Source organism: Rana temporaria, chromosome 4 (assembly GCF_905171775.1).
Source record: "Rana temporaria chromosome 4, aRanTem1.1, whole genome shotgun sequence".
Lineage (NCBI taxonomy): Eukaryota > Metazoa > Chordata > Amphibia > Anura > Ranidae > Rana > Rana temporaria.
The window spans coordinates 420,895,489-421,183,846 of record NC_053492.1 but is presented as its reverse complement, the minus strand read 5'-3'; the positions used below and the strand labels follow the sequence as shown (position 1 = coordinate 421,183,846).

Below are 288,358 nucleotides of genomic sequence, written 5' to 3'. Positions count from 1 at the left end.
CCGGCCGCTAGGTGGCGCTTCCGTATTTTTACGCGACGAATATGCAAATGAGGAGTTACGCCGATTCAGAAACGAATGACCGCCCGGCGCTTTTTTTTTACGTCGTTTGCGTTCGGCTTTTTCCGGCGTATAGTTACCCCTGCTATATGAGGGGTAGCTAATGTTAAGTATGGCCGTCGTTCCCGCGCCGAGTTTTGAATTTTTTACGTCGTTTGCGTAAGTCGTTCACGAATACGGATGGACGTAATTTACGTTCACGTCGAAAGCAATGACGTCCTTGCGACGTCATTTAGAGCAATGCACACTGGGAGATTTTATGGATGGCGCAATTAAATAAAACACACCCCCTACATCCCCATTTGAATTACGCGGCCTTACGCCGCAACACATACGCTACGCCGCTCTAACTAAGGGCGCAAATTCTTTGTGAATAAAGAACTCGCGCCCAAAGTTAGAGCGGCGTAACGTATCAGAGATACGTTACGCGGGTCGGACAGATACGCCAATGTATCTGAATCCGGCCCAGCATGTGTAATGTACTTTGTGTATTCAGGGGTGGGCTTGTTGCCAGACTGTCTGTGGTGGACTCCCTGATTAATCAAAGCATTGTCTGGGTGCTTGGCTCTTGATAAGCTTACTGTTAATTAGATCACTGTTAGCTGTTAATTAGATTACTGTTTGATTGGATCACTGCTAGATGTTAGTTGCTAGCTTAATGTTTATGTTTATGTTAACTGTTCATTAGATGTAATGATGATATTACTGTTTAAAGTCTGTATTGTTTAGGATAATGTGAACAAGCTCTTATCTGATTTTGTGTGGTATTAATTCTGTGTGAATTTACAATAAAGTTAGTTCCAGTTGACACCTAAGCTATTGTCATCTAGTTCTTGGGTGCAATTCTCAGCTATAAAAACTGGTTCCTGTTTCCAGAGTGGAGGAAGCTGTATCTTGGTGGAGGCACCCAGTTTGGGGGCCAGGCAGTCCGTCAAACTAGACACACTCCAAAGACATGATGGTAGGTTAATTCACTCCTGTTTAAATTGGCCCTAGTATGTGTATGTATGAATGGGAGTTAGGGACCTTAGATTGTAAACTCCTTGAGGACAGGGACTGACATGAATGTATTATATATGTAAAGTGCTGCATAAATTGTCAGGGAAATTATTAAAAACAGAGCTGCATTAATGTGTGTCTTTAAAGGGGTTGTAAAGGTACAATTCTTTTTCCCTAAATAGCTTCCTTTACCTTAGTGCAGTCCTCCTTCACTTACCTCATCCTTCGATTTTGCTTTTAAATGTCCTTTATTTCTTCTGAGAAATCCTCACTTTCTGTTCTTCTGTCTGTAACTCCACACAGTAATGCAAGGCTTTCTCCCTGCTGTGGAGTGTCATGCTCGCCCCCTCCCTTGGACTACAGGAGAGTCAGGACACTCTCTACTTGCAGATAGAGAAAGGAGCTGTGTGTTAGTGGGCGTCCTGACTCTCCTGTAGTCCAAGGGAGGGGGCGAGCATGACACTCCACATCAGGGAGAAAGCCTTGCATTACTTTGTGTAGTAACAGACAGAAGGACAGGAAGTGAGGTATTCTCAGAAGAAATTAGGACATTTAGAGTTGAAAATATGTTTATTGGTAATGTAACGAGACACTTGCTCACTCGCTTCCGCTCCCCCGACACTCCTCTGCTACTATTGAGTCAGCTTGCAGATCGCAACGTCTGATGGTTCGGTCATCCAAGGCTCCGGGATCCGAACTACAGCTATGTGCCATTCGGAATCCATTAGAACAAACACCAGGCAGGCTGTATGTAAGTTCAAACAGGAAGACTTTTATTGGAAGCACACATAACACTTTTATAAAGAATTTGGAACATCCCGCCCCCCAACAACTGTTTTCCTATTGGTCAATTGTAAAGTACATGTAGTTCTCCTTTAATATCTGCCTGGAGTTCAGCTTTAAGAAATTTCTGTAGTTACATTTTTTATAAATTTTTTTAACATCTTAAGCTTGTTTAGACACTTACTGTTATGGCGTGACATCAGTCTCCTAATTATGTCACCCTATCAGAGACACCCATGCTCTAGACTACAAGCGGCCATGCATAGACATTGTCACTATCAAGAGGCCAGTTCAGAGCAATGGTGTGCAGCCAACTCTTGAAGGAGTGCGTGTAGACCAGTGGTGGACAATGTGTTTGATATAGGGGTGCAGCCTGACATCACCGAAGGGACGCACTCACATAATATTCAGTGAATATAATGCTACAGAAAGCTAACAGACAGCTGTATACAAACTACATGAGACTGCTAGAGATCACTGCTGTTAAAATTACTCTTTATTTGTGCTCCCTACAGCCACCTTTATTTATTTGTTACATATTGTCCTAAATTTTCCATTTGTACTCTATTTACAGGCAAATGCTTGTATATTTACTTTTCTTTGCTGATTTTTATAGTTCTCTCCTAAAACAATAAAAGAAAATTAAAAAAATATGTATGATGAACAGTGCTTTTGGAAAATGAATGTCATACAATTAGTGTTTAGATCTACTTTAAAGTGGTAGAGAAGACTTAAAGTGACACTATAGGTTCATTTTTTTTATTTTTTTTAAAAACATGTCATACTTACCCCGATACTGGCCCCGATCCACCTGTTCTGGGGTCCCACGGCAGTTCTCGTGGCTCCTTCCCGCAATAGATAACCCCCATCTGGGAAGCTCTCTCCCGAGGGGGTTACTTTGCGGGCGTGCTCCCGTGTCATACACTCTGCGTCCATAGCCATCGAGTGTATGACTTGGCCCCATCCCCGGTGGCCGCATCATTGGATTTGATTGACAGCAACGGGAGCCAATGGCTGCGCTGCTATGAATCTATCTAATGAAGAGCCGAGAAGCTGTGGAGAGAGTGATGCGGGATCACGCACACGGAAATTAGGGGCTCAGGTAAGTAAAACGGGGGGCTGGGGGGGCGGACGCTGCAAGGTGTTTTTTCACCTTAATGCATAGGACTGCCAGTAGACTGTTGAAAAAAAATTGAAATTAATTTTGGCTGGAGTTATACTTTAACCCAGGGTTAAAAAAAAAATCAAGTTCTAATCTACTAGCCAGGCCTTTAAGAGTTACTCGCCACCAGTTGCCCCACCCTACCCCTACCCTGCCCCACCCCTAATTCCACCCCTAAACACACCCTCCTAAATTATCTCATGAAATTACATGATGATGTTAAATGTTTTACGCAGAATTAAGTTAGTTAAGATAATTATATTGCTGGGGAGGACAAAGGGGACTCCATAAAAATTCTGTAGCTGGGACAAGAAAAGAGGAGAACCCATATTAACACTTTAGCTGGGGGGAGGACACTTGGCGATGGACCTTCGATCTCATATTAGCGGTCTCTGAGCCCCTTTAGATTATTTGCTGCTCATCAGCTTGTGTGTAACCTGATCCTCTCTGCCTGAGCCAGACCGCCCGCCTCCCTGCCCCAGCCGAGCAGACCCCTCCCCCACCCGCGCCAAACCGGCCCGCAGACACGCCCCCTCACCTGAGCGAAGCCGACGCTCGCCCTCCGCTTATTTCCACTGTCCAAATGCGAGCAGGCGAGTGGAAATTTTGAGGGCTGCTTTAACGCATAACGGAGGTGTTTGGAAATAGTTTTATTGGCTATTGTCAAATTATTAAAGTTATCAAACAAAAGTTTTGAAATCTTAAGTATAGTGAATAATCTTATGAAAATAGATGGCCCCCTGGCCATTCGGTTACAACAATTAAGAATTTCAACTTTACATTATAACAGACAGCATAAATGACTTCCCAATGACAGCTAAGTTATTACTTTCAGCTGGGTAGGGGGAGGTGGATGAAGAGGATGGAGATATACTGATCCCAAACAACAATGTAAGTTTACCTCTAAGAAAATAATTTCACGTCCATGACATGAAGTTATATTTGATTAATGGGTTTAATGTGTTGGAGAATCATTACACATAATAAGACACAATTGTATTACAAGAAAATCCATTAGCAGTGTAACAGGAAAACACATTAGCAATGATTAAAGTGTATCTAAACTCAAGAACAGAAATTAAATATATTGCAACTCTCCAGTGCTTTGATATGGTGTCATTTTCTTTTTTAGTATTTCTTTACTTTTTTTCACCTGGTCAACTTGCGAGTAACATACTTCCTGTCTTAAGGTGGCTACACTCACTCCTCCACTGTATCAATGGAGGAACAGCCTAGCCACCATATACAAGCAGCATTGTAGATGGACTAGCACCCAAATCAAATCATTCTTTGCAGCTATTACCTCTTGTACCACCACCCCCTCCCTTTTAGAATGTAAGCTCTACGAGCCGGGCCCTCTGTATTGAACTCAGGGCCGTCTTTAATGTTGATTGGACCCTGGGCAAAAAAAATCTTGCCCCCTCCCATGCATTTGTTCTCCACCTGCTCTGAGACATACAAAAAAATTGCAGCTAGACTTAAAATCAGTTTACTGTATCAGAGTAGGCAGCGATTGCGATTGGTTGCCAGAGGTTACAGCATATCATTACCACTTACTTACTGGTTGCTAGAGGTTACAGCACACATTACGGCTCACTGATTAGCACATGATTTCTGCGTGTTGATTGGTTGCTAGAGATTACTGTACAGTAATACTGCTCACTAGCACATCATCTCTTCACTGGAGAGGGGCATGATATACATATGAATGCCACCTTTATTTACATATGAATGCCGCCTTTACTTATATATGACTGCCGCCAGCCGCCGATATTTACATATGAATGCCGCCGGCCTCAGCTATTTACATATGAATCCTGTCGATATTTACATATGAATGCTCTCGTTATTTACATACGAATGGTTTTACATGTAAACACAGGGCCTGCAGGTGAATCATCTGTACACAACAATAGGGCAGAGCTGGGCATCATTAGTAGCAGCACTTCACACTGAGATATCAGGACACAGCACAGGACTAAAACTTTAAGGCCGTGTACACACTGGCAAACATGTACGATGAAACCGGTCCGCCGGACCGTTTTCACCGTACATGTCTGCCCGGGGATTTCTGTACGATGGCTGTACTAACCATCGTACAGAAATCCGTGCGTAAACAATACGCGGGGCGTGTCCGCGGCGTTGCCGCGCCGATGACGCTTCAACGTGGGCGGGCCTGCCAGTTAAATGCTTCCACGCATGCGTCAAAGTCATTCGACGCATGCGAGGGATGGCGGGCCCTCGGACATGTACGGTAGGTCTGTACTGACGACCGAACATGTCCGAGCGGGCAGGATTCCAGCGGACTGTTTTAAAACAAGTCCAGGAATATTTGTCCGCTGGGAAAAGGCCCGGCGGGCAAATGTTTGCTGGAATTCTGTCTGCTCGGTCCTACACACGACCGAACATGTCTGCTGAAACTGGTCCGCGGACCAGTTTCAGCAGACATGTTTGGCCGTGTGTACGGGGCCTTACGGATAAGGGAATTTAAACTGTGATAGTTGGCAAGTATGAGGCAGCTGCTTTGGGCCCCACAACTATGACAGGGCCCAGGGCAGCTGTCCCTTTTGTCTTGCCTTAAAGACGCCCCTGATTGAACTGTACTATAATTGTGCTGCCTCCCCTCTACATTGTAAAGCACTGCGTAAACTGTTGGCGCTATATAAATCGTGTATAATAATAATTAAAAAAAATAGATGGATTTTACATAAGTAACTCACAAACTAAAGCCCAGCTAACGCTGACACTGTTTAGGCAGTTATGATAACAGATTATTTACTTTTTTGGGGAAAATGTTTATTGTGTGAATAAAAGCTGACCTTTGTAAACATTAATGGTTTGTTTTAACACTCTGCACTGTCCAGACAGAGGGTCAGGGATCCTGAAGCCTCATAGGACAGTCAGAGTAGAATGAAAACTCCTCCTGCAATTTTTAATTAGACACTGATAAAAGTCACAAGATTGCTACATACTGCTGATGACAAAAGGTATTTAGCAGTTTATATTTACTAAAATAATTGCATTTCCATGTTCTGTGTATTGTGAGAGACCAGCTATATTGAATGCAGGGTCCCGGGTTTAGTAACACTATAACAGCACATTCCAATGTAAATTAAAAGAAGTCATTAGGGTGCGTATCCTGGAACCAGCACTGTGCAAAAAAATGAATTTACAGTAGGTAGCATGTGAGCATCTCGAAGCAAATTGTGAAATATCATGTGAACTCACATTCAGAGGATGCCACACTAGTTACTGGGTGGATTTTTGCATGTTGTGTTCCTGAGATCTGCTTCTTTGCTGTTGCTACTAATCCCTGGATGACCATGTTGTTTTTAACCACTTCACTTCCCGCCCATAGACATATGACGTCCACAGATGGGATCACCCATGCTGGGTGGACATCATATGACGTTCTGGGCTTCCCAGCCGTCTAGGGGGCGCGTCCCATTGTGAGTGCCTGGCAGGAATGTCCGCCAGAAACCTGCGATTGCTCGCAATCACGGCAGGACTGTGGATCTGTGTGTGTAAACACACAGATCCACGGTCCTGTCAGTTGAGGAGACCGATGTGTGTTCCCAGTACAGAGCAACACCGATCGGTCTCCTCCCCTTGTGAGTCCCCTCCCCCTAAAGTTAGAATCACACATTAGAGAACTTATTAACCCCTTCAGCACCCCTAGTTTTAACCCCTTTCCTGCCAGTCACATTTACACAGTAATCAGTGCAGTTTTATAGCACTAATCGCTGTATAAATGTAAATGGTCCCAAAAATGTGTCAAAAGTGTCCGCAATGTCACGGTCACAATAAAAATCGCAGATCGCCGTCATTACTAGTAAAAAAAATGTAAATAAATGAAAAAAAAAACTATCCCCTATTTTGTAGACGCTATAACTTTTGCGCAAACAAATCAAAATAGGCTTATTGCGATTTTTTTTTTTACCAAAAATAAGTAGAAGAATACATATCGCCCTAAACTGAGGAAAAAATACTTTTTTTATATATTTTTTGGCGATATTTATTATAGCGAAAAGTAAAAAATATTGAATTTTTTTCAAAATTGTCGCTCTGTTTATAGCGCAAAAAATAAAAACGGCAGAGGTGATCAAATACCATCGAAAGAAAGCTCTATTTGTGGGAAAAAAAGGATGTACATTTTGTTTGGGAGCCACGTCTCACGACGCACAATTGTCAGTTAAAGCGACGCAGTGCCGAATCGCAAAAAGTGCTCTGATAAGGAAGGGGGTAAATTCTTCCGGGGCTGAAGTGGTTAAAGTGGTATTAAACCAAAAAACAAAAATGTAATATATTGCAACTAACCAATGCCTATATGTGATGGCTGCATTTGTTTTATATTTTTAGTCCTTTTCCTTTATTTTCACCTGGTGTATGACCTTTTAAGCAGTTACAGTGTTCTCTTTGGCGTAAAGGTTTTACATACATAAATAAGTAAGTAAGTAAGTGTGAGTCTTTTGGCTGATTTTATTTAAATATACAATTTGCTGCATCTTCTGCTGCACTTTTTTATTGTTTTTATAAACATAACAAATAATGGTTACACAGGTGTATAATCATAGCGACATTGTCAAAGTGCAATACAATAATCAGGTATACAGGTAAACATTGTGAAACAGCATATAGAAAAGTAATCACGTAGCACAATCTACTCTAGTCAGGGCCTAGGCACTGGCTGTTTTGGAACCATAACATCCCCATTAAAAGCTGTACCCTAGGGAGCAGGTGGTATGGTACTCTCTGAGTTAACCCAGGAGTTCCATATTTTGGAGACATTTTTGGGGCATCCTCTAGCTTCGTATGTTAACTTATATAGTGGTATCGCTTGGTTGACAATGGTAAGCCAAAACTTTATATTTGGTGTGGACTGAGATTTCCAGTGCATGGTAATCGTTTTTTTTAGCGTAAAACAGCACTATGCGTATGAAGGATTGTAAATTTTTGGATAAAGCTTCATCATTAATGTATCCCAGCAGACATCTAAGAGGATTGTAAATATTAGGAATCTCAGCTACAGAGCTGATGAAAGCAGTAACCTCTGACCAGAACTTCCTTATCAGAGCACATTCCCACATCAGATGGAAGAATGTGCCATCGCCCATTCCACATCGAGTGCATAAAGGAGAGGATAATCTCTTTAATCTATATAACAAATATGGTGTAAAATATGATCTATACAATAGTTTGGCCTGGATCACCTTATCCCTTGAGGAAATGACGGAGGGCACTTGCAGGGGAAGAATCTCTCCCCAGATCTCCTCCGTCAGGTCAGGTATATCTGTGCGCCATCTCTGTTCAATGGTGGTAAGCCTAGTGGTCGTGGAGTGGAGTAGAGACTTATAGTAAGACAAACTATTTTGGTGTGGGAGGGGTTAGTCAGTAAGTTTTCAAGTGGGGAAGTTTGCATCTCTATATTTTGTAGTCCGAACTGTGCAGCAGCGGTATGTCGTATCTGTAGATATTGAAAGTAGGCCATGCGTGGGAGTCCAAAGTCTCTCTGGAATTCCACAAAGGAGCGGAATGTAGTATCTGTAAATAAGTGTGATATTGTTTTTACCCCTTTTTTGAACCAGTATCCCCCGTCAGTTCTCTGATGAAATTCTGGTAGGCATGAGTTTCCCAATAGCGGGGCGTTGGGAGAATATATAGCTGGGGTACTGGGTGGTAACAGTTTAGAAACTCTAAAGATCCGCAGGGTAATGGCCAGAACAGTAACCCCTTCCCTCCCCCTAAGCGTCAGTCGGTGTATTAGGTTCTGGAGAGATTCATATGAGGTGAGGATGGTCGCCTCTAGGGCAGCAGCTGCATTGTTGGCCTCAGGATGAAACCACTAGTGGGCATGCACCAGTTGCGAGGCAATATAGTACGTTTGGAGGCAGGGGAGTGCCAGGCCCCCCTCCAAAGTAGGTAGCTGTAAAGTTTGCTTAGCGATCCTCACCACACCGCCCCTCCAAACAGAACTGGTTATTATGGAGTCTATCTCTTTAAATGTTGCTTTGGTTATATATATATATTGGTGAATTGCTCAGGACGTACAGGAATCGCGGGAGATAGATCTTTTGAAAATATTTATTCTTCCTAACAGTGTGAGAGGGAGATTGTTCCATGTTTTCAAGGTATTTTTAAATTGATCTTGGCATAGGAGGAAACAGGGAGTTTTATCAAGACCCTGAGATAACGAAAAGTGTGAACTATTTGCAGTGGGCACGCAGAAGGGACTTGTCCCAATTGACCCGGAACCCTGAAAAGTGGTCAAACCGTCTGATAATCTCCAGCAGGGCTGGGAGTGACGACTGGGGGTCCTCCAGATATATCAGCATATCATCCGCATATAAGGACACTTTTTCCTCTAGACCCCCAATCATCAGTCCCTTAACCTCCCCACTGGACCTTATCATTGATGCTAGGGGCTCTATCGCCAGCGCAAACAGGAGCGGCGACAGCAGACACCCCTGTCTGGTGCCTCTCTTTATAGGAAAGGCATCCGATATGGATGCATTGACCCGCAGTCTCGCAATGGGTTTGTAATATAGGAGTTGCACCCACTTTATAAAGGTAGTGCCAAATCCGAATTTAGCTAGGACTTAAATAGGGCCAATCGACTGAGTCAAAGGCCTTGTGAGCGTCCAAAGACAGTACAGCTCGGGAGCCAGTTGTGTCATGAACCGCTTGTATATTGGTAAAGAGTCTACGTAAATTAATAGATGTCGATCGTCCAGGCATAAATCCAGTTTGGTCCGCCCCTATAATGGTAGTAATTACTTTATTTAATCGTTGGGCAAGCACCTTTGCCAAAATTTTAACATCCGAGTTAATAAGCGAAATCGGTCTATACGATTCGCAGAGGAGGTGATCCTTATGAGGTTTGGGAATCAAAACTATTAGCGCTTCAGACATGGAGGGCGGTAAATGTCCCGTTCTAAGGGCATAATTGTACATTCGCAGCAAATGAGGGATCAACAGTTCCCGAAATTGCATGTACCACTCAATGGGAAATCCATCTAGGCCTGGAGTTTTATGTCTGGCGAATGACTGTATAGCCTCCCCTATTTCTTCCGTTGTCAAGGGAGCATCAAGTCCGGAGGGAGTGAAATATCCGAAAGATAATCATCTAGTTCCACTATTGTATAGTGAGCTCTAGTAGTAGAGTGGAGTAGAAAGCGACAAACGCTTTCATAATGTCATTGTTTTGCTCTACTAATAAGCCCGCTGAAGTTTGTTATTCTAGGGATAGTACAGGGCTGATAATCGGGCCTGACCAAATAGGCCAGTAAGCGGCTATTTTTATCCCCAAATTCAAATATTCGTTGATTCTGATAGAGTAGTTTCTTTTGCGTGCATTCCAGAAGTACCAGTTCCAACTCTCTGGCCCTGTGTCGCCAGGTAGCATGTGTGTCGGAAGTAGGGTTTGCAGAATAAGCAGTTTCCGCATCCCTAAGTCCTCCTTCCGCATCCATCAATCTGGACTGCGACGCCTTACGGCCCCCCCGATCGCAGCAGCAAATGATCCGCGGGCAGTGGCCTTAAAGGCATCCCAGACCACAGGGACAGACACACTTTGCTTGTTAATCACCCAAAATGATTTCATGTCTGCCGAACTCTGGTCTATCACCGACTGGTCCGCTAACCATAAGGGGCTCAATCTCCATATTCGGTATGAAGAGGGTGGGCCCAGAGCGAGGTCCACCATCAAAGGTGAGTGGTCGGACACCACCCTGGGGAGATATTTAACTTCGGCCACCAAGTGAAGCATATCAGATGAAACAAGGCAGAGGTCAATACGTGATAATGTGCCGTGAGAGTCAGACTGGCACGAGTATTCCCGCACAGTTGCATGTTTCCATCTCCAGGCCTCCACTAGATCAAATTGTGTTAGGAAAGATCCTAGGGGTGTGGGGGGTAGTGTAGAGCATCTAAATATATCCATAGAATTGTCTAAAACTGTGTAGTCCCCAGCTATTAGTAAGGGGCCCTCAGCAATCTCCAGTATCGTGCCCATCACCTTCTCAAAAAACTTCTTGGTAAAAGGCGGTGGGACATAGATATTTGTCACTGTATATGGTTTACCCAGGAGTTCCAACACCAGGATCACAAAAAAGCCATTAGGGTCAAGTTTAATATGCTTAATGGAGACTGGTGCTGACTTGGCAATAAGGATAGATGTCCCTCGAGCATAAGTGGAGTAAGTGGAATGAAGAGCGTACGCTATTTTAGCTCTTTTAAGGGCCATAACCCTGGAGCCCTGGAGATGGGTTTCCTGAAGGAAGATTACATGCGGTTTGTGCCGTGCCAGATAATCAAACATTACAGAACGTTTCACTTTAGAATTTAGCCCCCTAACATTTCACGAAATCAGCTGTAAATTAGCCATGAGGGTCAAAAATATGCGCGTCCAGCTCTCATGATGTGTCCGAGTCAACCACACTTTGGGACTCCTTGCAGCACGAGAGGTGGGGGCGAAACTTGATAAAGACATATGAGAAAACAATGTGCTTCTATTCAATAATACCTGCATACCTTGATGGCCTATCCAGCCTGTGAACCTGTAAACAATTGGCATAAAGGAAAAATCATCCCCAAAAACAAGGGAAACAGGTAGAACGACGCTAACCCTCCCGACACCCAATCCCCAACACTTGGGGGCTTTAATCCCATAAAGAAAACTGCAAAACATGGGGGACATGGTGTAGTCCCGTACCCAACAAACCGTGGTGGATGGCAATAGAGTTCGCAACAGTTAGGCTCCATCTGTTCCAGCAAATTGAATTATGGTAGATGACCCGGGCCCTACAGGGATGTCAGTTATCTCATTAGGGCATCATCAAGGAAATTGCTGTGACAGCTATCCAGGCGTAGTTGTCTAGTAAGTGGAGGGTAACATGAGGTAATTGTTCATCAGTCACTCAGAGCACTTCGTTTTTGACGCACCTTGTTTTTCTCCCAAGAATCTGCAATAAAAAGAAGTATGGAAGGGATTGTTGAGTTCCACAGGGGCAATTCTTGGTAGAAATGTTTATGTGAAGAAATCTTTAAAATCTGGGTCTAAGTGGCGAACAGGCGGCCTTCCGACATTAGAGCACTGATGAAATGCGTAACAGGGGTAAGCTAGATAATACATAACGGATCAGCTGGTTATAAATGTATTTAGGTTTATTGTTGTGTTTATAGGAAGAAATTAAAGAGGGACCAGGAGGGCAGTTAATGAAGCCTCCGCAGTCCCACAAAAGCTCAGCGTGCAAAAATAATGACACTGTAGGCTGAGATAATGATCAGAGAGTAAAGATGGGAATTTCAACCTATTTTCATCTGTCTCCTGGCTGCTGTAATGGGATAGAGAATCTCCCTGCACTGATACCACAACAAAACAATTTGTCTTCCTGTTGTCCCCACCTTGTGGAGAGTTAAATGTCACTAGTTTTCTCTCAGAAACAAATGACTCCATCCATATAATGACGAATGATGATTAAAACCAGGAAAGGGACACTATTATGGTAATTTTAGTGTACCACACAGTAGTTAAATACCCTGTTGATCTCAACAGCTTTTAGAAATGATAGCTTGCATATTTAGCAGTATTAGAACAAACATAGGACAAGCCACCAATGCTAACAAGAAATGCTGCCCTTTTCTTTCTCCCCTGCTTTCCCCTTTTCTTCGCTCTTCTGTTAGCTACGCTCCTGTCTTCTGTTCTCTACTCTCCTTTCTTTTATCATCTGCCTTCTATTGTCTGTCCTCTTTCCTATCTCTTTACTTCCGTCCTCTTCTCCTTTGTTCTCTTCTATCTTACCTATTCTTTCCTCTTCCCTCCTTTATTCTGTCTTCTTCTCTACTGTTCTCTACTCTCACAGCTGTGAATGAAAAGAAACTGTGCTGCTGTTTAGAGAGTTGTCCTCTGTAGAATTGTGTTCAAGTGTTTTAAAGTATTCCACGGTATATGAAAAATGGGGGAACCAATGCGCAAACCAAGCAGGGGTAAGGAATAAAGTGAACTAAAACAACAAAAAAAAAACAAGTAGCAGCCACCTGAGGAGTGTTCACACACTAATAACAGTAATTAAAATCCAAAGAATATAAAAATAATATAAAAATTAAAATTACAATAATGTAATATTTCAATTAAATAGAGTGCAGCAAGAAAAACACACAATCTCAGTGTATAATGACAATTCCCAATAAAGTGCAAAAAATGCAAGTCCTTGTGCTGGAAATCTTCTACAAAGATCCCCAGCAATTGTGCAATAAACTTCCCAAAAAAGTGCAAGTGCAGATAGTCAAAAAGTGCTTCTCCTCCAGTGCTGGCGCCAAACGTTTCCCCTAGCCTCTCACCTTAACAGGCTTAGGCCCCGTACACACGACCGAACATGTCTGCTGAAACTGGTCTGCAGACCAGTTTCAGCAGACATGTTTGGTCGTCTGTACAGCCGAGCGGACAGGATTCCAGCGTACATTTGCCCGCCAGACCGTTTTCGAGCGGGCAAATGTTTCTAAACTTGCTTAGAAACATGCCCGCTGGAATCCTGCCCGTCGGACATGTTCGGTCGTCTGTACAGTCTTACCGTACATGTCCGAGCGGCGCCATCCCTCGAATGACTTTGACGCATGCGTGGAAGCATTGAACTTCCAGGGCCGTGCACGTCGCCGCGTCATCGTCGTGGCGACGGCGCGGCCTCGTCACCGCGTATCGTGTACGAGCGAGTACAGCCATCATACAGAAATCTCCGGGCGGGCATGTACGCTGAAAACGGTCCGGCGGACCGTTTTCATCGTACATGTTTGCCTGTGTGTACGAGGCCTTAAAATGAGCCTTTCTGTGATATCCCTTTGGAATGATCCCTGTTCTCTCAACATTGCAGTTCCATCTCCAGGTTCAAATGCTCAAATAAAACATATAGGCACTCCATAGTGTAGCATTTCCCCAAAACTTTTAATAATAAGGTAAAACACTCACATTTAGGGAGAACAGTTACAGCATAAAAAACCGACAGTAAATCGGCAGGACGACTTCCGGGCTCGACCGCACCAGGAAGTGATGTCACGGCTTTCCGTTCTATCCTCACGTGTATCGTGACTGACCTTGTCACTTTTTCAAAGGATTGCTGGGTATCTTTGTAGAAGATTTCCAGCACAAGGACTTGCAATTTTTGCACTTTATTGGGAATTGTCATTATACACTTAGATTGTGTGTTTTTCTTGCTGCACTCTATTTTATTTAAATATTACATCATTGTAATTTTTATTTTTATAGTATTTTTATATTCTTTGGATTGAATATTGAACATTATTCACCTTGTTTTACACAGACTTTATACACAAGATTTTTTCACTGGCACTTTTGATGCATGTATTTTTAAGATTCATTCACAGTTATTTATTTAATTTATTTTTCATTTGAAGATGTATGCTAGTTTTTAGATTTTGTTTATTCATTCTTTGGTAAGCGCCCCTCATCCCCTCCAATTTTAATTAAAGTATTCCTCACCATCCCAAACCCCCCCCCCCCCCTTGTTCCTCTAAGCAAAAAAACACAGAAAAGACAAACTCCTATACTGATCAATGAGCCAGAGTGAATGGACTGTTGCTGTGTGCTTGGCTGCCTCTATAGAGGAAAATAATCAGTTAGTATAAGCAGGTCCTGCCAGGGTAGCGCTACACCATCAATGTAAGCCTTAAAGAAAAAGCTAAAAATATTTTTAATAATGGAATGGAAATAGCAGATATGCACATTATCTAAACATCATTTAACTCTCAGAAACCTATCTCCATAGATATTAGCAGCTGCATGTGTCCTTTCTTTAGCCTTGGTCAGTCAGAGAGTGTGGCATTGCCAGATGGGTCGTCACATATCAGTGGCTCCTTCAGGGTAAGCAATACATTTTTATCTTTGTTTTCACTAATAAACATTCAAAGTTAAAAGTTTTTGGGCGCTCCCACCTCTCCCAACTGTATATTCAGAATATATATGCATTTATGTTGTAGTCAAAGGGGGGTGTAAGAGAGAAATACTTACCTTCAGTCTTCTTTGCTTTGCTGGAATGTGGGCCGTCCCTCGATGTCATATAGTACAATGCAGGACCAGATGTGGACACTTGCTTGCACTGTATGTAATGACATTGGTGAATAGGGGCAGCATGATGGGAGAAGATAGAAGCTTCTGGGACTGGTCATCGGTACCAGAATCGGTGGAAGGAAACCATACAGAACCATGCAGTAAGGTAAATAATGATCTCTAATGGAGACCCCTAAACCAACCAAGCATTATATCACAGGCTGATAGCTTCCATGCCACGTCGCATTGAGGCAGTAATTGCTGCAAAAGGGGCTCAAACCAAGTACTGAGTACATATGCATGCTTCTACTTTTCAGAGGTCCGATGTTGTTCTATGTACAATCCTTGTTTTATTGATTGCATGTAAAATTCAAATTTTCTGAGATTGTGGATTTGGGGTTTTCATGAGCTGTAAGCCATAATCATCACAATTATGACAAATCACGGCTTGAACTATCTTGCTTTGCATGTAATGAGTCTATCTCATATATTAGTTTCACCTTTTAAAGCGGGAGTTCACCCAAAAAACTATTTTTAACATTAGATTGAGGCTCGTTTTGTGAAGGGGAATCGGGTGTTTTTTTTTAAATCGAAGCAGTACTTACCGTTTTAGAGATAGATCTTCTCTGGCGCTTCCGGGTATGGTCTTCGGGACTGGGCGTTCCTATTTGATTGACAGGCTTCCGACGGTCGCATACATCGCTTTACGAGTAGCCAAAAGAAGCCGAACGTCGGTGCGGCTCTATACGGCGCCTGCGCACAGACGTTCGGCTACTTTCGGAAAATCGTGACGCGCTGTATGCGACCGTCGGAAGCCTGTCGGAAGCCTGTCAATCAAATAGGAACGCCCAGTCCCGCAGCCCATACCCGGAAGCGGCAGAGAAGATCTATCTCTAAAACGGTAAGTACTGCTTTGATTTAAAAAAAAAACACCCCGATTCCCCTTCACAAAACAAGCCTCAATCTAATGTTAAAAATTGCGTTTTTGGGTGAACCTCCACTTTAAGTTGTATTAGTGAAATAAATGAACTTTTGTATGATATTCAAATTTTTTGAGTATCACCTGTATAGGAGATGTAAATTAATGCAATTCTGTATGCATTAGTGCATCATCATTTTTTTTTTTTTTAATGCAAAAGTGGGTCAAATGAAAGATTCAGGATGTCTGGTAGCAAAAACAAAGTACTGCATGGTAAAGCTCTGGGTTAAAAGTGAGTATTACAGCATCCTTTCTTATGTTTTGCTTTTTTAAACAATTAAACATTATTTAATCACAAAGGCAAAAAAATAAGAAAAAATCAAAACCATTATATACTCCTTGAAGCTCAACTGCTGTGATATGGCAGTGACATACATAGCAGAGGCTTGTTTAAAAGAGCAGCGTTCACGCCTTTACAAACAGTCTCATTGTGAGTGGAATCCAGTTTGTCTTTTCACAGCTACCCTAGGGGATCCATACATTTGTATTAACATCTAAAACATTAAACGCTGGGTGCCTCAATATCACAGCACTTCACCTACATGGCATTCAACTTGACAAAATTCTGTGCCCTCAGGACAAAATTCACTTTGCTTCTGTATGAGCTTCACATAAAACTCCATGTATAATAACACAGCTTTGACAATTATCTAAAATACAGTGTATAAAATGGCAGCCCCTGGGCTGATCCACAGTACTGTATGCTTTAATGTAAAGTAATTCTTGTTCTCCCAACTGTGACAGAAAATGTATTAAGAAAAATAGTTTTTTGCTTCTTATAATCGCAGATATGGAAAAGCTAAGCTATATATAGCAATTGTTTTGTTCTCTGGGATCCTTGTTGAATGGAAGTTAATTTAAAAGATGTGTTAAGAGAACTGGCAAATATTTAAAAAAAACTATCACAGGGTTATGCAGTAATTTCAATATTTAAGCTTAACGCTTAACGCATCTTCAGCTAATTTGTTTGTTCCCGTGTTGAATATGTTGGGGCATTGATAGGGATGCCCCAGCATTGGTGGTCAGGGAGTAGAAATTCATCATCATTATCCATGGTAAGTGGGTGTAGGAATGCCTTAGCATTGGTGGTCAGTAAGAGTACAAATGTTCAGCACTGATCCTCAGTGGGAGCAAGAATGCCCTAGTACTGGTGGTAAGTGGAAGTAAGAACACCCCAGCATTGCAGTTCAATGGAAGTAGTAATGACTTAGCATTGGTGGTGATTGCAAGCAGGAATGCCCCAGCATTAGTGGCTAGTAGCAGTAGGGTTGCTCTAGCATTGGAGATTAGTAGGATTGTCCCATCATGGGTGATTAGTGGGAATCAAAATGTTCAAGCATTGGTAGTCAGTGGGAGTAGTATTGCCATGGCATTTAATAGAAACTTCGAACAGATGGACAGCCGCACTCCTAAAAACTCTTGAGTTTTCTCTATTGTAAAATAAATGAAAAAATGCACTACAAGCAGCAGCAAAAAATAGGGAAAACAGCCGACGCGTTTCACACTGGATCAGTGCTTAGCCATGACTAAGCACTGATCCAGTGTGAAACGGGTCGGCTATTGTTCATTTTGGACATTGCCATGGCATTGGTGGTCAGTGGGAGTGAGAATGTCCCAGCATTGGGGGTAAGTGGAAGTAGAAATGCACCTGCATTGCTGGTCAATAGGAGTGGGTGGTGGTCAGAGGATTGATGGTTAATGTAAACAGCAATGCACCAGCATTGATGGTTAGTGTGAGTGGGAATGCACCAGCATAGGTGGTCAGTGAGACTAAGAATTTACCAGTATTGGTGATCAGTGGGAGTAAGAAAACCCCAGCCATGGTAGTCAATTGGAGTAGCAATGCCCCAGCATTGGTTGGCAGTGTGAGTGGGAATGTCCCAGCATTGGTGCTCAGCAGGAGAAGGAATGTCTCAGCTTTGGACTTCAGTGGAAAGAATAATGCATTGTTACCACTGATTACTTACCTTAGAAATGGGAGAAGGAAAGAGGGAAGCACGCTCAATATCCTGTGCTGTTTAACAAGGGGCCCCCAGATCCTGCCCCCCCCAATGTGAATGGGTATCGGGTACATTGCACCACTACCCATTCACCAAAAAAAATTGTCAAAAAGTAAAAACCACAATAGTTTTTGACAATTCCTTTATATATATATATATAAAAAAAAAGAGAAAACATGTCCTTTTATGTCCATCCATCTTCAAGAAGCTCCGCCTCAAAGGGAGGCCTCCAGGCAACTGCTGTTGTGAAGGAATGTGATGAGCATAATGATAACCAGAAAATGTCTATTTTCTATGCATCTTTTCTATACTATAAAGTCTATATTGTTTTTGTATGCACACAACTGCTTTAAAAGTCCTTACTCAAAAATGGCATCTAGCAACACCCCCTCCCACCGAGTCCAGGATGGCTGAAGACAAATATGGCGTCTGCCCCCTACTACCCACGCATGCTGAAGAATGCGGAAGACCAAGAGGGACCAGATGATAACCAAGCTTTGACCATCAAGTTTTTGTACTCTTCTTGTATTTCAGCCAATCAGATGTGCCTTTTTAGACTCACATTAATATAATAGTGATGTATGCTTTATCGTGCTGTGTGTAAGAGAGCTTGGCACTGCATGTAACAAATCATAGATAAGGAAGTAGTCGGACTGCAAAGACGTGTCAGTGTGTTACTCCCAGCATGCATGCATATCTACACTTTACATTTCGGAACAGCAGCAGAAATCCATCTGAACCCCTTTGAGATTCAGAACTCTCACACTGTCTCTTCGCTGTGATAGCTGTTATATAGGCAAGGATGGGGCCACCCGGTGACGTAACCAAACTTTTTGCCTGTTCGCATATTCTGGTGCGAACCGAACAAAGGGTTTTGTTTGGCCCATCCCTAATTATGGGATGTATATGTGTTTCTAGCATGTAGACCGGGGGCAGGGTGGAGAGAGGGGGGATTCCTTCAACAGCACTCCCTGCTGATAAGATGGTCCACTGATTAGAAGATTGAATACACTTGTGTGTCTCTTGTTACTGAATGTTTACCCCGCCCTGGGTCATTATGCAAAGCAAGGGGGTTGTCCCCTGAGTGTATATCTCTTTATGCCTGTGTTTGAATAAACAGTCTGATGTTTTTCACCCTACACTAATGTTCCGACAAGTGACTGGGTGGGCTAAGGGATCTTGGATCTTGCTGGTACTGGACAAAGGCAGCGTAAACGGGGGACAGTCTCTTCTTGAGTACAGGGTTCCGTGACAGTCAGCTATTAGGCGCATATATGTAGTTTAACTGTGTATTAACTGTTTGCTTGGAGCTTTAAAAACAACATGATGCAAGCTTGTGTACTCCTTTAAATCAGCAGGACCTCTTTTGAAACGCAACCTGATTGTCTGGACTTTGCAGAAGTTAAAAAAAAAAGTTATTTTAGATTTTTTGCTTGTGCCTGTACAAGACAGTTACATCTGTCCTCTGGGAATCCCTTTTCCTATAAAATCAGAGTATAGCCTGTACACTTAGTTCAGGTCTTGATGGCTCAGTGTGGATTCATTCCTAGTGCAAATATTTCTCTCTTTGTTTCGATGTTAAAGCCATTTTATTTTGCTATGGCTCTACTGAGACATAATTACACAAAGTCTGCGCTCTTCTTCGAGCTGCGTTAATCTCCTCTTTCCTCCCATTATAAAACCTGGCTTACAGCTCAAAGTTTAAAATGAACTTTTTGTGCTTTCATATCTTTAGTAATATACTGTATATGTGGATGCAGTAGGTTTAATTTAAAGGACAATTTCGGTCTCCAGTGAGATCTTGCCATCATTTACAAATGTGCGCAGGATATGTGTACATTTTGGCATACTTATCTTACAAAGTCCCCTGCTCCAGTGATGTGATGTCCTCACTTCGAATCGTTGCTCCATTGCTGAAGCTTCCACCTTCCCTTCATTTTCTTCTGGGTCCGGAATCTTCAGATGCCACCTGGAACAGGATGCTATAACTTCCACACATGCACACAGTAGCTAATTTATTCTGGCAGCAACCAGCATTTACTTCCGGCATCTGTACACTGAGCTGTGCATGTGTAGCTCTCAGTGTACAATTAGTATAAAACTACCAGCAGACAGGGGAAAAAATGTTATGGCAGAGGAGACGCACAGAATCTGGTCCACCATAAATATCTACCTGCTGGCAGTTTATTACATTACAAGTTTAGTTTTGCTTTAAAGCGGTAGTAAAGGCTTTTAAAAAAACAAAAACAAAACAAAAAACCCTGCAAGGTAAAGGCATAATGTGCTAGTATGCATACTAGCACTTTATGAAAGACTTACCTTGAAACAAAGCCCTCCTGCCCCACTGCTGAAGAGGCTTCCACCTTCACCTGGTCTATCTTCCGTCCACTTCAATGGCTGAGCTGCAATGATGTCACTCTGGCGCATGGGAGCGGGAGTCACGGCCGTGGTACAGGGCTCTGAAGGTGCTGCTGCTCCCTAGAAGATTTTCTAAACTATGCACATTTGGGAAATATTAATTTACCTACAGGTAAGCTTTATTATAAGTTTACCTGTAGGTAAAAATATAAACACTGCCTTTACTACCACTCTAAGTAATCAAATAAATGATAAATTTACTGCGTCATCCAGCCTGTTCCGGCTTAACCTGCTAACCTGCTCTGTCACTGGCTATAGCAAAATGTTGTCAGTGGGTCCCAGACAATAATTTATGGCTGAGACCTGCTGATCTGCTGTAGCCAATCACAGCACAGAGTCCTGTGTTACAAACACACAGGACTCTGTACACAGATCAGTTATCTGGCTGTTTCTTCTCCCTGCAAAGCACAGAATACATTAAGTTAAAAAAAACTTGAACCTTTAGAATCATTTTAAAAGATCTCCAATTTTAGATTTTTGAGCAGATTGCAAAATTCAGTTGTTTCCCTAAGGATGCAATGATCAATTTTATCTTTAATTTTAGATTTAATTTGCTGCAAAATTGACATTTTTGTTGTCATCAAAATTGGCTCAACTGGAGAATCAATTTTGCTCATTGAGCTGCTTGGGCAAAACATGCTAATCCTACATTTTTAAAAATTCGTTTAGTGTATGTGGTATTTGTGTTTTTGATTTATTTATGGTATGTATGTAAATAATGGTAAAAGGGAAAAAAGTGCGCTTGTCTAATAAAGTGAGTGGTAGCTGCAAACTCAAAATGTTTATACAAACAAATAATGATATGGGTAAAAGGTGGAGTTGCGCTTAAAAAACAGCAAACTGTGTCTTATGCAGATCCCCAGTAAAAAAACAACAAAAAAAAAAAAAAGTCCAATAAACAATCTGGAAGATTTCTTCAGATATGCAAAAAATGTAAAAAAAGTTGATAGAAACAGTTCATTGTGAAAACAGCTGTTGAAAACGTGTTCAAGCAAAGAAGTATAAAGAAACCAGAATTAATCCAGGATGCCTGGTATTGCTGACCCTTACCGGAGTTAATGATCCACAGGATCAAAACGAGCGGATAGCCATACACCTGGGCTAAACAGGGGAACGAATCCACAGCCAGACGCAGACACCCGATGATCCAGCAATGGTGAGCAACCAAAAAAGGAACAAAACTCCAATAGTGTGATATTGTACAATAAAATAAAGTAAATTAAGACCCCCAAGTGACTGGCAAACGGACAGTGTGACAAAAACCTCCACCTCAGAACACACTGGTCCTTACCAGATTCAAGTGAATAAGAGCAGTGAAATCCTGGAGGATGGTTATGCAGCTGTAGTAGGGAGAACTCACATCCAGCAATCCTTAGAGAGGCACTCAGGGCAATGGTCCCACCATCAGAGAAAGAAAGGGGCCACAATGGTGTAATATCGTTTGGCAAATTTAATAAAAATAAAAATAGCTCACTTACAAGTAAGTAGACAAAAATCAGCAGACAAAGTTCCGACCGGTACGGAACTGTTCCTCACAAGCGGTGACGTCAAGCGCGCCTCCTCCCAACATTTCATCCAATAGGACTTGATCACGGGGTGTGAGGAGGCGTCTTGCGTCACCGCTTAAATAACACAGACATAGGCGGAGCAGGCATGGGCCAACATCCCAGCAGCCAGCTACGCTGTCCAATCAGAGAATGGCGGGTGGAGCCAAGGTAGACACGCGTCCCGGACACAACGGCCGTCGGCCATTTTGATTGAGGGAAAACAACTAAGGGAAAAAAGATGTCCATATAAGATGACCAGAAAAATAATTGGTGGTCACCGCATGAACCATATGCCAAAAGTAAAAATCATGTACAGTCCTGAGCCCAGGGGCGACCAGACTCAAGGAACAAATCATGAAAAAAAATTATATATATAGTACATAATCGTAAAAATATTAAAAATAGTGGGCGGAGCCAACAGGGACGCTCGTCTCAGCTGTCAGCGCCTGCTTACATGATAGCAGACAAAGCATAAAATGGGCAACTCGTCCCAGACAGTTACCTATCAGCCATGTTAATTAGAGACAAAACAAGGGCAAGTAGGTATAAATAATGCAAATCATGAGATCAGTAATGCCTTTGAAAAAAATATAATAGGTCCAATAGAACCCAAAAAAGCATTAGACCTCATGTAAAAACAGCATAAAAAAGAGCGCATAACCAAATGTCAATGTGGTATGCATATTCATAATGAAAAAATAAAAAATAAAAAATAAATAAAAAATAAAATGAGAAACATGGATGCATATATATATGTATATCGTAGTATAGTGCAGAAACCCAATTGAAGGGATTCCCCACCAGACGACATATGGAAAAACATACATACATACATACATGTGTAACCACAGAAAAAAAATATAATTATTAATGAAAATACTAAAATTAAAATAACCGCCAAACATGACGTATTTAGTACACCATAATGAAAATAGCTAAAAAATGGCGACCGATAAACGCCAGATAAAAAATATCTTTGCATTTGCAATAAACAAATTTTGGTCAAACCATCAAATGATGGACAGGACTCAATCTATATGTAAAATCTTGTGCGATTTACCAAAACCAGCATCAGAAATGACAACAGTTGAGTCAGAGACGCGTGTCCACCATATATACAAACATATAAAAACCATAATACGATGACAAAGGTAGGGCATAACGAACATTTAAATCATTATCGTATATTCAACCCCAATCAAGGGCATACATAATAAAAATATGAACTGAAAAATTAAGAATTATCGATAAAACAATTAACGTCGACCTCTATGTTTAGGCCATGAGGCTCATAACACTTAAGGGTATGTACCCACTGCATTTCAGACCTCGAGATGTTCCTGACAAGGTCACTCCCTCTCCAGTGTGCCTGAAATTTATCTATGCCTATACACTTAATGCCAGTAGGATCTTGTTTGTGACACAACAAAAAGTGCTTTGACACTGAATGGTTGGGGAAACCGCTCAGAATGTTGGTTAAATGTTCATTAAGGCGAATATGCAGAGCTCGCTTGGTCCTCCCTACGTATTGAAGACCACAAGGGCATTCTAACAGATACACCACCCCAACACTCGAGCATGTAATGAAGGTCTCTATAGTGTGTATTTTGGATGAGTGTCTGGAGTGGAAAGTCAAGGTTTTCTTAGGAATAGCCGTGTTAAAGGCACAAACTTGACATTTACCACACTTGAAAAAACCGACAAGACCTGACAGGAACATTTAAGCAATCTTCGGAGGGTCAAGAACATTGGGGGCCAGTTTGTCTTTTAGTGATGTGGAACCCCTAAAGACCACCCTTGGTTTATCAGGGAGAATGGCACTAAGGGTTCTGTCACTTTTCAAAACATGCCAATGTCTAGACACAATGTGTCTGACATTGGCATGTTGACAGGAGTAATCTGTTATGAACGGAGCTGTAAAGTTGGCCAGCTGGTCTGCCTTAGGTTTGGTCCGAAGCAAATCCTCACGTCTGGTCTGGCACACCAGACCCAGTGTATTTTCAAGGGAATTGTGACTATAACCCTTGTCTAGAAATCTTCTGGTTAAAACCCCTGCCTGTTCAACAAAGGTATCATGTTTGGTGCAATTCCTCTTAAGACGAAGGAATTGGCCTTTAGGTACAGCCCGGAGCCACGTGGTATGGTGGCAACTGTCATTAGGTATAAACGAATTCCTGTCTGTGGTTTTGAAAAAAGTGGCGGTGGCAAACATACCCCCTTCAATGGAAATAGTGAGGTCAAGAAAGTTGATACTCTCTCTGCTGGCTTCATATTTCAGAAATATACCTCTGGTGTTACAATTGAGGAAAGCCATGAAGGTGGAAAGTTCCTCCTCAGACCCCCTCCATAGGAGGAGGATGTCATCAATGTATCTGGCCCACAGCATGATCTGGGGCCTAGAGACTACATCGACGACATCCTCCTCCCACTTGGCCATGAACAAATTTGCCAGGCTGGGGGCGTATTTAGCCCCCATGGCAACGCCTCTATCTTGACGATAGAATTGTCCATTATGCCAGAAAAAATTATGAGTCGCCGCAAACTGCAGTAATTCCATAATATATGCAATCTAAACAGCAGGAAGCCCTGAGTCCCTATCCAAGAAATAACCTACTGCCTCTAAGCCTAAATCGTGAGGAATCACGGTATAAAGGGATGTGACGTCAGCTGTCACAAGCCACAGACCTGGGGAGGGTTGTAAGTCTGCCAGAATGTTGATGACTTGTCTGGTGTCTTTCAAAAAGGAAGGCATCTTTTGAACCAAGGGCTGCAAAAAAAAGTCAATATATTTGCCCACCCGGGACGTCACGGAGTCGATGCCGCTGACTATCGGTCGACCCGGGGGGCAAATCGGGTCCTTGTGGACTTTTGGCAAGTAATACATGATTGGGACCCGAGGAGCCCTCGGAACCAAAAACGCCTTTTCCTTTTTGTTCAAAATGTTTGAATTAAAGCCCTTATTAACTAGTTTAACTAAAGATTTTTTATACTTGGCCCCCGGATCAAGAGGGAGACGAGTATAGGTAACCTCGTCGCTGAGAATACGGTGCATTTCTGCCAGGTAGTCTGCTTTATTCAAGACCACAATGCCACCGCCCTTATCAGCAGGGCGTATCACCAAATTTTTATTGTCAGTCAAAGATTTAATGCCCTCCTCTAATAGCTCTTTGCATCTCACTTTTTTAACTTTGAGATTTTCCAGGTCCTTAAGGACCAAGTCCCTAAAGACTCTCAAAGAGGCAGGCAGTTGACCAGGGGGATTGTAAGTGGAAGCATTCCTCAGGTCAGAGTGCGTAAAGTTGGAAGATGAGGTATTGGAGGGGTTAAACGGGTTAGCGGAGATATACCGTTGGATGTTGATTTTTCTGATAAACTTATGCACATCCATGTATGTTGTGAATTTGCTGATGTTCTTGGGTGGGGCATATTTCAGGCCTTTGTCAAGTACACACAGCTCAGGGTGGGTAAGTTGATGTGAACTAAGGTTAAAAATACCAGTCCCTGTTAGGTTTTTGACCTTTTTGGACTGAGAACGCTGTCCTCCCCTAGTCCCTCTTTTAGCTCTGCAAGCCTTTTGGTTCCCTGTCCGGCCCGTGGAAAACCCCAGTTGGACTGGGAATGCAATATGGGTTGATTCGGATAGCCCAATTCATAAGGCACAGAGTATTGGGCCTGCCCCGCAGTGGAGGTGGAGGCAATGTTGTCACCCCCAAAGCTGGCTAGTTCACCCAAAGGGAGGAAGCTGTTATGGGTAAGAATATTATAGTCAGCCTCATAAGACCCCGTATAGTGTGAAACATTAGGATCTTTATGTCTTTGAGTGACATTGGGGTGTGGGCCTAAACCATAGGAATTGACTTGACCCACATTGTGCGGTTGTGTGGAATTTCCACCATAATTGGAAGGGTAGCCTGGAGGTGGAACATTATACATGCCCCGACCACCTGAAACGTTGACAGAGGGCATACCCAATCCATTTTGGACCCAGGTTTGAGGATAGTAATTGGGAGGAGGGCCCGATTGGCCACGTTGGTTAAAACCTCTCCCTATAATTGGAGCCTGTGTCACTGTAGGTTTTTTGGCTTTATGATGTCCCTTTGGGGTATTGTTGAGTTTGGTGCGTGAAGCACCCCCTTTCGCAGTGTGGAAATTGGGGACACCAGGGGGAATGTTTAAAGGATTAACTGAGGTCAAATCTGCTGTCGGAACTAATGCAGAAATAATACCTGTATTTGAAGCATTGTAACTTTGATTTTTTTTTTGTTAATTTTTTATGATCTTTTTTTTCTTTCTTTTCTTTGGCACAAGAACAAGGTCACTATATTGATAAAAAAGGTCTTCAGTAACCTTCAACAGTCGTTTAAAGCCCATTTGCACCCCTTAAAACACGCCTTAATTTAGTTTTTTTCCATTGTCTTCTGTACATTTTGCCAAAATGGCAAAACTTCACCAAACATCTGCAAATTTATGGTTAGAGTTCAGATAGGTAAAAAGTTCTTGATTTTTCACTTCCCTGCTAAGAGAAAGTGATGATTGGACATATAAATAAATAGACCCTTCCAAATTTAGAATGTACTGATGGTGCCTGCAAGGTTGCGTCATCCCTCAGTAGGTATAAACATGATTAATTGGCCAAGCCATGTATAGGTATTAGCTGGTTAATTTGTTCAGGCCTGGTTAAATTATGCCTGCACCTTAGAATGCCTTTTGGAGTTTATGAGCAGTTTATGCCAGTTTTAATCTGAGATTATGGTTAAAATATGGGTCAGCAAAGAGGGGATAAAACAAACCAAGTCACCTTTTAATGGCAACTGAAATTAGATCAGTTGATGAGTGTGCACTTTTCACATAAATGAAAAGTCACATTGCCCCATGTTCATGGACTACATGTTCCTAAAATTAGGCACATGTGCACATGTCTGTTAATCAAAAGCCTTAAGCCTCGTACACACGATCAGCCCATCCGATGAGAACGGTCTGAAGGACCGTTGTCATTGGTTAACCGGTGAAGCTGACTGATGGTCTGTCGCGCCCACACACCATCGGTTAAATAACCGATCGTGTCAGAACGCAGTCACGTAAAACACGATGACGTGCTGAAAAAAATGAAGTTCAATGCTTCCAAGCATGCGTCGACTTGATTCTGAGCATGCGTGGATTTTTAATCGATGGTCGTGCTTACTAACGATCGGTTTTGACCTATCGGTTAGGAATCCATTGGTTAAATTTAAAGCAAGTTGGCTTTTTTTAACCGATGATTAAATAACCTATGGGGCCCACACACGATCGGTTTTGACCAATGAAAACGGTCCATCAGACCGTTGTCCTCTGGTTTACCTATCGTGTGTACGAGGCCTAAGAGAAGCAATGAGAGTGGCTTGGAATGCAGACTTGGGTGCTCCCTTTTCACATGATTTGTCGGCATGTCAGGATGCAGTCTCGACTAGGAGTATGTATGTAAGGGTGGCTACGTTGGGGCTCCAGAAGGACCCTGAAAGGGGATGTAGCCATCTTTTAGACAAAAATGCGCTATACAATTAATGACTGGACAAATGTGGATGGAAAATTTGTTTGCTTTTAACATTCCACTTTGGAATTAATGTAATTTCTTTAACAAAAATCAAGTACACTTATGGAAATTCATTCAATTGAGAAAAATTCTCAGTCCTGCTCCTTCAAGCTTTCTTGACACTGGTCGAAAATGAACCTCGATTTGATCTCAACAATTAGAAAATCGAACAAACATTCTTAAAAGAAAAAAGTCTGGTAGTGTATAGCCAACTTTTCATTGCAGAAATGACAACCTACACAGAAAAAGGTGGCTACTATAAAGGAAGTGTATATATTTCTTGGTTAACAAGGGTTTAATATCACTTTAAATATGAAAAGTGTTGAAAATACAGTAATTTAAAATTACGCTTCTTTGGAAAGTTCTCTAGAAATGCTGTCAGTGTTGAAAGGATCCAACCTCCCGTACTTGCTATTTGTTACTGCAAATTAATCTCCTTAATAAAATTCATCTTTTAGAAGCCAGATTTAGTATTTATGTCAGAAAAGTCATTTTTTCTGACGACTAAAAGCTAAAACGATTAGGGCCAGCTCAAGGCAAATTAGGTGATTGAACTGAACTATTCTCATCTTGGCTTTTTATGTGTGAATAGAATTATCACCTGGGCCAAGTTCTGGATGTCTGAGAAAGTTTAATGTTGTCATGGAGACTCTGGAGACCTTCAGACGAGTAGGCATGGTTCATCAGCTCTCAGACTGGTCCATAAACATACATGCCTGGCCTAGCCAAGGTTGTTTATGCTATGGGAAAGAGAGGACCACTAATGCTGTGCAAAACTCATTTGGAATTTCCGACGGAAAAAATAGAGAACCTGCTCTCTATATAAGTCTGTCGGAAATTCTGACAGAAAAAGTCAGATGGGGCATACACACGGTCGGAATATCTGACAAAAACCTCCCATCGGACCGTATGTACGCGGCATAAGAGGGGTGATAGAACCATAAAAGTTGTCCGTAGAAAGAATTTTTGAATGATTGATTGATCTTTTTGTATGTCTAATACTCCATACTAAAGTAGGTATAAGCCCTAGCTGAAAAATGTTTAAAATGGGTCTATTATTATATATACTGTATATATATTTAAAGAATGTACCTAATATACATTTGTGTGACTGTAGCCATGCCCCCGTAGGGGTTGCTGTGTGTGGTGGTTCACCTGTCACCCTGCCCAGCGAGGCACCCATCCCAGTCACTCAGAGACAGAAACCACTCCATTGCTTTGTTTTGTTTATTTGAGGGGGATTAAACTTGGATGGGGATTTGGGAATTATGGGACAGCCCGGAAAATGTTGTGGAAATTTGCTTAGGACTCTATATCTCTTGTATATAAACTTCACTCTTCTTTTCACTCTCTCTTCACTCTTCTCTCTGCAGCACAAACACTTGCTGCTCATTTTTTCCTCCTCCAGCACTTCACTTGCTGCAGACTGTTCCTCCACCAACACCTCCCTTGCTGCAGACTGTCACTCCTCCACACTAGCTAGCACTGTATGGGTAGGCCTGACACTACTTCAGCCAGGCCTCAATGAACTGCCTTTTGCGGGCAGGGACTTCGGGCCCCTGTGGTGTAGAATAGTCCAGGTGCTAGCTGTCCTCCACTTGGCTACCACTCCCAGATAGCTCTCTTCAGGCCCTGCCAGCCAGCCTGGCTGCAAATACTCCTTTCCACTGCCCTTCTCCGCAGTCCTCTCTCCATTGGTTCTGCTCCTATCTCTCAAACTGCAATCTCCCAGTTCTCTTAGATGTGCCTCCCCAGTCCTCCCGACTGTGGTCACTTACCAACCCTCTTGGCTGCTACCAGTAGTCCTCGGTGGAGACTCTTAGAAGTGTTCTCTCCAGCTGTCCTCGACTTGTTCTCACATGTGCCTCTCATTCCAGGATCTTGACACTTCTCCAGGATGCGCCCAAGTCCAGCCCAGGGTCACCCCCCCCAGACTGGCAAGGTACCTGTGGGCCCTGACAGCCTCCACGCCTCTCTATCTCTTCAACACAACAACTTTCCCCCCAGATGGGCTGACCCCAGGTGTTTAAGGGGGTCTGCCCCCTGCCAATCTAAGTTGGGGATTGGTCAGGGCTCCTTAAGATACCACGGGCAGCTCCACCTCTCTTCCCTTCCTCTCCTTCTAGAAATTGTCAGAAGGAAGAGGGAGGTAACCGAGAACTGACACTGCCTGTGAGTCATTAACAGCTGCCCTGAGCCACTCCCAGCCCATAATGAAGACAAACAGGTCTAGCAGCCAGCTAGGCCTGCCTAAATTTACCTACACTGCCAGAGAAAAACCTCACTCTAGCACCTCACTAACTAGAGGGTGCTACATGACTTACCAACATTCATTTGTTAGTTTTGGGGATTTTTTTTACACAATATATTAAAGTGGTTCTAAGGCTGAAAGTTTTATTTTTATCTTCATGTATTCTTTGCATGAAGGTAAAAAAACTTCTATATGCCGCAGCCCTCTCCCAGACCTCCTTAATACTTACCTAAACTCCCTTTTGATCCAGCGATGTACACAAGAGCATCTGTTCTCTGGAATTCTCCCTGACCATTGGCTGAGACAGCAGGGGAAGTCATTGGCTTGTCACTCACAGACAGATAGCCAATGAGGAGGGAGAAGGTGCAGGGCTGAGCTACGGCTCCGTGTCTGAATGGACACACAGAGGAGCGGCTTGGGAGCACGCCTGCTTGGGTGCCCCCATTGCAATCTGTTTGCTCTGGGGGCACTCGGCAGGAGTAGGGGGATAGGATGCTGGTGGGGGACCCGAGAATAGGAGGATCAGGGCTGTTCTGTGCAAAACCACTGCACAGAGCAGGCGAGTATGACATTATTTTTTGTGCCTTTAACCACTTAAGAACCGCCTCCTGCACATATACGTTGGCAGAATGGCACAGCTGGGCACAAGCATGTACAGGTACGTCCTATTTAAGTGCCCAGCCGTGGGTCACGGGCGCGCGCCCGCGGCACGCTCCCGCGACCCGGTCCGAAGCTCCATGACCGTGCATTTTTTGCTGTGAAAATGACAATGGTCCCAAAAATGTGTCAAAATTGTTCGAAGTGTCCGCCATAATGTCGCAGTCATTAAGGAAAATGCTGATCGCCGCCATTAGTAGTAAAAAAAAAATTAATAAAAATGCAATAAAACTATCCCCTATTTTGTAAACGCTATAAATTTCGCGCAAACCAACCGATAAACACTTATTGTGATTTTTTTTTTTACCAAAAATCAAATACCACCAAAAGCTCTATTTGTGGGAAAAAAAGGACGCCAATTTTGTTTGGGAGCCACGTCGCACCACCGTCAGTTAAAGCGATGCAGTGCCGAATCGCAAAAACTGGCTGGGTCCTTTAGCTGCCTAAAAGTCCAGGTCTTAAGTGGTTAATATCACGTTGGCTGTGTACAATTGGGGCAAAATTATATGTTCGTAGGGTAGTTTCTCCTAGACATGTGTACTGCCAAAAAAATTGTTCGTTTTCGTTACATTCGTTTTTTTGCCTTTTTTGGAAATTCGGAAATTTGGAATTCGGACATTTGGAAATTCAGAATTCGAAATTTCGGAAATTCAAAAATTCGGAATTTCGAAAATTCGGAAATTCTAAAATTCAAAAATCCAAATTTTCCGATTTTCGAATTTCCAAATTCAGAACTTTCGAATTTACGATTTTAAAATTTGCGAATTTGAAAATTTTGGGATTTAACATTTTTGGAATTTTGGATTTTTGGATTTTTGAATTTCCAAATTTCTGAAATCTCCAAATTTCTGAAATTCCAATTTCCAAAATTTCAAATTTCCGAAATTTAGAATTTATTATATTTCCGAAATTTTGAATTTTCATATTTCCGAAATTTTGAATTTTCATATTTCCGAAATTTTGAATTTTCATATTTCCGAAATTTTGAATTTTCATATTTCCGAAATTTTGAATTTCCTAAAATTCGCTAATTCTAAATTTCGGAAATCCAACAATCCCAAAATTCGGAAATTAAAAAATTCGGAAATTCTGAAGTTTCGGAATTAATAAAATTTCGAAAATTCGTTAAAAAAAAAATATTTGGAACTAAACGAATTGCACATGTCTAGTTTCTCCTCTTATCAAATGATGCTAGGGTGTTTTCTCTTAACCTCTTCCATACCGGGCAGTTATACACACTTCCATACCAGGCCTATTCTGGCACTTCTCTCCTACATGTACAAATCATAATTTTTTTGCTAGAAAATTACGCAGAACCCCCAAACATTATATATGTTTTTTTAGCAGACACCCTAGGGAATAAAACGACGGTCATTGAAACCTTTTATCTTGCACGGTATTTGCGCAATAATTTTTCAAACGCCTTTTTTTGGGAAAAAAATTGTTTCATGAATTAAAAAAAATTAAAAACAGTAAAGTTAGCCCAATTTTTCTGTAAAATATGAAATATGATGTTACACCGAGTAAATAGATACCTAACATGTCACGCTTTAAAATTGCGCACACTCATGGAATGGCGCCAAACTTCGGTACTTAAAAATCTCCATAGGCAACGATTTGAAATTTTTTACAGGTTACCAGTTTAGATTTACAGAGGAGATCTAGTGCTAGAATTGTTGCTGGCACTCTAACGCACGCGGCGATACCTCACATATGTGGTTTAAACGGCGTTTAGATATGTCGGCGGGACTTGCGTGTGCGTTCGCTTCTGCGCGCAAGCTACCGGGGACAGGGGCGTTAAAAAAATAAATTTTTATTTCTTTATTTTTTTTATATATTTATTTCTTTTTTTACACTTTTTTTTTTAATTTTTTTTTTTTTTTATCACTTTTATTCCTATTACAAGGAATGTAAACATCCCTTGTAATAGGAATGTGTGTGACAGGTACTCTTTATGGAGAGATGCGGGGTCAATAAGACCCCACATCTCTCCTCCAGGCTGGAAAGCATGAAATCGGTGAAAAAAAATTCACCGATCTCATGCTTGTGGTTGCTTAGCAGCCGCAATCGCGGCTTTGTTTACTTACGGGGACCCGGGCGTGACGTCATCACATCGCGCCCGGGTCCTCCGACGGTCATAGAGATGACTGGTGACCATCTGGTCACCAGTCATCTCTATGCTTCCTGCGAGCGCCGGACGATTCGTTCTCCGGGCCCCCGATGGCACGGGAGAGCCCGGAGAAGCACCGGATGGCGGCGGGAGGGGGGGATGTCCCCTCCCGCCGCCTGTAAGAACGATCTAGCGGCGGAACCGCCGCTATGATCGTTCTTACGTTGTGCAGAATCGCCGGCAGGAGAGAAGGATATCTGAATGATGCCTCTTAGCTGCAGGCATCATTCAGATATCCACCCGGAAAGCCCAGGACGTCATATGACGTCCACTCTGAACGGCAGAAGTTCTTTGTGGACGTCATTTTACTATGGGCCGGTAGGGAAGTGGTTAAGGATCCAATGTTCTTAGAAAATTTCTCTTTGATTGGAATGGCATTGGAGTATTTTCTCTTCTGATCAAAGGTTGTTAGGATATTTTCTCTTCTGATTGAATGCTGTTGGGGTATTCTCGCTTTTAATCGAATGTTAGGGTATTTTTTCTTATGATTGAATGTTGTTAGTGTATTTTCACTTGTGATGGAGTGTTCTTAGGGTATTTTTTCCTTTTAATCGAATGTTCATAGGGCACATTCTCTTCTTTTCGAATGTTCATATGGTATTTTTTCTTCTGATGAAATGTTCTTAGAATATTTTCCCCTCTAATTAAATGTTCTTAGGGAATTTTCTATTAGGGTCAAATGTTCTTTAAATACTTTGCATCCAGTAGTGCTTGTATTGGCCAAGAAATCCATACAATAACAATAATGTATAATAGTTAACACATTCCAATTGGATTCAGTGTGACAACACTGGACCAAGCAGGATTTGTCAAATTAAAGGGGTTGTAAAGGAAAACATTTTTTTCATAATAAGCATCCTTTACCTGCAGACATTCCTCTTTTCACTTCCTCATTGTTTGTTTTTGCTCAGAAATTGCTCTATTTCTTCTCAGTTATGTTCACTTCCTGCTTGTCTGATTGTTTCTCACCACCGTGACGGGAGGCTTTACTGCAGTGGTCAGTGACGTTCTCGCCCCCTCCTGGGAACTACATCTGTGCGGCAGGACGCTCTCTACGTGTTAGAGACTTCAAGGAGGTGTGAATTACTGGGCGTGCTGCAATTCATACTGGGAAATGTAGTTCTTACATGAACGAGCGCCGCAAACCAGGAAGTGAATGAGAGAACAGAAACTAGAACGCCGGAGGTGATATAGATGAAGGAATTTAATAGGTATTTACTCGTTTTTTAACAGAATCATTACACTATTCTGTCTGTCTACCTTGTAGACATTAATTTTAGGCAAAAATTTTTTTTTCTTTACAACTCCTTTAAAAGTAACGTTTTTACTGGGAAAGATGATTTGAATATCAGAAAAAAAAAAACATTTTGCACAAATGAAAGACATTTGCAAGGGTATTATCCTCAAAGTTTGTGAAACTATTGATACATTGGCATATTTTTTTTTAAATAGACCTCGTCTTATATCATAAACAAATTGCATTATGTAAAAGAACTTACTGTTTTCACTTTGTTTTTCATCCTTTTTTACACCACAACACAAAGAAATATCTACACTATATGGTCAAATGTTTGTGACCATCACACCTATATGATTTAGATGGGCAACGCATGCCAAAACCATGGGCAATAATATGGAGTTATATAAATATAGTGTAGATATTTCTTTGTGTTGTGGTGTAAAAAAGGATGAAAAACAAAGTGAAAACAGTAAGTTCTTTTACATAATGCAATTTGTTTATGATATAAGACGAGGTCTATTTAAAAAAAAATATGCCAACGTATCAATAGTTTCACAAACTTTGAGGATAATACCCTTGAAAATGTCTTTCATTTGTGCAAATTTTTTTTTTTTTCTGATATTCAAATCATCTTTCCCAGTAAAAACGTTACTTTTAAAGGAGTTGTAAAGAAAAAAATTTTTTTGCCTAAAATTAATGTCTGCAAGGTAGACAGACAGAATAGTGTAATGATTCTGTTAAAAAACAATAATATGGAGTTGCCCCCAATATATATATATATATATATAATTAGTTGTTCAGGTTCAATAGTTCTTGTTAGTGTGGTTTTTGGTTCTGTTTGGGGTAGTTCATGTTTACCGTGTTCCGTGTTGGCTGTGTTCATGGTTTGCTGTGTTTTCTGTGTTCATTGTTTGCTATTTCTCACTGTAGATAAATATCACTTTAATATATATATATATTGTAAGGGGTTAGCTCGGTAGTGGGGTGTGTGACCCCTTGGATGGGTTCACTACACACTGAATTTATACAGACAGGCAGTCGAAGACGGTTGAAAACAAAGATTTGGGTTTATTCTTCCATCTTGCTGGAAACAAGTGCAAGCATCCAAACAGCATAAACAAAATCAAACATAAAATAAACCCTGGCCACTTGGGGCGTATACCTTCACCACACAGGAACCTATCTATGGAGTCTGGCACAGCCTAGTGCTGGGCAGACACTGCTGGTCATACAGCAGAAAAACAATAGTCTCTTTTTGATTTTTATCACACAGAAAAATCAATCACCTCCTCACCTCCTCAGAAGACTTTCAGCTATTGCTCTCCTTCACTCAGAAAGCCTCAGGATGCAGAACATCAGTGGTAATCCTCTGGATTACTTATAGAGGCCTTAATTGCCTCATTCTGAACAGCTGAAGATTTCCAACGCCCTTAGACCTTTTCTGGCTACTTTTGCCCGCCGACGCCTAATAACAATTGGTGTATTGTCTAAACAAGGCAGAAATGTATGTCCCGTCTATGTGTCTGGTCACCTTAGACGCTGATCCTGACAGTCATGCTGGAACAGAAAATAATACTACAGCAAAGACATTTTAGAAATTTTTGGTAACAGTTTGGAAAAGGCTCTTTTCTGTTCCAGCATGACTGTGCTTCTGTGACACGGTTTGATGAGTTTGGCATGGAGCAACAATACCCTTCCCTGGAAACACCTGAACTCAATCATTTGGAGAGGCAGCTACATTATTTTGGCCATATAGTTGAATGTATGATGGTTGGGTGTCCCCAAACGTCCTTGTCCAAGATAGTTGGAAGGCTCTTAGGGTATGTTCTCCTCTTATCAAATGTTCTTAGGGTATTTTCTCTTCTGATTGAATGTTATTATGCCTTGTACACATGCTAGGTTTTCCCGTCAGTAAAAAGTCTGCCGGCATTCCTGGTGGTTTTCCTGTTGGGAAAACTGGGATGGAGCATACACACGGCCGGTTTTCCCGGCAAAAAGCTGCCATGGCAGTTTTCCCGACGTGTGTACGAGGCATAAGAGTATTTTCCCCATTGATCAAATGTTCTTTGGGTATTTTCTCCTCTAATCGAATGTTCATAGGGTGTTTTCTCTTCTGAGGCATCTACAAAAATTTCTATATAGTTGAAAGAATGATGGTCAACTGGCCCCAAATGTTTACTATATAATATGCTGTATGTAACTTTGGCCCCATTTGCCAAGGCTTGCAAAAAGTAGCATTGCTATTGGAAATCTAGGTCTGAGTGATTGCTTGGGGCAATGTGGACCCTTTAGTACAGATGCCTGATGTGTCTGACAGCCATGGGAATGACTAAAATATCTAATTTCATTTTCTGGAACGTGAAGAGAGACCTGCACGTCTGAGGTCATTGTACAATTACCATTTCATTTAGGGGGTTACCGACTTTCCCAATCACCAGTCACGGGAGTACAATGTTATTTATATGCAAATGTATTTATAATTGTGCTTAATTCATAGGAAGTAATGCTTTCATAAGTGAAATGACTGTACATTTATTCACACAGAAAAAATTGACTATAGTGTATTATAATACACAAAGCAATAATGTGTAAACTGCGATTAAATACCACCAACCGAAAACTCTATCTGTGTGAAAAAAAATATAAAAATAGAATTTGGGTACAGTGTTGCATGATTGTGCAATTGCCATTTAAAATGTCACAGTGCTGAAAGCTAAAAATTGACCTGGGCAGGAAGGGAGTGCAAGTGTCCGTTATTGAAGTGGTTAAATCATACAAAAGAATGAGTAAATGGTAGAACATATGACAAAGGTTGACTTGTTTACACATCAGACTCAATGCCTTGTGATAGATGTTTCTCCCATCTAAATGGTTGGTCATCAGCATTTGTATTGTTATAACTTATTCCTTGTCATTGTCTAATAATACCAGCAGACTGAAATGTCACTGTCCCCGCCCGTGGCTCCATTCTGTCAATGTTTTCCAAGACAACGCAGTGAGCTGGAGGGAGCCTGGCGAGGAGAGAACTGCCCTGTTATTTGTATCACATTGTAAGGAAAGGTTACAGAGGAATGTTACACACATGAATGTGACTTTTTAATTTGTGGATTACCATAGAAAGCCAAAGTATACTACTTTAACTAATAAAAAAAAAGGGAAAGATGATTGCAAACATTTATTTTGGTAAACATGCTAAGTTTTTTCAGTATAAAAGCCCAACACTATCTTTTTGAGTTAATCCACACTAATAGGTAGATTCAGGTACGGCCGTGCAATCTTAAGACGGCGTAGCCTAGCGTATTTACACTACGCCGCCTTAAGTAAGAGAGGCAAGTACATGATTCTCAAAGCACTTACCTCCTTACTTAGGGCGGCGTAGTGTAATCGCGGCGGGTGTAAGGGCGCCTAATTTGAATTGGTTGGAGGGGGGCGTGTTGTATCGTAATGAGGCTTGACCTCACGTTTTTTGAAGTTTCTTGCTACTGCGCATGCGCCGGGCGCCTACATTTCCCAGTGCGCATTGCGGCTAAGTACGCCGTACGGGCCTATTGATTTTGACGTGGACGTAAACGACGTAACTCCCGATTCGGACGACTTACGCAAACAACGTAAAAAATTTGAACCTCGCGGCGGGAACGGCGGCCATACTTTAACATTGTTATTCCACTTCATAGGTGGAATAACTTTAGGCCGCCTAAGGCCTTACGGAAACGACGTAATTCGACTGCGGCGGCCGGGCGTACGTTCGTGAATCGGCGTACAAGCTCATTTACATAATCTACGCCGGCCGCAATGGAAGCGCCACCTAGCGGCCATCCGAAAAATTGCAATCTAAGATAGGACGGCGCAAGCCGGCCTATCTTATATATGTTTAAGCGTATCTCTGTTTGAGCATACGCTTAAACATACCGCAGCGTAGATTCGGAGTTAGATCGGCTTATCTACTGATAAGCCGGCCTAACTCTTTCTGAATCTACCTATATATTCCTATTTTAAATGAATACCTAAAAATTATATAAAGCATCAGTTTATACACTTTCAAAATATGTAGGACCCCCTGTCAGGTTTTTATTACCTGTTGATGAGCTTTTGAGGTTACATAGTTAAAATAGTAGGTAAGGTTGAATAAAGACAATAGTCCATCCAGTTCAACCTGTGTAGGTGTACGTGTGTCAGCGGCGTATATTTAGTCGGGCGTATCGCATCCCATATGCGCTACGCCGACGTAACTTAGTGAGGCAAGTACTGTATTCACAAAGCACTTGCTCCCTAAGTTACGGCGGCGTAGCGTAAATGGGCCGATGTAAGCTTGCGTAATTCAAAGTAGGCTGGTAGTGGGCGTGTTGTATGGAAATGAATCGTGACCCCATGTAAATGAAGCGCCGAACGAACGGCGCATGTGCGCGCATGCTCAGTATCACGTCGAATTTACGCCCTAAGATACGACGGCTCAATGGCAACGACGTGAACGTAACCTACGCCCAGCCCCATTCAGGTACGACTTACGTAAACTACGTAAAAAGATACGCTTGGTCCGATTTCCATACTTTGCATTACTTGCGCCTCATATAGCAGGGGTAACTTTACGCCGGACGTAAGCCTTACGTAAACGGCATAGCGGGCCCAAGTACGTTCGTGAATCGGCGTATCTAGCTCATTTACATATTCTACGTGTAAATCTACGGAAGCGCCCCTTGCGGCCAGCGTAAATATGCACCCAAGATACGACGCGTACGGCAACTTACGTCGGTTCGGCTGAAGCCATATTTCAGGCATATCTAGGTTCCTGAATACAGGGCATAGATACGACGGCGCATCTTTGAACTTACGCCGCGTATCAATAGATACGTCGGCGTAAGTCGTCTCTGAATCCGGGCCTACACCTCAAGTCGCCCCCTCCGGTCAACTAACTAAAACCTCCTCCCCAAGACCCGCTACAAATCTAAAGGAGAACAAAGATTCGCAGTCCAAGGACCACGGCTATGAAACGCTCTACCCACGGACATCCGCATGGAAGAAAACCATCGGGCCTTCAGGAAAAAACATAAGACCCACCTCTTCTGAAGACACAAGACGACACTGGATGCAAAAAGCGCCTTGAGGTGATTTAGTTTGCATTTGTATCGCTATACAAGTTACTCACTCATGTGTTGCGGCACTCTACCACGCAGGTTTATTAGGGTGCCATTCAAAATGACATACATTGGAACTGAAACAATTCATTATGGATGGTAGCTTTCTTGAAAGGAAAACGAAATGGAATGTGGCTGAAATGCCCTATTAACTCCCAAGACCTTTTTACCAGTGGTCAGCATCATAATCTTATCATAAGGAAATTTTGGAAGCAAAGGAAGGGGGTCTATGAAGAATAGGGTTACAGTTTATTTTCGTATAAATACGGTCCATTGGTTTTTGGAAGCTTTTGTGTGTAGATATGTTTCTAGTCATAGACAGAATATTACATAAAGGGCAGGAATCTGTAACATCTGGGCTCAGGCAGATCTACAAGCCGTAGTCACGATATGAGTCAGACAATGAAGGAGATATTTTTATAATTCCTCCACATTCCGTCTCTGCTCCTAATTCTTTGTGATGTGTGCACTGTGTTCCCCACCTACCTGTCACTTTATATTACATCTCCCCAACAGCTTCACCTACCAGGAGAGAGAGGGATTCCTGATTCACATCCCCAGATCAATTCTTTGCAAAGTTTAGGATGTGTCAGAACTTTAGAACAGTCACCAGGGGATGGAGGGCTGAAGTTTTTGTTTTACTGTTTGAAAAAGTCATCTTAGTAAAGACATTTTAGAACAATATAATCATGCTTGTGTGAGCATCATTGGAACATATAGCTAGATTCAGTAGATACGCCGACCTAACTCGGAATCTGCGCCGTCCTAAGTTTAAGTGTATTCCCAAACTAAGATACACTTAAACCTAGCTAAGATACGACAGCCTGCGCCGTCGTATCTTAGGGTGCAATATTTAGGCTGGCCGCTAGGTGGCGCTTCCATTGAGGTCGGCGTAGAATATGTAAATCACTAGATAAGCCTATTCACGAATGTACGTGCGCCCGTCGCAGTAAAGATACGCCGTTTACGTAAGGCGTTTTCAGGCGTAAAGTTATTCCATCAAATAGCTGGACTAGTAATGTTAAGTATGGGCGTCGTTCCCGCGTCTAAAATTTTACGTCGTTTGCATAAGTTGTCCGTGAATAGGGCTGGACATAATTTACGTCCACGTCGAAACCAATACGTCCTTGCGGCGTACTTTGCCGCAATGTACACTGGGATATGTACACGGACGGCGCATGCGCCGTTCGTAAAAAACGTCAATCACGTCAGGTCACCCCCCATTAACATAAAACACGCCCCCTCAGCCTAATTTACACGCCGCCGTAAGTTAGGAGGCAAGTACTTTGGCCCAGATTCACAAAGGAGATACGACGGCGTATCTCAGATACGCCGTCGTATCTCTCAGAGTATCTATGCGACTGATTCATAGAACCAGTTACGCATAGATATCCCTAAGATCCGACAGGTGTAATTGTTTTACTCTGTCGGATCTTAGGATGCAGTACCGCGGCCGCCGCTGGGGGGAGTTTGCGTCGCAAACCAGCGTCGGGTATGCAAATTAGGAGTTACGGCGATCCACAACGGTTTTTCGCGTTCGCTACGTCGCCGCTAGTCTAGTTTCCCGTCGCAAAGTTAGTCGTCGTATTGGGTGCCTTAACTTTAGACAGCAAACGTATTGCTGTCTAAAGTATGGCCGTCGTTCCCGCAACGAAATTTACAATTTCACGTCGTTTGCGTAACACGTCTGGGAATATGGAAGTACGCTCCGCACGTCGCCGATCTCAAAAATGACGTCAGTTCGCGCAAAGCACGGCGGGAATTTCGAAACGGAGCATGCGCAGTAGGTCCGGCGCGGGAGCGCGCCTAATTTAGATGGTACCCGCCCATTCGATTTGGACCGCCTTGGACGTATTTACGATACACCGCCGCAAGTTTCCAGGTAAGTGCTTTGTGGATCGGGCACTAAAACTGAAAACTTGCGGCGGTTTAACGTAAACGGCTTACGTTACACGGGCGCAATCGTACCTGAATCTGGCCCTTTGTGAATACAGTACTTGCCTATCGAACTTAAGGCGGCGTAGCGTAAATACGATACGCTACGCTGCCTTAAAGATGCGGCGGTCTACTTGAATCTAGCTAATAATCTTTTATCTATATGAAAGACTATCTCCAGGAAGGTATAAAGTTTTCATTTTAATCTAGGTAGGTTATGTTTTGAATATACTGTAGATAATATAGGTTTGTGATCCAGTCTTTATATTAGCTGCTTGTAATTCTTTCTACTCCATTTTATTGGAAAACTGGTGACCTGAGAATCCTTGCTTTGTATACCAGAAAGTAATTCTAAACCACGCCTTTTGCAGACCCCTTACTGCTTAATACTGTCACACCACAATGGAAGAGCGTTTTAAAGGCTTTATGAAGGCTGCATGATGCCTAAAGTCAGTGGCGGCTGGTGGGTTTTTGTTTTGGGGGGGCGGCAAACAAGCAACCCCCCTCTGGGCGGCCCACGGCGCAGCACTGACACCACCCCTCCCCCTCCGGGAGGCCAGCGGCGCGGCACTGACACCAACCCCCCTCTGGGAGGCTGGCGGCGTGGCACTGACACAAACCCCCCTCCGGGAGGCTGGCGGGGCAGCACTGACACCACCCCACCCCTCCGGGAGGCCGGCGGCGCGGTACTGACACAAGCCCCCCCTCCGGGAGGCTGGCAGCGTGGCACTGACAACTCTGGCGGTTGACGGTCAGGCACCAACCCGATCAAGGGCTGGCTGGCTGGCTGTGATGTCTTTTCCTCCTTTTCTGAGGTGCGGGCAGTGGTTCCTTTTTTGAAGCCTATTAGAGCCTCTGACAATTTTCAGCTTTCAGCACTGTCACACTTTGACTGACAATTGCGCAGTCATGCAGCACTGTACCCAAACAATTTTTTTATCATTTTCTTCTCACAAATAGAGCTTTCTTTTGGTGGTATTTGGTGGTATTTGATTACCTCTGCGGTTTTTAGTTTCTGCTAAACAAACTAAAAAACAACAAACATTTTTTAGTTTCTGTCATAAAATTTTGTTTTCCCATTCACTGACGGGCACTGATGAAGAGGCACTGATGGGCACTGATGAGTTGGCACTGATAAAGTGGAACTGATGGGCACTGATGAGGAGTAACTGATATGTAGAATTGATGGGCACTGATAGGCAGCACTGATATGCAGCAATGATGGGCACCAATAGGCAGCACTGATATGCAGCACTGATATGTGGCACTGACAGGCGGCTGTCATGGGCACTGACAGGTGGCTGTCATGGGCACTGATTAGCACTGATAGGCGGTGCTGATTGGCACTGACAGGTGGCACTGATGGGCAGCTCTGATGATGAGGTACTGATAAGTACTGACAGGTGTTACTGCTGGGCAGTGATTCACACTTTGGTGGGCAGTGATTGGCACTGTGGTGGGCAGTTATTGGCACTATGGTGGGCACAGAATTTATTGTTTGATAATGTTTGACTGAAATTAGACTTTAAAGCTTTTGCTGCAATATTCACATTCAAAGCACAGCTTCTTCTGCCAAAAAAAATGTCTTCAGAGTTGAATGATGCCCAGCAGGCTGTCATGGATTCACCTCAACCAGTTAGTGGATTGTGAATGAGAAGCAGCACAGTGATGTTCTCTCCTCCTATTAGCATGCTTATTGTCAGCACATGAACTGATTGGGTACTTATGCTGCTTCTCTGTGTGCCAGTCTGAGCTCTGATGTACAAGGAACACCAGGGGCTTATGCCAGGTCAAATTTAGACACTCACACTTGCAATTAAATATGCACTTATCGATAAATGAATGAATATGGAGCCCCTTTAATTTGTATCTTTTAACCGCTACCCGCCCTGCCTATGCACATAAACAGCCAGGCGGATGTGTGCTGATGAGGTTGGACATTCCTGAACCAGCCTGGACCAGCAGCTTGCTCAGCCTTTTCAGCTAAGAGCCCGAGCCAGCCACTTCCCTCCACAGCTCAACACTCCAGCAAGCGGAGGTTGGGGGCAGAGCAGAGAATGGGTGACTGACATTTCCTGGCTCTCTACTCACAGAATGCTGAGAACCAAACAATTAGCGGTCCTTGATCGCTCAGTTCTCAGTCTTAGAGCCGACAGTGGACAGATGCAGCATTGAATCGCTACTGCATTCTTCTAGGTGAGTATATATATATTTTTTCGAAACCCTGAACTTCTCTTTTAAATATGCCAAATAAATTCTTGGCACACCAAAACAAATGTGTTGCACTGTGTTTTGCTGCTGTGCTGGGACATGTGGCGCTATCCAGCGCGCTGCAGGAAAATGTAGACTGCACTACTCATCAGTGGTAACCTGTATTTATCCAGTGCAGAAAGTAAGGTCCGGAGCGAAATAAAATCAAATGAAAGATAATGCAGGGCCGGCATGACAGTGTGAGAAGGGGAAGCAACTAGGCATGTGCACAGCAAAAAAAAATGTTTATTTCTGTTTCGTTTCTGTTCGTTTATCGTGATTCGTAACGAGTCGTAATTTCGTAAGACGTTAGTTATCGCATTCGTACTCTTTAGTATATTCGTAAAACTTTTTTTTCCGTTTCCATATTTTTTATGTTAGTTTATTTTTCGTTGATTCGAGATTAGTATTTTCGTTAAATTTTGTATTCTGTCGCTTTCGTATTTTTACAATGATTTTATTCGTTCATTCGTTTTTACGTTGGTTTATTTTTCGTTGTTTTGATATTTGTATTTACATTATATTTTCCATCATGCCGCGTTCGTATTTTCGTAAGAAATAGATCTTCGTTGCTTTATGATCATTCGTATTTTCATGTCTAATTTCATGTGATTGTAAAAACCTTTTTTTGTAGATCTTATTGCATTCGTAATTCTGTTAAAATACATTTTATGTTTTTCGACACACTACTCGTCGTAATTTTGTAAATCGTACTTTACTGCGATTGACTTGACTCACTGTCTTACTTTACTTTCGTAAGATTGTTTTCGTAAATTTGTAATCGGGCCTTAATTCGTTATTTTACGTAATGTGTCAGAATTGCGCTACACTAACGCTACTAATGTCATGTGTTTTGTAAATCATTCGTACTTTGTAAGCACATCGCAGTTAATCGTAACTACTCGGAAATCTCGTAATTTACTTTCGTTTTCGATCCGCGGCTATAGCCTCCGCCCTCCGCCCCTGGACGCCATTTTGATAGGGTGTATGAGTGCGTGGTTTGGCGAGGGAGGAGCAGAGAGCAGGGCAGAGGTGGGATTGTCGATTTTGTAGTTTTTCTTTTTGTGTGGTGGTTTGCTATCTTTTGGGCAATTATATTCATGTATGGGAGTGAGAATGGACATGTGAGTGTTGTGAGTGAGAATGTTGGTGTTAGTCAGTGTGTTCAAGCAACTATGGGGTTAAGGATTGTAGGTGGAAGAATGGGGGAGAGGTGGATTGGTTGGAGCAACAGGATGAGGAGGGGTTTGTGGTAGTTAGATAAGGGATAGCTGGGGTCTCCTGGACATCCGAGAAGGGACAGATGACAAGCAAGCTGTATCCCACCCACCCTCCCTGTGTTTTGTTTGGTTGGTTTGCTTTATCTTTTTGCAGGTGCAATATGAGCAAAGGACGTCATAGCAGCTGATCGTGTGGCGGTGGTTGGTCTTTTGATGGTGGAAGAAAATACAGTTGAGATGGAAGTGTGGGAGGCTCATCGGTAGTATTCCAGTTACTAAGGTTAGCTGGAATACGGTAATGGTTGCACTGCGGGTGTGGGTTGTCTCCAAGCAGGTGAGTAATTGCTGGAGGCCTGGTATGGTAAAAGGTCCTGCAGTGTTACAAGTGGAACAAGTTGGAATTTTGGGTGCCGTCATAAGACCAACAGGCTGATAAGTTATTTTTGTTAATAAAAAGGTTGCTATGGCCATCTGTACTCAAATTCATGTGTGGTCTCATTCATTTAGTTAATAGCAAGGGGGATGGTGAGTACTCATGATTGGGCAGACACAAAACAAGGTGGGACATCTTATCTACACTGGTCAAGATGCAGACCAATGCACCAATGTGAATAAGCCCTAACAGATAGAAAGCCCTGTCTTCTGCCAGCACGTTGCAGAGTGGGATCCTTGCTCTCTCTGGGAAAGCAGTGGTCTCCCTGCAGCGGTTGGACACACCACTTGCCGAGTCAGACCTATGACTCTGCAATTATGGAAAAGGGAGTAGCCGCTCCAGGTGGGAACCCAGGTGAATATCCTCCGTTGCAGACAACTCAGGTGCAGGCAATGCACTTAGCAAAGCAGGAACAAAAATTGTTTCTGGACAGCCGCACTCTGAACAAATTGTAGCCTTTATTAAAAAAAGGACAGCACTACAAGTCACAGCAACGTAAAATAAAACCCGACTGCTGACGCGTTTCGCACTGAAACTAGTGCTTAGTCATAGCTAAAGGTGAAACTAAGCACTAGTTTCAGTGCGAAACACGTCAACAGTAGGGTTTTATTTTATGTTGCTGTGACTTGTAGTGCTGTCCTTTTTTTAATAAAGGCTACAATTTGTTCAGAGTGCGGCTGTCCAGAGACAATTTTTGTTCCTACTCTGCAATTATGAAAGCTCAAGTTCGCCGCTAATTGGAGAGCTTGGGGCCATGTCAGGCCTCGTACACACCAATAAAAACGGTCGTGTGTATGTTTTTCGTCAAGAAAACTGTCGTGGATCTCTAAGGCCCCGTACACACGGCCGAGAAACTCAACGGGCAAGACACATCGTTTTGCTCGTCGAGTTCCTTGTTCGGCTGTCAGAAAACTTGTTGAGCCAAATGTTCCCATTGCCCAACGAGGAAATAGAGAACATGCTCTCTTTTTGGCTTGACGAGTTTCCCAACGGGTTTCTCGGCGAAAAGTGTACACATGACCGGTTTTCTCGGCAGAATACGTCTCCCATCGAGTTTCTTGCTGAATTCTGCCGAGAAAACCGGTCGTGTGTACGGGGCCTCAGAGAAAAAAAGAGAACATGTTCTCTTTTTTCTCGTCGGGAGTCTCAATTTCCTCGTCGGGCTGGTTTACAACGAGAAACACGTTTGTGTGTATGCTTAGAAACGTGCGCATGCTCAGAATAAAGTATGAGACGGGAGCGCCCCTTCGGTAAAAGTATCGTTCGCAATGGAGATAGCACATTCGTCATGCTGTAACAGACTGAAAATCGCAAATCGTCTCTTACCAAACATTTACTTAACACGCAGTAACATGAGATTAGCAAAAGCAGCCCCAAGGGTTGTGCCAGTGGAATCGAACTTCCCCTTTATAGTGCCGTCGTACGTGTTGTACGTCACCGCGTTTGAGAACGACAAGATTTTTTCTTGACAGTGTATATGCAAAGAAAGCTTGACAAGATTCTCGACAAGCCTGACAAGAACCTCAACGACGTTTCATTTACGACAAGATTCTCGGTCGTGTGTACGAGGCCTCAGACTTCAGCAGAGAGACACCTGCTTTCCAAACAGAAAGTAATGCCGCGTACACACGGTAGTTTTTCGGCATTATAAAAAATTTAATTTTTCAGCATGTCCAAAAAACAAAGTTTTTCCAACTTCATCATTAAAAACGACGTTGCCCACACACCATAGTTTTTGAAAAACGATGAACAAAGCGCGGTGACGTACAACACGTACGACGGCACTCTAAAGGGGAAGTTCTATTTGCCTTTGGGCTGCTTTTAGCTGATTCCTTGTTAGTAAAAGACGATTCGTGCTTTTTTGTCTGTTACAGCGTGATGAATGTGCTTACTCCATTATGAACGGTAGTTTTACCATAACGAGCGCTCCAATCTCATAACTTGCTTCTGGGCATGCGCGGGTATAAAACGTTGTTTTTGCCCACACACGATAATTTTTTACAACACGAAAAACGACATTTTGAAAAACGACATGAAAAAATGCAGCGTGTTCGAAAAATTTTTTGGTCGTTTTTCAGAAGCTGAAAAACTATGTGAAGCCCACACACGATCATTTTAAATGACGTTTTAAAAAATGTCGTTTTTTTTTTTCATGCCGAAAAACGACCGTGTTTACGCGGCATAAGTGTTCCACTATGGAGCATGCTGACAGCGGACAAGTTTTCCTATTTAGTCTGTTACTGGTTTCCAACGAAAACAAACTTTAAGACCAGGTTCACACTGGGCTGCAGGAAGGAAGCCGTGCGAGTTCGCCTGAACTTGCAAGATGTAAATCGCGGCCCGAAATCGCAAAAATTGGTACAGAAACTACTTTTTGAAATCGGTGCTGCACCGCAGATGCAGCGTTGCACCGTTTAGGACGGTGCCATTGTCGGCACTTGGGGGCAAATTCTGCCAATTTAACATGCAATTTGACATGTCAAATCGCACCAGTGTGAACCAGGCCTAAGGCTTTTGTTTTGATGCACCTAGAATTTATTTTTTGATTTAAAGTTCAATTGGCTTTTAACCACTTTCCTACCACCCATTGTCATATGACATCCATAGATGGGATCTCCCATCCTGGGTGGACGTCAAATGACGTCCTGGGCTTCCCAGCCATCTGGGGGTCATGCGCATGTGACCCGGTGCTCGTGCCTGGCGGCCGTGATGACCTGTGTGTGTAAATACACAGATACACGGTCTTGTCAGGTGAGGAGACCGATGTGTGTTCCCAGTACAGAGGAACACACATTGGTCTCCTCCATTTGTGAGTCCCCTCCCCCTACAGTTAGAATCACACATTAGGTAATACATTTAACCCCTTCAAAGCCCCCTAATGTTAACCTCTTCCCTGATAGTCACATTACACAGTAATCAGTGCAGTTTTATAGCACTAATCGCTGTATACATGTGAATGCTCCCAAAAATGTGTCAAAAGTGTCCAATATGTCCGTCGCAATGTCACGGTCACAATAAAATTTGCAGATCGCCGCCATTACTAGTAAAAAAAAAAATGCAGTAAAACTATCCCCTATTTTGTAGACACTATAACTTTTGCTCAAACCAATCAATATACGCTTATTGCGATTTTTTTTTACCAAAAATATGTAGAAGAATACGTATCGGCTAAAACTGAGGAAATTTTTTTTTTTTTAGAAATTTTTGGGGGATATTTATTATAGCAAAAAGGTGAGGTGATCAAATACCACCAAAAGAAAGCTCTATTTGTGGGAAAAAAGGACACCAATTTTGTTTGGATGCCACGTCGCACGACCGCGCAATTGTCAGTTAAAGCGACGCAGTGCCGAATCTCAAAAAGTGTTCTGGTAAGGAAGCGGGTGAATTCTTCCGGGGCTGAAGTGGTTAAACAACTGAGGGCCACCAAGGCGGAGCAGGAGGACTGCACACAGCCCATGAAACACCATTTGACATGTCAGCTCTCTATGTCAAGAGCATGCGGGTCCTTTCCAAGATTCACACAGTGCTGAGATACAGGGGACAACGTTTTCCCTATAACATACCTTCTGATCTTCAGCATAGGCTGCTGTCAATGCATTTCCCCTTTATTGTAATCCAGTGCACAAACAAGTTTCTGGGGCATCCCATCCTCTACCCTTCTCTGTGGAGGTGCACTGTATGGAGAATCTTCTTTTTCAGAGCTTCTCAGAATTGTTGTCCCTCACTCCCACATTGTGCAGAGCACCGGCGGAGGCTTGTTTGCCTGCACCCGTGCACCGAACACAAGCAAGCAGTTCTCTTTGGCATCCAGCATTTGCTGTGCACTCTATGGAAGCCCTACAACTCGTTATTTTCAAGAAACGTTGCCATCTCCGTTACCCTGATATAGCAGCAGGTCACAAAGAGCAATAAATTATACGCTTGTCAAATTTTTTGCTTTCTTAAAAAAACAAGTCATTTCTGAGTGGGAGCAAACATCGCTGTTCTGTATGTCAAACGCTTTATTGAGGCTTCAGGTGGCAGTTTGATGGATGTAGCTGTCATCAACTGTCACTTTTTACATGCAGTAAAATAAACTTTCAAAAAGCTGTTTTAGAATGTTCAAACTCACTGTGCGGGATTTGATTTACCTTAGTTTTCCTTGATTTCTAAAATCATTAAAATAAACCTATGAGTTAAAAAAAAGAAGAAAACAAAAACGACACCCCCTCCTTCCTACGCTGTATGCTACACACCCTCCTGTTCCTTAAAGTAGTAGCTATTGTAGATGACATGTAATTGTAAAACACTGTGAATCATAAACAATTGCCATGTATTTTGTTTTACAAAATACTATTTCTCCTGTAGTTTTATCCTTTTTCCATTTTAGTGCTGCTGATCTTCTTCAGCCTGTTTCAACCACTTCTTGTGGTGGTGGTCAGGACCAGTTCCCAAGGGTTACAAAGGTAGACATGCCTGCGGAATGCGTGTCGGCACAGCCACTTGTGATCTTAAAATGGGGCGCATTTTACAACACAGGACTACAGCTGGGAGACAGTTGTCAACCCATAACAGAAAGTGCTGGAATGTGGACTTTCATGCAGGTTAACAGGGTGTTATTTTGATAAAAGCTGCAGATTTAAAAATATTGAAAACAGCCTTTGAAATGACACAAACATATTACGGCCTAGCTGAGATCATAGTGATGGGGTTTAGATCTACTTTAACAAACCCCCGCCCGTGCTATAGCCAAAAGACGGCTACAGCATGGACCTCCAGTTCTCCCACGTGTGCGCTTCCCGCACGCCCCCTGGAGCATGCATCAGGCATGCTCTGTGACCGATGTGTCTATTGGACACAGTTGATCACAGATCAGGGTAAAGGCCCAGCTGCCATTTACCATGTGATCTGCTGTGTTCAATCACAGCTGGTCACATGTAAGCCTCGTACATACGCTCGGTTTTCTCTGCAAGAACCAGCAAGAAAACTGCTGGCAGAGCTTTCTTGTCGAATAAACAGTGCGTGTGTACGAGGCTTTGAGGTTTCTCATCAAGAAAACTGCCCAGAATCTAGACAAAAAAATAGAGAACCTGCTCTCTATTTTCTCGTTGTGATTCTCGGCATTGTTTTCCTGCCGAGAAACCCGAGCGTTTGTATACTTACCTGTCGCCGTGGAAACTCGCTGTAACAGGCGCTCCACGCGCCTGTTACTTTCTATAATACCTGGCGCTTTTAGCGATGTAGTGCGTTCCAGGCTGGACCGCATACGACGCTCCCGCGATGATGTCATCGCCCGGCGCTGTAGTGGGTTCCAGCTTGGAACGCAGAAGTGCGCCGCAATTGACAGCGTTCATTTGAATCAATGCGATGCACTGCAGCTGCCCACTGCCTATAAAGGCATTCATTTTAAATAGAAACTTTTGTTCTATTATTGTCGGCCGTAGCCGACTAGGCTACAACCAAATAGCTACCAGTAATCTCTGGACTGCATCGCTCCCCATGCTGCAACACCGCTCCATGCTACTACTACTCCTTTAGAGCTGGTATATCTACTGCAACAGGAAGCTATTGCCAGGGACAACCTTGAGGCCCTCCTTGCTGAACACCTTACACCATGCAATCCCTACTTCCTACACTGAAGCCTGCAAACGGATAAGTAGCTATTGTGTCACTTGTAGTGCCAAAGGATGATCTGCTGCTTTGTCCCATCTAATACTATTGCTACTACTTATTATGCCTTGTGAATACCAAGATACTATTTGGGATATATTATTGTGCTTAGGACTGTTTGCTAAGGAATAACTTAAAGGGCCATTGCCTCCAAATTACCTAAGCTATATTTGCCTTTTATACGCAACTATAATTACCTAAGCTATATTTGCCTCTCATATGCAACTATAACTACTTGGGCTAAATTGCCTCTCATGTGCAACTATAATTATCTGAGCTATATTGCCTCTCATATGCAACTATAATTACCTAAGCTGTATTGCTTCTCATACAAAACTATTGGTTGTCACTACAACGCCTATTTACTACGTGCTTGACATAAGTACTACCTGTTTATGGGCTTATGCCCTAACTTTCGGAACATGTTCGCCTAAACTTTCTATGCTAAGGATTGACGTATTTCATACCTTCTCCCTTAGTGGCCTAATGCACGACGCTATGTAATACTAATAATTACTTGCATGCAGTTGTGCATACGTATCTTTTAGTGCATACTATAATTTTACACGCTAAGCTCTGGTAGCATGTTGTATTGTGTCCACGCTCAGTAACTCAACGCCTATCTTTATGTGAGAGAAAGATGATGTAGAGAACCCCCAAACTCCTGTTTGTGTGGAGTGACGCCTGGGGCCTAATACTGAATTCTCACATAGAGAAGAGCATTGAAATCCTTGCTACTGCAGTTGTGGTTCACTCTCGCTCACCAGTGGCGTTACACCCACACATGCTCGAAATGACTTTGACGCATGTGCGGTAGCTTCCAAGGCATAGGTAGGGTGTAGCAAGATGGCTTCATGCCATTCAAAAGAACGGCGGTTCTTTTGAATGGAGTGTGTGTACACTCGGCCAGCAAGAGAATCTTGCCAAGAATCTCGTCTGGAAAAACAACGCTTTTTTCCTGACGAGATTCTGGGCTGTGTGTACAGGGCTTAAGAAAAAAAAGTTGGTATTTTTTTGCTGATATCGCAAAGAAATACAAAAACCCAGTGGTGATAAAATACCACAAAAAAAATGCTCTATCTGTCTCAAAAAATTATAAAAAAATGTCATGTGTACAGGATTGCATAACCACACAATTGTCATTCAAATTGCGACTGCATTGAAAGCTCAAAATGGCCTGGGCAAGAAGATGGTGAAAGTGTCCGGTATTGAAGCGGTTAAAGCATGATTCAGTTTCTGACCCCCTTATGGTATTCAGATACACCCTTAGATTAACATTATACTATGTTAATACGTATTTTTATATTTTACATTCCTTTCTTTTAATACTATTGTACATTTCAAAGCTCCTACAGTAAAGAGACCTTCCTGCAACTACAGCTTTAAGTTAAATTCTGGTTTAAAAATGTTTTATTAAAGTATATATATATATATATATATAATAAGGGTATTATTTAGTGTCATTTTAACACGGTTTTCTTGCACAGTATTGTTACATTTGTTGTATATTTTTACTGTCTCCTAAACCACAGATGCTATCAATCGGCTTGTTTACACAAGAACAAGCTTCAAATACAAAAATCGAAGAATAAGAAAACTGCACATAAACCAATATGAGAAAAAGTTACATTACAGCATTGATTTAAAACAAATATATCCCAGGAATCTCAACCATCTCTACGTACTGTATGTCAGAAGATGTATAGCAATTCCTGTAAAGTGTAAGTGTTGTGCGGATGTTTATATTACAAATGTCCATATATGTGTATTACTGTTCAGATAGATACAACTGTAAAAATGATGTACCAAATGTACTTTGGGATGAGTGGGTACAGTAGTGTTTATTGTTTTTCTCTTTTTGATTAATGGTTTTGCTGTGAGTTGGTTGTTTCTATACATTGCTCCAACTGTGCCATTAAAGTGGAACATTATGTTGTCATTGGTAGCGGAAAATCATATAATGGAGAGAGAAGAAGATATAAATTTGCTCCACTTGAACTATGCCTCTATTACAAGAAATAGTTGATCTTTCATTTTTGAGGCTAGTAACTGTGGGCATAGAGGCATGGTAAGTGAAGAAACATGTACCAATATATGGTACACTAGGAGGTTAACGTTGGCCATATAGACCTTAGATGTCTTAAACAGAAGTCTATTTAAAGCATAAAGCTGGCCATAGATGGGGTTTATTTATTTTCCATTCAGCTGAGGGATGAATGAAAAAAAAGGAAGATTCCTCCATCCATACAAACAAGGTGGATGGAGACATCTGCACATCTGGGATAAGGGTGGGTAGAAGGGGAAGCTGCTCCAGGTGCCCCCTTCACAGCCAGCTAGCTCTAGATCAGTGTCTGACACTCGGTGGACACTGTGCTCCAACATCAGGCAGTACAACCGGTCCTATTGTACAGGGCCCAGGCCACATCAGCTAAACAGGGGGACCCAGGGTAGCTTTATTATTAATTTCTGCTTAAATGAATACATCAATTTTACTAGACCACACATCTACTCCTACCTAAATTACATTTCCCTGGGCCCTGTCCAGGGTAGGACTTAGGGTGGTGGGGGCCCCTGGGCTTCAGTGTTGATTGAGGGGCCCCCTGGAGCCGAGAAGCGTAGGGGGGTGAAAGTTGTTGAGGGGGGGGGTGGTTGGTGACGCTGATTGAAGTTGTTGAGGGGGGGGGTGCCACCGATCCGAGTTGGGGGAGGGGTGCCGCCAATCGAAGCTGATCGTTGTTGAGCAGGGGGGGTGCCGCCGATCAGAGTTATTGAGCGGGGGGGAAGTGCCGCCGATCCGAGTTGTTGAGTGGCGATCGAAGCCAGGACGCACACTAACACACAGCTCCTTTCTCTATCTGCAAAGTAGAGAGTGTCCTGACTTGCCTGCTCGCCCCCTCCTCCCTCAAGAGGCTTTCTCCACACCAGGGAGAAAGCTTTGCATTACTGTGTGGAGTTACAGACAGAAGAACAGTAAGTGAGAATTTCTCAGAACAAATAAGGACATTTAAAGGACATTTAAAAGCAAAATGGAAGGATGAGGTAAGTGAAGGAGGACTGCACTAAGGTAAAGGAAGCTATTTAGGGGGAAAAAAAAATACCTTTACAACCCCTTTAACCAGCATTTCTGATTACTGAATAAAGTTGGCATAGGCATAAATCTCCTCTTCAACAGTTTCCCATTAATTATGTAGCAATGCAACAAGTCTCAAGGTAATAGTATTCCTCTAACTCTTTAGGGCAATATCTTTAAGCCTCGTACACACGGCCGAGGAACTCGACGTGCCAAACACATCGAGTTCCTCGGCCAGTTCAGCCCTGAAGCCGCCGAGGAGCTCGGCGGGGCGAGAGCTCCCATAGAACAACGAGGAAATAGAGAACATGTTCTCTATTTCCTCGCCGAGCTCCTCGTCGGCTTCCTCGGCCGAAAGTGTACACACGACCAGTTTCCTCGGCAGAATTCAGCCAGAAACTCGGTCGGAAGCTGAATTCTGCCGAGGAAACTGGTCGTGTGTACGGGGCCTTAGGCTGCTTAGTGGTATCTGATACCTTTCAGCTTGTGTAAATTTTCATCTACTCATGGTTTCCTTACTCTAATTCCACTTTAGTGTATCGCTACATATTTCTGTGTATGATCCCTTTCCATCCATGCCAGGAAGAATAGCTCTGGGGAACCACCCCCTCCCACCTAAATATCCCAAATACCAGGTGCTCGACAGGCCAAACCAGCAGACCGACAACATGAGTTTTGAAGAGAATTTACCAATACAGGTAAGAGGAGAAAAAACTATAACATGTGGGGAGTTTAATACTACTTTAAAGAATAATAACTTTGCATCTTTGTGATATTTAGATATAAGAATTGAACATTTTGATGAACAAATGATTTGATAAAAATAACAAACATGGTCATACAGAAAAAAGTCACCAATCTTTAAAAACAGCCGCAAGAGTGTTGTCCCTTACCTTGATGGCTTCAGGAATAAGGGGGGGCATGGGTATCCACAGGTAGGGGCATGGAGGGTCAAGTGCCCCCCCTGGCAGGGCTGGTGCTACCTATAGGCAAGTGCACACAATCAATCGGGGGCGCAGCACTGCATGTCCCAGGGTCAGGAGTCACATACACAACATAGAGTGATGGTGTTTGCAGCCCCTGAACTGAGGGGAGGCAGCGCGGCCAGAGGCAGGAAATACAAAGCTCTCCCGCAGCTTGCCTGTTACCTTTCACCTGCTGCCTGGACAGTGTCTGCTAATGCTCAGCCCAACTAGATCACTGATGATTTATCTCCTTTCCTCCTCCTAGGCTTGGACTTCCGGCTGTGTGTGCTCTGCCTGGACATGTGTGAGAGGCCCAGAGCTCCCTTCTAGATAGGGGCCCCAAGAACACCCACCGCATGGTGCCCCAGCCTCATCTAAGCTGCTTGGCATGTGCAGCTGTTGTTGGAGCCTTCCATCTGCCTTTTCTGGGGTTAGTAATCCATTTAATTCTCTCTGTCATCTAAAGGTTGCAAATGAAATGGAGGGGAATTCTACATACTAATTATTGTGTGTGCAATGTATGGGGGTGTAATGTATCCAGGTATAAACTGTGTGTATGGGGGGGGGGGGGTAATGTATCTGTGTGTATGGGGGTGTAATGTATCTGTGTGTATGGGGGTGTAATGTATCTGTGTGTATGGGGGTGTAATGTATCTGTGTGTATGGGGGTGTAATGTATCTGTGTGTATGGGGGTGTAATGTATCTGTGTGTATGGGGGTGTAATGTATCTGTGTGTATGGGGGTGTAATGTATCGGTGTGTATGGGGGGTGTAATGTATCAGTGTGTATGGGGGTGTAATGTATCGGTGTGTGGGGGTGTAATGTATCTGTGTGTATGGGGGTGTAATGTATCTGTGTGTATGGGGGTGTAATGTATCTGTGTGTATGGGGGTGTAATGTATCGGTGTGTATGGGCGTATAATGTATCGGTGTGTAATGTATCTGTGTGTATGGGGGTGCAATGTATCTGTGTGTATTGGGGTGCTATGTATCTGTGTGTATGGGGGTGTTATGTATCTGTGTGTATGGGGGTGTAATGTATCGGTGTGTATGGGGGTGTAATGTATCTGTGTGTATGGGGGTGTAATGTATCTGTGTGTATGGGGGTGTAATGTATCTGTATGTATGGGGGTGTAATGTATCGGTGTGTATTGGGGTGTAATGTATCTGTGTGAATGGGGGTGTAATGTATCGGTGTGTGGGGGTGTAATGTATCTGTGTGTATGGGGGTGTAATGTATCGGTGTGTATGGGGGTGTAATGTATCGGTGTGTGGGGGTGTAATGTATCTGTGTGTATGGGGGTGTAATGTATCTGTGTGTATGGGGGTGCAATGTATCGGTGTGTATGGGGGTGCAATGTATCGGTGTGTATGGGGGTGTAATGTATCTGTGTGTATGGGGGTGTAATGTATCGGTGTGTATGGGGGTGTAATGTATCGGTGTGTATGGGGGTGTAATGTATCGGTGTGTATGGGGTTGTAATGTATCGGTGTGTATGGGGGTGCAATGTATCTGTGTGTATGGGGGTGTAATGTATCGGTGTGTATGGGGGTGTAATGTATCGGTGTGTATGGGGGTGCAATGTATCTGTGTGTATGGGGGTGTAATGTATCGGTGTGTATGGGGGTGTAATGTATCGGTGTGTATGGGGGTGCAATGTATCTGTGTGTATGGGGGTGTAATGTATCGGTGTGTGGGGGTGTAATGTATCTGTGTGTATGGGGGTGTAATGTATCTGTGTGTATGGGGGTGCAATGTATCGGTGTGTATGGGGGTGCAATGTATCGGTGTGTATGGGGGTGTAATGTATCGGTGTGTATGGGGGTGTAATGTATCGGTGTGTATGGGGGTGTAATGTATCGGTGTGTATGGGGTTGTAATGTATCGGTGTGTATGGGGGTGCAATGTATCTGTGTGTATGGGGGTGTAATGTATCTGTGTGATGCTCCCCCCTGAAAAAAGTTCTGCGGACGCCCATTGGGTGGTAGTCAACAGGAGTGCAAAAACATTTTTTTTCCTAAAATGCACCGAGTGATGTTAGTTTTCCAGCTGAATGACCTTTGAAAGGACCTTTCTTCCAGCTGAGAGCATGTTTATTGCAATTCATAAAAACTCCAGAGCCCCGGGGAGATAATGATACTGTTATTTTCAGCATAACTCTCCCTGGCAGAAGACAGCTATTTCTATAACTACGGTTATTTTTTTGTGTGCCTGTGCAGTAGTAGAGTATTGTACTGTGTTAGCCATCAGTTAATGCAGAACATTTGGCATTTAAGTAAAACCCTTTATTGGCTAACTTGGCTAACTTAAAGCTGAACTCTGGCCATAAACAAATTTGAATCACGTGCACTGTAAAAGGAATTCAACATTAATGAAGCGTGTGCAATGTGTGGTTGGTGCTGCGTTATACAACACTTACTTTCATTCACCCCGTACAGTAAAGAAAGAGGCAAAGTGTATCGAAATTAAAATAATCTTTCTTAAGCAGTCGATTGGTGGAGAACGGGAACATTTTAATTCCATGGTAATGTCCAGAGATGCCCAGCACTGCAGCAACAGAATAAAATACTGTACTTTTATTGCATCAATAAAGGACAAGAGGATCAGAGTAATGTCCTGAACTCGGTTGCCATGGAAACAGACCCCTGGGTTGTAGAGAGGTGATGAGGTCTTGCTGCACTTTGAGGGGTCATATGTTAAATCTCTGGCCAGGAAAATATTCTCTATGGTGAAATCAGTGAAACCAGAGCAACACGGATACCATGTGTATTACAGTAGAATGTATTTTCAGCACGTATGTACAGTAATTGCAGGACTGGATTTATAAGGGGGCAGTAGGGGCAATTTTCAGGGACCCTTGCCAGAAGGGAACCCCGCTATACAAAATGTATTTTATTTTATTAATTTATAAAAGTTGTAAACATTGGGGTGGATTTACTAAAGGCAAGGAGACTATGCACTTTACAAGTGTGGTTGCACTCATTTTCCCCAGAGATTAAAGGAGTTGTAAAGGAAAAAGGCTGTTTTTTTTTTGCTGAAATGACTGTTTACAGGGTATAGAGACATAATAGTTAACTTATTCCTTTTAAAAACGATTAAAAATAGATAAAAATCAATCATATAATGTACCTGTAGTTTTTTAGTTTCGTTTTTGCATCTAGTTTCGTTTTTGCATGTTATCCTGCCTCTGTGCTATACAGAGCCATAGAGCAGTGATGGTTTGGAACATGAAACTAGAAACTCACAGTACTGTGGTCATCAGGAAACAGACAACCGGGAAGTGTCCAGAACAGAGAAGAATTACAGCAACATCAGAGCAAAAACGAACAATGAGGACATGAAACCAGGACTGCAGTAAGGTAAAGGAAGCTATTTAGCTAAAAAAAAGAAAAATTCCTTTAGTGACCCTGAATCACCCTTTACAGCACAAATTCCCCCTACTTCCCTGACTCTCTCCTTCCCCCTGCAGTGCTACCTGCTTCCCTCCTCTCCCGCCAGCTGTTGCTGCAAGGATGTTTTAGGATGAGTGGAGGAAGGGGCCAGTAAATATATAATTGACCACCCCCTTCCCTTTCTGAATGAACATCGTGAGTGATCAGTAGTATGTGTTTGAGCTTTGGGGTGCACACCCTAATAAAATAGACTGCACACACCTATGGTGGTGAAGCTTCAGTTTATAAAGAATACCCAATCAGATGCAAGGGAAAAAAACATAATTTTTACTTGCATGTGATTGGATGATGGAAATCTGCAGAGCTGCACCACATTCACTAAGCTCTGGAGCAAATGTGTGCAACTGCACTTGCAAATTGTATAGTCTATGTGCCTTTATTAAATCAACCCCATTTAGTTTGTCTTCTTTAACTGTACCTTGTGGAGTAATATTTTACCTGCAATCAATTGTAAAAGTTTTTACTTTGGTATATGTAGCGCCCCCTTACTTTCAGTATGGGCACTAGGCTAAAGTTAGTGGGGAATGGGAGAGTTACTTTGCTCCCATTCACTATTTGTTCAAATTGTGGGACTTCTGTCATTCCAGAAATGTCCACTGGGTCAGTCTGTGGTCCAGGGATGCAATGTCATCCCTGGCCAGCAGTTGGCGCCAGAGGGGTTCTGGCAGAGTAAGTTTCTCCAGCAGCCAATCAGAGGAGCTTTTGCCTCGCGGGGCGTGCTGGAGAGGAGTATATCTGTGACAGGTGTCATGTGTTCTAAAATCTTTGCGGGGTCCCCGTTTCAGGTGCTGCATCCACCTTCAGGGTGCGCGCATCCATGGACCCCGCCGGCGTGGCCTACCTGGCCATAATTGCAGACTGCTTGGGACCTAATCCGAAGATACAATGGGACCCCAGTGACTGGCTGGGTATCCCGATTCTATTGAAAGGATCCCAGGCTGGGTGCCGTTCGATTGGGGAGTTGGCTTGAGGAGGACCCGGAGGCAGGTCGTCCAACAGAGCCTGAACAAACCAATTGGGGATCCGGTGACCAGAGTACTGACAGGTATGTTTGCTGTCATCTGGTGACCGATGCAGAAATCTACTGGGAGGATTCGCTCCATTTATCTATCTAGCTCAGTTATTGTAATTGGCCTGTGGCAGAGGCCCAAGCCGGGTCTGTGAGAGAGGCCTGTTCCTCCCAGAAATCCTAAGTGACGTCTCGGCTGCCAGGCCTGTAAAAAAGGGTCTGTCCGGGGGCACTTTACCCACTTAGTTGGAGTGGCGACGTGTTACAAATTGGTACTATGCAGATCAGTACTGACTGCTCTATCTAATATCCAGGCCTGATACTGCAAGGTTCTTCCTTTCTCTCTATTCATCAACTTTGTCCTTCCCAATTGATGTTGATGTTGGCCGTGTTGGCCGGGAAAATAAAGCATTGAAAACAACCTTTATTCACTGTCTGGACCTTCGCTCACTGTTTGTCTCTACAATTACACCCCTAGACAACGCCAGGGTAACTTAATAGGCCGATCCCCAAATTCAACCAGCGGCTCCTTCGGGGGTAGCGCTACATATAGCTTCAGTTTTAAATGACTTTTGGTGGCTCAAGAGAACCATGCAAGGAGTGCTTACACCCTTAATCCCTTCATGGCTGAGGGCAAAAGGAACAACAACACCTGAACCCAGTTTTGAAATTTGGCATGCGTTAGTAAAACTGTACACACATTCACAACTACTTAATGTTTCCAGGTGACTTATATCTTCTTCTTTTTTTTTTCAGGACAAATTGGGCCTTTATTTGGTAATAAATGTCAATAAATATTTCCTGATGCGCATTTTACTTTTCTTTCTTAACCTAGATTTAGCCTTGTGCTCCATTCACACCTCCAGGCATGTAGTGTGCTCGTGTTTTCCGAAAGTTTTCCACACATATCCTTGCATTGCATGTAGGGGGCAGCCTGATCACTGGAGGTGAGGAGACTGAGAAATGCTTTGTCCTACCTGTAGCAAACTAATGGCAGCATCCCAGCCTATGCAAAGTCACTGGGCTAGTGCTGAAGGACAGCTCTGATAATAATAAGGTATGCTTTATTGAAAAATCATTTTGTTGCTGGGTATTGACAAGTAACATATAAGGAATTATTCATTCAGCATTGCAAAAAGCTAATAAAAGACCCACTTTAGCTGGAGTCTAATTTAACCCACCATACTTTTGCTTGATGACAAGCAACCGGACCAATGTCACGTGTCACCTCAATATTCAGTTTTGTCATGTTACAGCCAAAAACATAGATGTATTTTATTGGGATTTTATGTGACAAACTTAATTGTAAAGTGGAAGGAAAATAATAAACGGTTTTCAACATTTTTTACAAATATCTGAAAAGTGTGGAGTGCATTTGTATTTAGCCCGCTTTACTCTGATTCCCCCAAATAAAATATAGTGGAACCAAGTGCCCTCAGAAGTCACCAATTAGTAAATAGAGTGTCTAATTTAATTGCAGTATAATACAGCTGTTCCGTGAAGACCTCAGAGGTTTGTTAGAGAACCTTAGTGAACAAACAACATCATGAAGGCCAAGAAACATACCAGACAGGTCAGGGATAAAGTTTTGGAGAAGTTAAAAGCAGGGTTAGGTTATAAAAAGATATCCCAAGCTTTGAACATCTCACGGAGCACTGTTCAATCCATACTCCAAAAATAGAAAGAGTATGGCACAACTGCAAACCTACCAAGACATGGCCATACACCTAAACTGACAGATCAGGCAAGAAGAGCATTAATCAGAGAAGCAGCCAAGAGGCCCATGGTAACTCTGGAGGAGCTGCAGAGATCTACAGCTCAGGTGGGAGAATCTGCACACAAGACTGTTGCAGAGTACGATTGATAGGTGCAGCGGAGTCTAATTCAGATCAGACATTGTGTAGTAATCAGGAACTGGCTTCTTTATTGGAACATCATCACACAGACAAAGATATCTCTGCACATGGTAAGGAGAACACACACAGACAACAAGGCAGGAAAAAGAAACCAACAAGCAGATCACTATGGATAGGAAATACAACACATATCATAGAGCATACATAGCATAGCATATCATTGAGCATTAGCGACATCTTGTGTCCTTTTTGTAAACTGCATTCCATACGATAGGCTAAGCTGAAGTTTTGTTGTATCTCCAACAAAGACAACTATTAGCCGTGCACTCCACAAATCTGGCCTTTATGGAAGAGTGGCAAAAAGAAAGCCATTGTTAAAAGAAAGTCCTGTTTGCGGGAAGCCATGTGGGGGGACACAGAAAGAAGAAGGTGCTCTGGTCAGATAAGACCAGAATTTAACTTTTTGGCCTAAAAGTAAAACACAATGTGGCGGAAAACTAACACTGCACATCACCCTGAACACACCATCCCCACTGTGAAACATGGTGGTGGCAGCATCATGTTGTGTGGATGCTTTTCTTCAGCAGGGACAGGGAAGCTGGTCAAAAATTATGGGAAGATGGATGGAGCCAAATGCAGGGCAAACTTAGAAGAAAACCTGTTGGAGTCTGCAAAAGACTTGAGACTGGGGCGGAGGTTCACCTTCCAGCAGGATAACGACCCCAAACATACAGCCAGAGCTACAGTGGAATGGTTTAGATCAAAGCATATTCATGTAGAATGGCCCAGTCCTAATCCAGACCTAAATCCAATTGAGAATCTGTGGCAAGACTTGAAAATTGCTGTTCACAAATGCTCTCCATTCAATCTGATGGAGCTTGAGCTATTTTGCAAAGAAGAATGAGCAAGAATTTCTCTCTTTAGATGTACAAAGCTGGTGGAGACATCCCCAAAAAGACTTGCACCTGTAATTGCAGTGAAAAGCGGTTCTACAAAGTATTGACACAGGTGGGCTGAATACAAATGTACCCCACACTTTTCACATATTTTTTTGTAAACAATTTTGAAAACCATTTATCATTTTCATTCCACTTCACAATTATGTGCCACTTTGTGTTGGTCTGTCACTGGGGTCTCCAAACAGTTTACTGTCCTTTAGACTTTAGGGGGGCCAGACTGTGTCTATTGGCAATAGAAAAGGTCCCGATGTTGGTGGGAAAAATAACACCCCATCATTTGTTTCAGTGGGCATAAGTGTGCCCATCTTCAGTGTCATTGGCCTAAATTGTGCCCCATTGTTAAGCTGGGTTGCACAAACCCCCCATCCAAAGTGACTCCCGTCAGTGTTATTGGGAGGAATTGTGCCCCATTGCTGGTCTCATTGGAAAGAATTATACCCCATTGTTGGTATCAGTGGATGAGTGCCCCAAGGGCCAGATAAAAACAAGCAAAGAGCCACATCTGGCCCCCGGGCCGCGGTTTGGAGACCACTGGTCTATCACATAAAATCCCAATAAAATACATTTATGTTTTTGGTTGTAACATGACAAAATGTGGGAATTTTGAAGGGGTATGAATACTTTTTCAAGACACTGAACTAAAGCTGCCCATAGATGGATCAAAATGTGGCCAGTTCAGCAGGGACCAGACATGTTTTGATCCATGTATGGACACTATGGTTGTACAGAAATCCTGTCGAAACTTTCCCTGCTGGATCAGCACTGCAGTCTGATCCGTGTATTCTTATGGTTGGGAAGTCTCCCCGCTGTCAGGAAAGATTCCCATGTCCACATCAAATGTGTGGATGGAGGAATTGGGACAGGTTTTTTTTTTTTTTCATTTAACCCGCCATTTGAATGAGAAAAACTGACTAATCTATGGCAAGCTTAACGGCTTGAGTTTGATCATTTAACATGGGAGTAAACTCCCTTGGTTGATTCTTACCTATAGGTAAATCTATAAGGCTTACTTATAGGTAATGGGCCGGATTCAAAGAGATTTGCGCATTATTTACGGAGGCGCAGGGCAACGTTTTTGCCCTGCGCCCCCGCAAATTTGCTCCGCTGCCCTTGATTCACGGAGCAGAAGCTCCGTGAATTGCGTGGGCGCGCTGGCAAAATGCCTGCCGCTAGAGCACGCAATTTAAATGATCCCGTAGGGGGCGGGAATCATTTAAATTAGGCGTGTTCCCGCGCCGATCATAGAGCGCATGCTCCGTCGGGAAACTTTCCCGACGTGCATTGCGGCAAATGACGTCGCAAGGACGTTATTTGCTTCAAAGTGAACGTGAATGGCGTCCAGCGCCATTCACGATTCACTTACGCAAACGACGTAAAATTCAAATTTCGCGACGCGGGAACGACGGGTATACGTAACATGGGCTGCCCCTGCTAATAGCAGGGGCAGCCTTGCGCGAAAACCGCCGTACGTAAACGACGTAAATTGCGTACGCAGGGCTCGCGCAACGTTGTGAATCGGTGTTAGTATGCAATTTGCATACCCTACACTGAGCACAACGTGAACGCCACCTAGTGTCCACCGCAAGAATGCAGCCTAAGATATGCGGGCATAAGAGCCTTATGCCACGCAGATCTTAGGCTGCAGTCGGCGTAACGAGGTTCCTGAATCAGGAGCACTCGTTACGCTGGGGCAAGTAAGCAATTGCGCTGTGTAACCTATGGTTACACAGGCGCAATTGCTTCTTGAATCCGGCCCACTGTAAATATCTCCTTAATGTGCACAGTTTAGGAGATATTTACTTGTGAATGGGCTGGTGACATCAACTGCGCATGCCTTTTGAAGGAACGGCATACCCATGCAATTCCTTCAGAGCCCTGTGCTGTGAACAGCGGCTCGTCCAATCAAATGACCAGAGCCTACCAACCCATAAGGAAGGATGGGTGAGGATGGAAGCCCTGTCAGCGGTGACGACACGCCACTGGAGCTCTTTGTTTTAAGGTAAGTCTTTTGCCTTTTTTGTTCACGACCTATTACTGCTTTAAGAGCTAAGCCCCACCCTCCCACCATCACCCTGCCCAATGAGAACATTCTTATTGGCCAGGGCTGCACTCTCATTGCACAGGTCAATGTCAGGTGCTCAAAAGGCCAAAGTTAGACATTGGTAAATAAAGTGGAATTCCAGCCTAAACCTAACTAGCCTTAAAACTGTCCCCTCCCTCCTCCTAACACCTGTGCTAACTAACCTTTGTAAGAAAGATGTATATACTTACCTTTTTTCAGGTTGCTTCAGTCCAGACACGTTAACTCCCTTAACGTGTCAGCCAGCAGTGCCTGCAGGGGAGAAGAGGGAGCTTTCTGGCAACAACTGGTTATGCCTGAAGCAATGATGTCACCCATAGATTTCAATGGCTCATCTGTTTTTGGTGATTCCTTCTCTTACCCTGCAACACTGGCTGACACAGGGGATTATGTGACCAGACCGGAGCAGCCTGAAAATTGCTAAGTGTATACATATTTTTACACAGGTTAGTTATCATGTAAGGAGGAGGGAGTTAGTTAGGTGTAAGCTGGAATTCCACATTAAATTAACCTAGATGAGAGGGGTGCACAGAAGAAATCGCAGGCAGGACTTTTATAACGGTGGTAAGGAACCTCTGACAGTCAGTGCTCATCACAGTGCCAATCAGTGCCCAGCAGTAAAACCTGTCAGTACCTCATCTCCAGTGCTGCCCATCAGTGCCACCTGTCAGTGCCAATCAGTACTGCCTATTAATGCCAATCAGTGCCACCTGTCAGTGCCCATCACAGCCTCCTGCCAGTGCCCATCACAGCCGCCAGTCAGTGCCCATCAGTGCCATCCATGAGTGCCCATCAGTGCCACCTATCAGTGCCCATCAGTGCTGCATATCAGTGCCGCCTATTGGTGCCATCAGTGCTGCATATCACTGCCACCTATCAGTGCCCATCAATTCTACATGTCAGTGCCCCCTAATCAGTCCCCATCACTGCCACCTTATCAGTGCCAACTCAACAGTGCCCATCAGTGATGCCTCATCAGTGCCCATCTGTGCATGTCAGTGAAGAAAAAAAACACATTTTATAACCGAAAGGAAGAAAAACTTTTTTTTAAATTTCCTGTCTTTTTTAGTTTGTTTAATAAAAAATAAAAAATGCAGAGGTTATCAAATACCACCAAAAGAAAGCTCTATTTGTGGGAACAAGATGATAAAAATGTTGTTTGGGTACAGTGTAGCATGACCGCGCAATCGTCATTCAGCGACAGCGCTGAAAATTGTCCTGGGCGGGAAGTGGCAAAAGTGCCTGGTATTGAAGTGGTTAAAGCAACAATTCCTTATTCCACAGTGGCAAGGTGAGTTCACTTCACCTGTTTGTTTAGATTTTACAGGACGAGTTCTGAAATGTCGACTTAGCAGGAGACAATGAAACATTCCCTGCTGACCGTAAAATGTTGTCCTCCTATAAATCCTCTGCTATTTCCTTCCTCGCCATGTCCTTATTGCCAGCAGGAGATGGCGTTCGATGGCCCTGAATGTGCTCTTTACACGTCTGGATTCACAAGACGTTGATTGACAGCCGGCTCGGAGAAAAGTCACATATTGTAATCCATATCCCCGGAACATTACGGGTTCGGAATGTTCTCTAATCCGTCCGCCGAGGCCTTCCTTCACTGGCATGACAAATAATACGGTGTAGCCTTCTCCGTGAGCGGACCTGACAGACTCTTTTCCGCTGTATTTATTTCCTGGATAAATGCGTTCTGTGTATATATTCCCATATGGTGCTTGCCTGCGATTGCTGTTTGTGTTGTTATTTTTAGAACTTCTAGAACTCCAGAAAAGTTCCAAGCTTGGATGAGAAAAAGAGGTCAGATGGAAGCTTTCTCTACATCCAATGTATGCTTACACTGTATATCATCACTGAAAGTAAATGTGAATTTAGAACTGAAGAGACACATCATTGCTGCTTTAACCAGCTGCTGACAGACGCTGAGCGTATTCTGAACCCTCCAATAACATCCCACTACATGCTGATCATTGAGTCCACATACACTAGCTCTAAAGTAGAATTAAAAGCAACAGATTTTTTTTTATTTTGGTAAGAGAGGGTTATAAACTGTGGCCCAGATTCTCGTAGAATGGCGTAACTTAGGGCGGGCGTAACGTATCTCATTTACGTTACGCCGCCACAAGTTTTTCAGGCAAGTGCTTTATTCACAAAGAACTTGCCTGTAAAGTTGCGGCGGCGTAGCGAAAATCACCCGGCGCAAGCCCGCCTAATTCAAAATAGGCGGGTAGGGGGCGTGTAGCATTTAAATTAAGCGCGTTCCCGCGCAGAACATACTGCGCATGTGCCGTCCGTAAAATATCCCAGGGTGCATTGCTCCAAATGACGTCGCAAGGACGTCATTGGTTTCGACGAGAACGTAAATGGTGTCCAGCCCCATTCACGGATGACTTACGCAAACAACGTAAATTTATAAATTTTGACGCGGGAACGACGGCCATACTTAACATTGGTTGCCCCTCATATAGCAGGGGCAACTTTACGCCGGAAAAACCTAACATAAACGTCGTAACTTTACTGCGTCGGCCGCTCGTACGTTCGGGAATTTGCGTATCTAGCTAATTTGCATACTCGACGGGGAAAACGACGGAAGCGCCACCTAGCGGGCAAAAAAAAAATTGCAGTTAAGATCCGACGGCGTAAGAGCCTTACGCCTGTCGGATCTAATGGATATCTATGCGCAACTGATTCTAAGAATCAGTCGCATAGATACGACGGCCCAGATTAGGACTTACGATGGCGTACATGGCATTGCGCCGTCGTAATCCCTTTGAGAATCTGGGCCTGTGTTGTCATGGCTATTTGTAGTGATTTTATAGCACTAATATGGATTTGGATTTTAAGACTATGTGCTGTTTAAAGAATCTAAGCCTTCCCCATCGATATGCAAATGAACCAATCAGGCTACTTTAAGTCAGGTTACAGGATATGATGTACAGGAAGTATGGGGGAGGAGATTCGGACTTTTGGAACAAGCATGTGGTCGGACAAATTTGTTTTGGAACACAAAGCACCAACATGTCTGCTGAAAGCTCGAGGACATTGGAGAAGTTTTGAGTAACTGTTAAATATACGTATTACAGGGGTGCCCAACCAGTGGCCCAGGGGCCACATGTATAGCAGTAGTTCAAACTCAGTGCGGGAAGCGGGGATCGAGCGGGGAGGACACCGCAGAAGGACGCCGGACCCGACGAGGCGGACACCACCGAAGCCACAGACAGACGCCGGACCCGACGAGGCCGCCGATGGACGCCGCGCAAGACACCAAAACTGTAAGTACTAAAAACATTTTTTTACAGGAATGCGGGTCCACTTTAGGGGTGCTCGCTATACGCCGGAGCACGCAATACCCCGATAAATACGGTACTTATTTTGCTAAAAAGGATAATTGACTTGTGAATGTTATATTGTGTATCCTACAGTTGTATGTGCAGCCTTTCCCCCCTATTTACTAAAAGTATTAATACACTTGTACCTCAAGAACCTTTAATAGACACCATAACCACTTTAGCCCTGGAAGCATTTGCCCCCTTCCTAACCAGGATATTTTTTGCGATGCAGCAGTGCATTGCTTTTTGCACGGTCGTGTGATGTTGTACCCAAACAAAATGTATGTCATTTTTTCCCCACAAATAGAGCTTTGTTTTGGTGGTATTTGATCACCTCTGCGGTTTTTATTTACTGATGTAAATGTCTTCATCAGTTTAGGCTGATATATATTCTACATATTTCTGGTAAAAAAAAAAATCACAATAAGCGTATAAGTGAGAGAAAACCCTTCCAAAGTAAGGGAATTTTTGGTTGTGTTGACTTTCTAAACAAATTATCATTAGAATAAACTTGTGTTTGGAATTTAATGTGGCGCTTCAATTTTAATATTAGTTAATGGCGGTGACCTGCAACTTTTAGCGGGACTGCGATATTGCAGCGGACATTCTGACACTGACACCTTTGACATTTCTTGGGGACCAGTGACACTATTACAGTGATCAGTACTAAAAAATATGCACTGTCACTATACCAATGACACTGGCTGGGAAGGGGTTAACAATAGGGGCGATCAAAGGGCTAACTGTGTGCCTAGCCAGTGTTTTACTATACTGTGTGCCTTGCTTTTACTAGGGGAAGACATGACATTTATTCATCCTTCCCTCCTGTCAGAACGGCGATCTGCCTTGTTTACATAGGCAGATCACAGTTCTGTATCTCTGCTTAACGATCGGCAGATGCCGGAGGACATCGAGTACCATACACGCCGATTGGCTTCCGCTGTGTATAAAATGTGTGAAGCATAGACGGTCAAACCAAGACACCACATCCCATGTATTGAAAAAAATGGGAAAGGGGAGAGGGTAACAAACCCAGGGGCTTTAACGGTGTCTCAAAAACGAGATAAATCAAGTAGAAAAATATAACATTTATTTGATTTATACATACATAATTAAAAAGGCAATAAATACAACCACATTTTAATCCAAAAGAGGATATGAGTGGCTTCAGAGCAGGTCACAGAAAAAACCTGTACACAGAATGCCCAACATGTTTCGCCCTGATCGGGGCTTCATCAGGAGCTTTGTACAGGAGATACTATAACGAAAAGAAAAATAATTGTACATAAAAAAATCAAGGCATTGAGACAATAATCAACAGATATGCTCAAGGCACAATACACGTACTTTTAGCAAGTATTGAATATTTAGCTAAACGTTTTTACATAGAAAAACGAGAAAAAGGGAAGAAAAACAATTTATCGAAACAATATAAGATGCATATACATATTTCAATGAGAATACATCACATAATTGCTACTAGGCAAACAACTTACCCATGGGGTAAATAATTCAATCCAAATGCGTGGTAGAAACAAGATTACAATTCAATAAAGGGTTTGAAGAGAGGAATGTAGTAGACAACAATTCACAAAATCTGCCTCAAAAGGGTGCCCCCAAGATCCGGTCCATCCCAAATTATAGATGGTAACTATAGTAAATAAAACCAAAGAATGAAATAATAAATAGCATATCCAAAAGGTTTGCACGGCAGCAAACCAAAAGGAAAATAAAAGACACAGAATTCCGCTGTGTATAATTATGCAAGTCTCCTACCTGGAAGAGGTGTTGCCCATTAGCAGTAAAACTGCTATAGGGAGACCTTAAGTGGTTAAACTCAACCCCCACCCCCCCCCCCACCCCACCCGGTGGGCAAAAGCTACCAATCCAATATCCAGATTCTTCGCATTTACACCAATGCCACACTACCATTAGAGTAAACAGGGCCGTTTGAAGGAATTTGGGGGCCCCAAGCAGAATGGGGGCCCCCAAGCACCCCCCTCCTCCACATGCAAAGCCTACGTTAGCGCTACACTCATTTTTTAAACCCATGTCCTTACTCTCCCCCCCCCCCCCTTGTCCCTATGTTTTTCTAATCTCACCTCCACATCTTCCCTGTAGGCTGCCGCTGTAGCGTGGCCAAGCTCCTCTTCCTCCTGTCAGTCCAGTGTTCTATCATTATGGGTCCCCAGCCCTCTATCAGATAGTGAAAAAAAGCAAGGAAAGTGGCGCCTCTAAGGCCCCATACTCACGACCAAACATGTTTGCTGAAACTGGCCCGCGGACCAGTTTCAGCATACATGTTTGGTCGTGTGTAGTTACGAGCGTACAGAATTTCACCGTACATTTGCCCGCCGGGCCGTTTTTCAGCAGACATTTATTTCCAAACTTGTTTTAAAACCGTCCGCTCAAATCCTGTCCGAACGTACATGTTTGGTGGTGAGTACACAAAACCAACGTACAAAAACCCCGCGCATGCTCAGACTAAATGAGGCCACGGGAGCGCTCGTTCAGGTAAAACTCACGTTTCTTTGGGATATGGCACATTCGTCAATAGAAAGATTAATTCTAGCAATAGAACACTGAAGCAAAACACACAATAACCAATGCTTGATGCCGTCGTTTTATTCATTCTTCTCTTGCTATAACTAATCAGTTATTTAGCTCATGTTATTTCAACTGAGTTGTTCCATACTGAAAAGTGACATTTGTTAGCTGTGATGTAGTAAGATTTTTGCAAACTTTTATTGGCCCGACGTATCATATTTTTAGTGGTCCTCCACATTTCAAATTTTTTGCTTTTAATGTTTAATGGTTATCTTTCCCACTTTCTTTAGGTGTTTATAGTTATGTCACCATTTAGAATATTTTAATAGGAAATAGTTTTGATTTAGCTTTTGTTTGTATATTTAACAGGATTTTTTTGAAGGTTGTTTAAATTGTCTACCATGTTGGCACACCAAATGACCCCCCCCCCCCACATGAGTTAGTGAATAGTTTAGATTAAACATTTTATTTGTTTGTAATGTTTGATGCCTAAAATAATACCCACAGTATTACAAACAATAGGCACGTTTTTCAAATCAACAAAAAGGCTTTTATTTGAGCAAATTATAAAAAGGATCAAAAACAGAATGGCAGCACTTGAACAGCTAGCAACATACATGCAAACTTGCATTTCAAACATGGTGAAGGATAAACTAGCCAACCTCAGGAAGCACACAAAATAAAATCTGAAGCAGCAGCACATAACCAAAGGAACCCAAGCTGTGGTAGTCCAAACAAGATGCCATTTGTGGGGGATCAAATGGAAGGCAGGGCATCAACGTCTCCTCTTCCTTGCAACCTTCCTTCCAGGCTGCCTTCCAGCGGGTCTTCCCTGGGCCCTTGCAGGTGGGGATGATGTGGCAGCAGGAGTATGATGTTCAGCAAGCCGGGCCGGGTCACATAGCCCAGTGTCTGGGGTCAGCAGCTCCCTCTGCATCCACCAAAGGGCCTGGTTGATGATGCCCTTGGCCAATTGCCTCTGCTCCTCCGTGCCTTTATTGAGGTCATGTGCCACGGAGGCACTGTAGGCCTCAGTGGGGTTGAGGGGGGCCCTCATGATGGCACTCGCCTCCTGAATCATTTTCAGGCTGGCTTCCTCCACTGCCCCCAATTTCTTCTTACGGCCTGGTGGCCTAATATAAAGGGGAGGAGCCTGGCTGGTGGTGCTTGTCCTGGGGAGCTGCTGAACGCCACTGGGCCCGGCCTCCTCCTGGCTGCCACTGACCCCTTCGTCCTGGCTGACAGTGAGGAGAGGATCTGCCACCTCCTGGCTGGTCTCTTCTTCCTGTGTAAAAAAAAGGGACATGTTGTAATATATTTAGGAATATACTCACTCACATTTTCATGCTTGAATCTTATTTTTTGCCTTGAATTTAAACTTGAAAACAGACTCACCCTCTGACCCCTGCAGTTGTCATCCCTGACACCTATTTGTTTGCCCACGATTTTAGATTTTTACTTCCCAGCTTGTATTTTATTAACCAATATCAAGTCAAGAATCAAACAATAATTAAGATTATTACATAACTAGTTATGAAACTACTATACCTCATCATCGTAGAGGCGCAGATCTGCCTCTCTGTCAGCCAGGCCCTCTTCATCCGACTCTGCAGGGCTGTGGTGATCTGGGGAAGTCCCGCTGGGAGGTAGCGTGGAGGAAAGGTTGGGATTCAGACTTGACATTGATGCCCTGCCTTCCAGTTGATCCCGCAAAAATGACATCTGGTTGTAATACCACAGCTTGGGTTCCTTTGGTGGTCTTGCTGCTGCTCCAGATCTTAGCTGCTTTTGGTGAGCTTTGTACGCTCTCCTATATGTGCCCCTGAGGTTGGCAAGTTTATCCTTCACCATGTTGGCACTGCATTCTGGCACCCATGTCCTCATGTATGCTGCTAGCTGTTCAAGTGCTGCCGCTCGTACGTCCTTATTGTGGTAATGGTCCTGCTTTGAATCCCACAGGATGGGCATTTCCCTGAATTTATCCAGCAAATGCTGGATAATGTCTTGGCTCTGCAGGAGATCCATTGTGAAATTAGGATTTACTCTTTTTTTTTCTAGATTGAAAAAATAAAAAGAAACCAAAAACACAATTAAAAAAAGCCTCAGCATTTACATTGATAGAATATGTTGTTTAAAAAGTAGTACCTATATAGAAATACAAACACAGTGTGTCTTGTTTAGAAAATGCTGGCCAGCTCTGCCCCATTGGTTGGTTTTAGATAACATTTTTTTTATACATGCCGCCCCTTTGGTTACATTGCAGGAAATAATATAAATCTACAACCATACACAATTATTACAAATGACAGCATTCATCAAGCCACTATTGCATGTGTAGATATCCTGCCCCTCAGCATTGATTACATGAAAGAAACTTCCTAATGACCTCTGTCCAACCAACACAGAACAATACTTGGCCTGATCTGAATACACCCTACATAATTGATAATGAGTCACAGCATTTTTGATCTCTCTATTTTGTGATGTCTACAAAAGCATTTGGGTATGAAAATCACATTCTGGTATCCAAGAGACATAATAGCTTAATAAAACTGTGCAACCAACAGACCAAACCCCCATCCCATTGCTCTACATTTTAAGAGCCCGCTGCTGATCCCATGTTTAAATTTCTTACCTGCCTCTCTCACAATCCTCGTTTCTTCCGCTCGCTGAATTAACACGTAACCTACGTAATCACGTCAAGCGCCTTTTATACACTCCGCGTATGTATGAAACGCCGCCCTCGTCACCTTTGCCATGCCCCTAATCAATTGAAAAAGTAAATATGGCGTTAACTGTGTAGGTTCTGGAATCGCGCGAATATTCTCCGCGTAACGTACGTCAATACGTTGTTGGCATTCGCGACACTCCGCATATGCAATAATCCCCGCCCTCATCTCCGCCCCTGACGGGACATTTCCTCGTTTCCACGCCCCTAATCTCTGTGGGAAGGAAAGATGGCGATGTCACACGAGCGGGCACGGAGCTCTCATGGCGCAAGTGAAGGGACAGAGGCTGGACCGTCCCGATCCAGGCCTAAAAGATATAAAGCCACTAATATGGCGTTCGAAGAAATGGTGGAGTTGGTTTACATCATGAGGAGGAAGGATTATGATGGTGAATGTGGGCCCTACAAAACACCGAACCGTAGGAAGTCACACATAATGGACAAGGTGGCAAGGAGAATGAGGAGAATGTTTGGTGTCACCAGGTCAAAGGAGCAACTACGGAAGCGTTGGTCCGATTTAAAATTGAGGGAGCCACATCACATGAAGAAGATACTAAAAATTCTGCGTAAAAGTAAGTCCATATTATTTAAGGGGGGGGGGGAAATGTCTGCAATAATGTGTTGACATGTATTTTTTCACATCTGCCTCCTTGGCCTGCTTGTACTTTTGAACACGTGTAGATACTGTATTGTGTTTATGTCAAATAACAACCTTAAACAAATTTGGTGAAATAGTAAACACGCGTAATATGACATTGTTTAGCAAAAATGTGACGTTACTCCAGGAACAACACACCTGGACATGGCTGACTGGCCCCAAACTTGGTTTTCCAACATTGTTGACTAGCAAAATCACAGAAATTAAATTGAGTGAATGTGACAGGCAAACAAGATTCATTCTCCAAAATGCAAATAAAGCTGATGTTTTAACATCTTGAAATGCAAAGCACCTGTGTCTCAAAAATCTAAGTATATTTATTTGGAGGGTCGACGAGAATTAATGTTTTGGGGTGACATCCATTTGTGTCACTTCTTTGCAAAAAAGGGGCAGGATCAGAGCTTGGCCTAGAACTACGCCAAAAATGGAGGATTGCTGAAAGAATAAACAACCAAAAATCATCAAAAATGTATCGTCTATGCAATGTGTGCGATTTATGATATCCAATATCTGTGTGCTGATGAGTATACCTTTTGTTTTTTATTATTTCTTATAGGGGAAAGAAGACGCCAGCAATTGGAGGAGGCAGAGAGGGCCAGACACCCGGAAAATCAAACACCTCCACATGTTGAGCAGGAGGAGGCTGGGGAAGGAAGAGAGGAGGATGTGGAAGGAGAAGAGGATGTGGAAGGAGAAGAGGATGTGGAAGGAGAAGAGGATGTGGAAGGAGAAGAGGATGTGGAAGGAGAAGAGGAAGGAAGAAAGGAGGAAGGAAGAGAGGAGGAAGAAGTTATTTTGGACTTAGAATTTATATCAGATGAAGGGCAAGTGGCGGAAGAACAATTTGGCGAATTGCAAGAAGGTGGATTGATGGATGAAGGAGGAGTCGAAGATGATGGGGAGGTGGTGGAAGAAGGAGGAGTGATAGAAGATGATGGGGAGGTGGTGGAAGAAGGAGGAGTGATAGAAGATGAAGAAATTGGGGATGTGGAAATTATCAGGCCATCAGGTCAGTGTCACCCCTATATTAATAGGGCCAAACATATGCAGATAGGCTGGAAATTATTTACATATTTTGAATGCCAATTTGTTTCTTTTTAGGGGATCAAGATGGAGTAGCACATTTTTCACGTGCAAGTGCTTCTATCATTGTACAGCAACTAATGGAGTGCAGCACGGAAATGGACATTATGCAGGAAAGGATGCTAGTCATGGAGCAGAATGTGCGAAATGTCATTTCAGAGTGTAGCACGGAAATGGAGAACATGCGACAAAGGATGCTAGTCATCAACCAAAATTACAAAAATATCATGGACATGATGGGCCGTGTCAAAGACTGAACCACAGAAGCCCATCCCCCGCCCACAAAACCCTTTTTAAATTTTGTACTTTAGAATACGCCAAAATTTCTAAATGCACACACAGTGTGCCAATATGTGCTAGCTGCCATCACAGACTATCTATTGTCTGTGCTTTGTGGGTACAAACCCCTCCTCGATCCTCAAGTAGTTGAGAGGAAGGGTTTGCTCCCACAAAACACAGACATTGATCACCCATGATGTCAGATAGCACATGTGGCCATTTGTCTGTTTAACCAATGACATTTGGCGAGTTTGCACTGAATGTGTGCATTTAGAAATTTTGGCGTGTTCCAGTGTGAAAGCACACCATCCATATGACTGACTGCTGTTATTGTTTTTAATTTTTGTTTGGTGTTGATCTTTTTTGGTTTGTAAATGTTTCCAGTTTCAGATCACAAAACGAACAATAAATCTCACCTAAAGAAAGAAGTTAACTAATTTTGGTAAAAAATTCAAAAATTTGTGTGTTGTGTTAAAATCTTGTTGAAAAAATTAGACACAAACAAATGACAAGCCCAAAAATTCTTGCGTATAGTTTTAGTGAAATTATTCTTACATTGTGTTTCGATCATTATTATTGATAATCACTGTCAATAAAGACAAAAAAATAAATAATTAAAAGCCAATATTTTGTCTCAAGAATTTGCAGGAAATGTTTTCTGCCTAAAAATACACATTTCTTGTTAAAAAATGAATAAACTAAAAAAAAAAATATGAGACATCAAAAGCAGAAAAATGAGTGGCTTCTTATTTCTAGACTGAATACCCAGTTAGTAGATGAGTGAATAATGTGCAAATGTGGTTAGTTTATACATCTGAGTAAGTAAATCTGGCACTAGAAGTGCACTATTTTTGGAGATAACCTGGAAGACAGAAAAATAGAGAAAAAGCAGTAATGACAAACAACTGTATAAAGTCCAATGGTCTAATTATTTATTAGTTGTGAGAATATTCCTTTCTTTGGGGGCCGAATTAGAAAGAAATATGATCTGGCATAGCAATGGCCCCCCGACCCATGAAGTACTCAACATATTTGTCGCGTACCTCACGAGCAGATTGGGGGGCCAAGCCAGCGCGACCAGTGTCCAGGCCAGGAATGTTCTCTGAGGGTAGTCCTGCCTCAGAGCCCATGGAGGCTAGGTACGTCTGGGAGTGCCTGCGTAGAAAATTGTGCAAAATGCAGCAGGCAAATATAATGGTGTTCAATTTATATTCCGCCAAATGTATCGATGTCAGGAACAGGCGGAACCGGTTGCTGAGGATCCCAAAGGCATTCTCGACTACCCTCCGAGCCCTGGACAACCGAAAATTAAACACACTCCTCTCTAAGGTGAGGGTCCTCTGGGGAAAAGGCCGCATTAGGTGAGGTCCAAGGCCGAAAGCCTCGTCCGCTAGGAACACAAACGGAAGTCCTTCCACATTATCTTCATCTGGTGGCAATGCCAGACCACCAGTTTGGAGACGATCATAGAAATCAGTCCGTGAGAACACTCCCCCATCTGACATCCGGCCATTCTTCCCCACGTCCACATATAGAAACTCATACTGTGCCGACACCACCGCCATCAACACGATACTATGATAACCCTTGTAATTATAATAGTAGGACCCCGAGTGGGGTGGGGGCACTATGCGGACGTGTTTCCCATCTATTGCTCCACCGCAGTTAGGAAAATCCCACCGCTCGGCAAATTGGGAAGCCACAGACTGCCATTCCTGTGGTGTGGAGGGTAGCTGTGGGGACAAACAAAAAAAGAGATTTAGTACTTTGGCACATAAACATTGCAAACATAATCATACAAGCATCCTTGTGCAACTTTCCATTTTTAAAATAGCATTTGCAAATTATGAAGGGAGAATTTCGGGGCACAAATATATAGGCCCACTTAATTAATAAGAGACTCCACAGCCCTCTGATGGGGACAAAAACACTTTGAAGGGGGGGTGGGGGGTGTTAAAACTGTTTTTAGAAAAAAAAAAAAAAAAGTGGCATGGTGGGGGTTGGCCCGAAGATAGCATGCTGGACAGGTTAATATTGGGTAAGATCAAAATATGCAGGTAGGCCAAAATAAAAAGAACATGTAAAAGCTGATATCAACATGCATAGTGAGAAAAGGGAACGTTAGTTAAACACACAGCATATCTGGGAAATAAAATAAAAAGTTAGTTTGCCACATTATTAAAGACACATTGTGAGGTTAAAATGAGGAAACTTACCTTCATATACTCCTCGTGCATAACTTTAATGATGGCAGCACACGTGTCCGGTATGATGACCCCAAGCGCCTGCGGAGAGATGCCTGTCGAGAACTTGAGGTCCTGCAGGCTCCTCCCAGTCGCCAGGTACCGCAACGTGGCAATAAGCCTCTGCTCGGCCGTGATGGCTTGGCGCATCACAGTGTCCTGCCTCATGATATAGGGGGACAGAAGATCCAGCAGACTGTTGAATACGGGGTCCGTCATGCGGAGAAAATTCCTATAATCATTAGGATTATTCTCCTGGATTTCCCTAAGCAGAGGCATATGTGAGAACTGGTCACGCTGGCGCAACCAATTCTTGGTCCAGAAACGCCTCCGCCCCCTGTTTCTGGCCAAAGTACTGGAATAATGAACATATCCAGCAGCCATCCCATAAACAGCACCAACTCGCGAAAATTGACGCTGCTGCTCCATCATGGCTTCAAACCGGCCGGCTGGTCAGTCAAGAACACACTCCAACAGAAAGCACAATCAAATCCAGCGGTACCTGCAAAGAACGCACGACACACAGATACGAACGCACAGTACGAATCTGCTAAGCAGAACGAACTGCACGCCTGTACCCGAATGCCAACTACGTACCCACAAGCACACGCACTGAACAAGAAAATACTACCTGCTAAAGCCTGGAGACCGAGAAGCGCGAATCAGCTCTAACCAAACCTTCACTAACACGAGCAAAGCCGTAACTAACAAAAGCGGAACAGAGGGCGTCGCCATTGACTTTGGCCTTTCCCTTTATAGTGACGTCAAACGTGGATTACGTGCACGCGTTCAGGTCCGCACGGAAATATCGTCCGCTGGTGTGTACAAGCCAGCGGGCCAAATGAAAAAACAGCCTTGTACGCCGGAAACAGCCCGTCGGACATTTCGAACGGACATGTTTGCTCGTGAGTACTCGGCCTAAGTGTAGATGTTTTAAACTATTTAATAAGTAAATAAGTACAGGCAACTCACATTTGGTAGAGTTCAAATAGGCATTTGTACATAAAATCTTTGGGAGAAGTCATCAGGTCTGTCACTTTGGTCTTTATTCTGCTGGGCGCTGTGCTGTGGGAAGCTGTCCTTCACCGCTGTGAGGTGTTGAAGCCGGTGGCGGTGGGGAAACTTTCAAGCCAGGCAGGAGGATGGAGATTATTCTAGCAGAACGGCGGCAGTGACGTCACTGGCATGCGATGCGTTTCTTGAGCGGGCGTACTGCGATGACGCGGCAGTCGCGCTCCTTTATCAAGCTCTGATGAGGAGATTCAGTTTCCTGTGTTCCCGGCCGGACTGAAAGGAAGTTCCTGTTAGTCCGGCGGGGAACAGGAAACAAAATCTCCTGTACCGCGCGCAGTACCCAGCCAGACTGACAAGACTCCAGGAGGAAGGAAGAGGAGCTCGGCCACGCTACAAGTTGGGGGCCCCAGGCCAGCTCGGGGCCCCAAGCAATTGTTTATTTTGCCTGTCCTGTAGCGACGGGCCTGAGAGTAAATAATGAAGAGCTGGCAACTCGTCCTCCCAATGGCGGCCCATTCATTATGAATTTAATAGGCCCCTTGATACAATGTATATTCCATATGCACGTTAATGCAAGTGTGTATTGGCCCTCAAAGAATTGCGGTCCTCCTTACATGTCCAGTCTAAATTTCATTTATTTCCAAAACATGAATCATTATTGCAATACAATCAGACTCCCCCGCCCTCCTCACTGTCTTTATCACCTCTTGCAATATTTATGTGTTTTGTGACAGAAGGTTAAAAAGTGTCAGCACAGAATAACAAGGTGCACTTAATTACAAGCATACATCTCTGGATACTGGAGCATGACAAGGTTATTGCAGAGAATATTTGTCTTCTGGGATTGCAGCAGCGTTACAAAAATGAGCTTTTGCGCACACCCTTAGAAGTGAGAAGAATGCATAAACAGAATCAAATTATTCCAATCATTTCTGGCTTTTATTTTTAGGTAGATGCTGGCAGGCTGAAACTTTTAGGGTTCATTGCTACTTGAGCGATCCATTGTGTTAATGTGCGTATCGTTAAGGTGGCCCATTCATTACGAATAGGCTGCCAATGCACCACAACAGAAAAAAAGCTCATGAACTTTTTTTGTTATATCAACGGATCCCACCACAACCCATGGAATGTGGATGAGATACACTGTGGTGAATCATGTTCTGCACTCTTATAATGAATGGTACTGAAGTGCCATTGCTAACACATTACGAAAGACTTAAAAATGAAGGCTTAAAATGAAGCCCTTCAGTGACACAATTAGGTATATTCAGTAAGAGTTAGGCCGGCTTATCAGTAGATAAGCCGACCTAACTCAGAATCTACGCCGACTTATGTTTAAGCGTATGCTCAAACAGAGATACGCTTGCGCCGTCCTATCTTAGGTTGCAATTTTTCGGATGGCCGCTAGGTGGCGCTTCCATTGCGGTTGGCGTAGAATATGTAAATGAGTTGATACGCCGATTCACGAACGTACGCCCGGCCGCCGCAGTAGATTTACGCCGTTTCCGTAAGGCATTAGCAGGCCTAAAGTTATTCCATCTATTAGGGGGAAAAACAATGTTAAAGTATGGCCGCCGTTCCCGCCGCGAGATTCACATTTTTTACGTCGTTTGCGTAAGTTGTCCGCGAATCGGGATTTATGTCGTTTACGTCCAGGTCTAAATTAATAGGCCCGTGCGGCGTACTTAGCCGCAATGCACACTGGGAAATGTAGTCGCCCGGCGCATGCGCAGTAAAAAAAAACTTCAAAAACGCGAGGTCAAGCCTCATTACCATAAAATACGCCCCCCTCCAACACATTTGAATTAGGCGCCCTTACGCCCGCCGCATTTACGCTATGCCGCCCTAAGTAAGGAGGCAAGTACTTTGAGAATACAGTACTTGCCTCTCTTACTTAGGGCGGCGTAGTGTAAACACACTAGGCTACGCCGCCTTAGATTTGCGCGCTCCTACCTGAATCTACCTAAATGTCACCACTGACAGGACTTCCAACTTCACCCATCCATCCGGGTTTGCAGGCTCCGGCTGCTTGAATGGTCAAATCGGAATGATGTCACTCCTGCACATGCACCCAGGAGTCATGGCCGTGGCACAGCTCTCTCATTGGATGCCATGCTATCCCTTGAGAGTGCAGTGCGCATGCACAGGTGATGCCACTGGCTCCTATTAAAGTAAATATCTTCTAAATGTTTCAAGTTTAGGAGTCATTTACTGTACCTACAGGTAAAGCTGGCCATACAGATTCAGACCGTTAATGAGCAGGCTGAATGTACCAAGTTGATCGATTGATCAACTTGGGTTGTTGTGTTACACTATGTGATTTATTATCATTTATCTGTGTTCCTAATATAGTTATCATTGCTCTGGGGGTTATTTACTAAAGGTAAAGCCACTTTGCACTACAAATGCAAACTACGGGCCAGATTCACGTAGATGGGCGTATTTGTGGGCGGACGTAACGTATTTGATTTACGTTACGCCGCCGCAAGTTTATCAGGCAAGTGCTTTATTCACAAAGCACTTGCCTGTAAAGTTGCGGGTAGGGGGCGTGTTTCATTTAATGAAGCGCGTCCCCGCGCCAAACGAACTGCGCATGCGTTGTCCCTAAAATATCCTGGCGTGCATTGCTTTAAATGACGTCGCAAGGACGTCATTGGTTTTGACGTGGACGTAAATGGCGTCCAGCCCCATTCCCGGACGAGTTACGCAAACGACATAAAATTTTCAAATTTCGACGCGGGAACGACGGCCATACTTAACATTGGATACGCCACATAGGGGGCATGTTTATCTTTACGTGGCGTATCTCTTACGGAAACGGCGTATCTTTACTGCGACAGGCAAGAGTACGTTCGTGAATCGGCGTAACGACTCATTTGCATATTCTACGCCAAACTCAATGGAAGCGCCACCTAGCGGCCAGCGTAAATATTGCACCCTAAGATACGACGGCGCAGGCCGTCGTATCTTAGGCATGTTTAAGTGTATCTCAGTTTGAGCATACACTTAAACATACGACGGGCTCAGATTCGGAGTTACGTCTGCGTATCTACTGATACGCCGGCGTAACTCTTTGTGAATCCCGCCCCTACAAGTGCAAAGTGCACTTGAAATTGCACTTTAAGTGCATTTGGAAGTGCAGTCGCTGTAAATCTGAGGGGGACATGCAAGGAAAATAAAAAAACAGCATTTTAGCTTAATATAATTTCAGCACATAATTTAGCACATAATTTCAGATCTACCCCTCAGATTTACAGCGATTGCACTTCTAAGTGCACTTTCAGTGCAATTTCAAGTGCACTATACACTTGTAGTTTGCACCTGTAGTGCAAAGTGGATTTGCCTTTAGTAAATAGCCCCCTCTGCGTCTTTAAAGCGGAGGTTCACCCTTAAACAATTATATACTATTACATCCAGCATACTTCCGACATCTACAGTATGCTGTTTGTTTGCCGTACATACCGTTTTATTGTTATTCCCCCCCCCCCCCCCCGGGTTCCGGGTTCTGATTCCCGCGGGACTGGGCGTTCCTATTCAGAGGTTAGATGATTGACGTCTGGTGAAAAACATCCCCTGGCGCATAAGGCGCGTCACCAGTTTTCCGTAACTAGCCGACCTGCAAGTCGGCTCTATATGGCGCCTGCGCAGTAAGCTCTACATGACGGGCGTAGGCGCTGTATATCGCCGTATAGAGCCGACTCGCAGGTCGGCTAGTTACGGAAAACTGGCGACGCGCCTTATGCGCCAGGGGAAGTTTTTCACCAGACGTCAATCATCTAACCTCTGAATAGGAAAGCCCAGTCCCGCGGGAATCAGAACCCGGAAGCAGGGGGGGAAATAACAATAAAACGGTATGTACGGCAAAAAAAAACAGCATACTGTAGATGTCGGAAGTATGCTGGATGTAATAGTATATAATTGTTTTAGGTTGAACCTCCGCTTTAAGGCTGCATTCACATCTGAGCGACAGCCGCGTTCGCGTGTAGCGGCGTATTTTGCCGCGAGTACAGAACTTTCACTTTTTTTTTTTTTTTTTCTCAAAGTCTTCCCATTGCTGTCAATGGGAAAACGCCTATGTCACCTGAAAAAAAGGGTCCGGGACTTTTTTTCAGGCGACAGGCGTTCGGCGTCTATGAGATGTGAACCATCTCCATAGACAGCAATGGGAATTCTCCCCTCGAGCGACAGAAGCGTCCGGCGTCGGGTGTTTTGTCGCTCAGGTGTGAATGGGGTCTAAGCTGTGTTCTCCTGATTAAGCTGAGCTCCTTCTCTCACCGTATTTCCGTATATTCCCTCCCCTTTCTTCTTCCCTGGAATCAGTCTACTGTTTCCTGTCATGGTATATACATCTTTCCATGTTGCTTACAACATCAACGTTTTTCTCCCTATGAGTATACTTCATTAAATGGAACATTCAAAAGGCTTCATTGTCTGTCTCCTCAACAGTGAGTTTATTTATCGAGTTAAACTGTCTGAATTGGTGCAAGGGATACATAGATCACCAGGTTTTATAAGCCCTATATGAAGCTGGAGATAAAGCTTATGGCCTTGTAGTGGAATCAGAACATGGGTACAACCAGCCTGCTGGATTCTCTTGCGATTATCGCTAGAAGCTGCTATAGCCGCAAGTGATAATCACTGTCTTCTCTGGTGGGGATGGCTTTCCCCATCCGCTCTCCCCACATCAGGAGAAGACAACTGCTGTTTTTACAACATAAAAAACAACAACGTTAAAAACAACGTGAAAAATTAGAGCATGTTCGAAATTTTTAATGCCCATTTTTTACATCGTGAAAAATGCTCTGGAGCCCACACACGATCGTTTTTAATGACATAAAAAAAACTTAATTTTTTACAACCCTTTAACGGTCGTGTGTACGCTGCATTAGGGTTAAAACGAAATCAAGTATAGAGTAATGGCAAAAGTGTTATGGCCAGACAAAGTTATAAATTGAACTTCAGGTAAAAACAACAAGATAAAAATTATTAGCTAAATAAAAGATAATAAACCAGCTATACAGGGAGTGCTGAATTATTAGGCAAATGAGTATTTTGACCACATCATCCTCTTTATGCATGTTGTCTTACTCCAAGCTGTATAGGCTCGAAAGCCTACTACCAATTAAGCATATTAGGTGATGTGCATCTCTGTAATGAGAAGGTGTGTGGTCTAATGACATCAACACCCTATATCAGGTGTGCATAATTATTAGTCAACTTCCTTTCCTTTGGCAAAATGGGTCAAAAGAAAGACTTGACAGGCTCAGAAAAGTCAAAAATAGTGAGATATCTTGCAGAGGGATGCAGCACTCTTAAAATTGCAAAGCTTCTGAAGCGTGATCATCGAACAATCAAGCGTTTCATTCAAAATAGTCAACAGGGTCGCAAGAAGCGTGTGGAAAAACCAAGGCGCAAAATAACTGCCCATGAACTGAGAAAAGTCAAGCGTGCAGCTGCCAAGATGCCACTTGCCACCAGTTTGGCCATATTTCAGAGCTGCAACATCACTGGAGTGCCCAAAAGCACAAGGTGTGCAATACTCAGAGACATGGCCAAGGTAAGAAAGGCTGAAAGACGACCACCACTGAACAAGACACACAAGCTGAAACGTCAAGACTGGGCCAAGAAATATCTCAAGACTGATTTTTCTAAGGTTTTATGGACTGATGAAATGAGAGTGAGTCTTGATGGGCCAGATGGATGGGCCCGTGGCTGGATTGGTAAAGGGCAGAGAGCTCCAGTCCGACTCAGACGCCAGCAAGGTGGAGGTGGAGTACTGGTTTGGGCTGGTATCATCAAAGATGAGCTTGTGGGGCCTTTTCGGGTTGAGGATGGAGTCAAGCTCAACTCCCAGTCCTACTGCCAGTTTCTGGAAGACACCTTCTTCAAGCAGTGGTACAGGAAGAAGTCTGCATTCTTCAAGAAAAACATGATTTTCATGCAGGACAATGCTCCATCACACGCGTCCAAGTACTCTACAGCGTGGCTGGCAAGAAAGGGTATAAAAGAAGAAAAACTAATGACATGGCCTCCTTGTTCACCTGATCTGAACCCCATTGAGAACCTGTGGTCCATCATCAAATGTGAGATTTACAAGGAGGGAAAACAGTACACCTCTCTGAACAGTGTCTGGGAGGCTGTGGTTGCTGCTGCACGCAATGTTGATGGTGAACAGATCAAAACACTGACAGAATCCATGGATGGCAGGCTTTTGAGTGTCCTTGCAAAGAAAGGTGGCTATATTGGTCACTGATTTGTTTTTGTTTTGTTTTTGAATGTCAGAAATGTATATTTGTGAATGTTGAGATGTTATATTGGTTTCACTGGTAAAAATATATAATTGAAATGGGTATATATTTTTTTTTTGTTAAGTTGCCTAATAATTATGCACAGTAATAGTCACCTGCACACACAGATATCCCCCTAAAATAGCTAAAACTAAAAACAAACTAAAAACTACTTCCAAAAATATTCAGCTTTGATATTAATGAGTTTTTTGGGTTCATTGAGAACATGGTTGTTGTTCAATAATAAAATGAATCCTCAAAAATACAACTTGCCTAATAATTCTGCACTCCCTGTAGATGCAATATTTGAAAATTTGAAAATCGAAAATTTGGAAATTCGAAAATAAGATCGAAAATTCAAAAGAACGAAAATCCAAAAATAAGAACGAAAATTAGAAAATTTGAAAAATAACTGCAGGTTTCTACTAATCAATAAATTATAGCTATTGGAATTTCCTTTCAAATTTGGCTGTTAGTGAACGTAACGAATTCAAATTTATCCAAAGTTACGAATTAGCCGAAATAACGAATGTCGCATTTAAACAAATGGAATGTAACAAATTCATAATAAATAATAATAATAATAATAAAAATGTATTATTACTATTATTTATTATTATTAATTTGTTACGTTCCATTCATTTAGATGCGGCATTCGTTATATCGGATAATTCGTAACTTCGGATAAATTCGTATACGTTATGTTCATTAATTTTCGGATTTTCATTCTTATTTTTGGATTTTCTGACTTTCTTTTGTAGCAGAATCTCTAACCTCTTCCAATCTAATGAGAACCTTTGAGGCCACAGATTGCTGACATCCTTCAATATGTAGTGGGTTGTGAGGCATAGAGGGTGCTGAGGTGGTAAAAGTCATTGGGCGCAGACACTTCTTGGATGCAAAAGAGGTTTTATTTCTTTTTACAGTCCTTTTATATTTTGCAAGGGAAAGAGGGTTGGTGCCAGGAGTTGCAATTTCAATAGGCAGACTCCGAGGCTTCAATAGACGGCGCCTATGGGAGCTGATCAGCACCGTTCGGAAATGCTTGGAAATACTCAGTTCCTGAGCCTTTCCGAGGTTTCCTGAGGTCAGCAGAGCTGTCCTTGGGCCTTTCCCTGTGTTTCCGAGGCTCTCCGGCACCCCCCACCTCTGGCCACATGCGGTATTGCATGCTATTGAAGTAAATTTATGTACAAATTATTTTCGTTTCTATTGACTTCAATGGGGAAACTCACTTTGATATACGAGTACTTTGGATTACGAGCATTCTCCTGGAACGGATTATGCTTGTGATCCGAGGTTCCACTGTATGTGTATTTATTTTATCCCCTGAATTTATTGTACTTGCCTATTTCCTTATAATTAAAACAATTATATATATATTCTCCTAAAGTTTCACTGTAAAAAAAAAAAAAATGTGTACAGTATATGTGCTTAGAGTTCCACTTTAATCAGGATCTACAAGTGTCACTTTTCTGGATGAGAAGTGTGGAAAATTTGTGTAAATCACAAGATTGGCCGTACAGCCCTAAAATTCCTTTGGCAGTTAAAACAGTAAACTTTAAAAGTATCTGTACACCGTCATACTGCCCAACTTTTTTCAGATGGAAATGAGGGACACCTATTAGCAAAAGCATGTAGACATAGAACACACACCCCATTAACCTCCCTGGCGGTATGATTATTTCAGAAAAAAGGTGCTGAAAGCGGTACCATTATTTGCAAGGAAATTTGGCGTTTTATACTGTAGGCCTGTAATTCTTAGGAATAACTCACTTAAATCTGACCAAACAAGAGTCTAGTAGGCATCCCGGGTATGAAATTTTTTTAAAAACAAAATTATAAATTATAATATAATAAATAATTATAACAAATAATAATATAATTATAATAAACATTATTCAATAATGTAATCAACTCAAAATCACTGAGATTTGCTCAGTTGCAGAATTGTCGCTGTCATTACTTTTATTTTTTTATGACGAATTTCCCCACAAATCGCTATCGGACAATTCTGCAAGTGATTATAATTTATTATCGCTGTTTTCTAGCTGCTCTAAAACCATTTTTGACATAAAGGGACACTTTTGGTTGCTATGGACAATCTACAGTTTGCAGGGAGAAAGAACATTTTTTATTATATAAAAGTACATGTAGGACACTGGGCAGACCACTAGGGACAAGGGGGGTGTGTATTTTTTACATACAGTACTGTAATCTATAAGATTACAGTATACTGTATGTATTGTGTTTGTTTACCTTTTTGAATTTGGCGCCGTTCTCTGCTCCCGTGCGTCGTAACGTCGCAGGGAACGGAGATCGGCGGCACACAGAGGCACTGTGTGACTCGAGCGAGGTCCCGCTCGTTTACACAGCGCGGTGGCATCGCTGGATCCAGGGACAAGTTAAGTAAACCAAGCCTGTGGATTCAGCAAGGCGAGCCCGAGTCTGACTCTGGGTTACCGATCGTAGCCCAAAAATCTCACCCCGAGTCACACTCGTGAATACCGCCAGGGGGGGTTATAGGAGAATTATACAAAATAAATGATTAAACACACAAGTGCTTTTTTTTATATGTTTTTTTACCACTACCTTTCCTTTATACTGGCTCTTGAAATTTGTAAATGCAGCAATTTAGTAATTGGATGAAAGGTTTAGCACTGGGAAACACTTTTTGAAAGATAACAAGTGCTTTTTATATACAACTATATAGATCAGACCAAAATGAGGAGGAAAGCGGGACAGAGGGGCTTTGTTCAAAATCAGGGACAGTCCCTCGAAATCAGGGACAGTTGAGGGCTATGCGCTGATCTGTGTGTCCAGAGTTTTACTTTAATTGGGCTTTAAACAGTTCACTCATTGAGCTGAAAATGATTAGTGCCAAAAACCTCTTCCATGTTAACAAAAACTCAACTGGTCCAAATGTATTGGCAGCCGATTGCTGGAATCGCGTTGCGTTATGGTGTGACTAAACACTGCTCAAGGCCAAAAAAAGAGAGTCGTGCATAGCACATTTTAATCCGATCTTTCCAGTACAAGCTTGGAATTTAAAGCTAATTTGTTGCTATGGGCACTGCAGACAGTTCTCCTTTCCTTTTTTTTCAATGTATCTTGTATTGAAGAAGAACAAAGTTCTTCAAAGCTTTCAAGGCTTTTTACAACAAGAGAAAATGTACAAGTACAAAGCACATCACAGTGGCATACAGTAGAAGAATTTGACAGAGAAGAAATCAATCCACTCACTACAAATATAGTTTATCAAGTAGACTATCATCATAACCGGGAAATACAGTAACGTAATGTAGATTGTAATGACATGAAACAGTATAATAACTGTAATGGAGACATGTCAATAAAGGAGTGTATTTATGGTTGGAGAATATCTATGGTCTGTTCTTTATTGTATCAAACATGCAGTACAGGTATAATGCATATCTGATGGTGAAGTGAAGTGTGGCTATCTGTCCTAGGGGGCAACACAGTGGCTTGGTGGTTAGCAACTTTGCCTTGCAGCAATAAGGTCCTTGGTTTGAATCTCAGCCTGGGAATTATCAGTATGGATACAGAAAAGGAGAACCTGCACACCAATTACCGGTAATCCTTTTTCTTTTCTGTATCCTCATGGAACAAGGACGTGCTCTGTAGACCGGCACCTGATCTGATATGCGGCAGTGAAGGCTTGAAGCGGTAACTCCTGCACAGTGTCGGTTGGTGTTTTATTTTTTGGGGGGGGCGGCAAACAACCCCCCTGGTTAATCAGTCTGCGGCAACAGCCCCAGGAGGACGGTCGGGACATCAAAGCTCATCTAGGAAACGGGTAGGAAGCGTGTCAAGGAGGCGGCAGCTTTCTTCCTTTCTCCTCCTGTGAATCACTGCTGCTTCCGCCGTGCATCTCCCTCCTCCTCCTCCTAGGCAACCAATTGGATTGCCTGTCCTTTCAGCAAATCGGGAAACGGGTGATTCAGGTGATTCAGTGTTAGAATAGCGAATATCCATTCGCTATTCTAAAACACCTGGGTGGGCTCAATTCTCTGCGTCTGGAGCCCACCCTTTTTCAAGCCTATTAGAGCCTCTGGCAGTAATCAGGCGCTTAAAAAAAAAAACACTACTGTAATGAATGCGGCCGGCATCCTGAAAGGGGCCGGACGCATGAATAGGGGGTGGTGGCGGTTATGGAAAGGGGAGGCAGCGCCCATGTGCCTTAATGGACGGGTCGCCCCTGCTCCTGCATTACTCACTGACATTATCTGCATAAAGTTTGCATGGGTTTCCAGACTCTGGTCTCTTCTCTCACCAGACATGCTGGTAGGTTAATTGGCTCCTGTATAAATTGGCTATGCATGCATATGCGTTATCACATTCTGCATGCCAGTCGCATGTCCAAAGAATTGGGGAGTGTTGAGGAAAGACCTGGAAACCTACTTTGTAAGAAAATTCAACCTAAAAAGCTGAACCCAAAGAATTGGCCCATAGAAATGCTGAGAGTTGGATACAACTAAATGGATATACACAAACACATACATCTATTCTAGTGTAATGCTACCCCTGTATGAGCTGCAGTGGGATTCCCAAAACAGTGCAGTGGCAGCCAGGGACACAGCAACTGGCCTATTGATCAGTCTAAGGGTTGTCTTTTTAAAGTTTATTTGGTAGTAGAACTTTAGAAGGGATTTTGGTGATATGAGATCCTCCAAAACGACAAATATTATCGACACTTTCCTTGTAGTAGCAATAGCACTGTTGTAGGTACAGTGGAGCCGTCCATGGTTCATGGCTGCGGACCATAAAGTGGTATGAGCACAAGTAATGGCATTATGGCAGACTGGAACAGTCCACGATTTACAGCTGGGAACCATGAAGCAGTATGAGTACAAGTCAAGCCAGACTAGAACAGTCCGTGGTTCAAGGCTGAGGACCATGAAGCAGTAGGAGCACAAATAAAGGCTTTAGTCACTGGATCCTGGTATATAGACAGTCCATAGGTACAGCCTATTTTATATTGGTCCAGTATTCTAACCATATGGCTCCAGGGGCTGGCAGCCCTTCTCCTCTTAGATAACAGATCCATCCCCACACATCACCCGAGCTGTTCTGGCCGGGGGTTAGTCAGCCAGAACAGCTTACTGAGGAGGAACAGGAAGTAAGAAATTCAGACCAAGAAAACAAAAAAAAAAAACATTTAGAAGGGAAATCGAAGGAAAATGTAAGTGAACCAACAATGCACTAGTTTAAAGGAACCTATTTAGAAAATAGAAAAAGGAATCTTTACAACCCCTTTAATCATTTCAATTACACCATACGAGTACTGGACCCATTTTGGCCATTTCCAAATCATGTAAATAAAACCCCCCTTTCCCAGAGGTGCCCATTGGGCACAGCGTGGGATCTCTGTGACAAAAACGGTACATTCTTGAAGGGATCCAGTAAACTCTATGTGTAGCACTACCACCGTAGGAGCTGCTGGTTTAGATTTTGGGTTTTGCACGTTACCTCTTTGTTGTCCAGGGGAGGAAGTCTGTAGAAATTGCAATGTCCACACAAGATGTAAAACCTTCAACTGTAGGCTTTATTTTTGCTGCATAAAACTTGTGAAGGAAGTAGAGTATAGTGTTGCTCACGAATATTCGCATTGCGAATATTCGTTACGAATATGGCATATTCGAATATTCGCGAATAACTCGAATTTCGCGGCCAAAATTCGCTATTCCGAATATTCGTATTTTTTCAAATTTATTTTTAAAACAGATCACATCCTAGATCTCCATCAACGTCTAAAAGCATTGCTGGTATGATTAGAGACCCTGGGCCGAGTAGCTAAGCTGAGGCGATCCTTTTATGTTGCCGAATATTCGCAATCACGAATATTCGTATTACGAATATTCGCGAATACTTTCTCCGCCCTTCTTTTGCATCAGAGCCAATCAGAGTTCTCCTACCACAGTTGTCATAGGAGAGAGTGGAGTGTTTCTGTGCGTTTTTCCAGTGTATCACATCTTCAAAGAATTTTCCATCTTTTGTCCCGTGTCATCATCATTTGCATTTCACCTCTTTAATGAGAATAATAACTGTTTAACATAAAGACATTTAAGAGATGTCAACGTAAACGGTTTACTTGGCTTTTTTTAACTCAACAGAATCAGGGGCCCCAGTGTGCGGTTGATCTTTACCTAACTCAATACAGGTCAGTCTAGAGGAGAGATCTGTATTTTCCAAATCTATGGTTATTCAATATTTATTAAACTAATCAATATACAAATTGGTCAAAGTAAACCCTCAAATCTATATAATAATGTATTTATTTTATTAATACCTTGTTGTTAGTTGCAGGGTCCATTACGTAAAAGCACACTTTTTCCAAAGGGCAGGTGAAATTGAATGTTTCAAAATTTCGCAATCAATTTCGCATTCGCATTAGCGAAATTTCGCAATCAATTTCGCAATCGCATTAGCGAAATTTCGCAAATTTTTTTTTTGATAAAATATCACGAATATTAGATTTTAGCGAATATTTCATGAATATTCGTCTATATATTTGTGATATATCGCAAAATCGAATATGGCGTATTCCGCTCAACACTAGTAGAGTATAGAGAGAAGAGGAAGGTTCAGGTATGCGGTACAGAATGCACAGAAAGTATTCAAAGTTCCAGTATTCGCCACTCACTCCTGAGTGGGTATTACTCACCCGGATAGACGCCTCTCACATGGCCTAGCAGCCGGGATGATGCACGGACAGTATGAGAACAGTCTCTGCCACAGACTGTCTGAGAACACAGAATGGATAGTCAGGAATCCTCTGCCACAGGATTTCATGTCCCGAAGTTCCTGCTTAATAGCAAAAGTGCCTTTAAGCCAATCGGGTGGATTGTAAGAAAATTTGCGTAGTGGTTCCCTTTTCATTAACGAGGTTACCAGGCCTATCCCGAGACATCAGCTTGCCTTGCTTGTCTCCTCCAGGGCAGGTCCTCCCCCAGCTTTGCTAAGAAGCTTCCTCCACTTGGATGGACAGCTTGGCATCCCCTGTAGAACCATAGGCCCCAGCCAGCATAGCTTGGCCTACTTGACAGGAACACAGCCTCAGACCAACGTGGTCCCGAGACTGGAATCACGCACACACACCTCGTGCCAGGAGGGCCACGAGGCGAAGGACCCCGGAAAACGGCGTCTGCCCTTTAAGTATCCCCTCCTAGCATGCACAGCGGGGCACCACACCCACTGGGCTGGTTGCAGAGAGGGGTCACTTAACACACTATGGTTTGCCCGAGTTCCAACATGGGCCTGAAGTGGTAACGCCATCTACAGGCAACAAGGGAAACTTCTACCGAGCACAACCACAGCCAGAACAGAGGCGAATTTAAATAGAATTAACAGAGTCTGAGCCCAACCATGGCTCAGACGCCCCCTAAATTTAAAGTAGCGCCCCTGTCATTGGGAACCCAGGGCTACATATGTAATAGGAATAACTGTGTAAATCTCAGTTCTCCTTCCCTAAGGGTTTTTGTCCCCAAGCCAAAATCTTAGCATCCTCTCATCTCTCGCACATTTAGTAGGAGGTGAAAATTACAGACTGCAGTTGCACTTCTAAATAGCTTTTATTCCGCTCCTTCAGCACTTCAATTTATATGTCACAAATGTGAGGCGATGAAACCGTCCCTTATTAAGCAGCTCAGCATACGCTCCAGCGGGTAACGTCTGCCTGGCACATTGTTCTCTTGAAATCATTCCTGAAATTGCCAAGCTCTGTACATGGGGGCCTCTCTGTGTTAACGTCAGTCCAATTCCCACTGGAAAAGTCAACGTGGTGAGCCAGCTGTGCCCGTCCTGGTATCTGGGGATGCAAAGGTCTGTGCAGTGATGTGTTCTGTGCCCGGTGAACCTCCATGACAGGATGCCAGGTCTATATCTCCTGACTGCGCACATCTCTCCCCTAGGAGACCACATGACCCTGGTCTATAATGTAGCTAATAGAAACTGAAAATAAGCCATTTTCTGCAGGAAAGGAGGGGTGGCTGGCAAAAGCAGTAAAGATGAAATTCCAGTGTTAGAAGGAACCTGTAACCTGTTTTGCAAATGAGGAATTCAATTGTATCTGAATCCAAAATCCAAAATGTTTTACATTGTAGATTACCAGTTCTCAGATGACATGGCTTCATTGGGTAGCACCCATTAAGTGGATGCAGATGCAGTTAAAGTTTATCTAAACCCAAAAACAAAAATATACCGGTAATTTATTGTAGTCTTTTAATGTGGTGGCTGCAAAAAGGACAGAGTGGTCCATTAAGTCTGCATGTTTTTTTTAAAACATGTTTTGTTTTTATTTATTTTTCGTTAACTTTTTTGTCTGAGTATAGATCTATTTCTGTCCCAAGCATGTTTAAAGCCATTTACTGTTGGCTGACAGTGACTCGCTCACTGTGCAGAGACAAACCTGTCAGAGCCCCGCTCTCCTGTATGGGGAGATCGGATGAAAATGGACCGCCTTTGCTGTCCCTTCTGAAGAAAAGCATCTCCACAACTTGATGCTGCCGCCACCATGTTTCACAGTGGGGATGATGTGCTTATTAGTTTTCCGCCACACATAGCCTTTTGCTTTTAGGCCAAAAAGTTCAATTTTGGTCTCATCTGACCAGAGCACCTTCTTCCACTTAAAGTCGCCTTGTAAGTCGCTCCAAGTCGCGCTGTGGTGTGCGCTCAGGTCGTGTCCAGATCGCCTCGCAAAGTCGCAGACAGAGTCGTGTTGCCCCTGTGTGAACTGGCTCTGAGGGCTTCACAAACAGCTGTATTTATACTGAGATTAAATTACACACAGGTAGATTCTATTTACTACTTAGGTGACATTTGAAGGCAATTGGTTCCACTAGATTTTAGTGAGGGGTATCAGCGTAAAGGGGGCTGAATACAAATGCATGCCAAACTTTTCACATATTTATAATAAAAAAAAAAAAAAAAAGTAAAACCCTTTATTATTTTCCTTCTACTTCACAACGATGTGCCACTTTGTGTTGGTCTATCACATAAAATCCCAATAAAATGTACGTTCTGTGGTTATAACATGACAACATTTGGAAAATCTCAAGGGGTATGAATACTTTTTCAAGGCACTGGCCTAGATTCAGGTACATTTGCGCCCTCTTACGGAGGCGCAGCGTACCGTTTTTACGCTACGCCTCCGTAAATTACCTGCGCTACGCTTCATTCACGAAGCAGTAGCTCGGTAAATTGCGCGGGCGCTCCGTAAAAATAGCCGGCGTAAGCGCACGTAATTTAAATGATCCCGTAGGGGGCGTGGATCATTTAAATTAGGCGCGTTCCCGCGCCGAACATAGTGCGCATGCATTGCGGTAAATGACGTCGCAAGGACGTCATTTGCTTCAACGTGAACGTAAATGGCGTCCAGCGCCATTCACGATTCACTTACGCAAACGACGTCATTTTAAAAAATCGCGACGCGGGAACGACGGGTATATGTAGCATTGGCTGCCCCTGCTAATAGCATGCGGTTGTGAATCGGCGTGAGTATGCAATTTGCATACTCTACGCTGACCACTACGGGAACGCCACCTAGCGGCCATCGTAAGAATGCAGCCTACGATACGACGGCATAAAAGCCTTATGCCATTCATATCTTAGGCTGCAGTCGGCGTAACAAGCTTTCTGAATACAGAAAAGTCGTTACGCCGGCGCAACTAAGCAATTGCGCTGCGTATCTATGGATACGCAGACGCAATTGCTTACTGAATCTACCCCACTGTATGTAGGGAAGCTGATTGCTGGAGGAGGAGGCTTAATTCTTTCTTCAGCTACAGAGCATGGAAAAAGATTAAGACACAAGTGCACCACCATCAGCACTAAGTGAGTTTCATGGTGGATCCTCAGGCAACCAATTTAAGGGGAGATATCTGTCTGTTTAAAGCCAATAAGAAGCTCATCTGTCTATAGCCTGATCAGAGCTCACAATAGTTATAATATACAGTATATGAGGTAGAAAATCTGTAGGTGACATTCTTGCGTGTTCTGAATGACACTCATTAACTCTGCGAGATCCAGCAAATTATTGTTCATCACACTGAAATGTTTATTTCCCAGCTTTTATACAGCTCTTAGGAGCCATTCCCGGAGGTGATAATTTCTGTAGCTTGTGAATTTATGACGTGCCGCTGAAAGGGATTTAATAGCATTGTGCATTACTGCGATTCTTCAATTGTCTGCGCTGGAATTCAAGGAGAAAGGTGTTCGATGGTCTCTTTTAGTAAACGCCAAGTACTGCTACGTGCGTCTACACAAATAAACGATGTGCAATGTAAACACATTTCATCTGTGCTAAGTTTTAAAGGGAACCTGCGATTTGCCAATGTAGGGCATCGCAACATGATCACTTGGATGAAACGGCTCCACTGAGGCTTATGATTAAGTGACCCATCAGTACAATAGTGATAATATCTTGACTTCCAAGGCTACATTTGAGTTCAAGAACTTATATACAAGATTTTAGCTCAGGAGAAATGCATGGACGTATAAGTTCCACTTCCAGAGAATGTATAAGTAACTGGTTCCAGAGATTCCAGAGATCCTGAATCTGTGCTGTACAGTGGGTATGGAAAAGAATAACCCCTGTTTAAAATAATTACATTTTGTTACGTTGCAGCCTGAAATGAAGACAGACACAGTTGTTTTTTTATCCAGCTGTATTTACTAGTGCAACTTATAACATCCAAGTGAAGGATACAGTGGCGGCTGGTGCTCATAATTTTTGGGAGGGGCGCAAACGAAAAAAAAAAAAGAAAAAAAATTGCAGCCTCACTGTGCCCATCAAATGCAGCCACTGTGCCATCAATTGTCACCACAGTGCCATGCCATCAAATGCAGTCACTGTGCCATCAAACGCAGCCACTGTGCCATCAATTCGCACCACTGTGCCATGCCATCAAACGCAGCCACTGTGCCATCAATTGTCACCACTGTTCCATGCCATCAAATGCAGTCACTATGCAGTGCCATCAAACGCAGATACTGTGCCATCAATTCGCACCACTGTGCCAGGCCATCAAACGCAGCCACTGTGCCATGCCATCAAATGCAGCCACTGTGCCATCAATTGTCACCACTGTTCCATGCCATCAAATGCAGTCACTATGCCATGCCATCAAATGCAGCCACTGTGCCATCAATTGTCACCACTGTGCCATGCCATCAAACGCAGCCACTGTGCCATCAATTGTCACCACTGTTCCATGCCATCAAATGCAGTCACTATGCCATGCCATCAAACGCAGCCACTGTGCCATCAATTGTCACCACTGTGCCATGCCATCAAATGCAGTAACTGTGCCATGCCATCAAACGCAGCCACTGTGCCATCAATTCGCACCACTGTGCCATGCCATCAAACACAGCTACTGTGCTATGCCATCAAACACAGCCACTGTGCTATCAATTGTCACCACTGTTCCATGCCATCAAATGCAGTCACTGTGCCATGCCATCAAACGCAGCCACTGTGCCATGCCATCAAACGCAGCCACTGTGCCATCAATTCGCACCACTGTGCCATGCCATCAAACGCAGCCACAGTGCCATCAATTGTCACCACTGTTCCATGCCATCAAATGCAGTCACTATGCCATGCCATCAAACGCAACCACTGTGCCATCAATTCGCACCACTGTGCCATGCCATCAAACGCAGCCACTGTGCCATCAATTCGCACCACTGTGCCATGCCATCAAAGGCAGCCACTGTGCCATCAATTGTTACCACTGTGCCATGCCATCAAACGCAGCCACTGTGCCCATCAATTGTCGCCACTGTGCCAATTGTCACCACTGTGCCCTTTAATTGTCGACACTGTGCCCATTGATGTCCCTGTCCCCTTTTATTGTCGCCACTGTACCCATTGTCCCCACTGTGCCAATTGTCACCACTGTGCCCATTGTCGCCGCTGTGCCCTGTAAAATGCCCCTCCCCCCCTACCCGACACTTACCTTTCTGGAAGTCAGCCATCCTCCTTCCACATCCCTTGATGTCTTCTCCCACCCTCGATGACGCTTCAGCCAATCAGGTTACCGATAACCAGAACTGGTGAACCTGATTGGCTGAGACGCCTGTCAGTCTTATCCAAGGAACGCACCCCCCCGTACGTCCCCTGGATAAGCATCCGGAAGACTGAGGGCTGTACTCGGAAAGCCTATCAGAGCCGCTGGCTCTGATAGGCACTTCCGCACAGCCAACCAGCTGCCGTTATTCAGGTGGCTGGAGCTCAAGGTCCGGCCATCTGAATATACCAGCGGCCGGCAACAATAACATAGATTCATGCAATACATGAATCTATGTTATTGTAATCAGTGGCGGTGCGAGAGCCAGAGGGGGCGGCGCTCCAGCGCCCTCTATAGACGCACCGCCACTGGAAGGATATAACACCAAAATGTCAGAAACAAATAAAAAAAAAAAAAAAAACAGGATCACCTCCGTTATGTCAGTATTTTGTTGGACCCCGTTTTGCTTTAAAGCGGGGGTTCACCCTTAGAGGGCACTTTTCCCCCTTCGCTTCCTGCTCGTTATTACTAGGGGAATCGGCAATTTATTTTAAAATATGTGCAGTACTTACCCGTTTACGAGACGCATCCTCTCCGTCGCTTCCGGGTATGGGCTTCGGGAATGGGCGGTCCTTCTTGATTGACAGGTTTCCGAGAGGCTTCCGACGGTCGCATCCATCGCGTCACGATTTTCCGAAAGAAGCCGAACGTCGGTGCGCAGGCGCAGTATAGAGCCGCACCGACGTTCGGCTTCTTTCGGCTACGAGTGACGCGATGGATGCGACCGTCGGAAGCCTCTCGGAAGAATGTCAATCAAGAAGGAACGCCCGCTCCCGAAGACCCATACCCGGAAGCGACGGAAGAAGATACAGCTCGAAAACGGGTAAGTACTGCACCTATTTTAATATAAATAGCCGATTCCCCTAGACCGAACGAGCAGGAAGCTAAGGGGAGATTTTTTTTTTTTTTTTAAATGGGTGAACTCCTGCTTTAATTACAGCCTTTAGTCTGTTGAGATATGTCTCTACTAACTTTGCACATCTAGACTTTGCAATATTTGCCCACTCTTCTTTGCAGAACTGCTCAAGTTTAGTTAAATTTCATGGTGACCATTTGTGGACTGCAGTTTTCAAGTAATTTTACAGATTTTCAATGGGGTTTAAAGTGTTTGTTACCCCCAAAAAAGAAAACAGATCCTGTTCCTTTAAAGCATGTTATACAGTACAGTACTTGTGCTGTGTAATTTGGCCCCTTCTATCACCTTAAAAACCTGTCTGATCCTGCCTGGTTCTGCCCTCCCCTCTGTAAACTGGCCACGGTTTATCATGGCTGCTGAGCCCTTTACGTGCCTCAGTTTACGTGCCTCTGTCATCTGCAGCTCTCCTGTCCTCCTCCCTCCCTGCCTGTCAGCTCTGTATCAAGTGCCCCCCCCCCCCCTTCTGCTGCTGAAATTACTTTTAATATCATATATAATCCTGTTTGTTTCCTAATGCTAGGTGCTCCTGTCTCTGTGTTTTATAAAACAAAATGCAAGCGCCGAGTTAGCGAGGGCTTTCTGCAGGGTAAGCACTCTCCACCACTGTCACGTCTATACAGCAAGGAACATATGTGTGGGGAGTGTGTGCAGTGAAGAACATATGTGTGGGGGGTTGCGCAGTGGGGAGCAGATAGGCAGGGGGGATGTACACTGGGGAACATATATGCAGGAGGTGTACAGTGGGGAACATATGTGTGGGGAGTTGCGCAGTGGGGAGCAGATAAGCAGGGGGGATGTACAGTGGGGAACATATGTGCAGGGGGTGTACTGTGGGGAACAAACAGGTAGAGGGCACCCTATTGAAGCAACGCGTAGAATCGTGTGAAAATCCTGCAACATAAATCGTGAGCGGGATTGCTTGTTCCCACTATGTGATATGTGAATGGGGCCTTAGACCCAGTTCACTCTATGAATCGCACAGAAAAAAGTTGTGCATTCCTTTGCAATTCCCATGCAATTCAGTACAGTGCGATTTGAGCCGATTCATTTTGAATGGGGGCTCGAATAGCACTGCATTAGACCAAAAGTAGTGCATGCACTACTTTTGGAAATATACTGCAACTGGATCTCATGGTACCTTTGTCCAATGCAATCCGGTGAAGGCAAACAAACTGCATTTGTGACCTGGGATTGGGGTGTGGTTAACTTAATGTGTTTGTAACCCCAACATGTCTGCTGTTCCATGTACTTGTATGAGAAAGTATCCTGTTTTATTTGTATCACTTCCTATGTGAAATCCCCTGTGTTCCTGCTAGTCCCTCTTCTTTCCTATTAAAAACTGGCCATGCTAAGCTGGAGAGCACAGCATGGTCAGTTCTCTAGCTGTGCTGGGAACTCAGCCTGCTCTCCTCCAATGATCATGCTTGTCCAGACACACCTCCCCTGCACAGCCTTGTGCGCCGTGTGCTGTTGTTTCTCCTCCCCCCAGCTCTTATGCAGCTGAGAACAGAGGGGATGTGATCAAAAAGAAAAAAAAAGATATTTATAATGTTTTTTAATATCTACAAATAAATGTTTTGCTTTTCATTTCTATTTCAAACTGAATGGATTACAATCGCTTTAACATTAAAGAGGAAGCAAACCCTGATGGGTTCCTTTTTGTTTTGCTGCAAAGTAAAAGCATAATGCAGCCCACTCTGGTCCCGCTGCAGGATGCATCCACGTTTTCCCCTCTTCCTTCCAGGGCTATGGACCCCAGTTCTGTGACTGGTCAAAGCCGCATGATGTCATTACCAGTCACAGTGCTCACTACTGAAAAAACGGCACAGGGTTTGTTTCTTCACAGCACATTCACAGATGACATCATCGGCGCAGTACAAAGTGAATATCTCCTAAACGGAGCACGTTTCGGAGATATTTACAGTACCTATAGGCAAGCCTTATTATAGGTACAACTTGCAAATTAAGGTTTACAACCTCTTTGATCCACCTTAATAGCTCACTGAGAGTATTTTGTACCTTATAAGGTTGGTCACGTTTGAAAGCAGGTGCCTGAGCTGGTTTCCATTTTGAGGCCTTTGATTCCAATTGGATCCTAGATTCAAGATGGACATGGCATCTTATCTTCTGTCCAACACAGCGTTAAGCCTCTTGAATCAGCCTTGCCCTTGTCATTCAACTGGAAAAATCTCATCCGGTCTGTAGAGGCTTTGACATCTGACAGTTTAATGAAAAATTGTGGACATCAGAGGGAACTGGGGATTAATCTTGACTTGGGAAGACATCAAGACCACAAATACAGCAAAGGCGAAGAATCCAGAATCCAATAATTGTTGCTTGTGTTAATAATAACTGAGACTCCTAAAGGCTCCCCGAGACACAGAAACAGATTTAAAAGCTAACACAGGTACACAAGGTGCTTCATGTTAGCCCTGTTGATACCTTAGAAACATCTCAGGCCAGGTCAGGTTTATTTTAAAGTGGTTGTAAACCTCAAGCCTCGTACACACGCTCGGTTTTCTCGGCCAGAAACAGCAAGAAAACTGCTGGTAGAGCTTTCTTGCCGAGTAAACCGAGCGTGTGATACGAGGCTTTGAGGTTTCTCGTCTAGAAAACTGCCCAGAATCTCGACGAGAAAAATAGAGAACCTGCTCTCTATTTTCTCGTTGTGATTCTCGAGAAACCCAATCGTGTGTATACTTACCTGCCTCCATGGAAACCCGCGCATGCTCAAAATGACTTTGACCCATGAGCGGTAGCTTCCAAGGCATAGATAGGGTGAAGCAAGATGGCGGCGATGACATCGAATGTGACGAGCGCATGCTCGTCTTAGTCAATGACATCACCGCGTTCGTGCCATTCAAAAGAACGACAGTTCTTTTGAATCATACTGTGTACACTCGGCCGGCAAGAAAATCTTGCCAGGAATCCCGTCAGGAAAAACAAAGTTTTTTTCCTGACGAGAATCCCAGCTGTGTGTACAGGGCTTCTGACATAAAAAATGAACAAATCACATCCCTCTATAGCAGTGTTTCTCAACTCCAGTCCTCAAGGCGCCCCAACAGGTCAGGTATTCACGTGTTTTATTATTTTGCACAGGCGATTTGTATAGTTTCACTGCCCTAGTAATTACTACAGCCATTTCATCTGAGGGAAATCCTGAAAACATGACCTGTTGGGGTGCCTTCGAGGACTGGAGTTGAGAAACACTGCTCTAGAGTGTGTACTTATTCTAATCCAGAGTGTGATTTCTCTCTGCTGCCTCCTTTCTCTGCTATCTGCATTGGCTACTTCTAAAGCCCCGTACACACGATCGGAATTTCCGATGGAAAAAGTCAGAAAGACTGTGTGTATGCCCCATCGGACTTTTTTCTAAAGGAATTCCATAGGAGTTTAGATAGAGAACATGTTCTCTTTTACTCCGATGTTAGTTTGGCCGGGCAAAAGCCTGATCTTGTGTTCGGGCCATAACAAGTTTTCATGACACCAAGAGGTAAAAAAGTGACAGGGGAGGGAGCTCCAGCACACATTCTCAGCACACATGTGTGCAGTGTGAAGGGGGGTGTGTCCCTTCCGTTCAATCAGCTCTCAGCTCTCCTCGCTGAGCTCTATAGTGTGTAATTTCAGCTCCCCACCCCCTGCTTTCTGAAAGTTTGTGCAAATTGTGTAAATTCTTCACTTTGAATGGCTGTAGAGAAGAGGGGGCTACGGATAAATAGGTACAACTTGTAAAAGAGGGTTTGTTACATCTCTGTGTATCACTGGGTATATGCAAGGGTTTACAACCACTTTAAGCAGGGTGACCGTCATACCATAATGCCTGGCTCACCATGAAAGTTGGATGTGGTGTGGTTTTATGGTGTTCTCAAGTCACCATAAAAATATAATAAACTCTGAGTTTTTGGGTAAACCAAGCTTTTAAGTGATTTTAAAATAGACATACTGTATGTTCAATATGTTTACAGTGAATCTCCAAACTAGACTAATAGTTGCTACCCACAACATAATAAAACCCTTTTTCCAAGACCACCCATAAATCTAATTCACAAAGATTAGATGAAGTATACTCATTTCATCTTCTCAGAGCCAGTGGAACATATACTAGCAGCAGTGATCTATCTTCTGTAGGACATTTGTTGGTTTAACGAATGATGAAAAGCAAAATTGTTGCTAAGAGACTCGAAAAGATTTTTTTTAATCCAAAGATAGAAAAATACATATTCATTATTCTCCTACTTCATAGCCTCGCAATTTAGACATCTAGGGATTTACTTAATAACATGGTTGTTAAAGAAGAACTCTGTTATCCTCATTATGGAAAAGATTTATTTTAAAGTACCCCTGAAAACTGAAAATGAAGGCTTGACCTCTGCTCCCTATCACCAACAACCCTCTCTTCCCCCCAGGCCTGGACCAACCTCAGGCATTCTCCTGGTGGGTTGCTAACGGGTTCACACAGATCCGACACTTCCTTACCGCCAGATCGTTCTCCTTGTGGGCTTTACTGTGGGAGTCCCGTGATATCCCAGAGACGGAATTCTTCTGCTATCTCCAACTTCAACATTGGCTTGCCTTGCTGCGCAAAACTGCTACGTATCCATTCCTAAAAAATATCTTTTGAACATATCTGCCAACAAACTCAAGGATACCCGGGCCTCATCTCAGCCCTCTATGCCACTTTGATTAACCGTCCCTCCTCCTCTCCTCTCACCTATGTAGCTCAGTGGGAACAAGACTTGGCAACTGAGATAGAGTTAGCTGACTGGAGCGGGGCCTAGTCCTCTGTGGCTAAATGCTCATTTAACACAGCCCCATATAAGGTGCCTTTACGTTGGTAATGGGTTCCGACCCTCATTGCCCATGCCAATCCATCCTCCAATGACCACTGTTTTCGGGGCTGTGGTCATCGGGGTGATGTACTATATACATGATGGACGTTTCCTAGACTGATTTGTTTCTGGTCCCGTGTATTTGGCTTTTTATTTACCCGGTTTCACCTCCCTATACCAAAAGAAGCCAAGTTTGCCTTACTGCATTGTCCCATCCTGGGCCTATTCGCCCATCAGCGTAAGCTCTTGTCTTACTTATTTCTATCAGCCAAAAGAACAATTGCCAAGCCTGGAAAAAAAACATCTGTCCCCTTCCAGGGGGTAAATGATTGCGTGATCGTATTAATGCTGTCCAGCATCCGCAACGACTCCTATGCTACAGTAAGTCCCTTAAAGTTTGGAAACCATGTCTTCCATATGCTTTTCCCACTCTCCCCCCGCCAGCTTAGGTCACCTGTGATGGACATCCCGATGCTGCTGAGCCATTATTATTCCCCCTTCTCTCGATCTCTGACCCTCTGAACTTTCACATCAATATGAACAGTCAACAGTAAATACTGAGTCACCTGGGTCCCTTGTTGGCAGCACTGCTGCTCTTCTTACCAGTCCCTCTGACTGTGTTATCCAGCTTTACTGGTTCACTTGGCTCTTTTAGCCTTTTGTCACTGCGCCCCGCTGCACGGCCCAATCCTGGCTTCTGGATAGGGGTTCTCCTGACACCCCATTAGAACAAGGTCTCCTGGCTGGGGCACCTCTGCCCTCTGGGTGAAACCTCTTGTCTCTTGACTCCTGGCTGACCCATGGGTAAGACCTCCTGTCTCTTGACACCTGGCTGGGGCACCTCTGACCCCTGATTGGGAGCTCTGAGTTACCCTCAGGTTTGAGTATATAATGACCCTGCACACCTGAGAAAACCAAAAACGCAGCTTTCTCCGCTCAGAAACGATAGTCCAGAACCACACATTAACCCTTAATGCGCATCCTGTGTCATAATTTACAGTTGTGCTCATAAGTTTACATACCCTGGCAGAATCTATGATTTCTTGGCCATTTTTCTGAGAATATGAATGATAACACAAAACTTTTCTTTCACTCATGGTTAGTGTTTGGCTGAAGCCATTTATTATCAATCAACCGTGTTTACTCTTTTTAAATCATAATCAGAAACTACCCAAATGACCCTGATCCAAATTTTACATACCCTGGTGATTTTGGTTTGATAACATGCACACAAGTTGACACAAAGGGGTTAGAATGGCTTTTAAAGGTAACCATCCTCACCTGTGATCTGTTTGCTTGTAGTTAGTGTGTGTGTATAAAAGGTCAATGAGTTTCTGGACTCCTGACAGTCCAAGTATCCCGCTTACAATACGCCAAACAGCACAGACAAGCCTCAAACCTTCTGGCACAAAGTCATTTGGAGTAATGAAACCAAAATGTAGCTTTTTGGTCACAATCCTAAACACTACATTTGGAGAGGAGTCAACAAGGCCTATGATGAAAGGTACACCATTCATACTGTGAAACACGGAGGTGGAACGCTGATGTTTTGGGGATCGGTGAGCTACAAAGGCACAGGAAATGTATTCAAAATTGTTGGCAAGATGAATGCAGTATGTTATCAAGAAATACTGGGAGGAACATTTGCATTCATAAGCCAGGAAGCTGAGACGTACTTGGACATTCCAACATGACAATGATCCAAAACACAAGGCCAAGTCGACCTGTCATTGGCTACAGCAGAATAAATTGAAGGTTCTGGAGTTCCATCTCCATCTCAGTCTCCTGACCGCAATATCATTGAGCCACTCTGGGGAGATCTCAAACGTGCAGTTCATGCAAGAAAGCCCAAGAATTTACAAGAACTGGAGGCTTTTTGCCAAGAGGAATGGACAGCTTTACCATCTGAGAAGATAAAGAGCCTCATCCACAGCTGTCATTGATGTCAAAGGGAGCAATACACGGTATTAAGAACTGGGGTATGCAAACTTTTGATCAGGGCCATTTGTGTAGTTTGTGTTGTGATTATGATTTAAAAAGAGTTGATTGATAATAAATGGCTTCAGCCAAACACTAACCACGAGTGAAAGAAAAGTTTGTGTTATTCATATTCTCTGAAGAATGGCCAAGAAATCATAAATTCTGCCAGGGCATATAAACTTATGAGCACAATTTCGTGTCTGTATATATATATATATATATATATATATATATATATATATATATATATATATACACACACACAGAATATATTACATACCTTATATTATTTTTCATTCTATGATATAAACAATGAGCACATTTGTACAACAGATTTTGTTCTATTTATTGCCTACATTTAGCTCCATTCTCATGTATTTTGGCTTTGAAAGCTTGACAACATCGTCCTGGCAAAGTCCCCAGAATGACAGACCGGGCCAATGTCACTCTGCTTCTGACTGGAGAGCAAAATGCAATTTGGAAGCGGATGGTAAATCGCTGCTCTCTGAGTCGCCCACTCAGCAGGGTCTGTGGCGGTAGTCACCTCTATCTCAGTAGATCTAGAGTAACAAAAAGTGGGACTGACCTTTATTCTGTTACTACTAATTATGGTTCTTGCTGTGGCTGCATATGCTTTAACATCGAGGCTGTGGGTCCACTATAAGTCATCTGACATCTAGATACAGACTAGTTCTGCACAGCAGTAAAAACAGAATGCAATAACTTGCCAACTTTTCAAAATAGATTTTAAAATAGTTTCCAGCGACTCTTTGCTGCTGATGCTGTCTCCGAATGGAGTGTAAAGTACAATAAAAGGCTCCTGTATGTCTGTATGACAGTCTAAACAAGTCCCAAATGTAGTTACTATGCAATTTGGAAGTCTCATAACTAAGTGAAGAACTTTCTTAACCTTCCTGAACTGAGCCAGTTCCTCTGTTTGTGTTTCACATGGTCCCCCTTGCAGACACTGCAGCTCACAGTGGGAGGGTTTCAACAACAGAGACAGTCCTGTCCATCCAGGAAGCAGGGGGCAGTACTAGGTGTGGCCAGCTGCTGATTGACAAACTATGGACTGATAGCCATGCCCCCTGCAACAATGTTTCATCACACTATAGTGCAAGCATACACAGCCTACATAAGAGTGGGAGCAACAAAAGCAGTGTAGCATCCTTATCACACTATTACAGGAAGTTGAATTAGGTGGACTTCACTGGTAGGATCAACAGGTATGTGTGGGACTTTGCAAAAGGACTATTAGAAAACCGTAAGTGCAGATGTACTAATATTGATATGTAGCAGCACATTTCTTTTAATGGGAGGCTAAAGTTCTACTTTATTGTCTGTTTACACGGCCCTACTCAATTATGCGATAACAGGGGCCTGTAAACAGATCCCCTATAGAGTCAGATCACAATGGGATGGATGTCACTTTTATGATATCTGCGGCCATTCCAGTTTTTCCTTTTCTTGTAATGCAGGAAAAATGAACCCATGCAACCTCTATGGACAGGCAGATGGACGTAGGTGGATGCGAGTCTGTTCACATCAGTGTTCATCCATTCTATTCCATTCTACTCTGCAAAGACTAAGGGCTCTTTCACACGTCCGTTCCGTTCGTCCGTTTTTTGGACGTCCGTTAACGGACCGCAATGCTTCCCTATGGGCATCCGCTAACGTCCGTTAGCATCCGTCTGCGTTCAGTTCCGTTTTTTTGGACGGAAGAAAACCCTATTTTTCGGGCTCTTTCACACGTCCGTTCAGTTTTTCAGATCAGTTTTTTTTTCATCAGTTGATCCGTTTTTCCATCAGTTTTTCGTCAGTTTTTCATCAGTTTTTCATCAGTTTTTGCATCAGTTTTTGCATCAGTTTTTCCATCCGTTTTTTCATCCGTTTTTTTTTTTTTTGGGCTTTTTACATAGAAAAACGGATGTTAGCGGAACGGATAATAAACGGATCATCGTTAACGTCCGTTTTTCGTCCGTTCCGTTTTTTTTTAGACGGAAGAAAAATAGGGTTTTCTTCCGTCCAAAAAAACGGAACTGAACGCAGACGGATGCTAACGGACGTTAGCGGAAGCTCATCCGCTAACGGACGCTAGCCCATAGGGAAGCATTGCGGTCCGTTAACGGACGTCCAAAAAACGGACGAACGGAACGGACGTGTGAAAGAGCCCTTCTTCCGTCTAAAAAACGGAACGGACGAAAAACGGACGTTAACGGATGATCCGTTTATCATAAGTTCCGCTAACATCCGTTTTTCTATGTAAAAAGCCCCCCAAAAAAAAAAAAAGGATGAAAAAACGGATGGAAAAACGGATGGAAAAACGGATGCAAAAACTGATGCGAAAACTGATGGAAAAACTGACGAAAAACTGACGAAAAACTGATGGAAAAACGGATCAACTGATGAAAAAAAAACTGATCTGAAAAACTGAACGGACGTGTGAAAGAGCCCTAAGAAGGATGCAAAACTTCTTGGTTTGTAGTTGTGGGCCTCAGATGTGGAAAGATGTAATCTGCTTACATTTTCCCACCCATAGGGATACATAGCTTTCTGTGTGGGACGTTTTAATTGTAGCCAAGGCCAGCTATTATGCTTAAAAGGTAGAGACATTTTCTGTGTTGTTAATGTGGGGTTGGCTACCTCTAGTGTTTGCTGGACTCTATGTGTGAATTTCATTTCTTCCTGTGTGAGGATATAGAGCAAAGCATCATTGGACGTGTAGTTCAGAATGCTGAAGTGACTCCGCCAGCAGAACTAATCTGGACTACAAGGAACAGAATGCTGAGAGAACAGACCAGACTGCTGGGAGAGGATATAAAAGGGGCTAGCGTAGGGTGACCAGACATCCCCAGTTTCAGGGGACAATCCCCTGATTGAGGACACTGTCCCCGGACCAAGTTTGTCCCTGGTTTTGTCCCCAGATTGGATTTAATATGGGGCAGGGGCAATTTCAAAGACAGTCAGTGCAGAATTAAAATAAAAAAAATTGAATTACACCCCCCCCGCTCCGCTGTGCCTACTAGCATAGGGGGGTTGTATTATTCCCATTATCTGTGCCCCTTTCTGATGATCATATGCTGGTCGGAGCGGAGGGAAAATTTCTTCAGTTTCGGGAGCATGCCCATTTATCTCTGCTCGCATGTTCTTCTGCCTTGGCTCAAGTCCTGGCCAGCCACCTGCCTATCTCCTTGCCTTCCCTGGCGTGGTGATCTTCCTCCGCTCCCCATCCAGTAGTAGCCGGGGCCCGAAGAGTAAGACTTGAGATGCTGTGAGGCGGGCGGCGACGGGCAGAGAGTCGCTGATTGTTGCCATTACTAGTAAAGAAAAAATATGTCCCCGGATTTCGTTTTAAAAATCTGGTCACCTTAGGCTAGCGCGGCCTAGATTAGCCTCTCTGGACACCGTTTTGACTCTGCCAGCAGAAGGTCTGTGTGACAGGGAGTTTGCTGAGGATTTGTGGCCTACACAGCAGGGAGTCGGATAGCTACACCCAAAGGGATCTCTGCAGACAGCATCGCTTCTTCAGTGCAGTGGACTGGAAGGTGTTCCAGGTCATCCAGAGGCGCCTGCAATTCAGGATGCAGTAAGGTGCAGCGTGGCGCGGCAGCCACCATTATCCAGAGCAATAACACAGAGAGAAAGTTCCGGCTGGAGTCTTCTCATCATCCACACTGTCATTCAATCCATCTGAGATCCGGAGTGGTGAGCGGGTATAGCCCATGTTATCGTTAAGGACACTGCTTTGACATCACCCACACAGTCTAGCTGGTAATACTTGTAGTCCCACATACGTTACATCCTCTGTTATAACGGACACAGCGAGCAGATGCTAAGTACACATTACTGATTTCAGTAGTCACATCAGATGACACCTTTAGGTTAAAAACAAAGGAGAAAGTTATACTACTACCATGATAAATCACAGCTTTGCTAACTTTGCTACAACTTGCCAATTTGGATCACTTAATTTACAACGTAAAGAGGCTAGCTGAAGATATCTGGATTTCAAGGAACACCTTTTCTCACTTTTTTTTTAATCCTCTCTCCTCATCTGCTCTATTGCTTTGAACTGCTAAAGGGAGCCATTCTATTGAATATAATATTGTTTATACTGTTCCATGTTGTGCCTGTGGGTTGAGGAGACAGAAGGGAGGCACTTGACACATAGGATATAGTGCCAGGTGTTTGCTCTCCTGTTAACCTGTTCACATAGGTTCCTGTATTGAGGTAATATTTGTGTACATTCACAATTAAGGGACCTACCCATTAACATATTGGGCCAGATTCAGGTAGGAGATACGACGGCGTATCTCCAGATACGCCGTCGTATCTCTGAGTGTGAGGCGTCGTATCTTGGCGCCAGATTCAAAGAATCAGATACGCCAGAATTTGTCTAAGATACGACCAGCGTAAGTCTCCTACACCGTCAAATCTTAACTGCATATTTACGCTGGCCGCTAGGGGCGTGTACGCTGATTTACGCCTAGAATATGTAAATCAGCTAGATACGCCTATTCACGAATGTACGCCCGGCCGTCGCAGTACAGATACGCCGTTTACGTAAGGCTTTTTCCGGCGTAAAGTTACCCCTGCTATATGAGGCGCAGCCAATGTCAAGTATGGACGTCGGGCCAGCGTCGTTCGCGAATAGGGCTGGGCGTAATTTACGTTCACGTCGAAAGCATTGGCTTTTTGCGGGTTAATTTAGAGCGTGCGCACTGGGATACTTTCACGGACGGCGCATGCGCCGTTCGGAAAAAGCGTCATTTACGTGGGGTCACAATAAATCAACATAAAACACGCCCACATCTTCCACATTTGAATTAGGCGGGCTTACGCCGACCTATTTACGCTACGCCGCAACTTTGCTTTGTGAATACTGCACTTGCCTGTCAAAGTTGCGGAGGCGTAGCGTAAATAGGATACGTTATGCCCGCACACAAATACGTGACTGACGCTGACAAGCGATCAGTTCACCAACGTTTGCCATCTAAAATACTCTGGTTAACTTCCTCTTATAGTTTACCACTTGTGCATTATAAATTTAACGTGCATTGACCGGCCACAACGTGGACTTTAACTGTTCTGCAGGACTGCTCGCTAGAGGGCGCTCGCGAGCATAGACTGCCTACCTTAGTTTAAGTGAATGGTACCATTCTTAGTTTAGGTATTTTCATTGATGTTAATTGCTGATTCCTGCAAGGGCCCTTGCAGAATCATAGTGAGCCTTTACCTAACAGTTGTTTATTTGTGATTCAACTATATGTTTGTTCCTTTAAATTCACACAAAGTAAACTTACCCTTTTCTGATTTAAATATATCTATCGTGTGAAGTGTATTTTCTCGTCTGGAGGGACCATCCATAAAAGCAGGTAATATTATTGTCATATCATCACTGCATGTTGTGTGCCTGCTATTGTGACCCCAGCCCAGCAGAAGTCACAATACCTTACCCACCAGATTTCTGATGTGTCAAGGGAGGGTTCGAGTCAGTTAAATAGGGGTGAGCCAAGCCAAAAAGAGTAGATCCCAAAACAATCAGCAGCTCCTGCGGGGGTAGCGCTACACAAGGAAGTGTTATAGCTGCGGTGGGAAACACAGGCGTAATACATGTCGTTTTAGAAATGCAGTTTGTCACACGTGCAAATGTAGAGGTCACAGTCTGTCAGACTAAAGATCAGTCTACAAATGTGAATACAATACCAACGGCAGCACATTCCATTAATGAGCCAACTGTTGTTCCGATTGATGAAACCTCTACAGGTGTTTATACATACGACTATGTGTATAAAGTGTAAAACTCTTCATCAGGGCTGAAGATTTACAGTACACTGAGATTGTGTTACAAGATGTTCCATGCAAAATGGAAGTAGATTCAGGGTGTGCATATTCCCTGATTTCAGAAGAAACATTTACCACATTATGGTCTCACAATGCTCCTTCAATAGACTACAACAAACAAGCTGTGGAAGTTAAGGGTGCTTGCTTTGTCCCAGTGAAATATGGAAACTTCAAAGAATGCTTACGCTTAATAATTACTAAGGGACAAAGAGCAAGTTTGCTTGGTAGAGAGTGGTTTGAACCCCCCTGGAATTTCATTATCGGGAGTTAAAGTGGATGTAAACCCTCCTATTGTTTTCAGCCAAGGAAGCTGCCATCTTGGACTCTGTTTAATCTGCAACTGCCACGATGCTGCACATGTGATCAGTTATGAAACCAGCCATTGGATGGTTTGACAGTTTGGTTGAGAGCACAAGCAAATGTGACATCTAGCATTTCCGGCATGCCGGGAATTAGGGTGACCACATTTTCAAACTGCCATTCAGGGACACCCTCCCTTCCCAAAAATCAGCTTGTGCTGTAACGAATCACAGCACAGCGATTGGACATAAGAGGCGGGATTTATGATTTCTCCAATCACAAGCAGGGGGCGGGGATTGTGCTCCTCCAGGCATTCCCGGCCAGGACAAGTACTATCAGTGAGTAAAGCGATGATGTGGCGGCCTTTTTTTGGGGGCATCAGATTGGCCCGGGGGGTGGCTGTGTCAGTTTAATTCCGGGACACTGTATTGTCCTGGAATGAATGTGCCCGGGACAGACCTGCAAAATGCGGGACTGTCCCGGGCAATCCGGGACACGTGGTCACCCTACCGGGAATGTTAACTGTTTTTTAAAACTATCGAATAGATGGGTTTACTTCCGCTTTAATAATGTATCTCCAGTTACTGTAGTTTTTGAAGAAGGCTTTGGCATGTATAAAGGCTCTCCTGTTTCTTTTAAATTAGACCCTACAGTAACCCCAATTCATATGAAACCGTGCAAAGTTGCATTAGCTCTCAGACCAAAAGTTGATGCTGAGATTGCACGTTTGGGGAGCAAGGTATACTTGAAACTGTAACACACCCTAGGTGGTGTACTCCAATAGTTCCAGTATTAAAGCCAAATGGTGATGTTAGAACTGCTGACTATAAATGTACAACAACAAAGCACTGCAGGAACATCCTTATCAAATTCCAGCTGTACATCAAATTCTGACTACGTTAGCAAAAGGGAAGGTATTTGCCAGACTGGATATGGCACAAGCTTACCAACAATTACCTGTGGATGACGACGCTGCGGATGCACAAACAATAATTACACACAAAGGAGCTTTCCAATAAAAACGTTTGAAGTTTGGAGTTTCCACTGTTTCCGGCATATTCCAGAAATTAATAGACAACCGACCTCTTATCTGGACTTCCAGGTGTAGTACCTTATTTTGATGATGTTCTTATTGGAGCCGATAGCATTCAGTCTTTGGCTTCACAACTACAAATTGTTTTGAAACGTTTTCTTGATGCTGGTCTCAAATTTAAAAAAGAAAGGTGTGTTTGTGGGGTAAACAGCGTGGATTTCCTTGGATACAGATTTGATGACCACAGAATTCATCCAACTGATTCTAAGGTTGAAGCTATCCATAAAGCTCCAGTCCCATCAAACAAACAAACAAGAGCTGCAAGCTTTCCTAGGGTTACTTAATTGTTACCGTTCTTTTCTGCCTGACCAAAGCCACTGTTGCTGAACCCCTGCATCATTTACTAGATAAAGATGTTCCATGGAAGTGGGCTGACATTTATTCTAAATTCATTCTACAGCTTTACTGCAGCAAAAAAGCTGTTATCTTCTCACAGTGTACACTATGATTTACAAAAATAACTCACTCTCACCTGCGATGCTTCTCCATATGGCATTGGAGTTGTATTGAGTCATGTTTTGGAAACTGGTGTTGAGGCTCCTATTACATTTTATTCAAGGACCTTGTCTACAACAGAGAGGAATTATGCTCAAATTGACAAGGAGGCTTTAGCTATTGTGTCCAGGGTAAAAAAGTTTTCTGACTATTTGTATGGACGGAGGTTTTTACCATTGTAACCGACCATAAGCCTTTGCTGGTCTGTTTACCAGAAGTACTCCCACCCCTCAAATTATCCCCCCTCATGCTGAATGCCTATGACTGTGATTTTGAATATCATCCTGGCACGAATATAATTAATGCTGATGGTTGAGCCGGTTGCCTTTGTTTTCTTCTGATTTCCTTATCCCTCCTGTGCCTTATGTTCTCATGTTGGAATACATTCAAAACCCTCCGTTACATGCTAGAGAGTGAGACATTGCTTGTATGACTGCTAAAGATCCTGTTCTGGCCCATGTGCGCAACTGGGTTTGGAAGGGATGGCCCAAATGAAAAGTTTAAGAGAAGTTCAAACCATTTTTAGTGCACCAACTATAAAGGTTGCCTATTATGGGGAAACAGAGTGGTAGTTCTAAAGGCAGGACAAGCTCAAGTACTGCATGCTCTCCGTGAAGGATATCCTGGAATAGCCCACATGAAAGCGTTAGCCAGAAGTTATGTTTGGTGGCCTAAAATGGATGAAGTTATTGAGAAGTGGGTACAGAACTTTGTACCATGTCAATCCACCTGTCATGCTCCACCTAAAGCCTTCGTACATTCCTGGGAAGTGATTAGGTCACCTTGGTCAAGGTTGCATATAGATTGTGCAAGGCGTTTTTTAAGAACAGAATTTTTTTTTAGTTGTTACATTTCAAAATGGCTGGAAGTTGTATCAGTTACATCCCCCACCTGAGCCACTGTCATACAAGTTTTACGTAGGCTGTTTGCTACACATGGGTTGCCATATACAATTGTGTCTGATAATGGAACGCAATTTACCTCTGCAAATTCAAAAGCTTTGTAGCAAGCAATCTTATTCGACATGTTACGATTTCACCCGTCATCAAATAGTCAAGCTGAACGTATGGTTCAGACCACCATGGACTTATTGAAGAGAATTGTTCAAGGAGATTGGAATCAGAGACTTGCAAATTTGCTTCCGCAACAACATGTGACACCATGCTCAAGCACTGATTGTAGCCCAGCAGAGCTACTGAACTATCGTCTAAAAACACGTTTGGATCGTTTACACCCGGATCTGACATCGAAGTTACAAGAAAAGCAAGAACTGCATTTAAAAAAGGATGCTAATGTTTCTGTGAAAGTGTTTGAGCCTGACAGTGCTGTCTATGTCAGAAACTATGCTGGATACTGGCAAAGGTGCTTGTGGCTACAGGACCTTTGTCATACAAAGTACAAATTACTGATGGGAGAATATTATGAAGGCACGTTGATCATATCTGAGAAAGAAGTGGTGAAATTGTACCTGCTGCTGGTTCTAGTGGTACTGGGATTCCACTGATGAAAGATAATGTTGAACCATTGGAAGATACAGGTGCTTTTCCTCCAGGAAATTTTGCAGAGCCAGTTTCTCTCAGTCTCTCTGACACAGCACAAGAAGAAGAATTGTACCCAACTGAGGGTCCCAGGGAACTGTCTCAAACAGTAGTCCTTAGGTGTCCAAAGAGAAATATTTACCCTCCCAGTTATCTCAAAGGCTTTGAGTTCTAGGGGGAAGCGGCGGTATGTATTAGTGTGTTATACTGCTCTCCATCCAGTAGGGGGAAGGATTGTAAATATGTTCACTTCAATACCCCTCCCTTGTCCTTGTGGGTCTCTATAGTCAATGACATCATGCGCATGGAGGAAATTTTGGCCTTAGATACTGACACTTATGCTAAATTTAAGACTTTGTGGCTCTTGTGGATCGATTATCCTACCTCTGACTCCTTAAAGGCGTTACTAGCACCTCGAGATCAGCCCTGATGCTCAATCCGTGTATACTTTGCACAGATGACGTGTCGTGGCCCGCTTGGTTCTTCCTTTTCTCTCCCCCCACCCGTCCTTTCCTCCCTCTCCTTTCCCTTCCTCTCTTCCTTTTTTTTCTTTCTCTTTTTCTCTCTCTCCTTATTTACTTTTTCTCCCTTTCTCTTTCCTAATGATCAGATGTTGTTCTACTGATTTATTTTTCATCAGCCCTCCGTGTTTTTCCATATCACGCATTGTTAGCCACCCGACATGGGAGGCTTATTTGTTGGACTCGTGATGGGCCTATGTTGTACAGTGTCTCAGACAGTATATATTGATATGTACCTTCCTGTATTGTAGACATCTGTTAGTTACATGTGTTGTATCACTCTGTTGAAAAGCAATAAATACATATTTAACTATAAATATGTTCACTTCTTTATTGTTCTGGTATAGCTATGTATTTTAACCCGCTTCAATACTGGGCTTTTATACCCACCTCAATACCGGGCCTATTCTGGCACTTCTCTCCTACATGTACAAATCATCATTCTTTTGCTAGAAAATTACGCAAAACCCCCAAACATTATATATGTTTTTTTAGCAGAAACCCTAGGGAATAAAACGACGGTCATTGCAACGTTTTATCTTGCATGGTATTTGCGCAATAATTTTTCAATTGCGCGCAAGCTACCGGGGACAGGGGCGTTGTCATATTTTTTTTTCTTATTATAATTTTTTTTATTTTTCTTATTTATTTTTTTACACTTTTTTTTAACACTTTTATTCCTATTACAAGGAATGTAAACACCCCTTGTAATAGGAAATGTGTGTGATAGGTCCTCTTTATGGAGAGATGCGGGGTCAATAAGACCCCGCATCTCTCCTCCAGGTTGGAAAGCATTAGATCGTGAAAATAATTTCACCTATCTCATGCTTAGTATTGCTTACTAGCCGCAATCGCTGCTTTGTTTACTTCCGGGTACCCGGGCGTGAGGTCATCACATCGCGCCCGGGCCTCCGATGGTCATAGAGATGACTGGTGACCCTCTGGTCACCAGTCATCTCTATGCTTCCTAGCCTGCGCCGGACGATTCTTTCTTCGGGCCCCCGATGGCACGGTAGAGCCTGGAGAGGCACCGGATGGCGGCGGGAGGGGGTTATCAAATAACACACTGTTGTCTAAGAAAGGGAGCTTTAGTGGCTCTTAAATTCGGTTTATTTATAGATATTATATCTATTACATTATATTATATCTATTATATCGTATAGCGTCATCTCTATGCTTCCTAGCCTGCGCCGGACGATTCTTTCTTCGGGCCCCCGATGGCACGGTAGAGCCTGGAGAAGTACCGGATGGCGGCGGGAGGGGGGTAGGTTAAAATGTAAAAAAGAGGTATGCAACCGCTTTAAAGCGGAGGTTCACCCTAAAAACAAGTATATACACCATTCAATCCAGCATACTGCCGACATGTACAGTATGCTGTTTTTTTTTCTTTTTTCGGTTTACATACCGTAGTATAGGTATTTTGCCCTCCGTCTTCCAGGTAGTGAATCCTGCGGGAGTGGGCATTCCTATTCAGAGACTAAGTGATTGACGTATGACAAAAGCTTCACCCCCGGCGCAAAAGGCACGTCACCAGTTTCCGAAAAAAGCAGAACGTCGGTGCGCAGGAGCCGTATAGCGCCCTATAGAGCCGACTCGCAGTTCGGCTTCTTTCGGAAACTGGTGACGCGCATTATGCGCCGGGGGTGAAGGGGTGAATATTTATTTTCTATAATATGGAGAATGCCATAGGAGCAGTAAAAACGCCCTTAGGTAAGTTAGAACAGCAAAAGCTCCAAGTTATGTAAAAGTAGAACCAGCAAATATTCATTTGTGAGATACGACTGTGGTTCCCCCAGGGAAAAGAGAGTTTGATTCTCATGGCTCATGGCGTTCACTTGGTATTTAGATGATTTGTGAACCATTGACATCTGTCTAATAATAATGTGAAGAGGCCGAGGTGAGGTCTTATAGTCCTTATCCACTACAGTATTGCCATCAGCAAGAACAAATTTTACTGTAAAGTCATATGTTGCTTCCTGACTTGAGAAATCTCAACATGACGGAAGAGAATGCATAATCCATTATATAATTAATTCAACCCATCATATAATTCCTGACCTGGAATGTAACATGACTCTACGTATGTAACTGAAACTTCACTAAGTGGTTATCAAATAACACACTGTTGTCTAAGAAAGGGAGCTTTAGTGGCTCTTAAATTCCGTTTATTTATAGATATTCAATTTCCCAGTCTTCACTGCTAAATTTAAAGTTTATAATATGATCGATGTATTTTATATTCCAATATTTTTATTGAATTTCAAAATAAAAGATACAATAGAAAGACAGGTATGATCTGTCCATGCAATAAAATTCAAGTTACAGGTGCAAGTCAATAAGGACAAAACAACATAACTCTCATATGACATTTTCCCGGATTTATACTTCAAACTGTCAACGGACATATAGAAAAGGGGCTAAATCGGGACCACTACGGGGCCTCTCAACGGAGAGCCCAACCAACCTCAAGGACTCGTCACTCAGCAGAATAGTGTATATTAGCAACAAAATAATAATAAGAAATAAGGAAGAACACAAAAGGAGGAAAAGAAAGGGAAAAGACTAGAAGAGAAAAGGAAAGGAAGGAAGGAAGGAAGGAAAGAAGGGGGGAGCACTCCCATCTGAAGGGGCCACCCTCCAATAGCAGTCTACCTCTCACGTAGTAGTGAGATAGTCAATCCAAGGGTCCCAAACACTGTGGAACTCAGCAACCCTGTCCGCCAGAATAGCAGATAGTCTCTCATTCACCATTATCCAAGACAATTTAGCTTTCAGCAAATAAAAAGGAACAGTAGGGGACCTCCAGGACTTTGCTATAGAAATCCTGGCTGCTGTAAATATGTAGGCGATCAGCTTTTTCGTGTATTTCGGTGCTCCATCGACCGGGCATGATCGATGTATTTTAAACCTTCCAATTGAAGGGACAAGAATTAAGCGGTTACTGTAAAAGGAAAGTGGTATTTGGATTGTGAAAGCTAACTCTTCCCTTCAAGGTAACTTGTCTCATAGGAAACCTTGAACCTGCCATAGTGGACATGACCTCTCGCCAGAAAATGTTCGTTGGCTGTTACTCTGGTCCTTTCCCTCTATATTTTGCTTTACAAACCTAAAAAAAAGCATTCAGACTTCTGACTTTTTCCTGGGTTTACTGATTTGCATACATACAGCAGTCAGTGACTCGTATATTATTGAATATAATCTAAATATGATTTAGGCCCCTTTCACACGGGCGGACCATTCAGGTCCGCCTGTCAGTTTTTTAGGCAGACCTGAACGGACGCTCCGTGCAGCTCTATGGAGCCACGGATGTCAGCGGTGACATGCCGCTGACATCCGACCCGCTCTGATACACGTGATGGATGGAAACCCTATTTTCCATCCGTCTGGCGGATCGGATGAAAACAGACTCTATGGTCTGTCTTCATCCGATCCCCCATAGGGGAGAGCGGCGCTCTGACAGGTCGGTCCCTGCACAGTGTGACAGACCTGTCATCTGCCTGCTCAGCGGGGATCAACGGAGCGATCCCCGCTGAGCAAAGAGGAGCCCGTACACGGACACGTCCGTGTGAGAGGGCCCTAACTAGTAGCAAAAGTTTTAGCAAATCTAAATCTAATGTGTAGAATTTTAAATCCCAACTCTGGTGTAGCCAGGGGCTTGGCTTCATTTAGCAATGTTAGGGTATCTGTGCTGCAGTTGTTCTCTGTGTTTCCATCAGAATGTCAGGCTAAAGGGGTAACACTTCTTCACCTCCACCCAGGAGGGGGAACTGACAAGCACTAGGAGCTCCAGAGGCTTAAATGCCAGCTGCATTGATCTCTAGGAGATGTAGTTTGAGAAGGGAACCCTGCTATGACAGTTAATGGACTGGTGGACTACAATAGAGAGACTGTCCTGATGAGGAGAAAAAGCTATATTTTCCCAGGCTGAATACAAAGTGACCTTCTCTTGCTGCAAGGAGCCTGGAGCGTGCACATTGTTATTCCTGAGTACATGTTGTAAGAGGTAGGCAGGTGGTACCCCCTCCATGTTTCCCTTATTGTTGGGTACCAAGTGTGGGCCACATAAAAGGCAAACCCTGGGGTGGGTTCTTCTGGTATACGCTAGGCAGGTCATACAGGTCATTCTCCTACACATGGGGTACCTTTACTGGAATCAAAGACTGGTCTCTAATAAACTCTCTTGATGTAATATATACCACCACAGTCACTGATGCATTAAGGAGAGACACGCAGAGCCCTTGCCCTCTCCGCTTGTCTGGTGTATCACTGGTACCCCACTCCCAGTAACAGTATAGAGCCCCACCATGCACATAGCACTGACTCTATGAGCACTTCTTCTGTATCTGTGTACACGTTAGGGACCTCTGCATTACTGGTCTGCTCCTGCTGCTATGGGAGAGGACCTGCTCATGGAAAGAGTGTTGGCAACAACTTCTCCTGCTAGAAGCTATCCCACCTGCCACATGTAAATGCTTCTGACTGGCTGCTAGAGAAATCTTTGTTACCCTTGGTAACCACTGTATATTCACACTGTATTAACTTTTGTACTGTTATCTTCATACCCCATGCACATGTACTGTTATCTTTACACCCCTTGTGCTTAGTAACCCGAGCTGTAGACTATGGGCTAGATTCAGGTACAGCGGCGTACATTTTGTCCGGCATAGCGCATCTCATATGCGCTACGCCAACGTAAATCAGGGAGCCCAGAACAGTATTCTGAAAGATCCCGTGCCGTACGTTGCGCCGGCGTAGTGTAATTAAGCTGGCGTAAGCCCGCCTAATTCAAAATAGGCAGGTAGGGGGCGTTCCTCATTTAAATTAGCCGTGAGCCCATGTAAATGAATGGCCGTTCTTACGGCGCATGCGCACGCATGCTCAGAATCACGTCGCAAACACTCCCTAAGAAACGTTGGCTCAATGCTTTCGACGTGAACGTAACCTACGCACAGCCCCATTCACGTACCACTTACGTTAACGACGTAAATTCGATGGCTGTTCCGACGTCCACACCTCATATAGCAGGGATAACTTTACGCCGGACCTAAGCCTTACGTAGCGGCCAGCGTAAATATGCATCCTAGATACGACGGCGTACTAACACTTACGTCGGTCGGAGGAAGCTGAAATTCAGGCGTATCTGGCTCCCAGAATAGCACGCATAGATACAACGGCGCATCTTCTAACTTACGCGGTGTATCAATAGATACGCCGACGTAAAGGCTACGTGAATCTAGCCCTATATGTGCCGGTTACTTGCATTACACCCCTTGAGTATCTTCAGAACAGGCAAAGGCAAAGTTTCAAAAGCTTTACTGAAGAAAAAGTTAACAGAGTAGTTCAACATAAAGTGCAGTCTTTTCCTAGCATTCTTACTAGCTAGCAGAGATGGTGTACATAGGAACTAGCCATCTAACTAGCAGTCTTATTCACTGCATGAGACTTTATTGGGACTTTTCTGCAAAGACTGGGCCCCAACACTAGCTGGCTGAAGAACTAGTGCTAAGGACTGCTCACCCAAATAACTGCTTCACAAGAACTTTGCTTATTGTCCACAATAAGAGGTACCTCTTTAGGGAGCTTTATATTTCATTGTAGCCAATTATTTAGAGTGCAGTCGAAAGTGGTTCTAGCCTACTGGTTACATTAGAGGAGTTATTGTAGTTTTGATCATCATTGCTGTTATCGTATACCAATGCTACTGCCTTTTGCTAATTTTGTAGGTTACTTTACTGGGTTTACTTTAATCTTGTGGTAAAGTCTGGTGTGATACCTAGTTGTGTGAAGGATATTTATATTTATTCTTCCAATAGTGTTGCAGTAATCATTTTCTTATCCAGGTGTATCAGAGGGGTGGACGTTGCTCACAGAGGTAAGGCAAAAAGAGCAGAGAACCCAATCTTTGGAGCAGTTCCTGCAGGGATAGCACTACACTGGGAATTTAAAAAAAACTCCCATGCATTGGGGCTTCAGTCTCACTTCAGGGGTCAACGTGGTTGTAAAGGCAGAAGGTGCACTCTATGCATTAAGATATAAAAAATGTGTATAGCACCCCCCTCAGCCCCCGTAATACTTACCTGAGATCCATCGACGTGCACGAGTGCCTCGGCCATCCGGGACTCTCCCTCTTGATTGGCTGAGACACAGCAGCGCCATTGGCTCCCGCTGCTGTCAATCAATGTCAGTGAGCCAATCAGGAGAAAGTAGGGCGGGGCCAAACCACGGCTCTGTGTCTGAATGGACACACATAGCTGCGGCTTGGCTCGGGTGCCCCCATAGCAAGCTGCTCGCTGTGGGATCACTCGACAGGAGGGAGGGGCCAGAAGCTCCAACGAAGGACCCAAGAAGAGGAGGATCCAGGCTGCTCTGTGCAAAAACACTGCTCAGAGCAGGTAAGTATACATGTTTATTATAGTAAGGAAAAAAAAGAGACTTTAGTATCACTTTAAATACTTGTTTCTGTCTATGTGATGGGATAAGCACTTTTATTTACCTGTTCCTCCGCTCCCCAGGCAGATGGTGCTCCCCCTGCAGGAACATTGGCTTTGCATTATTCTTGATGACCTCAAATAACCTTAGACCAATGGAATGTAGGGGAGAAGAGGCTGTTAGGACCAATCTAGCAGTGCAGAGGAGCTTACAGGTGTGGAGGACCAGGTAGGTAAAACTGCTTTTCTAAGACCCCTAGACATAGACATGCATTTACTGACTCCTGTTGGGGGACCCTGTTAAAACCACCGTTACCCAATCGGACTCTAGGTTTACCCCCTTCAAGACCAGTAGATCACTGATGCAAAGATGTCCACACTTAAGGCCACAATCTGACTTTTTGACAACAATTGTCCGACGGACCTGTTTTAGCGGACAATCGAACAAATGTTTGCTGGGAAAAGAGACAAACTTTCCAGCAACAAATGTCCGATGGAGCAAAATATGATCCATCGGACTAAAGTCCAAAGTACCAACATGTATGCTCAAAACCAATGCTAAAGATCAGACAACAATAGCAGAAGTTGCCCAAAGGGTGGCGGTAAAGAGCAGAAAAAACACGTGATTTGTTAAAACTTGGCTGAAAAAGTCCTGCCTTATGTATGCATACCAAGTTTACGGCCAACGCCCTTCGGACAGAAATCCACTGAAAAGTCAGATAGAAGTCTGATCGTGTATGAGGCTTTAGGGGGTTATTTACGAAAGGTAAATCCACTTTGCAGTTTGCACTACAAGTGCAAACTATGGGGTAGATTCAGGTAGAATGGCTTATTTTTCTGCGGGCGTAGCGTATCTCCGATACGCTACGCCGCCGTAACTTAGTGAGGCAGGTTCTGTATTCACCAAGAACCTGCGCCCTAAGTTACGGCGGCGTAGCGTAAATCTGCCGGCGTAAACGCGCGTAATTCAAATTGTGAAGAGGTGGGCGTGTTTTCTGTAAATAAAACATGACCCCACGTAAATGCGCCGTCCTTGAAAGTAACACAGTGTGCATGCTCCAAATTAACCCGCAAAAAACAATGCTTTCGACGTGAACGTAAATTACGCACAGCCCCATTCACGGACGACTTACGCAAACGACGTAAAATTTCCAAAATTCGACGCGGGAACGACGTCCATACTTAACATAGGATACGCCTCATATAGCAGGGGTAACTTTACGCCGGAAAAAGCCTAACGTAAACAACGTAAAAAAATGCTCCGGGCGGACGTACGTTTCTGAATCGGCGTATCTAAAGAGACTTATGCGGTCGTATCTTAGTCAAATCTATGCGTAACTGATTCTAAGAATCAGGCGCATAGATACGACGCCGCATACTCAGAGATACGACGGCGTATCTGGAGATACGCCGTCGTATCTCCTACCTGAATCTGGCCCTATAAGTGTAAAGTGCACTTGAAATCTAAGGTCTAGATCTGAAATGAGGGGAAGCAATGCTGATTTTATTATCCAATCATGTGTAAGCTAAAATGCTGTTTTTGATTTTCCTTGCATGTCCCCCTCGGATCTACAGCGACCGCACTTCCAAGTGCACTTTCAGTGCAATTTCAAGTGCACTTTGCACTTGTAGTGCAAAGTGGATTTGCCTTTAGTAAATAACCCCCAGTGTCTGCAATTCTTGAAATTCTTCCAAACTTGCACAATGAACTGCGCGTGCACAGGCGAGCACAGATAGGTAAGTAGGACCCCTTTCACACTGAGGAGTTTTTCAGGCGGTACAGCGCTAAAAATAGCGCTGCTATACTGCAGAGGCGCATTGCGGGTGGTATTAACCCTTTATCGGCCGCTAGCAGGGGTTAATACCGCACCGCTTGTGGCCGAATCCCGCGGCAAATCCGACGATATAGCGCCGCTATTTTTAGCGGCTCTATACCGCCACCGCGGCTCCCGCCCCAGTGTGAAAGGGGCCTAACTGTAATTCAGGAGAGGCATGCATGTCTCCTCTGCAATAAAAATCCTGCTGGTTCGCCCATATTTTGTTTTTTCATAAAGTTCCATTTCAAGAGAGAAGCTTGTTGAATTTGCAGTTTTTTTCCCTGACTTTTAGCATTTTACCCTGGCATTTATAACCAACATCTGCTTCTAGAGTCCGATAAAAATTGCTTTGTCCTGAAAGGTCAGAATGAAATGCTTGATCCTTATCACAAATCCACAGCTTAATTATACTTCCATTCACTTATTGATAAAACTTTATTCACAAATAACCAAAACAATTGTGTGATGCTCAGCTGTTTACGCACTTAAGAATTCCATCAGCGGAGGAGCAAAAACATCTAAAATCCTTTTTTTTTTTTTTTTTAATCTAACGCTTCATACAAATCATCCTCTTAGCAACCAAAAGGTAGGATTTTAATTCCTGGGAGCTCTATGTTGCTATGGGATCATTGTTCACATTCCTGTCTTAGAAACAGCTTCATAAAACAGACCCCACCGATGCTTCTGCCACATCTATCTTAATCCCACAAAACACTTCCCCCACCCCACCTTTTCCTATGAAAATATCATCTTCACGCCCAATCATTGAGCTTCAGTCTAGGATTTTTTTTTTTTTTATATATTTTTTTCTTTTTTTTTTTGTTAAAAACAATTTGTTAGTGTTGACAGCTTTGGCACAAATCCAGATTATAAAACTGTTGTATGCTGAGTAGCAAGGGACGTGTGTCAGCGACGTGATTTTCAAGGAAAATTAGGAAATAAAAAAACCCTGCAGGTCTCTAACATCTGCTGTCTGCATGCTTAGCTATTTTAAACACACTATTTCAACAGATTATAAAAAACATATTTAAATATATTTGTATTATAAAAATGCATTATATCTTGGGCATATGGGGTGAAAAGAGAATTAATACATGATGTGATTTAAAGGAAAGCTAAGGCAAATACTGCTTAACCACTTAAGCCCCGGACCTTTAGGCAGCTAAATGCCCAGGCCAGGTTTTGCGATTCGGCACTGCGTCGCTTTAACAGACAATTGCGCGGTCATGCGACGTGGCTCCCAAACAAAATTGGCGTCCTTTTTCCCCCACAAATAGAGCTTTCTTTTGGTGGTATTTGATCACCTCTGCGGTTTTTATTTTTTGCGCTATAAACAAAAATAGAGCGACAATTTTGAAAAAAATGCAATATTTTTTACTTTTTGCTATAATAAATATCCCCCAAAAACATATATAACATTTTGTTTTCCTCAGTTTAGGCCGATACGTATTCTTCTACCTATTTTTGGTAAAAAAAAATCGCAATAAGCGTTTATCGATTGGTTTGCGCAAAATTTATAGCGTTTACAAAATAGGGGATAGTTTTATTTTTTTTATTTTTTTTACTACTAATGGCGGCGATCAGCGATTTTTTTCGTGACTGCGACATTATAGTGGACACTTCAGACAATTTTGACACATTTTTGGGACCATTGTCATTTTCACAGCAAAAAATGCATTTAAATTGCATTGTTTATTGTGAAAATGACAGTTGCAGTTTGGGAGTTAACCACAGGGGGCGCTGAAGGAGTTAGGGTTCACCTAGTGTGTGTTTACAACTGTAGGGGGGTATGGCTGTAGGTCTGACATCATCGATCGAGTCTCCCTATAAAAGGGATGACCCGATCGATGCAGCCGCCACAGTGAAGCACAGGGAAGCCGTGTTTACATACGGCTCTCCCCGTTCTTCAGCTCCGGGGAGCGATCGCGAGGGGGCGGCTAGAAATGAATAGCCGCGCCCTCGTCCCGGATCGCTCCCCGCGGGTTACCGACCGCCGCATGTACCGGGGGGGTCCTGATCGGACCCCCGACCCGCGGAAAGGCGGGGACGTACGTGTACGCCCATATGCCTGTACGTGCCATTCTGTTGACGTATATGTGCATGCGGCGGGCGTTAACCGGTTAAAGCGGTATTAAACCCAGAAAGTAAAATGTTTTTTTATGTACAGCTTACAGTTTCTTAGATGTGGTGGCTGCATTTTTTTTCTTATGCTCCCCCCCCCTTATTTTCACCTGGTGATCTGGCCACAAATATTTAGAGAGAGAAAGTTACCGCTCCAGGTGGATTGTGTTAGGATGATCAGTGTCCTCTCAGGAAATCAAGGGTGCTGGCAATGCACAAGGCAACAAGTGGAAGAAGGAAATATGGACAGCCGCACTCCAAAAAACCTTGATGGTTGTCTTTTATTTAAAAAAGGAAAAATGCACTACAAAACACAGCACAAAATACAGGGGTATACCACTGGCGCATTTCGCACTATTTGTTAGTGCTTAGTCATGACTAAGCACTAACTAATAGTTTGAAACGCGTCAGTGGTAGTGCATTTTTCCTTTTTTAAATAAAAGACAACCGTCAAGGTTTTTTGGAGTGCGGCTGTCTATATTTCCTTTTTCCACTTCTGGCCACAAATATGTCTGTTATTGTTCAACTTCCACTAACAAACCAAGCTGTCCAGCAAAAATGGTCAATTACAGTAAAACCTTGGTTTGAGAGTAACTTGGTTTAAGAGTGTTTTGCAAGACAAGCAATTTTTTTTATACATTTTGCCTTGATATACAAGCGATGTCTTGATATAAGAGTAGCGTCATGTCACAACTAAGTATAAAAAAAGAAGAGAGGAGCCTCTAAGTGTAGCAATATGGTTACATTTAATGAAGGTACAACATTTAGCAACTTATTGTTACACTTATAGGTGCCTCTCTTCTCTTTTATACCCTTTAAAAAGCATGTTCCTGGAATGAATTATGCTCGCAAACCAAGGTTTTACTGTAGTGGGTTGAGGCAAACATTTTACTGCTGACAGGGGTGCTTACAATGGTCAGCTTTTATTCATTTATCCCAACCATAAAACCTTCATCACAAAAGAAAAAAAAAAACGGTGGCTGTAACTAATTAAAGGGTGTTAGTTGGAGTTCAGCTTTAATTTGTTAGTTAAGTCCATCTAAATCTACTAGTGCAGTGTTTCCCAACTCCAGTCCTCAAGGCGCCCCAGCAGGTCATGTTTTCAGGCTTTCCTTTATTTTGTACAGGTGATTTGATCAGTTTCACTGCCTTAGTAAATACCACAACCATTTCATCTGGGGGAAATCCTGAAAACATGACCTGTTGGGGCGCCTTGAGGACTGGAGTTGAGAAACACTGGCCTAGATTGACAATACTGCAATCCATGGGTGATTCCATTGCTCCTCCATCAAGACACCCTTAAGCCTCGTACACACGATCAGATTTCCATCAGACAAAGCGTAGGACTTTTGTCCGAAGGGTGTTGGCCGTGAACTTGTCTTGCATACAAACGGCAAAGAATTGTCAGCCAATAAACATGAAACTACATGTTTTTTCCAGCTCTTTAGCGCCACCCTTTGGGCAACTTCTGCTAATGTTGTGTTATGGCTAGCATTGCTTCTGAGCATGCGTGTTTGTACTTTGGATTTTTTTGCGAAGGACTTCTGTGCACATGATCGGATAATCCGACACCACACATTTGTTCAACAAACAAAAGTCACTTCCCCAACCTATGACTGGTCTATACTATAAGGAGCGCTGGAAAGGGCGCATATACATACAAAAACATGGAATATCCAGGCTCAAACTTACCGACCAATCAGCAACCAACCAAATTCACCTGTCTAACAGTGTGCGTTTTTAACGCACACTGTTAGACAGGTGAATTTGGTTGGTTGCTGATTGGTCGGTAAGTTTGAGCCTGGATATTCCATGTTTTTGTACCACACATTTGTTGTCTGAAAATTTTAAAGCATGCTATCCAACATTTGTTGGCGGAAAAATCCTAGAACAATTGTCCGATGGAGCATACAAACGGTCAGATTTTTTCACACAATTCCCGTCGGAAAATACGATCGCGTGGACGGGCCTTAAGACAGAAGGTGTGTTATTGACTAGATGAAATATAGAAGATAAAACATCCTAAAAATAGAAAAACAAATGCAGTTATCATATTTAAAGCAGTATTAAACCCAAAACCAAAACTATATTATATTGCAGTTTACCAATTATTAGGTGTGGTGGCTACATTAGTTTTCTTTTTTTAGGCTTTTTCCCCCTCTATTTTCACCTGGTGATCTGGACAGTAACACGCCTCTTTTATTATTAAGCCCCATACACACGATCAAAAAATCATACACAAAACACCGATATTGGAGCGATCGTACGATAACCTGATATTTAGTACAGAGCTTTTGAGAGGCGCTCAGGACATTTCATGCAATATTATTTGATTGGACATGCACAAAATAGTTTTTCGTATGATGCCAGATCATACGATTTTTGTTTAATCAATACATTTGCCGTTCGAAAATGCAATACAAATACAATACAACATATGACATCACTTCCGATTTCTTTTTCTAATGTACGAAAATTTTCGTGACTTTAGTAAACTCTTCATGTTCGATCTGAAATTAGCATGCAAAAAAGAAAAGCGGACGATCATTCGTCTGATAATCTTATCGTGTGTACCAGGCATTAACCACATAATCACGGCCCTATAGACGAAAGACGTCTACAAGGCGTTTCCTTAACTCTGGGAGGACGTCCATGGATGTCCTCCCAGAATCACACTCCCGCGCGCCCCCTGGGGCGTGCACACGGGTATGCCCGTGACCGCCGGGTCCTCCGAACCCGGCGCATCACAGATCACGGTAAATCGCCGCTGATAGCGGCGGTTTACCACGTGATCGCTCCGTCCAATGACGGAGCGATCACTTGTAAACAAACCGGCGTCATGTGATGACGCGGGTTCCTCCCTCCCCTCTCTGTACCGAACGGTACAGTGTGAGAGGAGAGGGGGGAGAGCGGATGCAGCACGAGTGCTGTGGGCTGGATCTCTGTCAAATGCAGTCACAGGTCCAGCCATCCCTGCTCAGCCATCCCTGCCCCATACTAACAATGCTCTGCTCCATACCCATACTGTGCAATACTCTGCAATACCCCACAATACTCTGCAATACCGCACAATACTCTGCAATACCCCACACTACTCTGCAATACTCCACAATACTCTGCAATACCCCACACTACTCTGCAATACCCCACAATACCCTGCAACGTCGCCTATGGGGATTTTTAAGTAGCGAAGTTTGGCGCCATTCCACGAGCGTGTGCAATTTTGAAGGGTGACATGTTGGGTATCTATTTACTCGGCGTAACTTCATCTTTCACATTATGCTAAAGAATGAAGAAAAAATACAAAATTTGCTAAATTTTATAACAGAAACAGAAACAAAGAAAAATTCATTTTTTTTACAGAATTTTCAGTCTTTTTTCTCTTATAGCACAAAAAATAAAAAAACCCAACGGTGATTAAATACCACCAAAAGAAAGCTCTATTTGTGTGAAAAAAAGGACGAAAATTTCATTTGGGTACAATGTTGTATGACTAAGTAATTGTCATTCAAATTGTGAGAGCACCGAAAGCTGAAAATTGGTCTGGTTATTAAGTGGGTTTACGTGCCTGGTGGTCAAGTGGTTAAAGTGCCTCCACTCTGGATAAAGAAGAACAGGAGCAAAACAGACAGCAGCGATGTTAGTCTGTTGGAAGGGAATGTTAGACATGCTAGAAAATTTAGATACACTAACAAATTGAAGCCAAACTCCAGCTAAAAGCAGTTACTGAAACACCTTTGTTCATTTTGGGATACAAGTTTTATGTAAATAAATAAAATCTAATTATTGTAAGCACCCCTGTCACTGGTAAATGGTTTGCCTTAACTCTCTAACTGCTACATCTAGAGAACAGCTTGTTGTCACAATATGGAGTCAGGCTCAGAGGCCAGTAGCTATAGCAGTAGAGAGGCATCCACTGACCAGCTGGATAAGTACCCAAGCAGTGCCCAAGTACCTTGCCCCACCAGGAGGTAAGCAAGTCAGGGTCCAGTAGCAGATACAACAGGTAGGAATAAGCAGAAGCGTAGTCAGTAAACAAGCCGAAGGTCAGTAACGAGTGGTTACAAGTTGGGATCAAGCAAAAACATAGTCAAGAAACAAACCAAGGATCGGTAGCGAAGATACAGATACAGAGGGATATTGACTGGAGGGAGCACAATATTCTGAGAAACAGGAGGTGCAGAGACATGGCTTAAATCAGGTAGTTCATGGGACAAGCAGAGTTCATGGGACAAGCAGAGTTCATGGGACAAGCAGAGTTCAAGGTTCACCAAAAAAAAAAAACAAGGCAAGAAAGTCCTAAACAATCAGACAGGGAGCTGTCCAGCATCTCAGGCGGCTCAGGAAGAAGAGTTTCTGTCAAACACAGCAGAGGTCCCTGGTTTAGATCCAGGCCCTGACACTGGTTCTGTTGAAAATCAAGACACTTAAAGCCAGATCAGAAAGTGAAAATAATTCATCAGAAAACTGATGGGGGATACTGGTTTAAGAAAGGGGTAAAAACAATATCTTACTTATTTACAGACACTACGTTCCGCTCCTTTGCGGAATTCCAGAGAGACTTTGGACTCCCACACACGGCCTACTTCCAATTTCTACAGATACGACATACCGATGCTGCTCAATTCGAACTACGAAATATAGAGATGCATAGCTAGATTCACATAGAGTTAGGTCGGCGTATCAGTAGATACGCCGACCTAACTCGGAATCTGCGCCGACCTAAGTTTAAGTGTATTCTCAAACAGAGATACACTTAAACCTATCTAAGATACGACGGCTTGCGGCGTCCTATCTTATGGTGCAATATTTAGGCTGGCTGCTAGGTGGCGCTTCCATTGCGGACGGCGTAGAATATGTAAATCACTAGATACTCCTATTCACAAACGTACGCCTGGCCGACGCAGTACAGATACGCCGTTTACGTAACGCTTTATGAGGCCTAAAGTTATTCAAACAAATGTTAAAGTATGGCCGCCGTTCCCGCTTCGAAATTTGAAAATTTTACGTTGTTTGCGTAAGTCGTCCATGAATAGGGATTTACGTCATTTATGTCCACGTTGAAATCAATAGGCCCGTGCGGCATACGTTGCCGCAATGCACACTGTGAAATGTGGGCGGACGGCGCATTCGCCGTTCCAAAAAAATGTCAATCACGTCAGGTCAAACAAAATTATCATAAAACACGCCCCCTCAGCCTATTTTGAATTAGGCGCGCTTGCGCCCGCCGCATTTACACTACGCCGCCGTAAGTTAGGAGGCAAGTACTTTGAGAATAGAGGGCCAGATTCAGGTACAATTACGTTACTCTTCGGCGGCGTAACGTATCCCATTTACGTTACACCGCCGCAGGTTTACAGCGTAAGTGCCTGATTCACAAAGCTCTTACCTGTAAACTTGCGGCGGTGTAACGTAAATCCGCTCGGCGCAAGCCCGCCTAATTCAAATGGGGCGGGCACCATTTAAATTAGGCTCGTTCCTGCGCCGAGCGTACTGCGCATGCTCCGTCGAGTAAATTACCCGACGTGCATTGCACTAAATGACGTCATTGCACGCAAGGACGTCATTGGTTTCGGCGTTAACGTACATGGCGTCCAGCGCCATTCACGGACGACTTACGCAAACGACGTGAAATTTAAAATTTCGATGCGGGAACGACGGCCATACTTAACATTGCTTAGAACACCTAGGAGGTAGCCCTAATTTTACGACGCGTATCTCGACGGAAACAACGTAAATTTAGATCGACGGGCATCGCGGACGTTCGTGAATTGCTGTAACTAGTCATTTGCATATTCTACGCCGACTGCAATGGCCTCGCCACCTAGCGGCCAGCCTAGAATTGCATCCTAAGATCCGACGGTGTAAGTCAATTACACCTGTCGGATCTTAGGGCTATCTATGCGTAACTGATTCTATGAATCAGCCCCATAGTTAGGACGGACGGATCACAGAGATACGACGGCTTATCAGGAGATACGCCATCGTATCTCTTTTGTGAATCTGGCCCACAGTACTTGCCTCTCTGACTTAAAGCGGCGTAGCGTAAATACGATACGCTACGCCGCCTTAAAGTTGCGCGGGGCTACGTGAATCTAGCTAGCAAACTTTCCCACTGGAAAACTTACTGACTGACCCCTCCCACACCAAAATAGTTTCGTCTTACTATAAGTCTCTACTCCACTCCACGACCACTTACCACCATTGAACAGAGATGGCGCACAGACATACCTGAGTTGACGGAGGAGATCTGGGGAGAGGTTCTTCGGCTTCCCCTGCAGGTGCCCTCCGTCATTTCCTCAAGGGAAAAGGTGATCCAGACCAAACTATTGTATAGATCATATTTTACACCATATTTGTTATATAGATTAAAGAGATTATCCTTTCCTTTATGCACTCGATGTGGAATGGCCGATGGCACATTCTTCCATCTGATGTGGGAATGTGCTCCGATAAGGAAGTTCTGGTCGGATGTTACTGCTTTCATCAGCTCTGTAGCTGAGATTCCTAATATTTGCAATCCTCTTAGATGTCTGCTGGGATACATTAATGATGAAGATTTATCCAAAAATGTACAATCCTTCATACGCATAGTGCTGTTTTACGCTAAAAAAATGATTACCATGCACTGGAAATCTCAGTCCACAACAAATATAAATCTTTGGCTTACCATTGTCAACCAAGCGATACCACTATATAAGTTAACATACGAAGCTAGAGGATGCCCAAAAAAGTACTACAAAATATGGACCTCCTGGGTTAACTAGAGAGTACCATACCACCTGCCCCCTAGGGGTACAGCTCTTAATAGGGATACTATGGTTCTAGAACTGCCAGTGCCTAGGCCCTGACTAGGGTAGATTGTGCTATGTGATGATATTTTCTGTATGCTGTTTCACAATGTTTACCTGTATACCTGAGTATTGTATTGCACTTATTGACTGAAGCGATGTTCGCTAGGAAAAAAAAAGTGAAGATAAAGGGAGAAAACTTTTGGCTTTAATACTGCTTTAAAGGAGTTGTAAATAAAAAAAAATTATGCTGAAATGACTGTTTACAGGGTATAGAGACATAATAGTTAACTGATTCCTTTTAAAAACGATTGAAAATAGATAAAAATCAATCATACAATGTACCTGTAGTTTCAAGTTTCGTTTTTGCATGTTGTTTCCTGCCTCTCTGCTGTACAGAGCCACAGTGCCAATACAGGGCAGTGATGGTTTGGAAAACGAAACTGATTGGTGCTGTGGGGTTTTAGACACACAGTAATCACACCTCCTTGAAGTTAGCGACCACAGAGAGAAAGCTCCCAGTACTGTGGCTATCAGGAAACAGACAACCAGGAAGTGTGGAGATCAGAGAAGAATAACAGCAACTTGAGAGCAAAAACGAACAATGAGGACATGAAAACAGCACTGCATTAAGGTAAACAAAGCTATTAAGATAAAAAATAAATTCCTTTACAAACCCTTTAAGGATTGGTAAGCTGCAATAACTAAGAGTATTTTAATATTGAAATAGAATTGCACTCACAATCTTACAACTTGTAAAACCGCCTTAAAACCATATATGAGTACTAGGATATGCTTCTACATACGTCACTTCCGGTTCTGTATCTGTATCCCGCATCTGCCCTACACGTTACGATCATGTGACTTCATCAGGGGTACCTGATGAGCACTGTGCACTCCGTTAGGCGGCCCATTCAAAACAATTTAGCTTTAATTGAGACCTGCACCTACCCGTACTGCACTGCAACGTATTACTGCTTGTTGCATTGCTGTGTAGCACGCCTCTGTCAGCATGGTGCATTGGGGTGCCTTTTAGAATGAATGGCACTGCACTATCATGTGCTTAACACTCATGGGAGCGTATGCTTTCTTGGAATGCGATAACACGAACAGGTTCTTAAACCACGTTCCTCCTTTATTTGACAGCTAAAAACTGCAGATGAGTACAATCAGTATGCAAAATCCTTTACCAGGCTTCCTCTGAAGATCCCTTTCACTCTTAGCACTGAAAAAAAATTGGAGATGTAGATTTAATTGGTGTGCATTTTTCTTAATGAAGCTCTTGATCCCCATATCCCCTTTAAGGATAAAAGATACCCTTTCATATTTGAAAGTCATTACGATTCCAGAGATGTATTTACAGACAGCCCGCTTCCAACAAGAAATACAATTAACATGCTACAAACACATGTTTGGGGAACAAATTTAAATCTTTGATGTGTGCGACAGAGCAAAATGAATCAATTTTTATGTCACAAAGAGAGAAAAATAAACCATTTCTTCTTCAGAGCTGTGCGTCTGCGGCGGGGAGTTTCGCTATCATGGTTTGGTTTTAAGTTTGTTCATCTTTCTCGTTAAATCTGCGGCTCGGATCATGAAAGGGAGTGAGATATAGCCGGGAAGCAAAAAGAAGCCTCCATTGATGTTCATAGAGTGCGTGGTCTCCTGCTGGCCAATTAACTCCTTGTATTTCACCGTGAAAACTAAAGAGAGACCATAAGCTCTTTTATAGAGATATAATGGTGAATGGCATTAGTCAAATGTAAATAATTAATATGCGTTAATGTTTTAAAAGGCCTATTTCTGTGTATACTGTAGTTTGTAAATACACATGAAAATGGCGGTCGATGATGACGCTCGTATTTGTTCAATACATACACAGGCCCTGCTTCCTTCACTGCGTAGTGACTGTGCTGCATCGTTCCTCTATCAAGTCCATGAGACAGATCTGATCTACCTGAAAACGACAGACGCTATGGGGCATATTGCCTAAAATGTGACGCTAATGACAAAACCCAACGTACGATGAAAACTAAGTTTGCCTTTGAAAATTTGGTCAAATCTACCTCCAGTTGAGGCCATGCATTTAGCTGAAAATTACCCAAAATTTGGCCAATGGTGAACTCCTTGGAGGAGATTCAGAAAGAGATACGACGGCGTATCTCCTGATACGCCGTCGTATCTGTGAGATCCGACAGTCGGATCTATGCGACTGATTCATAAGAATCAGTTACGCATAGATCTCCCTTAGATCCGACAGGTGTAAGTGACTTACACCGTCGGATCTTAGGCTGCAATATCCCGCGGGCCGCTAGATGGCGCTTCGGTTTTTTACCAGACGAATATGCAAATTTCGATTTCCGCCGATTCAGAAACGAACGCCCGCCCGTCCCTTTTTTTTTACGTTGTTTGCGTTCGGCTTTTTCTGGCGTATACTTACCCCTGCTATATGCAGCGTATCCTATGTTAAGTATGGCCTTCGTTCCCGCGCCGAGTTTTGAATTTTTACGTTGTTTGCATAAGTCGGTCGCGAATACAGATGGCTGTAATTTATGTTGACGCCGAAACCAATGACGTCCTAGCGACGTCATTTGGAGCATGCGCACTGGGAAATTTCACTTGCGGCGCATGTGCAGTTAAATCGGCGCTGGGACGCGCCTGATTTAAATTGTACACTCCCCCTAGCCGCGGAATTTGAATTCCGCCGGGGGAGTTACAATCCGCCGGCGCAAGTTTGGAGGTAAGTGCTGAATACTGCACTAGCCTCGCAAAATTGCGCCGGCGGATCGTAAATCAGATAGATTACGCGGATCTAAAGATCCGCTAATCTATCTGAATCTACTCCACTTTCTTCATCATTTTTTTTCTTCAGTGAAATTATGGCAAAATGCATTGGCGTCAGGTAAAGTTTGTCTCTCATTAATAAAAAATCCACTGCAGCACTTAAATTAATATTTACCGAAAGACAGCAACAGCTCTGGCTTAGTTTACCGGGAGAGTGTCCATGGATGTCCTCCAGTGATCGCGATGCCCGGGCGCCCCCTACAGCACACAGCTGATGCGCTCTGTAATCGGCAAGGCCTTTGGACTCAGTTGATCACAGATCGAGGTAAAGGGCCAATCACAGCGCCCCTTTATCATGTGATCAGCTGTGTCCAATGAACGCTGATCACAGGATATAATCGACTTTTCTTTCCTCACACTAACCGGCTTGTATTAAAGGGACATCGGCACTGATAATCAGGGAACTAATTATCAGTGTCCTGATTGTTAGTGCAGTCCCACCAGTGTCCACTAGTGCTGCCAATCAGTGCCCACTATTGCTGTCAATCAATGCCCACCAGTGCTGCCAATCAGTGCCCATTAGTGCCTCCTCATCAGTGCCGCCTATCAGTGCCCATAAATGCCGCCTATTAGTGCCCATCAGTGCCACCTATCAGTGCCACCTATCAGTGCCGACTCATATGTGCAGCCTCATCAGCGCACACCAGTGAAGGAGAAAAATTATCTGTTTGCTAAATTTTATAACAACCTATGAAAATAGATGTTTTTTAAAAATGTTCATTTTTTTTTTTACGAAAAGAAAGGAAAAAAGATAAAATGGAAGGAAAAAAGGGGAAATCAGGGGTAAGTCAAAGGGGGAAAAGGAAAGAGAGGATGGACTCGGAAGTCGCCATTTTTAACAGGTGTTCCCTGAGATCGAAAGTTTATTTCAAGGGTTCCTCCATGTTAAAAAGATTGAGAAAGTCTGGTATAAGGTAAAGCTATGTTTATGTCCTTATATTGCCTCCTTAACCAGGATATTAGAGGCTTTATTAGATATTTGTGATGCCAACCCTAATAAGGAATATGAAATATGCAATTTTCCGATCAGTGTACCAGTTACTTACATTAATTTACATCAATTTTGGAAACTGCTGCAACATTTCACAGCCTATGGTTAACTGGTGAATCCACGCTGATGTTACTTACAATATTATCAATTTTCAGGTCTGCTAGAAGGATATTGTTTAAGCAGATTGTGTATTGGGACACAATTGTAAAGCCCTGTATTGATTTTGGATATTTCCATACCCTTCTGGATTTGTGTATTGAGTGTCTATCTCTCTTCAACAAGCCGTTTCATTTATATACTATTGGAGAACTGCCATTGATGTCAAATGGCTCCTTGCACTTTACAGTTTACAAATAATGGATGTTTATCTCTCTTCAACAAGCCAATTCATACATACAAGATTGGAGGACTACTATTGATGCAAAATGGCCCCTTATTCCATACAGTTTATAAATACATAGCATTGAGACATGGGGACCTCAGGCCAAGGATTTACCTTGAAAGGTGTATATAAGCTCTTATGGATGTCCTTCTCACTGAACATTATGTGCTACTATGTAATTACTGAATAGAAATGACTTTATGTACCTTTAACCACTTTGTACTCCCCTTCCTGCCCATGCCAATTTTAAGTTTTCAGCACTGTAACATTTTAAATTACAGCCTGACAACACTTATCAAGTCTGTGGCAGAGACTTTGACGAGCTTCGCACCAGCTGCTAGGCCAGTGAGAGTGGGCCTATCTGGTGGTTGCTGATATCCTCTGGATCTAAGTTGTACCCGTGATCCGCAAAGCAAAGGTACCTGAGTCTTTCCCCATCCCTATACCCCTGTTGGAGAACTTTGTTTAATAAAACCCTTGAAAGAGACTAGGTTACACAGCGCAATTGCTTACTTGCCCCGGCGTTACGAATGCTCCTGATTCAGGAACATCGTAACGCCGACTGCAGCCTAAAATCTGCGTGGCATAAGGCTCTTATGCCACGCATATCTTAGGCTGCATTCTAGCGATGACCGCTTGGGGGCGCTCCCATTGTGCTCAGTGTATAGTATGCAAATTGCATACTAACACCGATTCACAATGTTGCGCGAGCCCTGCGTACGCAATTTACGTAGTTTCCGTATGGCGTGTTTAGCGTAAGGCTGCCCCTTCTAATAGCAGGGGCAGCCAATGCTAAAGTATACCCGTCGTTCCCGCGTTGCAACGTTCGAATTTTACGTAATTTGCGTAAGTGATTCGTGAATGGCGCTGGACGCCATTCACGTTCACTTTGAAGCAAATGACGTCCTTGCGACGTCATTTGCCGCAATGCACGTCGGGAAAGTTTCCAGACGGAGCATGCGCTCTACGCTCGGCGCGGGAGCGCGCCTAATTTAAATGATTCCCGCCCCCTACGGGATCATTTACATTAGGCGCCCTTACGCAGGGCAAGTTTACACAGCGCACACGCAATTTACGGAGCTACTGCTCCGTGAATCGCGGGTAGCGCAGTAAATTTGCCGGGGCGCAGGGCAAAAACACTGCCCTGCACCTCTGCAAATAAGGGGCAAATCTACCTGAATCCGGGCCTTTGTGTTTGGTGAAGACATTTCTATGGACAACTCTTCAAGGAGAACCCCTGAAACGAGCGTACGGAACAGTAAGGTAATGGCAGGCCCAAATACCCAGGCATTAGTTAGGGACACCGATGTGTTTAGTAAGCGGTCAAGTGACCAGGATTTATTTTTGTATTTCTTTTGTTTCTGTCACATTTGTTTTGTATATAGCTCAAATAAAATCCGCACCTTTTTGTTTTCCTCCTACCATCGTCTGCTGTGCCTAATTGTTTTTGTGTGCTGAACCCGTCCAGGGGGTCACACACACCCTCTGATGGGCTAACCCCCTCACAATATATATATATATATACATATATATATATATATATATATATATATATATATATATATACCATACCAAAGAGAGCAAAGAAGAGAAGTTAATTTGAAAATCTCAATAAACATATTGGGCTGGATTCAGATACAATGGTGTATCTATCCGCCCGGCGTAACGTATCTGAGATACGTTACGCCGCCGTAATTTTGGGCGCAAGTTCTGTATTCAGAAAAAACTTGCGCCCTTAGTTACGGCGGCGTAACGTATCTGTGTTGTCGTAAGCCCGCCTAATTCAAATGTGGATGATGAGGGCGTGTGTTAAATGTATATTAACTGTGACCCCGCGTATTTGAAGTTTTTTAGGAACGGCGCATGCGCCGTTCGTGAAAAAATCCCAGTGCGCATTCTCGAAATTCCGCCGCAAATCGTCATTGCTTTCGACGTGAACGTAAATTACGTCCAGCCCTATTCGCGAACGACTTACGCAAACGACGTAAAATTTTCAAAACTCGACGCAGGAACGACGGCCATACTTAACATAGGATACGCCTCATATAGCAGGGGTAACTATACGCCGAAAAAAGCCTAACGCAAACAACGTAAAAAAATGCTCCGGCTGGACGTACGTTTCTGAATCGGCGTATCTAGCTCGTTTGCATATTCCTTGTGTAAATATTCGGAAGCGCCACCTAGCGGCCAGCGTAAATATGCAGCCTAAGATACGACGGTGTAAGACACTTACGCCGGTCGGATCTTAGGGAAATCTATGCGTAACTGATTCTATGAATCAGGCGCATAGACACGACCCTGCACACTCAGAGATACGACCGCGTATCTGGAGATACGCCATCGTATCTTCTCTGTGAATCTACCCCATTGAAACAGAAGAGAAGTTCACTGTTAGTTTTTGTAGCATCTGTAGTGTGCTACTAGTGTAGGCAAATTAATGTTATGACTCATGGTTAGTTTGTGAGTCAGAAATTGGATCAGGGTTACTGCAGAGCAGGCTTGATGGCTTACAGAGGAAATTCTCTGGTACCTACCCCTGGATCTAGAAGTTTGGAGAAACTTCTAGAAGTTAGTAGGCGGAAGCCAGGAGGTACTGATCTGCATACTTGAGGGAACTTGGTCAATCCTCAGGCAGAATGTCCTGGCAGGGTGGCTAGGTCAGCCCTAAAATATGGGAGAGCCATGTTAGTGGGGTGGGGGGTTGGGTGGAAGATGCAGTGCTGAGGAGTCTGTTGGTGGCCTAGGATGGACCTCTGGGTCTGATGGGGCGCACTGCCTTCAGGCTGGGCTCGGGTTGGCTTGGGAAGGTCCCTGACTGCATCAGAGTTTGGAAAGGAATCTTGCCTGAAGAGCAGCAGGGAGCAAAGAGATTTCACAAGGGGAGAGACTGCCACATGTAGCAAGGTTTCAGGAGGACAGCGCTGTGCTTAACCTTAATTATCCCTTGCCCTGGGAGATTGTCGGAGCAACCAGGTGGCCTGGTGGACAAGCAGCCAGGAGGGCTGGTAGTTCCTGCATGCAGTAGAGCTGGGGGCAGTTCTACATAGGAGAGTAGATACTTCTGTATGCAGCTCACAATATATTGTGCTATTTCCTAAAGGGCTGAGAGCTCCTAGTCCTCAAGGGACTTTTGCTTTACATCACTAAAGACTGTTGGAGGCCAGGAGGGAGAACAGTACATAGGAAAGAAGTTGTCCCCATCTATTGTTTCAGCTGGGCATCATATAATCCCTCCACCCCATTCAAGTTGCCACCCCTAATAAAACAACAAAAACAAGCTCAAAGACTGTTTCTTGTGTCTGGATGTGAGTGAAAATGATTGTAGGCTGTGGCTATGCAGGAGTAGAGGAACCACACTCCAGTAGCTCCTGCGGGGGTAGTGCTACATATTAAAGTGATTGTAAATCTCAGACATGAAATATGAACAAAGCATATCCCTCTATAGTGTGTGCTTGTCTCAATTAAGAGCACTAAGTGTCACTTTTGTCTGCTGCTTCGTTCCTCTGATATCAGCATGAATCACAAGTTTTCCTGACACCAAGAGAAAAATGGTGACAGGGGAGGGATCTTCAGCTGATTGACAGGCTCAGCTCTGTTCCTGTGTGCTGTGTATAGGGGTGTGTGTCCCTTCCCCCCAGTCAGCTGTTAGAACTCTCCTCACTGAGCTCTGTAGAGTGTAACGTCAGCTATCCGGCCCCTTTTTTTCCAATCTCTCAGACAAGCTTTAAAATTCAGCACTTTGAACTGATGTAGAGAAGAATGGGCTGCAGATAAAGTGATGCAACTTATGTAGAAGGACTTGTTTCATCTTTCTGTAGCACGGCCCCCTAGAGGACTGCATAGAATTACCTGCTCATCTCCATGGCCTTGACCTAGTGAATTTTCCAACCTACCTGATCTAGGCAACAGCGCCAACTCAGGAAAATAATCCCTCCAAAAGGCACAAGACAATATGTTAACAATGACAATACTATATACATATTTGTACACCTTCTTTAGATATAATTTTACCCCCTAGTGGATGTTTCAGTTAACTGCATATACTGCAACACTATAGACGATGGAACCTGCAGCCTACATGCTATCTTAAGAGCCGGTTCACACAGGGGTGACTTGGGATCCGACTTGAAGTCGTCCCAAGTCGCTTGACATAAGAAATTCCATTATAGTGAATGGGAGCCGTCTTAATGTACACTACTGAAGTTGCTCCGACTTCAGAAAAGGTTCCTGTACTACTTCAATCCGACTTCTAAGCGACTTGTATTGATTTCAATGGAAGTCGCCTCCAAGTCGGATCCCCTGTCTTAACTGAAGCAACTTTCCAGGAAGTAAAAATAGTTTTCTCGGCAAACCCCTCCCTCCCACAGGGCTGATTACTCTTTGATTGGCCACTGGCAAAGTCCCCTGTCCTGGAGGCGACTTCAAGTCGCGCTGTGGTTCACGCTCAAGTCGCGCTGAGGTCGCCTCGCAAAGTCACGCACAAAGTCGTGTTGCCCCTGTGTGAACCGGCTCTAAGAAGGGAGAGCGGGTTTAAAGAAGAGTAAAATAGAATCCTTCCTATAAGTAATGGCAATAAAGTCTCCATTGCAGATCTGATGTTCTTCACCGGCTGGTCGGAGCTCGTTAACTCTAATCTGTTTGGGTGTGGTGGGAACAGTAGATTCCTTGTAGTGAACAAAGCTAAAGGTGTCTGAGCACAGTGTTCAAATAATGCAGTAAAGTGTTCTTGGAGTAAAGATGTCTGTGGGTTGAGCAATTTGCCTTCTCACCAGCGACCAGACTGCCTCGATGTCCTCCGAACAGGAACCCATGTAGCAACTTTGGTGCAGTAGATCTGCTGTCTTGATCTTCCGACTTAAAGCTTGCCACACACACACCGACAGGCAGGCGACCGGAGTGGTGCCGGAAAGGATGTCTGACAGCGAACACCAGAGCTAGGCCCCTCAGTCCACGGGTTGGAAGCATGGGTGGACTGACAACTCATGGGGCCCCTGGGCGATAGAAGATTATGGGGCCCCCGGGCTTACAGATGGCCACCACGCCATGAGGCATTACATAGGCAGGGCAGCTAAAATCTCAGCATTTTCACATCAAAAGCATGTCGGTTTTGGACATATGAGGGACAGATGTAAAAAAAAACACAGATTTTTACATACTGTCCCTGGTTTTATTGAGCCTGGCAACCCTTATGGGGCCCCCTAGTGGCATGGGGCCCTCGGGCAGTGCCCGAGAGTCCCAATGGTCAGTCCGCCCCTGGTTGGAGGTAAGACTCCGCGTGGTAGGCCACGACCTCTCTCTCCCTGTTGCACAGAGAGGTCCATCTTGCATCAGGCCCAGGAGGAAGAGACCCGTTTGGGCTTCTGCTGCTTTTATAGCTACTCCCAGCAATCTTCGGATGGCAGCAAGGATCCCTGGGATATGTAGTCCTGGCACACTATCGTGCAAAGAAATTATCTGACGGGGAACTAATCGTCCCACAATCCTTTTATGTGACACACAGATATGATGTCAATGGATACATTTATCACTAAAGGGACAGGCAATACCTCAAAATGCTAGGAGGTACGGTGCTTTATGTTTGTAGTCCATATTGCTACATCTGTGTATCACCTGAGGCTTTTCACTTCATTGGGTATATATAATGCCGGGTACACACGAGAGGATTTATCCGCGGAAACGGTCCTCCGGAATTCCATCCGCGGTGACGTGTCGCCGCGATGATGACGCGGCGACGTGCGCGACGCTGTCATATAAGGATATCCACGCATGCGTCGAATCATTACGACGCATGCGAGGGATGTGTTTGGATGGATCGATCCGGTAAGTCTGTACAGACCACCGGATCGATCCGCTGGAGCCGATTCCAGCGGATAGATTTCTTAGCATGCTAAGAAATTTTTATCCGCTGGAAATCGGTCGGCCCGAAATATATCCGCGGATAAATATCCGCTGGATCGTACACACCAGCGGATCTATCCGCTGAAACCGATCCGCGGATCAATTTCAGCGGATCGATCCTCTCGTGTGTACGGGGCATAATGCCCCGTACACACCATCACTTTATGTGATGAAAAAAAACAACATTTTCTGTGAAGTAAAAAATGACGTTTTTGAAACTTCAATTTTCAAAGACGAAGTTGCCTACACACCATCGTTTTTCTCACAATGTTCTAGCAAAGCGAGGTTACGTTCTCACCACTTTTTCCATTGAGGCTTGCTTCATAAGTAGCTTCTGGGCATGCGCGGGTGAAAAAACGTCGTTTTAAACGACGTTTTTTACTACACACGGTCAATTTCTGTGAAGTAAAAGTTGACGTTTTGAAAAACGACACATAAAATTGAAGCATGCTTCAATTTTTTTTGGTCGTTTTTTACAAGACATAAAACGACGTTTTCCCCCACACACGGTCAATTAAAGTGACGTTTTTAAAAACGTCATTTTTTTTCATCACATAAAGTGATGGTGTGTACGGGGCATAAGGGTTTACAACCATTTTAAGAAAAACCTTGTCTGATGGGTATTATTTCCCCCCGTATAAGCTGGAACCAGAGATAACTGCACACACACACACACAACTGCATGTGCCATATGAAAATCGGGTGACACAGGAATTTATGTTTAAAGATGGACCTAAAACATCTTGAGAAGGTTGGATCACACTTGTCTGTCTGTCCATCTTGTGATGTTTTTAGCCAACCTTCAGCATAATATTTACCAACACGTTCATATGTCAGTTGATTGGGTCAGCTGACCTCCTCGAGGTGTCAGTCACATAAAACTCTCATATTCTGCATTTTGGTCACACAAGAGAGAAGAGCCATGAAAATGAAATGTAGATGATATGATAATCCACAGCAATCACACTGCAGTCACACAGGTCAGGTGAGGTTAATGTCCCTCTGTTCTTGTCACTCAGTCACTGGGATATAATGCAGCTCTCCATTTAAATGTCATTAACCCCGGAGCACCTACAAGATTGCAGAACGCATATGATTAGGTGAGAAGATGAAAGATGGAGCTGAAATCCTCCACATCTCATAAACCTCAATCACTTTCCCATGTCATCATCAGAGGGCTTTTATTCCTGGGATATGTTGAAGGTAAAATATTGTTAATGTGCTCATATGGACCCTAAAATTTCAAACACATAGATATTTGCACACCAAATAAAGCCAAACTCAAGCCCAATTTTTTTGGGGGTTGAGTGGGGAAGAATTAGGACCCATTCACACTTGTGTGATGTGGCAACATGTGCTAAAACGCATATTGCTACAAAGCATGGCAACACACCTGCTCTACATGCGTTGCAGTGTTATTCATTGTGAACAGTGAACATCACCCAAAGGGTCTGGGGACCCGGGTCCTGCCCCAGGGGACATGTATCAATGCAAAAAAAGATTTAAAAACGGCCGTAAACACACACATCCGGTTCTGTGAGGAGAGGAGAGGGAGATCGTGAGTTCCTACAAGCTGGGAACCAAATGATTTGGACCAGTGCACAAAGGAAGGTCCATAAAGACATGGATGAGAGAGTTTGTAGTGGAGGAACTTCATTGGCCTGTCCTGACCTCAACCCGATAGAACACCTTTGGGATGAATTAGAGCGGAGATTGCGAGCCAGGCCTTCTCGTCCACATCAGTGCCTGACCTCACCATTGCGCTTCTGGAAGAATGGTCAAACATTCCCATAGACACCCTCCTAAACCTTGTGTACAGTCTTCCCAGAAGAGTTGAAGTTCAAGTGGAGTTCCACCCATAAATATAACATTACATCAGTAGTTTTAAAAAAATGTCATTAGTCCTTTACGAACATTTTTTTTTTTTTTTTAGATGCCTTCAAAGTGTTGTTGCTAGGTAGAATAGTTAATCTTCCCACTTCCTGCACCTAGGTGCTTAAGCTTCCTAACCTACACCGCACAGACTCCTGGGAATGTAGTGGGTGTAACTTTCCAGGAGTCTGTGCACTCCCCAGTCTCAAAGAATCATGTGACTTGGACAGCACAGGTGCTGAAACCTGATCTGACACTGCTTGTGCAGCACTGAGCATGTGCTAGATCTGCAAGGCTGAAATCCGGGAAGTCATACAGTCTGGCTTCATGATGCCCACACTTAAGATGGCCCCAGTCAATTTCTATTTCATAAAGTGTCAAAATGCTGTAACAACCTAACAAAACGGAACTTAGTTTACAGGCCAACTTTACTAGAATACATTAAGCTTGTGTATTACAGGGGTATTTATATTTAAAAAGTGAAATTGTGGCCGGAACTCCGCTTTCATGTGTGTGTAAAGATCAGTGTCCAAATACTTTTGGTAATATAGTGTATGTGCTCATGAAAAGATGGATCTGGTAATTGGTCTACTTTCAAAGGAAGCAGCAAAGGAAATCTCCAATTCACATAAATGCAGCACAATGTGATACATTGCAAGTGTGAAAAAAAAACACAAATAAACACTTTTCAGTCCAATTCAAAATCTAAACGCAGCATTCCAGATACTTTAAAAACACAAGCCGCCATTCCTACAGACCAGTTATGTCCACAGCCTGGTTTAATTAGAGGAGAAGCAATCATTCTCTTCTGGTATAAAAAAAAAACGTTATTGAAGAAATGTCAGTTTAGTGACAGCGATATGAGTGAGACTCATGAATTGTGTCATCACCATGTGGGATAAGCTTGATATTAACTTGACAAGCAGCAGAAGCTAATTCTATGCAGAGATGAGGAGACAAACTATACATCAATATCAGCTGAGAGCCAAGAACAGAGTCTGGCAGGCACAAAGCGCCTTACAATTTATACTCTATATTCAGCTGGCCCCATCACACGATTGCATTAAATGCACATGCGTTTTCCCCAAAGCACATAATGCACATTTAGCACTGTTTAATGCATTGCAAAAAGATGTAACGCAACACAAGATGCACGCAAGGCGTTTTATGTGTGTTTTGTGCGCATTTTACATGTTTTTCGATTTTTGGAAAATAAGGCCTGAACTGGAACAAGCATGCTGCCAGTAATAGTTCTAAACCCAATCACTAAAACTTGATGTAGCACCCTGATGTTTAGGCAGGGTTGCAAGCAAATTTACCTTCCAATTATAGTTGCCTTGGCCAATTGATTTCATCCTAATTCTGGAATTGCTGCACTTCTCTCTTCTGTCACTAGATGGCCGGGTATCTGGTGGCATTAGATAAGACAAGGGCATTGCAAGGGCAGATTAGGAATGAATGGGGTGTCTCAGCCAATGGGCAGGGATTTTCTTAGATCCCTTGGCCTGCTGGGAGAGCCTATGTATTTGGGTGAGGTTAGGTGATCAGGGTTCTGTGCCACTTGGACGGCTGTCTGGGTGGACGTGTGTTGTGCTGCCCCGGGCTGCTAGGCCAGAGCCTGAAGCCTCGTACACACGACCGAGAAACTCGACGGGCGAAACACATCGTTTTGCTCGTCGAGTTCCTTGTTAGGCTGTCGAGGATCTCGGCGAGCCAAATTTCCCCATTCCCGTCGAGGAAAAAGTAGACATGCTCTCTTTTTGGCTCGACGAGATCCTCGACAGTTTCCTCGTCGAAAAGTGTACACACGATCGGGTTTCCTCTGCAAAAAAAAAAATACCAGCAAGTTTCTTGCTGGTTTTTGCAGAGAAACTTGGTCGTGTGTACGAGGCCTGAGGCCTATCATGGGAACATCTGGGAGGGCCTATCCAGAAGCAAGAGAGCAGTGTAGGGTTGGGATAGCGGCTTGCAGTCTAACCAGAAGTAACAGTTCTGCCGGCCAGAGAACTTGTTGTGGTCGGAGGTCAGGGGGAAGCTGTCGCCACTAAGGGACCATCCACCTTACCACCAGGGGCCACTGTGAGTAGCGGAAGCAAGTATCAGAGCAGTATTCTCACCAACCGGGGACGGTAAAGAATTGGGAAACTTCAGCAGACGTCAAGCCAGGGACTCAGCCTGTGGAGGTGACACTTGCAAAGCAATATTGTGTGCCAATCCAGGGACCAAGCAGGCTAGTAGGGTGACGCTTGAGGAGTATTTGTGTGAGTTCCAAGCTAGGGACCCAGCAGGGACACAGGGGTGACGCTCAGTGGCGGCTGGTGCTCAAAATTTTTGGGGGGGCGCAAAGGAAAAAAAAATTGCAGTCTCACTGTGCCCAAACGCAGCCACTGTTACATGCCATCAAACGCAGCCACCGTGCCATCAATTTGCACCACTGTGCCATGCCATCAAATGCAGCCACTGTGCCATCAATTCGCACCACTGTGCCATGCCATTAAACGCAGTCACTGTGCCATGCCGTCAAATGCAGTCACTGTGCCATCAATTCGCACCACTGTGCCATGCCATTAAACGCAGCCACTGTGCCATACATTGTCACCACTGTGCCATGCCATTAAACGCAGTCACTGTGCCATCCATTGTCACCACTGTGCCATGCCATTAAACGCAGCCACTGTGCCATACATTGTCACCACTGTGCCATGCCATTAAAAGCAGTCACTGTGCCATCCATTGTCACCACTGTGCCATGCCATTAAACGCAGCCACTGTGCCATCCATTGTCACCACTGTGCCATGCCATTAAACGCAGTCACTGTGCCATCCATTGTCACCACTGTGCCATGCCATTAAACGCAGCTACTGTGCCATCCATTGTCACCACTGTGCCATGCATTGTCACCACTGTGCCATGCCATTAAACGCAGCCACTGTGCCATACATTGTCACCACTGTGCCATGCCATTAAACGCAGTCACTGTGCCATCCATTGTCACCACTGTGCCATGCCATTAAACACAGCTACTGTGCCATCCATTGTCACCACTGTGCCATGCATTGTCACATCTGTGCCATGCCATTAAACGCAGCCACTGTGCCATACATTGTCACCACTGTGCCATGCCATTAAACGCAGCCACTGTGCCATACATTGTCACCACTGTGCCATGCCATTAAACACAGTCACTGTGCCATCCATTGTCACCACTGTGCCATGCCATTAAACGCAGCTACTGTGCCATCCATTGTCACCACTGTGCCATGCATTGTCACCACTGTGCCATGCCATTAAACGCAGCCACTGTGCCATGCCATTAAACGCAGCCACTGTGCCATACATTGTCACCACTGTGCCCTTTAATGGTCACCACTGTGCCAATTGTCCCCACTGTGCCCTGTAAATTGCTTTCTTCCCCCTCCGCCCGGCACTTACCTTACTGGTTTTAGGCATCCACGTCCCACGATGTCTTCTCCTGCCCTCGATGACTGACAGGCGTCTCAGCCAATCAGGTTACTGGTAGCCAGAACCGGCCAACCTGATTGGCTGAGACGCCTGTCATCTTATTCAAGGGGCGTACAGTCTGTGCGCTCCGAGAATAAGCTTCCGGGCTGTATTGGGAAAGCCTATCAGAGCCGCTGGCTTTGATAGACATTTCCCTACAGCCAACCAGCTGGCGTTATTCAGATGGCCGGAAATTGAGCGCCGACCATCTGAATAACAGCTGCAGCGGCGAAAATAACATAGATTCGTGCAATGCATGAATCTATGTTATTTGACTCAGTGGCGGTGAGAGCCAGAGGGGGCGGCGCTCCAGCGCCCTCTATGGACGAACCGCCACTGGTGACGCTTGAAGAAGATACTGAATGAGAAGATTGGAGAGCTCAGGGGATCCAGTGGTAGTGGATCAGCAAGTCTAGTGAAAGACTGGAAACTCAGTTGAGTGAAGATCTACAATAGGAGATTGTAGAAGAAGTGAATAAGTTCATTAAAACCTCACGTCACTATCTTGGTCCTCCTTACTCACAGGAGCTGGCTACCTCTTCCTGGTTCAGACAACCAGCCCCAGGTGATGTGATGGGCCCACCCCCCAGCAGCTCAGTGTCCCTAGTCCTGCAGTCTAGTGGGAGAAGAGATCTGGAAATCCCAGGAGGTTGCAGGACCAGGGACACAGCATTCTTCTGCAAGTTTATGGCAGGGTCCTTACACATAAAAAGATTCACTTATCCTGGTGACAGCAGTAGCTTAGCTGAAAAAAATTCAGACTGTTACAGTTATACTGAAAATTGAGGAGTCTCTGTGAAGGCCAAGTATGGGAACAAACTCTGTGTCGCTCTACCAAATAGAATATTGGCATGCATTAAAAAGGGATTAAAGTGGTTGTAAACCCTTACAACTTTATGCTACAGGTAAGCCTATAATAAGGCTTACCAGTAGCTACCCTGGATATCTCCTAAACCTGAACTGTTTAGGAGATATCCCCTGTATTTGCATGTGCTGATCGGCACATGAGCACTGAAGCAATGGCACGTACGTGCCGTTGCTTTCAGTGACTGTGCCGTTACCAGCGGGTCCCGCACGCATTCATGGGATTTACGTCATCGCGGTTTTGGGTAATCACAGCGCGGGAGCCGCGATACCCGGAAGTAACTCTGGGACGACATGTCGCCGGTTGGTGCTTTGTCGTGCACCGCATCGGGGGCTTTGATCCCAGGTGAGTATTACATAATGAGCTAGTATGCTATGCATACTAGCTCATTATGCCTTTGTCTTGCAGGTGTTAGATTTTAATATTTTTTTGCAAAGTGGGTTTACAACTCCAGGGATAAAGCAATAATTCTCCCACTCTAAGACTCTGGTCCGGCCGCACCTAGAGTATGCTGTCCAGTTCTGGGCATCAGTCCTCAGGAAGGATGTACTGGAAATGGAGCGCGTACAAAGAAGGGCAACAAAGCTAATAAAGGGACTGGAGGATATTAGTTATAAGGAAAGGTTGCGAGCACTGAACTTATTCTCTCTGGAGAAGAAACGCTTGAGAGGGGATATGATTTCAATGTACAAATACCGTACTGGTGACCCCACAATAGGGATACAACTTAAGACACGTGGCCACTCATTAAAATTAGAAGAAAAGAGGTTTAACCATAAACTATGTAGAGGGTTCTTTATCGTAAGAGCGGCAAGGATGTGGAATTCCCTTCCACAGGCAGTGGTCTCAGCGGGGGGCATTGATGGTTTCAAAAAACTATTAGATAAGCACCTGAACGACCACAACATACAGGGATATACAAGGTAATATATGACCATAATTGTCTGATGGACGTGTTGTGTCGAATAATCCCACCATGTGTATGCTCCATCAGACAATTGTTGGCTGAATTAACAACAACATGTTCATGCTCACCAACTGTCTGGCAATAAATCTGTTACGTCGGTTTATCCAATCGTGTGTACGCAAGTCTGTCCAACTAAAATCCAAAGTACAAACACGCATGCTCTGAACCAATGCTAAACATCACACAACAATAGCAGAAGTTTCCCAAAGGGTGGCAGTAAAGAGCTGAAAAACCACGTGGTTTAGTAAATGTTGGCTGAAAATGTTGTACCGTGTGTATGCAGAACAAGTTCACGGCCAACGCCCTTTGGACCAAAATCCACAAAAAAGTCAGATGGAAGTCCGATCGTGTGTATGAGGCTTTATAATCACACACATAGGTTGGACTTGATGGACTTGTGTCCTTTTTCAACCTCACCTACTATGTAACTATGTAAAAATACTGACACATTTTCATCTGGAATTGACAATTTGTGATATGGGGCAAAAAGTGAAAAAGGAGCATCATTTTTTTTTTAATGCGCGTTTTTAGTGAAATATGTAGGGCAGCCTATTCACTTGAACGGGCTGCCCTATACTCCAAAAACATGCTGTACCAGTTGCTGTACCCTTTTTTGGAGCTGACTTTTGCATGTTTTTCAGCCACAAAAATCCTGTTTCTTTAGTGCATTTGGGGCAACGGCGGATCCAGTGGGGGGGGGCAACAGGGCAATTGTCCCCCCCCCCAGAGACAATCATGTCACATTGGCATCACCAGGACCAGACTGGCCCAGCCCGGTAGGCTGCCTGTCCTGAGGCTGCTTTGAGCTGTAGCTGACTGCAGCGCTCCCCCTCTCTCCTGCGTGTATGACACCGGGCATCTCTTGCTGTGTGTGCTAGACCTGCTTGTGTGATAGTAGATGGAGATGGAACACTGATTGAATCAGTGTTTTGTCTATCACACAAGCCCGTCTAGGGGGGGACCTTGCTAGAGCACACTGCCCTGTCGAACACAGACCTACAGCTCCTGTTTGTTCCATGACACACGTCGGGAGAGGAGATACCTGCTGTGTATGATCTAGGCAATCCCATGGTGAGTGCCATGCACAGTGAGGCTTCATTCATATACAAAAGTGGGGCTGCATTAATATACAAAGTGGGGCTGCTGCATTCATATACAAAGTGGGGCTGCTGCATTCATATACAAAGTGGGGCTGCTGCATTCATATACAAAGTGGGGCTGCTGCATTCATATACAAAGTGGGGCTGCTGCATTCATATACAAAGTGGGGCTGCTGCATTCATATACAAAGTGGGGCTGCTGCATTCATATACAAAGTGGGGCTGCTGCATTCATATACAAAGTGGGGCTGCTGCATTCATATACAAAGTGGGGCTGCTGCATTCATATACAAAGTGGGGCTGCTGCATTCATATACAAAGTGGGGCTGCTGCATTCATATACAAAAGTGGGACTGCATTCATATACAAAAGTGGGACTGCATTCATATACAAAAGTCGGGCTGTATTTATATATACAGTGCGGCTGCATTTATATACAAAAGTGGGGCTGTATTTATATATACAGTGCGGCTGCATTCATATACAAAAGTGGGGCTGCATTCATATACAAAAGTGGGGCTGCATTCATAATATACAAAAGTGGGACTGCATGTATATACAAAAGTGGGGCTGTATTTATATAAAAAAGTGGGACTGCATTTATTTACAAAAGTGGGACTGAATTTATTTACAAAAGTGGGACTGCTTTTATATACAAAAGTGGGACTGCATTTATATACAAAATTGGGGCTGCATTCATATACAAAAGTGGGACTGAATTTATATACAAAAGTGGGACTGCATTTATATACAAAAGTGGGACTGAATTTATATATACAGTGGGACTGAATTTATATACAAAAGTGGGACTGAATTTATATACAAAAGTGGGGCTGCATTCATATACAAAAGTGGGACTGCATTTATATACAAAAGTGGACTGCGTTCTTATATACAGTGGGGCTGCATTCATATGTACAGTGAGGCTGCAATGATGGGCACTGATGAGGCTGCATTGATCTCTTGTACCATGTCTTCAGTCTCTGACCATCTCTTGTACCATGTCTCCAGTGTCTGACCATCCCTTGTACCATGACCATCCCTTGTACCACATCTGCAGTCTCTGACCATCTCTTGTACCATGTCTGCAGTCTCTGACCATCTCTTGTACCATGTCTGCAGTCTCTGACCATCTCTTGTACCATGTCTGCAGTCTCTGACCATCCCTTGTACCATGTCTGCAGTCTCTGACCATCTCTTGTACCATGTCTGCAGTCTCTGACCACCTCTTGTACTATGTCTGCAGTCTCTGACCATCTCTTGTACCATGTCTACAGTCTCTGACCATCTCTTGTACCATGTCTGCAGTCTCTGACCATCCCTTGTACCACGTCTGCAGTCTCTGACCATCTCTTGTACCACATCTGCAGTCTCTGACCATCTATTGTACCACGTCTGCAGTCCCTGACAATCGTCTACAAACTATGGGATAGATTAATGGCATTTATATTTAAATATTTCTTACTAGTAATGGCGGCGATCATTGATTTTTTAGCTGTACTGCAACATTGTAGCGGACACACCGGACACCTAATTGAGTTCTGTAAGCAACACCTTATTTTCTGGCAGTGCCCCTCCCGAGACTAGACTCTGGATCCGCCCTTGATTTGGGGTACCATTAAAATGAGTGGCGCCTACACATGAATTGTGCGTTTTGGCGTGTTCTGTAAACGATTCCAATATGCTCAAACATGAATGGGGCCTTCCTGTTTAAATGATTGTAGAAATATTCTTACAGTAAGCAGTTGAGGCTCAGCTGCTGTCATCTGATCCTGGCCCTCCGCTGTACCATGATGCCCCAGATTGGAATGCCTCTCTGGGAACTGAACAGCATTTTACAAAGTATTTTTTTTTTTCAATGCAGTCTGGATTTTGTCTCGTTCCCAGACATTCTGCTCTGATGGGAACTGGCAGAAAACTGGGAAACATTAATAAACTGTTAAAGTTCCTTACATGCACTCTACCTGCCTGCCAGAAGATTCAGAAACACTTAAATTACTGTGGGCTAGATTCAGAGAGAATTTACGCCGGCGTATCTATTGATACGCCGCGTAAATTCAAATCTGCGCCGGCGTATCTTCTTTCTGTATTCAGAAAGCAAGATACGCCGAAATTTGCCTAAGATCCGACTGGCGTAAGTCTCTTACGCCGTCGTATCTTAGTTGCATATTTACGCTGGCCACTAGGTGGCGCTTCCGTAGCTTTCAGCGTAGAATATGCAAATGCTCTGGATACGCCGATTCAGAAACGTACGTGCGCCCGGCGGAATTTTTTACGTCGTTTGCGTAAGGCTTTTTCCGGCGTAACGTTACTCCTGCTTCTATGAGGCGTACACAATGTTAAGTATGGACGTCGTTCCCGCGTCAAATTTTGCATTTTTTACGTCGTTTGCGTAAGTCGTTCGCGAATAGGGCTTTGCGTAAATTACGTCCATGTCAAAAGCATTGACGATTTGCGGCGGAGTTTCAAACATGCGCACTGGGATTCTTTCACGCCCACCTCTTCTCAATTTGAATTTGGCGCGCTTACGACGGCTGATTTACGCTACGCCGCCGCAACTTACGGAGCAAGTGCTTTGTGAATACTGCACTTGCCCGTCTAAGTTGCGTAAATAGGATACGCTACGCCCACACAAAATTACGTCCCCCTACCTGAATCTAGCCCAGTGTTTTTAATTATTAGCAGCGGAACTTGATCAGGATCAACAGCTACGACTTCACACCCAAGCACCTCCCTGGGGCCCTAAGCAAAATGACATGTCTGATTAATGTTGAGAAGCGGGGGGGGGGGGGGGGGGAAGGGACATGTCACATTATAGATTAAAGTTAATAAGCGGGGGGAGGGTGTGTTCTGCTGTCGGAAATTACATCTTACATTACAAGTGAGAAGCGGGGGGTACTGACTTCTTACCTCTTCCCTCTTCTCCCATGCAGCCAGCAAGTTGAGAAGCGGGGTGAGGGGCCAGAAATGACTTCTCACCAGGCAGGGGCCTCTAGTAATTTGGGGGGCCCTCAGCAGTTTTGCGGGGCCCTAAGGGCGGATCGGCCCTTCACCCAAGGAAGGGGATAACGACTCAGTTCCCGCAGGATTCTGTATAAGTGATGAAAGTAGAGCCAATTAAAGCCTTGATCAATGAACTACTAAATAAAGCACATGCATGGGCAGAGTGACATGGACAGGCAGGCTCTCTCACTTCTCGAGGTTCCTCGGATGTTCGCTGGCTGACTATCGATCAGAAGATGTGGCATGATGGAAGGGGGACGTTTGGTCTCTCTCTGGCCTTCAGAATGGTACATGAAATTGTATGACTAATTTTAGCCTATGATATGCTGCTGGGACTGTTCTGTGCTTCTGCCAGGAGAATTCAGTAGGGAAATTCTACATTTGTGTCACACGTCATGTCTTCAGCTTCTGCCTTCCATTTCTAGAACAATTGCTTGGTAACGAGCTATTTTTCGTCCGTCTTAGAAGAATTTTGAAGATATTGCTACAGCGTGTTCATCTTCAGTTACCAACAAGGTTCCCAACTTCTTGGAAGGAAAGAGTAAAAAATCGCAATAAGCGTTTATTGATTGGTTTGCGCGAAAGTTATGGAGTCTACAAAATAGGGGATAGTTTTAAGCATTTTTATTTATAATTTTTTTTTTTTACTAGTAATGCCGACGATCAGCAATGGTTATCGTCACTGCGACATTATGGCAGACACATCGGACACTTTTGACGCCATGTTGGGACAATTGTCATTTTTACAGCGATCAGTGGTATAAAAATGCACTGATTACTGTAAAAATTACACTGGCAGTGAAGGGGTTAACCTGCAGGGGGCTCTGAAGGGGTTAAGTGTGATCTAGGGCGTGTTCTGTTAGGGGGCGTGGCTTGCCGTGACACGTCACTGATCGCTGTTCCTGATGACAGGGAACACAATCAGTGACGATGTGAGTTAGTCACGATCTGTGACCCGATCGCGGGACACCGGCGGCGATCGGGTCCGCGGGTCACGCAGGCGCGGTCACGGAGCTTGCAACAGGGTCCACGCGGCTTGCATTTTAAAGGGGACGTATATATACACCCATATGTGCAGCCGTGCCATTCTGTCGACGTAAATAGTCGTGCGCCAGTCGGGAACCGGTTAAAGTGACAGTAAAGTCTTGTTTTTTTTTTGTTTAAAATTAAACAAACATTTTATAGTTACCTGCCCTCTGCAATGGTTTTGTACAGAGCAGCCCAAATCCTCCTCTTCTCAGGTCCCTCACGGCACTCCTGGCCCCTTCCTCCTGCCTAGTGCCCCCACAGCAAGCAGCCTGCTATGTGGGAACCCAAGCCGAGCCCCTGCTCTGTGTGTCCATTCAGACACAGAGCCGTTTCTCGTCCCCGCCCCCTCTCTCTCCTCATTGGCTCACTGACTTTGACAGCAGCGGGAGCCAATGGCACCTGCTGCCTACATACGTTTGCTAGTAGATGTCTCTCATTCCCATGTCAAAATGTTGGGAGGTATGTCCATAGTACCATCATCCAAAAATTAGAGATATAGAGATTTGACTTGTTTGGTCCCCAAACAAAAATTCCGAAGGGTGGGGGCTGCTGGACTTTACCTGTTTAACCACTTCAGCCCCGGACCATTTTGCTGGTCAATGACCGGGCCACTTTTTGCGATTTGGCACTGTGCCGCTTTAACTGACATTTGCGCGGTCATGCGACGTGGCTCCTAAACAAAATTGGCGTCCTTTTTTTCCCACAAATAGAGCTTTCTTTTGGTGGTATTTGATCACCTCTGCGGTTTTTATTTTTTGCACTATAAACAAAAATACAATATGTTTTACTTTTTGCTATAATAAATATCCCCAAAAAAAGATATAAAAACATTTTTTTCCCCTCAGTTTAGGCCAATACGTATTCTTCTACCTATTTTTGGTAAAAAAAAAATCGCAATAACCGATAGTTTTATGGCATTTTTATTAATATTTTTTTTTTTTACTACAAATGGCGGCGATCAGCATTTTTTTTCATGACTGCGACATTATGGCGGACACATCGGATAATTTTGACACATTTTTGGGACCATTGTCATTTTCACAGCGAAAAATGCTATAAAAATGCACTGATTACTGTGAAAATTACAATTGCAGTTTAGGAGTTAACCACTAGGGGCACTTTGGGGTTAAGTGTGACCTCATATATGTTTCTAACTGTAGGGGGCCGGGGCTGGATGTGTGACATCAGTGATCGTCTTTCCCTATATCAGGGAACAGACGATCACCGACATTGCCACAATGAAGAATGGGAAAGGTGTGTTTACACTCACCTCTCCCCGTTATTCAGCTCCTGTGACCGGTGCGCGCGATCACGGAGCTTCGGACCGGGTTGCAAACGCGCCAGCGTCCGCGCGCTCGCGACCCTACAGCTGGGCTCTTAAAGAGGACGTACAGGTACGTGCTTGTGCCTAGCCATGCCCTTCTGCCGACGTATATCGGCGTGAAGGGGTCCTTAAGTGGTTTATTCTCCTTTAAGAGGGTGTCGCAGGGGGCGTGTCCTATGCCTACATACGTTTGCTAGTAGGTGTCTCTCATTCCCATGTCAAAATGTTGGGAGGTATGTCCATAGTACCATCATCCAAAAATTTGAGATATAGAGATCGGACTTGTTTGGTCCCCAAACCAAAATTCCGAAGCGTGGAGGCTGCTGGACTTTACGGCCCGGATTCAGAAAGATGAGCGGATCTTTCTGCGGGCGTAACGTATCTCAGATACGTTACGCCGCCGTAAATTTGGGCGCAAGTTCCGTATTCAGAAAGAACTTGCAGCCTAAGTTACGGCGGCGTAACGTATGTGGGCCGGCGTAAGCCCGCCTAATTCAAATGGGGATGTTGTGGGCGTGTTTTATCTAAATTTCAGATGACCCCGCGTATTTTACATTTTTTGTGAATGGCGCATGCGCCATTCGTGAAAGAATCCCAGTGCGCATGCTCGAAATTACACAGCAAATCATCATTGCTTTAGACGTGAACGTAACTTACGTACAGCCCTATTCGCGAACGACTTACGCAAACGATGTAAAATTTTCAAAACTCGGCGCGGGAACGACGTCCATACTTAACATTAGCTACGCCTCATATAGCAGGGGTAAATTTACGCCAGAAAAAGCCTAACGTAAATGACGTAAAACGACGTACGTTTCTGAATCGACGTAAATACCTAATTGGCATATTCCTCGCGTAACTATACGGAAGCGCCACCTAGCGGCCAGCGTAAATATGCAGCCTAAGATACGACGGTGTAAGACACTTACGCCGGTCGGATCTTAGGGAAATCTATGCGTAAATGATTCTCTGAATCAGTCGCATAGATACGTCGGCCCGCACTCAGAGATACGACGGCGTATCTGGAGATACGCCGTCGTATCTCGTATCTGAATCCGGGCCTACCTCTTTAACCCGTACCGAGATAGTCCAGCAGCCCCCACCCTTCGGAATTTTGGTCTGATCTCTATATATCAAGAGTGACAGAGAGATGAGCTCACCAGTGCGCTGTTTCTCTTTTCACTGTCCAATCACAGGTTGGGGGATGGACAAGACCTGGAAGTGTTACTGAACTACAGTAGTGAAAAATCCAGTCTCCTGACCTGCCAGACGGAGCTGTGCTGTGTGGTAGAGCTGTGTATATATAGACTGCTCAGCAATGTTGGATTTCATATTTTATATGGATTTTTTTTTCCAGGCCAAGGGGAAGGGTAAATTAGAATGTGTATCGTCTCACATCATTTGTAATGTTGGATTTAGTGTTGTGGTTTGTTTTGTATTAGGAAGGTTTTCTACCGGATTGGGAAAACAAAATGCTTATAAAAATATCTTAGGAATGGATAGACAGATATGGGAATTATTTGGCAGGTAAACAGCGCCCATATATATATATATATATATATTTCATCTGTGTATTTACTTGTTTTCCTTAAAGTGGAGTTCCACCCATAAATATAACATTACATCAGTAGTTTTAAAAAAATGTCATTAGTCCTTTAAGAAATTTTTTATTTTTTTAGATGCCTTTAAAGTGTTGTTGCTAGGCAGAATAGTTAATCTTCCCACTTCCTGCACCTAGGTGCTTAATTTTCCTAACCTACACCGCACAGACTCCTGGGAATGTAGTGGGTGTAACTTTCCAGAAGTCTGTGCACTCCCCAGTCTCGAAGAATCATGTGACTTGGACAGTACAGGTGCTGAAACCTGATCTGAAACCTATTACACTGCTTGTGCAGCACTGAGCATGTGCGAGATCTGCAAGGCTGAAATCCAGGAAGTCATACAGTCTGGCTTCATGATGCCCACACTTAAGATGGCCCCAGTCTATTTCTATTTTATAAAGTGTCTAAATGCTGTAACAACCTAAGAAAACGGACCTTAGTTTACAGACTAACTTTACTAGAATACATTAAGCTTGTGTATTACAGGGGTATTTATATTTAAAAAGTTAAATTGTGGCCGGAACTCCGCTTTAAGTTCAGCTTAAAGTCCCAGTGCATGTCTACACAACACATAGATAAGAGGTACATTTAATCATTTTTCTGCTGTCATAGGAGTCCAATTTGTACCCCTGCAACGAATAGCTTATTGATCTTTTAAGCCCGATGAAGTCACATAAGTCTGGCCATGCAGCATTTGAGTTGACGGTAAGAATGTTCATCTCCTTTATGTTTTATTCAGTAGGATGAGTAGATGACCTCGGAGTTGGATATGTCAGACCACTAGTGACTGGCCAGGCTGAACACAGCCCATACATCTCCGGCTGGTCTGTTCAGTGACATTCCTACACTTATCACTTCAATTCTCGGCAGTCACATTAGTGAAATGAGGCAGAGGACCTGCTGAATGACCCATCTCTGGGGAGGGGAAGACAATGTCCACGAGGCTCACTAAACAAACCGCAAGACATTCTGAAGCTGGAATCACCTGAACAAATGTATGACCAGAACTGATCAATAAAGATGTACTAGGGAAGGGCATTGTGGGGTGGATGTACAACTAGCAAAAATACATTATTAACCACTTACCCCCCGGACCATATTGCTGCCCAAAGACCAGAGTACTTTTTGCGATTCGGGACTGCGTCGCTTTAACAGACAATTGCGCGGTCGTGCGACGTGGCTCCCAAACAAAATTGGCGTCCTTTTTTTCCCACAAATAGAGCTTTCTTTTGGTGGTATTTGATCACCTCTGCGTTTTTTATTTTTTGCGCTATAAACAAAAATAGAGCGACAATTTTGAAAAAAATGAATATTTTTTACTTTTTGCTGTAATAAATATCCCCCAAAAATATATAAAAAAACATTTTTTTTCCTCAGTTTAGGCCGATACGTATTCTTCTACATATTTTTCGTAAAAAAAATCGCAATAAGCGTTTATTGATTGGTTTGCGCAAAAGTTATAGCGTTTACAAAATAGGGGGTATTTTTATGGCATTTTTATTAATATTTTTTTTACTAGTAATGGCGGCGATCAGCGATTTTTTTTTCGGTATTGCGACATTATGGCGGACACTTCGGACATTTTTGACACATTTTTGGGACCATTGGCATTTTTATAGCGATCAGTGCTATAAAAATGCATTAGATTACTATAAAAATGCCACTGGCAGTGAAGGGGTTAACACTAGGGGGCGGGGAAGGGGTTAAGTATGCCTGGGTGTGTTCTTACTGTGGGGGGGGGGGTGGCCTCACTAGGGGAAACACTGATTTTCTGTTCATACATTGTATGAACAGAAAATCAGCATTTCCCCTGCTGACAGGAACGAGAGCTGTGTGTTTACACACACAGCTCCCGTTCCCCGCTCTGTACCGAGCGATCGCGTGTGCCCGGCGGCGATCGCGCCCGCCGGGCACACGCACGGGAGTCGGGGGCGAGCGGGGGGCGCGCGCGCGTGCCTCCGGCGGCGCGCGTGCGCCCCTAGTGGCGGCTAAAAGGTAGGACGTCCATTTACGTGGTCTCGCCTAGGAGAGCCACCTTGTGGACGTAAAATGACGGTGCGGCGACGGCAAGTGGTTAAAGGACCAGTTTGGTTGATGCTGGAAACTTGAATATATAGATGAATTATGTAAGCCAATAGATTTGTGTGGTATCCATCCCATCCTGAGAATTATTCAGATTCAAAATATTTTATTAATCCCAAAGGGAAATTATTATTTAACAACCCTTGCTATTGTACAGTACACATCAAGGGCCATATTCTCTAAGATTCTAGGCGGGCGGCGCGTAAGCCATTTACACTCCGCCGCCCCAACCTACAGGAGCAAGTGCTGTATTCCCCAAACACTTGCTCCGTAGTTTGGGGCGGCGGAGTGTAAATGGCCTGGCGTATCCACGCGTATATCCAAGGGGGCGGCTTGTATTTAAATTAAGCGCGCCCCCGATTCTAACGAACTGCGCATGCGCCGGGCTTAAAATAGCCCAGTGCGCATGCTCCAGTTCTCGGCGTAAAACGTCAATGACGCCGACGTGTGCGGCATTGACGTAAAGTCGTATTCTAGAACGACTTAGTAAAACGACGTACCCGACGGGAAAACACGACGCGGACCCGACGCCATACTTAACATGGCCTACGTGGGACTTGCGTAAACTTACCCCTCATATAGCAGGGGTAAGTTTACGCTTACGCAAACGACGTAAGCGACGGTTACGCGACGCGAATTCGTTCGGGAATCGGCGTATCAGGCTCATTTGCATAAACAAATGAGACCTGAACGTAAACGCCACCTAGCGGCCGGCGGAGTAATTACATTTAAGATCCGACAGTGTAAGTGACTTACACATGTCGGATCTTCAGTGTATCTATGCGAAAATGATTCTAAGAATCACTCGCATAGATACACTGGCCAAAAAAGAGAGATACGATGGAGTATCCTGAGATACTCCATCATAACTTTACTCAGAATATGGCCCCAAGTGTATATATATATATATATATATGTGTGTAAACACTCAGATGTTCAAATGAAACAAAAAACAAAAACAAAAAAGTCCACAAACATATATAAAGTGCACTTGTGCATCAGTGCAAACACTGTGAAGTGAAAAACACCAGGTAAAAGCAGCAAGAAACTAACCATTCACAGTTCCAGCATGTAGACTGACTCAATGATAGAGAGCACCTGTGATATGCTCAGCACTTCACCATACCTCCCATCCACAGTCCAATACTGCCACTTGCTGATTCAGAAAGCCAGCTCATAGAGAGGGGAGAGAAAAAAAACAAAGGAAAATGCTCATAGTGTAGTATGGCCAAGAAAAAACTGAGATTGTGGACTGATTAGAGAAACCACACTCAGGCCTCGTACACACGACCGAGTTTCTCGGCAAAAACCAGCAAGAAACTTGCTGGGATTTTTTTTTTGCCGAGGAAACCGGTCGTGTGTACATTTTTAGACGAGGAAACTGTGGAGGATCCCGCCGAGCCAAAAAGAGAGCATGTCTTCTTTTTCCTCGACGGAATGGAGAAACTTGCCTTGTCGAGTTCCTCGACAGCCTAACAAGGAACTCGACGAGGAAAACGATGTGTTTCGCCCGTCGAGTTCCTCGGTCGTGTGTACGAGGCTTCACGAATCCTCTACACATAGGCAGCCTGTAGATAGAGCTCAGTGCGGCGATCTCCTCATGCGGATGTATTTCCGTCGATCGCATCACTTAGGCTTCTCCCCCACTAGTACCGTCACTGGTCACGTGACTTAGTCATGGGTAGCCATGTGACACAGACAGCTGAGCTTTTATCTTACTAGCTGCGAGTCTGTGGTCATGGAAACGGAGGATCATATAACACATCATTGCTGGTATGTTTTAATACAAGGCTGTATGAAACATATTACATGAAAAAACATACAAGATTAGTATTTAATACAATATGACATAAAAACTGGGCGTATAAGACGACCCCCTAATTTACCAGCTAAAATGTTGGTTTTGGGATATACTCGCCGTATAAGACGACCCCCCTTACTGTGCCATTGCCTCGCCTCACCTCACTGTGCCATTGCCTCACCTCACTGTGCCATTGCCTCACTGTGCCATTGCCTCACTGTGCCATTGCCTCACCTCACTTCGACGATCTCCATACCTTATCCCTGGCAGAGTCAGTCAGACTGGGGGCATCCATTTTTAAAAAGCCGCGCCTCCTCCTCGTGCTGTTCCGTGATGGGTGGAACACTCATTTTCCTAGCAGAGCCTGTGTTCAGTGTTCTGCCTATCACGGACGTCGTCTCGTCCTCTGCCTCGGACAACAGGACGTCCATGATAGGCGGAACACTGAACACAGGCTCTGCTGGGAAACTGAGTGTTCTGCCTATCACGGAACAGCACGAGGAGGATGCGCGTCTTTTTAAAAATGGACGACTGCAGTTTGACTGCTCTGCATCCGGCGTATAAGATGACCCCTGATTTTTGAGGCATATTTTTAAGTATACAAGGTCGTCTTATACGCCGGCAAATACGGTACTTACACTGCTTGCATTTATTAAACTAAATTTAAAGGGGTTGTAAACCTTCATGTTTTTTTCACCTTAATGCATCCTATGCATTAAGGTGAAAAAACACCTTGAAGTGTACGGCCCCCCAGCGCCGCTATAATGAAGGTATTTGACACAATTATATTACAGAAACACACACATTGTACATTATATAATACTGTAATAGAGTGGATTATAGGATTTTACAAGTATTTTATCTCTGTTCACACTGGGGATTCCTGTCAGGGAGGGAGGGAGAGGGGGAGAGAAGACAGCACTTTACATGGTAAGACCTACCCCAAAAATAAGCCCTACTGTGTTTTTTGTTTCCAAAATTATTATAAGACCCAGGCTTATTTTCAGGGAAACACGGTACATAGTTTTGGTTTAGGAATGTTAACATTTGGTAAAGGATATATGCAGGCTTTTTTTAGCATCAAGCCTAATGTCAATCGTATACTGTACAATTTTCTTAAATTTTTGGATGTTGGTTTGTTTATGCAATGAAATTCTGATTTAGTTTGGAACATCTGAATTCATGAAATTCAATGTAAATCTAATGCCATCTGAATTATGAAATAACTTTACTTGGGAGCTATATGCAAAATGCAGTGTCACTGGCACTAGTGCATTGGCTACTTACTTGAAGTAGAGGGTCTCAAGTATAGCCCCTGACTTCACCAAAGGGACACACTTAATAATCAGTGAATGCAATGCCATAGAGAGCTGTCAAAGATTGCACACAGTCAAAAGAAGATGGTCAGAGACTTGGGGCATGCAACAAGAGATGGTCAGAGTGTGCCACTATGCCACAGGAGATAGAAAATACAGGAGATGAATAGATACTCCAAACATTATATAAGGCTCCATTAACCTCCCTGGCGGTATGATTCTTTCAGAAAAAAGGGGCTGAAAGCGGTACCATTATTTGCAAGGAAATTTGGTAATTGGTACTGTAGGCCTGTAATTCTTAGGAATAACTCACTTAAATCTGACCAAACAACAGTCTAGTAGGCATCCCGGGTATGAAATTTTTTTAAAAACAAAATTATAAATTATAATATAATAAATAATTATAAATAATTATAACAAATAATAATATAATTATAATAAAAATTATTCAATAATGTAATCAACTCAAAACCACTGAAATTTGCTCAGTTGCAGAATTGTCGCTGTCATTACTTTTATTTTTTTATGACGAATTTCCCCACAAATCGCTATCGCACAATTCTGCAAGTGATTATAATTTATTATCGCTGTTTTCTAGCTGCTCTAAAACCATTTTTGACATAAAGGGACACTTTTGGTTGCTATGGACAATCTACAGTTTGCAGGCAGAAAGAACAGTTTTTATTATATAAAAGAACATGTAGGACACTGGGCAGACCACTAGGGACAAGGGGGGTGTGTATTTTTTACATATAGTACTGTAATCTATAAGATTACAGTATACTGTATGTATTGTGTTTGTTTACCTTTTTGAATTTAGCGCCGTTCTCCGCTCCCGTGCTTCGTGAGGTCGCAGGGAACGGAGATCGGCGGCACAGGAGGACACTGTGTGAATCAAGCGAGGTCCCGCTCGCTCACACAGCGCGGTGGCATCGCTGGATCCAGGGACAAGGTAAGTAAACCAAGCCTGTGGATTCAGCGAGGCGAGCCCGAGTCTGACTCAGGGTTACCGATCCTAACCAAAAAATCTCACCCCGAGTCAGACCTGGGAACACCGCCAGGGGGGTTAACACCCAGGCGATTTGAAATCGCGTAATTGCCACGATTCCGTCCGGAATTCCAGAATTGCAGCAAAATGCAGGACGCGTTTGCGATGCCTTTATTTCTTAATGGTACCCTAAATGCAGCGTGATTTTGCAGTGAGTGTCGCACAATAAATGGCGCTGCAAAATTCCAACTTGCAAATCTTATCGCTCAAAATAGGGGCATGAGCTTCTTTTTGGTGACAGCATCGTGCGTTCCAATGTGCCATATTGCAGCACGATTTATCGCACATCAACCACGGACAAATCGCACTACGATTGGTGTGCCGTTAATCGCCTAGGTGTGAATGGAGCCTAAGAGTTGGGAACTAGGGACACATTATATTGGACTACTAGGAATCACTGCTATTACAGCTCCTGTACAAGCCAATGCTTCAGTGGCTTAGTAGTTAGCACTAGGGTCCTTGGTTCCGAGCCCAGTCAGTACATCACCTGCTTGGAGTTTGCATCTTCTCCCTCTGCTTGCTTGGGTTTCCTCTCAAACTCATACATGCTGTTAGATTAACTGGCCCCTCTCTAAACTGCTTCTGTATGTATGTGAAATAGGGATCTAAGATTGTAAGCTCCTTAAGGGGCAGTTAACACCAGAATACGTGTGCACGTTCCCGCACAGTACATTGTTGACAGACCATTAATTCCAATGGGCTGCCAAACATGCTTCAAAAAATACGGCAAACACAACTTTTAAAATCCCACCACACCAAAAAACATTGTATTGTGGTACCACGTGGTTTGGTGGCCGCAATGCATGTGCATCTTCTAGATACACTTGGTGTGCCTTAATAATTAATGTCACCCTTGCATGCATACAAGGGCAGCGCATTCCTGCATTTCCTACACCGCAATTGGTGTGAACTGGCACTAAGGGCAGGAACTGAGGTGAATGTACAATACGTAAATTGTTGGCGCTTTACAATACGTTTACAATACGTAAAAGGCTGCGTAAATTTTATATTTATCTCAGCAGTCCATAATAAAAGATCACTAAGGGCTGGTTCACACCAGAATCGTACAGGACCTTCCTGTGTGTTCCACAGTGCAATTTTCAGCCCATTGATTTGAAAGAGCTAAAATCCCATGGGTTGCACAAAAAGTAGTGCATGCACTACTTTTAAAAATGTACTGCACCAAATCACATCATTCTGTGGTGCCGTGCAATCTGGTGCCTATTTTATTACGGTTACGTGATGGTTTACGTTTTTGGGGTTATAGTCGAGATGTGCAAATAGAGATCACACAAATACTTATAAGAATAAAATGTAATTAGGTAATGACAGACACAGATAAGAAATGAAATATTATTAGAAAATATAACAAAATACTTAACTAAAGATGCTGGTCCCTCCATTTTATGGCGTGGCACAGATGACCAGATCAGATGCATGCATAATGCTGCTCTGAGATGAGACAATTATTTCAAGCTTTAGCTGTAGTATACGTTATAGGAATCTGCACCACTATGTGTGGTGCAGATCCCCCCTACTGCCCGGGCTTCTCCCTGTGTTAACCCCCCCCTGCCCCACAGTGCTGCTGGCTTCCCTCTTCTCCCCTCAGCTGCTGTGGAGGATGTTTCAGGATGGAGAGCAGAGGAAGGGGCTAGTAAATATGTAATTTACTGGCCCCTTCAAATATTCATTTGCTTTTCTAACACTTCTGGGTGGACTGCGAGCGCAATGCTCTGCGCTCCAAGTCCACCTTTTTTGAAGACTATTAAAGCTATTGGTTCTAATCAGGTGCTTCAAAAAAACACCCCCGCCGCTGGAATTTAGAGATGCCCAGTGTCCGAAAAGGGGCCGGACGCCTAAATATAGGGTGGCATGGATAGATTTATGCAATGCATGAATCTATCCATTAGTCATATAGGGGGGGGAGCGGGTGATGTGATCCAGTTCAACCTGTGTAGGTGTACGTGTGGTCGATAATCATTTCCCATATTCCTGTATATTGTGTTTACTAAGATGCACGACCAAGAGTCTTTTAAAAATATCAATACTTCCGCCGACACCACCAATTGTGGAAGAGAATGTGCATTTCCTGCCCCACGCTTTGGTGTAACTGGCCCTTAAAGCATGTAAACAGGAAACAGTAAGATGGTGTGAATGAAACAAACTAAACAATCAGCTATTAGAATATTTGGGCCAGATCCAGAAAGAAATACATTGGCGCAGCGTATCAGAGATACACTACGCCGCCGTACCTTACCTGGCGCATTTTCGAATCCTCAGCGAGTTCGCGCCGTAAGTTACGGCGGCGTAGTGTATTTCTGGCGCCGTATTTCAAATTGGGCGGGTTGGGGGCGGGTTTCATTTAAATGAAGCGCGTCCCCGCGCCGAATGAAATGCGCATGCGTCGTTCCTAAATTTCCCGCCATGCATTGCGCTAAATGACGTCGAAACGACGTAATTTTTTGAACTTAGACGTGAGTTACGTCCATCCCTATTCACGGACGACTTAGAAATAAAATAAAAAAAATCTAATTTAGACGTGGGAACGACGGCCATACTTAACATGGCAAGTCTATGTATACGCCGAAAAATACCAGCTTTAACTATACGCCGGAAAAAGCCGACTACAGGCGACGTTAGAAAATGCGACGGCCGCGCGCACGTTCGTGGATCGTCGTAAATCGCTAATTTGCACACCCAACGCGGAAAACGCCACCCAGCGGACACCGAAGTATTGCATCTTAGATCCGAAGGCGTACAAAGACGTACACCTGTCAGATCTAACCCAGAAGCCGTCGTATCTTGTTTTGAGGATTCAAAACAACGATACGACGCGGGAAATTTGAAAGTACGCCAGCGTATCAGTAGATACGGCGGCGTACTTCGTCTGTGGATCTGGGCCTTTGTTTTTACAGGCACCAAAACACAGGCTACAATACTCGGGGATCCCAAGGGAAGCCCAAAAGGTCAGACGTTGTCTATGGGCCACAAGGGGTGCACCAGCGGGGCTTTTTCTTAAATCAGAAAGATACATTCTGATTGGCTGCTTGAGTCATTGCATGTTCCATTTAACGCTTTGCTCCGTGCGCTATTTTCTAAACTATCCCACAAAATCTTTTTGCACTGGTCACTTGCAGGAAACAGCTAGAAGCATAGTAAAAAGGAAAAAGACAAAACAAAAGCACAGTCTCTGCTCAGCACAATAAGGCTTTCTTACTGCACATTGTTCCAAAGATTTTTACTCAAGCATGCGTGTGTAATTATAGTACAAAGAAAATCCCATAAAAGGCACACGTGAAGGACGGAACAGTGGCAATTCACGCTGCAAAGGCAGAAAGAGCGCAGCTTGTAGTGTGTAGCGTGTAGCTTCCCAGTGATTGCTATAATAATATATGACATTAGTGGGCTGTGTGTCTGATTGAGACTCCCCAAGCTGTGTGTTCTGAGGGAGGAGGAGGAAGACCAGCAGTAGAAGAAGGAGGAGGAAGGAGAGGGAGAGAGGGAGAGTGGCACTGAGAAATCCTCATACTCTCTCAGCATTTGACCCCACACCAAACTCCAGCACCCACGTCTCCCTGTCTGCTCTTCACCCACACCTGAAGGGCAGCATGGATCTCAAGGAAGGGGATGTGGTAGGCAAGGGCACCTCTGCCAGCGGGGTGGTGGTACAAGTCAGAGAGAAGAAGGGACCCCTGAGAGCTGCCATCCCTTATATGCCATTCCCAGTGGCTGTCATCTGCCTTTTCCTCAATACTTTTGTGCCAGGGCTGGGTAAGTGTCTTGTCCCTTTAAATCCAGCAGCTGGTGGGTGAAAGGTTTTGGGATTGGCATGCTTGATTCTTTGCATCTTAGGCATCTCTAGAAAGTTTGTTCTGCCCTCCGATTGAGTCTTTGGCTGTGCCACTAGGGGGGAACCACCAGTCTCAGCATGCTAGTTGCAGCTGTCATGCCCTAAATATAGGATTGGCATTTAAATAGGGTAATAGAGACAGCTGTTCAGGGCAGATGACTAGAGATGTGATACCACATTGAGGAAGAAAAAAATATCTACAAATACCTTTGAGGTCTGTTCATGAGGTTGAGAAGTGGGTCTGATACTGGCAATTCTTTTGGAAAATTTGCATTGTAGAGTTATTACAAGGCATGCAATATCCATACCTGTATGCTATATGTATTTTATCAGTGCTATTATTGGAAATTGAGTCCAGGAGCTTATTACATCTCATCCTGAATCTCTATGTGCCTTCACAACTGATTCAGCATGGCAAGCTTGTCAGTGAATGCATAGTTCTCAGTCTTGGTTATGCTGGTACTTGTGGTCCAACAACAGCTACAGGTTGACTTTACCAGTTCTAATGAAATGGAAACATTGGTAACACCAAGAAATCTATCTAGTCTTCTGATTTCATATGCAGAGATGTGTTTTTTCAGGCGTGATCAACTTCATTTATTTGCAAGCTCCCAAAATTTCATCTAAGACAGCGGAAGCAGCTATAATAACGTGTAACCCGGAGCAACCAGATTTCACTCTATCTATTTCACACAGGCAGACCAACGATACGTGATTGATAATTGATTGTACTTTATAGATTGGTCTTTGTCTACTTATCAAGGCTGTGTATCTGCTAGAGGCGTGCTTCAATTTATTTATTTTTTCAACTAACAGAAGGTGAATATTTGATGTTCTTAATATATATATATCTTCTTATATTAAATCAGGATGGATTTAGACAGATTTTATTTTCTTTATTTTCCGAGACTGCAGAGGATGAAAGATTAACGTTCTAGGAAAATGTAACAAAGGGAATGGGTGGTGGGTCTAACCTGTAGCTATTAATAACGGCATCTCTTTCTCCTACGAGAAGGGACGGGAGTACAGTATTGCCTAAGGTGACTGAAGAAAATACATGAAAGTAGGAAGAACAATTATCGGTAACTGGTTGGATTGGGCAGAATTTATCTCACGACTGCACCTGCCTTTAAAGTTTGAGGGAGACTTGTGATGACCCTTATCCAATCTGATGAGGACAACATTTGCAGATCAAGAGATCTCAAGGGAAATAGTGATTGGATAGGATGAAAACCTTGTCTGATTGTTTCTCCAAAGGTAAGTCAGTACTGGAAGGGGATGCATATACACAATATCAGTGTTTCTCAAGTCCAGTCCTCAAGGCGCCCCAACAGGTCATGTTTTCAGTATTTCCCTCAGATGAAACAGCTGTGGTAATTACTAATTACTCGGAAAATAAAAATCTGTCTAAATCCATCCTGATTTTTTTTTTTTAAGTGTATTTTTGTGCGTGTACTCGAGAGATGAGCCGGACTGCAGGAGTTGGGAGTAGGCAGGCCTCCCCCAGAGGCAATCTGCCACCTTTCTCCATGCCCCGGGTGGCAACGGCGGGTGCGTGAGGGGGTCCTCCCACACAGCCCGCCCTGCTCCGCTTTGAAGCCCAACGGGGCAGAGGGACTCCCTATAAGGGAGTGAGAGGATCTAGCCCGCTCAACCAGCCCCGTTAGTCCTTCGCCTCTCTTTTTAGAGACCGTGTGGTCAAAGTGCGTGCATGTTAACCCAATTTCGAGTGCGTGTAAGTGTGGTGTTTTTTTGTGGGAGGGGGGTGGGCGTACCTCGCATAGCACACCCACCGGGAGCCGGGCTGAGACCACCAAACTCAATTCACATGCAGCTGGGACTGGGATCCGAACCCCTAGCTGCAGACGTGAATGGCTTGTCAGCACAGTGCCAATCGCGTTGAGCCACCGCAGCTCCTTTAAATCCATCCTGATTAAATATAAGAAGATATATATATTGGGAACATCAAATATTCACCTTCTGTTGAAAAAAAAAAACATGAAACACGCCTGTGGCAGATTTACAGCCTTGGTAAGTAGACAAAGACCAATCTATAAAGTTCAATCAATTATCAATCACGTTTATCATAAACTCATATCATATCATAAAAGTTTATGATAAACTCAATAAAAACTGATTGATGGAAAAAAAAAAATCAGCAATCACGTATCGTTGGTCTACCTGTGTGAAATGGATAAAGAGTGAAAAGGCAGTGAAACTGATCAAATCACCTGTGCAAAATAATGGAAAGCCTGAAAACATGACCTGTTGGGGTGCCCTGAGGACTGAAGTTGAGAAACACTGCACTATATTACCAAAAGTATTGGGACACCTGCCTTTACAGAAACTTTAATGGCATCCCAGTCTTAGCCTGTAGGGTTTAATATTGAGTTGGCTTACCCCGTACAGCTATAACACCTTCAACTCTTCTGGGAAGGCTGTCCACAAGGTTTAGGGATGTGTCTTTGGGAATGTTTGACTATTCTTCCAGAAGCACATTTGTGAGATCAAGCACTGGTGTGGACAAGAAGGCCTGGCTCGCAGTCTCCAATCAAATTCATCCCAAAAGGTGTTCTTTCAGGTTGAGGTCCAGACAGTTAAGTTCCTCCACCCCAAATTCGCTCATCCATGTCTTTATGGACCTTGCTTTGTGCACTGGTCCAAAACCATTTGGTGGAGGGGGGGTATGGTGTGGGGTTGTTATTTAGGGGTTGGGCTTGGCCCCTTAGTTCCATTGAAAGAAACTCTTAAGGCTTCAGCATACCAAGACATTTTGGACAATTTCATGCTCCCAACGTTGTGGTAACATTTTCAACATGACTGCGCACCAGTGCACAAACAAGGTCCATAAAGACATGGATGAGTGAACTCGGGGTGGAGGAACTTGACTGGCCTGCACATAGTCCCGACCTGAACCTGATAGAACACCTTTGGGATGAATTAGAGCAGAGGCGGCGAGCCAGGCCTTCTTATCCACATCAGTGTCTGACCTCACAAATGCGCTTCTGGAAGAATGGTCAAACATTCCCATAGACACTCCTAAACCTTGTGGACGGCCTTCCCAGAAGAGTTGAAGCTGTTAAAGCTGCAAAGGGTGGGCCAACTCAATATTGAACCCAATGGACTAAGACTGGGATGCCATTAAAGTTCATGAGCGTGTAAAAGCAGACGTCACAATACTTTTGGTAATATAGTGTATCTCCCTCTTCCACACTCAACACCTTATCGTTAATGCTCAGGGTTAGCCAACATTAATATTTAAAGCAGACCTTGCAGTAAAATGCATCCTTGCAAGGTCCCACTCTCCCTGCACAAATCACCCGCTATTAGTAGACATAAGTAAGGGTTTATACTTATCTCATCCCCGTCTTCTCTCCACAGTGCCTAGGTGAAGATGCCATCACACTTTTTCCTGGTAGAGCCTGGGGAACATAGAGTAGTCAAAATTTAATGAGAAGACACTCTTGCAATTGACTGGATTGTCTTCTCAAGAGATTTTGCCTGTTCTGCATTCCTCAAAAATCTTCCTGGTAGGGTGGTGACATCATACCCAGAGATGTGGAAGGTAAGGTTAGCAGCCTATACATTATGTATTTTTTTTTGTTTAACTAACGAGTTTGGTGCCACCTGTAAACCTATAAGGGCCTGTTAAAGGGTTTGTAAAGGATTTTTTTTTTTTATCTTAATAGCTTCCCTTACCTTAATGCAGTGCTGTTTTCATGTCCTCGTTGTTCGTTTTTGCTCTCAAGTTGCTGTAATTCTTCTCTGATCTCCACACTTCCTGGTTGTCTGTTTCCTGATGACCACAGTGCTGGGAGCTTTCTCTCTGTGGTCACTAATCAAGGAGGTGTGATTACTGTGTGTCTAGCTTCGTTTTTCCAAACCATCACTGCTCTGTGGCTCTGTATGCTCTGAGAGGCAGTAAACAACATGCAAACGAAACTAGAAACTACAGGTACATTATATGATTGATTTTTCTCTATTTTTAATTGTTTTTAAAAGGAATCAGTTAACTATTCTGGGCGCTTCTCTGATACACTACGCCGCCGTACCTTACAGCATATTTTTTGTATCCTGAAAGAATTTGCGCCGTAAGTTACGGCGGCGTAGTGTAACTTTGGCGGCATAAGGGCGCGCAATTCAAATGTATGTGATGGGGGTGTGTTTTATGTTAATATGTCTTGACCTGACGTAAATGACGTTTTTTTTTAACTGCGCATGCGCCGTCCGTGGGGGTATCCCAGTGCGCATGCTCGAAATTAACCGGCAACAAGCCAATGCTTACGACGTGAACGTCATTCTACGCAAAGCCCTATTCGCGAACGACTTACGCAAACGACGTAAAATGTTCAAATTTCAACGTGGGAACGACGGCCATACTTAACATAGGATATGCCTCATATAGCAGGGGTAACTATATGCCGAAAAAAGCCTTACGGAAACGACGTAAAAAAATGCGCCGGCCAAACGTACGTTCGTGGATCGCCGTATCTAGCTAATTTGCATACTCGACGTGGAAATCGACGGAAACGCCACCTAGCGGCCAGCGTAAATATGCACCTTAGATCTGACGGCGTACTAAGACGTACGCCAGTCGGATCTAGCACAGCTTCAGCTTTTGTGGATACAAAACAAAGATACGCTGGAGCAAACTAGAAGTTACGCGGCGTATCAATAGATACGCCAGCGTAATTTCTTTGTGGATCTGCCCCTATGTCTCTATACCCTGTAAACAGTAATTTCAGCAAAAAAAAATGTTTTATTTACAACCCCTTTAACTTTACCATGACCATGACGTAAAGCATTGAGAGCATGTGTACACCCCTCTCCAACTGTATGTTAGGTTTTAGGTGGCAGCCGGGTGGGGGGGTCGCCTATTTTTACCACTTTCTGTCCACCAGTGTGAAAGAGTGCCTATTATGAAGGGTTCCCATTATCCCTGCTGGATATTATATTTTATATTATGGAGAATGTAAAAGGAGGAGATGGAAAACACAAAGTCAGACAGGAACACCCAAAACGCCCAGGTGGACAGGAACAAGTCAGGATTTATAGCAAGGAGATCTCTCTGTTGGAGTATCCAAGACATATAACAAGACAAGGGACTGATGCTTTATATGATATCACTTTTAAGTGGATGCTTTATCCAACATTTAAAGAAAATTCCATCAGTCAGTCCTTTTTTTTTTTTTAATACATCGAACTGAAATGATTTCATGAATATGTGAGTCTTGCAGGATAATAAATGAATGACTAGTCCGTCCACTGAAAAATGAAGGCAGAGATTACGCATAAATTGAAACCGGTGGAAGGGGGAGAAGGGGGGTTGTAGAGTAAGCAGGATTGGAAATCTTGATTCCAAGGCATGTCGTTATATTCATGCAACTGTTGGCTGAAAAAATCTACAGACATTCAGAATTAAAAGGAATAGGTGATCTGACTTTGTTCTGCATAATACAAAATGAAAAACAATCTTTGACATGCAACCTTTTTTAGATAAAGAGAACCTGTCAACAACAAAAAAACATTGCAGGCAAAAGCACAGAACAGTCAGGTCTTTTTTTTTTAATAATAATTTCTTTGTAGGCTTTAACAAGTTTTGTACAAACAACAATTTACAAAAAGCCATGCATTGCACATCTCAAGCAGTCCCAAGGGAAGCCACTGCACTCTAATAGCTGGATTCAGGTACAGTTACTATGGCGTATCAGTAGATACGCCGTCGTAACTCCGAATCTGCGCCGTCGTAACATTAAGCGTATGCTCAAACTGAGATACGCTTAAATGTTGCCAAGGTACGACCTCCTACGCTGTCGTATCTTAACTGCCTATTTACGCTGGCCGCTAGGGGCGTGTACGCTGATTTACCCCTAGAGAATATGTAAATCAGCGAGATACGCCTATTCACGAACGTACGCATGGCCGTCGCAGTAAAGATACGCCGTTTATGTAAGGTGTTTTCAGGTGTAAAGATAAACCATCATAAAGATGGCGCAGCCAATGTTAAGTATGGACGTCGGAACCACGTAAATTTTTTCACGTTTTACGTCGTTTGCGTAATTTTTCCGTGAATGGGGCTGGGCGTAATTTGCGTTCACGTCGAAACCAATGAGTCTTTGCGGCGTAATTTGGAGCATGCGCACTGGGATACGTCCACGGACGGCACATTAGAAACGTCAAATACGTGGGGTCACAAGTATTTAGCATAGAACACGCCCCCAACCAGCCTATTTTAAATTAGACGGCCTTACGCCGGCCCAGTTACACTACGCCGCCATAAGTTAGAGCGCAACTTTTTTGTGAATACAGGACCTGCCGCTCTAACTTACGGCGGCGTAGTGTATCTGAGATACGCTACGCCAGCCTATAGATAGGCACATTTCTCTGAATCTAGCTATATGTTTTGGAGTAAATGCCCAGGTGCTCACCCACAAAGAAATCCATACAAACCCAAAACTAGTTTAGAGGCACTCGCAGGTCTTGAGAAAGATGGACTGATGTTCATCGAAAGGTTGACCGCAAAAAAACGCTGCTGTTTTGATCTACCTTCTCTGCAAGACCAATTAGTGCCTCTATACTAGTTTTGGATTTGCACATCTCAAACATAGCGTCTGACAGAGTCAGGAGATACATACAATTGGTCAGCATGAGCAAATTTTATATTTAAAATTCTTAAGTGCCCTGTGCCATGTTATATAGGTTGGAAACAGTCAACAGCCTCACTAAAATAGTAAGATTGATGCAAAAATGGAGCATCAAAAGTATATAAACAAGTTTGCAAAAAAAAAAAGGAACAAACAAGAAAAAAGCACAAAACAGAAAAACGGGAGACAATGAATGTCATTTGCCTGGAACCATAAGTAATGGTCATAGGAAATACTATTAAGCAGAATATTGTAGAGACAGTATGGGTGTGCTCTATGCCACAATCAACAACTTTATCCTTAGATACAGGTAAAAATGCTATAAAGGCTTTTCATACTTCCAGTACCTAAAGTATATTTTAAGTATCTGAGATATCTCAGATTTCTCTTATGCCGCGTACAGACGATAGGACATTCCGACAACAAAACCGTGGATTTTCACTCAAACTTGTGTTGCATACACACAGTCACACAAATGTTGTCGGAAATTCCGAACGTCAAGAACGCGGTGACGTACAACGAGCCAAGAAAAATGAAGTTCAATGATTCCTAGCATGCGTCCAATTGATTCCGAGCATGCGGATTAGTCCCACAGAAAATAATGATCCTGATTGTTGTTTAAAATCTTCATTATGCTATTCAAAATAAGAATTTCTTAATTATGAACCATTTCATTTCATTGTGTCCTGTGACCGGTTACCAAATCACTTGAGTGGCCCGTGCTCTTCAAAAGGTTGAGCACCCCTGCTTTATGTGATGCCTCCATTGGATGTCAGTCAGAGAAGAAGTAGAAGCTGGAAGGTCATATAGCCTAGGTTCACACTGCTGCGAATTCAAAATCGCGGTAAAAAAATTTTGCCGCGATTTTGCCACAATTTCGGATGCAATTTAATGTAAAAGTAGTACAGGAACTACTTTTTGAAATCGCAGATGCGGCGTCGCACTGATTAGGACAGTGCCATTGCCGACAATTGCCGCCGATTTGAGATGCGATTTGACATGTCAAATCGCATATCAAATCGTTCCAAATCGTACCCAGTGTGAACCAGGGCATAAGGAAGCATTGAATTTCTGAAACTCTCAGTGGTAGAAGTGTCTAACACAGATTTGTCGCGCAGCCTATGGACACAAGTTTGTTGTTTTCTTAAAGCGGAGTTCCACCTAAAAATGGAACTTCCGCTTAACCCACTCCTTGCCCCCTTACATGCCACATTTGAAATGTCATTTTTTTTGGGGGGGGGGGCTTCAGGAGCAGTGGGACTTCCTGTCCCACTTCCTCCTTCTGCCGAGGGGCTGGTAAGGCGAATAGCTTAATCGCTTTATTGCAGCCCCTCCCTGTAGGCGAGCGCCTGTCCAATGGGACGGCGCGGCGCCGCTCGCGCATGCGCAGTGGGTGCCCGGCCGTGAAGCCGAAAGCTGTCACTGCCGGGTGCCCACACTAGGAATGAAGACGCCGGCCGGCAAGGGGGGGCGAGGAGCGGAGCCCCGGCCGGCGCGTCGCTGGAACCGTGGAGCAGGTAAGTGTCTTTTTATTAAAAGCCAGCAGCTACACTTTTTGTAGCTGCTGACTTTTAATAAACTTAAAAACAGGCTGGAACACCCCTTTAATGCCTTTGCTAAAAACCAACCACATGTATTTCCATGTTCATAAAACCGGTGTGCAAAATTCCAAAACGTATCCCTCATTTTTCTTTCCAGGCATTGTCCTAGAGTGACCCACAAAGTCGCCAATGGATGTAATTGACTCTTATGTTTCTGTTCTAAAGTCTGGTTCTAATCTAAGAGGTCCGACAACTTCTTTCACTTTCCTTTTTTAATTTTGGAACCGTGGGCAATCAGATCCCCTCAAATGAATGCTTTATGCCTCTCCCAAGCTGCCTGTGCCAATACCTCCTATGGGGTGGTTACGCCCCTGACAATGTCAAACGTTGTGCCTAACGTGACGTCATCACGCACATTGGCAGCTGGCTTCAAGGAATACATAGTGGATGTAACAAGCGCTACAGCTTACTGACTATTGATACTGGTTTGTTTTAATGGAATGTGAGTGCACTTCTTTATCTAAATAAATTATATTTTAAGAATATATTGCACTATGAACATTTATATCTTGCATATTCCTGGTATATGGGAGTGAAGCTGGAGGCACTAGCTGGATTGCACCACTTACTGCAGCCATGTTTGGGGTTTATACCCAAAAGCACTTTTGGCTTCTAAGTTATGTGAGAGCCATTGGGTTCCGGTAAGCATCCAACCTCACTCCTGTCTCTAAAGGAGTTCTGGGAACTTTGAAACACCAACTGGACTCTTGTGGACTTTTATGAGCACTGATTGTTATTTAGCGTACACACGATCGGAATTTCCGTTAAGAAAAGTTCGATGTGAGCTTTTGGTCGGAAATTCTGACCCATCTGACTTTTTCTGTCACAATTTCCGACAGCAAAAATTTGAGAGCTGGTTTTCAAATTTTCTGACAGGAAAAGTTCTTGTCGGAAATTCCGATCGTCTGCATGCAATTCCAACGCGCCAAAAAAAAAAACACCCATGTGCGGAATCATTGAACTTCATTTTTCTCGGCTCGTTGTAGTGTTGTACGTCACCGCGTTCTTGACGATCGGAATTTTGTGTGACCGTGTGTATGCAACACAAGTTTGAGCCAAAATTCAGTCAGAAAAAATCCACGGTTTTCTTATCGATTTGTACGCGGCATTACTGAACTAATTTATTTTTGTTATTTTTTTATGTGTATATTTTATATAAAACATTGCTTAAAGGGGTTGTAAAGGTACAATTTGTTTTCCCTAAATAGCTTTCTTTACCTTAGTGCAGTCCTCCTTCACTTACCTCATCCTTCCATTTTGCTTTTAAATGTCCTTATTTCTTCTGAGAAATCCTCATTTCCTGTTCTTCTGTCTGTAACGCCACACAGTAATGCAAGGCTTTTTCCCTGGTGTGGGGTGTCGTGCTCACCCCCTCCCTTGAACTACAGGAGAGTCAGGATGCCCACTGACACACAGGGCCAGATCCACAAAAACCTGACGTAACTTAAAAAATCCAATTTAAGTTACACTGGCTTAAAGTTTCTACCTAAGTGCCTGATCCACAAAGCACTTATCTAGAAATTTCAGGCTGTGTAACTAAAATTCCGCCGGCGCAAGGCGTTCCTATTCAAATGGGGCGAGTCCCATTTAAATGAGGCGCGCTCCCGCGCCGGCCGTACTGCGCATGCGCGTCGGCCGTACTGCGCATGCGCGAAGTTACGTTACGCCGAGTTTTGAGGATCGCGACGGCTTAAAGTTGCGTCGGGGAAAAAAAAAATGACAGCGGCATGCATTCCTGAGGGAGAACTCCATGCCAATTTTCAAAGAAAAAACCGGCATGGGTTCCCCCCCCAGGAGCATACCAGGTCCTTAGGTCTGGCATGGGTTGTAAGGAGACCCCCCCACGCCGAAAAATTGACGTAGGGGGTCCCCCTACAATCCATACCAGACCCGTATCCAAAGCACGGTACCCGGCCGGCCAGGAAGGGAGTGGGGACGAGCGAGCGCCCCCCCCCCCCTCCTGAGCCGTGCCAGGCCGCGTGCCCTCAACATGGGGGGGTTGGGTGCTCTGGGGCAGGGGGGCGCACTGCGGGCCCCCCCACCCCAGAGCACCCTGTCCCCATGTTGATGAGGACAGGACCTCTTCCCGACAACCCTTGCCATTGGTTGTCGGGGTCTGCGGGCGGAGGCTTATCGGAATCTGGGAGTCCCCTTTAATAAGGGGGCCCCCAGATACCGGCCCCCCACCCTAAGTGAATGGATATGGGGTACATCGTACCCCTATCCATTCACCTGGAGGCAAAAAGTAAAAGTTAATAAACACACAACACAAGGCTTTTTAAAATATTTTATTATTCTGCTCCGGACGCCCCCCCTGTCTTCGTTATTAGCTCAATTACCAGGGGGGGCTTCTTCTTCCGCTCTCCGGGGGTCTTCTTCCACTCTCCGGGGGTCTTCCGCTCTCCGGGGGGGCTTCTCCGGACTCCGGGGGGGCTTCTCCGGACTCCGGGGGGCTTCTTCCATCTTCTCCCCTCTTCCGCTCTTGACTCGGCGAACCCCGGTTCTTCTGCAGCTCTCCGGTGCCTTCTTCTTCAGCGCTGGCTGCCTGCTATGTTTGTGTGTTAGCTCGATTTCAAACAGGCAGCCGGCGCGGTCTTCTGTGACGTCAGGGTCTTCTGGTCTTCTGTTCTTCCGATGTTGTCTCGTCGCCTGTTGTCGCTGTAATGATGGAAGCGCGCCTTGCATCACATTTATATAGGCATCACCGTCCCATCATGCTCCGGTAGGTACCCACGTGGTGGGTGCACGTGGGTAGGCACCCACCACGTGGGTACCTACCGGAGCATGATGGTGGGACGGTGATGCCTATATAAATGTGATGCAAGGCGCGCTTCCATCATTACAGCGACAACAGGCGACGAGACAACATCGGAAGAACAGAAGACCAGAAGACCCTGACGTCACAGAAGACCGCGCCGGCTGCCTGTTTGAAATCGAGCTAACACACAAACATAGCAGGCAGCCAGCGCTGAAAAAGAAGGCACCGGAGAGCTGCAGAAGAACCGGGGTTCGCCGAGTCAAGAGCGGAAGAGGGGAGAAGATGGAAGAAGCCCCCCGGAGTCCGGAGAAGCCCCCCCGGAGTCCGGAGAAGCCCCCCCGGAGAGCGGAAGACCCCCGGAGAGTGGAAGAAGACCCCCGGAGAGCGGAAGAAGAAGCCCCCCCTGGTAATTGAGCTAATAACGAAGACAGGGGGGGCGTCCGGAGCAGAATAATAAAATATTTTAAAAAGCCTTGTGTTGTGTGTTTATTAACTTTTACTTTTTGCCTCCAGGTGAATGGATAGGGGTACGATGTACCCCATATCCATTCACTTAGGGTGGGGGGCCGGTATCTGGGGGCCCCCTTATTAAAGGGGACTCCCAGATTCCGATAAGCCTCCGCCCGCAGACCCCGACAACCAATGGCAAGGGTTGTCGGGAAGAGGTCCTGTCCTCATCAACATGGGGACAGGGTGCTCTGGGGTGGGGGGGCCCGCAGTGCGCCCCCCTGCCCCAGAGCACCCAACCCCCCCATGTTGAGGGCACGCGGCCTGGCACGGCTCAGGAGGGGGGGGGGGGCGCTCGCTCGTCCCCACTCCCTTCCTGGCCGGCCGGGTACCGTGCTTTGGATACGGGTCTGGTATGGATTGTAGGGGGACCCCCTACGTCAATTTTTCGGCGTAGGGGGGGTCCCCTTACAACCCATACCAGACCTAAGGGCCTGGTATGCTCCTGGGGGGGAACCCATGCCGGTTTTGTTTTTTACAAATTGACGTGGAGTTCTCCCTCGGGAAAGCATACCAAATGCCGTCGCTGCAATGGGCCTTTACAAGGTGTGACTAACTTTACACTTTGTAAAACGAGCCCTAATTTTACACTTGCAAAATAACACTTACGGCGCAAAAAAGAAGCTAGAAAGCTTTGTGGATCGCCTTAAGTGCTAATTTGCATACTAGCAACGGCATTTCGACTCGAAATGCCCCCAGCGGCGGATGCGGTACTGCATCCTAAAATTAGGCAGTGTAAATCAATTACACATGCCGGATCTTCTGTGTAACTTTGGAAAAAGCCTTTTGAGGATCGTTTCCAAAGTTACACACAGACTGAACAGCACTTAAGTCGGAGTATCTCTTTTGAGGATCTGGCCCATAGCGTCTTTCTCTATCTGCAACATAGAGAGCATCCTGACTCTCCTGTAGTCCAAGGGAGGGGGCAAGCACGACACTCCACACCAGGGAGAAAGCCTTGCATTACTGTGTGTAGTTACAGATAGAAGAACAGGAAGTGAGGTGTGTGCAGGTAAAGCGTGCAATTTTGCGCATGTTCCTGACACGCATAGATGTAAATCTAGCCTTACACTAAGGCCCCATTCACACTGCAGCTCCAAAATACTGGAGGAGAAAAAAATCAATTCTCTATGGAGATGGTTCACATCTCCACTGCAAGTCTTAATAGCATCATGGGCCCCTGGGCAAAGTAATGCACTGGGGCCCCACCAGCTTGCCCCAATTTACACACTTACTTTCAAGAAATAAAGTATAAATAGTTGATAGAATTAAACATATATTCTTTAGTACATTCAATAAAATCTATTTTACAAAAGGAAAAAATTCCATAAATCAAAGACTAGTCAACACAAAGGGCACAGTACAGGGGTGGTCAGGAGGGCACAACACTGAGATCAGGAGGGCACAGTATATGTTCTGGGATGCTATCGGGACAGTTAAGTAAAAAGCATGGCTGTCCCAGCAAATCCGGGACAGTTGGCAAGTATGATGTAATGCAAGATTATTGTGGGCCCCCCATGTACCTGGGGCCCCTGGGCACTTCCCAGGGGCCCCAGGTACATGGGGCCCCTGGAAAGTGCCCAGGAGTGCCCTTGCATTAAGATGGCCCTGCCTGAAGCTCAAAAAAGAAATGAATGGAAATGCACAATTTGTGCGTCTTTGTGCACTTTTACACATTTTGCCGCACGTTTTCTGTGCGATTTCCTGCTCAAATTAAACAATGTCAAAATAAATGCTTAATATATGCATGAATAAATGACAAATAAATACACAAATAACTTAAAATCATCATAAATAAATAATAAATAGATACAAATTAATAATATGTAATAATCAATGTCATTAAAGTGGAGTTCCACCCATAAATATAACATTACATCAGTAGTTTTAAAAAAATGTCATTAGTCCTTTTCGAAAATGTTTTTTTTTTTTTAGATGCCTTCAAAGTGTTGTTGCTAGGCAGAATAGTTAATCTTCCGACTTCCTGCACCTAGGTGCTTAATGCTTCCTAACCTACACCGCACAGACTCCTGGGAATGTAGTGGGTGTAACTTTCCAGGAGTCTGTGCACTCCCCAGTCTCAAAGTGCCTTGGACAGCACAGGTGCTGAAACCTGATCTGACACTGCTTGTGCAGCACTGAGCATGTGCGAGATCTGCAAGGCTGAAATCCAGGAAGTCATACAGTCTGGCTTCATGATGCCCACACTTAAGATGGCCCCAGTCAATTTCTATTTTATAAAGTGTCTAAATGCTGTAACAACCTAACAAAATGGATCTTAGTTTACAGACTAACTTTACTAGAATACATTAAGCTTGTGTATTACAGGGGTATTTATATTTAAAAAGTGAAATTGTGGCCGGAACTCCGCTTTAATAATTAATTCCTAACATTAAAATAATATATTAAATCAATTATTATTTTTAAGGGTTAGGGGGTTAAAGGGGTTGTAAAGGAATTTATTTTCCATAAATAGCTCCCTTTACCTTAGTGCAGTCCTCCTTCACTTACCTCATCCTTCCATTTTGCTTTTAAATGTCATTATTTCTTCTGAGAAATCCTCACTTCCTGTTCTTCTGTCTGTAACTCCACACCGTAATGCAAGGCTTTCTCCCTGGTGTGGAGAAAGCCTCTTGAGGGGGGAGGGGGCAAGCAGGAGGGTCAGGACGCTCTCTACTTTGCAGATAGAGAAAGGAGCTGTGTGTTAGTGGGCGTCCTGACCCTCCTGCTCGCCCCCTCAAGAGGCTTTCTGCACACCAGGAAGAAAGCCTCGCATTACGGTGTGTAGTAACAGACAGAAGAACAGGAAGTGAGGATTTCTCAGAAGAAATAAGGACATTTAAAAGCAAAATGGAAGGATGAGGTAAGTGAAGGAGGACTGCACTAAGGTAAAGGAAGCTATTTAGGGAAAGAAAAAATTTCCTTTACAACCCCTTTAGGCTCCATTCACACCTTGGCGACAAAACGCCCGACGCCGGACGCTCGTGCCGCTGGAGGGGAGAATTCCCTTTGCCGTCTATGAGATGGTTCACATCTCATAGACGCCGTACGCCTGCCGCCTGAAAACAAGTCCCGGACCCTTTTTTTCAGGCGGCATTGGCGTTCGGCCATACAAAGCAATGGGAAAGATTTGTTAAAAAAAAACGAATCGCGGCAAAATACGCCACGTACGCGGTGTTACTTGTCGCGGAGGTGTGAATGCAGCCTTAAGGTTAGGGGTAATTATGTATGCATTTTTTTATTTATTATAAAAATAGTATTCATTTATTGTATTTATTTATGATTATTTTTATTTATTTGTGTATTTATTTATTAATTTGTTATTTAGTAGTAATATCAACACCCTAACCTCAATAAATAAACAAATTAATAATAATAAAGTTAAGAAGAAGACAATAAATACAATATTAACCCCTAACCCAAACCCATAATATTTACCCTAACCCCCAACCCCTAAGACCTTTTTCACACTAAGGGGCTTTACAGGCGCTATAACAATAGCGCCTGTAAAGCGCCTCTCCTTTCACGCCAATGTGAAAGCTCGAGGCCTTTCACAATGGAGCGGTACGCTGGCAGGACGCTCAAAAAAGTCCTGCAAGCAGCATCTTTGAGGCGCTGTGGGAGCGGTGTGTACACCGCTCCTACAACGCCCCTGTCCATTGAAATCAATAGGCAGCGCCTCTGAAGCGATGGAAAAGCGTCGCTGCAGCAGCATTTTGCGGGCGCTTTTAACCGTTAAAAATAAGACGCGTGAAAAACAAAAACACTGGAAAAATGCTCAGGTGTAATTGCAGCCTAATGCTGTGTTTTAGGCAATGTTTGCCATGTGTCATTTTTTGAAAGTATTTTATACTGTATTTTATGCATACTTTTTACAAAGAAAGTAACAAGTGGGCGGGGCCTTTCTTTCAATAAGTGTAGCTGTGTGTTATTACTCCATTGCTGTGGGTAGATCGGATGTAACCAGTGAGCACAGCTGGACACAAGGCGCAGGCTACAGTCTATCACAAGTCTTCCCGCTGCCACATTGTGTCTATAAATGGAATTATTCAGCGCGAGGATTTCATAGAATTTGCGCAGCAACATCAGGGTCAGGCTGCTGGTTATGTGACTGGGGGGTAAAGGATTCTCACCAGTGGAATTCAGGTCACTCTTTCTTTATGAAAAGAAAAAAAATAATATGTATGCCTGTAGTACATAGGGGGAGCAGATCCTGCAGAACCTCTTCACAAGCACATATGGAAATAACACATTTTTATGAAGCAGCATTATAACATTGTTTCCTTCTGTTCACCGAGGAGCAGGGAGATGTGCACAGAAAGGACTCATTATATCCCAACTCCAGCCTTCCCTTCAGTCTTGCACAGTTATACAGATTAGGCCCCTTTCACACGGGGCGGATCAGTAATGATCCGCCCCGTGAACCTCCGCTTGCTCAGCGGGGATCGCTCCGCTGATCCCCGCTGAGCCGGCGGATGACAGGGCGGTCCCCACACACTTTTCTCCGCTCTCCCCTAGAGAGGCAAGTGCTGTATTCACAAAGCACTTGCGTCTAAAGTTACGGCAGCATAGCGTAATTTTGCCGGCGTAAGCGCGCCTAAATCAAATGAGGAACAGGGGGGTGTGTTGTATGTAAACTAATCATGACCCCACGTAAATGACGCTTTTTTCGAACGGCGCATGCGCGCGCATGCTCAGTATCACGTCGAATTTTTCAAATTAAATTACGCCCGCTCAATGCCTAGTCGACGTGAACGTAACTTACGTCCAGCCCCATTCACGGACGACTTACGCAAACGACGTAAAACACGACGCTGTTCCGACATTTCCGACGTCCATACCTAACATGACTTACCCCTGCTTTGTGAGGCCCCGTACACACGACCCGGATTCTGCCGAGAAACTCTGTCGTCTGTACAGTTTTGGCTCGATGGAGCCGCCGAGGAGCTCGACGAGAAAATAGAGAACATGTTCTCTATTTTCTCGTTGTTCAATGGGAGAAGGCGGCCCGCCGAGCTCCTCTGCGGCTTCATCCCAGAACTCGACGAGGAACTCGACGTGCCAAGCACGTCGAGTTCCTCGGCCGTGTGTACGGGGCCTGAGGGGTAACTTTACACCGGCGTATGTCTTACGTAAACGACGTATCTTGCTACGCCGGGCGCACGTACGTTTGTGAATCGGCGTATTTAGCTCATTAGCATATTCGACACGGGAATCTACGGAAGTGCCACCTAGCGGCCAGCGTAAATATGCACCCTAAGATACGACGGTGTAAGAGACTTACGCCGCTCGAATCTTAGCCGAATTTATGTGTAACTGATTTTAAGAGTCAGCCTCATAGATATGACGGCTCTCATTTGGACTTACGACGGCGTACATGGCGCTATGCCGTCGTAAGTCCTTTGAGAATCTGGGCCATAGAGTCTATGAATTCAGGCTGCACATGCTCAGTTTGGTGTGTATTGTTTTTTTTCCTTGGGAGAGTGCATGTGATCAACACAGGCCCAATCAGCACTGTCCAGACAGAGGGGCAGGGGTCCTGCATCCTGATAGGACAGCCAGCGCAGTATGAAAACTCCTCCTATAAGCTTTAACCAGGCACTGATAGAAGTCACAAGACTGCTATATACTGCTGATGAGAAAAGATATTTAATAGTTTATATTTACTAAGATTATTGCATTTCCATGTTCTGTGTACTGATGGAAAGCAGATATAGTGAATACAGGGCCCGGGGTTTAGTAATACTTTAAAGTGATTGTAAACAAGCATCTTGTAAAACAACCTATTACCTGTCGGTAAAAGTCGTGTAACGAGGTTTACAACCACTTTGACAATAGTGAATGATTTCAACAACAAACTTCTCATCAGTGTCATCTTAAGAGCATTATAGGCCCCCGGGCAATACAGTGCACTGGGGCCCTGTCTACACAATTACGCACGAGAATTACTGACAAAAATCATAAAATTTACTGGCAGAACCACATTTACTGCCACTGCAAAAAAAGTACCTAAAATTACAGTTTTCAGTGCCCAACAATGCAAATGTCAGTATTTAAACTATAAACATATAGCTAGTGCTATTAGAAATGTGTTTAAGTTAAACAAAAGTAAAACAATAAAAATGTCTTCATTGACATGAAGGTCAGGTTACTATAACCCAGCCAGCACAGAGTTTCCTCTTACATCAGAGTCTGCAGGATTCCCCCTTACAGCGAAAGGGAACTCTTATGTAAAGGGGAACGCTGCAGATCATGATTTAAGGCGGGAACTCCGATGTGGAGGGGGGCTATGGTGACCAGAGACCACCTTATATCAGAGTCCACTGCTTTCTCTTTCCCACTTACATCAGGGTCCGCAGACTGAGTTCCCCCTTGCATTGTAAAGGGGAATCCTGCAGACTCTGATGTGGGGGGCACTCTGGTGACCAGAGACCACCTTCCTTAGATTAAATACACTAAGGTAAGGGGGGTCACTAATATAGGAGGGGGAACCTTTATATCAGTGCCCCCTTACATTTTTGCATTCACTCTCCCCTTACATCAGCAACCCCCCGCACTCGTGGAGGACCGGATCTTCTCTGTGATATCCGCGAACTGGGCATGGGCAGTTCTAACCCGTCACTCTCCATAATTTTTTACTGGGGTTGCTGGGCAGCCGGTGGGGCCCCCCAGGCAAGCGGGGCCCCCGGGCAACTGCCCAGCGTGCCCAATGGAAAAGATGGCCCTGCTTCTCATAAGATTATATGTGCATTTAAAGAGATTGTAAACGATCACCTTGTAAAACAACCCATTCAGTTTAACCCCCCTGACGGTAAACCCGAGCGTGACTCGGGGTTGGTTTTTCATGTTAGGATCGGTAAACCCGAGTCACGCTCGGGCTGGACGGGCTTACCTTTCGCTGGATCCACAGGCTTGGTTTACTTACCTTGTCCCTGGATCCAGCGATGCCACCCGCTGTGTGAGCGAGCGGGTCCTCCTCGCTCGATTCACAGCCCCTGTGTGACGCCGATCTCCGTTCCCTGCGACGTTACGACGCACGGGGACGGAGAACGGCGCCAAATTCAAAAAAGTAAACAAACACTATACATACAGTATACTGTAATCTTATAGATTACAGTACTGTATGTAAAAAATACACACCCCCCTTGTCCCTAGTGGTCTGCCCAGTGCCCTACATGTACTTTTATATAATAAAAAATGTCATTTCTGCCTAAAAACTGTAGATTGTCCAAAAGTGTCCCTTTATGTCAAAAATGGTTTTAGATCAGCTAGAAAACAGATATAATAAATTATAATCACTTGCAGAAATGTGCGATAGCGATTTGTGGGGAAATTCGTCATAAAAAAAATAAAATAATGACAGCGACAATTCTGCAACTGAGCAAATTTCAGTGATTTTGAATTGATTACATTATTGAATAATTTTTATTATAATTATATTATTATTTGTTATAATTATTTATAATTATTTATTATATTATAATTTATAATTTTGTTTAAAAAAAAAAAATCATACCCGGGATGCCTACAAGACTCTTGCTTGGTCAGATTTAAGTGAGTTATTTCTAAAAATTACAGGCCTACAGTATAAAACGCCAAATTTCCTTGCAAAATAATTGTACCGCTTTTGGTACGTAATTCCAGACAGAATCATACCGCCAGGGAGGTTAAAATAAAAAAGAAATGCAAAACATTTTGATATAGATATAAAAATGCATAAATTCCCTTGTTTCCTTATTTATAAGTGATCATATTCCCTCTGTTCTCAGCTGCATAAGAGCGTGGGGAGAAGAAACAGCAGCACACGGATCTTTCCAATAAATCGCTGTGCAGCTGGGGGCGTGTCAGGACAAGTCTGATAATTGGGGGAGAGTAAATTGAGTTCCCAGTATAGCTAGAGAACTGACCACTATGTGCTCTCCTCCTTAGTGTGGTCAGTTTTTAACAGGAAAGCAGAGGGACTGGCAGGAACACCAGGGATTTCACACAAAGGAAGCAAAAAAAAGAGAACAGGATACTTTCTCATACAAGAACAGCTGGCACATATCAGGTTAATCAGGAATATGAAATGCTGGGGGTAACAAACACTTTCAGTATGTCCCAGTAGAGAACTTGTTGTTCCCTTCGTAATATATTAAAATAAGGGCAGAAATGGGTAAAGCTTCATCTCTGTTTTGTTTTCTTTATATACTGTAACACATTTGCCCATGGCATAGGGGAACTGTTAGATGTAGGAGCATCTGTGTTATCTGTTTCATTATACACAGGGGCACGAAGCTGGAAAACACATCCAGCAAGATGTGCTCATTTACAGAGCACCGATCAGCTGTACACGATCCCCCCCGCTCAGAAGAAAACCAATAAAAGCTCATCCTATCAGGTAGACGAGTCCTGTTTCCAGAGACTGCCATGAACCACACAGCTGCCAATCAGAAGAATATCCCAGGTGTTAGATTGTCATAGAAAATTAATGACTTTCAACTGTCCCCAATATGATACAATTTAGGATAAATTGTTTATTTGTCTGCATATTTTATTCAGTGTTTACTATTACCTAGATTCAGGTACATTTTCGTAACTTTGCGGCGGCGTAGCTTAAGGCATTTAAGCTACGCCGCCGTAAGTTAGCTAGGCAAGTACATGATTCACAATGTACTTACCTGCTAAGTTACGGCGGCGTAGCCTAAATCGGCGGGCGTAAGGGCGCCTAATTCAAATGTGTGTTAGGGGGGCGTGTTGTATGCTAATTGTGCTTGACCTTACGTTTATCACGGTTTTAGCAACTGCGCATGTGCCGGGCGCCTACATTTCCCAGTGTGCATTGCGGCTAAGTAAGCCGCACGGGCCTATTGATTTTGACGTGGACGTAAACAACGTGAATCCCGATTTACGGACGACTTGCGCAAACGACGTAAAAAATTCGAATTTTGACGCGGGAACGTCCAGTAGGGCCTAGCTCTAACTTTACGCGGCCTATCTCTTTCGGAAACGGCGTAAAAGTACTGCGTCGGCCAGGCGTACGTTCGTGAATCGGCGTATCTCCTCATTTACATATTCTACGCCGACCGCAATGGAAGCGCCACCTAGCGGCCATCCAAAATATTGCAATCTAAGATAGGACGGCGCAAGCCGTCGTATCTTAGATATGTGTAAGCGTATCTCTGTTTGAGCATACGCTTAAACATAAGTCGGCATGGATTCTGAGTTAGGTCGACTTATCTACTGATAAGTCAGCCTAACTCTTACTGAATCTACCTATATATATTCATATTTTCTTAGCTTCTTTAACCACTTAAGCCCCGGACCATTTTTCAGCTAAAGGACCAGGCCACTTTTTGCGATTCGGCACTGCGGCGCTTTAATTGACAATTGCGCAGTCGTGCGACGTGGATACCAAACAAACCATTTTTTGCGCTATAAACAAAAATAGAGCGACAATTTTGAAAAAAATGTTTTTTACTTTTTGCTATAATAAATATCCCACAAAAATATCTAAAAAAAAAAAAAAAAATGTCCTCAGTTTAGGCCGATATGTATTCTTCTACATATTTTTGGTAAAAAAAATCGCAATAAGCGTTTATTGATTGGTTTGCCCAAAAGTTATCGCGTTTAAAAAAAGGGGATAGCTTTATGGCATTTTTATAATTTTTTTTTTTTTTTTTTTTACTAGTAATGGTGGCGATCACTGATTTTTTTCGTGACTGCAACATTATGGCGGACACATCGGACACTTTTGAATTTTTTTTGGGACTATTGTCATTTTCACAGTGATCAGTGCTATAAAAATGCACTGTTTACTGTGAAAATGACACTGGCAGTGAAGGGGTTAACCACTAGGTGGCACTGTAGGAGTTAAGTGTTCCCTGCATAGTGTTTCTTACTGTGGGGAGATGGGCTCTATGTCACATGACACTGATCTCCGCTCCGTGTACACAGAGCCAAGATCAGTGTCATTGTCACTAGTCAGAGCGGGGAGAAGCTTGTTTACACAAGCATCTCCCCGCTCTATACCTCCGTGAGATGATCGCAAAGGAGCAAACTGATCAGCTCATAAGCCTGTCACTCTGCTTTCTCCTCCTATCAGCATGTGGTGGTGCGGCAAAAAAACAGCCTTTTTGCAGAACACAAAACTGTATTGTACTGTATTTTGGAGTTAGTCAATATATAACAAGTCCAGTGGAATGGCACTCACAGGATGCAACAACGAGTAGTAGCAGCAGGTCTCAGGTGTGCCGACAGCAGGGCTTTTTTTCTCAGAGAATAAGTGCAGGAACTCCCTACTTCTGAGTCACCTGTTGTGTCCACCCCCTACCCACCTCTGAGCACCATTCCTTGGTTCCACCCCCTACCCACCTCCGAGCATCATTCTTTTGTTCCACCCTCTACCCACCTCTGAGCACCATTCCTTGGTTCCACCCCCTACCCACCTCCGAGCATCATTCTTTTGTTCCACCCCCTACCCACCTTTGAGCACCATTCCTTGGTTCCACCCCCTACCCACCTCTGAGCACCATTCCTTGGTTCCACCCCCTACCCACCTCTGAGCACCATTGCTTGGTTCCACCCCCTACCCACCTCCGAGCACCATTCTTTGGTTTCACTCCCTACCCACCTCTGAGCACCATTGCTTGGTTCCGCCCCCTACCCACCTCCGAGCACCATTCTTTTGTTCCACTCCCTACCCACATTTGAGCACCATTGCTTGGTTCTACTCCCTACCCACCTCCGAGCACCATTCCTTGGTTCCACCCCCTACCCACCTCTGAGCACCATTCCTTGGTTCCACCCCCTACCCACCTCTGAGCACCATTGCTTGGTTCCACCCCCTTCCCACCTCCGAGCACCATTCTTTGGTTTCACTCCCTACCCACCTCTGAGCACCATTGCTTGGTTCCACCCCCTACCCACCTCCGAGCACCATTCTTTTGTTCCACTCCCTACCCACCTTTGAGCACCATTGCTTGGTTCTACCCCCTACCCACCTCTGAGCACCATTCTTTGGTTCCATTCCCTACCCACCTCTGAACACCATTGCTTGGTTCTACCCCCTACCCACCTCTGAGCACCATTCCTTGGTTCCACTCCCTACCCACCTCTGAGCACCATTGCTTGGTTCTACCCCCTACCCACCTCTGAGCACCATTGCTTGGTTCCACCCCCTACCCACCTCCGAGCACCATTCTTTAGTTTCACTCCCTACCCACCTCTGAACACCATTGCTTGGTTCCACCCCCTACCCACCTCCGAGCACCATTCTTTTGTTCCACTCCCTACCCACCTTTGAGCACAATTGCTTGGTTCTACCCCCTACCCACCTCCGAGCACCATTCTTTGGTTCCATTCCCTACCCACCTCTGAACACCATTGCTTGGTTCTACCCCCTACCCACCTCTGAGCACCATTCCTTGGTTCCACTCCCTACCCACCTCCGAGCACCATTCTTTGGTTCCACTCCCTACCCACCTCTGAACACCATTGCTTGGTTCTACCCCCTACCCACCTCCGAGCACCATTCCTTGGTTCCACCCCCTACCCACCTCTCAGTAATGGATACAGAACCAAGTATCAATTTGTGGTGCTAAGTAATTTGTATATGATAGGAAGTAAAATAGATCCCTTGTAGCCAGCAACAATGGAGCTCCCCCAGCAACAATAGACTCTGAACAGCTAGCAACAATAGACCCCTCTCTCAACAGTTGATGTCTCCCAGCAACGATCATCTCCCAGTAGCATAAGAGCCCCCCGGCAACAATAGATCTCCTAGCAGCCAGTATTAATAGACCCTCCAGTACACCCCAGCACCCTTTTGCCATTACATACATTCAGAGCTGGAGGTGCCGGAACTGCGTTCCCCCACGTTCCTGCTGAAAAAAAGCCCTGGCCGACAGCATCTGTCTCGAGTAACGAACTGTAGCCTGGCTGGTCTGTACCCAAGTGGGGAGGCTTCCAGAAAGGATGGTATGTCCCTGCACTTTCCCTACTCATCTAGAACCTCTCACGGATGTTAAGCACTGTCCCTGACAGATGGGTATCCTGTCCCTACTCTAACCACAAACGGAATGCGTGCCAAACCTAGGAGCCAGGGACTTAAAAAGACTCTACAAAAAAAGGGGGGTGAATCCGCGCATAGGATTTGTTTTATTTGCTGCTGCCTCCCTAGGTAATCACAATATGCGATTAATGTTAAATAGTGCTGGTAATAGGATGATGGCGCTGCAATTGAAATTCCACTGAGTTGATTCCAAATACTATGGGAAGTAACAAATGTTGGGTAATCCGATTCAGGGGTAGATCCAATATAGTGAACCTCCCCTATTGGAGAACGCAAGTGGATTTTTGTTACCCTGTTTGCTGGTGCCAAGAGTGTATGGCTACCACATAAGTGGCGGGTGGAAAAAGGAGAGGCCCTATCCAAGTCCTTACATTAGTCTGGTACCCCAGTAGTGTGGGCGTTCGTTGTGAATGTTATTACAAGTGATTAGTATGTGCCAGAATTGTGTAAACGAAAATAAAAAAGAAAACTACAAAACATGAATGAGTGTCTGTTAAAGACTCGACCCTAAGTGGGTATCCTGGAGATCACTAGTGGTAAATACACTGTGTTGATATATATAATATAAAATGCCTTAAGCTATGTGCATCTGCATGCACCGCAAGATGAATAATTGAATCATGCGCAATAAGTGGTCCCTAAGTGCTTAAGGGGTGTCCAATAGGTAGGGCACACCTTAATGTGAATCCCTATTACCAAATAATATCCTAAGCGGTGCTTCTTAATTGGGTGTAGCTATACCATAAAAAATATATATATATAAGTGAATATCAAAAACATATAAAAGAAATATTTATGTAAAAATGAATGTGTAAATCCTACTGTCCCTCCTGGGACTAGAAGATTAAGCAAAAAATGTGTCAAAAATCACAAAACGAAAAAAAAAAAAAGGGGAATGGAAAGAGACACAAGTCCCATATATTCAGTGCTAGTAGCAGGTGTAGTAATTAACATCCACTCTAGAGTCCGGTCAGTCAAGAGCGGTGTTTAAACTAATTGCATAGGAGCTCAACAGTCTATCAAGGCAGTTTTCTTCCTTTAAGATGTTATTCCTGCATGCGAGTTAACAGATTCAAACTTGTGACTTTAGGGTGTCGCTACACATGGTTAGGGCGGTGACATCTGTGCTCCCCCACATAGGTCCCCACTCACCGAATGTCGTCACCCCCCAGGGGGCAAAAAGCGAATGGTAGTGGTACCTCGATGCCTGTGGTGTCACGACCTTTTGGCTTAGATCCTCAGCTATCTCCTTATCCAGGGGCTGCAAGGTGAATGTGATCCTTTCCAAGTTGTCCTCCAAAGTCACTCAGTGGTTAAAAAGGAAAAAACAAAGGGAACCACATAGTGTGATATGTTTTTAGAGTTTAATTGGGTAATACCCAAAAACTGTATTTATTTAAAAATGAAAAAGTGACAAAGGCAGTAGTATGCCTCCACTGGAAGCCCTGCGCAGAGGGGGGCTCCAATGAGCCGATATAAAATATACGTGCACAAGAAAAATAAAAAATATAATAAAAATAAATAAAACACAAGTAGAGAGACACGCTGCACTGGCCTATGGGTCTCACACTGAATGGTGTAGCTGCTGCTGCTAGCGCCGTTTAAAATCCTCCTTCGGCGCTGTCGGTTGATCTATTTATTGATCTATTTATTATATAATGTTTTTACATTTTCTCACTTGTATTATTATTGTTTACTTTGCACTCTTATTATCAATTAATAGAGTCCATTTAAGGTTTCTAGTATCTATCAGCGGCAGCATATGGTTTCCCGTCCCTCGCATTGGACATCTCCATGGGTTAAACTGGGATTCCCCACATGATTAGGATAATCCAGCCAAATTTGTTTCCTCCGCACGGCGCCTTTGAGAAAGTCACATGACGAAACGCGTCAGGTGACCTACACACAGCTCATTCATTGAGGCACACGCTAATCGCCAGCACGCCTACCTGTCTCAGCTGTTTTCTCTGCTTCACAACCGACAGCACCGAAGGAGGATTTTAAACGGCGCTAGCAGCAGCAGCTACACCATTCAGTGTGAGACCCATAGGCCAGTGCAGCGTGTCTCTCTACTTGTGTTTTATTTATTTTTATTATATTTTTTATTTTTCTTGTGCACGTATATTTTATATCGGCTCATTGGAGCCCCCCTCTGCGCAGGGCTTCCAGTGGAGGCATACTACTGCCTTTGTCACTTTTTCATTTTTAAATAAATACAGTTTTTGGGTATTACCCAATTAAACTCTAAAAACATATCACACTATGTGGTTCCCTTTGTTTTTTCCTTTTTAACCACTGAGTGACTTTGGAGGACAACTTGGAAAGTATCACATTCACCTTGCAGCCCCTGGATAAGGAGATAGCTGAGGATCTAAGCCAAAAGGTCGTGACACCACAGGCATCGAGGTACCACTACCATTCGCTTTTTGCCCCCTGGGGGGTGACGACATTCGGTGAGTGGGGACCTATGTGGGGGAGCACAGATGTCACCGCCCTAACCATGTGTAGCGACACCCTAAAGTCACAAGTTTGAATCTGTTAACTCGCATGCAGGAATAACATCTTAACCACTTCCATACCAGGTACTTACGCAGCTTCCCGCCCAAGCCAATTTTCAGCTTTCAGCACTGTCGCACTTTGAATGGCAATTGCGCGGTCATGCTACACTGTACCCAAACAAAATTGGCGTCCTTTTTTCCCCACAAATAGAGCTTTCTTTTTGTGGTATTCGATCACCTCTGCGATTTTTTTTTTTTTGCGCAACAACTAAAAAAAGGCTGAAAATTTGGAAAAAAAAATTACGTTTTTATTTTTTTCTGTTAATTTTTTTGTAAATAAGTTTTCTCTTTCAATTACGGGCACTGATATGGCGGCACTAATGGGCACCGATGAGATGGCACTGATGGACATCGATGAGGTAGTACTGACGGGCACAGATGAGGTGGCACTGATTGGCGGCGCTGGTATGCGACACTGATGGGCACACATAGGCGGCACTGATGGGCACACATAGGCGGCACTGATGGGCACACATAGGCGGCACTGATGGGCACACATAGGCGGCACTGATGGGCACACATAGGCGGCACTGATGGGCACTCATGGGCGGCACTGGGCACTCATAGGCGGCACAGATGGGCACTCATGGGCGGCACTGATGGATACTTATGGGTGGCACAGATGGGCACTGATAGGTGGGCACTGGGCATGGATGGGCACTGTGGGGTGGCACTGGGGTGGCACTGATGGACACTGGGGTGGCGCTGATGGACACTGGGGTGGCGCTGATGGACACTGGGGTGGCAGCACTGATTTTTGCCAGGTTGCCAGTCAGTGCCCATTTGTGGGCACTGACTGGAAATTTTTTTTTTTTCTTTTTGCTTTTTTTTTTTTTTTTGTTTTACTGTCATTTTTTTTTTTTTGCCCACCCTGGTGCTCCAGGGTGGGCATCCCTGGTGGTCCAGTGTGGCGATCCGAGGGGGGGCTGCGCTGATAAACAATCAGCGCTAACCCCCCCTGTCAGGAGAGCCGCCGATCGGCTATCCTCTACTCTCGTCTGTCAGACGCGAGTGAGGAAGAGCCATCGACGGCTCTTCCTGTTTACATCGTGATCAGCCGTGGTTGGACACGGCTGATCACGTGGTAAAGAGTCTCCGCCGGAGGCTCTTTACCGAGATCGGAGATGCAGGGTGTCAGACTGACACCCCGCATCACCGATCGCCGCGATGCGCGCCCCCACGGGCGCGCGCGGCATGAAATCCTGCAGGACGTTCTAGAACGTCCTGTCAGGATTTCATAACCACTTCCCGGACGTAAATCGGCCATAGGCCGGGCGGGAAGTGGTTAAAGGAAGAAAACTGCCTTGATAGACTTTGTTGAGCTCCTATGCAATTAGTTTAAACACCGCTCTTGACTGACCGGACTCTAGAGTGGATGTTAATTACTACACCTGCTACTAGCACTGAATATATGGGACTTGTGTCTCTTTCCATTCCCCTTTTTTTTTTTTTCGTTTTGTGATTTTTGACACATTTTTTGCTTAATCTTCTAGTCCCAGGAGGGACAGTAGGATTTACACATTCATTTTTACATAAATATTTCTTTTATATGTTTTTGATATTCACTTATATATATATATTTTTTATGGTATAGCTACACCCAATTAAGAAGCACCGCTTAGGATATTATTTGGTAATAGGGATTCACATTAAGGTGTGCCCTACCTATTGGACACCCCTTAAGCACTTAGGGACCACTTATTGCGCATGATTCAATTATTCATCTTGCGGTGCATGCAGATGCACATAGCTTAAGGCATTTTATATTATATATATCAACACAGTGTATTTACCACTAGTGATCTCCAGGATACCCACTTAGGGTCGAGTCTTTAACAGACACTCATTCATGTTTTGTAGTTTTCTTTTTTATTTTCGTTTACACAATTCTGGCACATACTAATCACTTGTAATAACATTCACAACGAACGCCCACACTACTGGGGTACCAGACTAATGTAAGGACTTGGATAGGGCCTCTCCTTTTTCCACCCGCCACTTATGTGGTAGCCATACACTCTTGGCACCAGCAAACAGGGTAACAAAAATCCACTTGCGTTCTCCAATAGGGGAGGTTCACTATATTGGATCTACCCCTGAATCGGATTACCCAACATTTGTTACTTCCCATAGTATTTGGAATCAACTCAGTGGAATTTCAATTGCAGCGCCATCATCCTATTACCAGCACTACTTAAAAAGACTCTGTCTGACCCAAGATGGCCACCAAAGTCACATGAGGTACCAGCATTGGTAGGCACACTGGTTGGTGAGTTGAGCTGGGAATATCTCTGGTTTTGTCTTCCAAGCAGATGCTGCCTCTCTGTGATCAAGGAAACCATAGAAGAGATAGGTTCCTCTCAACTTCTTCCTCCACCTGCATTGCTGCTGCGGATGAGTGCCACCTGCAGTGGAGCAAATAGACGGCACCTGCCTACAAGCAGCAACTTGTGCTTCTTTTCTGTCCATCTCTCTGAGCTCTGCTGTACAGACTGTACCATAGACTACAAGAGACTTCAGGCCAAATTCAGACATTTATACTGCTTGCATAGGAAAATGTAATGATATATTAATGAATAGAATTATTTTTTGTCTGCCAAAAGCTCAGCTTTAAATTGGTGCCTTTTAAACAACAACTAAATATTTCCCCAGCTCATTTTAACCACTTCCTTACTGGGCACTTAAACCCCTTCCTGACCAGAGGACTTTTTGCGATTCGGCACTGCGTCGCTTTAACTGACAATTGCGCAGTCGTGCGACGTGGCTCCCAAACAAAATTAACGTCCTTTTTTCCCCACAAATAGAGCTTTCTTTTGGTGGTATTTGATCACCTCTGCGGTTTTTATTTTTTGCGCTATAAACAAAAATAGAGCGACAATTTTGAAAAAAAAAAAAAAAATTTTACTTGTTGCTATAATAAATAGCTCAATTTTTTTTTTACGTTTTTTTTTTATCCTCAGTCTAGGCCGATACGTATTCTACATATTTTTAGTAAAAAAAAAAAAAAAATCGCAATAAGCGACTGGTTTGCGCAAAAGTTATAGCGCCTACAAAATAAGGGACAGAATTATTATTATTATTTTTTTTTTTTACTAGAAATGGCGGCGATCTGCGATTTTTATTGGGACTGCGACGTTATGGCGGACACATCGGACACTTTTGACACATTTTTGGCGCCATTCACATTTATACTGCAAACAGTGCTATAAATATGCACTAATTACTGTATAAATGTGACTGGCAGGGAAGGGGTTAACACTAGGGGGTGAGGAAGGGGTTAAATGTTTACCCTAATATTAGTGTTCTAACTGTGGGGGAAGGGGGGTGACTGGGGGAGGTGACCGATCTGTGTCTCTATGTACAAGAGACACAGATCCGTCTCCTCTCTCCCCTGACAGCACCGCTGTCTGCGAGAGCCGGGAATGAGAGATGATCTCATATGTAAACATATGAGATCATCTCTCATTGGCCGTACAGATCGATTAGGAAACGGCCGCTCCGATTGGCCGTTCACGGCGATCTGTGACTGGCTGTGTCCAAGGGACACGGCCAGCACAGCAGTTCCCCGCTGCGCGCTCGGGAGCGCGCGCGGGGAACGTGCAAAGGGGCGGCCGTAAAAAGACGCCCTGTTAGAGATTGGGAGCCGCGCTGCGGCCGTACAAAGTCGTACGGCCGTCAGCAAGTGGTTAAAGGCAAACTGTGGAACCCAATCTAAACATCAGGGAGATTAACCACTTAAGCCCCGGACCATTATGCAGGTAAAGGACCTGGCCCCTTTTTGCGATTCGGCACTGCGTCGCTTTAACTGACAATTGCGTGGTCGTGCGACGTGGCTCCCAAACAAAATTGGCGTCCTTTTTTTCCCCACAAATAGAGCTTTCTTTTGGTGGCATGTGATCACCTCTGCGGTTTGCACTATAAACAAAAATAGAGCGACAATTTAAAAAAAAAATGCAATATTTTTTACTTTTTGCTATAATAAATATCCCCCAAAAATATATAAAGAAACATTTTTTTTCCCTCAGTTTAGGCCGATAAGTATTCTTCTACCTATTTTTGGTAAACAAAACGCAATAAGCGTTTATTGATTGGTTTGCGCAAAAGTTATAGTGTTTACAAAATAGGGGATAGTTTTATGGCATTTTTATCAATAATTTTTTTTTACTAGTAATAGCGGCGATCAGCGTTTTTTTTTTGTGACACTTTTGACACATTTTTGAGACCATTGTCATTTTCACAGCGAAAAGTGCTATAAAAATGCACTGATTAGTGTGAAAATTACAATGGCAGTGAAGGTGTTGACCACTAGGGGACGCTAAAGGGGTTAAGTGTGTCTTATTGTGTTTTTTTTACTGTAGGGGGGCGTGGCTGGACGTGTGATGTCACTCATCGTCATTCCCTACGACAGGGAACAGACGATCAGTGACAAGACACAGAGAAGAACAGGGAAGGTTTGTTTACACTCACCTCTCTCCGTTCTTCAGCTCCTGTGACCCAATTGTGGGACACTGGCGGTGATCGGGTCCGCGGGTCCCCTGGGCGCGGTCACGGAGCTCAGGACTAGGTCGCGAGCGCGCTCAAGGGCAAATGGGACTGTCTGCTTTTAGGACCCATGTCGATAAGCATTTGTTTCAAAACCTGCGTTTGCTAAGATTACAAAAAAGTTCAATAGGCAAATGCAGCATTTGACAAGAAAAAGCTGTTTGATCTGCTTTGCCTGCAGTTCAATCGATCCTCAGCAGAACTTTTGTCCAAAGAAGCACAGTGCAATGTAAAGCAGATCAAACAACCTTTGAACTGCCATATGTACTGCTCAGTTTAAGTCTGTAAAGTCTGCTGTCCTACACTATATATTGCCAAAAGTATTGGGACGCCTGCCATTACACACACATGAATTTTAGTAGCATCCCAGTCTTGGTCTGTAGGGTTCAATATTGAGTTGGCCCATTCTCTGCAGCTATAACAGCTTCAACTCTTCTGGGAAGGCTGTCCACCCACAAGGTTTAGGAGTGTGTCTGTGAGAAGGTTTGACCATTCTTCCAGAAGCACATTAAAGCGGGGGTTCACCCTTAGAGGGCACTTTTCCCCCTTAGATTCCTGCTCGTTTTTACTAGGGGAATCGGCTATTTATTTTAAAATATGTGCAGTACTTACCCGTTTACGAGATGCATCCTCTCCGTCGCTTCCGGGAATGGGCGTTCCTTCTTGATTGACAGTCTTCCGAGAGGCTTCCGACGGTCGCATCCATCGCGTCACGATTTTCCGAAAGAAGCCGAACGTCGGTGCGCAGGCGCAGTATAGAGCCGCACCGACGTTCGGCTTCTTTCGGCTACGAGTGACGCGACGGATGCGACCGTCGGAAGCCTCTCGGAAGGCTGTCACTCAAGAAGGAACGCCCGCTCCCGAATACCCATACCCGGAAGCGACGGAAGAAGATGCAGCTCGAAAACGGGTAAGTACTGCTCATATTTTAATACAAATAGCCGATTCCCCTAGACCGAACGAGCAGCAAGCTAAGGGGATAAAATTTTTTTTTTTACAAATGGGTGAACTCCCGCTTTAATGAAGTTAGGCATTGATGCTGAACGAGAAGGCATGGCTCACAGTATTCTCTCTAATTCATCCCAAAAGTGTTTTATCGGGTTGAGGTAAGGACTTTGTGGAGGTCAGTCAAGTTTCTCCACCCCAAACTCACTCATTCATGTCTTTATGAACCTTGCTTTGTGAACTGGTCCAAATCTTTTGGTTGGTGGGGGGATTATGGTGTGGGGTTGTTTTTTAGGGGTTGGACTTGGCCCCTTAGTTCCAGTGGAGGGAACTTCTAAGGCGTCAGCATACCAAGACATTTTGGACAATTTCATGCTCCCAACTTTGTGGGAACTGTTTGGGGATGGCCCCCTTCTGTTTCAACATGACTGCTCACCAGGGCTTTTTTTCAGGGGGAACTCAGTTCCACCACCTCTGGCTCAGACCCTTTGGTGCCTGCTCACCACAATCACTTGTAAACACAGAAGTCTGGTTTCTGTGTTTACAAGTGACATCTTTGTAACCCCCTGAACTCTGCACGTAATGCAATTCTGGTATTTAATGCCCCTTTAAGACCCTTCTACTGTTTGTGAAATCTGAACGGGTCGTGGTTGAGTTCCTGCACCTATTTTTTCTGAGAAAAAAAGCTCTGCTGCTCACCAGTGTACAAAGCAAGGTCCATAAAGACATGGATAAGCAAGTTTGAGGTGGAGGAGACCTGACCTTAACCCAATAGAATATCTTTGGGATGAATTAGAGTGGAGACTGTGAGCCAGGTCTTCTCTCCAACATCAGTGTCTGACCTCACAAATGCACCTATGAAAGAATGGTCAAACATTCCCATAGACACTCCTAAACCTTGTGGACAGCCTTCCCAGAAGGGTTGAAGCTGTTATTGCTGCAAAGGGTGGGCCAACTCAATATTGAACCCTAGGGACTAAGACTAGGTTAAAGAGGAGGTCCGGGAAAAAACAAATATTAAAAGCCAGCAGCTACACATACTGCAGCTGCTGGCTTTTAATAAATAAAGCAAAAGAAAAGTCAATAAGTCCCCAGATCTCTCCTCTATTCTGTAAAGCCTTATATATGAAAAAAAAAAAAAACGATCTCTAAAGGCGGCCATACACGGTTCGAATTTCGAAAGAATTTTCGGACGAATTTCACACCGTTAGTGTGCTGCAGCAACAGCCGATTTTCGTGCGGCAAACAAGTTTGAGAAATCCGACATGTTGGAATTTTTTTGAAAAACAAACGATTTTCTGATCAATGATGGGAGAATCGTGCGAGAAATGTAATAGAAAAAAAAATGTGCATGAAAAGAATATCCCCGGAGAGAAACGAATATTCCCGGCAACATGAATATTTTGTCGGCCGAATTTCGAAAATCAATGGTGGTATCATCGGACCACAAAAAAAAAAAAAAATTCTGATTTTGAAAAGAAAATTCGTTCGAAATTCGACCATGTATGGCCTGCTTAAGTGCGTTGTAGCTAGTGGTATATGGACATGATCTGTGGCCTGTTGTTGTATGTATGTTACAAATATAAATAAAAAATAATTTCCAGCAAAAAAATAAAATGGCAGTGTTTACATCTGCCAGAGCTGGAAGTGACGTCATGATGTTGCTTCTGGCCTCCAAGGGTCATAGAGATGGCCGGGGACCAGATGGTAAACCGCTGCCACCGGCAGATTCATTTTGGGTATCCCTGCTGCCTGTAAAAGCAATCAAGTGGCTAAACAGCCGCTAATATGGCTTTTATACTGTAGAAAATCGCCAGCTGAAAAAAAAAAATCTGGATGATGCAGGCATCAATCAGATATCTCAGTAAATGACGTCATATGACGTCCACCTGGGGGAAGTGGTTAAAAGCAAGTAACTTTGAGCCCAGGTTCACACTGGGTACGATTTGGTACGATTTGAGATGCGATTACACATGTCAAATCGCATCTCAAATCGGCGGCATTTGCCGGCAATTGTTGGCAATGGCACCGTCCTAATCGGTGCGACGCCGCATCTGCGGCGCTGCACCGATTTAAAAAAATAGTTCCTGTACTACTTTTTGCGATTTCGGGCCGCGATTTACATTGAACCCTGCACAGATGTCTCTTAAGCCCAGGTTCACACTGGGTACGATTTCCTTCGATTTGAGATGCGATTTCACATGTGAAATCGCATCTCAAATCGGCGGCATTTGCCGCCAATTGTCGGCAATGACACTGTCTTAATCGGTGCGACACCGCATCTGCGGCGCTGCACCGATTTCAAAAAGTAGTTCCTGTACTACTTTTTGCGATTTCGGGCCGCGATTTACATAGACATCTGTGCAGAAACCTGCACAGATGTCTCTTAAATCGCGTCCGAAATCGGGACTGCCGGCGGGAGTGAAATCGTGCGAGTTCAGCTGAACTCGCATGATTTCACTCCTGCAGCCCAGTGTGAACCAGGGCTCTATCACGGCCGAAATCGCGGCAAAATCGGGGCAAAATCGCAGCAGTGTGAACCTAGCCAGAAGGACATTTGTCAAGCCGTTAAATTTACTGAGAATTTTCGTACACATTTTTTGTATCTTACAAACGTTCTTTTGAAAATGTACTAGTGAATGTCCAGCTTAAGCCAAATAGAGAGTGAAATGAGTCAACAGGAAGAGCTGAGACGGCTGATGTGACTTCTTTGAAATAAATATTTGAGTGGAGATATCAAAGTGTGATACATTAATCTTTTTGGAGTGTATTGGCTGGTGAGGATGGACCCGTATGGAACCGGCACACCTGAGGTAGAGGGATGATATTGCAGAGACCTACTGTAGAGCTACCAATTATGGGATTATGTATGTTGTGATTAGGAACCTAGGCAGCCTTACTAAAATCATGCGCCTGATTGCACTTGGCTGTGCCGCGTTTCTTGCAGCAGATATCACAGGAAGTGCACTGAAACATGAAAGAACACAAGGAGGTTTTGGAAGTTGAACGTCGTGCTTGTCATACCAGCTCTGCGTAGAGGCACCAAACTCCTCGCAGTAATATTTACGTCTCCTTGTTTACAAGCTCCAATGCCGCTGTCAGCCGAGGTAAATCTCCAGCCAACCTCTGTGTGACAAGGCAAGGCTGAGCCGCAGCTTCCTCTAAGGACCCAGTCTGTGAGAATTATGGCCGCTCCGACGTGAGAACACAATTTGTTTTGATGGGTTGGAGCTTCTGCATGCATTTATTTTCCCCAAAGAGAGAAGATTTCCTGAACGTGCTGAAATCTATTCGCGGAAATCACACCGGTTTATTTAAAGTAGCAAGACCAGTTATATGTTGTGGATGTCAGGTCACATTAGATCAAATCTAGAAGTCTTTTGCAAGCTCTCTGGTGTTCCACTGAACTTATAAAATAAAGTGAACCTCTCAATGCTGAGTTCTAGGTAGATACAAAATAATTTAATGCAGTTGAATATTCTAAAATGCTATTTTCCATAAAATGTGAGTATTTGAATCCGTCTTAATATCGGCCTTTGTTATCTCCAGCACAGGAGCGCTCAGACTGAGAGTGGGAGGGGCAGCACTAGGATCCAATCAGGGCTCTGCTTCAGGCACATGTGCTGAATGGTAGAGAGAGCAGAGTTAGAAGAGTTGAGGACTTATGCTGCATTATCCTTCATTTACTAATCTGCAGTCTAGAGGCCGGGAGGTGAAACCATCGATAGTAGGGATGAGCAAATCATCGGAGTGATAACTTGCAGCAAATCTGGCTGATTCGTTTAAGCCATTGCTCCAGGGTACAAAGTATCAGTTATGCCCTGTACACACGATCGGTCCATCCGATGAGAACGGTCTGATGGACCGTTTTCAACGGTTAACCGATGAAGCTGACTGATGGTCAGTCGTGCCTACACACCATTGGTTAAAAAACCGATCGTGTCAGAACGCGGTGACGTAAAACACAACGACGTGCTGAAAAAAAATGAAGTTCAATGCTTCCAAGCATGCGTCGACTTGATTCTGAGCATGCGTGGATTTGTAACCGATGGACGTGCCTACTAACGATCGTTTTTTTTCTATCGGTTAGGAATCCATCGGTTAAATTTAAAACAAGTTGGCTTTTTTTTTAACCGATGGATAAATAACCGATGGCGTCCACACACGCGTGTACGCGGTCTAAGTTTCCCCAGCAAATCTGATGCATTCAGAAAACTGATAGACATGTCCAAACGACCACTGACCAGTTATCCAGATACACCTGAACAAGAATCCTGCTGGTTATATTGTATTATGCTATTAATATCACAGGGAGCAGATCATACTTAGAATAGAGTGGAGACCTCACACAGTGGCAACTGGAGGCAGGTCACCCCTGCAGGAGGGCAATGGGTATACTCACAGCTTAATGCGCCATAAAGCTGTGCACACTTTACTTGCATATTATGGCAAAAGCCCACCACCACCCAACAGACTTTAATTCCACTCTTGCACACAAAAGAAAGAACTATTGAATGTCTATTTGGACCACAGTGGCTTGTCAGCACTTCTGTCTTGAAGAACTAGGGTCCCTGATTTGAATCTTTTCCATGTGCATGAAGTTTGCATGTTTTCCCTTGTGTGTTTTTCCTCTGGGTACTGCGATTTTCTCCTAAACTCCGAAAACATACTGGGGTTGACTTACTAAAGGCAAATAGACTGTTCACTTTGCAAAGTGCAGTTGCAATCTGCTAGTGCAGTTGTTCCAGAACTTGGTAAACAAGCAGAAACTCTGCTAACCTCCATCATCCAATTATGTGCGAGCAAAAAATGCTCTTTGCATGTGATGTCTCATTTACTATGCTCTAGAGCACAGGTGTCAAACACAAGGCCCGCTGGCCGAATCTGGCCCTCCAGGCCATTTCATGTGGCCCTCACACCTCTTCTTCTCTCCACCTCTCCTCCTCTCAGACCCTTACTTTCTGCTTTCAAGCAATGCATCCAGCTTCTTCCCAGCAGCAGCATAAGGAAAGAGGGGTGCACTGTGATGTAAGGGAGAGTGGGGGACTCAACTCCTGATGGTGGGGTGGCTCTTGACATCTAACGTAAAGGGGAGGGGATGCGCTGGACATCTAATCTCACAAATACAACCGGCCCTTTTGAGAACAATCATAATGCTGATGCGGCCCACGATTAAATTTGAGTTCGACACCCCTGCTCTAGAGCAACTGCGCTATGCAAATTGCACAGTCTATTTGCCTTTAGCAAATCAACTCTACTGATAGGTGAATTGGCCATAGTATGAATGTGCGTAAAGGTATGTGAAATAAGGACCTCAGATTGTAAGCTTCTTGAGGGCAGAGACTGATGCGAGTGGACAGTATGTAAAGCGTTGTGTATATTATTGGCACTATATAAATACCTGTTATACATTCAGTCATCTATACTTTCAAATTCAAAGTATACCACAAGGCGAATGCAACCTCTGTGGACTACACAACACCTTCATCTCATATTATGGAGACAAGGTGGGGTAAATGTGTTCTATAGGTCTAAAACACTTCCTGCTCTTCCAGAGATATAGCGTAAACATTGTCACCCTGGGTTAGGGTGACCACATTTCTAAACTGCCATTCAGGGACACCCCCCCCCCCTTCAATTCCTATTTTAAAGTTTTTCAGGAGCAGTGATTTTAATTATGCTTAAAGTGCAACAATAAAAATGAACAATTCCTCTAAATTTAGTGCCTGGGGGGTCCCCTTAGTCTGCCTGTAAAGTGGGGCGTGTGTACCATGTATAGAACATGCTGCAGCAAAAATGATCACTGTTGCAATTGCTGGCACCCGGCTATTGAAAAAAAAGAAAAAGCAAAGAAAAAACTAGTGCCCCCCCCAGTCCATACCAGCACCCACGAGCTCTACCCCCCACCTCAAGGCATCACAACCCCCCCTGCCTGCATGGCACCACAACCACCAGCCAGGGTAAGATGGGGTAATGAGAATCTGGAAGCCCCCAAAGGACCCAAAGGGTCTGGAATGGACTAGGGGAGGGGGACCCCACGTCGTGTTTTTACTTTTTTTTTTTTACTGACAGCTTTATTTTTTATTTAGCTGTCAGCGGGAAAGCCCATTGACAGCTGAAGACTCATCAGTTGTTGGGGACGCCGGCTTCCCAGCCCCGCTCTCTCATCAGGTGGCTGTGTCAATTTCATTCAGGGACACTGTATTGTCCTGGAATGAAGGTGCCCGGGACCCTTTGACAGAACTGCAAAATGCGGGACTGTCCCGGGCAATCCAGGACACGTGGTCACCCTACCCTGGGTGTGTTGAGGTACTCACTTTCCTTTGCTCCCCACTGCACTGGGCAACAATTCCTGTTCAGGCATCCAACTGATCAGATCTTTTTTTTTTTAAAACTGCCATTTTTTTCGGAAGCAGTGATTTTAATAATGCTTAAAGTGAAACAATAAAAGTGAAATTTTCCTTTAAAATTCATACCTAGGGGGTGTCTATAGTATGCCTGTAAAGTAGCGCATGTTTCCCATGTTTATAACAGTCTGCACAAAATGACATTTCTAAAAGAAAAAAAAGTAATTTAAAACTACTCGTGGCTATAATGAATTGTCGGGTCCCGGCAATACAAATAAAAGTAATTGAAAGTCATTGAAGAAAAAAAAAAATGTGTGGGGGTCCCCCCAAATTCCATTACCAGGCCCTTCAGGTCTGGTATGGATATTAAGCGTGCCCCCCCCCCTTCTGAACCGTACCAGGCCACATGCCCTCAACATGTCCCCATGTTGATGGGGACAAGGGCCTCATCCCCACAACCCTTGCCCGGTGGTTGTGGGGGTCTGTGGGCACCCCCTCCCCCCTGAAAGGTGCCAAATATGACACCAGAGAGGGGAGGGTTGGGAGGGTTCCGAAAAGCGAAGGTTCCATTTTTGTGTGGCCCTCCGCTGTCATAAATACATAGATAAACCAGTGAACCAAGAGGTTCCAAACTACATTCAGTTTCCAGCTTGCTTACAAACCATTTTTACTTGTTTGATTGCCTGTTCAGCTCCACATCTCTGAGGATTTGCAGGTGCAGTGTGAGTATAACTACCTAGGGAACTGGGATTTCCTTTCTCTGGTTAGCATGTCTCAGAGGAGTTTCTGATAGAGAACAAAGACAAAAACACAACAAACATCAATGACTTCATCTAATAAGGTCACACACATTATAATGTCTAAAAAAGGTCCTTGGAGATCAGAGAATCTAGTATCTCGTTGAAAATCATTTATTTTTTTATTTATTTTTATTGACTGTGATTATTATATTATAAATATTCTTATCAGCATGATCTAATGTCTTGTGTCTACTTGTAGCAGTTTTATACCATATTTACTGATTACACATGCATGCTGTGCTTCCTGCCTTGCTGTGCAGCCTTTGTGTTCCTGCTCCTCGTATTTTCTGCTCTCTAGGAAGTGGAGTGATTTCTTAAAATTTTTGATAATATTTCAACAGTTGAACAACATTTCTAGTGTGTGACTTGCGCAATTTTAAAGCGTGACAAGTTAGGTATCTATTTACTGAGCGTAACATCATCTTTCACATTATACAAAAAAATTGGGCTAACTTTACTGTTTTGTTATTTTTTAATTCATGAAACCGTTTTTTTCCCCAAAAAAACGGCGTTTGAAAAATTATTGCGCAAATACCATGTGAGATAAAAAAGTTGCAATGACCGCCACTTTATTCCCTAGGGTGTCTGTTATAAAGAATAGAATAGGCGCGGTATGAAAGTGGTTAAATATTCACTGTGTTCTGTAAATTTTCAGGCTGCCAGAAAAAAAATGCTGTCAGTAAATTTTCCATGTTTTGTCAGTAAAAAATGCTACGGGAGGTTGGCAACCCTGGTACAGTGACATGGCAAGTTTTTAGCACTGATCACTGTATTTGTGTGACTGGTTCCCAAAAGTGTCAAAAGTGTCAGTTGGGTGTCCGAATTGTCCCCCGCAATATTGAAGTCCCTGATCGCCACCATTACTAGTAAAAAATACAAAATAGTATATATAGTTTTTTTTTATTGGATATGTTTTATAGCAGAAAGTAGAACATATTGGCCCGGATTCACAATGCACTTACGCCGACGTATCTCGAGATACGCCGCGTAAGTCTATCTATGCGCCGTCGTATCTATGCGCCGTGCCCACAACCTGAGATACGACTGAAAATAGGCTTCATCCGACCGACGTAACTTTCCTACGCCGTCGTATCTTGATTTTCTATGCACATATGCAAATGAGGGAGATACGCCGATTCACGAACATACTTGCGCCCGGCGCTTAATATACGCGGTTTGCGTAATTCGTGCGTCCATCGTAAAGTTATTCCACATATAGGAGGCGCAACTCATGCAAAGTTATGGAACAGGAAACAGAGCCGTCATATTTTACGTAGTTTACGTAGTACGTGAATAGGGCTGGGCGTAGGCTACGTTCACGCCGTAGGCCGTGATCCGTCGTATCTTAGGGAGTAGTTCTGACGTGATTCTGCGCATGCGCACTGGGTTGCGTCCACGGGACGGCGCATGCACCGTACGTTATTCGTATCTTTATGACGCTCAGTCCATCATTTACATGGGGTCACGCCTCGTTAGCATGGCTCACGCCCACTTCCACCTACGCTGGCTTACGCCGAGGAAACCCAGCGTAGATTTGGGGGCGAGTGCTTTGTGAATCCAGTGCTTGCATCTGTGCGCTGCGTCGGCATAGCATATATTAGATACGCTACACCCGCATAAATATGCGCCGATGTATGTGAATCCGGGCCATTGTGTTGTTTTTGTTTTGTATATAGCGCAAGAAATAAAAACTGCAGAGGTGATCAAATACCACCAAAAGAAAGCTCTATTTGTGGAGAGGGAAAAAAAGGACATCAATTGTATTTGGGTACAGCGTCGCACAACTGCGCAATTGTCAGTTAAATTAATGCACTGCCGTATCGCAAAAAAAATCCTGGTCATCAAGGGGGATAAATCTTCCAGAGCTGAAGTGGTTAAGCAGAGACAACTATGTAGGCTCCCACAGGCTGCATTCCGTGGCCTGTATATAGTAAAGAGCTGATAGCAATTTACTCTCTCTTTTAATATTTGACCCTTTACTTTTACTCATTAAAATACTTGGGTGAAATATGCTTTAAAAAAATCCTACCGGGAGGGGGTGGGGGAGGGGGTTTTACTGTAAAGCTGGGATCCAAACCCAACTTTGCCCTGGCAGCTTTATGTGTAACTACGCTACTGCCTATGGCGTCCTCGCTGGCGACATACTTGCTGAGTGAACTCGGGACTTTCTGTAAACACACCGTACTCATACAGCTTCTAAATCAGATGGTTTGTCAGTTGTTTGAATCCCAGAGAAAATGTTTACTCACCAAAAATGCTTCATTATTTCTATTCATCCCAACATCTGTCCAGGAAAGTTTACAAGGCACTCCAGTAGCATTGCTGCCAACAGTTAAAAATATTTTTTTTAAGTTGCTGCTAAAGTTATGTTGTCGGGAGATTGTCTCAGTCACTTTACAAGTCTGCATGAATGAATTTCTGACAGTTCACAATATAAAAAAATGTGTGTCTATACGAGCAATTAGGGGTGGGTCTATTTAAAAAAAAAAATAGCCGGACAAATGTCAGAAGCATTCACCAGCCATCACAAATAATCACCAAATATATTTATTTCCTATGATCTTCAGCTACATCTAGTGGCCATAATGCAGTATTTTACTAAAATTCCTCAACCAGGAAAATAACAAAATATGGCCACTAGATGGCACTGATGATCATGAGAAATAAAATTATTAGCAAATGTGTTTATTCATGATGGCTGGGGGAATGCGTCTGACATTTGTCTAGCGATTTTTCTTTTAAATGGCCCTCTAGGAGTCTCTATTGGAGCCCATGTGATAGGTTGACAATGAAAGAACACAACTAGGAAATAGGAACACAGCATTGTCTCCCCAACACAGGAAATTTCTGAACAAGGATCACCAGGTATTATTTTAAAGAAAGTTGGAGGTTTAAAGTGTATGTATAGCCGGAACTTATTTATGTGTTTTGGATATATTTGTGAGGGGGAAAAGGCTCTGTCAGGTTTTTATCCTGGCCTGTGTCCCCTCTGGGGAAATTTATTATTTCTGTTTGTAATGGTGTACAAAGAAATTACACCGGCGTATCTCTTGATACGCTGCGTAATTTCAAATTTTGCGCGTCGTATCTTTGTTTTGGTATCCACAAAACAAGATACGACGGCATTTCGGCTAGATCCGACAGGCGTACGTCTTAGTACGCCGTCGGATCTAAGCTGCAATTTTTCGGCGGCCGCTAGGTGGCATTTCCGTAGAATTCCGCGTCGAGTATGCAAATTAGCTAGTTACAGCGATCTACGAACGTACGTCCGGCCGGCGCATTTTTTACGTCGTTCGGCTTTTTCCGGCGTATAGTTAAAGCTGCTATTATGAGGCGTACTCAATGTTAAGTATGGCCGCCGTTCCAACGTACAATTTTGAATTTTTTACGTCGTTTGCGTAAGTCGTTCGCGAATAGGAATTTGCGTAGAATGACGTCACCGTCGTAAGCATTGGCTGGTTCCGGTTTAATTTCGAGCATGCGCACTGGGATACCCCCACGGACGGCGCAGTTAAAAAAAAACGTTGTTTACGTCGGGTCACAACGTATTTACATAAAACACGCTCCCATTACATCCATTTGAATTCCGCGCCCTTACGCCGCCAGAGATACACTACGCCGCCGTATCTTACGGCGCAAATTCTTTCAGGATTCGAAAATAAAATAAATAAGTTACGGCGGTGTAGTGTATCTTAGATACGCTGCGCCCGGCGCAAAGGTACGTGGATCTGCCCCTTACAGTTTATCACAGAGTAATGCCTAGTACACACAATTTTTTCCGTGCAACCCAGCAGGCTGAACGGAAAAAAAAAGTGGAAGAACTCGGGAGGAGCCGCTGTACTAACAATGCAATGTTAGTACAGTGATCTCCCCCACTGAGCTATTGAGTTATAACAGGGGGACCCCCCCCCCCCGCCAGAACACTCTGGTCAGTACTCTCATTGGCTGAGAGCACCGATCAGATGTCGATTGGGCTGGCCATAGATGAGTCAGTTCAACCCCCTGGTGGAATGAAGAATCTGACTGGATCTACACATTCCTCCCTCTCTGTCCTTGTATTCTGACAGCAGGGAGACTTCTTCACCATCGAAATACGCTGATCAGCGCTGCCGTCTATAGCCAGCATAGCGAAAATTTTCCAACAGGATGGTTGAAATTGGTAGATCAGCCACATTGCCCATACATGGATCAAAATTAATTCAGCCAGTTCTTGCTGAATCGGCTAAACTTTGATCAATGCATGGCCAGGTTAAGAGATGAGAGTGAAAATTTCTAAATGGGGACAACTGTCTTAATAGAAATTCCTTCTCACTTCCTGTTGAGTCTTGGGGACAGGGGAACCCGTTCACTGCCACGCCCTGATCTCCATTTTTCAACTCAAGTGGTCAGTGGCGTTTGTAAGGACCACCTCAAACCATACATGATTAAAGTGGAACTATAGGCAAAACTTTTTTTTTTCCTTTTGGATGGAGTAAGGGGAGGTTATAATCCCTGTAAGGTTTATTTCTGACATCTTTGTCCCATTGGGGAGATTTCCTTTTACTTCCTGTTCCATAGCCAAAACAGGAAGTGAGAGGAAATCCCTGTAAATGAAGGAAATCTCTTGGGGCTTCCAAGGCACCAGAACTAATGTCCTCATTGGAAGATTTCCCCTCTATTACTTTTCTGGAGACAACACAACATTTTGGATTTTATATTACTTTTATGCCACGTACACACGATCATTTTTCGGGTTTTAAAAAACTACGTCTTTTAAAAATGTCATTTAAAACGATCGTGTGTGGGCTTCAGAGCATTTTTCAGGTTTTGAAAAACGGGCAATTTTTTTCCCGAACATGCCCTTTTTTTTTACAACATTTTAAACGTTGTCGTTTTTCGAGTTGTAAAAAATTATCATGTGTGGGCTATAACGACGTGAAAAACCCGCGCATGCTCAGAAGCAAGTTATGAGACGGGAGCGCTCATTCTGGTAAAACTACAGTTCGTAATGGAGTAAGCACATTCATCACGCTGTAACAGACAGAAAAGCGCAAATCGTCTTTTACTAACAGGAAATCAGCTAAAGCAGCCCAAAGGGTGGCGTCATCCGAATGGAACTTCCCCTTTATAGTGCCGTCGTACGTGTTGTACGTCACCGCGCTTTGCTAGAGCATTTTTTTTTAAAGGGTCACTAAAGGAATTTATTTTTTTTAGCTAAATAGCTTCCTTTACCTTACTGCAGTCCTGGTTTCATGTCCTCATTGTTCGTTTTTGCTTTGAAGTTGCTGTAATTCTGCTCTGATCTCCACACTTCCTGGTTGCCTGTTTCCTTATAACCATCATACTGGGAGCTTTCTCACGGTGGTCTCTAAGCTGTCATTACTGTGTGTCTAAAACTCCTCAGAACCAGATTCATTTTAAAAACAAAACACTGCCCTGGATTTGTTTGTTTTTGTTCTGTGAGTCTTCCCGACTCACCTCTCACCCGGAACTTCATGTATGTACCTTTAAAACCGAAAGTTAAACTAGAGGCACATTATATGATAGATTAAATTCAATTTTTAATCATTTTTAAAAGGAATCAGTTAACTTGTATGTCTCTATACCCAATAAACAGTCATTTCAGTCATTTTTTCCTTTAGTGACCCTTTAATAATCGTGTGTAGGCAAGGCTGTTTTAATGATGAAGTTGAAAAAAAATCGTTTTTTTCTAGAGCCTGAAAAACGGCATGTGTACGCGGCATGACTTTCAATGATAATAGTAAACAGGACAAATAGAAAGAGCAAATCTCCTTAACGGGGAACAGACAGCAATAAAAACTGTCAGGGGTTCTAATCGCTCTCCACTCTATCCAAAGAAAAAAGTGTTGCCTTTAGTTATAAATGCATTACCACAATGCGTATATGGCACATGTACATTATATACTGTATGTGTAGAGTGGGGGGGTTATTTTAGGTTTTTTTCACAATACTATAACCAGGGATTCTAGTAAAATATCAGGGGTCTAAACAGGTCCATGATGTTTCACTTTTGTGAAAGAGAAAGATCATGGACACAAGAGCCATCAATCTCCTTCTACTCTGCAGCCCTGCACATACTGCTGAACATGGAAGTGCCCAGTACTGAGCTCTTCCATGTTCATCTAGAAACAGATGGGATAGTAAATTTGTCATTCTTATTTACTATTCTTTTAGTTATACATATACTTCAGGAAAGTAACGGGATCTGTAAATATGAATGACATGTTTGCAGATCCTCCGCTTGCCATCATAAAATGTTCAGATCCTTCTCCTGTGTGCTCGCTATATGATCCACTCTGCAACCCGTTGTCTTTGCCGATACAGGCAGGGGGAGAACAGTGCAAGGGCGGATCCAGAGTCTAGTCTCGGGAGGGGCACTGCCAGAAAATAAGGTGTTGCTTACAGAACTCAATTAGGTGTCCGATGTGTCCGCTGCAATGTTGCAGTACCGCTAAAAAATCAATGATCGCCGCCATTACTAGTAAAAAATATTTAAATATAAATGCCATAAATCTATCCCATAGTTTGTAGACGATTGTCAGGGACTGCAGACATGGTACAAGAGATGGTCAGAGACTGCAGACATGGTACAAGAGATGGTCAGAGACTGCAGACGTGGTACAAGGGATGGTCAGAGACTGCAGACGTGGTACAAGAGATGGTCAGAGACTGCAGGCATGGTACAAGGGATGGTCAGAGACTGCAGACATGGTATAAGAGATGGTCAGAGACTGCAGACGTGGTACAAGGGATGGTCAGAGACTGCAGACGTGGTACAAGATATGGTCAGAGACTGCAGGCATGGTACAAGGGATGGTCAGAGACTGCAGACATGGTATAAGAGATGGTCAGAGACTGCAGGCATGGTACAAGAGATGGTCAGAGACTGCAGACATGGTACAGGAGATGGTCAGAGACTGCAGACGTGGTACAAGGGATGGTCAGAGACTGCAGACGTGGTACAAGGGATGGTCAAAGACTGCAGACGTGGTACAAGAAATGGTCAGAGACTGCAGACGTGGTACAGGAGATGGTCAGAGACTGCAGACGTGGTACAGGAGATGGTCAGAGACTGCAGACGTGGTACAAGGGATGGTCAGAGACTGCAGATGTGGTACAAGAGATGGTCAGAGACTGCAGACGTGGTACAGGAGATGGTCAGAGACTGCAGACATGGTACAGGAGATGGTCAGAGACTGCAGACGTGGTACAGGAGATGGTCAGAGACTGCAGAGGTGGTACAAGGGATGGTCAGAGACTGCAGACATGGTACAAGAGATGGTCAGAGACTGCAGGCATGGTACAAGGGATGGTCAGAGACTGCAGACATGGTATAAGAGATGGTCAGAGACTGCAGGCATGGTACAAGAGATGGTCAGAGACTGCAGACATGGTACAGGAGATGGTCAGAGACTGCAGACGTGGTACAAGGGATGGTCAGAGACTGCAGACGTGGTACAAGGGATGGTCAAAGACTGCAGACGTGGTACAAGAAATGGTCAGAGACTGCAGACGTGGTACAGGAGATGGTCAGAGACTGCAGACGTGGTACAGGAGATGGTCAGAGACTGCAGACATGGTACAAGGGATGGTCAGAGACTGCAGATGTGGTACAAGAGATGGTCAGAGACTGCAGACGTGGTACAGGAGATGGTCAGAGACTGCAGACATGGTACAGGAGATGGTCAGAGACTGCAGACGTGGTACAGGAGATGGTCAGAGACTGCAGACGTGGTACAAGGGATGGTCAGAGACTGCAGACGTGGTACAAGGGATGGTCAGAGACTGCAGACGTGGTACAAGGGATGGTCAGAGACTGCAGACGTGGTACAAGAAATGGTCAGAGACTGCAGACGTGGTACAAGGGATGGTCAGAGACTGCAGGCATGGTACAAGGGATGGTCAGAGACTGCAGAAGTGGTATAAGAGATGGTCAGAGACTGCAGACGTGGTACAGGAGATGGTCAGAGACTGCAGACGTGGTACAAGGGATGGTCAGAGACTGCAGACGTGGTACAAGGGATGGTCAGAGACTGCAGATGTGGTACAAGGGATGGTCAGAGACTGCAGACGTGGTATAAGAGATGGTCAGAGACTGCAGGCATGGTACAAGGGATGGTCAGAGACTGCAGACGTGGTATAAGAGATGGTCAGAGACTGCAGGCATGGTACAAGGGATGGTCAGAGACTGAACACATGGTACAAGAGATCAATGCAGCCTCATCAGTGCCCACCATTGCAGCCTCACTGTGCATATGAACGCAGCCCCACCTTTGTGTATAAATTCAGTCCCACTTTTGTATATTAATGCAGTCCCACTTTTGTATATCAATGCAGACCCACTTTTGTATATCAATGCAGCCCCACTTTTGTATATCAATGCAGCCCCACTTTTGTATATCAATGCAGACCCACTTTTGTATATCAATGCAGACCCACTTTTGTATATAAATGCAGTCCCACTTGTGTCTATGAATGCAGTACCACTTTTGTCTATGAATGCAGCCCCACTTTTGTCTATGAATGCAGCCCCACTTTTGTCTATGAATGCAGCCCCACTTGTGTCTATGAATGCAGTCCCACTTTTGTATATGAATGCAGTCCCACTTTTGTATATGAATGCAGTCCCACTTTTGTATATACATGCAGTCCCACTTTTGTATATGAATGCAGCCCCACTTTTGTCTATTAATGCAGCCACACTGTGCATGGCACTCACCATGGCATTGCCTCGATCACACACAGCAGGTATCTCCTCTCCCGACGTGTGTCATGGAACAAACAGGAGCTGTAGGTCTGTGTTCGGCTCTAGCAAAGTCCCACCCTAGACGGGCTTGTGTGATAGACAAAATACTGATTCAATCAGTGTTCCATCTCCATCTACTATCACACGAGCAGGTCTAGCACAGGCAGCACAGCCGAACACAGATCCAGCTCTCACACACAGCCAGAGATGCCTGATGTCATACACGCAGGAGAGAGGGGAGTGCTGCAGTCAGCTACAGCTCAAAGCAGCCTCAGGACAGGCAGCCTACCAGCCCTGGTGATGAGAGAGGGAGAGAAAGTTAGAGACTAGGCAGCGGGAGCTGCAGGCACCGCAAAGCAGTTTTAAAGCCAATGTGACATGATTGCCTCGGGGGGGGGGGGGGGGGGGGGGGGAGCAATTGCCATGTTGCCCCCCCCCCCCTGGATCCGCTGTTGCTGCCACAAAGCAGTTTAAAAAAAAATAGTAAAAAAAAAAAAAAAAAAATTTAGTTTTTAGTTTTTTTAAAGCCAATGTGACATGATTGCCTCGGGGGGGGCAATTTCCCTGTTGCCCCCCCCTGGATCCGCCGTTGGAACAGTGGGGATCGTAGGACACTGAAGATACGGTGGGTTGTAAAGATTGAGAGCACAGAGCACTGTGTGGGGAAGGATCAGTGACAAGCAGTGGAGTGAAGAGCACACTCCTACTGCGGGGCTGCGATGGCGGCAATAGAGTGACTGTCAAATTTTGTTACAAATGCATTCAACAGCTGATACCAGCTATTCATTCGGCAGCAGAATCTAGTGGATCCATCTGCTATACAGGCATGATCAATGAAGTAACCATGAGCAGATGGGAATGCAGCTGATGTAGGGTCTAGTTGGCCATCAGGAAGCAGTTTTGTTCGCCATAACCCTTAACTTTGTGGCAGTGAAAGAGTTAAAGCTGAACCCTGGGGAAAAACATATGTTGTCTAAATACAAGAGTAACGTGTATTCTTGGTGTACTTTGTGTATTTATTCCATCTGTGCAGTAATCCAGTGTGAAGCTTTCCCTCTGTGCAGGAGCTTCCTGTAATATAGACCGGTCACTGCTGCTCTCTCTCTCCTTGTGCAGGGTGACTGGTCTTGTCTCCGCCCCCTCCTGTAGTTTTCTGAAGCCACCCTGTAGTGGGTGGAGCCTGCTGGGCCCTTCCCACAGCTCTTCTCTCTGCACAGACTATGTAAAGATTAGTGATGATCTCACTGCTATATTTACAGGATAATAATTAGATTTGCAAAGGAATTTGGTGCACACAAAGTTGATTTATATCCTTTGTGGCTATGGAGGAATATACAGTTGTGCTCATAAGTTTACATACCCTGGCAGAATTCATGATTTCTTGGCCATTTTTCAGAGAATAAAAAAAATGAGTTCAGACGCTGAGTTTAGAGGCATTTCAAGCGCTAAATGCTTCCAACCATGGTAACTCGCGTTTAGCCGCGTTTCGTTTACAGGTGGTTTTAATTTTTGGCTATTTTGAAAAAACATAAAAAAAATGCTTCTAAACGCAAACGTGGCAAAACGCCGCAAAAATAGATGTTTTAAACGTGGGTTACTATTTGTCAAGTTAAATCGTTCAGGAGAGATTAAAGAGATTAATGCAGAATTGGCTGGTTAGTGACTTGGGATGCAATGTTGCAATTAGCGGCTGTAGTGAAAGCCGTCTCTGTCTCTGATGATACTTAGTAATCTTGTTGTGTCTTGGGAGGTGGTGATCACAAAACCAGCTCACCTCGGGGTCAGTCCCTTTTAAATATTTCATAGCCCTGAATGAAAATAAAATTAGCATTTTAAAGACTTGACAGGCCTTTGAAGCCAGACCATGTGCTATTCATATTTATGTGCTCTCAGATCAATAAACTGAATAATCTGTACTATGCTTAGACAAATTACTTCATTTGACTCTGTCAACCGAAAGCAGTTGACATTTTATATGTCAAATATTTTACCTGCAATATGTTTCCAGTTCTGTTGAGCCATTTTGTGATTTAAAGTGGAATTTAAGCCTAATACTAACCATTCTTAAAAATATTCCCTCCTCCTTCTACCTATCCTGTCTACCCTGTGTAAGAAAGGTCTGTATACTTACCTTTTTTTTTTAAGTCCTCTCTGGTCACATGATCCTGCAGATCCAGCCACCCTGTGTCAGAGTGGCTGCTGCAGGGGAGAGGAGGGAGCGCTGACAATGGCTGGGCTATGGGAGCCTATGGGTGATGTCATGGCTACTGAAATTTCCAGCCACTATCGAGTGTGCGCTTACACAGAGCTGCAGGATCATGTGACAGTACCAGAGCTAACTAAAAAAAGAGGACACAGATCTTTTTTACATAGGGTGGGCAGGACAGGTAGGAGAACAGGAAGAGAACATGTTTATCCGCTTCCTGACCGCCTCACCTAGGAGTATGGCAGCGGAGCGATTTTCCTGCAATTTCAGATAGGGGGCGCTTGCATCAGCTGTGCTTTGATTAGTCACTGCACAAGCCGATCAGCCGATGCCGGTGTTCTGCCGAGAAGTGCCTGGCTATCAAATAGTGCACGGGGGGAACTGCGCATGCGCCGCACGGAGCCGCAGAACAGCTGAGTTTAGAAATAGCTGTTGTTTCGCGTGGCCGAGGCACGTTTATGTAGGTGAGGGTCGGATATTTACTTGAAGGGGTCGGATTTTTCAATGACGGGCAGTGCTGAATTTTGATGGATGACCAAAGAAATATGAAAAATAAATCTTTATCTGCTATTTATTATGAATGCTTGCGGGGCGTGTTTAGTCAATTGAAGAGTGTCTTTTTCTATATTAGATAAAGATTTCTATAGTATATTTGTTTGGCCATCGATAAAAATTCCGCCCCCAGCACTGCCACATGTAAATATCCGCCTCCTTCATGTAAATATCCGCCCCTCTCCTACATGAACGTGCCTCGGCAACGTGAGACAACGGCTGATGTAAACTCAGCTGATCGGAGGGTCCGTTTTGCAAATGCGCAGTTCTGAACAGGCAATTTTTGATAGGGGGCATTTCTTGACAGAACACTGGCCAATGATTGAACACTTGCACACACTGATCAGCGAAAAGGATGACAGGACAGAGCTATCTGTATGTAAACAATACAGGTCTTTGTTCTGTCTTTGGAAAGGTGCTGACGACCAAGTGTAATCTCTTCTCTCCCGACGCAAGATAATAAGGGGGGGGGGGCTGGGAATTATCATGCCCCTTACAGGTGTAATGCAAAAAAAAACGGGATGCGGGGCCAGCCGGGCCTGTAAGGGGCCCTGGGGACCATCGGGCCCCTTACTGGTGTAATGCAAAAAAATAAAAAATAACGGGAGGGGGGCCTGCCGGGCCCCTCGGAACCATCGGGCCATTACAGGTGTAATGCCTGTACCCCCCTGATGGCGGCCCTGTTTCTAGCACTGATAACAAAGTATTAGTGTCACTGGTTCGCACAAAGTGTCAAAAGTATCAGTTATTGTCAGATTGACTTCCATACTATCACAGTCCTGCTATAAGTTGCTGATTGCCGCCATTACTAGTATAAAAAAAAGTAAATAAAAATTCCAGCATCTATTTTATAGTTTGTAGACGTTATAACTTTCATGAAAATGTATTGGGGTTTTTATATGTAGCAGAATCCATATTGCCCTAAATTTATGAAGAAATTATATATTTTTTTTTGGATAGGTTTCATAACAGAAAGTAAAACATATTGGGCTAGATTCACAGAGATGTGCCTATCTATAGGCGGGCGTAGCGTATCTCAGATACACTACGCCGCCGTAAGTTAGAGCGGCAGGTCCTGTATTCACAAAGAAGTTGCGCTCTAACTTACGGCGGCGTAGTGTAACTGGGCCGGCGTAAGCCCGCCTAATTCAAAATAGGCTGGTTGGGGGCGTGTTCTATGCTAAATACTCGTGACCCCACGTATTTGACGTTTCTAACGGTCCGTGGACGTATCCCAGTGCGCATGCTCTAAATTACGCCGCAAAGACTCATTGGTTTCGACGTGAACGTAACTTACGCCCAGCCCCATTCACGGACGACTTACGCAAACGATGTAAAACGTGAAAAACTTGACGCGTTTCCGACGTCCATACTTAACATTGGCTGCGCCATCTTTTTGGTGGTTTATCTTTACGCCTGAAAATGCCTTACGTAAACGGTGTATCTTTACTGCAACGGCCGGGCGTAAATTCGTGAATAGGCGTATCTAGCTGATTTAAATCGTAACTCGCGTAAATTCGTAAATCGGCGTACACGCCCCTAGCGGCCAGCGTAAATATGCAGCTAAGATACGACGGCGTAGGAGACTTACGCCGGACGTATCTTAGCAACATTTAAGCGTATCTCAGTTTGAGAATACGCTTAAATATACGACGGCGGGGATTCGGACTACTGATACGCCCGTCGTAAGTCTTCATGAATCTGGCCCATTTTTTATTTTTTTTCAAAATTTTTGGTCTTTTTTTGTATATAGCACAACAAATATCAAAAACAGTGGTGATCACATACCAGCAAAATTATATATATTTCATTTGGGTACAGCGTTGCATGACCACAACAGTAATAGTCAGTTAATGTAATGCAAAAACAAAAACTGGACTGGTTATGAAGGGGAGGAAATCTTCTGGATGGCAGGTGGTTAGGGACTCATATGCCACGTACACACTCTCAGAATTTCCGATGTTCGATGGGAGCTTTTAGTCGAAAATTCCCCATCGAACATTTTCTGTCGGAATTTCCGACAACAAAAATTTGAGAGCTGGTTCTCAAATTTTCCGACAACAAAATCCGTTCTCGTAAATTCGGAGCGTGTGGGGACAATTCCGACACACAAAATTCCACGCATGCTCTGAATTAAGTACGAGACGAAAGCGCTTGGTCTGGTAAAACTAGCGTTCGTAATGGAGATAGCACGTTCATCACGTTGTAACGGACTGAAGAGCATGAGGCTGAAAAGCGCAAATCGTCTCTCATCAAACTTCTACTAACATGACTTCTCTTTTCTAGTGCCGTCGTACATGTTGTACGTCACGGCGTTCTTGACGTTTCGGCATTTCCAACAACATTTGCGTGACCGTGTGTATGCAAGACAAGTTTGAGCCAACATCCGTCAGAAATGTATCCATGATTTTGGTGTCGGAAATTCCGAGCGTGTGTACGCTGCATTAGGCTTGAATTTCACTTTAAATGCTGCTGCCAAATTGCAAAGCCAAGAAAGTGACACAACTATATTCTCTCACCACTTTGTCCACCTGTATTGCCTGGGCAGTGGGCACCCTGGCCCACCTACTCTTCTCTTCTATATGCCTCCTGAACCAGTACAGCTGATTTCCCACAGAAAATTACTTGGCAATTACAATATGAGTTCAAAATGTAAAAGGAATTTCAACATCCATTTTGTTTTGCCTACAACACTGCGATGGTCTTGCGTCAGATTTAGTTTAACTTACCATCTTGTCTATTTAAAACGTTTGCCCATAAATGGTGAGATCTGATCACTGGCGTTCCTTAAAAACAATGGCTTGACTCACCAGTGTGTGCCAAAAACAGAAATATCATTTTTAGTAGAACTACTGTAAATCTTCAAACAAGTAATGTTACTTTTTATGATGAAATGAAACATAACTGTGTATTGTCTGTTAGTATCCAACTCATTCCAGCAAGGCAAGTTCTCATGTACACTTTACTCATAGGGTATACACACAACAGTTAACTGTCAGTTAACCTCTTGCCGACCGCCCTATAGCAGTTTTACTGCTACAGGGCGGCCGCGCTGCGCAAGATCATACATATATATATATATATATATATATATATATATACGTGATCCTGCACTTCTGGGTATCGGGCGTGAGTGCACGCCACCGGCAGCTCTTTCCCGCTGTGATTCTACACAGCGGGAGCTGATCGGCGGGTCCCGCAAAACCCAATGTCCGCTGGCACCCGCTGATCATTCAGTACACAGGCAGAACAGTGATTTGCCTATGCAAGGCAGATTGCCGTTCTGTCAGTAAAGAAGGAATGAATCCTGTGTTCCTGCAAAGCAGGGACACGGATCTATGCCTTCCTCAAGTAAAAACACCCCCCACACAGTAAAAAAACACCATCTGGGCACACAGGTAACTATTTGATCACCTCTGATGTTAACCCCTAATCAGCCAGTGTTATTAGAACAGTGACAGTGCTATTTTGTAACAGTGATCACTGTAATAATGTCACTGGTCCCCAAAAAATGTCAGTTAGTGTCCAATTTGTCTGCCGCAATAAGAGATCCTGCTAAGAGATCGGAACCATTACTAGTAAAAAAATAAAAATTCCATAAATGTATCCCATAGTTTGTAGACGCTATAACTTGTGTGCAAGCCAATCAATATACACTTTCTTTGGGGGGGTACCAAAAATATGTAGCAGACTACATATTGGCCTAAATGTAAAAAAATATTTTTTTAGCAAAAAAATAGAACCCGCAGAGGTGATCAAATACTACCAAAAGAAGGCTCTATTTTTTTGAAAAAAGGGACATTATTTGGGTACAGTGTCGCACGACCGCATAATTGTCAGTTAAAATAACGCAGTGCCATATTTAAAAAAAATGGCCTGGTCAGGAAGTGGTAAAAAGGTCAGTTATCTCTCTTGCAGGTTGGCGCTCATGAAAAACTGAACTTTGTGGGCCAGATTCACAAAGAGATACGACGGTGTATCTACAGATACACCATCGTATCTCTGACTTACACTGGTCCTATCTATGCGCCTGATTCAAAGAATCAGTTACGCATAGATACGGCTAGATCCGACAGTGTTACAATGTGTTACACTGTCGGATCTTTTTTTAAATTTAAAAATGGCGCCGGGGGCGTTCCCGCTGATTTACGATAAATAATATGTAAATCAGCGAGATACGCAAATTCACGAACGTACGCGGACCCGTCGCAGTGTTCTTACGTCGTTTCCGTAGCGGTTTTCCGTCGTATACTTACCACTTCTTTTATCAGGCGCAGCCAATGTTAAGTATAGCCGGCGTTCCCGCGTCGAATTTGAATTTTCCTACGTCGTTTGCGTACGCCGATTCACGAACACGCGCGTCGCAAGTCCTGCTCACGTCGCAACCACTGACGTCCTAGTGACGTCAGTGGGAGCAATGCACGCCGGGAAATTCCCCGGACGGCGCCTGCGCATTTAAATCGGCGCGGGAACGCGCCTGATTTAAATAGTACACTCCCCTAGCCGCGGAATTTGAATTCCGCCGGGGGAGTTAGGATCCGCCGTCGCAAGTTTGGAGGTAAGTTGTTTGTGAATTAGCCACTTGCCTCCTAAACTTGCGGGAGCGGATCTTAATTCACGTAGATCGAGCGGATCTATAGATCCGCTGCGCTACGTGAATCTGGCCCTATAACTCAGAGCTTGTGTCAATGTATTTTTGTTTTAAGTCAATAGTTTTGCATTCAGATAGAATTCAATAGAAATACAAAACTATCTCAGAGCTGAACTCCAACTTCACCTTCAGTCTTGCACAGTTGTACAGCTTCCTCTACTGTACTGTGTAAAAGTCTGTGCCACGCCATAAGTGATACCTAATCATGAAACATGCATTGAGTTTGACTTGACTTTACCTTGAATATCTGACATGATCACCAGTTTTTTTTTGCACTTATTTAACAAAACATTTTCTATAGTAGAGCAAAGGGGATCAAATAAAATAAGTTTATTGGTAAGGTTTATATACTCTGTTGCACTGCATCCAATCATCACATGCATTGATGATCTACAGAGAGATTATAAGATTAATAGCACAGAGGATATGTCTGAGGCCATAGTCTGGGATACCCACAAGGCATACATATGGGGAATCAAGGCGGGAGCGGAGAAAAAAAAAGAACTAAGGTGAATTAAATTACTCTAATAAAATAAATACCTATATGAACTGGAACAACAACATAAGCAAACTAGAGAAAAAGAATCCCTATTAAAATTAAATATCAAAAGGGTACAGAGAGATTATCTTATATGTCATATGCAGGGCTTTTTTTCAGCGGGAACGCGGTGGAATGCAGTTCCGGCACCTCCAGAACTGAATGCATGTAATGACGAAGGGGTGCCGGGGTGTGCTGGAGGGTCTATTGATGATGACTGCTGGGGAACCTATTGTTGCTGGAGAGGATCTATTTTTGTGAAGGCAGAGGGCCTGTTGTTGCTGGGAAGTTCTTATGTTGCTCGTGGGGGATCTATGGTATCTGGGATGGGTCTTATGATGCTGGGGGGGTCAATCTTTGCTGGGAGGGATGTACTGTTGAGGGAGGGGTCTTTGATGCTGTAAATTCCCTTGGACTGATTTCTGTGTATGACCCCTGGCCTGGCTCCAGACTCCGTTCTTGGTTTACCTTACGGTACCGCACCAGAACCCTTCCTTGCACGGCTACTGAGTCCGCTCTTCCAGCGCACCCCAGCTACCTTCTGCCAGCATCTACCCAGTCAGCAGCAGTACCGGCAATCTGTGCACCTTTCGGCCCATCGCTCCCTGCCTCATCCCCAGGGGTGCGGTGCACTTAGCCACAAGGGGCGCCCTCTCAGCAATCCGGCCTCACACCAGAGACTTGACAGTCTACTGTTGCTGATGAGGGATCTATTGTTACTAGGGGTGGGTCTTAGGCCCCGTACACACGACCGAACATGTCCGATGAAACTGGTCCGCGGACCAGTTTCATCAGACATGTTCGGTCGTGTGTACGGCCTATCGGACAGGTTTCCTGGCCTAGCAGACAGGTTTCCAGCGGACAAAAGATTCTTAGCATGCTTAGAAACTTGTCCGCTGGAAACCTGTCCGTCGGACATGTCCGCTGGTTAGTACGTCTAACCAGCGGACCGAAATCCCGCGGATGCGTCGAATTGATTCGACGCATGCGTGGAAGCATTGCACTTCCGTGTTTGAGAACGTCGGTGTCTTCTACGTCACCGCGTTCTCTGTCCGCGGGGATTTTGGTCTGATGGTGTGTACACACATCAGACCAAAAGCTCCCAGGAGACATGTCCGATGAAAACGGTCCGCGGACCGTTTCCATCGGACATGTCTTCTCGTGTGTACAGGGCCTGATGCTGCAGGAGGGTCAATAATTGCTGGGAGGGATCTATTGTTAAGGGAGGGGTCTAATGTTGCTGGCTGCTGGAGGGTCTATTAATGCTGGCTGTTGGGACTCTATTGTTGCTGTAGTGGATCTATTGTCGCTGGGGTGTCCACTGTTGCTTGATCTATTTTATGCCTTTCTTGTTGTCATTAACACATTTCATACAATATACTTAACACCACAAAATTATACTTGGTTCTGTATTCTCTAAAATGGGCAGTACTAGGAGGTAGGTAGGGGGTGAAACCAGGGGATGTTGCTCAGAGGTGGGTAGGGGGTGGAGTCAAGGGGCAACTCAGACAGGAGGAGTTCCTGCACCTATTCTCTGAGAAAAGGCCCTGGTCATATGTTGGACCACTCATTCGTTTATTTCCCAACACCCTCCCCATACATGGACTGTATTCTCCTGCTTGTGGTAGCTGATTGCATTGGGATTTCAGACTCATAACTGCTGTGCCCTAGCTGTGCCCTAGCTGTGCCCTAATGCACTCCGATACGATAAGCAAAAATAGCACACGCAGAAGACACAACAAATGCCGCTCTAACAAGTGACCCTTCCCCTTTAATTAGCACTGTATGTATTGTAGTGCTCTTCAGCCATATGGCATGACTGTGTCGTCCCCTCTGTTCCTGGCTAACAAGCCCTGTGTGTCACTGTGCCAGCTCTCCGAGGAGCCCTGGTGAGCGGTGTAATTGGATACAGCCTTGTTCCCCTTCAAATAAAGGCTTCATTGCGTTCGGTGACAGATCCTCTCTGACTCCAGTCTCCATCCCTCTCCTCATTTCTATTACACACATTACAAATAATTTGTCCAGGCTGATCACTGGGATTTTGCTATTTGGGATGAACATTTCAATCTAAAAAGTCCATTGCGGTGTGCGGGGGATGCTGGGATGTGCCAACCCTGGCTGGGCACAGGCTGGAAATGGGCAGTTAGTCCGTGGGTAGATGTCTGTTAGCTGGAACGTTGGCTTGGCATCCTGCACTGCAATCTGTCACATATAAACTGGATGAGGATATTGGCTATTCCTGGATGGGCGCACGTCACGTGACCGGCACGCGGCTTCTCGCAGCTCCTTTCATCCGCCTTGGATGGTCTGTTTATTGGCTCAGGACCTGGGCACAGATGGGGTGGCAATTTCTGTTCGCAAAACTGGAAATTGGAGAATTTGATTTAAGCTGACTGCAGGCGCTGCTCATTTTTTCACTTTTCTTTTGCTGTTATCATGGCTCATGAGGGAGACCAGGGAGCTGCCAATAATAAGCTTCTAAAAATGATAGTTTTCTGGCTGCCATTCTGACCCTTTAGGCCTATAGTAGATCTAAACTAAAGAAATAAAATCTCATGGCAATTTAAATAATATTTTAATATGATTTCAAAAGTTGTTTGAAAGAGTATGTACACCCGTCATTTCATATTCATATGTGCCTGCTGTACTTGTATAAAAAAGTATCCTGTTCTCTTTGTATTGCTTCCTTTGTGTGAAATCCCTGGTGTTCCTGCCAGTCCCTCTTTCCTAATAAAAAAAACTGACCACACTAGGCATGCAAGGACATCGCTCAGTTTTTTTTGGCTGTGCTGGGAGACTGGAAGCTAATTCAATGATCAGTCTTGTGATCACTTATAAAAAGGGGAAAAAAAGGATTGATAATGTTTTTTTATATCTATACACTAAGGGGCAGATCCACAAAGCGAGTATGCTGGCGTATCTACTGATACGCCGGCGTACTTTCAAATTTCCCACGTCGTATCTTTGTTTTGAATCCTCAAAACAAGATACAACGTCATCTGGGTTAGATCCGACAGGCGCACATCTTCGTACGCCTTCGGATATAAGATGCAATTCTTCGGCGTCCGCTGGGTGGAGTTCCCCTCGTTTTCCGCGTCGAGTATGCAAATTAGCTATTTCCGACGATCCACGAACGTACGAGCGGCCGTCGCATTCTTTTACGTCATCTCTAGTCGGCTTTTTACGGCGTATAGTTACAGCTGCTGTTTGGTGGCGTGCTCAATGTTAAGTATGGCCGTCGTTCCTGCGTATAATTTAAAAAAACATTTTTTCGTTTGCGTAAGTTGTCCGTGAATGGGGCTGGACGTAATTTACGTCCACGTCAAAACAATGACGACGTCATTTAGCGCAATGCACGGCGGGAAATTTAGGAACGGCGCATGTGCAGTTTGTTCGGCGCGGGGACGCGCTTCATTTAAATGAAACACGCCCCCCTACTCGCCGATTTTAATTAGGCGCCGTAACGCCGCGAGAGATACACTACGCCGCCGTAACTTACGGTGCAAATTCGTCCAGGATTCAAACCAAAAAAAGTAAGTTACGGCGGCGTAGTGTATCTCAGATACACTGCGCCGGGGCAGATCTTTGTGGATCTGCCCCCAATGTTTTACCTTTCATTTCTATTTTAAAACGGAATGGGTTGTTTTATAAGGTGGGGTCTTACATATACTTTAAATAGATGATTATAATTTCTTGTTAAAAAAAAATAGATGATTATAAGGTATCACCACAGGGTAGTGCTGTGGATACCAAAATAGTATATAAATGTGCCACGTCCCATTAATTGAAAATAGCAGTAAGAGGATTGGTACCGGAATTTATAGGCACTGAGATACACAACAATTATAAATAAAATTATTTTATCAACAAATTGATAAAAACAAGCACAACCAGACAAAGACTATTTAAAAAAAAAAAAAAAATATTGTAAAGAAAATATTGCCTTAATGCTTTTGCAACACATAACCCAAGCACCAAGAGGTATACTCCTGAATGATTAAGACGATGTCCTTGTTGAAACAACAATAAGTGTTCTATCAGGCTTGGTGCGAGTTTACACACGTAAACAACCATTTTTTAAATAGTCTTTGCCTGCTTGTGCTTGTTTGAATCAATTTGTTAATAAAATAATTTACTTTATAATTGTTGTGTATCTCAGTGCCTATAAAGTTCAATACAAATCTCTTACTATTATCTGCATATACAGTGGAACCTTAGATTGTGAGTAACGTGGTTTACAAGTCACCTCTGACCACATACAGTACTGCATAGACTAGCAGTGGCTGTGGAACGGATTATCTGAATTTCCATTATTTCCTATGGGGAAATGCGGGCCCCCAGTTACAGTCCATCCCCGATCAGGGTAAAGAGCCAATCAAATTGTCTCTTTATCAAGTGACCGTCTGTGTCCAATCATAGCTGATCACAACCACCGCTTGTGAGAGCCCCCGGGGTGCGCAACCCGGCGATCAGGGATGAGACGTGTCCCTAGGATATTGGCTTTTTACCATGTGACCGGCTGTGTTCAAATGCAGCTGGTCACAAATGTCAACAAACGTCTGTAGTGCTGTTTCTGGGTTCCCCTCCTGTGTGTGAGGAGGAGACCTGGCTGCAATAAATACTGTACAGTGCCTGATCTCCCCCAAATAAAGAGTACCTGTCATCAGCCCATCGATGTACCCCAGTACCTGTTACCAGCCCATCAGAGTACCCGAGTACCTGTCATCAGCTCATCAGAGTACCCGAGTATCTGTCACCAGCTTATCAGAGTACCTGTCACCACCCCAAGCCTCATAGAATTAATGTTGGGGTGTTTTCTATTCAAAATGGGGTAGTTTTTTGGGTAATGCCAATGTCCTGGTGCTCCAGGGCCCTCAAAAGTGTAATAGGTTGTCAGGAAACAAAATGTGTAATTTTTGCTCCTAGAACACCCGATGGTGCTCCCTGCATGTTGGGCCTCTCTATGTGGCCTGGCTGTGTAAAAAGTCTCACACATGTAGTCTCACCATACTCAGGATGAGTAGCAGGGGGGGGGGGGGGGGGTGGGCTTGGTAATTTTTGCTATGTACATGCTATATGTTAGAAAAATCTTATGAATTGACAACTTTGTGTAAGAAAAAATAAGTTTTAATTTTCTTTCCACATTTTCCAAAAACTTGTGAAAAAAAGTGACATGTTCAAAAGACTCAATGCCTCATAGATTATACGTTGGGGTGTTTGGTGCTGGTGCTCCGGGACCTTCAAAAATGTGAAAGGTAGGAATGAAATTAGATGTGTAATTTATGCTCCTAGAACGCCTTATGGTGCTCCCTGCATCTTGGGCCTCTGTATGTATCTCCAGATACGCCGCATAAGTGCAAATATGTGCCGTTGTATCTATGCGCCGGACCCACATACCAAGATACGCCTAAAAATAGGCATCATCCCACCGACGTAACTTGCCTACGCCGGTGTAGAGTGGGCGCATATTTACGCATATTTACGCTGGACTCATTTGGCGCTCCCATTGATTTTATATTCAAATATGCAGGGAGATACGGCGATTCACGAACGTACGTGCGCCCGACGCAGTGCGCGTAAAGTTCTACGTCCGGCGTAAAGTTATGCCCCATAAAGGAGGTGTAACTCAGCAGCATCCATGCAAAGGGCTGCACCAGGGAACACAAGCCGGCGTATTTTACGTAGTTTACCTTGTACGTGAATATGGCTGGGCGTAGGTTACGTTCACGCCGTAGGCAGTGATCCGACGTATCTTAGGGAGTTGTTCTGACGTGATTCTGAGCATGCGCACTGTGATGCGTCCATCATTTGCATGGGGTCACGCCTCATTAGCATGGCTCACGCCCACTTCCACTTACGCCGACTTACGCCTTGGAACCCCAGCGCAGTTTTGGGAGCATTGGCTTTGTGAATTCAATGCTTCCCTCTCTGCGCTGCGTCGGCGTAAAGAAGATACGCTATGGCTGCATAAATGTGCGCCGCTGTCTGTGAATCCGGGCCAATTTGCATAAATAGAAAACCCAGGGGTGATGAAATACCACCAAAAGAAACCTCTGTTCGTTTAAAAAAAAAATATAAAAATTTTGTTTGGGTACAGTGTAGCATGATTGGGTAATTGTCATTCAAAATGTGAGAGCACTGAAAGCTGAAAATTGGTCTGGTCAGGAAGTGCCCTGTATTGAAGTGGTTTAAGAGTGTTTGTTTGTTTTTTTTGCTTTATTTTTGTAAAGTAACATGCAGGTTTATACTTACCCAGTGGCGGCCCGTCCATAGGGGCGCCCGGGCGCCGCCCCCCGTCCCACAGTCAGTAAAAAAAAAAAAAAAAAAAAAATATTTTTTTTTGTAAATCTGTCCCTTTAAGAATTTTTTTTTTCCCAAAAAAGGGCCTTATGGGCTCTATGTCCGCGCGCCGGACGCCGGGAACAGTCCTGTAGGAGTAGCGCCACGTCTGTGCAATCACGGGATTGCAGACGCGGCGCTACATTGGCACAAAAAATATGCCTTTGTGGCGCTCTCCATCGCGCCATTTGCTTCCGGCGCGATGGAGTGTATAGTTATGGCCGGGCGGGTGCATAACACTGTGTTTGTGCACCCGCCCGTCTCTGAGCTCGTTCCGACGTCACTGGAAAAACAGGAAGTGACGTCGGGTCAGCTCAAACACAGTGTGCCCGACCGTGGACGAGGTAAGCCTGCCTGTCTCTACATCGCTTCACAGCTGCATCCAACCCCTCCCGCGATTTCCACAAAGTATGTTAGTATTCGGCAGACGGCCTTCCCCCCCCCGCTTATTCAAAGTTTTTTTTATCACTCAATTGATTGTTCGGCGGCTTTTTATTCGTGCCCCCCCCCCCCCCCCCCGCTTATTCAAACTCTTTTTTTATGTAATATTTTTTATATTTGATTGAATTTAGCATTAAGTATAAAAAAAGTTTTTTTTTTTAATAACTGGGGGGGGGGGGGTGGTCTGGTGGGGTAGTGTTACCGCCCGCTGTAGTGTTACTTGTGCTGTAATGAATTTTTACATAGAAAATAAATTTGTTAATAAATGGGTAAATGAATTATAAAAAAAAGATTTTTCCAATAATCTTTTTTTTATAATTCATTTACCCATTTATTAACAACATTTCTTTTCTATGTAAAAATTCATTACAGCACAAATAGCGGGCGGTAACACTACCCCACCAGACCACCCCCCCCCCCCCCCCCCCCCCCAGTTATTATAAAAAAAAACTTTTTTTATACTTAATGTGCAGGGAAAATATCGGCCGTCAACACCACCGCACCCCCCGCTTGCAAATTGTCCTGCGACTTGGGACTGGAAAGTTGCAGGATAAGTTGGACCCGATGATTTCCAATGAGAACTGTTCATATCTGTGCAACTTTGAAGTAGTCCCTGCATTACTTTTGTCCCACCTTGATGTGACTTGAGGTCCATAGACCTCCAGAATACATAGGCATTGCTTCAAGTCGCTGCAAAATCGCACCAAAAGATTGTGGCAGAATCTTGCGACTTTCAGGCTAATGCAGTCTGAAAGTTGCACAATTCTACTGCAATTTTGATGTGACTTAAAGCAAATACCTGTGTATTCTGGAGGTCTATGGACCTCAAGTTGCATCAAAGTGGGACCAAAGTAATGCAGGGACTACTTTGAAGTCGCACAGATATGAACGGTTCTCATTGGAAATCATGGGGTACGACTTGTCATGCAACATTTAAGTCCCAAGTCGCAGGACAAGTAATTCCTGCAGTCTCTGGTAATCCTGTGCAGTATGTCCGCAGTCTCTGGTAATCTTGTGTAGTATGTCCGCAGTCTCTGGTAATCTCCTGCAGTATGTCCGCAGTCTCTGGTAATCTTGTGCAGTATGTCCGCAGTCTCTGGTAATCTTGTGTAGTATGTCCGCAGTCTCTGGTAATCTTGTGTAGTATGTCCGCAGTCTCTGGTAATCTCCTGCAGTATGTCCGCAGTATGTCCGCAGTCTCTGGTAATCTTCTGCAGTATGTCCGCAGTCTCTGGTACTCTTGTCCAGTATGTCCGCAGTCTCTGGTAATCTTGTGCAGTATGTCCGCAGTCTCTGGTAATCATGTGCAGTATGTCCGCAGTCTCTGGTAATCCTGTGCAGTATGTCCGCAGTCTCTGGTAATCTTGTGCAGTATGTCCGCAGTCTCTGGTAATCCTGTGCAGTATGTCCGCAGTCTCTGGTAATCCTGTGCAGTATGTCCGCAGTCTCTGGTAATCCTGTGCAGTATGTCCGCAGTCTCTGGTAATCTTGTGCAGTATGTCCGCAGTCTCTGGTAATCCTGTGCAGTATGTCCGCAGTCTCTGGTAATCCTGTGCAGTATGTCCGCAGTCTCTGGTCATCTTGTGCAGTATGTCCACAGTCTCTGGTAATCTCCTGCCCATTTCGAGTCCTTCATTACTAACAGTGTCATATTTTAGTTTGTTTGCACCGATCTGTAAGGCTGCGCTATATACCATGATTTGTGATGCTGGGTCTATATACTCTGTGTTGTGACGCTGAGCTGTATACTCCTGACATTGAGTGGAATACAGGGGACGGAGTGGTGGATTCTATAAGGGGTGTGGCTTATGAGAAGTGGGAGGGACCAAATGTGGAAGGGCGGGGTATTGCGCCCCCCCATCATAAAACTTCACCAGCCGCCACTGTTAACTTACCTGCTCTGTGCAATTGCACATAGTGGCCCTGCGCATCTTCCGCTGGGGTCCCCAGCCACCACTCTTGGCTCCTCCTCTTCTGCATGCGCCACCATAGCAAGCCCCATGTGTCCTCTATTGTGTCCATACACACACACAGTACGGCTTGCCCTGTCCCATCCCCTCCTCACAGGATTTGATTGGCAGCAGCAGGAGCCAATGGCTCCCAGTACTGCCTCTGTATCCTATGAGAAGAGGGAGACCAGCGCTTCTGCAGACAGGCACAGCATTGGATCGAGAGAGGGCTCAGGTAAGTATAAGGGGGGTGAGGGGGCAATACAATACTGGAACTTTTTTTTTACCTTAATACAGGGAATGCATTAAAAGTAAAAAAAAATCTGCCTTCACAACCACTTCACTGTGTTCTATGCATTAAAGCGCATGTCCCGCGTCTACCCCCCCCCCCCCATTCTATTACATTCCACACTACATTACCATACTTTTTAAACCGCTGCTGTCTGTTTTTAAGAGCAAGGATAACTTAGATAATCTGCTGTCGGTCATTTCCATTTTGCTTGTGGGCATTGTGAAGCCCACAAGCACCTATTTCCGGGAAGCAGTGAATGCATATAACCCACCATTCGCCGCTCGATCCCCCGCATGCGCAGCCGCGCCGTAAACTTCATGGTTGCCATTACAATAGTCGATTTGCCTGGGCTTCGAGCCGCACTGTTTCATGGGATGCATTACACTTCGCCCCCAGGAGACAGTCCGGCGCAGGAGATGCCTACTCCTGCGAGAGCAAGACGCCGGAAGTAGCCCTTCAGATGTAATAAATAAGGTATTGTGATGGGGAATTTTTTTTTGGAGTGACAATGTCTTATGTACGCATTATACTGATTCATATAAGCTACACTTGTCAATTTGCTTGGAACTCTGCTTTAAGGTAAAATAATGCTTCAACTACCTGTCTTACTCCACCTGTCCCTAAACACTAACCTGGCTCCATGTCACCACTCCAGCGATCTACCGGCGGCAGCGCCACCGCTCCCTTCACTTCCTGTTTTCACAGGAGAAATTGAGAGCAGTGGGAGCCATAGGCTACTGCTGCTGTCACTCAAACTCCTGTAAGGAGAGAGTGGGGGGTGTGGCTTACCAGTGCGGTATGTGTCTAAAGACGCACAGAGCCCGGCTCAGGAGAACACAAACACGGGTGATTTCTTAACACCCGGCTTGCTGCAGGAGGGAAAGGTGGACAGCACCAGCAGGGACTGCCAGAAGTAGAGGAAAGTGAACTTTTGTGCAATATTGTTGCACAGAGCAGGTAAGTATAACCTATTTTTTATTAAAAAGAAAAAGTCTCTAATATCACTTAAAGATTTTACTGCTGTAGTATTGGTTATTGCTATTTTATACTATAAAGGAAAATGGTCTTTCAGTGAACTCTGGACTACTATGTATGCTGATGGGCAATTTGTTTTAAAAGTTAGCCAAATGCCGAAAAACAGAAAAAGACAATAATACACAAAGGTTCGTGTATCACATGGCAAATCCTTTATAAATTGACCCCAATCTGGGTGAGGTCTGTTTTTTAATTTGAAATGAGGGTGCGGAGGGTGAAGACATCCAGTACAATCCTTTTAGTGGTCCTTTCACCTCTAGGAAGCAGTCCCATGCCTTCTATCAGAGGCCCAATTTGTGTGCAGGTTCCTAACCATTTAACAACCTTTAGAAACAATCGGCTTCCTTTCCGCTCTAGTAATTAGGCCGTATATTTCCCTGATGTGTAAACACAGAAAGGTCCATTTCCTTTTATAAGCCCGAATCATCAGCTCTTTAATCTGTGTCTGGCCAGTCATTATGGGTAATTGCAGTCATTAGAAGGCTAATTCTTAGAGGAAATAAGACTCTGCATCCTCAGAAGACCATTTGGAAAGAAATATTAACAGGAAAATGTTTCCCTGTGGAGAGATCCGTGAAGTGGACCTGTCACGTAACACTGCGTGATCCCCCATTACTGTTATTATCGGAGTGAAAGTCATATTGATGTGTCGTTAACAGGAGAAATTATCTGTAGCACCTTTCCCCTTTTTCATTGTTGTAAATGGCCTTCTGGTATCGGCACTATTCTCTTGCTTTAAAGTAAACCTGTTGTTCCACTTTAAATGCTGTTCTATGTATTGACATGCCTCCTAATCCTTCAATAAGTTATAGAGGTTGAATCCAATTACATTTTGTTTCAGCTATTTGCAGTACAGAGGATGTTTTTCCAATCCTTTGAAGTGTAAGAAGACAATGGCCCAGATTCAGATAGAGATACGACGGCGTATCTCCTGATACGCCGTCGTATCTCTGAGTTCCGTCCGTTGTATCTATGCGCCTGATTCACAGAATCAGGTTCCGCATAGATCTCCCTAAGATCCGACAGGTGTAAGTGACTTACACCGTCGGATCTTAGGCTGCAATTCCAGGCCGGCCGCTAAGCCTGTAAGCAGAATAATAAGGTTGATATTCTGAGTATTTATATTTATAATACTCAGAATATCAACCTTATTATTCTGCTTACAGGCTTCATTATTAAACCTCCCCTCCCACCAACTCCCCCGCCCCTCCTGGGTCTCTGTAGGGTCATTCCATCTCTGGCCCCATTATTTTGGGGGTGACCTCTTGTGGTGTCGAGCGAGGTGCTCCATACAACGTGGACAGCTGCTGCGCTACCTGGGATGGGAGCTACCTTTAGTGGACCACCTGATGCTGCCGATTGGACCGCAGCATATCACTGAGACATAATACCAAGGTAAAGGGATAATAAATGCAATATGCAATATTACTGTTTGTAAAAATGCATACAAACGTGTTTGCTTTTATTACAATTTACACATTGCTCTTCCAGTCTAAGGGCCCTTTTTTTGTAAAATCTTAAAAATGTATCTCTCATTACCTAAGCCCCAACCATGAGATGCCTAATTATTATGTGTTCCTTTTCAGCTACACAAATTCTCTGAAGAAGACCTCTAAAGGTCGAAACGTTCGTTAGACTGTTTATACTACAATGCACATTTTTGATTGTATAAACACGATTTGTGTACCATTATTTATACATATATGTAAACGCTGTTTGTGTACCTGTTGCAACTCATGCTCCATCCAATTTTGCTATCCAATCTTGTCCACCATTGTTCGATTTTTAACATATGAATAAATATAATTTTTTACCACATGGTATCATTTCTCCGTTTTTGAGCTGCGTAATAACCCCATTTGGGACAATTCTTTTATCATTCTTATCGGGGTGAGCAGCCGCATTCTCTCCACCATAGTGTTTTGTCTTTTTTATTGCTTGTACTGGTACCTGTTAGCCTTGCAATGCCTCAAGGGACTTATACTTGTCAGGATTGCAGGTACGTGTAGTTCTGCAACAGCGGAGAGCCAATTTCATAAAGTGGGAATAGGTTGGATACTTTGTCAAATTGTTATTGCTGTCTGTGTCTCCCCAGGTAAGATGCACCCCCAAACTCTTCTGCCAACCATTGTCATAGAGACAGGAAGTGAGGGCAGGTGATGGCAAAGCTACACATATTTAGCTGTCATTATATTAAAAATGTATTAAAATCCTCCAATTGGAACACCTGTTCCCAACACAACTCTCTCTCTAAGATGAGAATTGAATTCCCTTTGGGATAGATTTTCTCTTATTTCCTGCTATATGTCCAGAACAGGAAGTAAAGAGAAATCCCCCAAGCAGAACAGAGGCAGCAAAAAAAGTAACTTGAATTATAACCAGTACTTTTTTTCAGCAGAAATATGGGGGAATGCAGTGCCGGAACCTCCAGCACTGAATGGGGTGCTGGGGTGTGCTGAAAGCTCTATTGATCCCGGCTGCTGGGGGATCTATTTCACTGGTGGGATCTTAAGTTGCTGGAAGGAATCTACTATAGAAGGAGGGTCTATTGTTGCTGTGCTGCTAGGGGATCTACTGTATTATTACATTGGGGCAGTGGCAGTGCATCCATAAAGGGTGCAGGAGCGCCGCCCCCTCTCTCCTGCACCACTCTATTACCATAGATAGATTCATGTGCTGCTGACACCCCTTATTCAGGTGTCCGGCCCCTTTTCGGGCATCGGCACCTGAATTACACCGGCAGGGGTGTTTTTTGGAAGCGCCTGATTAGAACTGTCAGCTCTAATAGGCGCCCAAAAATGTGAACAGTGGGCGTCATGCTGGGCATTCACTGTTCACTCAGCTCTGTATTAGCAAAGTGAAGGAATTCGCTTTGCTGACACTGAATCCGCCAATCAGGTTGCTGGGTCTGTTACTGGTTATCTGATTGGCTGAAACGTCAGGCGCTGTGATTGGATGCCTGAGAGAGGATGGAAGAAGACATGGAGGACATGCAGGAGACCGCCGCTAACCCACTCCGAGACAGGTAAGTGCAGGCAGCATCTGATGGGGCACGGTAGCGGCAATTGATGGGGCACAGTAGCGGCATCTGATGGGGCACAGTAGCAGCATCTGATGGGGCACAGTAGCAGCATCTGATAGTGCACACTGGCAGCATCTGATGGGGCACACTGGCAGCATCTGATGGGGCACACTGGCAGCATTTGATGGGGCACACTGGCAGCATTTGATGGGGCACACTGGCAGCATCTAATGTGGCACACTGGCAGCATCTGATGGGGCACACTGGCAGCATTTTATGGGGCACACTGGCAGCATTTGATGGGGCACACTGGCAGCATCTGATGGGGCACAGTAGCGGCAATTGATGGGCACACTGGCAGCATCTGATGGGGCACACTGGCAGCATCTGATGGGGCACAGTAGTGGCAATTGATGGGCACACTGGCAGAATTTGATGGGGCACAGTAGCTGCAATTGATTGGCACAATGGCAGAAATTGATGGGCACACTTGCAGAAATTGATGGGCACAGTGGCTGCGTTTGATGGCACAGTTGCTGCGTTTGATGGGCACAGTGGCTGTGTTTGATGGGCACAGTGGCTACGTTTGATGGGCACAGTGGCGGTAATTGATGGGCACAGTAGCTGCGTTTGATGTTTTTTATTTTTTCAGTTTGTTTGCACCCCCCTCCCCCAAAAACAAATTTGAGCACCAACCGCCACTGCATTGGGGTCTATTGTTCCTGGCGGGTGGTTATTGTGGCTGGGGTAGCATTTTGTTTCTGAGGGTCTATTGTTGCTGGGGGTATAATCTATTGTTTCTGGGGAATCGATTGATGCTGGAGGGGTCTATTGTTGCTCCAGGGATCTATTGTTGCTGGGGGATTTATTGTTGCTGGTGGGAATCAGTTGTTGCAGGGATCTATTGTTCCTGACTGCAGAGGATCATGCTCGGAGGTGGGTAGGGGATGGAGACAAGGGGTGAAGCGGGAAGTACCTGCACCTAGTCTCTGAGAAAAAAATCCCTGGTTATAACCCTACCCTACGCTATACAAAAAAAGTTTTTTCGTTTACATACATTTCATTTCAGTTCCCTAATGACTCCAAAGCATCTCTCAAAAATGCAGCTATTTTAACAAATTCTCCTAATTTTTTTTTTATTATTATTATTTTTTTTTTCCTGAACATTTGGTAAAACTCTTGATCTCACTCATTTCTTGTCAGCAGGTGTTTTAGAGCAGCTTTTCCAACGCAAACAACGTTTTCTGTAGCTATTGCGACCTGATTGTACATCGTTAGTATCGTGTACGAGAACGCCTAGCGTGTTAGGTGAAATATTACATCCATACGTTTTCTTTTTAGAAGTCCCTGTGGCTGAGAACGTTTTACATGATTTACTGCTCAGCCTGACGGATTTTCTCTCTTTCAGCATTTAGCCTGCCAATTCATTTGTAGTAATTAATTTATAAGAGTGGATTTGTAATGCAAAGCGCTTCTGACTAATTGAATTAGTCTGTGTTTTGGCCACAAAACTACATCCTCAAGCCACAATGTACCCTACTTTGTGAATTAGACTTTCTTTAGTATTATTCTTTATTTTCAAGTATACAACCAGGAGTACTATGTTACATGGACAAGATTGTGTCAGTTACATTATCAGCAGAAACAAAAATGCAAATACCCGTATACCAGGGATATGCAATTAGCGGACCTCCAGCTGTTGCAGAACTACAAGTCCCATGAGGCATTGCAAAACTCTGACAGCCACAAGCATGACACCCAGAGGCAGAGGCATGATGGGACTTGTAGTTTTGCAACAGCTGGAGGTCCGCTAATTGCTTATCCCTGCCGTATACTGTAATACCACAAAAGTCTATTCTATTCTATCCTTTACAGTGCCTTGCAAAAGTATTCACCCCCCTTGACATTTTTCGTGTTTTGTTACCTCACAACCTGGAATTAACATGGATTGTTTGAGGATTCGCATCATTTAATTTACAGAACATGCCCACAACTTTGAAGATTTTTTTTTTTTATTGTGAACAGGGCCGTTTGAAGGAATTAGGGGGCGCCAAGCAAAATGGACATGGAGGGCCCCCACGCACGCAAAGCGCAGAACCACTATTGCCCCAGAATAGCATGAAATATAAATATGGTGTAGATCAACCAATGAGGTTTATTTATAAAAATATCTTACAAATCAGTGTAAGATATAGCCAATAAAAGTGATGACAAAATGGTAAAATATGAATAAAAGCAATGTGGGAAGCATAAAGATGCCAGCTTTCTCACCTCCCCTTTTTACCTGTAGGCTGTAGCGTGGCCGAGCTCCTCTTCCTCCTGTCAGTCAGGAGGAAGAAAGTTAGTCAAATGCATGTACCTGATTGTGTCTGTACCTGTTGCCCACTTTAGCTAAAGACACAGATGAAATGTGTAGATGGGAATTATCTAGTAGTAGTTGGTCACATTCAGCTGGACTTGTTCTGTAATGTTGAAGACGTTTTGCAGCTTATCCTAGCCACTTCTTTGGTTCTAAGGCTCCATGCACACTGGCGTAAAAAATGTTGCTTCTACAGTAGTTTTGTGTTCTGCCTGTAGAAGCAACTCAATGTTATCCTATGTGTCCTGCACATTAGGACATTTACAGGCATATTTTGAGATCAACGTTTATCGTAGGGTCAACACATTTCCAAACTACCATTCAGGGACACCCCCCTTCCCAAAAATCAGCTTGTGCTGTAACGAATCACAGCACAGTGATTGGACACAAGAGGCGGGATTTATGATTTCTCCAATCACAAGAAGGGGGCTAGAGTTATTTTTTATTTTTTTTGCAGACACTGACACCAATGCTGGGGGTTAATATTGCTTCCACTGGCAAAAATACTGGGAGTTATTTTTGTGGCCACTGATACCACTACTGGAGTTATTGCTGCATCTACTGACACCAATGCTAAAGGTTATTATTGAGTCCACTGATGCCAATGTTACTGCCACTGACACCAATGATGGGGATTCTTTTATACCCACTCCCTCTTCAGTGTGCATTGTGATACGCTGTAAAAAATGCAGCAGTACAAAACTTTTCAGGCATTGAGGTGCATTACAGCCCATTCGTTTTGAATACACCTCAATGCATGAAAATTAGATGCTATTGTGCTATGCTCTCAGAGTGTCAGGAGCCACACTTTAAGCAGAGTTCCACCCAAAAGTGGAAGCTCCGCTTATCTGACTCCTCCTTCCCTCCGGTGCCACATTTGGCATCTTTCACGGGGGGGCCGGGTACCTGTTTTGACAGGTACCTCTCCCCATTTCCGGGAGATCGTGCCGCTGCGCAGTCACTCAAAAGATTGGCCACCTCCTCCTTCCCCCACCGCCAGGCCATTCAAAAAGCGCAGGGCACTTCGTGCCTTAAGGCGTCACTGGAATTTTCCCTTAATACGAATGGCGGTGGCAGCACCCGAGAGCCAATGGAAACATCGGCTGGGGTGCCGACATCGCTGGATTCCAGGACAGGTAAGTGTCCTATTACTAAAAGTCAGCAGCTACAGTATGTGCAGCTGCCGACTTTTAAATTTTTTAAACATCTTCACAATGAACACTAATGTAGCAGACCATTTGTTCCACTGACGACCAGTGTTAAGCCTGGTACACACAATGAGATTATCGGATGAATGATCGTCCGTTTTTTTTTTTGTATGCTAATCTCAGATCGAACCTGCAGAGTTCTCGTACGACAGAATAAAAATTTGGAAGTGATGTAATGTGTTGTACTGTATTTGTATTGCATTTTCAAACGACAACTATACTGATTAAATGAATATCATACGATCTGGCATCGTACGAATAAAAATTTTGTGCATATCCAGTTGGAAACTATTGGATGAACTGTCATGATCGGCTCTTGAAAGCTCTGTACTAATAATCCAATCACTTCTAAAGTGGTATTTTTCATACGATTTTGTGATCATGTGTACAGGGCTTAAGGAGTTCTTTCTTTCAACAACCACAAATCTAAAGTGGCAAAGTAGCACCTCTCTCTTGACCAATATAAGGGAGCTGGAAACTTATGTAAGTGAGCTCTGCTCCACTGACCACCAATCTAAGGGGGCACTTAACTACTAACTACCAATGTGAGGGAAGGGGAGTTACCGCTCCAGGTGGGTCTGCTTGGTAATTGGCCTCCTTTCAGAAATCACGAGTGCTGACAATGCATATAGCAAAAGAATGAGGAAAAATCTTGGACAGCCGCACTTCGAAAAAATCTCTTGGTTGCCTTTATTGGATAAAAACACTACAAGCCACAGCAAAAATAGGACACACAACTGACGCGTTTCACACTAAAATCTAGTGCTTAGTCATAGAAATCAAGATATATCTAAGCACTAGATTTTAGTGTGAAACGAGTCAGCTGTGTGTCCTATTTTTGCTGTGACTTGTAGTGTTTTTATCCTGTTTTACCAATAAAGGCAACCAAGAGATTTTTTCGAAGTGCGGCTGTCCAAGATATTTCCTCATTCTTTTACCAATGTAAGAGGGCACCTAGCCACTGAGGGGCATGTATCCACTGACCACTAATGTAAGAGAGGGCACTTATCCACTGACCACAAATGTTATTATTAATTATTATTATTAGTTTACTTTAATGGTTATTACTGGGGAAAAAAAACAGAAATATAAGTGTTACCCATAAATTATCAGCCCTTTATTTAAATTATATATACTGTTTATGTGTGTGTAATATATATATATATATATATTAGTTTAAAAAAAGTATGTATGTGTGTGTATATATATATATATATATATATATATATATATATATATATATATAAAATCTTTTTTTTTTTTAGAACTGGCCATAGTAATGTACCAGGGGCTATAGACAGAATATTATTTAGCAGGGCTTCCATGAGACTTAAAGCGGGGGTTCACCCAAAAAAAATGTTTTAACATTACATTCAGCCGAGTTGTGAGAATGACATTAGGCTGTTTTTTTTTAAATCCTTGCCGTACATACCGTATTATCTATATTTTTACCGCGGCTTCCGGGTATGTAATCTGCGGGACTGGGCGTTCCTAATTGATTGACATGCTTCCGACCGGCGCATACAGCGCGTCACAAGTTGCCGAAAGAAGCCGAACAACGGTGCGCAGGCACCGTATAGAGCCGACTCACAGTCCGGCTTCTTTCGGCAACTCGTGACGCGCTGTATGCGCCGGTCAGAAGCATGTCAATCAATTAGGAACGCCCAGTCCCGCAGATTACATACCCGGAAGATAATACTGTATGTACGGCAAGGATTTTAAAAAAAACAGCCTAATGTCATTCTCACAACTCTGCTGAATGTAATGTTAAACAATTTTTTGGGTGAACCCCCGCTTTAAATGTTATTTCAAGGGTTCCTCTGTGGTAAGGTTGAGAAAGGCTGTTTGAAACTAATGAGGAGTGAAATATTATTGCCTGCTTAGGGATTCGACAGATCAAGCATTTGCAGATGAGAAATTAATATGTTAGGCAAAAAAATATATATTTAACACGCACATCTTTAATGTAAATCTGCAGGGAACAAATTGAAGCTATGAGTCTCATAAATAGATCTCTGTCCTGGAATATTCCATTTCTCTTTCTGTAGCTTGTTTACAAAGCAGTATGCATAAATGAGATGACTTAATGATCTTGTACATCTGTCGGCGAGGCTCAGCCACCAAACTGTGTGGTTTTTTTTCACGAAAATCGTCTATCATAAAGTTAATTTATTGAACTAATTAAAGTTAATTATTTCTGTTGTTTTGGAAAAGCTGATGATTTGAAAATCAGGCATTTAAACAAATGTTCCAAGTCCTAGAGAGAGAGAGAGAGAGAGAGAGAGAGAGGGAGAGCATGTGTGTTTGTAATATATCTTATTTATCGGCATATAACACGCACAGGCGTATAACACGCACCTTCATTTTAAGAGGGAAGTTTCAGGATTTTTTTTTTTTAAAGAACTTTGAAGCAAAATAAGGGTCAGTGCCCATCAATGCAGCCTGATCAATGCCCACCTGTAGCCTCGCCATTGCCCATCAATTTCTGATACTCCAAAAGATATACAGGGAGAATCCGGCTGAGCCTAGTAGTAAGTCGATCCAAAGAGGCTGGTGGTACCCAATTCTTGGACTCCCAAGGATGTGCAGGGAAAGTCTGACTGGAACCTGGCAGTGGATCGATCAAACAGATGGTCCCAGAAGGTAGATATTCTCATCAAGGCCACAAAGGAGATGGTAAAAACAAAAGAAGCTCCATATGGTGCAGGTCAAACAAGGGGGATTTATTTAAAAAAGCAAAATACATCAAGGCATAGATGTATAAACGTGATCACAAAATATGTTTAAGAGCAATGTGGGGAGCAATAAAATGCAAGCCTGACGTGTTTCGCCTCAATAGGACTTCAACTGGGGCATATGTGCTTGAGTTATGGACATGCACAGGCAAAAAGCACATGAATGTATCAGATAACTGGGTTTATTGTAGGATTAATCTGTAATTTCTGCATTGATGCATGGGCAATGATGGAGCTTGGGAAAAGTTGGACAATCAAGAGAATTATGAAAGTTTAGTGAATGACAGCTAATAATAATCTTCATTCATAGTGAATCTTTCATGGAGCGGTGCATTGTGCCTGTGCCTCCGGAAATCATACCTAAAACGTTTACCCAGAATGCATTTCCGAAGAGCAGAGCTATCCAATTTTAAAGTTATGTTATAGTATGACAATATACAAAAGATTTTCTTACTGCCTTATTCTATTACCATACCCAGAACGAGATACAGTAATTGCTATAAACATATTTAGATGTCCTTGACATTTCTCAGAATGAAGATTTGAGATTTGAGGATATAATGCATCTCATGGCGGTAGCTGTCTCCAAACATCATGTCTACATATCATATATTATTAATAGAGATATTATTCTCTTCTGTAGAATCCTCCTCATGTGTGCGTGTAATATGAGAAATGTCACATTACTTGTAAAAGGCACTTTGGGACATGGTGAAAAAAAAGGTCAGATTCATTTTATGTGCTTCAATTAAAGAGTAACTACGTGCAAAAAATAAAAAAATAAAAAAAATTACATCCTGTATTTTGCTGTTTATTACTTGCATTGTTATAGCAACTTTTTATTTATTTTTTGCCCACGTAGTTTTAACCCCTGTTGATGCTGCCAGTAAATTTCTTATTTTCCTACTATCTCTTACAGTATTACTACACTGTTTGCTCTTCAGTGAGATCATACGGTATCTCTGTCACCATTGTGGCACAGGGCAGTCTTTGATGGACATGGAGTTTTAAATTGGATTTAAAGCAGACCTTGCAGTAAAATATAAAGTCCATTTACAAAATTTTTAACCCCCCTTGACATTTTTCGTGTTTTGTTGCCTCACAACCTGAAATTAACATGGATTGTTTGAGGATTTGCATCATTTAATTTACAGAAAATGCTCACAACTTTGAAGAGTTTTTTTTTGTTTGTTTTTTATTGTGAAGCAAACAAATAGGACAAAATAACAGAAAAAGTCAATGTGCATAACTATTCATCCCCCTAAAGTCAATACTTTGTAGAGCCACCTTTTGCGGCTATCACAGCTCCAAGTCGCTTTGGATAAGTCTCTATGAGCTTGCCGCATCTTACCACTGGGATTTTTGCCCATTCCTCCTGGCAAAACTGCTCCAGCTCCTTCAAGTTGGATGGTTTGCGCTAGTGAACAGCAGTCGCTTCTCGGCCTTTTGGCTAAGATCAAGTGTAGTATCTGTTCTTGTCAGAGGAGCGCTGAAGCACCTCCTACATGGGGAGGGTGGATGCAATCCAATGACGTCATTGCACCTGGAAGGATGGTTTCAGCAGGGACTATGCCGTGCTGCCCGACAGATACTGGGGGTCGGCCTATGGTTGTGTCTGAGCCATCTGGAAGGGTGCTCCTGGTGAGGATGGGTGGCTGCACTTGGTCTGGTCTTTTTGCCGAGTTCTAGTCTGGCCTTCTGGCTGGCTGGTGTAAGTGCTATCTCTGTCAGCGATCCGGTAGGCAGAGCTGGTAATGCCCTGGGATAAGACGAGGTAGGACCATGCAAATCCGCTGGGTTGACGGGGGGTCTGGAAGGGCTAGTATTGGCGGAGGCTGCTAACTGGAGTTCTCCTTAAGAAAACCTTGAAGGGCTCTCTAGCTGGCAGGGGTGGAGGGCTGCACTGGCAGGTCGGGGGTTGGATTTGGAACGAAAAGCCTATGGTGCATGTTCCCCTGGAGTGGCAGTCCAGGGGTTCCTGAGAATCACTGTGAGTGAGGGTCACTTTGATTTAAAGATACCACGGTCACTGCACCAACAACACGCTTTTTTTAGCACCTGCCTCTTGAGCCGGGCCTTTTGGCTAGGACCGGAGGAATTTTGTATAACACAATGACCACTTCTTTCACTCTCCTCTCCACTATTACTTTCACCCCACTTTATTTAATTTATTGCCTATGTTTGTCATGTTTTTGTCTTTTTTCGGTTGTGCACGTTATTTGTTCACTGTGTGTTTAGTAGGGTGCCGGTCCTCGGGCCAGCCCTGAATGTCTTGGGAGTGGGAGGACATGGCCTTTTGGCTTAGTCTGCCTGCTCTCGTGGGGTCTCCCTTTGGGGGAGCCCCACCTAGTACTGGGAGGGCTCTGTTTCGGCAGTCCCTCCAAGGAAGTTGGGTCCGTTTCGGCTTCAGTTGCTCGGACCACAGTACCTCAGTCCCCGTCTGGAGCCTAACGCCCCGGGGGATCAGGGTTTGGGTCCTTTTTCACAGGAGGACCACTTGACGTTGCACCCGTCTGCACCGGGTGGAGTTTTTTGGGTGTGTTCACACGCCATTGGCTTTAAAAAAAAAAAAACAGCAGTCTTTAAGTTTGACCACATATTTTCCATTGGATTGAGGTTTGGGCTTTGACTAGGCAATTCCAACACATTTACATGTTTCTCCTTAAACCACTCAAGTGTCGCTTTAGCAGTGTATTTGGGGTCATTGTCCTGCTGGAAGGTGAACCTCCGTCCTAGCCTCAAATCACACACAGAGTGGTACAGGTTTTGCTCAAGAATATCCCTGTATTTAGCACCATTCATCTTTCCCTCAACTCTGACCAGTTTCCCAGTCCTGCCTGCTGAAAAACATCCCCACAGCATGATGCTGCCACCACCATGTTTGGGGATGGTGTTCTTTGGGTGATGTGATGTGTTGGGTTTGCGCCAGACATAGCATTTTCTATGATGGCCAAAAAGTTCAATTTTAGTCTCATCAGAGCAGAGCACCTTCCTCCATACATTTTGGGAGTCTGCCACATGCCTTTTCGCAAACTCAAAACGTGCCATTTTGTTTTTTGCTGAAAGGAATGGCTTTCTTCTGGGCCCTCTGCCATAAAGCCCAACCCTATGGAGCGTACGGCTTATTGTTGTCCTATGTACAGATACTCCAGTCTTTGCTGTGGAACTCTGCAGCTCCTCCAGGGTTACCTTAGGTCTCTGTGCTGCCTCTCTGATTAATGCCCTCCTTGCCCGGTGCATGAGTTTTGGTGTGTGCGGTTGTCTCTTGATAGGTTTGCTGCTGTGCCATGTTCTTTCCATTGGGTTATGATAGATTCGATGGTACTCCTAGGGATCATCAAAGATTTTGATATTTTTTTATAACCTAACCTTGACTTGTACTTCTCAACAACATTGTCACTTACTTGTTTGGGGAGTTCCTTGGTCTTCATGGCAGTGTTTGGTTAGTGGTGCCTCTTGCTTAGGTGTTGCAGCCTCTGGGGCCTTTCAAAAAGGTATGTATATGTAATGACAGATCATGTGACACTTAGATTGAACATAGGTGGACATCATTTCACTAATTATGGGACTTCTGAAGGTAATTGGTTGCACCAGAGCTTTATATGGGCTTCATAACAAAGGGATGAATACATACGCACATGCCAATTATCATTTTTTTATTTTTGAAAAATAGTGTTATGTATAAATTGTTCTAATTTTACTTCATCAACTTAGACTATTGTGTTCTGATCCATCACATATAATTCAGATTAAAAAAACATTGAACTAAAGGCTGTAATGTAACAAAATATGTAAAAAGCCAAGGGGGGTGAATACTTTTGCAAGGCACTGTATAATGTTTGAAACCTCTCCCAATGTAAAATGTATTAGCTATGTGCAAAAGGTACATATAAAGGGAAAAGTTAGATATTCTACTTACCTTTACCCATCTTCCACTCATGATGCCTAGGCGAGGGTGATGTCACACGTTTTTCGAGTAAGATCCTAGGGATACAAAGTAGGCTCCTGCAAGAAAATACTCATGCTATGGATTGGAGTTTCTTTTTGAAAGATTTTCCCCTGCCCTGCAGTTCCCAGGAATCTTCCAGGGGCTGTGACATCACATCTACGCTTTTGGTTTTAACATGACAAAATGTGAAAAATGTCAAGGGGTATGAATATTTTTTCAAGGCACTGTAATAGTTTAGCAGCCGTGTTCGGAGAGGAGGGGGTCATATAACGGATGACTGTACTGACAATACAATTGTCCTTAAAGCACGTAAATTATGAAAAGCAACAGGCATGGACAGGTAGGTTACATCGCTTGGAACTACTGTTTTTTTGGAGTGATCTATTAAAGAGGAGTCCCCCCCCCAGCAAACAAATTTAAGTTAAAGTGGGGGTTCCCCCTAAAAAAAAGTTCTAACAATAAATTCTGAAGACCGATTACACTGCGGGTAGGCTGGGTTTTTTTTTTTTTTTACGTACATACCTCGATATCGCTGTTTCATCCCTTGGCTTCCGGGTATGATTCTTGTGGGGCTGGGCGTTCCTAGTTGATTGACGTTCCTCCGACCGGCGCATACTGCGCGTCACGACTTTCCGACAGAAGCCGAACGTCGCTGCGCAGGCGCCGTATAGAGCCGACTCCATACGGCGCCTGCGCAATGACGTTCGGCTTCTGACGGAAAGTCGTGACGCCGGTCGGAGGAACGTCAATCAACTAGGAACGCCAAGCCCCACAAGAATCATACCCGGAAGCCAAGGGATGAAACGGCGATATCGAGGTATGTACGAAAAAAAAAAAAAAAAAACCCAGCCTACCCGCAGTGTAATCAGTCTTCAGAATTTATTGTTAGAATTTTTTTTTAGGGGGAACCTCCACTTTAAGAGCTATACATACTGTAACTGCTGACTTTTAATATTAGAACACTTACCTGTCCTGAATCCAGTGATTTCAGGAACCCTAGCCAAAGTTTCCATGGGTTCTCGGGTGCTGCCACCTGCTGCCACCATTCATGGTAGGGGAAAACGGCAGTAAAGCCTTTCAAGTTCACAGCTGTTCCCCTACTGCACTTGCACGAAGCGCTCTGCGCTTTCTGAATGGCCTGGTGGTGGGAAAAGGAGGAGGGGGGCCGAACTTCTGAGTGATCTCGCCACGGTGAGATCTCTCAGGGGTGGGGATGGGTACCTGTGTAGCTGCTCCCCCTCCCCCTGAAAGATGCTAAATGTGGCAACGGAAGGGGGGGGGGGAGAGGCAGATAAGTGGAGCTTCCACTTTTAGGTGGAACTCTACTTTAAGAAAAAAAATTGTTTGGAAGTTAGCCTCATTTCAAACATAAAAAGAAATCAGAATCATTTAGCCCTCACCTGGGAATTTTCATATAAAATAAAAGAGAAAATCCATTAGTTCCGGCTAATGTTCAATCTGGTATAATTATGACCCAAACAGCCTGAATTATTGATGATTTCCTGTATGATTTCTCAGTCTGTTCCATTAGACCATGTCATTTTTTTTGCCAGTTGCTTTCCCCCAGGGTCACTATATCTGACCTGTGTCTCTTTTTCTCTTTATTTTCAGGGACGTTTGTATCCGCGTTCACCGTGCTGTGCGGAGCCAGGACAGACCTCCCCGACCGACACATATGCTGCGTCTTTTGGCTGAATATAGCTGCTGCCCTCATACAGATCCTCACAGCTATTGTCATGGTTGGCTGGATCATGAGCATATTCTGGGGAATGGACATGGTCATCCTGGCAAGTGAGTGTCTCATATTTTACATAAAAAGTCTAAAGAAGTAGTCATGACTGTTCATTCATAACTGAGGCATAGTAAACTGTATTTACTATACTTTTGTTTATGAACGAACGGGAGAGAGCTATTCCTGTCTATTCATTCTGTGCTGCTGAGGCTACAAAGAAGGGGATTGAGAGTTGTGTCCTTAATCTCTTTTCTCTGTGTCAAAGGTGAGACATCAGTGGTCTGTTTAGACCCCTGATATTTCACCAAAGCTCCCCAATGGGGCTCCTAAAAAATAATAAACAAATAAAATTGTAAAAAATATAAAATAAAATGGTAAAAAATTATAGAAAAAGTAAAAAATAACAAAAATAAAATCCTGACACCAGTGGGCGGAACTACCAGGGTTGCAAAGGTCTTGCTTGCGACCGTGCCCTTGGCTTTCTGCTACTGTTGGGGGGCTTTATGGTTTCTTGCACTGGGGCCCTAAAGGTTCTAGTTCCGTCTCTGCTATCAGCGTACATAGTTCAAAGAACATAGTTGTCATATTGGTTCATAATCATACGATCACCATGATAGTCAATACCGTGTTTCCCCCAAAATAAGACCGGATTTATATTAATTTTGGCTACAAAAAAAAACACCAGGGCTTATTTTCAGAGGATGTTTTATTTATTTACGGTATGTACAATGATGATGATCTTAAAGTGGTTGTAACCCTACAATATATATATATATATATATCCTGATCCTTTAAAGCATGATAGACAGCACAGTGCTTGCCTGTGTCATTTACCCCTCTCTATATTCTAAAAAACCTGGAATAAAACAATAAAATATTTAACATCAGCTGGGAGGAGAGGAGACGATCAGCTGGGAGTAGAGGAGACGATCTCCAGCGGGACACGTGAGTGTCCACTGGTCCTGCAAATAAGGTATTTATCTCAATAAAGTTACAAAAGGAGACACACTGCACATATAGAATCTTTTTACAGAACGGATTGCATGTTTTTACAAGGACTTTAACTGTGGCTTATTTTAGGGGTAGGGCTTATATTGCAGCATTCCACAAAAATCGTGCTAGGTCTTATTTTCAGGGTAGGGCTTTTTTTCCAGGGAAAATAGTAATAGTAATTCTCTCCCTGTGGCCTTGCAATTTAAATACAATTTCAGTAATAAAAATATAGTTAATAGAACAATTTTATTTTTAATTTTTTTTCATCTGTATATTTATAACAAAAATATGAGTGACAAAATAAAAGCCTTATACTGTACATCCTTAAAGTTACTCTAGGGAATACAGACCCAAACAGAAGCAGCCTGCAAATGAAGATTACTTATACTTACCTGTCTTGTGTGCAGTGCCTCCATTCTTTTCTCTGTTTCTTTCTGGTGTTTGTTGGAAGCCTAGTCCTCCATATATGTATGATGCCTGGTCCTTCTGTAGTGGTGTAGTAGCTGTGACATCATCATGTTGCCTTTGGCGTCTTCAGGACACTGAGGATGAGATGTGTGTCACCAGAGATGGGGGCACCTGAAGTAGAACTTTCTCACTCCACAGCGAGGAGTGTCACGTGAACCTGGAATGTCACGTGAATACAAATTCACATTTAGGTTATTCTTCTTTAAAATGCTTTTGGGGAATTCATTAGGGTAGAGGGGATTGGGTATAATGTTTAATGGGAATAGGGGTTTTAACACACACAATAAAATAAGAATCATATAGGTCCTCACACTGAAAGTGGAACATAGTGGACAGAAGGCGAAGTAGCCCGGATGTTCCTTTTTTATGTGGTCTTGGATAAAATGCAACCTTATTCTTCTAATCGATCCAATGTCACTGAAAACAGGACACACAGAGGGTCATATTTCTATAATGCGTTGTTCCTGGCATTGGGGCTGGAATCTAGCAGACTAAATGAGCTGTCCTTTTCTTATCTGGCTTCCTGATGCTGCTCAGTCTCCATAACGAGGACAGTATAAATGGAATAATTATGTGAATTGTCATCATTAACAAAGCAATAATGTAAGCATTTAGGATCAGTGTGGTTCTATCCTGTAAACATGTCAGAAACAGAAGCTGATGCAGTCAGTATTATTTATATAAGACACAATATATGTATTGTAGTGGAATGTATGCAGTGCGTGGAGGACATTCTGTTTTTCTGTCTGGAAGCCATAGCGCTGATTTATATCACTGTATATGGGACAGACACTTCATAATGGTATACATGTCCATGCTGGATAGGTTGTCATTGTAAGAGTATTTATGCCTCCAGATCGGAGGTTCTGATTTCAGTATCTGATAGGAACACTCCATACATTTTTATTAGGGCTGTGGAAATTAACTATTAATTCATCGATTAATCTTAAATTTTTTTGATCGATCAACATTTTTTTTTACATTTATATTCTTTATTAATTTTCTCCCTCGTATAAAAATAGACAGATTTCATTAATATAAAACATACATCAATATACGATCTTGATATTATCTTTGCATATTAGACATAGACCTTTACATTTTATACATTTATTCAATTTATTTTCCCCTCCCTCCCACCCCTCCCCTCCCTCCCTCCACCTCCTCCACAGTGTTTTTGTTTGTTTTTCACCAGAATACTCCTTCAAGATTTTACCTTTTTTTTTACCTCGTAGTTACCTTGTAGTATCTATAGAGTATATACCAGTGTATTCTGTAGAAAAAACTCAATAGCTCATTGGCTGCTTCGTAACCAAATCTTTTTGATCGATCAACATTTTTTTGATTGATCAAAATTCTTTTGATTGGTACTCACCTCTCCGCCGGTTTCCAGGTCTTTAGGGAGTTCTGTTGGAGATCCGTTGACGTCACGGACACCGGCAGGGCATGCTGTGTCCATCTGAAGGGCTCCTTTGCTGTGCCTTCATATCTGCATGCCGACGGGACCTTACTATCTGCCACACGCAAGGGCTGTTACACTTCCCTCTATCAACCTGGGATTCTACAACCATCCACTGAGAGTTGTGATAGTTCCCTTCCCGGGACATCTACATTCTGACGGACTGATGTTAACACCTTCTCATCTGGATTCAGCAGTGGCATCGTTGTACCCATTTTTATACCAGTATCATACTTAGCTACATGTTTTAATGTCTGCTTTTGCTACCGTTTGGTATTACTCACATCATTTTTACAGTTTATGTAGCTACATTGATTTTATCTCCAGTGTAATATTTATTTTGTTACCTACTTGAAGACTATAAAAGTTTTAATGCTATTCCCATCGAGCGCTGTCTTTATGTGTTGTATCCTGCTATCCAATTTTCCAATGGTTGGTAGCTGCACTGGGAATCAGCCTGCAAGGAGATCAGCTAAAAGTAGTTGGATCTGTATGTGCGTTATAATTAATCGAAATTAGTCGATTAATCGATTTAAAAAAAAAACGATTAATCGAACACAAAAATTGTAATCAGTAACAGCCCAATTTTTATATATTATTTCTGATATTTTTTTTGTTTTCCTTTCACAATTCCTTCTCTTCATTCTACGTTAAGTGCTTATACACACCATGGCCCCTTAGGGGGCTCACCAAGTGGTACTTAATCCTGCCAAGCACCCTAATGCCGCATACAGACGGTCGTTTTTTTGTGATGAAAAAAAACGACGTTTTTGAAAACGTCATTTAAAATGATCGTGTGTGGGGGAAAACGTCGTTTTATGTCTTCTGAAAAACGACCAAAAATTTTTTTCGAATTTTTTCGAATTTTTTGTGTCGTTTTTCAAAACGTCGTTTTTTGGTTCCCAGAAATTGACCGTGTGTACCAAAAAACGACGTTTAAAACAATGTTTTTAAACCCACGCATGCCCAGAAGCTAGTTTCAATGGAAAAAAGTGGTGAAACGTAATCTCGCTTTGCTAGAGCATTGTGAAAAAACGATGGTGTGTAGGCAATGTAGTTTTTGAAAATGATGTTTCAAAAACATCGTTTTATTTCATGATTTAAAACGTCGTTTTTTTTTCATCACAAAAAACGACCGTCTGTACGCGGAATTAAAGTGTTTGATTCAGTTTACATTTTCTGTTCAAGGATGTTGCAGAGCATCGGTCTTTAGGGTATCTACAGCTTTTTGACCCACCGGTGTCAATTGGTCCCTGTGGATTGTCCTGGTGGACTTCTCCTTCCTAGACGGTTGTCCAGCTTTGGACAGAAGGCTGCCCCTAAAGACACACTGGCTTAATTGATTTGTGCTTCAACCCAATGTGGATAGACCTAAACAGGTCAGGAATGTATTCCCCACATTAGCTACTTGCCTAGATTCTTGAGTCTCTGAAGTTCCCCTTTCATGCTTTTTAAACTCTGTCCAAAACTTTTTTTTTATTCTGTTTACTGGTTTTCTATTTCTTTACTGTTCAGCCCTGCCCCCCCCCCCCCTCCGCTGTGTAGACCACGAATCGTCAGCAAACTCCCTGTCACACAGACCTCCTGCTGGCAGAGTCAAAACATTCTGTTCCTTGTAGTTCAGATCAGTCCTGCTGGCAGAGTTACTTCAGCATTCTGAACTACACGTCCCATGATGCTTTGCTATACATCCTCACACAGGAAAAAGGAAATTAATACATAGTCCAGCAAACACTAGAGGGAGCCAACCCTACATTAACAACACAGAAAATGTCTCTAAATTATAAGCATAATAGTTGACCTTGGCTACAAACTCTTTAATGTTTTAATGTAAGTGGTTGTAAACCTCAATCATGAAATCTTAGCAAAGCACATCCCTGTATATCTGTAGTGTTTATTTATCTCTCTCCAAAGCTCTAAGCTTTGTTTTTCTCTGGTGCTTCGTTCCTCTGTTATTAGCATAAGTTACTTCTGAGAAGTTTTCCTGACACATGAGATAAATTTGTGTGGGAGAGGGAGCTCGTCACACATCTTGTCTATTCACAACACAGTTCTTTTGCTGTGGGAAGGAGGTGTGTTGCTTTCCTCCAATCAGCTCTCACACACTGTAACTGTAGCCTTTCCGCCCCCTCTTCTGTGATACTAACAGACGCAGAAGGATTTTAACACGTTTCTGCACTTGTACGCTTGTTCTGTCCAACCAGCACAGACCCTACTACCGCCCTTTAAAAGATAACATTAAAAAACAGCTTTCATTGCAATATTCACAATTCAAGATGCCCTCGGTCTGATGGCCAACATCATTCAACCCACTTCCACCGAACCCAGGACCCACCCCCAGCCTTTGATTGGACAGTGAAAGGTACTCTGCACTCACCTTTTTTCAGCAAACTCCTTGTCAACCCCTAAACTGTTTATCTCCTTCTGCTGCTTCCATCCTTTACACTTATACTCTGCTGCAAGAGATCAGGGTTGCCAACTTTCAGTAAATTTAAGAACAATTTGTAAAATCTGTACTTTTTGCATCTGTCCTTGAATGTCCATTACAGACATGTAGGCTGCATGTCTGTAACAGACATGGACAGATGCAACAATTATGGATTTTACAAACTGTTCATAAATTTACTGAAGGTTGTGTAGCGCCTGGTTACTTTTCAAGGTAACTGGTGCTATTGAAATTTAAGGGATAATCAGAGTGTAAGTGACTCTGATTCCAATTGCAATAATTTAATAGGGTCTCTGTTTTAGCTTGGCTGTGCTGTGGGCTCATTCTGTTGTGCCGGGGTGTTTTTCCCCCCCGGGGCGGTAGGTGGCAGCAGTGGAGTTGAGGTTTAGGTGTTCTCTCCCAGCGGCCAATCCGGAGGTTTGGGCCTCGCTGGGCATGCTGGGAGAGGGTACTTATGAAACAGACGCCATTTGGTGGGGTTATTTTCCGGTGTGGCACCCACCTTTAGGGTGGCCACATCACGGCACTCTGACGTTATGGCCTACCTGGCCGGAGTGTGCGTGCTATGGAGAGTTCCTGGTTCCGGGCCTAGGTTGGTCCGGAGCATTTGAGCAGGACGGGGACCCAGTGGTCGACTGGGTTCCTACTTTAAGATCCCAAGCGAGTTTAGCTGTTCGGTGGAGAGTCCATATGAGAAGCGCCAATGAGAGGCTGGCGATCCAATAGGATTCCGACGAACCACCGGGGATCGAGGTGACTGGACACTGAAGGATTGACTTCTCTTTCAGTCGGTACCTGGGTGACGTTAAAAAGAGGATCCAGGCGAAACTTTACCTAGGAGGGTTATCTCCGTATCTACAATCAGATACTACGCCTGAATCTGCTGTTCTCTTTTTCACCTCTATCCCTTTCATCACCTGTTCACTGTTTTTACCCGGCTGGGTAATATAGAGCACATAAAAAGACATTTATTCGTGGACATTCCTTTGTTGCTGCTGTGTGCATTATTCATCCCTAGACATTCGGAGAGAGCCATGAGGTAAATCTGCCATCCCATCTATTATCAGCGGCTCCTTCGGGGGTGAGCGCTACAATTTGCCAGGCCTGCAAGAGGCTGATATGTAATCAGATTCAGGTACTTGCATTGTTTCATTTTTTGATGTGTTAATATATAGAATGCTACATTAAAGGGGTTGTAAAGGTTTGTTTTTTATTTTCTAAATAGGTTCCTTTAAGCTAGTGCATTGTTGGTTCACTTACCCTTTCCTTCGATTTCCCTTCGAATTTTTGTTTATCTTTGTCTGAATTTCTCACTTCCTGTTTCTCCTCAGTAAGCTTGCCCCCATCATCCAAGCCGTTCTGGATGGGGGTTAGTCAGCATGCTCGCGCCCTCCCTTGGGACTATATCCCTGCAGGGAGACACTGTTGTAGTCCCAAGGGAGGGGTCTGAGCATGCTGACTAACCCCCAGCCAGAACGGCTCAGATGATGGGGGCAAACTTACTGAGGAGGAACAGGAAGTGAGAAATTCAGACAAAGAAAAAAAACCTTTAGAGGGGAAAGCTAAGGAAAAGGTACGTGAACCAACAATGCACTAGCTTAAAGAAACCTATTTATAAAATAAAAAACGAACCTTTACAACCCCTTTAATTTCTTCCCCCTGAGGAAGATACGTCACATTCCCGGTATCAACACGCGTTGGGGAGGGGACAGGATGAGGGCAGGAGACAACAGAGTGTTCTCAGCGTTGAAAGGACACACCAGCTCAGCGGCCACAATGGTTTTCATTTTATCTGTATAGAGTGGTGCACTGCAGCACCCACTAAATGTGAGTACCCTATTAACGGGGCTAGTGTTGTGTATCAATAAATATACTTTAAATGATATCACACTATCGAGTTTCCTCTGTTATACTTTCATGTGGAAAACATACCAGAACTCAGCCCAGGATCCCAGCACAGACACTAAACCCAGAGGAGATTCATATGCGTGTATTTGACCAAGCTTAACTGCAAGGTCACACGCTTTAAGGTGAGCGCACACACTGAAGGGGGGAGCACCTGAGTGGACACAAGAACATGTTTGCTTATCACCAATATAGTCTGTGGATCTGATTAAATTGGAATGGACTTTATATGTGTTATTTTTATATCAACGCATGTTATTGCATGAAGATTTTATTCACGTAGCACTTTAGTGCACTGGAACACTTTGTTTTATAATATTGGAGCACTTTACAAGGATTTTGCTAATAAGATGATTTGAGTTTATACACTGTATTATATGGATGCACACAATCACTTTATTATCACTAGGACACTTTAAGCATTGGATAATGTTCTAACATTTTATATTCTTAATTATATGATTTATAGTAATTGGTGAAAGCACACACGGAAGTAGAATATTTATTGTGGTTATTACATACTTAGATCAAGATAGTGCAGCACTCTCGTCTGTATTTAATGCCGCGTACACACGATCGATCAAACTGATGAGAATGGTCTGATGGACCGCTTTCATCGGACCAAACCGATCGTGTGTAGGACCCATCAGTTATTTAGCCATAGGTTAAAAAAAAGCAATCTTGTTTTAAATTTAACCGATGGATACCTAACCGATAGAAAAAAAACGATCGTTTGTAGGCACGTCCATCGGTTAAAAATCCACGCATGCTCAGAATCAAGTCGACGCATGCTTGGAAGCATTGAACTTTTGTTTTTTTCAGCACGTCGTTGTGTTTTACGTCACCGCGTTCTGACACGATCGGTTTTTGAACTGATGGTGTGTAGGCACGACTGACCATCAGTCAGCTTCATCGGTTAACCAATGAAAACAGTCCATCAGACCGTTTTCATCGCATGGACCGATCGTGTGTACAGGGCATTAGTTTGTTTTGCAGAGTCATATGGGACGTAATCAGTGCTAGCAGCTGTCTAGATTAATCAATTGGTATATATTTATTATAGATCGCAAGATGTTTATTATTTAGTACATTAATTTGTTGCTTTTATAATTCGGCTTCAAATAACTTACTAATAAACCCTACTGTTTAATCATAACCATGTTTGTCTCCATAATCTTGCAAATCTCTTTGCAAATAAAGAACCAACCAACTGACAAACATTGTAGGATAAGTATTATCATTAATCCAAACACACTTGTAATAGGCACACTCCGCAATGAGTCCATAAAAGGTATGGAGGTCTTGTGCCACAATATCTCCAATATCTGAATTACTCAAGTATAATTTCAACAATCATCCAACAAGGATGATAGTGTATAAAGTACAGAAGTCTTCTAACGGATGAAACTAAATTACTCTTGTATGTATATTTCTTGTCTTGAGATACATGATGTATGGATCTATACATATTAAGACTGATTCACTACCCGACAGGTTAACTTCCAAGATGATTTCCCTTTGGTTGCAGAGGAATCTTTTTCAATATGGACATCTGGGGCCGGATTCACATACACTTACGCCGACGTATCTACAGATACGCCGCGTAAGTGCACGGATGCGCCGTCGTATCTATGCGCCTGAGTCTGCAAGCAAGATACGCCTGAAATTTGGCTTCATACGTCCGACGTAAGTTTCCTACGCCATTGTATCTTGGGCGCATATTTACGCTGGCCGCAAGGGGCGCTTCCATTGATTTACGCGCCGAATATGTAAATGACCGAGATACGCCTATTCACGAACGTACTTGCGCCCGTTGCTGTAATATACGCCGTTTACGTAAGGCGTACGTCCGGCGTAAAGTTATTCCACCTTAAGGAGGCGCATTCCATGCAAAGGTATGGACGACGGAACAGCCGTCGAATTTTACGTCGTTTCCGTAGGACTACGTGAATAGGGCTGGGCGTAGCTTACGTCACGTCGTAGGCAGTGATTCGACGTATCTTATGGAGTATTTTAGACGTGATTCTGAGCATGCGCACTGGGATGCATCCACGGTACGACGCATGTGCCGTTTGTTCGGACCATCATTTGCATGGGGTCACGGTTCATTTAAATGGATCACGCCCACCGTCCACCTACTTTGAATTAGGCGGGCTTACACCAAATAATTTACGTTAAGTGGCGCAACGTAGGGAGCGAGTGCTTTGTGAATACTGTTCTTGCCTCTCTATGTTACGTCGGCGTAGCGCATATGAGATGCGCTACGCCGGCAGAAAGGTGCGCGGCTCTACGAGAATCCGGCCTCTGGGGAACCCAGTTTCTAGGATTCTGTTGCCCTTCGATGAACTCAGAACTAAACATGACCTCCCCCGTAGCGCCCTTTTTGGTAACCTCCAAATCGGGCACTACGCGCTCACTGTTGCCCCAACCCTTCAATTCTCTAAGCCATCCCCATTTGACGCCTAATCTTATCAGGTCCTACACAGAAAGGGTTGACTTCGGACATATATAAGCTTCTAAACTCTATGATATGCTTTCTCAGGGGAAACATAGCTATATGCCTAGATGGGAGGAACACCTTGGAGAGGAGCTAACCCTTGAACAATGGGCCATCATATGGTCTTGGTCGGCCAAGAGTTTTATGTGTACTCTTTACAAAGAGAACACATACAAGGTACTCTTCCACTGGTACCTAACTCCGTCACGCCTGCATGTTATATACCCATCGGCCTCGGATCGCTGCTGGAGGTGTCTCCAGGTCCAGGGCACGCTACTTCTTATTTACTGGAGCTGCCTATCCCTCCAGCCCTATTGGCATTTGGTCCAGGGACTGCTCCACTGGCTGTTCGAGGTAAACATCCCTCTCTCCGCTATGTTCTTCTGGGCCTCCCCCCCCCCCTAAACTTTCCACACTGGCCAAAAAGGTGGCCACACAAATTTTAACAGCAGCCAGATTACTAGTAGCCCTTTACTGGAAACAAAGAAACTCTCCGTCTCTATCTGATCTGTATTCCAGAATTAAGGATGTGAAGGTCATGGAGTCCATGACGACTAGACAAGCGGACTGGGTGGACCAACATACGCAACATGGGAACCGTGGCATCAACGAATAGACCCCCCATAACCTCATGAAACCCCCCCCTCCTCCATTTTCTATAATGCGATCGTGGGAAGTCCAGGAGAGATGCGCCATACAACTTCCTCTGCTTTCCAGAGAACAGTTTCCCATGCAGCCTGAGCTGTGTACATCCACATTCACGTGATGAACTGACAGAAAGTGCGCAAAGCAATAATAGGAAGGAGAGTGTTCCTGGAGGGTGTACTGCTGGGTTTTGTTGGATGCAGCTAGACTAGTTTCTCAGGAACAATGTCAGTTAGAGTTAAGAAATGTACGAAGAGTGGTGATTCTCTAGATAAATAATTGCAGGATCTGAACATTGGAGTCTCAGCCTATAGGTTAATGCAGCTATTTATGATCTTGAGACCCATAGTCATGGACTGGCTATTAAAAAAAACTTATGTTGTAAACCAAAATCCCCTTGATTTTTGATTTGTTTTTACTTGTATTCTTTGCCAACTTCTGGCGTCTGTGCAGTTGACAGTTTCTTTTTTTTTTTGCTGACTATGACTACGGAGGCACCAGCTTTTCTTGACCCACTTTTCTCCATTTCACTTGCGAGCTCCCATCCACAAACATCATCCAGCCACAGGAGACAGACAGTGCCCTGCTTGATGTGCAGCCTTTAGGCAGATGGCTAAATCACCTCCCCAGAGCTTCAGCGTCTTTTGCCAGGGGCTGTCTTAGTAGAGATTTTTATTTTTTTTTAATGAGCCTCTGGTGTCCCCTTATACTAGCATATTCTCATTTACCCCCTTCTGGGATGAGAAGAATTGGGGAGGGGGGACATTACCTACATTTTAATAACAGAAGACATCCAGTTACATTTTACTGTATAAACAGAACTCAGGTCTTTTTTTAGCTTTGTGTGTCAGGAAATTATCATACAGAATGTGAACAGATTTCTTTCTGTGTTGTTAAAAAAAAAAAAAAGGTCATTGTCTGGCATAAAAATTGAAGAGGCTGGTAGGCGCTGTGCGATATTCCTGTGCTTCGCAGCTTCTGCAGAAACCTGTCTCATCCATCAATGAACTGTGAATTATTTTTGTTAGGGTCCTAAGCCAGAATGAATTAGGAAAACATTTGGCATTAAATTTACATTTATTTAGTTTTACTCTGATGGGTGCGTGATAACTCATCTGTGCAACAATACTTCATTGGATTATCTTTGTTTAAGCTAAAGAGTAAATTTTAGATTCTTCTTGGGTGGCAATTAAAGATTTATGGAGACCTATAAGGAATTAATCTGTTCAATCTGGCTATTTACGTTCACCAGTTTGTCACCACTTCCATCAAACTCCCCCCATTCATAACTTCCTGTGTCTGCCTCCTCTCATTGGGCAAATGTACTTTATTATTTTAAATGTACTATGGATGTTTGTAAGAAGGTCTTTTGTGGGGGTGCCTTGACGGAGCTCTGTAGCTCACGCTGGTATTTGCAAATGTGTGCAAACTAAACTCTTGTTTTTAACACATACTGTTATACAGGACAATTCGGTTAGGTAGCAGGCTGATTGGTAAGTTGAGCTGGGATTTTCTTTAGTTTAGTTTTGCATGCGTTGCCCTTCCATATGCTCCTTGCTGCAAAGGCTAGTTATAGGTAAGGGCAGTGGCCATTTGTTTTTACTGTTAATCTAGTCAGTCCCAGCAGCTGAAGGCTTACCTAATACTTCCAGCTATACATTATGTGCAGGCTCAGAGACAGGCACATAGAGCCGGATTCAGATACATTGGAGTATCTGTCGGCGAGGCGTAACGTATCTCAGATACGGTACGCCGCCGTAACTTAGGGCGCAAGTTCCGTATGCAGAAAGAACTTGCGCCCTTAGTTACGGCGACGTAACGTATATGTGTGTCGGTGTAAGCCCGCCTAATTCAAATGGGGATGATGTGGGCGTGTTTTATTAAAATTCACTGTGACCCCACGTATTTGAAGTATTTTACGAAATCCCAGTGCGCATGCTCGAAATTACGCCGCAAGTCGTCATTGCTTTAGACGTGAACGTAACTTACGTACAGCCCTATTCGCGAACGACTTACGCAAACGACGTAAAATTTTCAAAACTCGACGCGGGAACGACGTCCATACTTAACATTGGCTACGCCTTATATAGCAGGGCTAACTTTACGCCGAAAAAAGCCTAACGTAAATGACGTAAAAAAATGTGCCGGGCGGACGTACGATTCTGAATCGGCGTATCTACCTAATTAGCATCTTCATCGCGGAAATATACGAAAACGCCACCTAGCGGCCAGCGGAAATATGCAGCCTAAGATACGACACTTACACCGGTCAGATCTTAGGGAAATCTATGCGTAACTGATTCTATGAATCAGTCGCATAGTTACGCATAGTTACGACCCCGCACACTTAGAGATACGACGGCGTATCCAGAGATACGCCGTCGTATCTCCTTTCTGAATCTGGGCCATAGCCTCTTTAACTCCTCTCCCCACAATCCCCTGAGTTCCCGCAATCGCCTGGATTCCTTGACATTCCCAGGTGATATACGTTTGCCCAGGGCTTGACAAAATCCGGGTGCCCGGTCGCAATTGCGACAAGAAATTGTGACCTGGTGCCGTGGAAGATTAGGCCTGCAGAAGGCCGCCAAGCCGCTGCCTCAATTACCGGCAGGCGCGGGCCTTCCGCGATCGCCGGTAATTGAGGCCGCGGCTTTGCGGCCTTCTGCAGGCCTAAACTTCCTTCTGTGATTTGGCGCCATCTTGCGGTGGCCGTTGGCATTACAAGTAGTTATATCACAAGTAGCAAAACAGCAGTTCTAATGTGTTTTTCATCTCCTTCCCTCTAATTAGAACCCCCAAACATTATATACATTTTTTATTCTAACACCCTAGTGAATAAAATGGCGGTCATTGAAATACTTTCTGTCACACCATATTTGCGCAACGGTCTTACAAGTGCACTTTTATGGGGGAAAATACACTTTTTTTTATTAAAAAATTAGACAACAGTAAAGTTAGCCCAATTTTTTTTATAATTTGAAAGATAATGTTACGCCGAGTAAATTGATACCAAACATGTCACGCTTCAAAATTGCGTCCGCTCGCGGAATAGCAACAAACTTTTACCCTTTAAAATCTCCATAGGCGACATTTGAAAATGTTTACAGGTTGCATGTTTTGAGTTACAGAGGAGGTCTAGAGCTAGAATTATTGCTCTCGCTCTACCAATCACGGCAATACCTCACATGTGTAGTTTGAATACCGTTTATATATGCGGGCGCTACTCACGCATGCGTTCGCTTCTGCGTGCAAGCTTGCGTTTTTTGGCTCCTAACTTTTTTAGCTGGCTCCTAGATTCCAAGCAAATTTGTCAAACCCTGCGTTTGCCCACCCTTTGCGTCTGACAAATATGCAATGAGACTGCACCCAATGATGCAGAGGTGGCTGGGCATGTGGTCTTCAGCCGAATGTACGTTTTTCCAGTTGTTAGTCCTGAAGCTTGGGCAACTGGGCAGGAGTGCTTCTTTGCAGCATGCTGACAGGGGACATGCTCTTCTACTTCTACTTGCAGCACACCAAACTTTAACAGCATAAAATAGTATGTGAGCAGTATACGATACTCCAGAGGTGTTTAGTTATCTCAATTCCTCACAACAGGGACATATGCCTGAGGCAGCCATGTGACCCTGTGGCGTAATGCGTAGGGGAGGGTCTTGCTGATGTCACAGTGTAAGGAGAGACCAGGAATTGCGGAAACTAAACACCTAGGGAGTATCGTATACTGCTGGACGATTTCACATATTATTTTACGCTCTTAGGCCTCGTACACACAATAGGTTAGCCAGAGGACAACGGTCTGAAGGACCGTTGTCTTAGGTTAACCGATGAAGCTGACTGATGGTCTGATGTGCCTACACACCATCAGTTAAAAAACAGATCGTATCAGAACGCGGTGACGTAAACCACAACGACGTGCTGAAAAAAACGAAGTTCAATGCTTCCAAGCATGCGTTGACTTGATTCTGAGCATGCATGGGTTTTTTAACCGATGGTCGTGCCTACTAACGATCGGTTTTGAGGAGCATTTTTATCTGGCCCTGGAAAGGACGGGCGGTAAGTTTTGGTAAGAGTATATCTGCATGCGGTGTATGGCACAGGTACAGTAGTGTGTGTGTGTGTGTGGGGGGGCTTAAGTGGGATCTGCATGGTGAAGAGTGGGGCCCAGATTCTCAAAAAAGCGCCTATCTTCATACGGGCGTAGCGTATCTCAGATACACTACGCCGCCGTAACTTAGAGCGGCAGGTCCCGTATTCAGAAACATCTTCCGCTCTAAGTTACGGCGGCATAGTGTATCTGATATGGCGTAAGCCCGCCTAATTCAAACTAGGCTGGTAGGGGGCGTGTTGTATGTAAATGTTTTGTGACCCCACGTAAATGACGCTTTTATTGAACGGCGCATGCTCAGTATCACGTCGAATTTTCAAATTAAATTGCGCCCGCTCAATGCCTAGTCGACGTGAACGTAACTTACGTCCAGTCCCATTCACGGACGACTTACGCAAACAACGTAAAACATGACGCTGTTCCGACGTTTTCGACGTCCATACCTAACATGACTTACCCCTGCTTTATGAGGGGTAACTTTACGCCGGCGTATGTCTTACGTAAACGACGTATCTTGATACGCCGGGCACACGTACGTTCGTGAATCGGCGTATATAGCTCATTAGCATATTTGACGCGGAAATCTACGGAAGCGCCCCTAGCGGCCAGCGGAAATATGCACCCTAAAATACGACGGTGTAAGAGACTTACGGCGCTCGTATCTTAGCCGAATTTATGCGTGACTGATTCTAAGAATCAGCCGTCGTAAGTCCTTTGAGAATCTGGGCCTGGATCTTTATTTTTGCATTTATGGGCACTATTTTATGTGAGTACAATTATTTTTATATGTAAGGTTTCTGATCTTTTGACATACTACACTATATCATTTTTATTTTTTGGGAATGGAGAGCTGAGGAGCACTGATTTTGAGATTCTGGTGATTTCATCAAGCTCTATATGACCCATTAATTCACAAATTGTCAAACTATCTGGTGAGAGTTTAAACATTTTTACAAAGAAGGAGGAAGAAAGTATTGCACAGAAGTATTTTAGTTTTGGACTTTTTTTTACTTTATGGTATTGCACATTGCACATACATACAGTAGCTCCCAACTGTTCCTGATTTCGAGGGACTGTCCCTGATTTGGAGCAATGTCCCTCTGTCCCTCTTTCCCCCTCATTTTGGTCTGATCTATAAAGTTGTATATAAAATGCACTTTTTATCCTTCAAAAAGTGTTTCCATGTGCTAAACCTTTCATCCAATCTCTAAATTACTGCATTTGTAAATATTAAAAACCAATAAAAAAGGAATAGTAGTGGTGCAAGGAGATGTCCCTCATTCCCATCTCAAAATGTTGGGAGGTATGTACATACAGTATGTATAGGAATTATTTTTATGGACACTGATATATAAGCTCTGGTGTATATATACTCATATTTATGATACTTTTCCAGGGGTGCAGAGATCTCCAGCTGCTGAGGTATTCATAGGGAATTGTATAAATTTACCTGGGCACTGAATACAGTAAAATCTTGGTTTGCGAGCATAATTCGTTCCAGAAACGAAAAAAAAAAATCCATTTTTTTACGGGTATAAAAGAGAAGAGAGGCACCTCTAAGTGTAGCAATAAGTTGCTAAATGTTGTACCTTCATTAAATGTAACCATATTGCTACACTTAGAGGCTCCTCTCTTCTTTTGTATACTGTTGAGACATGATGCTACTCTTATATCAAGACATCGCTTGTATATCAAGTCAAAATTTATTAAAAAATGTAGCTTGTTTTGCAAAACGCTCTCAAACCAAGTTACTCTCAAACCAAGATTTTACTGTAATTTATACTAGGAGCTCAATAGCATGAGGAAGACCCAGTCACTGTGGAGAGCATTTCTCCAATTGCTACTACACTTCAAGTGGGGTGGCCGTGCATCTCCAGCCACTTGCCTTGGGCAGTGGCCTGAGACTCCTTGAACTACCCAATTGTGTTTCCAGCCCTGAGATCCCTCTAGTCTCTGTTACTGATTCCATGCTGCGCATGCGCATGTGAAGCTGGAGATCCAATAGGGTCTCGACAAAACACCGGGGATCGTGGTATCCGGACACTGAGAGGCTGGTCACCTGTCAGTCGGTACCTAAAAGCAACTTGAAGGAGATCCAGGCGTAATTCTACCAAGGGGGTTCCTCTCCGTAAACCACAATCAGGAGGTTTCTCTCTGAATCCATTCCAGGGGGTCTGTGGCAGAGACTTTTCCTAAAAAGGTTCCAGTTCGTTCCAGGAGGGTCTGTGGCAGAGACTTTTCCTTAAAGGTTCGAGCGATACTCTGGCTGCCAGGTCAGTGAGAGAGGCCTGTCCAGGTACGCTATTCCCACTCAAGCAGGAGCGGCGCAAGAAGTGCTACACGCGGGAGCAGGATTGTTTCCCTATTGCTACGCCTGACTTTGCTATTCTTCTTCTCCTTTTAACTCTACCTTCTTCACCACAAGTTTTATTGTTTTTACCCGGCTGGGTAATAAAGAGCACAGCAAAAGACACCTGTTGTGGAAATTCCGTTACTACTGCTATATGCACCATACACCCCTAGGACGGCGGAGGTGCCATGAGGTAACGTGCCACCCAAAACAAACCAGCAGCTCCTTCGGGAAATACCAGAAATATATTGCCAGAAATACGGTGTCCTTATCACATCCTGTGAGGTTATATTTCTTACAAGCTATCTTCTGTATACTACAAATGGGGATGAAGAGAATAGGATTTGTTTGTAATCCAAATGATGTGGGCAGCCTAGGGTGCCCACTTTTCTCCATTATAGATACAGTATGGTGAACAAGTGCCATAGGACAGGACGTGTGTTACTGGCAGGGTTCTTGGTTGCACATTGTCCTGTGACCTTGGGGTACATACCGCAGTCGCAATTACAGTGGTAGAACCCCACAACACTCTTGCAGGGATTTTTACTATCAGTATTGTGAAAGCTTTTGTATACTGCAGGAAGTTTGGTTAGTACAACTTCAGCGAGTGCTTTCTGCCAGTCTGAAAGCCAATTAAAGTACATTGATATCACAGCATTATAGCACTTTGCTTAATGCTGCTAATGATGGGATTATTGCTAATCTCTTTAGGTCCAACCGCAGACAGACACTATTTTCCTTTTATTTTGTGTATTTATGAGCAGACATGAACTGACCAGACTGGGAATGATCAGGCACCTACATTATGCTTTTTTTGTATTTCATTTTTTACTGAGATAACTTAAAGTGTTGGTAACCCTATAAAAAAAAATTATCCTTTTCCTTTAAAGCATGAACAACAGCACAGTGTTTGTGCTGTGTTATTTATCTCCCTGTATCACCTGAAATACCTGGCTGATTCCTGATGCCTGGTTCTGTCCTCCCCACTGTAAACTGACCACAGTTTATCATGGCTGCTGAGCCCTGACACCGTGGTCAGTTTACGTGCCTCTATCATCCGCAGCTCTCCTCTGTCCTCCTTCCCTCCTTCCTCCCTGCCTGTCAGCTCCATCTGCTCCCCAGCCTCCCCTTTGCTACTATCATAACTCAGTGTTCTTTCTACCATCCCCTCTGTTATAGTAAATAACCTGCCCAGTGTATGTGTTTTAAAAATAATAATCTGCTATATACCTTTTTCATAGCGCTGCTTAGCGCTCTGGTGATTGGCCGCTTCATTCCTCCTCTCCTCCTGGCTGACTTCAGTGGGGGATTCTCGGCCCCTCCTGCTTTGCTGTCAGAACGAGAGGGGGGAGAGGCGGCCGTCCACGTGAGCGCCGAGCAGCGCTATAAAATAAGGTATATTGCGGCTTATTTTTTTAAGAACCACATACACTGGGCACCTCATTTACTTTAACAGAGGGGATGTAGAAAAAACACTTAAGCAGCGTACACACGACCGTTTTTCATGACGTGAAAAACGCCATTTTTTAAATTGGTCGTTCAAAACGGTCGTGTGTAGGCTCCAGAGCATTTTTCACTATGTAAAAAATGGGCATTAAAAATTTAGAACATGCTCTATTTTTTCTTGTCGTTTTTCTCACCCCCAACCTGGAAGGGAAATTTCCTGAAAAAAAGAAAATACTTACAGTTTGAATGCCCCTCGTCGGTGTCTTGCCCGGCGTCCATCGGCGGCCTTGTCCGGTCCGTCGTCCATCTGCGCCCTGGTGGTGTCCTCCCCGCTTCTCCTGTGCTGTTTCTGAGTCGATCCCCGCTTCCCGCTCTGTGTTTGAATGCCGCCGCCGACATATACCGAGCGCAGTACACTCGGGCACGCTCGGATCCTTTCGCATAAAGGCTAGGAGGCGGCACAGGGCTTGACCGGGAGGGGAGCCGAGCCTGGTCGAGTGTACCCGAGTGTACTGCGCTCGGTATATGTCGGTGGCGGCATTCAAACACAGGGCGGGAAGCGAGGATCGGCGTATATCCCACATCCATGATTTTCCCCTTATTCTAAGGGGAAAATGTGCGCGGTATACGCCGATAAATAAGGTAAGTTATGAGATGGGAGCGCTCATTCTGGTAAAGCTAGTGTTCGTAATGGAGATAGCACATTCATCACGCTGTAACAGACTGAAAAGCACGAAGACTGAAAAGCACGAATCGCCTCTCACCAAACATTTACTAACACGCGGTAACACAAAATCAGCGAAAGCAGCCCAAAGGGTGGCGCCATCCGAATGGAACTTCCCCTTTATAGTGCCGTCGTATGTGTTGTCCGCACTTTGCCCGAGCATTTTTTTTCACGATCGTGTGTATGCAAGGCAGGCTTGACAAGAATCACGTCGAGAAAAACTTTGTTTTTTCCATTACATTAAAAACGGTCGTGTGTACGTGGCATTAGTGGCTTAACAACCACTTTAAAATGCTTTAAATGCTTTGTTTCATTTTATTTTTCTTATTATTATTTTATTTCATTTGTTTCATTTTTTTTATTTATAGAGGATATTCCACCTATACTGAAATATTCAAATTAGACACAGCAATAAATATTAACATTACAATAAAATTCCATCCTTACAAGTCTTCCTCACTGCCGCAGTTTTGTCAGGATTATTTCGATACCGCACCGCTATCTTGGATATGGGAGTTGGCTGGTACTTCCTGGTGTTCACAGCCGGTGTCTTGGAGACATACTGCTAAGGCCAGTCATAGACGGTTTTGTCTTTTATTCGCAAAAAAAATAAAAAAAACGCAGAGGTGATCAAATACCACCAAAAGAAAGCTCTATTTGTGGGGGAAAAAATGACCAAATGTTATTTGGGTACAACTTTGCATGACCGCACAATCGGCATTCAAAGTGTGACAGTGCTGAAAGCTGAAAATTGGCCTGAGCAGGAAGGGGGTGAAAATGCCCTGTATTGGCAAACAATTTCAGAATAATGTTCCTCAAAATACTTTAATTATAACATCATCTACAGTATATATAATAATATTATCAAAAGATTCTGAGAATCTGGAGAAATCTGTGCACAAGGGACAAGGCTGATCACAATACTGGATACCCGTGATCTTCGGGTCCTCAGACAGCACTGCATTAAAAACAGGCACACTTCTGTGATGGATATCACTGCATGGGGTCAGGAATACTTCCAAAAATAACTGCCTGTGAACACAGTTTGCTGTGCCATCCAAGAATGCAAGGTAAAGCTCTATCATGCAAAGAAATAGACATATCTGAACATAATCCATCTCTGTTCCAAAGCTCATTTAAAATAGTCTGTTGCAAAGTGGAAAACTGTTCTGTGGTCAGATCAATCGAAATTTGCCATTTTTTTGGTAACCATGAAGAGAAGAGAGGGAACTTGTGGCTTGTTATCAGCATCTCTGATGGTATTGGGGTGCATTAGTGTGTATAGAATGGACAGTCTGCATATCTGAAAAGGCACCATCAATGGTAAAAGATGTATCCAGATTTTAGAGCAGTGTATGCTCCCATCCAGACAACACCTTTTCCAGGAAGGCCTTGCATATTTCGGCAGGGCAATGCTAAACTGCATAGTGCAATTATGGCATGGCTTTGTATTAGAAGAGTACGGGTGCTTAGCTGGCCTGTCTGCAGTCCAGATCTTTCACCAATTGAAAATGTTTGAAGATCCAGGACTGTTGGAATCCTATATTAGGCAAGAATGGGACAACATTCATGTTCCAAAACTCCAACAACTGGTCTCCTCAGTTCCCAGACGTTTGCAGGGTGTTGTTAAAAGAAGAGCGGATGATACACCGCTGTAAACATAGCCCTGTCCCAACTTTTTAAGACGTATTGCTGCCACTCATTTCAAAACTACCTTATTGACTAATTTAACCCCCCTGACGGTAAACCCGAGCGTGACTCGGGGTTGGTTTTCAATGCTAAGATCGGTAACCCCGAGTCACGCTCGGGGTGGACGTGCAGCGGCACGGCTTACCTTTCGCTGCATCCACAGGCAAGTTACTCACCTTGTCCCTGGATCCAGCGATGCCACCCGCTGTGTGAGCGAGCGGGACCTCCTCGCTCGATTCACAGTCCCCGTGTGCCGCCGATCTCCGTTCCCTGCGACGTTACGACGCACGGGGGCGGAGAACGGCGCCAAATTCAAAAAAGTAAACAAACACTTTACATACAGTATACTGTAATCTTATAGATTACAGTACTGTATGTAAAAAATACACACCCCCCTTGTCCCTAGTGGTCTGCCCAGTGCCCTGCATGTACTTTTATATAATAAAAAATGTCATTTCTGCCTAAAAACTGTAGATTGTCCTAAAGTGTCCCTTTATGTCAAAAATGGTTTTAGATCAGCTAGAAAACAGCGATAATAAATTATAATCACTTGCAGAAATGTGCGATAGTGATTTGTGGGGAAATTCGTCATAAAAAAAATAAAATAATGACAGCGACAATTCTGCAACTGCAAATTTCAGTGATTTTGAGTTGATTACATTATTGAATAATTTTTATTATAATTATATTATTATTTGTTATAATTATTTATAATTATTTATTATATTATAATTTATAATTTTGTTTTAAAAAAAAAAAATCATACCCGGGATGCCTACAAGACTCTTGCTTGGTCAGATTTAAGTGAGTTATTTCTAAAAATTACAGGCCTACAGTATAAAACGCCAAATTTCCTTGCAAAATAATTGTACCGCTTTTGGTATGTAATTCCAGACAGAATCATACCGCCAGGGAGGTTAAAAGGTACAAAAAAAAAAAATACTGTAGCTGCTGACTTTTAATATTAGGACACTTACTGTACCTGTCCAGGGATCCTGCGATATCGGCGCCCCAGCTGATTTTCAGGTCAGCTCCCGGGTGCAGTCACCGCCATTCTAGGCAAGGGAAACCATCAGTGAAGCTTCATAGACGGTTCTCTACTGTGCTTGCGCTCTGCACTTTCTAACTGGACCAGCTGAAGGAGGAGGAGGGGGCCCGTACTTCCAAGGGACATCGCAGCAGACTCCTGTAGGTGGGGAGGAGTCCCTGTCGAAAACAGGTACCCATCCCCCCCTCCCCGCTGAAAGGTGCCAAATGTGGCACTGGAGGGGGGGAGGAAGCAGATAAGCGGAGCTTCCTCTTTTGGGTGGAATTCTGTTTTAAGCTGTCTATTTGCTGTAAACAAGAGCCCTCATAAATCATAAACTTCCTGGCTGGGGTCTCTAAGCCTCGATTCACACTTTAGCGATGTCAGACACTGCTGTGCAAATCACATGCTATGTTTGTGTGATGCGAATTCAGCCATACATATTGTATGGCTGAATTTGCATCGCATTCGGACCTAAATCGTGTAGGACTCTTTTTTTTGGTCCACACTGGAATCAGATCACATGGCTGTTCACATACATGTGATCCGATTCTTGTTCGAATTCACAGTTCGCACTGCGATCTGCAAACCGATCTGGGGGTGTCATTAACTTTATTGACACCCACAGTGGTTCACAGAGGGCAGTGTGAGCCGCCAGCGATTTAGGAACCTGCACTGGATTCGCAGGGTTTCCTGCATTGCAAAAGAGCCAAGCCTAAAGATGAAATATTCCATTACCTTTTAAAAAAAAAAAAACATGAAATATTCTTGCATTTAACAATATTTTATGTTAACAGAAGAACACTGATGCCGCGTACACACGATTATTTTTCGGGTTATAAAAAATTACGTTTTCAGGCTCTAGAAAAAACTATGGGCCTAATCCACAAAAGGGATACGCCGGCGTATCTACTGATACGCCATCGTATATTGTTTCTATCTATGGAACTGATCCACAGAATCAGTTTCACATAGATAGGCAGAAGATCCGGCATGTGTAAGGGACTTACACTGTCGGATCTTAGGATGCAGTACCGCAGCCGCCGCTGGGGGCATTTCTCGTCGAAATGCCGCTTCGGGTATGCAAATTAGCACTTGCGGAGATCCACGAAGCTTTTACGCTTCGTTTTTTCTCCGTAAGTATTAGTTTGCTGTCGCAAATTTAGGGCTGCTTTTACAAAGTGTAAAGTTAGTACACCATGTAAAAGTAGACCCTTCTTTCCCGCGACTCTGTCAAATTTCTTTTTAAAAAAATGTTTTTCCCGCCGCATCTTTTTTTTTTCCCGACGCAACTTTTTTTACCCGCCGCGATTCACAAAACTCGGCGGAACGTAAAACCGCGCAAAGCACGTCGGGAAAATCGCGTCGGGAGCATGCGCAGTACGTCCGGCGCGGGAGCGCGCCTAATTTAAATGGGACTCGCCCCATTAGATTAGGAACACCTTGCGCCGGACGGATTTAAGTTACACCGCTCAAAATTTCTAGGTAAGTGCTTTGTGGATCGGGCACTTAGGTAGAGATTTTGGGGCGGTGTAACTTAAATGGGAAAAATTACGTTGCGCCGGGTTTTTGTGGATTAGGCCCTATGTTTTTTCAACTTGATCATTAAAACGGCCTTGCCTACACACGATCGTGAAAAAAAAAATGCTCTAGCAAAGCGCGGTGACGTACAACACGTACGACGGCACTATAAAGGGGAAGTTTCATGCGGATGACGCCACCCTTGGGGCTGCTTTAGCTGATTGTGTGTTAGTAAAAGACAATTCACGCTTTTCTGTCTGTTACAGCGTGATTTATGTGCTTACTCCATTACGAACGGTAGTTTTACCAGAACGAGCGCTCCCGTCTCATAACTTGCTTCTGAGCATGCGCAGATTTTTCACGATTTTTACAACCTGAAAAACGACAACGTTAAAAACGTTGTTAAAAAATAGAGCATGTTCGAAAAAAAAATTGCCCATTTTTTAGAAGCCGAAAAATGCTCTGAAGCCCACACATAATCGTTTTTAATGACATAAAAAAAAAACGTCATTTTTTAGAACTCGAAAAATGATCGTGTGTACGCGGCATAAGGCCATGTAGAAAAAAAAAATAGTTTCCGATTTTCTGAGATAAATTGTCAGAATTATGAGATAACTCGGGTATTACTTTATCTAGAATTTCTGACATTATCTCAGAACTCTGAGTTATTATCTCAGAATGCATTAAAACTAATTTTATTGATATATCGTCTCAAAGTTTTTAGTTTTTCGTTTTTTTAACTAAATCCATATTCATAATATAAAATCTTCCTGATAAAATAATAATAATAATTTTGTTTAGTTTGGAATATAATAAAGAAAATAAAAATGCATTGTGTGTCGAGGTTTTTTTAGTTAAAGCGGTAGTTCACCCCCCCCCCGACACGATTTTACCATCGAGACAGGCATTGTAGCGCGAGCTACAGTATGCCTGTCCCGATTTTTTTAACCCCGGACTCACCTTGTAATCGGACATCGTAGATTTCGGCTCCCGCGGGGAATGGGCGTGCCTATGGAGAGGGAGGATGATTGACGGCCGGCCCTGGCACGTCACTCTCCCCGAAGACAGCCGGAGTAGGTCTCAGCTCTTCACGGCGCCTGCGCACAGGCTATGCGCACGCGTCGTGAAGAGCCAAGCCTATTTCGGCTATTTCCGGAGAAGCGTGACGCGCCAGAGCCGGCCGTCAATCATCCTCCGTCTCCATAGGCACGCCCATTCCCCGGTATCTTCGATCTACGCGTACAAGGTGAGTACGGGGGTAAAAAATCGGGACAGGCATACTGTAGCTCGCGCTACAATGCCTGATTGTATGGTAAAAGAAAAAAAAAAATTTTTTTTTCGTTGATAGCGTGAACCCCCGCTTTAATGAAAATATTTTTTTACAGTGAAGCCTTCTCTATATACTGTAGTTTCTAATTATATATGTACATGGGGCAGTTGTAATTGCTAATAACATAGGGCAGTATTTAGTTCCAACTTGGTAATGCAGCACACATATTTTGTTACTGGTTTCTGTTATGTCAAGACAAATCTATTTTCATGTGCTTTGCTTTTTAGTGCACATCTTTCTGTCTTCTCAGTACAGAGTCTTGTGTGGTTTGTCTTGTAATAGTTTTAGCGGTACCCCTGTAGGGGCTGCTGGTAATTGTGGTCCACCTTTCACCCTTCACAGCCAGGCAAACTAATCTTCAGACATTCAGTAATCAAGAAGCAGTCCTTGTACTTTGTTATTTTTTTGTTTTATTGAAGGGGTTATATCTTGCATATGGTAGATCTGGGATGCCTAGTAGATTGTTAAAGCAATATAGGGACTGAGAACTATATACACCTCCGGTATATACAACTTCTTCTCTTCCTCCAGCACATGCACTTAATTGCAGAGTATCACTCCCAGACCAAGCTAAAACTGAAGTTGAGGCCTGAAACTGACTCAGCCAGGCCCAAAGAAAATGCCCTTTGCAGACAGAGACCACAAACTCCTACGGTGTAGCAACATTGGTAGTCTTAGTACTAGCTGTCCCACGTGGCTACTGATCCCATACCTCCCAACTGTACCGGATTGCGCGGAAAATTCCCGGGACCCCCCCGCTCAACAACTGTGATCCGACCCCCCCCCCGCTCAACAACTTTGATCCGCGGATCCCTCCCCCCGCTCAACAACTTTGATCCGCGGACCCCCCCCCCCGCTCAACAACTTCGTTTGGGGGGTATGCTCATTTGTCCCTCAATCTGAAGTTGAAAAGTTAGGTATGTGATCCCAGTACCACCTCTTCAGGCCCTGCCAGCCCTCCTGGTTGCAGCTGCCTATTTCCACTGCCCATGCCATCATAGTCCTCTCCACTGCTAGCACCCTGCCCTCTTAGGTGTGCCTCGCAGGCCTCCTCACTCTGTGTCACTTACCAGCCCTCCTGGCTGTTCCTGTTCCTCCTGGAGACTTGCCTGGCAGTGTTCTCCCGCTGTCCTCTTTGCCCCTGTGCCTCCTGACTAGGACACCTCTGTGGTTTTTGGAAGGCCCCATCCGCACACAAGCCCAGGTTGAAGGTCCCCCCCCCCCAGACTAGGAGCTCCCTCAAAAGCCAGGACAGCCTAACACTTCATCTCCAGCTTCCACCCAAACAACTCCTCCCCAACAGGGCTGACACGGAGTACTTGAGGAGGCCTTAGTGTGACCACATTTCCAAACTGCCATTCAGGGACACACCCCCTCTCTCACCTTCCCCCCCAAAAATATGGGGGCGGTCGGGGGGAAATGTAGTTTTAGAGTTGATGGGGAATTTGGCAGCAGGTTATTTGTCAGGTGAATGTGCCAATAAACACCAGATGCAGTGCCGCTTGCCACCCATAGCCTGCCACCAGATGCAGTGCTGCTGTCACTCTGCATGAGCCACGTTTGCAGGGTGTTGAAAGGAGTGGAGTCACTATCTGGAGAGTGAAGATCACACCAGTCCCTGCTGCTTGCCACAGCTCTAGGTGCCAGATAAGGAGGAGGTGCTGAGGTGGGTGGGGAAAGCACTGCTGCACTAGGCACAGGCCTCGCTCCTGGCCTCATTGTCTGAGAGTAAATTCACACTGGTTGCAAGACACCAGGCAGCGCCGGCCCTAGCAACCAGTTCCGGAAATGTGGTTACTAGTAAGTAGAGGGTGTCCTCTACTTCATTTCGGGACACTGTATTGTCCCGTAATGAAGGTGCCTGGGACCCAGGACAGACATGTAAATTGCGGGACAGTCCCAGGCAATCCGGGACACGTGGGCACCCTAGGAGGCCTGCCCTCTACCAATCCAAGTTTTTTGAATTCGTCAGGGCCCTCAGAATACTCCAGGGAGCTCAATCTCACCTCTCCCCCTATCTTTCCAGAAGGTTTCAGCACGTTCTGGAAATAAGTGGGAGGTCTTAGTGATGCTGCCTGTGAGTCACCCAGCCCTCCCTGAGTCACTCAAACCCTTACCCAGAAAAAAAACACACACACAGGCTTGGCTGCCAGCCAAGCATGAAAATGTGCTGACTGAGGTTTCTGACATAAATAGTGCTACTAGAAGGAGACAGATCTACATGTGTACTTGTGACCCAGCATGCAAGTAAAGTAGAAAAGTCACATCTGTAATTACTTTCAGATAACCATAAAAGGTTAGTTCACCTTTACCATAAACTATGCAGATAGGGAATGTCTGTAGATAAAAATTTAACTGTGCAGCTTTGCCTAAAGTTGAATAATGTCCTTGCTGTAGATGTAGGCCACTTATGTACCTCATAAAGCCTGACTTGAATACTTCTGGGCAGTTTCTAAGGATGTTGCTAAGAGGGGCCTGCTGTTACTGTTCATCTCCTCCATCACAGGAGTGCAAACCTCCCAGCATTTTGAGATGGGAATGAGGGACACCTACTAGCAATAGTATGTAGGCATATGACACGCCCCCTGTCACACCCCCTTAAAGGAGAATTAACCCCCAAAAAGGTTCATTAAATCCACAAGGGCTTTTTTTTTACCACTACTATTCCTTTATATTCCCTTTTCAAATTTACAAATGCAGCAATTTAGAATTTGGATGAAAGGTTTGCCACTTTGAAACACTTTTTGAAAGATGAAAAGTTCATTTTATATACAACTATATAGATCAGACCAAAATGAGGGACACATGAGGGGGACAGAGGGACAAAGGGACATTGCTCCAAATCAGGGACAGTCCCTCGAAATCAGGGACAGTTGGGAGCTATGGGAGTGAGCTCTCAAATGCTGAGCTCTGAGCTACTGCATCAGGAATGAGAAAGTACATCTAAGAGCCGGTTCACACTGGGGCGGCACGACTTCGGGGGCGACTCGGCCAGGCAACCTGAAGACGACTTCTAAGGCGACTTGCAAAATGACTTCTGTATAGAAGTCAATGCAAGTCGCCCCGAGTCGCCCCCGAAGTCGTACAAGAACCTTTTTCTAAGTCGGAGTGACTTGCGTCACTCCTATTAGAACGGTTCTATTGACTACAATGGGACGCGACTTGTCAGGCGGCTGAGTCGCCTGACGAGTCGCCCCAGTGTGAACCGGCTCTAAAGGGGGGTTGAATCAAAGAAAGAGTTTGCACCTGTGATGGTGAAGGTGAGCTGTAACACAAGGATCCTCTTAGCAAGGTCTTTATAACGTCCTAGAAGTTTTCTGGTCAGGCTTCATGAGGAATGTAAATGGCCTACACCTACAGCAAGGGAATTGCACAGCTTGTTTTTATCTACAGATGTCAATGTTCTGCGATGTCCATGTTCTGCATAGCCCATTTTGTTTTGTTTTTTGGGAAAGGTGAACCAACCCTTTTAACAAAGCATATATAGGTATAAGAAATTGTTTGCATCACCTATGTTAACTCATCATTCTCTTTCCTCTCTTTTGCACGCCTCTCTCTGATAACCTGAATGCACAGTATCACAAGGTAGGTGTTTGGATACTATACCATTTTAAAGAACTGTGGTTTAAAGCTGTAGATTTGCTGAAATTCAAAACAGAACTCCGGGCACAAAACTTTCATTTATATTTGTTCCTCTATAGCACCAATATAAATCTGCTTAGTGTGCACTTAATTTCTGCCTAATCCCAGATATTACATTGTAAATGTAGTAGTGACATCAACACTGAGCTACTCATAGGCCTCGTACACACGATAGGTTAAACAGAGGACACTAGTCTGATGCACCGTTTTCATCGGTCAAAACCGATCGTGTGTGGGCCCCATAGGTTATTTAACCATCGGTTAAAAAAAAGCCAACTTGCTTAAAATTTAAACCGATGGATTCCTAACTGATGGAAAAAAAAAAGATTGTTAGTAGGCACAACCATCGGTTAAAAATCCATGCATGCTCAGAATCAAGTCGACGCATGCTTGAAAGCATTGAACTTCGTTTTTTTCAGCACGTCGTTGTGTTTTACGTCACCGCGTTCTGACACGATGGTGTGTAGGCGCAACAGACCATCAGTCAGCTTCATCGGTTAACCGATAAAAACGGTCCATCGGTCCGTTCTCATCGGATGGACTGATCGTGTGTACGTGGCAATAGACTCTGCAAAGAGCAGAGTGAAGAGACCCAGTAAGTCCACCCTCAACAATCCAGCTTTAGAAAACTACAGAAGGGGCAGATACAAGACCAGTCTAAGCAAGTACTAAAACCAAATGGACTTTAATGGTGTTTCAAGGATCTGCTAAACTAAAATTATATTTGTAAAAAATATTAAAAAACATTTATCATTTTCCTTCCACTTCACGATTATTTGCCACTTTCTTGCAAGCATGGTGGTGGGTGTCATGGTTTGGGGCTGCATGAGTGCTTCCAGCACTGGGAAGCTACAATTCATTGTGGAAACCATGAACGCCAACATGTACTGTGACATACTGAAGCAGAGCATGACCCCCTTCCTTTGGAGACTGGGCCACAGGGCAGTATTTCAACATGATAACGACCCCAAACACACCTCCAAGATGACCATTGCCTTGCTAAAGAAGCTGAGAGTAAAGGTGATGGACTGGCCAAGCATGTATCCCCGACCTAAACCCTATTGAGTATCTGTGAGGCATTCTCAAACGGAAGGTGGAGGAGCGCAAGTGTCGTCATGGAGGGGTGGAAGAGGACTCTGGTGGCAACCTGTGAAGCTCTGGTGAACTCCATGACCAAGAGGGTTAAGGCAGTGCTGGAAAATAATGGTGGCCACACAAAATATTGACATTTTGGGCCCAATTTGGAAATTTTCAGTTAGGGGTGTACTCACCTTTGTTGCCAGCGGTTTAGACATTAATGGATGTGCATTGAGTTATTTTGAGGGGACAGAAAATTGACACTGTTATACAAGCTGTACACTCACTACTTTACATTGTAGCAAAGTGTAATTTCTTCAGTGTTGTCACATGAAAAGTTATAATAAAATATTTACAAAAATATGAGGGTTCTACTCACTTTTGTGAGATACTGTACAGCGCCTTGAAAAAGTTTTTAGACCCCTTGAAATTTTCCACATTTTGTTATGTTACAACCAAAAACGTAAATGTATTTTTATGTAATAGACCAACACAAAGTGGCACATATTGTGAAGTGGAAGGAAAATGATAAATTATTTTCAATTTTTTTTACAAATAAATATGTGAAACGTGGGGGGTACATTTGTACTCAGCCCCCCTGAGACAATAATTTGTAGAAGTCTTTTTGGGGATGTCTCTACCAGCTTTGCACATCTAGAGAGTGACATTTTTGCTCATTCTTCTTTGCAAAATAGCTCAAGCTCTATCAGACTGGATATTTATACAAATAATTTGTTCAACAATTTTAGCAATATAAAAGTCCATTTGGTTTCAGTATTTTCTTAGATTCTAATAAAGGATGCGGTGCTTGGGTACACACCCACCCGCCGCCTCTCTCTCTTGTTATGTTTAACATACAAGTATACAGTATATACAAGACCAGTCACCCTGCACAAGGAGAGAGAGCATTATTTAACTTTATTACAGGAAGCTCCTGCACAGAGGAAAAATACAGAAGTTGTTTCATTCTTTATTTTATAAAGAAAATCAAGCAAAGCTGTTAGATCATCGGCTGAGTCCCAGAAAAGATCAAAATGAGTCTCAGGAGGGCAGCAGAAAGATGAGGCTGTTTCCTGTTGACCATCATTCTACAGTACTTTGTGTATCTGTGTTATTGATATAGAGAGAGCTGCACCGAGGGGGGGTGTGCTGTGTGTAATAACTGATGGTTTTACAAGTCTATATCAAGTTTAGCCTCATCATGATGAAAAGTCATGTAGCAAATGATAGGATTATCTAGCTCAGTGCTCTTTAAACTGCACTCCCCGGGCCAGATGCAGCTCTTTGCTTGCCTTGGTCTGACCCTTGGAGCACTTTATCCAAGGCACTATTCCCCCCACTGACGCCAACATTAGAGCACCATTCCTCCCACTGACACCAACAATAGGGCACTATTCCTCCCACTGACACTAACAATAGGGCACTATTCCTCCCACTGACACCAACAATAGGGCACTATTCCTTCCACTGACACCAACAATAGGGCACTGTTCCTTCCACTGACACTAACAATAGGGCACTATTCCTCTCACTGACACCAACAATAGGGCACTATTCCTCCCACTGACACCAACAATAGGGCACTATTCCTTCCACTGACACCAACAATAGGGCACTATTGATCTTTTATTGAAAAGAATCAAGCAACCAATTTTATACAAAAGTAAAAAACAAAACTATAGTACAAAACTTCAAACATAAATCCAAGGAATACACATCCAGGTTCAGAATATATACAATATATACACTATACACCACTACCAAAACATTACTACAAAACTATTTACACAAAGCAGCAGAGAGGGCCTAAGAGGCACAACCCGTCACCTATGTACGCAGCCATTTATCAAAAATGTATCAAAAATAATAATCTAGGGTGATAAGAGACAGACAGCCACACCCGGGAAAGAGACTCCTGGCAGTCAGGGAGGCCTGAAACCCCTCCACGCCTTCAGCCAAGCCCCCTGACCCCGCTTGTCTCTCTCAAGCCCCCGAATCTTCCCCACCTCATGCACAATGTCATACACCACCACCTCAACAGGAAGGATTTTTTGCCGAATGCTGACCTGACACCGTGCGTTCCAGGTGAAATAACGGACCACTAGGCTAACTAAAAAAAGTGTATCCAAACAAAAACCCCCACCGGTACTGAATGCTCCGTACACCCACTCGGCATAACCCAGCCTGGAGAGGAAAGGAACACCGAGCGCCCGCCCCACCTGTTTGTACACTTCTATGTTAAAAGGGCAACGAAGCAGAAAATGGTCCATAGTCTCCTCCTCACCTGCACACTCCTCCCGAGGACAGCTACGATCCACCCCACTGCGGAATTTCAAATTGCCCCGAACATAGAGCCTCCCATGGAAGCACAACCAGGCCAGATCCCTAAATTTAGGAGGTATTCTATCCAAATTAATCAGTCTCAACCCCACCCTCAAAACTGGGCCTGGGCAATCCCTTAAGGCCAGTGGGTCATGAAAGACTTCGCTCAAGACTCGACTCATAAGGTCCTTCCTCGGAACCGATCTGAGATCTTCAGCCGACAATCGCCACTGCCGCAGTAACTTCAGGCACGGAGCTACATAGGCTGGTAGCTGACCACGGTGACCCCTGCGATTCTTCACTTGGCCACCTTCTTCCCAAAGTCGCAGAAAAGGACTAAACCAAGATCCAAATATGCCTGCCCATCCAGGAGGTTCCACTGCAAGCATACTACCAATGTTAAACTTGAGAAATAGCAGTGAAAAGAAAAGAATTGGGTTGACCATACCTAAGCCACCCTCCCTCCTGGATAGGTAGGTGACATTCCTCTTGATGGGGTTCAGTCTGTTCCCCCACAACATCTGGAAGAACACACTACTGACCCTAGCATAGAGAGACACTGGCAAAATGCAGACAAAGCTGACATACAAGAAGATCGGAATCAGGTAAGTCTTAATCAGATCAACCCTTTCCCTCATAGATAACTTCCATCTCTTCCAGTTGACCACCTTAGCATTGGCAATTTCCAGTCTGCCTTCCCAGTTTTTGAGGCCATAATCGCCGGGTCCAAATTCAATGCCTAGTATCTTAATTCTTTCCCGGGGCACTGGAAAGGTGTCCGGGAGATCAGACCCCTCACCTTCCTTTCCCATCCAGAAAACTTCGCTCTTTTCCTGATTGATCTTGGAGCCTGATGCTTCAGAATACCGTGATGTCAGAGAGACCACCTCCTCCGCCTCATCCGTCCCAGTGACAATCACCGATACATCGTCCGCATAAGCAACAACCCTCAATGGCGGCTCACCCGGGAGCCCCACTGGTACCCCACACAACATGCCGCTCTCTAGCCTCCTGATGAAGGGGTCGATTGCAAACACATAGAGCAGGGGACTCAGGGGACAACCCTGGCGCACCCCGGAGCCAACCTCAAAGGACTGCCCAACCCAACCATTAACAAGAGGGAAGCTTTCTGCCCCCTTATACAAGACTTTCAGCCAATCAACAAAACTACCCGGCAGACCGTACTTACTAAGGAGCAACCACAGGTACTCATGGTTAACACGATCAAAAGCCTTTGCCTGATCCAATGTCAGCAAATACTTTCCCCAGCCTGCAGCCCTGCACCGCTCCAAGGCCTCCCGGACAGCTAACACCGCTGTGAAGGTGCTCCTACCCTGGACCGAACAGTGCTGATGGCGAGAAAGCAAAGACTCTGCTACTGACGACAGGCGCCAGAAAAATATCTTCGCCAGTATCTTTCTATCGACATTAAGAAGGCTGATGGGGCGCCAATTCTCAATCATCGAAGGATCTTTACCCTTTGACAGAAGAATCACAGCCGAGTGCCTCATGGAAGGGGATAGCACCCCCTCAGCAAGACAACTGTTAAAAACCTCTACCAAATGTGGGGCCAGAATAGACTTAAAGGCTTTGTAAAACTCAGCCGTCAAGCCATCCGGTCCGGGTGACTTTTTGATGGCAAGCTGTTCAATTGCCCTCATCACCTCTTCAACTGTGATCTCCTCTGTCAAATTCATCAATGGAACATCTCCACCATTTAGACCTGGAGTAGAGTCCAAAAAGCTTTCCATCTTGTCACGGTCAAGCTCTTTCCTTCCAAGAAGGTCGGCATAAAAGGACCTCACGACCTCCAGAATCCCTGACCTGGACTTTGTCACGGAACCTGTACTGTCCTTAAGGCCAACGACCGCTTTAACAGCTACACCTTGTTTGCAGTTCTGGTAAGGGTCAGGCGAGTGGTACTTCCCATAGTCCCTCTCCAGAACCAAAGAGGCATGCCGGTCATATTGACACTTCCTGAGAAGGAGTTTCACTTCGGAGATTGCCCCAGGATCTCCTCCTCTCGAGACAAGAATATCCAGCTTCCTTCGCAAACGTTGGTAGGTCATGTATTTATTAAACTGTGTTCTATTGGCTAGGCCCCTGAAGAATCCAGCGATCCTCTTTTTGGTCAGCTCCCACCACTCAGCCTTGCTGCTACAAAAGTCCAGGAGGGTCACCTGTGCCTGAAAGAATTCCTCAAAGGATTGTCTAACATGTTCTTCCTGGAGTAGAGTCGAATTCAATCTCCAGATGCCCTTTCCTCTCTGAGGGGCGTCTGAAGCATTCAGGGCCACAGATAGCATACAGTGATCAGAGAACTCTACTGCCAGCACCACTGGGGGTGAGAAAGCAGAGGCCTCCTTCAAAAAAAACCTGTCTATCCTACTCTGACTATTACCACGATGAAAGGTGAACCCGGTGTCATCCGGGAGGTGCGCAATGTGCACATCCACAAGACCAGCATCCCTAACCATACTATTTAAAAAAACGCTATCATATCCCAGCCTGTCCTTGAAGTCCTTCCTGTCCTTGGGCCTAATTACTGTATTAAAGTCACCTCCAAAGACCACTTGCCGGGATGTAAAAAGAAATGGCTTGATCCTTGTAAAAAGGCATTTCCTGTCCCACTTTGTGTGCGGCCCATAGATATTAATTAGGCGCAGGTCCTGCCCTCCCACAAGGACGTCTAAGACCATACATCTCCCAATCTCCACCTCAATAACCCGCCGGACAGTTACCATGCCGGTTTTAAACAACACCGCCACACCGCCGTAAGGCTCGGCCGCAAGAGACCAGTAAGATGGACCATACCTCCACTCTCTCTTGGCCATATGAATATCTGCCAAGGAGGTGAGCCTAGTCTCTTGCAAAAATAAAATTTCAGCATCTAATTGGCTGAACAAAAAGAAGGCCATAGAACGAGCTCTCACTGACTTAATGCTGGCGACATTTATTGTCGCCACTTTTAACGGAGGGGGAACCGCCATTTGGGTTATTGGGTGGATTGCTTCTTAGCTCCCCTCTGCTGCTCATCACCAGAAGCCTCCCTCTTTCTTGAGGCCACCTCCAACTCCATCTCTGACTCAGAGCTCAGCTCTGAAGAAGCGCCAGATGACGAAATGTCCCACCTAGAGGACCTACGACGGGTGGAGACATGCACCGGAGCTTCCCGTCCCCGTTCCGTCCTCACCGCCTGCTTCTTCCGCCGCCCAACCTTCCTTCTCTCCTCCAGGTACTTGAGGTCAGCCTCAGAGATGCCCTCATCCCTTGTTTTTTTCTTTGAAGCGACCTTTTTAGTACCCGCTATCACTCCTGATGGGGGGGGTAAATCCGACTTAACAGGGATAGACTTCTGGGGGGTAACTGACTCAGGGGCCACAGACTTGGAAGGTTCTGACACAAGAGGAGCGGGTACAGTAGGCTGGGGGGACACAGAGACAGATACAGAAGGAGTACTTACAGACACTGAAGGGGTGGTCACAGGAACTGGGGAGGGAACTGGGGAGGAAACCCGGGAGGGATCCTGAGCAGGACCAGGGGGGTCGGTCACCGCTGAGGAGGATGGTACACCAGGGGCCTCCCCCTCCATCCTGTCCAGCCTTGACATCTCATCCACTACCTCCTTCTCCATATTGTGCCAGGCTTCAGGGCACCTGCTATAAGGGTGGCCAAGTCGCAGGCACAGGTTGCACCTGATCTTCTGGGTGCAGTCCTTGGCCATATGACCCTGACCCCGACACACTGAGCATATCAAGGCCAAACAGGAGGAGCTAAGGTGCCCCCTCTCTCCACAGCGGTGGCACAGCTTCGGCTGACCAGGGTAGAAGACGGTCATCCTATCCCTCCCTATGAAAGCCGAGGAGGGCAGGTGACGGACAACATTTCCATCCCTGGCCAGCCTGACTGTTACCGACCATCCCCCAGTCCAGATGTTACGCTCATCTAATATTTTACTGGGTTTGGTCAAAACCTCCCCGTAGTTCCTCAACCAGACCTCCAGATCCCTGGCAGGGACGCTCTCATTGGTGAGGATGATAGTGATCTTTTTTACTGTGGACCGCTGCGAAATCGCAACTGGGGCCAGACTTTCCCATTCGGGTCTTGACCTGCACCGGGCCTCATATCGTTCCCAGAACAGGTCAAGACCCTCTGGCTTGGTGAAACTGACTGTATACTCCCGCGTCCCTGACACATGAATAAAAGCATACAAATCATTTACCCCAAAACCCATTTCCAGGATTAAATCCACCACTGCACGCCTTGCAGGGGGGACTGCACCACCCTCCCATTTCAGGATGACAACATTACGTCTTGGACCCCCAGCAGAAGCCAGAGACCCAAGACCAGATCCCGGGGGGCTCCAGGTAGTAGCTCGTAGGGGAAAACCCTGCTTGGGGGCGGAGCTACCAGGGGCAGAGCGCAACACCTGAGCAAAAGTGGGTTTATTAGGGCCAAGACCCCACACCGAAGTCACTTTATCTGCATGAACAGAGTTAGTATTGTCCATCCCACCTGAACTGGGACCATTGTCCATCCCACCTGAAATGGGACCATTGTCCATCCCACCTGAAATGGGACCATTGTCCATCCCACCTGAAATGGGACCATTGTCCATCCCACCTGAACTGGGACCATTGTCCATCCCACCTGAAATGGGACCATTGTCCATCCCACCTGAACTGGGATGATTATTATCAGCCACACACACATTCCCATCAGGAACAGTCACTGTTGCTGCTGCAGTACCGGCCGTCGCCTGATGCTGCGCTGTGGAGTCCTGAGCAGCAGTGGGGCAATCAGCTCTGGTCTCAGCATCAGGAGGGTTAATGGGTTCTGCTGGGACTTGCAGTTCCTTCACAGGAATGTCATTTTTTAAACGGATCTCCTGCTGCATTGCAGCCTCAGCAGGCACATTATTACTGCATACATTCTGATTATTGGGCACATTATCAGTCATTGATGGTACAAACACAGTCTTATTCACAACATGGGGTTTAGCAGGCTTCACTTTATCAGGTACACCATCTGCAATATCTTCATCATTAAATACCATCTGATCCCCCCGCACAGGAGACTCCATTACCTGGATCACCCTCAACATGCCTCCTGAGTCCTGGGAAGGCATTGGGGTGCTTACCTCTCCCTGGGGGGGCAGGGGGTCAGAACTGGGGGTCTCCTCCTCCTCCATCTTTGTCACCTTTGCAAACCTCCTTTCATTGGAGAACTTTTCCTTGAAAGGACCATCCCTTCCTTCCATTATGGCCACGATGGTCTCCTGGTGGTCCACACGGACCTTGGCCAGTTGGATCTCTGGATCCATGGATCCGCGTTTCTGGCTATGCAAGCCTTCACGTTGCCTTCGCAGGCGCTTCAGCTCCGCACGTAGCTTGTACAGCTTATCCCTCTCCCGGTTTAGGACTTTTATGCCGGCCACCACTCGCTCCCGAATGGCCTCCGAGCCTTCATCCACACCAGGGGCAGAGAGATCACCAGCTGAGGCTTGTAGAGGGGCAGACATGTCAGCAGATGGCCCAGGAGATGGCTGAGAGCCTCCAGCAGGGGAGGCCCCACTGCCCTCCATGGCCTCCCCAGAAAGGGGCCAGGAGAGCTGGGAGAGATTTCCAGGCAACTCCCTTCTCACACAGCAGCTCCAGACACACCTTCCTCCTCACACACCTGTGCTCCAATGGTGGGTGGGGCACTATTCCTCCCACTGACACCAACAATAGGGCACTATTCCTTCCACTGACACCAACAATAGGGCACTATTCCTTCCACTGACACTAACGATAGGGCACTATTCCTCTCACTGACAACAAAAGAACACTATTTCTCCTACAGACACCAACAATAGGGCACTATTCCTCCCACCGACGCCAATATTAGGGCACTATTCCTCCCACTGACGCCAATATTAGGGCACTATTCCTCCCACCGACGCCAATATTAGGGCACTATTCCTCCCACTGACACCAACAATAGGGCACTATTCCTCCCACCGACGCCAATATTAGGGCACTATTCCTCCCACTGACACCAACAATAGGGCACTACTCCTCTCACTGACAACAATAGAACACTATTTCTCCTACAGACACCAACAATAGGGCACTATTCCTCCCACCGACGCCAACATTAGGGCACTATTCCTCCCACTGACATCAACAATGGGACACTATTCCTCCCACTAACAGCAACATTAGGGTACAATTCCTCCCACTACAAGCAACAACAGGGCACTATTCTCCCCCACTGGCACCTACAATGGGGCACTATTCCTCCCACTGACACCAACAACAGGGCACTATTCCCCCCACTGGTACCAACAATGGGGCACTATTCCTCCAACTATAGGGTACTACCCCCCCCCCCAATAACACTGACAGGGGGCATTATTCATTCTACTGACACCAAGAATAGGGCACTATTTCTGCCACTGACATCAGCAATAGGGTATTATTTCTTCCACTAACACCAACAATGGGGCACTATTCCTTCCACTGACACCAACAACTGGGAGCTATTTCTCCCACTAATACAAGTGATAGGTGATTGTTAACTCCACTGATGCTGGGGCATTTTCTCCCACTGGTCACTGTCTGGCCCACCTAAAGTCTGAAGGACGGTAAACTGTCTCTTTTTTACAAGGATTGGAGACCCCTGCTTTAGCCTGTGAACTAATGTAAAAAGTACAGGTGCAGATTGTTTGGTACTATGCTGCAGATTGTTTGATGGGGTGGAGGCGAAAGAACAATATTGCAAAGCAGAAATTATTATCATGGCTTTGCACTGTTATATCGTACTCATAAATAGCCAGAACTGCTTATTACATATACATTCAGCAGACCAATAACATCATCTCAGCCTAGGCAAAGTCACTAGACTGGAGCTTTTTATTAATAGAGCTTTTTTTTTCTTTTTTAATAACACTGTTGCTGCATATCTTAAAATGTCTGAAATATTCATGCAGACTTGTTAAGATACTGAACATCTACATTCTTTTTGCAGGTTACAAAGAACAAGGAATTCCGCAACAGCTGTAGGCATGGCGACACAATGCGCAAAGTGCATAAAGACATTTTCCAGCATCTTTGGAGGAAGAGTTTTGAAAAAACAGAGGAAAGTATATGAAGAAAAAATAGGTGGAGACTGAGAAGTGAATGTGGCTTACAATGTACAGACAAACACTCCGGTCCAGCAGAGGACCAAGCTCCCACAATAACATAGTCCATATACATTCTTTGATTGATCTGGAAACCAAATTCTGTGAGGGGTCAAAAAGCACAAAGAAAAATGGAAATACCATATAAGCGCTCAAACCCCGATCTCATTCCGGCTACAGAGAGCCACAGAAGAACTTTATCTGTGTCATCAGTGAACTTACAAAATGTCTTTCTATGGTTACTTGAAATTCCTTTTCTATTTACGGCATTTTATGGAAGAAGGGAATATTCACTGTTAAATGGAACTTTATTGTATGTTATGGTTAGTTATTCCAGTTCCCATGAAAGCAGAATCGCCTTATATCCTCCTACTGGCCAAACTTTATAGAATTTTTTTTCCCCTAGAAAAATTACATAGGTTAAAAGTTATTCACGTTGTTAGTTATGACATAAGTTTGCTTGCTCCGAGTTCTCCTTTAAGAGGTATGATTGGTAAATCAGGAGAGGAGTAATTATTTAGGGCTGACTCGCACCAGTGGCTATGCAGCTGCTGGTGTGTGATAGGTTTACAGTAGTGCCGAAACGCCAATTGCGGCACACCACACTATTTCCTTTTTTTAAATGAACTTTATTGAAATGTCATACAGTGATATTTCATTAAGTTCTTTTGGTGGCAGCACACTGCTATATAGTGTATTGCGTCAAACTACGCTGTGCTGAAAAAAAAAGTGCATGCAGCACACACCATCACAATACAGTAGTGTGAACATGTCTGGTAGGAGATAAGGCATTTTGCCTCGTCTTGCAGTGTGAATGCACTGCAATAGCCGCCTGATGCAGTCCTACCATACCTGGTGTGAATGAGCACTAAATCAGTAACAAACAACCCCCCCAAGAAAGAAAGGTTAAGGCCCCTTTCACACGGGAACCTCCATCCTGTGGATTCCGCTTGCTCAGCGGGGAATCGATCTGCTGATCCCCACTGAGCAGGCGGATGACCGGTTCTGTTTCTACAGGAAAACAAAACATACCTATTTTTAGTTGTTTTTAAGTATTATTTTTTATCGTAAGCTTGTAATTGTATTATGTTTTTCAGTTTTAGAATAACGAAAGATTTTCTTTAACTCAGGCAGCAGTAGCAGCAGTAGGTTGGTCAAATAAAGCATAAGGCTGCTTCAAGTGTCTGCTTTGACACAAGAAGATTTGATTCACTCATTCACACAAATTTATAAGAATTTTCATATACACAGTATATGTAAGTGAGTGAGTAACTTGTATAGCGCAGCAAATGCGAACTTAATCGCCTCAAGGCGCTTGGAATCTAGCGTCGTACCGGTCTTTCAGAAGAGGACTTCCTTTCCATCTGAGCCCACCTTGGAAACTGATGCTAAAACCTAAATGATCAAGAACATTTTCCTTCTTGCAGTTGGGTCACCCAAACAAGTTAAAGAAATTAAAGTATTTTCAACAGAGAAATGTATCTTCGATTACTGTTCTCGAGAAGCTATTCTTCCATACAAAAGAACGGGAAAGAAGAAAATGTTCATTGTCCATTTCCTAAATTTTCACAAATTTGTTTTGAAAAATGGCTTTACCAAGTCAAACAGAATGGAACAGTAAATACTACTTTAGCTGCAAGGCAGTGACTAGGATTATGGTGTCTCCACAGAGAACATTCCAAAGTGGATTGGACATAAGCACATTAAAGGACCTTCTAGAAAATGTGAAAGTCCACTTTAGTTACGGCCCTTCAACCCTCTCCCCCAAAGTGACTTAAAAAAGCATTAAAATAGCGGAAGCACATATTTTCAGGATTTCGAGCACCCAGCTCTTCCATGAGGTGTGGTGACATCGCTTGCACCTCCCAAAAGCGTAGTAAGCCGGGCCTGAGGTATTTTTGTATAAACTTTATTTTTCATTGGCTTTAACAACCCATTTGTGTTTGAGGGCATTTACCTGTGAGTAAAGCATACCTTCCATTTTCATAGAAGATCTATCTTAAAGCCCACATAGCAAGATCAATACCTATTTCTCAGGCTTCAGCCAAATAAAAATAGTCTTTCAAATGGCCATATAAAGTTAAAATAATCCAGAAGAAAGGTTCCTGCAACTGCAGTGATGGTATACTCACCTCTACTTCCGCCATGTCTCCTATTTTCTCTTTATTTCAGTGACACAGCCTCCATTCAATACTTCTGGGAGTGTGTTCTCCACCACGAGCAGTACTTCCATCCTCCAGCCACACATTACTACAGGACCCAGCAATGACCTAGGGTTAAGAATATGGAACCACTTCCTTTGTAAAGTCATCCAAATGTGTGCACAAATACGTGGCAGTTAGAGAAAAAAACAAGAAAATAGTTCTCTTACATAACAGTTGTGCTTAGTGAAACTGTTCTATATTAAAGTGGAAGCCCAGGCAACCACAATAATATTCATTCCTTAAATCCAATGAGCATTTGAAATCCATCTGTATTGTTAAAATCATAAACCCTTTTACATAAACCCTTCTCTGTACCTTATTTTGTTGATAAAATGCGCCAGTCACGTGAGCGTCCTTCCCCAGCTCTCTCCGCGATTTCCAGCTGCTGGGCGTGCCATTAGTTCCCTGCTGCTCGGCGTGTTCCTCATTGAACATGCCTAATGTCACTTCTGGCTTCAGGCATTCAGGAAAACGTAATTGTAAAAGTGAATGACGCTGCACGCTGGCTATATGGTGGCA

General features: G+C 44.1%; 1 protein-coding gene and 1 pseudogene across 2 annotated transcripts; both read left to right on the top strand.

Annotated features, from left to right (window-relative positions):
• The first annotated feature begins 165,823 nt into the window (after positions 1 to 165,823).
• STUM (stum, mechanosensory transduction mediator homolog) lies at positions 165,824 to 287,552 on the top strand. Of its 2 annotated transcripts, XM_040351337.1 has the most exons (4): positions 165,831 to 166,237; positions 246,704 to 246,883; positions 275,006 to 275,014; positions 285,482 to 287,552. In XM_040351337.1, exons 1-4 carry the CDS (start codon positions 166,075 to 166,077, stop codon positions 285,514 to 285,516), a joined length of 387 nt encoding a protein of 128 aa, XP_040207271.1. In that variant the 5' UTR covers positions 165,831 to 166,074; the 3' UTR covers positions 285,517 to 287,552. The 2 variants fall into 2 exon arrangements, with proteins under 2 accessions (XP_040207272.1, XP_040207271.1); XM_040351338.1 differs by lacking the exon at positions 275,006 to 275,014 and having other exon boundaries at positions 165,824 to 166,237.
• On the top strand, positions 242,574 to 242,673 carry LOC120938671 (annotated as a pseudogene).
• Positions 287,553 to 288,358: the final 806 nt, after the last annotated feature.

Bases quoted from the DNA above. Each gene is read 5' to 3' on its own strand.
- STUM (XM_040351337.1), top strand. From the start codon at position 166,075: ATGGATCTCAAGGAAGGGGATGTGGTAGGCAAGGGCACCTCTGCCAGC. The intron at 166,238-246,703 runs GTAAGTGTCTTG...CTTTATTTTCAG, and splicing joins TACTTTTGTGCCAGGGCTGG to GGACGTTTGTATCCGCGTTC.